At 43.0% G+C, this 288,358-nt stretch overlaps 1 protein-coding gene across 2 annotated transcripts; it reads left to right on the top strand.

Annotated features, from left to right (window-relative positions):
- Positions 1-105,949: 105,949 nt before the first annotated feature.
- On the top strand, positions 105,950-235,002 carry PLOD2 (procollagen-lysine,2-oxoglutarate 5-dioxygenase 2). Of its 2 annotated transcripts, XM_083178003.1 has the most exons (20): positions 105,950-106,188; positions 151,685-151,776; positions 156,925-157,061; positions 181,872-182,035; positions 185,430-185,542; positions 187,658-187,721; positions 190,575-190,672; positions 196,420-196,521; positions 207,481-207,606; positions 211,882-212,003; positions 214,900-215,004; positions 215,996-216,121; positions 217,584-217,725; positions 218,741-218,803; positions 221,805-221,918; positions 223,264-223,329; positions 226,344-226,448; positions 226,580-226,726; positions 227,741-227,866; positions 232,062-235,002. In XM_083178003.1, exons 1-20 carry the CDS (start codon positions 106,080-106,082, stop codon positions 232,215-232,217), a joined length of 2,277 nt encoding a protein of 758 aa, XP_083034129.1. In that variant the 5' UTR covers positions 105,950-106,079; the 3' UTR covers positions 232,218-235,002. The 2 variants fall into 2 exon arrangements, with proteins under 2 accessions (XP_083034129.1, XP_083034131.1); XM_083178005.1 differs by lacking the exon at positions 218,741-218,803.
- Positions 235,003-288,358: the final 53,356 nt, after the last annotated feature.

Raw genomic sequence — 288,358 nt, 5'->3', positions numbered from 1 at the left:
AGCGTACGCCAGCTTGCACGGACGGGTCCCTATTGTTTTCAATAGAAAAGTCAGCTTATGTCACCGCTCGTGAGAGTGAGCGTACGTCCGTGTACGCTGACATACCCTTCACATATATGGACCTGCAAATCTTGCCTTTCAACTATAATTATGAAAATTAATTATTTGATTGAATTAATTAATGTGCAAAATAGTGGCCATGGGCTTAAAACATTGCTGAAACATCCTTTGTAGGTGTTAGATGTGGTTTATGTTATTGTATCATAAATACAAAACCTATGTTTGTATTAGAGTGAACACGTTGACACATGTCGACTTGTGTCGATTGAGTGTGCTACTGTGTAAAGTCTATGAAAGCACGTAGTGAATGTGTCTAACTGTTTAGCAAATACCTACCTTAGCATATATAAGCAGGTCTTACAAAGATTCTTACCTTAAATTAAACAAACGTTTAAATGTCGAGAAGTATAGAAAGATAAGCTTCCAATGTGTTTGAGTGCTGTGTGTGGCTTGCAGGTAGTGAAATCATGGTTTGGACTTAATAGACTGCAGCATTGCTTATTACATTCAGGTGTATGTGTTTGGTAGTAATCAGCGTAAATTAGCAAACCCAGGCGCACGCTGGCATGCGGTATCTGTAGGGGTGGTCTGAGCTGGCGGTTGGCGGCCGCCTGTTTTGTGTCCGAAATGAACGGTGCTGTAGGCGATCGTGCGGTAGTAGCACCGCTCATTTTTGGTGCACACCCCCGTGTACGCCCATATTTACGCCCATTTTCCCTCATTATTTCGGCCGCTCCCCTCATCACGCCCCTATGCCGCCCCCAATGGCCGTACACTCGCGTATAGGTTTTTTCGCACGTAGAGACCCGTCCGTAAGCTTTGTGGAGTGTTCGCGCCTGCGCATTAGCGAATGTACGCATGCGCAGATCATAAAAAATCCCGGGACGTACGCGTACGGCCCGGCCGCACCAACCAGAATAAGACTTTACACAAAAAATGACATAAACTGGCGCTAATGAGAAGCAGCTATGTAGATCCTCTGGAGACTATCCACTTCTCCACAATTTTGAAACCATAGGCAGAGGGGTGTGAGGATAACCAGCGCTAATTGAAGAACTTGCTTTTTGAACTGGATTAATCTGGGACAGGTGAGGATTCTTTAGTGGGTCAGTGGAACCACACTTACTTTTTAATCCTGTCTCGAGTTCACAAAGCAGTTTCTTTAATTCCAAACCATATGGATGCTTCTTCAGCTTTCCAAAACAAACACTTACTTTCTAATTCTTTCTCGAGTGCACACAAAGGTATCTTTAAACTTCCTCTTTCATATATCACAGTGATAGTATGGACATAGGTAGACTTACATTGGTATTCAGTCTCGCGTACCCGTAACAGTTTCTTTAAAGGATTCTCCAGAAGTCTCAGTAGGTGCACAAGATTTATTCATAAACACAAAAGGATAAAATACAGGAAAATCGGGCTGACAGTTCTCCGTCCCCAAGCGCTGCAGACGCTAAAGTGGAAAGTCCTTCTAATGCGGTCCCGATCTCCGTCTAAGACGCTGGTGAATGATACACCAGACTGCACAGCACTCCCGTCAACGCGTTTCGGATTGCTCCTTTATCAAGACGTGCTGTTTTCTTCCTCTCACAGGTTTTTAAACCTGGAGGGCTAGGTCACGTGGTCTTATTTAGCCAATCGTCCGCTATGTCCTGAAATGGTATTTACCCGGCTCTCAATCACATCATATAGCAACACAGGCTATAGCTGGTCTAATAAATTACATATGTATTATATAAAAATACTAAACACATAATAAATAACAATTTTATACAAAACTGTAAAATATTTAATTAGCGGGCTTAAAACAATTAGCGAGCTAAAATGTAATTAGCGGGCTGAGATACAATTTAATGCACAGCATGTCTTTAAAATACATCATAAAAATCAATTCATCATAAAATTAATCCTCAAACAATAAATAATATACCAGTAATAGAGCCGGGTAATATAAAATGACGAACAAACATAAAAACAAGAATATTAGTAATGTATTAAAAGCATGAAGTAAAACCTAAAATACAAAATACCACGATTATTCAAATGAACCACTTATACTCGAAGCCTACATTGAGACCTCTAGGGACCAAAGTTCTCAACTCGTATATAGTTTTCATCTCGAGTTTCGCTAAATCCTGTTCAGTATTTTTATTCCTCCAATTTTTATTGCATATCTTAATTCCACAAAAGTTTTTTATGAATTTAGTATCGCAGGAATGTTTTTCTTTAAAGTGAAGAGATACATTATGCAACTCATTGCCTTTTTTAATGTTACGTACATGTTCTCCCCATCTTTCCTTCAACATTCTACCCGTCCTGCCCACATATTGGGTACCACATGAGCATTCGAGGAGATATATAGCATTTTTAGTCCCACAGGTGATAAAATCATTTATGGCATATGTTTTATTGGTAACATTTGATTTGTAATGAGTAAGTTTATTCTCTGTCTTGCATACTTTACAGAGACTGCATTGGCCGCATCTGTAAAAGCCTTTTGATATAATGCGAGAAGGCCTCTTGTCCAAAGGTATTGCACTTTTCACCAGCATATTGCGTAAGTTATCAGCCCTTCTATATATAAATCTTGGGCTCGGACCCAAGTGAGGCACCAACACCGGATCTTTAGTTAGTACATTCCAGTGCTTTTTGATTATCTTCTCTATCACGGTATGTTGTGATGTATAGCCAGTAATGAAAGCAACCTCTTTGAACTCATTTTCCTTTTTATGATGATTTTCAGTTAATAGTTCACTTCTTTGTCGAGCCTGGTTGTCTTTAAAGGCTCTATCTACCAGATCAGGGCAATAACCCTTCTCCAGGAAATTATTTCTCATGGTCCCCGCTTGTTTATTAAAGACTTCTACGTCTGTACAGTTTCGTCTCAGACGTTGGAATTGTCCTTTAGGGATCCCACGGGTCCAGTTTTTATGATGGTTACTGTCACATCCTATGTACGAATTGCAATCGGTAGCCTTTATATAATTTTTTGTTTTTATCTGGCCATTCTCCACATAAATTGTGAGATCTAGGAAGTTGATCTCAATATCACTCAATGTGTATGAAAGTTCAATGTTGTATACATTTTTATTAAGATGTTCACAGAAATCTGTAAGTGATTTATCATCCCCCCTCCACACAAAGAGGACATCATCTATATAGCGGGTCCATAGGACCAAACTGGCAAGCCAGGGGTGTCCTGCCCATACCTGCTCATCCTCCCACTTCGCCATGAACAGGTTGGCATACCCTGGTGCCAGTTTGGCCCCCATAGCTGAACCCGCTACTTGGAGGAAGAATTCTCCCTCATACCAAAAGAAATTATTGGTGAGTACCAACTCAATCCCTTCTGTAATAAAATGTATCAATTTCTGATTGGTTTCCCCTTTTTCTAAAAAATATTTGACAGCCTCTATTCCATCTTTATGTTGGATGATGGTGTATAAAGATTTTACGTCAGCTGTAACTAGACGAAAATCTGACTCCCATTTTATGGCGCTTATTTTATTAATTACAGAAATGGTGTCTTTTGCATACGAATCAGTAATTTTTACCATGGGTTGTATCTTATTATCTAAGTAACATGACAGATTAGACATGATGGACCCTATACTGGCGACTATAGGTCGACCCGGTGGGTTTATGGTAGACTTATGTATCTTGGGCAGAATATAGATCACCGGTATGGATGGATTATCCACCTTTAGGTATTCTGCCTCTTTTTCTGTGATAACATCCTGGGTCAAGTACAGGTGAATAAAAATATCCAACTTTTTCTGTATTTTAACGGAAGGATCAAAATTTAGCTTTTTGTAGGTACTCTGATCCATTAATTGTCTCATAATTTCCGTATGATAGTCATCCCTATTAAGAATGACTATTCCGCCGCCTTTATCCGCCGGCTTTATCACTATTTGATTGTTATTCTTTAGTGACTCTATGGCCTTTTTTTGTGATCTAGTTAAGTTGGGATCGTGAACCTTTTGAAGTGACACTTTCTCTAAATCCTCTTTAACTAGACTTTCAAAAACATCTATGTAACAGCCTTTTTTAAACCTTGGAAAAAATGTAGATTTCTTTTTAAACACTTTAACTTGTTCATCCACCATATTGGGCGGGTTATCAATTTCTTCTGTTTCCGCAAAAAATTTTTTTAAGGTAAGTTTTCTTATAAACTTTTGTAAATCTGTAAACACCTCATACTCATTAGCATGATTAGATGGAGAAAATTTTAAGCCTTTTTCAAGGACACTTTTCTCTTCCTTCGTGAGGACATAGTTACTTAAGTTGAAAATATTACTTTTTTTACCAGTATCAACTTCAATAGGGGCCCCTATTTGGTTGTCGCTTTCATTTAGCTGGGATAGAGGGAGTTCTCTTTTGTCCCTATTTTTGAGGGATTTCCGTTGTTTTTTAGAGAGATTTTGGTGGGCACCTCCCCTTTTTCCCCTTTTATTATTTCCAAAGGCTTTAGTTTTTAATTGAAGTTGGTTCTTCTCCAACTTCTCTCTAAAAAATGATGTTGGTGGTCATTTTCTTTATCTATCCCTGCTCTTTCTGGAGTTTTTTCTCTTTTTCTATTATTAGTGCGGTTTTTCCAAGTATAATCCCCATGGTTCTCTCTATGGGTATTGGGTGATGAGTCCCTATTTGGTCTATATCTCTGATTAGTGTGATGGTTGTAATCCCTTCGGTTATTATCTGGGTTACTGTTATATTGATTTCTCCGATATCTTATAGAATTTTTTGGAGTATATACTTGATCATTATTTTGTCCCCTAAATGTTTGTTGTTGAAATCTAGGGGGGTTGGGCTTGAATATCTTATTAGGTCTCCTATATGGCGTATTAGTAGTGGGGTTCAGTTCTTCACGGCTACATTTTGAGGGTGTTTCCACGCTAATAGGGTTTTTCTTTTTATTTTCCTTCCATTTATGATGATCTCCATTCTCATAATCCTGCTTATCTCTTTGATATTTCTTATATTTCTTAAGTTTTAATTCTTTCTCATTTTTTTCTATTTTAACCATGATGTTTTTTTCCAATTCTTTATATTCTGTAGATTTAATATATGGTTTAATCAAGGTGTGTAGTTCTTCTACCTCCTTTTCAGTGGTTCTCAACTGATTACCTTTCTCTTTAATGATTAACTCCATAAGTGAATTGGAGCAGTGATCTAAAATAGTGAGCCATTCATTTTTAAAGGATTCGGTTTCTGTTGTGAATGATGGTAATTTATCCACCCTCAAACCCCTTGGTATAATATGATCTTTTAAATACCGTTCCAAGGTTGCCGTCTCCCACCATAATTTACCTTCTTTGATAAGAAGTTTTTCAATTTTTAACATAACATTGTCTAAATTCTCATCACTAACTGAGGGCATTTCTTCTACCCCTTTAGAGAATAGATTATCTATGTTTTCAACACGGATTTTTCTGTGTTTGAACATAACTCAAGCAGCCTGTTTAAATCTGGATAGATGAACAATACTTTACACAAAAAATGACATAAACTGGCGCTAATGAGAAGCAGCTATGTAGATCCTCTGGAGACTATCCACTTCTCCACAATTTTGAAACCATAGGCAGAGGGGTGTGAGGATAACCAGCGCTAATTGAAGAACTTGCTTTTTGAACTGGATTAATCTGGGACAGGTGAGGATTCTTTAGTGGGTCAGTGGAACCACACTTACTTTTTAATCCTGTCTCGAGTTCACAAAGCAGTTTCTTTAATTCCAAACCATATGGATGCTTCTTCAGCTTTCCAAAACAAACACTTACTTTCTAATTCTTTCTCGAGTGCACACAAAGGTATCTTTAAACTTCCTCTTTCATATATCACAGTGATAGTATGGACATAGGTAGACTTACATTGGTATTCAGTCTCGCGTACCCGTAACAGTTTCTTTAAAGGATTCTCCAGAAGTCTCAGTAGGTGCACAAGATTTATTCATAAACACAAAAGGATAAAATACAGGAAAATCGGGCTGACAGTTCTCCGTCCCCAAGCGCTGCAGACGCTAAAGTGGAAAGTCCTTCTAATGCGGTCCCGATCTCCGTCTAAGACGCTGGTGAATGATACACCAGACTGCACAGCACTCCCGTCAACGCGTTTCGGATTGCTCCTTTATCAAGACGTGCTGTTTTCTTCCTCTCACAGGTTTTTAAACCTGGAGGGCTAGGTCACGTGGTCTTATTTAGCCAATCGTCCGCTATGTCCTGAAATGGTATTTACCCGGCTCTCAATCACATCATGATTTATGATGAATTGATTTTTATGATGTATTTTAAAGACATGCTGTGCATTAAATTGTATCTCAGCCCGCTAATTACATTTTAGCTCGCTAATTGTTTTAAGCCCGCTAATTAAATATTTTACAGTTTTGTATAAAATTGTTATTTATTATGTGTTTAGTATTTTTATATAATACATATGTAATTTATTAGACCAGCTATAGCCTGTGTTGCTATATGATGTGATTGAGAGCCGGGTAAATACCATTTCAGGACATAGCGGACGATTGGCTAAATAAGACCACGTGACCTAGCCCTCCAGGTTTAAAAACCTGTGAGAGGAAGAAAACAGCACGTCTTGATAAAGGAGCAATCCGAAACGCGTTGACGGGAGTGCTGTGCAGTCTGGTGTATCATACACCAGCGTCTTAGACGGAGATCGGGACCGCATTAGAAGGACTTTCCACTTTAGCGTCTGCAGCGCTTGGGGACGGAGAACTGTCAGCCCGATTTTCCTGTATTTTATCCTTTTGTGTTTATGAATAAATCTTGTGCACCTACTGAGACTTCTGGAGAATCCTTTAAAGAAACTGTTACGGGTACGCGAGACTGAATACCAATGTAAGTCTACCTATGTCCATACTATCACTGTGATATATGAAAGAGGAAGTTTAAAGATACCTTTGTGTGCACTCGAGAAAGAATTAGAAAGTAAGTGTTTGTTTTGGAAAGCTGAAGAAGCATCCATATGGTTTGGAATTAAAGAAACTGCTTTGTGAACTCGAGACAGGATTAAAAAGTAAGTGTGGTTCCACTGACCCACTAAAGAATCCTCACCTGTCCCAGATTAATCCAGTTCAAAAAGCAAGTTCTTCAATTAGCGCTGGTTATCCTCACACCCCTCTGCCTATGGTTTCAAAATTGTGGAGAAGTGGATAGTCTCCAGAGGATCTACATAGCTGCTTCTCATTAGCGCCAGTTTATGTCATTTTTTGTGTAAAGTATTGTTCATCTATCCAGATTTAAACAGGCTGCTTGAGTTATGTTCAAACACAGAAAAATCCGTGTTGAAAACATAGATAATCTATTCTCTAAAGGGGTAGAAGAAATGCCCTCAGTTAGTGATGAGAATTTAGACAATGTTATGTTAAAAATTGAAAAACTTCTTATCAAAGAAGGTAAATTATGGTGGGAGACGGCAACCTTGGAACGGTATTTAAAAGATCATATTATACCAAGGGGTTTGAGGGTGGATAAATTACCATCATTCACAACAGAAACCGAATCCTTTAAAAATGAATGGCTCACTATTTTAGATCACTGCTCCAATTCACTTATGGAGTTAATCATTAAAGAGAAAGGTAATCAGTTGAGAACCACTGAAAAGGAGGTAGAAGAACTACACACCTTGATTAAACCATATATTAAATCTACAGAATATAAAGAATTAGAAAAAAACATCATGGTTAAAATAGAAAAAAATGAGAAAGAATTAAAACTTAAGAAATATAAGAAATATCAAAGAGATAAGCAGGATTATGAGAATGGAGATCATCATAAATGGAAGGAAAATAAAAAGAAAAACCCTATTAGCGTGGAAACACCCTCAAAATGTAGCCGTGAAGAACTGAACCCCACTACTAATACGCCATATAGGAGACCTAATAAGATATTCAAGCCCAACCCCCCTAGATTTCAACAACAAACATTTAGGGGACAAAATAATGATCAAGTATATACTCCAAAAAATTCTATAAGATATCGGAGAAATCAATATAACAGTAACCCAGATAATAACCGAAGGGATTACAACCATCACACTAATCAGAGATATAGACCAAATAGGGACTCATCACCCAATACCCATAGAGAGAACCATGGGGATTATACTTGGAAAAACCGCACTAATAATAGAAAAAGAGAAAAAACTCCAGAAAGAGCAGGGGTAGATAAAGAAAATGACCACCAACATCATTTTTTAGAGAGAAGTTGGAGAAGAACCAACTTCAATTAAAAACTAAAGCCTTTGGAAATAATAAAAGGGGAAAAAGGGGAGGTGCCCACCAAAATCTCTCTAAAAAACAACGGAAATCCCTCAAAAATAGGGACAAAAGAGAACTCCCTCTATCCCAGCTAAATGAAAGCGACAACCAAATAGGGGCCCCTATTGAAGTTGATACTGGTAAAAAAAGTAATATTTTCAACTTAAGTAACTATGTCCTCACGAAGGAAGAGAAAAGTGTCCTTGAAAAAGGCTTAAAATTTTCTCCATCTAATCATGCTAATGAGTATGAGGTGTTTACAGATTTACAAAAGTTTATAAGAAAACTTACCTTAAAAAATTTTTTTGCGGAAACAGAAGAAATTGATAACCCGCCCAATATGGTGGATGAACAAGTTAAAGTGTTTAAAAAGAAATCTACATTTTTTCCAAGGTTTAAAAAAGGCTGTTACATAGATGTTTTTGAAAGTCTAGTTAAAGAGGATTTAGAGAAAGTGTCACTTCAAAAGGTTCACGATCCCAACTTAACTAGATCACAAAAAAAGGCCATAGAGTCACTAAAGAATAACAATCAAATAGTGATAAAGCCGGCGGATAAAGGCGGCGGAATAGTCATTCTTAATAGGGATGACTATCATACGGAAATTATGAGACAATTAATGGATCAGAGTACCTACAAAAAGCTAAATTTTGATCCTTCCGTTAAAATACAGAAAAAGTTGGATATTTTTATTCACCTGTACTTGACCCAGGATGTTATCACAGAAAAAGAGGCAGAATACCTAAAGGTGGATAATCCATCCATACCGGTGATCTATATTCTGCCCAAGATACATAAGTCTACCATAAACCCACCGGGTCGACCTATAGTCGCCAGTATAGGGTCCATCATGTCTAATCTGTCATGTTACTTAGATAATAAGATACAACCCATGGTAAAAATTACTGATTCGTATGCAAAAGACACCATTTCTGTAATTAATAAAATAAGCGCCATAAAATGGGAGTCAGATTTTCGTCTAGTTACAGCTGACGTAAAATCTTTATACACCATCATCCAACATAAAGATGGAATAGAGGCTGTCAAATATTTTTTTGAAAAAGGGGAAACCAATCAGAAATTGATAAATTTTATTACAGAAGGGATTGAGTTGGTACTCACCAATAATTTCTTTTGGTATGAGGGAGAATTCTTCCTCCAAGTAGCGGGTTCAGCTATGGGGGCCAAACTGGCACCAGGGTATGCCAACCTGTTCATGGCGAAGTGGGAGGATGAGCAGGTATGGGCAGGACACCCCTGGCTTGCCAGTTTGGTCCTATGGACCCGCTATATAGATGATGTCCTCTTTGTGTGGAGGGGGGATGATAAATCACTTACAGATTTCTGTGAACATCTTAATAAAAATGTATACAACATTGAACTTTCATACACATTGAGTGATATTGAGATCAACTTCCTAGATCTCACAATTTATGTGGAGAATGGCCAGATAAAAACAAAAAATTATATAAAGGCTACCGATTGCAATTCGTACATAGGATGTGACAGTAACCATCATAAAAACTGGACCCGTGGGATCCCTAAAGGACAATTCCAACGTCTGAGACGAAACTGTACAGACGTAGAAGTCTTTAATAAACAAGCGGGGACCATGAGAAATAATTTCCTGGAGAAGGGTTATTGCCCTGATCTGGTAGATAGAGCCTTTAAAGACAACCAGGCTCGACAAAGAAGTGAACTATTAACTGAAAATCATCATAAAAAAGAAAATGAGTTCAAAGAGGTTGCTTTCATTACTGGCTATACATCACAACATACCGTGATAGAGAAGATAATCAAAAAGCACTGGAATGTACTAACTAAAGATCCGGTGTTGGTGCCTCACTTGGGTCCGAGCCCAAGATTTATATATAGAAGGGCTGATAACTTACGCAATATGCTGGTGAAAAGTGCAATACCTTTGGACAAGAGGCCTTCTCGCATTATATCAAAAGGCTTTTACAGATGCGGCCAATGCAGTCTCTGTAAAGTATGCAAGACAGAGAATAAACTTACTCATTACAAATCAAATGTTACCAATAAAACATATGCCATAAATGATTTTATCACCTGTGGGACTAAAAATGCTATATATCTCCTCGAATGCTCATGTGGTACCCAATATGTGGGCAGGACGGGTAGAATGTTGAAGGAAAGATGGGGAGAACATGTACGTAACATTAAAAAAGGCAATGAGTTGCATAATGTATCTCTTCACTTTAAAGAAAAACATTCCTGCGATACTAAATTCATAAAAAACTTTTGTGGAATTAAGATATGCAATAAAAATTGGAGGAATAAAAATACTGAACAGGATTTAGCGAAACTCGAGATGAAAACTATATACGAGTTGAGAACTTTGGTCCCTAGAGGTCTCAATGTAGACTTCGAGTATAAGTGGTTCATTTGAATAATCGTGGTATTTTGTATTTTAGGTTTTACTTCATGCTTTTAATACATTACTAATATTCTTGTTTTTATGTTTGTTCGTCATTTTATATTACCCGGCTCTATTACTGGTATATTATTTATTGTTTGAGGATTAATTTTATGATGAATTGATTTTTATGATGTATTTTAAAGACATGCTGTGCATTAAATTGTATCTCAGCCCGCTAATTACATTTTAGCTCGCTAATTGTTTTAAGCCCGCTAATTAAATATTTTACAGTTTTGTATAAAATTGTTATTTATTATGTGTTTAGTATTTTTATATAATACATATGTAATTTATTAGACCAGCTATAGCCTGTGTTGCTATATGATGTGATTGAGAGCCGGGTAAATACCATTTCAGGACATAGCGGACGATTGGCTAAATAAGACCACGTGACCTAGCCCTCCAGGTTTAAAAACCTGTGAGAGGAAGAAAACAGCACGTCTTGATAAAGGAGCAATCCGAAACGCGTTGACGGGAGTGCTGTGCAGTCTGGTGTATCATTCACCAGCGTCTTAGACGGAGATCGGGACCGCATTAGAAGGACTTTCCACTTTAGCGTCTGCAGCGCTTGGGGACGGAGAACTGTCAGCCCGATTTTCCTGTATTTTATCCTTTTGTGTTTATGAATAAATCTTGTGCACCTACTGAGACTTCTGGAGAATCCTTTAAAGAAACTGTTACGGGTACGCGAGACTGAATACCAATGTAAGTCTACCTATGTCCATACTATCACTGTGATATATGAAAGAGGAAGTTTAAAGATACCTTTGTGTGCACTCGAGAAAGAATTAGAAAGTAAGTGTTTGTTTTGGAAAGCTGAAGAAGCATCCATATGGTTTGGAATTAAAGAAACTGCTTTGTGAACTCGAGACAGGATTAAAAAGTAAGTGTGGTTCCACTGACCCACTAAAGAATCCTCACCTGTCCCAGATTAATCCAGTTCAAAAAGCAAGTTCTTCAATTAGCGCTGGTTATCCTCACACCCCTCTGCCAACCAGAATAAGGCCCACTGTGTGGTAAGACACCCCTAACACTCCTAGGGCTGTGGCAGCAGCACAGAGTATTTCACCAGACAGCATAAATGGAATGACTGGAACAATTTACACCAAAATTGGTACACATATCATTTACAATTTGTGAACAAATACTGTGGGGGTAACACACCCCTAGCACCCCTAGGGGTGGGGCAGCAGCACAGATTATATCAGGACATGCATGATATGTCAGTGATGACAGGGCTACATGTGATGGGGACAGTGACATGATGTGAAGGGGGGAATGGAGATAGCACAAACCCACACACTGAGAGTCATATAGTGGCAGTAGCAGGGTCTCCCAGCAGCACAGAGTATATCAAGAGACGCATAATGTGCTGCACTCCAACGTAAATGAACAAACAACTATAATTCTAATTTACCATCCTCATCCCATAGCAAAGCACGTGTATTCAGCTAGTATACTATATTTTATTCTCAATATCTATTATTCATAACTTATATACTGAAATATTAGCTTCTGTGTCCCAAATTCAATTGAGTGCAGCATCCCCACAGGTTAGGCCCCAGAGGGTCCACTTAATGAAGATTTTGGCTTGCAGCCTTAGAAGTAATCTGTGTGAATGTACCCCCTGGGACTTAATGTGCAAGGTAACCTATAGAATATGGCATTTAACAGGCTAACGTACATTACACCATGCTGGGAAATTCAGAAAAAAATGTAATAGCCACATGTGTTAAACCCAGAGATTTACCCACACTGCAAAGACTGCAGGTAATTCAATTCAACCCCAAGGAAGTGAACATTTGGTTAAATCAACACAGAACGTAATACACTAGGAAATGGAGGTATCAGCACATGTAAAAATATACCATATAATATATATATATATATATATATATAGAAAGCACTTACCCCCCACACACTCCTGGTGAAGGATCCAGACCAGCACACAAACGTAGGTGAAGAAAGAAAAGTTTTTATTCCATGCTGTGCAGCAACAGTGACAGCTTACTTGGCCCGACGGCCGTTTCCACTGCACTCAGGCAGTCTTCGTCAGGGGTCATCTCACTGAGAGTACTGAGTCCTTTTAAAGGTACTCAGTTGCGCCAATATTTTTCAAAAATTCAACTGACAGCAGCCTCATTCTGGCTGCTTGACAGGGGGCGTGTGAGCGCGTCACGGGGGACTCCCGGAGGACGTCCTGCAGCGTCATCAGCACAGTGTGGTACTGTCTGATGCGGCTAGCACAGACATCAAAGTGAGAAGTAGAAGGAAGCGGTTACAGTGTAATGTAACAACACGGAAAAGGATTACGAGTGGGGGACAAAGTATCAAAAGGTGATTGAGTGCGTCTGATCACCTTGTGTCTATCGCGCCATTCTATTTTATCCGGGGGTAGAATCAAAAGGAAGTGAGAGTGCATAGGTGGTGGACTGATGAGGCTGCTGTCTGTAATAAAACATGTAAAGCATAAAGATATACAATCTGGATGAAGCACACGGCGGTGCACAATTTCTGCAAGGCAGTGGTATACATTAAGCAATATAGATAAAGCACACGGAGGTGCACATATTCTGCAAGGCAGAACTAAATACCAAAATTATCAATATGGCAATACATGAGGTACATATCGACACACACAGTGGTGTGACATAAGTCGACAATTCCTGTCGACCGAATATATAGTGAGGCATAAGCAGCAAACTCAAAAGGACCTAAAACATGTGCAATAGGCACAATAAACGCACCCGAAGTATAGTCCTGTGTCGACCAATCATGTCAACAGCACTATTATGAAACATGAGACATAGAAAATAAAAAACAAAAAAACAGTGGCACACGGCGGTGCCTCATACCCGGATATGATGAATGAGGGTGAAACAATAGAGAAAAAGAGTTTTAGTGTGAAGATAAGGGGAAAAAAGCACATGGAGGATAAGTATAGTTCGTCAATGCTCAAGTCAGAGGAAGCATCCCATTTTGAAGTCCTCATTAAGGCCCTTCGGGGAGAGGGTATCCAAACGATATATCCATTGAAGTTCCCTTTGGAGCAGAAGTTTATCTCTATCTCCTCCTCTCTTGAGGGGTGGAACATGGTCAAGTAGTGTACACCGTAATTGGTTGACACTGTGTGCTTTTTCCAAGAAGTGTTTGGCCACAGGTAAGTTCTTAAGTTCATTCTGTGAGCTCAGGCTGGTGTAGCTCTTCTTAATAGAGGATCTGTGCTGGCTCAGCCTTTCTTTCATCATTCTTGTAGTCTTGCCTATGTACAATAGTTTACATGGGCATTGAAGGGCGTAAATCACAAATTTACTATTGCAGTCCAAGTGGAATCTGCTGGTATGTTTGATCCCATCCCCTGGGTTGGTGAATTCAGTACCTGTAAGCATAAAAGGACAGTTTGAACACCCAGCACATTTATAAGTGCCCTTTTTGCGAAAAAGCCAGCTATTTTTAGTTGGTTTGATTGATGTGCAGTCCGTGACTACCAGTAAGTCTTTCAAGTTGGGCCCACGTCTATAGGCGAATCGAGGCTGTTGGGAGAGTTCTGTCCCAAGTATCGGATCCGAGGATAGTAAATGCCAGTGTTTCTTCACACTTTTGCGTATGTGGTTAGATGCCACCGTGTAGGTGCTGCAAAGGTTAAGTCTCTTATCAGCCTTAGTGTCCGTTCTGTCCCTTGATTCTAGAAGGTCACTTCGGTTTTGGGTCAGGACTCTAGCAATAGAGGCATCCACTTCTCTTTCATTGTAACCTCTTTCCGAGAATTTCGATTTCATGTTCTTGAAGGCTGCTGGAAGTAAAGCTGTGTCAGAGGTGGTCCGAGCTACCCTTAGTAGCTGGGAATAAGGAAGGCCCAACTTGAGGGGTTCTGGGTGATAGCTGGTTGCATGTAGGAGGGTATTCTTATCCGACTCCTTCGTGTAAATGCTGGTGTGTATCGTAGAATCAATCAATGATAGGGTTGTGTCAAGAAAGTTGATGGTCTGTTTGCTAAAGGTAGCAGTAAATCGGATGGTGCCAGGTATTGAGTTTAGATGATCCAAGAAGGAAAGTAGTTTCTCTTCACCGGCAGTCCACAAGAAGAAGAGATCGTCGATGTATCGTACGTATAGTCTGATGTCATCCTTATATGTATCATTGCCAATGATGTGCTTCTGTTCATAGTCTGCCATGAATATGTTGGCATATGATGGGGCCATATTGGACCCCATCGCCGTGCCCTGTTTTTGAAGGTAAAACCTATTCTCAAATAGGAAGTGGTTCTTAGTAAGTATTGTTTCAATCAACAGTAAAAGAAATTCAATAGGTGGCCCTCTATATTCAGAGCAACTGGACAATTTTTTGCGACAGGCCTCTATACCAAGTGCGTGTGGAATATTGGTATAGAGACTGGATACATCTAGCGTTACCAACAGAGTGTCTACTGGAATGTCGACAACATTTTTGATTTTCCTTAGAAAGTCAGGAGTGTCCGCAATAAAACTCTCCAAATTCTTGACCACCGGTTGTAGATGAAAGTCTACTAGCTGGGAGAGTGGTTGGCACAATGAGTCCCGAGCCGAGATGATCGGCCTCCCCGGGGGGGCTGTAAGGGACTTGTGTATCTTTGGGAGTGTGTAGAGTATTGGGATCTTGGGGTGCTGACCGAAACCGTAGGCCTCCAAAAAAACCCTTATACCCACCCGCCGAGGTGGGAGAAAAAGGAGGAAAAAGGAGAGGCCAGAAACCGCCTCAGGATCGGTAGTCTTTAACCTTTCCAAACACCAACTCACCCCTGCAGAGATTTCTCTTCTCAACAGAGGATTATCGTTTGTGCCGACTCTGAAACAAGATCCTTTCAAGTGGCAAGTCGATTTATACAAATTAGGACGCCAATTACGCCTAAGAGACCACTTTGCCAAAGCTCCACCACCTCCGACCATGTTGACTACCAGAGACACCAACCAATATGCCTTAAAACGTAAAAGCACTTTTGACCCCCCCACACTGAATCCTTCAATCAACACCTTTATGAGGGTTCTCAAAAGGGACACCAACCCCTTTATCAGCAACCAGAAAATATCACACCACAATATCAGTAAGGAAGAAAAGGATGCCATCAGAACTCTCTCGGGAGATAATGATCTTATCATTAGATCTGCAGACAAGGGAGGAGGGATTGTTCTCTTGGACCGCGATTACTATACAACAGAAGCATTATCGCAACTTTCTGACGGAACATGCTATGAAAAGCTTGAGTTTGATCCCACCTGGCAATATAAGAAACAAATTGATCAGATCATAATTCTGGGAAGAAACAATAACTTCATTTTGAAAGAAACTGCTGATTTTCTAACACAGCAGCACCCCAAGATCCCAATACTCTACACACTCCCAAAGATACACAAGTCCCTTACAGCCCCCCCGGGGAGGCCGATCATCTCGGCTCGGGACTCATTGTGCCAACCACTCTCCCAGCTAGTAGACTTTCATCTACAACCGGTGGTCAAGAATTTGGAGAGTTTTATTGCGGACACTCCTGACTTTCTAAGGAAAATCAAAAATGTTGTCGACATTCCAGTAGACACTCTGTTGGTAACGCTAGATGTATCCAGTCTCTATACCAATATTCCACACGCACTTGGTATAGAGGCCTGTCGCAAAAAATTGTCCAGTTGCTCTGAATATAGAGGGCCACCTATTGAATTTCTTTTACTGTTGATTGAAACAATACTTACTAAGAACTACTTCCTATTTGAGAATAGGTTTTACCTACAAAAACAGGGCACGGCGATGGGGTCCAATATGGCCCCATCATATGCCAACATATTCATGGCAGACTATGAACAGAAGCACATCATTGGCAATGATACATATAAGGATGACATCAGACTATACGTACGATACATCGACGATCTCTTCTTCTTGTGGACTGCCGGTGAAGAGAAACTACTTTCCTTCTTGGATCATCTAAACTCAATACCTGGCACCATCCGATTTACTGCTACCTTTAGCAAACAGACCATCAACTTTCTTGACACAACCCTATCATTGATTGATTCTACGATACACACCAGCATTTACACGAAGGAGTCGGATAAGAATACCCTCCTACATGCAACCAGCTATCACCCAGAACCCCTCAAGTTGGGCCTTCCTTATTCCCAGCTACTAAGGGTAGCTCGGACCACCTCTGACACAGCTTTACTTCCAGCAGCCTTCAAGAACATGAAATCGAAATTCTTGGAAAGAGGTTACAATGAAAGAGAAGTGGATGCCTCTATTGCTAGAGTCCTGACCCAAAACCGAAGTGACCTTCTAGAATCAAGGGACAGAACGGACACTAAGGCTGATAAGAGACTTAACCTTTGCAGCACCTACACGGTGGCATCTAACCACATACGCAAAAGTGTGAAGAAACACTGGCATTTACTATCCTCGGATCCGATACTTGGGACAGAACTCTCCCAACAGCCTCGATTCGCCTATAGACGTGGGCCCAACTTGAAAGACTTACTGGTAGTCACGGACTGCACATCAATCAAACCAACTAAAAATAGCTGGCTTTTTCGCAAAAAGGGCACTTATAAATGTGCTGGGTGTTCAAACTGTCCTTTTATGCTTACAGGTACTGAATTCACCAACCCAGGGGATGGGATCAAACATACCAGCAGATTCCACTTGGACTGCAATAGTAAATTTGTGATTTACGCCCTTCAATGCCCATGTAAACTATTGTACATAGGCAAGACTACAAGAATGATGAAAGAAAGGCTGAGCCAGCACAGATCCTCTATTAAGAAGAGCTACACCAGCCTGAGCTCACAGAATGAACTTAAGAACTTACCTGTGGCCAAACACTTCTTGGAAAAAGCACACAGTGTCAACCAATTACGGTGTACACTACTTGACCATGTTCCACCCCTCAAGAGAGGAGGAGATAGAGATAAACTTCTGCTCCAAAGGGAACTTCAATGGATATATCGTTTGGATACCCTCTCCCCGAAGGGCCTTAATGAGGACTTCAAAATGGGATGCTTCCTCTGACTTGAGCATTGACGAACTATACTTATCCTCCATGTGCTTTTTTCCCCTTATCTTCACACTAAAACTCTTTTTCTCTATTGTTTCACCCTCATTCATCATATCCGGGTATGAGGCACCGCCGTGTGCCACTGTTTTTTTGTTTTTTATTTTTTATTTTTTATTTTCTATGTCTCATGTTTCATAATAGTGCTGTTGACATGATTGGTCGACACAGGACTATACTTCGGGTGCGTTTATTGTGCCTATTGCACATGTTTTAGGTCCTTTTGAGTTTGCTGCTTATGCCTCACTATATATTCGGTCGACAGGAATTGTCGACTTATGTCACACCACTGTGTGTGTCGATATGTACCTCATGTATTGCCATATTGATAATTTTGGTATTTAGTTCTGCCTTGCAGAATATGTGCACCTCCGTGTGCTTTATCTATATTGCTTAATGTATACCACTGCCTTGCAGAAATTGTGCACCGCCGTGTGCTTCATCCAGATTGTATATCTTTATGCTTTACATGTTTTATTACAGACAGCAGCCTCATCAGTCCACCACCTATGCACTCTCACTTCCTTTTGATTCTACCCCCGGATAAAATAGAATGGCGCGATAGACACAAGGTGATCAGACGCACTCAATCACCTTTTGATACTTTGTCCCCCACTCGTAATCCTTTTCCGTGTTGTTACATTACACTGTAACCGCTTCCTTCTACTTCTCACTTTGATGTCCGTGCTAGCCGCATCAGACAGTACCACACTGTGCTGATGACGCTGCAGGACGTCCTCCGGGAGTCCCCCGTGACGCGCTCACACGCCCCCTGTCAAGCAGCCAGAATGAGGCTGCTGTCAGTTGAATTTTTGAAAAATATTGGCGCAACTGAGTACCTTTAAAAGGACTCAGTACTCTCAGTGAGATGACCCCTGACGAAGACTGCCTGAGTGCAGTGGAAACGGCCGTCGGGCCAAGTAAGCTGTCACTGTTGCTGCACAGCATGGAATAAAAACTTTTCTTTCTTCACCTACGTTTGTGTGCTGGTCTGGATCCTTCACCAGGAGTGTGTGGGGGGTAAGTGCTTTCTATGTTATATCCTATGGACCTTGCACCAACTATCAAGTACCTTTTGTGGAAGTGCCGCCCTGAACAACCTTGTTATATATATATATATATATATATATATATATATATATATTTTATTGTTTACTATTTTTATGTTACTGGTATGTGCTCAGGACAGTTTTTCTCTTTTCCTGTGAATAGGAAGTTATTCTGAAATAAGATGTTTCTTGGCTTTTACATGAGATAAATGCGTCTAGCAGCCCTGCTGGCTAATTACATGGTGGCTGGAGAAATGCATTGGGATGACTCATCAGACAATTTGAGGAGTGACTGTAAGTGTTCTCTAATGTAGTTTCCATATAAACTCTGCTGCTGGATTAATTTCATATTTTTTTTAAAAAAACTTTTAGATGATTTCCTAAGTCATCTTACTTGGTAAATGGAAAGTACGAGCTAAAATGCAATATGTTCCTTTAAAAAAAAGAATCTGGAAACAGTCATGGATAAATATCTAAGTTTCCATCCCACAATGGATGCTTGGATAGTTTGTTACTCTATACATGTGGTAAATCTTAGCCTCCTGTATTACAGAGGTGATGAGAGCTCATTTACATGTAATATGCCTAGTGCAGTTTGGAAGCGCTAAATCAGCACTGTGTCTGTAGAGATGTTTTAGATACTGTCTTTGACGTAGTAAAAAAATAGAAAATATGTATCTTTTGTCACGACCACCATCTCAGCTACCCTGGCTCCCTGTGCTATCCCAGTCCTACAGACCTCTGACATGCTACCCTCTGTCTTGGCGCTCACCTCCGCTGCTGATGCCCTTGCTGGCTGTCTGCTTTCCGACACTCTGTCACCGCCGGGTGGCAGCTGTGGTGTGCGGTCTCCTGCTGTGCAGGTTCTGAGTGGCATGGGGCATGGGCCGCCATGATGGTGTCCGTGTCATGTTGGGCCTCTGGCAGGGAAGCGCCGGCTGCAGCGCCTCCACGTGTATTCTCTGCCGGCTGGTTTCTGTCGCTGCATCTGGCGGCGGCCATCTTCTTGGTTGCTACAGCCTATGCTGCGTGGCTCCAAAGGGCGAGGTCACACGCGCAGCCAATCACCGCTCAGCTCTACCCTTAAAGTCTGACTAGCCGGGCCAGACCGCAAGTCAGTACAATGATGTCTACCCGCTAACTTCATTGATCACTCCTGGCTATCCCTGTAGTATCCACTACAGCTCTCTCTCGCACCCTGGTGAAAGTCTTCGCTGATCTCCCTGCTGATCGTCCACTGCTCCACCATATCATCACGGAACCCTCTGCCGCCTATTAGGATAGGACAAGGTTAACCCCCCAAAGGGTGTCATCTTCTTCCTTTATTCGTGACGATCATCCAATCCTTCATCCAATCATTGAACCATCCAATTCTTCATCCAATCATCCAATCTTACGTCCCAATCATCTTCAAGCTCTCCAATAAGTATTGTTTATTATTGCCTTCTTTCAGTTTATCAATATCTACAGTTATTCTTTATGCCATCATTCATATCTTGTACCGCAGTATCTTTATTAAAAAAGGTTTAATTTTATCCAGTTGCTTCACTCCAATCTGTCGTTCATGCAACAGCCCTACATTAAAGCACCCAGCCTCCGTTACACTCCAGCTGGTGCTTCACGAAATATGACATCTTTTAATCAGGTTGTAGTCTGCCTAATTTAAAATGTAGACAATTTGTATGTACTTTTGGTAGTACACACAGATCCATATATATTATTGTTTGTTTTACACCATCGGTGTCCTGACTCCAAAGTGGGTCCAGACCTTATCAGAATGGCGTCGCGATTCCATGTTGCTGACTATCAGGCTGAAGAGTTTTCTAATCTCAGTCAGTGATTCAAGGAGTCTGAGAAATCTGTTGAATTGTCTCTTATTTAAATTTATTTGCACCATCACCTATTATTTATTGTTTATATATATTAATTTTTCACATTTATTTGTCACTTGAAATTAATATCAGCCAGGCTACCATAATGCCTCATGGGAGAATATCCCCATATTGAGACCATTTTGACTGAGGCTGATACACTTATAACATTTTTTAATATATATTTTTTTAAATATTTCTTCAATATTTCTAATTAAATTACACTTGATATAATCATCACATGTTTTTTCACTATCAATATCCTTCACTCAAAACCCCTTAGATTAAGTTGATTTAGTTTCTTCTTCCCATATATGTGTTGAGTGACAGTTGACGCTAGGATATATTGGTGAGTTCCAATTTTAACGCATATCAATAAATATTACATTTTACTAAGTTGTGCCCCAACAAAGAGAGTCATCTTTTTCCTCTTTTTCGTGTTATTGTCTCTTATTGTAGATGTCTCATATCATTTTGTGCCTCCACAATGCTGCCATGTATGTGCTGTCTGCCGATTACACATCTGATGTGATGACCTTCTGCAGAAACTTGCTGGGGTCCTGTAATTATTTTTATTGTCTGATGGGGTCCCAGGGCAAAATAGTTTGAGGACCCCTGATTTACAGTATTACTAGAAAAAAATGAGCAAACACTGGAAAATAATGTACTTTAGACGTAGGCTAGACACTTTTCATGTTCACATAGGAAGAACATACTCTTGCTGCCCTCTCTGGCATGAGGCAGCCAGTTTGGCATGATGGGGGAGGGGGGAGTGGTGTGGTATACTGGGAGCTTGGCTGAGGGTCTGCCAGTATTAAAGGCAAGTGTTTCACCGCAAGCTGTGTGTGGCTATGGTGGGGTGCAGTCAGGTGGCAGCTGGCTGGGAAATTTGCCCATAGGATGTCAGTAGTACCACAGGATGTTCATCAACCTCCCAGCCATTCTGAGTCAACTATGAGGAAGTGTGTGTGTGTGTGTATATATATATATATATATATATATATATATATATATATATATATATATATTAAACATCTGCACTCACCTTTCCTAGTTTTGGGGTGCCCTATGGCTTGTGACCACATTGTTTAAACAGAAATTGTAGGGGCTCTGCACTCACTAAATTAACTGATATTAATAAATAGTGGAGATTTATTTCATGAATTGATCAATGCATTTAAGCCTGCAGCCCCCTTCACAGTACCCCACTTTTCTGTAGTTCCTAACACTAAACTAGGAAAGGGGTGAGTGCCAATGTTTAGTGTATATTGTTTATTAGATACATTTTTTAATTAGTCTTATTGTGGTCACATTTTAGTCTTATTGTGGTCAAATACATATGTATTTCTTAGGTAAAATGGTCCCTGTAATAAACAGGTGTATGTAAACAAGGGGTTAATGTATTTGTGTGAGAGTTGAGATAATAGTGTTTGAGTTAAGGAAGTCATTTGATGAGAACCATTTGGGTTAACTACAAGTGTATCATATATATTAACATAAGGAATTCACAGTAATAAATGAAAGCCCTCTATATTTATACAGAAGAGCTAGTCATTTGATATATTAATATACATTAGTCCATAAGGAAGATATAAAAATATGATACCAAAGAAACCAAATATCTTGACCTTGTGTCTTATGCATATGTGCAAATCAACATCAAACTCTGTATGTAAAATTATTCCACTCCTGAAGTATTTTAAAATATATATGGATGTTATTACCAGATTTTTTTTTTTTTTACAAAAAAGCAATAAAACAGTACAACATATTAAATACCAACACAAATCTTTCCATTAAGGGGGTATGGCTGGAAATGTAAACTTGCATAGAGTTGTCATGGTTTACGAACCGGGCTCAGGGCCAGATTCAGTAGCGCAAAAAAAGCAAGTAATTTTTGTGTCTGGAACAAACCATGTTGATTTTCAAGGGGAGTGAATACATTTATAGGTACTTGTGTAGTTTCATGGCACCAGCATGGTGCCGTGCATCTGAGTCCCCTTACGCTCACCACGCTATCTAAAATCAACTCCATGCCAACATGGATAGTGGGGGTATGAACTATCCATGTTGGCATGGAGTTAAGTTAGTTTATTTTAGATAGTTTGTGGCGAGCGTAGAACCCGGAAGTAGCACGGCGCCATGCTGGCGCCGTGAAACAACACGAGTACCCATTTATATTGTTTCTCTGCAGGGTAAATACTGGCTGCTTTTTCCATACGTAGCCCACAGATGTGAAGGAAGGCAACAAGAAAGGCAAGACAGAAGATTGATTGCATAGGGAAAGGAATTAGCAGCAGAAAAAAAGAAGTAATAATGCCACTGTAGGTCCTTGGTACGACCTCAACTAGGCAGAGAACGGAAAGGGGGGACATGACAGAAACTTTCAAATATATCAAGGGTTTTAGCAAGGTACAGGAGGGAAACATTCTTCAAATGAAGAGAAGCACTAGAACATGAGCACATGCACTGACACTGGAGGGAGGTTCAGGGGAAAAATTACTTCACAGAAAGGGTAGTGGTCAAGTGGAATAGCCTCCCATTAGAGGTGGTAGAGGCTAATACCAGAGCAATCATGATCGTGAAACGATTGTACGTTAGTTGCATGATCTGTTGGAGCACACGATCTGCATAGGATCCGATCACGATCTGTACCCAGTTGAAGGCATATTTTACAATTCCTGAGTGCAGCAGGTAGGATCTCCACAATGACCAAACGACCAGCGGGGACACACATCAGATCGGAATCATTCTAAAACATACCAAAACATGTCCAATTTGCATACAATCGGTCGCAATTACATTAAAATTGATTGAATTGAGGCCAAATCGTTCTGGTGTTTACCTAGCATTACAGTAGATCGATTTAAACAAGCATCGGATAGACATAAATATTATTTTCAAAGAAATAAGGATCAAAAGGGTTTGAGGTAACAATATGGTTTAAAATAAGGGACCGATTAATGGGCAAAATGGTTCTTTCTGTTTTTTGCACTATTCACCTTGACAAAGGGGTGACTTATACCCCGAAACGTTGGAATGCTATTTTTTTACTTTAATACACGCTTTTGAAAATTTCCCAGAGTGCCGCTGTCTGCTTCTTCGCCTATGGTACACTACTGTTCCGGAGGGCACCTGGGTCTGTGACTAGCTGGGGGAGTGCCAGGTCTACATACAATCATATATATATATATATATATATATATATTACTGTATTTTTTTTAAAGTTTACGGATCAAGAAAAACACAGTGAATATTGACTGACTTGAAATAAGATTTTATTGGGAGACTTATCAGCCAATAATCCACTATTATAGACATACACAGACAGTTACACATATATATGGTACACACACACACATATGATAATAAGGAACTGACCTACTTGACAAATGATTATTTTACATCGGCAAAACTACATTACATATGACACACTGGGAACAAGTTTGGAGTGAAATGGATTCCAGAGATGTAAATGTGGAATGGACTGAGTTGTAAGCCAGGAAATAGGAGTCTGAGAGGTAGTCAGACAGCATCCACTTAGTACTTGCCAGAGGAGGAGTCAGCCAAAGTCAGAAAGTAAGGGCCAACAGTATATACTGCCAAAAATGAAGAGCCAGAGAAATACTAACTCAAAAATATTGGTCACATAAAGAAGATGAACAGAACATTGTACCTGAAATCACTGCTACAGGAGGACTACATTTAACACACCTCTCCTTACTGGACTCTTTGAGGAGTTTGCGGTATGCTAATGCTTTCCATATACTTTGGCGCATCTTAGCCAGATGATAGTTAGACACTCTCCACCCAATGTCAAGAGATGGGTCTATTTAGAAAATACATAAGTGCTTACATTTCCTACCTTAAACCCTCTCTCAGGCCATATATGGCAACCCCAGTTCTAACATTAATACCCACTCCTCCTTGGACAGACACAATAGGTCCTTAAACTCTCACCTCATGCCTATCAGGAATCATCCCCTCTTACTCCCAGGTCTAAGTGCTTCCATGTCATTTCCCTGGAAAGCAGCAGGTGTGCACCTCAGATCTTTGCGCATATTCAAGATAAGCAGAAGGAACTAAGGGTGACAATCAACCATTGATGATTCACAATCATCAGTGGTTTATGCCCGATGTTCAATTCTTTTGCTATGAACCAAATGATTCCCTTCCATCGATGGCACAGAATAAACAAACTTTTTTGGGGGGCCGGTGCCGGGACACTGAACATAGCTCCAGCCCCCAACACCCATAAAGCCTGACCCCAGGCTGTTATTAACCCATGGGCTGTTCACTGAAAGAACAGGGATGACCATTGGGGGTAAAGCCTTCATTTGTCTCCCATAGCATAGTTGGTGACCATCGATGGCCACTCCCAGTTCCGGCATCAATGGCAACCATTGATGGTAAATGCACAATGGCCATCCTTGGAAGGAACAGAGCTCTTGAATAGGGAGTACTGAACAGAACCTGATCACCAGCAAAATAACTTAAACCCTTGCCATAAAACTGAATTACCATAATCTGAGCCTGGATCTATTGAATGGGACTGTAAACCAGTGGACTCACTATCTCCCTTCACTGCCTTCTGTGATATAAGTAAGAATCTAAACACATAGAAAGATCAGAGCAATACTTTCATTGTCTCTCTGTATATTGTATATATTTCGGAACATGCAGGACTTTCCATTTTCTAGCATTGGCCTGATTCCATGTTCTAGAGCAGTGGTTCCCAACCCTGGTCCTCAAGTACCCCCAACAGTGCACGTTTTCCAGGTCACCCAGCAGGTGCACTAATTATTCAGTCACATTTGAAAAGATCCACAGGTGGAGCTAATTATGTCACTTGTGATTCTGTGTGGAGACCTGGAAAACATGCACTGTTGGGGGTACTTGAGGACCAGGGTTGGGAACCACTGTTCTAGAGCGTTAATTCATGGATTACCTGTTTAGTAGTGAGAGACTGTCAGTTTAGATCTCATGCATCTGTTTCTGTTTGTACCTTGGAACCTTTCCCCCTTCATATTCTTCCTGCATAAGAGACTTTACAGCTGCTGTACCTACAAAGGACCGGAGAAAAAGGCCTCTATACTTGTTCCTATTTTCTTTTTCACAGTCTTTACTTTTATACTGTACGATTTCAACTTGCAAATCCTGCCTCTTAGTTCCTCAGATGCGTCATAATTTCTCTCATTGCATTGTGTTTTTAGACTCCTGGCCTCAGTCAATAGATCAAATATTGTTTCTATTTTTCATGCACGTCAAATACCTCACAAATGTTTTGCTTATGTACTTAACGTTATTATACAGAAATTCTTGTTCGCTTTCAGTACCAAAATCTTGCATGCATGCCTATTAGCAATGCCAAAGACAATATGGGCCACATTTAACAGATCATATATCGCAGGTAGCTTGCTGTGTCAAGTGCAAAGAATTGCATGCCTGGATCATAGGCAAATCATTAGCCAATCATGAGTGTGGATAAAATGACCGTATCCCAGTGCAGGAAGGAAGCTGATGACTCATTTGTAGATGTATGAAGTAATGATAAGGTTGTGATTAAATGCCTGGTACTTTTTCACTGGCCAATCAGCTCCTAATGGTCTCTTTTTAAACCCAGCCTGCAACTTAGCAGTCAGGAGCTGATTGGCCGGTGATAAAGTACCAGACACTTTATAACTTCTCCTCCAATATCACTGCTTCTTACATCTATCCCTCAGTTCCTTCCTCAGCTGTCTGAGAGAAAAGTGTGACACTGCTGAGCGGTAACACTGCGGAGCTGATGCTGGCGCGATCTCATTGCCACTTATACCGTAGAGTATCAGACTGCAGTCTGTCACCACTACAAGTGTGAGTCACTGTTACATACCCAATGCATTACGCTTAGAACAAGTTGCTGCATAGTCACTGTCTCTGCCTTGCTGTGTATGTGCGGATCCTCCTGCTGCTGCAGAACCTCTTCTACCTTTTACTACTGTTGTCTTATGAATATGCAATAACCAACATTTTGATTATATTCTGTTCTGTGGATTAACATCACCCAAACATCGAAACACTCTGCCAACACATAGGAATTCAGGATAGATGAGAATAGCTACATCACTATATACACGGTTAGCACGCACTCTCCAAATATTGCCTACGTTTAAGTCCATGACTACTTAGCTTAGCACCTTCAGCAGTGAGTGGAGATGGGACTGAAATGAGTACAACTCTGCATTAAGAAAATATTTTGGCAATTGGCACACAGACCACTTTACACATACCATTTTGTACAAAGAGTTCAGCTTGTCTGCCATGCAATTTTCCCTTTCGCCATAATTGTATCCTGTAGCCCAGGTGGTGACTGTGGAGTCCTAAACCAAGAGTTCTTAACTGGTTTCATTCCATCGACCCCTTTGGCACTCTAGTGAAGCCTATGGGACACTTACATAAAATAAAATATTAAACTTTATAATGGAAACTAATTTTACTGAAATAAAATTAGGAAAAATTAAATTAAATGTGTAATGTTGACATATGGTGGCTTTCAAAATCATTTCACCGTCTAAAAGTCAATATATTTGTCTGTATTAATAGTGACACAACATAGAGTGTTTTAATCAGAATTTTTATTGCAAACTGATAGTCTTTTTAAGTAAAATGTCAAATTCATAATTCATTATTTGTCTGCACAATTTTTGTTTCAAATAAAAACAAGATGTTACAAGATCAATGAGTTTATCTTTGACAAGGTCAATATTTTTAATGCAGTTTATTTCAGAAATAAAAGGATAGCAATATTTGATTCAAGAATATATATATAGATATTTTGAAAGCATTACAATCCTTTCTCATTTGAATGAAAATGACAGAGTTCATAAGATTATCGTGGTAAAGCATTCTTCCAGCATTTAGAAATTTGCAATGATATCATCCTCTAATCTCTTTTTCCAAGGAAAGCCTTTTATTTTTCATCATTAGTCATAATGGTGACTTTAGGACCTTAAATTGAAAAAAAAAATCCTTTTCATTTTCAGAATAAATGAAAGATCTGTTGTTAGGGCCTGATTCAGGTTTCTCAGCAATAAAGAAAACAACTGGACAAACCCATGTTGCCCTTCATGTAAGACAAATGTAATGTACAGATTTGGGTGGGTTATTTAGATTTCAGATTGAACACACCTCACCGAAATCTAAAGGCTCCCATCCACTAGTGCACTATGGAAACTTTTTATGTCATTCCGAAGCATTTCTGCGATGGATCACATAAAACGTGACACAGAGCATGTCACTTACCTGGTCCACCTGTCCAGCAATAACCAGCCCTGGTCTCATCGCCAGAAGTTGGGGCCCCCCGGAATTTCTGAAACCCGCACCGGGCTTTTGACCCGACCCTGGTTCCCAAAACACAGGGGACAAAATGACTAGGGGTCTCCCATATTTTAAACCAGCACTGGGCTCAAACAGGCAGCAGGCTAATGCCACACCCGGGGGACACTTTGGACATAAGGTCCCTCGGCTAAAGTATCACCTCTGGCTTTCCGCTCAGGCCAGGACTACAAAGTCAAATGGGGTCAACCACATACTTGACCCAGCTTGACTTTCCAATCAAGATCAATTAGCAGCTCCCTCTATAGGTGGCAAGTTTAAAAATGTAACACCACTAACATTTATTAGTGGTGAGAACCACTAATAGAAATCCATGTTATTCTCATAGCATGGATGTCAATTAGGCGTGGAGCTCCCCCAGAGCTCTGCTCCTGATTGGCTGAGGGGGTGGGAACCCCTAACTTTCAGGGAGGAGCAGCAAGTGTAAACATACTTGATGCTCCTCGGTCCACTTTGGTGCTGGGTACTTTGGGTTGTTGTTTTTCATTGCATGGACCCTACTTTGGCCCGAAGAGGATGCAATATTTGCCGGAGGACCTGGTGAGTGTTATTTACTTCAACAGATTCCCCCTGTTAATATTCTACATGGACAAGTGGACCGATCCTTCAGGTCAAGGCAGGGGAGTATTGGATGTATGGGCTTAGTATGTGTTAAATTGTGTTGGGCAATTGGTTCTGCTGTGGAACTAAGAGTCCTGCATGCTGGGACTTGTGGTTCTGCAAGTCCCAGCATGTAGGGGAGGCTTGCTGCATCTCATAGTTCCGCAGCAGAACCCAATAGTTGTTGACTCTATTTTTACAACAATGGAATCAGGACGGTGCCCACCGCCCAGGGGCACCTGTGACAGCCTCAGGCTTCAGCCCAGACAGGGGTGCCTTGGATGGCGGAGACCCCTTTATTGGGTGGTCTCTGCTCCCCGGGGATCCTAGGATCTGGTGCCCCAGATGCTTTGGCAGGGAACCTTATGTCCAAAGTGTCCCCCGGCTTTGGCATTAGCCTGCTGGCCTGGTGCTGGTTTTCAAAATATGGGGGACCCCTAGTCTTTTGTCCCCTGTATTTTGAAAACCAGGGCTGGGCCAAGAGCCCGGTGCTGGTTTCAGAAATTCAGGGGGACCCCACAGTGGCGTAACCACATATCCAGCACACCCCCCCCCCCCCCCCGCCGGGAATTTTGGGTGCCACCCCCATAAGTTAACACCCCCCCCAAAAAAAGTTAACACAGTCCTTACCCCATTGCCGCCGCCTCTAACCCCGGACACGCAGATCTGTAGGGTCCCCGGCTCTCCTGGCTACGGCTGCTAATAAAAAGTGACACTCAGAAAATGTCTGCCCCATAATGCAGACAGTTTTTAAGGATGCTAGAGAAGGCGGCGGCCTCCTCTAGCAACCTTAAAAATGGTCTGCTGTATGGGGGCAGCCATTTTCCAAGTGTCACTTTTTATTAGCAGCTGTAGCCAGGAGAGCCGGGGACCCGACAGATCTGCATGTCCAGGTTTGAGGCGGCGGCAACAGGGTAAAAAGGGGGAAGGGTGTTAACTTTTCTGGGGGGGGGGGCAGGAGCCGGGACCCGACAGAAGCGCCAGCGGGTAATTATAGCGCAGCAGACCCCCCCTGGCGCCCACACCTTTTCGGGGGCTGCAGGACTATAGTTACACCACTGGGACCCCAACTTCTTTTATCCCTTGAATTTCTGGCACCAGGACCGCCTCGATGATCTCGGCGCTAATTATTTCAAGGCAGCATGTCAGGTTTTTATTTATTTATCTTTTTTTTTTTTTTTTACATACAGAAGCCTGCAAGGATCTAACTGATCTGTGCAAGCTTCAGCCAAATACGCTAGGAAAATTTGTGTATTTTCCTGTTGTATTTTATGCTGAAGTGCTGAATTTGTAATCACTGTTTGACTGAATGGTGATTTCATGTGTATTCTTTTGATAGGTTATTCATTCGTATTGATATACTCTCATGAATACAAATTAAAACATAGGTCGTAAAATGGGAAAATACACCCGTATTTCAGCCTTTGTAAATGCAGAAATTACGAATTTACAAAAAAATAAGCTACACATGGCTACGAATACGCCAATTTGTAATGTAACATGTATCCTATGTGATCTTGCCTCCTGGCAGCTGCCGGATGAGATTGCTAGGTACCGCATGTAATACCTCGCCCTTGTCGATGAGGGCCTTAAGACTCTCTGTATGTTACATTTGCCGAACCTGCAGTGCAACATGGTTGTTTTTGTTTTTTTGCTTTGCTAACAAACCTGAATGAGGATTTTAGTTCAAACATGCTTCAAGAAAGTCAGAAAGCTTTTGTGTCATAGAGAAGCCACCCCATTTTAGATGATCCAATTATTCAGAGAACTGCTTCTGATAACGTTGATGACTTTTAAAGCTGCTGAAAAATTACTTTCAGAGTTGTTGGAAAGTCTTTATTTCCAGTACTTGTCTGTGCAAGACTTAATGAGTGACAACAATTTGAGATGCTTTTTTTTCATTAAATTTGCAAACCAGATGTATTCTCAAGCACCGCAGGAGTTCCATGTGTGAAATGGGAATGTAGCTTTCTTTCCAGTCAAAATTTTGTTTGGCAAATAAAATAAAAACTTTTTACCATTGCCAAAATGTCAACAACTTCTGCCGTTTCCAAGGTGCTCCCAAATGACAATTCCTCTGATTGCGTCAGCATGCACAAAGCAAACATAAGCAAGGAGTTATCTACATTGACAGATGTCTGTATCCAGGGCTTGATTCAGAGATTTAAATAAATTGAATAATTACATAAATCTCTGATATTTAATGATGAGCACAAGAGCTGCACTGTGCCTGTGCATATCATTAGATGCAGTGTCCCAAAAGTCAGTATGATGGTGCTATTAGTGGTGTTTGTGACCAGGGCTTAAAGTGGTCATGGAGAGGTGGTGGAACTCACTTTACCTGCCTCCCCCCCCCCCCCACACACACACACACACATATCCGAGCAGGTGTTCAGTGCCCCCTGAAATTTATAAATGTGAGCCCCAATACCCAAACACTCCACTAGCCAAAAGCAGTTATAGAGTAGTGCACCAAAAAAAGTGTTGTGATATCACAAAAAATGTGTAACAACTCAATAGTACCCCATTTCATATTATGCCACATAGTAGAACAATCCAATTAATGCTACACAACACATATAGTGACCCACATTCATTTACACCTCACGTAGTGACCCATTTTCACATTACACCTCACTTAGGGCCTTATTCTAGTTCACTCTTAGAGGCAAATTCCTTCTCAAATGGACAAAACCATGTGCACTGCAGGTGGGGCAGATATAACATGTGCAGAGAGAATTCGATTTGGGTGGGGTTTTTCTTTAAAGTGAGATCTATATTAAAGTGTAAAAATAAAGCAGTCAGTATTTTCCCTGCACAGAAACAATATAACTCACCCAAATCTAATTATATCTGCACATGTTACATCTGCCCCCCCTGCAGTGCACATGGTTTTGTCCATCTAAGAAGGAATTTGCCTCTAAGAGTGAACTAGAATAAGGCCTTTAGTGATCCATATTCACATTACACCTCACGTAGTGACCCATATTCACATTACAACTCATGTACTGACTCATATTTACATTACACCTCATGTAATGACCCATATTCACATTATACCTGACGTAGTGACCCATATTCACATTACAACTCATGTACTGACTCATATTTACATTACACCTCATGTAGTGACCCATATTCACATTATACCTCACGTAGTGACCCATATTCACATTACACCTCACGTAGTGACCCATATTCCCATTACACTTCACGCAGTGACCCATATTCAAATTCCATGTACTGACTCATATTCACATTACACCTCACATACTGTAGTGACCCATAGTCACAATATAAAACATGGTAGTGTCCCTTATACACATAATAATGTCCACTGTCAACAGTCCCATTATACACTAATTAACCCCTTTCTTCCCCTCCGCAACTCAAATACCCACGCTCCTGGGTATAAGGTCAGACCTCCCCAGCCCCCAAGTGGTGGTCAGCTCCGCCTCCTCTTCCTTCTCCTGTGGTCAGATGCAGTGTAATCACCAGGGAGGCGGGGGTGGTGGAGCTCCCTAAATAAATTCCCCTCATCTGCAGTAAGTGAGGGGTGGGGTGAGGAGGATGAGGGGAGGGGTGAGGAGGATGCAGCGCAGCTGCCGGGCGGCTTCTAACTGCATTCTCTGGCTGCATGGCATGCGGGTGTGGGTGAGGGGATGCAGTGCAGCTGCTGTGCGGCTTATAATTACTTCCCGACTGCAGGGAGTGAATGGTGTGGGGTGGATGCGGCGCAGCCACCGGGCAGATTGTAATCACATTTCCTGTGTCACGACCACCATGGCTGCTACCCAGTTCCCCTATGCTATGCCTAGCCCTTAGACTTATGTCAGCGTGTCTCCTGTCACAGCGCCCACCTCCGCTCCTGTTCCTTGTGCTGGTGGTGTGCATACTCTCGCACTGTTACCACCAGCCTTGGTTCCGTCGCCTCCGCTGGTAGCAGCCATGTTTTGGATCCGTCAGCCTATACTGTGCGGCTCCACCTAGTGCTGTCAAACAGCCATCCAATCACCGCACAGCTCACCCTTCAAGTACTGACTTGCCGGGCAAGACCGGCAGTCAGTACAATGATGTCCATACCTATGCATCATTGCTCACTCCTGGCTGTCTGTAGCATTTCCTACAGTTCCTGCTCCTCTGGTGAAGTCGTCCTCTACTCCTGCTGATCGTCTCACTGCTATACCTGTGTACCACGGAACCTGCTTCCGCCTTAACGGACTGGATAAGGTTATCCCCCAAAGAGGTATTATCTTTCTCCTCACTCCTGATGGTTATTCTCCATGGTTACTCCTGGTTCTGCAGCCACGATCCTATTCAGCAAGGTCATTCGGACTTCATCATTATTTCCTCGTCCAATCCTTCAATACTTTACCCAACCATCCAATTATTCTTCCAATCATCCAATCTTCATCCAATCATCCAATTATTCTTCCAATCATCCAATCTCCATCCAACCATCCAATTATTCTTCCAATCATCCAATCTTCATTCAACCATCCAATTATTATTACAATCATCCAATCTTCATCCAATCATTCAAGTCTTTGTCCAATCATCCAATTCTTCAACCATTCTTCAATACTTCTTTCAATTACCAAGAATCTTCAACTTCTTCAATCATTGACTTTTATCATACCAAAAACTACAGTATTATTATTGTGCCATTATTACAACCTGTACCGCAGTATCTTCATTAAATAAGATTTTACTTTATCTCATTGCTTTACTCCCTTCTGTCGTTAATGCAACAACCTTATATTAAAGCACCCAGCCTCCGTTACACTCCAGCTGGTGCTTCACGAAACGTGACATCCTGGCTGCAGTGAAGTGAGGGAGGGAGGAAGTGCAGCGCAACCACCAAGGACTATATTAATGACTTCCCCCAACTGCAGGCAGGGAGGGAGTTTGCGGCTGGCGAAAATCCGGACATAACTTTTAGTCCGGGGGAGAGGTGAGCAGAGTGGAGTACCACACGATTTACATGGAGGTTGGCGCATAGTGGAAAGAAGCTGGCCTTCCCCATCAGACTGCCTTCTCCTCATCCACTGCAGTCAGTGCTGCTGTTGGTGGGTGGGCGGACAGAGGCGGAACTGTTTTGCCTCAAATTTGATCTGACGGAATGCAGTTCTGCCCTCGTTCAGGCCCACTTTAACCCCTGTTTGTGATGTTACTGAAAACAGAGGTGATGGACTAGTTTTTGGGGTTGCAACTAATTTTGCACAGTTGCAGCATACAATTATGCAGCAGCGGTGTCATTTATGTCCACCAAAGAATTCACTCCCAAGGCTATCAATGACCCGAATGAAGATGTTAAAATAAATATAAACTGTTTTTGAAGATATCACATCATTTAATAAGGGAACTGATTCCTTTTCCACAAACCAGCTCGACCAATTCTAATGCACATGGCTTTCCAAAAGAGTGGAAATTAAAAGCACACAGTGGAATATGCAAACATTTCACTTAATCCTGCATCTAGCAATATAGTAATAATGAGAAACGCAACAGGTCAATTAAAGAGTAATACTTTTAATGTACACAAATACATAAAATTATAACAGTATTATTAATTAAGACCACAGTTCACCTTTAAAAGGTTAAATGAGCAGTTAAACTAGCATATGAACAGTCTCTGATTGGAGGGGGAAATTAAGAGTATAGAATTCCAAAGGACTAGTAAACAATTTAGTAGATATTCCACTATTCACACTAATCTTTTACTGAGAGCTTTTCTACAATTGTGCCCGCTATTGTGTGTAAAAAATCTAGCAATAGTTTAACGTGGCAAGGTACAAAAACATTTACAGAGATAACAAATTAATTTGTTGCAATTAAATACATAAAAACTCTTTGGGTAAGAAATTGGCACACCTGAATTCTGAAACCGGGTGGTGTTAAGAGAGGAAGAAGCCCGTATGCAGCATCCAACATCTGTGCTCCCTCCTCTATACCGGCAGTAGCGCGAAGGGCTCAGACTCTAATGCATATACGCAAATCTACTGGAAAATGACAGATCGGCCATTTTACTGGCAATTTCTGCAACAATGAGGACATTGGAGTAGGACTCGTGTTAGGTAAGTATAAAAAAAAAATGTGTGCAATCTGTTCGATGTGGGTCCCTGGACTATATATACACCATTGTCTGCAACCCTAAAAGCCCCCTTCTGTTGCATAACCTTGTTTAGTACCCCCCCACACACACACACACACACACACACTCAAAGTCTTCTCCTAGCCTCAACCTAGGGCCTAACCCTAGGTGGAAATGTGCGTTAAGATCAAGTTTATGTACATCTCTGAATCAGGCCCATAGTGATTGTTGATATACTTACTGAATGACTCTATAGGTGTCTGCCCATACTTACCCCTGCTCCACCTATCTAAGCACAGGGAGACTTCTGCATAAGATAGATAGAATTTTCTTGATTTGATTTTTCCTCTTGACTGAACGAAAATGGCAGTTCAGTCAAATTAGTTCAATCTGTTTTCCAGTGTTTGAAAGCAAATAGCGAATTCCATTTAATCCCATCCCTTAACAGACAAATTGGATGATTTGGTGAAATATGGTCTGATGTACGGCCAGCTTAATTATTATATGGGATTCAGTAATAAAGCCCGGCGGTCGAAATACCGATGCCGGAATCCCGACAAGTGGGGCTGTGGATCCCCCCCCCCCTTGATGCGTTCGCCATGCAGTGGGCCCGGTGCCTCGCTACGCTCGGCACACTTTTCTCCGTCTATGGGTGTTGTGGACACCCATAGAGGGAGAAATTGTTGGGATTTCGGCGGTAGGGATTCCGGTGTTGGTATTTCGACCACTGGGATTACGACCGCCGGGATTTTAACTCCATCCGAATATATAAATGGATCAGTGATGCAACTAAAAATTTTATACCCCCTGCCAAAAAAAAAAAGTTTCCCTATACATTAATTAGAGTTTTTTAACCTACATGTTTGTTGCAAGGGCTTTCTTGCTCATTGCCTGGTGTTTCAGGCTCATTGCCAGGTGTTTCAGGCCTGTTGCCAGGGATTACATGCTTGTTGCCAGGGGTTACATGCTCTTGCCCATTACCAGGGGTTACATGCTCGTTGCCAGGTGTTTCATGCTCGATGCAGGGTTGTTGCCAGGAGATTACATGTGCATTGCTAGGGGTTAGGTGCTCACAGCGCCCACACTTTTGGGTAGCACTGTACATGCTGCACTCCCCTGACAGATGCTAGAAGTCCAGTAGAAACTCTACCATTTGACTCTGCATTACTACTTCACAGCACTGAGGTCATGGGTTCAATTACCACCATGGTCCTAACTGCTTGCATGGGGCTCCTCCAGGTGGGATACGGTCATTAGGTCTACACCAACTAGGCTGACAAGCATTGGGTCCACACCACTAGGTCAAAAGGCAGGAAGGTCGACATGGGTTTAGGTCGACATGGACAAAGGTCAACATGTCATTAGGTCGACACAAGCATCATGTCCACATAGGCTAGGTCGACAGTCAAAGTGTCGACATGGGGTTTTTCACTGTTTTTTTGAGCCGACATGTGCCGACAGGCGGTATTTCATGCCCTACCATCCACTGCCGAGTGTAGCGTGGCACCGTGCCCGAAGCATCACGAGCGATGCGGTGCACTTCAAACTGTGTCCATGTTAACTGTGTCGACAATAGGCTAAAAAAACAGTGAAAACCCCATGTCAACCTTTTGACTGTCGACCTTGCCCATGTCGACCTAATGCTTGTGTCGACTTAATGTCCTGTCGACCTTGACCCATGTCGACCTAGACCCACGTTGACCTTGCTTCCTGTTGCTTGTTGCTTGTTGACCTAGTGGGTGTAGACCTAACAAACCACACCCCTGCAGGTACACTGGTTTCTTCCCACACTCCAAAAATACACTGGTAGGAAGGTAATTTGCGCCCAACAAAAATGAACTCTTGTGTGTAAGTGTGTGATAATGGGCCAACTAAATTGGCCAAGTGGTTCATAACAGCCAGGGCTTAAAGTGGTCAAGCAGAGGTGGGGGAACTCATTTATCTATACCACCTAATTACACACCCTCTCCTCCCCCCATTAGGCAGAGACAGGGCCATTGGTAGGGTTTTTGGCATCCCCCTGCAAACTAGAATGCTTTTCTGTGAGAATTACTGTGCAGGGCCAATGTGGAGGTTAAAATGTTCCACCTCACTATGGGGGTTATTTTGGTTCCCTCTTTCTGACAAATTCCTTCTTAGATGGACAAAACCATGTGCACTGCAGGTGGGGCAGATGAAACTTGTGCAGAGAGAATGAGATTTGGGTGGGATTTTACTTCAAAGCGAGATCTATATTGCAGTGTAAAAATAAAGCAGCCAGTATTTACCCTGCATAGAAACAAAATAACTCACCAAATCTAATTCTCTATGCACATTTTACATCTGCCCCCCTGCAGTGCACATGGTTTTGTCCATCTAAGAAGAAGTTTGTCAGAAAGAGAGAACTAGAATAAGGCCCTATTAGAGGTGGTGGAACTCAGTTCCACCCCGTTCCCCCTCACTTAAACAGCCATCAAATTTGTATGTCTTTATTTATATTGTCCTATATCTGTTACTCATTGTAGCACTTTTGTATTGTGAAATATACAGTACTACACAAACTGATATGGAATTTAATAGAATGGTGGTTTACAGTAGTGTGGTCTCATTGGTTAAATACAACTTCAGTAATAATAATCAAATAAGACTCCAATTAAAGACTGGGATGTTGCTTATTAAAGAAGAAAGCTAAGAACTGCATTATTTCTGCTCAACACACACATAAATAGTCATATCCAAAATTACACTGCAGTGAAGTATGACTAACTCACCATGTGCCAAATGAATCCAGAAATTGCACATTAAAAGCAGATGTAGCAATTTTACTTCGCACACTAGAACATAATAGGGCAATTTTTTGCAATAAAATAAACATGTGATGCAGCACATACAAATTATGTAGGCAGAATCTAGTTATTCACTTAGGGGTCTATGTACTGACCCTTGTAGAGAGATAAGGCAGAGAGAAATAAAGTACCAACCAATTAGTAACTGCCATATTACAGTGTGGGCCAGATGCACTTAGCTTCAAAGTGATAAAACGGAGAGTATCAACAGCCAGCCATTCAGCTCCTAACTGCCATGGCACAGGCTGTGTTTAAAAAATGTCAGATAGGAGCTGATTGGTTGGTCATTTATCACTCTCCATTTTATAACTTTTGAAAGCTTAGTGCATCTGACCCTGTGTTTGAAAGATTAGTTAGAAGCTGGTTGGTAGGTATTTTATCTTCATCCACTTTATCTCTCTCCACATAGACCCCTTAGTCTTGTATTTAAATATCAATCCATATTTAAAGCTAGATGCCAGTAGTCTGCAAGAAATGTACTAAATCATGTTCCTGTTTTTGACCCATTTAAACCCTAATACTATTTTTGTACAGATGCATAAAAGTTGTCTATTATAACAGAAAGTTACTGAGTAAGGGAATTATGCACACAGGAGTATGTTTTATGACAGGAGTGAAGAGTTTTACGTAGAGTATAACGCAAGCAGTATTTAGACCAGCAGAGGGCAGCACAGATTTAGCTAGTAGACTCCTCCTGCTTAGCAAAACAGTCCACACAGTTCGCAAAGCCTGCATAAAACCTCCAGCATAAAAAGGAGGGGGCTATGACACACGTCTGGAGAATTTAACCTCTACATTATTTGTGACAAAACTATTGTGCATCTACAGTACAGTATAGTGTGTGGTTGAGGTCAGTCCCCACATTGAATAGTTTCCAAGCTATATACACAGCCATTGAAGCAGTTCGTTAATTCCCTGTGTTCTGTCTGCATCAAGGGGTCACCTGCAATATAAAATATAATGTTACATTTACTGTAGCCTACTTGGCTAATCCAAAAACTCCCAACTGTCCCGGTTTTCACGGGGCCAGAAGTGTCCGATGGTGGTGTGTTTGTGTGGTGGTGGGGGGGCAGTTGGTATTCCCCCATGCCTGCTGCTGCTTGGCCCAGCAGAGCAGCGGTGAGTAGACAATGTGCGCATGCGCACAGCATCTATTCCCAGAGATAAAGGGGCTGGGGGCATGGCCAGCAGTTCACACAATGCTGGAGCCGCAAAAACAGGGGTGTGGTCTCATGGGAGCGACATGATTGGTAGGCCATGCCCCCTGGCCACTAGGCCATGCAATCAAATTTCAGGCACATGCAATCAGAAAGTTGGTAGGTATGGCTAACTAGATCCATAGATCCACTGGTGCCTCAGTAAATACTGTATTTGTGATCATTTGTGTGAGGGCGAGTTTTGTGTTTAGATTTGGGTTACAACCCCAAGATATCGCTTTATTGTATACACATATTACAAAATAGGATTGTCAGATTTTCAAACTTTTTCTGGTCCCAACATGTTGTAAATGTTCATTACCGTCACTTAGAAATGTCCTTTTTAAAAAAAAGAAAAGCACTGTTTTTTTTCAATGAAGATAACATTAAATAATTCTGAAATACACTCTATACATTGTTAACTCCTGTGTTCTAACATTGTGTTTGCTAATTGCATTAGAAGACTAATGGATGATTAAAAAACCCTTGAAAACCCTTGTGCAATTATGTTAGAACAGCTGAAAATGGGTTTGCTCATTCAAGCTCATTCTGCGCAGTGACGTGCAGTGAGGAGAGAGACTGGTGAGGCTCTGTGGCCCCATTTTTTAAATGGGAACGAGTCCCGCCTGCCAAAGCCCGATACATCGCCTCAAGTAGCAGTATCTCCTCTGCCGCCGCTGCTAATGCTCAATAGTGAGAACTTTGATGACTACCCCCTAAGTATGTAAAATACAGTGTGTATATTATATAGAAGCAGTGATGAAATGGACTGCTTCTACAGTTTATATATACTGTACACAGTATTTTCTATTCAGATGGTGTGATAGACCATAGTAAATGGTCCCCCTAATCTGTGAGTGATGGTTGCATGAAGGATTCAGGAAAAACTTTCCTGATACTGCAGCTCCCTCTGGAACCCATTCCCTCTGCCCCAACACACAGACCTCAGGTCACAGCACAGCCCCATCAATCATTATATACTATATGCAGTTGCGTAGCTATCGTGTGGCAGCCCCCGCAGCCGCTTGGGGGAGCGGGTCTGTGGTGGGCGCCCGGCACAGGATAGCTACCGCCACTATGTCAGAGTCATGTGTCAGCGGCACCCGTCACTGACATTAGGCTGCCGCAGCCCGCAGGACTCCCCCCTCACTTCTGTGCAGCAGCGAGGATGCGGACAGCTTGCAGCATTGTAGCGCTATGTGCCGTCGGGGCAGGAAGCGCTGCTGATATGAAAAGGCCGGCTGGACACTGACTAACTTAGAGAATTCAACCAGTCAGTGTCCGGCCGGTCTTTTCATATGAGCAGCACTTCCTGCCCCGACGGCACATAGCGCTACAATGCTACAAGCTGTCAGCCGCGGACGCTGTCTGCTGTAGTGGCGTGTTTATTTGTGTGAGTGCTGCCGCTGCTACCAAGTACCCAGCAGTTGGCTTTTCACAAGCCAACGGCCGTGGCTCCCCAGGACCAATTTTCCAGCTCCTCCCTCCGGTGTGTGAGGACTTGTTGCAGCTTAATTGCCTGCCAGCTGCTGGATATAAGGTAACTCCACGGCACTGGGAGCAACTGGGGGGGCGCCTAAAAATAGTTTGGCTTGGGGGAGCAAAATTTATAGTTACGTCACTGACTATATGGCTGAATGATCCTAGAAATGCTGCTGAGCTGAGGTTGTACAGATAAGGGATAGGGGCTGACCTTGTCCTGTTTAGTGCACTGGATGTAGGGATAAATCAGGGACAGAGACAGACTGTGCTACTTATCAGTCTGAGGTGATAAGATATAGGACAGGACACAGACTTTTACACCTGAAATGCTTTGCTTGCTGGAGCTGAGGCTGGCTTACGGATAGAAAGTGGAGAAAGTCAGTGAAGAGAGAGAGAGGAGGAGCAGGCAGGGCAAAGTGGATCTTATTGGCCGGGATTCGGGAGAGCTCTCCTATCTCTGCAAAGTGCTGCTGCTGGCTCACTCCTGTCTGTCTAGCTTACCAGAGGCGTAACTAGAACTTTGTGGGCCCCATAGCAAAAATTATAATGGGGCCCCCCCTAACTCAGGTCTCTACCAGTGCGCATCCCGCCGTGTGTGGTCACCATTAGTGTGAACAGAAAAAAATGTGCCCCTCCAATATATATTTTCTAAAATAAAGAATGGACAGATTCTATAAAAAAAAGTATGTGGCCTCGCTTCAAAGGGTAAGGCCCCACACAAATTATGCCACACCGCAAAGCCCATTGAACATTATGAGACACACCGCAAAGCTCGTTACACATTAGGAGACACACCGCAAAGACCCTTACACATTATGAGACACACCGCAAAGCCCATTGCACATTAGGAGACACACCGCAAAGCCCATTACACATTGTGACACACCGCAAAGCCCATTACACATTGTGACACACCGCAAAGCCCATTACACATTGTGACACACCGCAAAGCCCATTACACATTGTGACACACCGCAAAGCCCATTACACATTATGAGACAAACCGCAAAGCCCATTGCACATTAGGAGACACACCGCAATGCCCATTGCACATTATGAGACACACCGCAAAGCCCATTGCACATTAGGAGACACACCGCAATGCCCATTGCACATTAGGAGACACACCGCAAAGCCCATTGCACATTAGGAGACACACCGCAAAGCCCATTGCACATTAGGAGACACACCGCAAAGCCCATTGCACATTAGGAAACACACCGCAAAGCCCATTGCCCATTACGCGACACACCGCAAAGCCCATTACACATTATGGGACACACCGCAAAGCCCATTACACATTATGGGACACACCGCAAAGCCCATTGCACATTATGGGACACACCGCAAAGCCCATTGCACATTAGGAGACACACCGCAAAGCCCATTACACATTATGGGACACACCGCAAAGCCCCTTACACATTAGGAGACACACCGCAAAGCCCATTACACATTATGGGACACACCGCAAAGCCCATTACACATTATGGGACACACCGCAAAGCCCATTACACATTATGGGACACACCGCAAAGCCCATTGCACATTATGGGACACACCGCAAAGCCCATTACACATTATGGGACACACCGCAATGCCCATTACACATTATGTGACACAACGCAAATCCCATTACACATTATGTGACACACCGCAAAGCCCATTACACATTAGTAGAAACACAGCAAAGCCCATTGCACATTAAGTGACACACTGCAAAGCCCGTTACACATTATGGGACACACCGCAAAGCCCATTACACATTAGGAAAAACACACAAAGCCCATTACACATTAAGTGACACACCGCGAAGCCCATTACACATTGTGACACACCGCAAAGCCCATTACACATTAAGTGACACACCACAAAGCCCATTACACATTAAGTGACACACCACAAAGCCCATTACACATTAGGCAACAATTACAAACTTACCGCATTTCTGTCCCACGCTGCTCCTCAGTCACCGCGGCTCCTCTCTGCTTCACAGGTGTGGGAGTATGAGAGGCCTGTACACCAGCATGTGGGAGCATAGGGGTCCATTTAATTATGCAACAGTAGCAGGTGTGCGTGCTGCTGCAGGGCCACCATCAGGAAATGGAAAATGGGACTGGTGTCTCAGGCCCAAAGACCCCCGGGCGGCATAGAAGGAGATTGTGGAGCCAGATACAAAGCTCCTGAGCTTCAGAAGACCGGTGTTACTTCCGCCCCTAGGACTGTCTGTCTCTGCTCTGACTGGGGACTGACTGAGTATGGCTGGCAGCCAAACTTGTAGAGACAGCGCAGCAGCATTTTGAATGTGCTGCTCTCTTGAAGTAAATCACAGCTCACGTACAGGCAGCCAATCAGGATGACTGCCTATATGTGAGCACTCACTGAAAGCAGCAAAGTCAAAATGCCCCTGCGCTGTCTCCAGAAGTTTGGCTGTCAGTCCCCGATCTGCTTGTCAGAGCAGAGACAGACAGTACTACGGGCGAAAGTAGCAGCAGGCTCCTGAAGCTCAGTCCATGGTTTCCTAGTGGGGACTGGAGCACGAGGAGCCTGTAGAGGAGTGGGGGTTGTAGGCGGCGGGGAGGATAGGGTATAGGCGGCAGCCGGTGGGGAGCAGGAGGTGGCGACTACTGTGGTGAGTGGCTGTACCTCTCTGTGGACACAGCCACCACCGCACATTACTGGGACTCGGCTGCGCATCGCCGTCAGTAGCACTGAATGAGAAGTGTAGCACTCCACTGCCGTGCCTGCGCTAGTGCGCTAGGCAGACAGTCCCTCCTCCCTCGCAGTCTGTCTTCCGGAATAGCGCCCCCGCCCATCCCCCCGCCCGGCTCCTTACTCTGCTCGCTGCTCAGCCTCTCTCCCCTCCAGCGAACAACATAATACAGCCGGCCGCGGCTCCCTTAAAAAAAAAAAAAAAAACTAAGCACGGTGCAGGGGAGTGCTTGCTGTCTATCGGGCCCCCCAGCCGCCGGGCCCCATAGCAGCTGCATCCCCTGCACCCACGGTAGTTCCGCCACTGTAGCTTACCCATCGGGGACTTCACTGTTGTGGGAGGGATTGATGCAGATTCCTGGACTCCAACTCCAGCACACAGTGGCAGCACATGGTATGGAGCTGTATTATGGGAGGTGATCTCCTTAACCAGCCCCTGCCCTCAACCCTGACAGCGGGTACTTGCTGTCAGTGTGTGACAGGCTGATCCGCTGTCCTATCACATCTGTCACAGTGACAGGGGTGTGCCTTGTATATGGGCTGAAGGCACGTCCCTGTCACTGATGCAGATGTCTAGGTGCAGCTTCCCCATTGTTTTTCAATGGGATTTGCAGCCTCTTTCTCTGCCCGTGATTAGCCCCGCCCCCGCTGCTGATAGGTTGCAATTGTAAGCAGGAGGCACAGCTCCCGCAGCCTCCCAGCCTCACAACAGTGTCCCAACTTATTATTTATAAAAACAAATTACAAATAAGATATTTATTACACTGTATATGTGTTAGAAATATCTTTGTATTTTTGTTAATCAATTATGACAGGTGAAGCACTGCCTCCCCTGCCTCCCCTGACTGCACGTCCCTGACTCTGCAGTTCATTAATTCTCTCTGTTCTTGCATGGATTTCCAATCCAAAAATGTACTGGTAGGTTATCTGGCTACTAACAAAATTAACCCTAAAATGAATGTGTGTGCATGTACATGTGGTAGGTGAAAATAGATTGTAAGCTCCACTGGAGCAGGGATTGATGTAAATGTTCAAATATTCTCTCTGTAAAGCGCTGCAGAATACAGTATGTGTGCGCTATATAAGAAACTGTTAATAAATATGTAAAAATAAATAGAGAAGCTATAAAACTGTCCTACCTTATTTGCATATCTGGAGCATTACATTTGTGGGTTCAATTATACTATTCAAATGGCCAGAAAAAGAGAACTTTCATGTGAAACTCAACAGTTTATTCCAGTTCTTCGAAATTAAATCTATTCTATGTGTAAATTGCAAAGAAACTGAATATATCCTACAACAGTGTGTACTACAGGCTTTAATCAATGTAGAAAGAGAAGTGCACACCTGAGCAAGAAGACAAGTACTTTAGAGTTTCTAGTTTGAGAAATAGATAACTCACAGGTCCTCAACTGGCAGCTTCATTATAAGTGCCCGCAAAACACCAGTGTCAACGTATACAGTGAAGAGGCAATTCTGGGATGCTGGCTTTCTAGGCAGAGTTTGAAGAAAATTATTGTCCAACCATTAGCGCTACCCTTAGTTTTCATAAAGTGCACACCACAATTTTTACAAAAAAGATAAATGAGAATACATGACCTAATAAATAGGTTCCCAGAAATTCAGTGGTCCACAGATTAATTTACTTAAGACCTGAAACAATACAAAATCGTCTCCAAACACCCTCAACCAAGAGATAATGGTGATTGGAGACAATACAGACAATAATTGGTGCAATACGTCTGGTATGAAACACAAATATTTATTCCTAAAAATACACTCATAAACAATGGAGGTATAAAGAGCATAAAATAATCCCTCAGGGCAAATGCTGCTGGGCTTATCCAAACATCACTCCTTCTCACCCACGATGTTACCAAGGAGCGGGGGTTGGTCAGATCCAGATGCCGGCTCAGGACACACCAACCTTGGAGGGGATACAGCAGCAAGGTCCACAGCAGGGGATAACACACTTAACGTGTTTTGGACTACTCGGTCCTTCATCAGAAGTGTGTTTGTAATGTGTCCTGAGTCCATACTTATACCCTTAATCATTAGTAGCAATATCCGGTATCTTTGTACAGCTGAGCACCGAGGTTCACGCCGCGCTCCGAGTTGTTGGTGACCGACAAAAACACCAATATTGTCACCACCTAAGCAGCATAACCCTGTGTCTTGCGCTCAGATCTGGGATTCATTTATTTGTCTGCCCTTTCTAGGCAGAGTGGCAAATAAAAAGACATATCTGAGACTGGCCAATAAAAGGAAAAGATTCATAAGGGCAAAAGAACACCGACATTGGAGAGAGGAAGATTTGAAAAAGTGTTATGGACAGACACATCAAAGTTTGAGGTGTTTGGATCGCAAAGAAGAACATTTGTGAGACACAGAACAAGTGAAATGATGCTGGAAGAGTGCCTGATACCACCTGTCAAGCATGATGGAGGTAATGGGATGGTCTGGGTCTGCTTTGGTGCTGGTATAGTTGGAGATTTGTACAAGAGAAAAGGGATTTTGAATAAGGAAATCTATCACTCCATCTTGCAATGCCATGTCATACCGCGCAGACAGCACTTGGTTGGAGCCAATTTCCTTCTCCAACAGGACAATGACCCAAAGCACACCTTCAAATTATTCAATAACTATTTAGGAAAGAAGCAGGCAGCTGTTATTATGTCTGTAATGGAGTGGCCAACGCAGTCACCAGATCTCAACCCTATTGAGCTGTTGTGGGAGCAGCTTGACCGTATGGTACACAAGAAGTACCCATCAATCCAATCCAACTTGTGGGAGGAGCTTCAGGAAGCGTGGGGTGACATTTCTTCAGATTAGCTCAACAAAATAACAGCTAGAATGCCAAAGGTCTGCAATGCTGTAATTGCTGCACAAGGAGCATTCATTGACTGAAGCAAAGTTTGAAGGACAAAATAATGATTTCAAATAAAAAAAATCATTATTTCTGAACTTGCCAGTGTCTTCACTATATGTTCTATTCATTTTTCAACTTATTTGATAAATAAAAGTCAGTTATACTGTGCTGTATGTAACAAAAATGGAATCACTTTATATACACATTTTACATCTGCTGTACAAAAGGAAATAGAGTTTAATACACTGGTGGGTTGCAGTATTATGATCTCATCAATAAAACATGGCGATCCATGCTGGTCACATAATACTTTAACCATAAAGAATGCCTCTCTCTTTAGTGACAGACTGTGATGTCTGCTTATTGAAGAAGAATGACTAGGAATGTGTTTGCTAATTGTTATTAAAACCATAATACATTTCTGGACACCACATTTCTAGAGACAATGACACACTTTACGGAGATAGGAGAAGTCCAAGACATAACATATTCCTTATGTTTAAAAGATTTAAAGTCCAGCTGCATTTTATATCAGGCATCAGCAGGGAGTAAATAAATGCAGAATAATGATTTGCTGCTGGTTTCTTGAGAATTAATTATAGCGGAGATGAGCATTTTATATTTGGTTTATTCCAACACATTGTTGTTTTACATATTCAGCTGCAATCATTTCCATGAAATAAATTATTAAGAGCAGATATCAGCTCTGGCTCTGCCTGGATTTGGTCTCCCAGTTGTTTCATTTTGTCATCTCCTAGCACTACAAAATACTGAGACTTGCCCAACTGTATTGTTTCATAAACTTTCTGCAGCCTATCAAGGGGCTGCTTTTCCGCCTGCTTCATTCATTGTTGCCATGGTTCCTGCAGAAGTCCCTCCTTCAAGATCCACATGCAGTTTTTCCAGTACAGTCTATCGGGATACGAACAAATACAGAATAAAAAACATAGGGGTTTATTCTAGTTCATTCTTTCTGACAAAATCCTTCTTAGATGGACAAAACCATGTGTACTGCAGGGGGGGCAGATGTAACATGTGCAGATAGAATTAGATTTGGGTGAGTTATTTTGTTTCTGTGCAGGGAAAATACTGACTGCATGATTTTACACTGCAATATAGATCTCACTTTGAAGAAAAACCCCACCCAAATTCTCTCTGCACAAGTTACATCTGCCCCACCCACAGTGCACATGGTTTTGTCCATCTAAGAAGGATTTTGTCAGAAAGAATGAACTAGAATATCCCCCATAGTTGCTACTTTGTATTCCCAAGTTATACTTACATCCAGGGCATTCTTAATTACTTGCAGTCTCCTCCCTCCAGGAGATATCAGCCATGTTCCTCATGAGGGGGCATGGAAGAGGCGGTTTGGGGTCATTGAGATGCGTTTGTATCGTAGCCCTGCCCAGCGTTTTACAATGCCCACATTATTGGCATAGTATAGTCTTTTATACTTTCCTGGGAGTGTCACCTGATTTTCGGGAACCCTTGGACTATTACGGGAGAGTGGGCAAGTAGGATCCAATGCCATCTTCTAACAGCACAGCCTATTAAACATGCAAAGGACAAAAATCACCAGGTTCAAGTGTGTAACAGAGCAAACTCGCCTGTGTAATATTTGGTGACATACTCATTATAATTTTCAATTGTCTCAGCAAAGCAGCGTGTGACAGGGGCGACTCCCAAATTCACCCCCACTGCAGGACACTGTCAGCTGCGCAGAGGCGGAGCTACCATTGGTGCAGCAGGTGCCATGCACCAGGGCCCATGAGGACTAAAGGACCCACTGTTCCCCCTGTCACCCTCTAACTGTCAATAACTGTTTTTCCCTGTCATACTCTGCCTTATCCTGCCACTCACAGCCATGTTGCATATTGGGAACTTGGGTTGGGGTGAAGGATTGGGGACCCAAATTATGTCTTCGCTACTTGGCCCACAACCCACAAGTTCCTCCCCTGCAGCCGCGGGTGGAACATGGGACAGTCACAAAGGGGGGGGGGGGGGGGGTATGCTACGTCTTTTGCTGTGCATGTGTGACCTGAGTGCAAAAACCATGTTGCACTTCAGGTGGCGCAGATGTAACATGTGCAGGGAGAGTTTAGATGTGGATAGGATATGTTAAAAATCAAATCTAAATTGCAGGGTCAAAATATAGCTGTCTAACATATATGGTTTACATGAAAAAGCAGCCAGTATTTACCCTGCACAGAAAAAATAGATAAATGTATCTGCTTCCCTTAGCATCATGATTTGTTCCATACACAAAATTATTAGCTTTTTAGTTTTAATGTATTTGGCCCTGAGCTCACGATTGCACACATTGGGCGTGATGTACCAAGCAGTTGTGCTACATCCTGCCACACATCTCACACATCTCATATGTGATTAGTATCGCAGAGGGCTGCTCTTGCAATAAGAGCTGCCCTCTGTGAAGAGGATGAACGGGTCTACACTGGGGTCGGGGTTGGCACGAGAGGGCTCAAAAGGTAGCCCACAGGCTTCTATGGGGTTACAACTGCTAGAGCTGGTATTACCCGCCGCAGCGAAGCCCCGGCGGTGGGGCTTTACTGCATATGAAAATGCAGTAAGAACCCCCGATAACTGTGTTTTTACCACATTTTCAGTTTAGTACATCGCGCCCATTGAGACTAGAGGATGCCAGAGGCACCCAAATGGATCACTCTTCATCTTCACAACCATATCACTTTCCAAAAGAAAGGATTGCGGGTTGGAATGGTTAACACCATTTGACACAGACAAGCTCCAAACACGCTCGGTTTTCGGAGCTTGTTGAATAAGTACCAAATGTTACTATTTTTTTTTTTTAAATAAGGTTAATGAAAAACATATTTAAACTGTTCTGCATTTATGCAATTAGATTAAAATACATGCCATTTTGTCTATGTTAACTTAAAAACGTGTCATAAAAGGGAAAATAATCTTCTACAAGCCAAAAACATATGGAAATGAACATACAGTATAAACACTTTGTTTTACCACGTTTTACCTAATTTGTCTCCATACAATAATTGTTTTCCATTATAATGCATATGTATTTGCTCCCAGTGAATTAGAAGGAATATCCCATTTAATTTAAAAGAGATATTGAGCCTGATTCTAACCTGATTGCTGCTGTGTGAATATTCACAGCAGGTGATTATCAATACACTGCACATGCGCTTGGGCCGCAATGCATGTGCGCGATACCGGGTAGCGAAGAAACAGCGGCGTAACTATAGCACCGCAGCCCCCGCCACCGCGGGGGGCGCTGTGCATGTGGGGGCGCCGGAGGCTGTGATGCTATAGTTAAACCCCCCCTCAATCCCCCGCAGACTTACCTATCGCGCTGGTCCCGGCGGCTCCGTTCTTCTGCTGAGGACCACCAGAAAATGGCCACCCCCATATAGCACACAGTTCTCTGAAACTGTCTGCTGTATGGGGGCGGCCATTTTCTGGTGGTCCTCAGCAGAAGAACGGAGCCGCCGGGACCAGCGCGATAGGTAAGTCTGCGGGGGATTGAGGGGGGGTTTGCATGGGCGGCGGGGTCGGGGTGCTTGGCGGGGCGGCGACGGGGGGGGGTGCCCCCCCCCCTAATGGCGGAAGAAATCCTGCTAGTTTTCCTTCACAAGGTGATTGACATGAAGCCGGTGCCTGGGGGTGGTAATTGTCTAAGTGCTTACAAAAATGCAGGCGTACCAGAAAAAATGTCAGGTGTTCCTATGAAAATGTAGGTGCGTCCAAGCGTTTTAGGGGAGTGTATAAGCCTGTTTTCATCGCAGCCACTGAGTAAGTCCCTGGCTACTCTGAGCTTGCGATAAGTGGAGACCAGTGGAAAAATCATTCGATGGTGATAGTCTTATAATTGGATTTTGACTTATTCACTAGCCGTACACATATATTAGCACAGTGAGTACAGTAATTTGCAAGGCGGGATTTCAATATAGCAGGGTGGGATCTATTGGGTGTGGTATAGGGGTCCGACTGGCCGGACCCAGACAGCATGGTGAGTGCAACTAAGCTACGCTCGCCACCTATTCTATTCTCCCTCTGTGGGGGTCGTGGACCCCCACGAGGAAAAATAGCAGGTGGCCGTCGGGAACCTGGCTGTCGGTTTTTTGACAGTTTGGATCCCGATGTCAGGTGAATGCCTGTCGGATCCCGGCTGTCGGGACCCTGTCCAGCACCCCATCAATTTACAGCTCTCTGGTAACAGAGGATTGCAAAATACATCTTTAAAATACTAGCTTATCACTTTTACATGTATTAATTGGCACTTTATGGAAGGCCCTAAAACCATGTACTTCTACCTTTTAGTTTATTTTCTTATCCCCATCCACCTGCGATATGATAAAACCAATCTGCAATGCGATAAATGATTACATTGTATGGATATATCAATAATTGCATGCAGGGGCAGAGCTTGCCAATGCCCTACGCAGTCTCATTGTGGTATTCTCACCCTGAGTATGTGCTGAGTATGTGCAAGCTCCGCTGCCAGTCACGACTACCCGCCCACGACTAACCCTCCCTATACTGCTGCTCATTCTTACCTACACCCAGCAACTGGTGGTTGGTGCCTCAGAAAGGCTGCTGGCCACAGGATCCTCCTTCTTTCTGCTGCATGACTCCTGATGCTGTAAGTGAGCTGTTGCTTCTTAGCATCACTTTACTGTACATGGGCTCACAGCAGTAGTGCAGAGTCCCGATGACCAGCAGTCCTTAATGGATCACGATTCCTGGTTGTAGCTATCATTTCTACTTTTTTAACTGTGGTCAGCTTGTGTATCTATTGGACACACTGGCTGGGTCCCTGCACTGCATCGGACACACTGACTGGGTCCCTGCACTGCTTTCTCTGTACATGGCCAAATAAACAAGTGACAGGATTCGCAGTGAGCCTTGTGATAATGCTATCTGAATATAGCATTAGTATCACAGGGCTAACGGTGATGTTATTTTATTTCTTGTTTGGGGGGGAATTCAGTCAGATCACATTTTCCATTATAGGTATCAGAAATGTAATCTGGTTACTAAAAAATGAGATTGAAGATGATACTAAACTAATGTGAAATTGGTTTGAAAACACCCTTTATCACATTACTTTCATTTGTAAAAAAGCTTAATAAATCTGTCCCTTTGTGAGTAGAACTAGAAATATAAATGCCATGCTGCATTTAAATGATAACGTGGGAGTAGTGAAAGGCTCTGGCCTCCATAGCTAAGGAATGCTAACTGTAGACTGACCTTCTATATGTACTCAGGGCCGGCGCCACCACTAGGCAGCTCTAGGCATTTGCCTAGGGCGCCGGCACCTGGAGGGCGGCAGTTCGCCCTCACCCCTCACCCCCAGCATTAGCGAACGGTACCCCGGCGTCCCTGCTGAGTGCTGGTGCGTGCAGTCCGTGCCGCCGGGGGAACCAGCGGCGCTGTTATCGTGTGTAAGCTGGCCGCGGCCGGCGGGGTCCCTACAGTGAATAGAAAATAACTAGCGCGGGAAGCGCTAGTTATTTTCTATTCACTGTAGGGACCCCGCCGGCCGCGGCCAGCTTACAATAGCACACGATAACAGCGCCGCTGGTTCCCCCGGCGGCACGGACTGCACGTTTTATCACAGGTACTAAGGCACCGGGTACTAAGGGAGAACAGTGCCACCGGTTCCCCCGGCGGCACGGACTGCACGCACCAGCACTGCTTACACACGATAACAGCGTCGCTGGTTCCTCCGGGGCACGGACTGCACATTTTTTCACAGGTACTACCCCCCCCCCCACCCCCCCGGCACCGGGGCGCCCCCACCCCGACTTGCCTGGGGCGCTCCGGTGCCTTGCACCGGCCCTGTATGTACTTCTAAATACAGAGAGATAGACACTTTCCATTTTCACCACTGACTGAACATATGTAATTTGAAACCCCAATTTCCTCTAGAGATAATTCTTGAGAAATAAGATTAGTGGGAATAGGTTTCTGTAACAATGATACTGTTTTTGGCACCCAAAAGGAAACAGCTGGTTACTATAACGGACATATCCTAGTTCATGTACTGTTGTAGTGTGGGATTTCTACTTTTCTGTGTAAAATCTTATGGAACCCTAACTTAGGGCCTTATTCTGGTTCACTCCTTCTGGCAAATTCCTTCTTAGATGGACAAAACCATGTGCACTGCAGGTGGGGTAGATGTTACTTGTGCAGAGAGAGTTGGATTTGGGTGAGATCTATATTGCAGTGTAAAAATAAAGCAGCCAGTATTTCCCTGCACAGAAATAACTCACCCAAATCTAATTCTCTCTGTATATTTTACATCTTACATTTTACATCTGCCCCCCCCCTGCAGTGCACATGGTTTTGTCCATCTAAGAAGGAATTTGCCAGAAGGAGTGAACCAGAATAAGGCCCGTAGTGACAAACTATACTGTAACATGCATGGAAATTCCAACATAAATATAAACATAGAGACTTATGTACAGTTACATGTCTCACATATAATGTTACTTTTCATTCAAAGATTTTTTTCCTGTTTACATTTTGGGCACTAATGTATGTACCATTTTATGTGTATTAGGTAACACAATCCTTTTATCTGATTCTGAGTAGGTAGCAAATCCAAAAAAATATATGGAACAAAGGGTATAGTAAGGTGTGTAAACAATTGCGCTAGATAAGAGGGTAGTCAGCTCTCTATAAATTTAAAAACAAGGAAAAGTTACAGTACACCAGCTAGGCTGAGAAAAAGGTTTCTCAATTCAAACAATTTATTCCTTACAATAAAAATTTATATTAAAATATGATGTTTTAAAATCAAAGGCAGGTATTCAATGCCGCTCGCCGTGGCCGGCGAGGGGGTTAAACAGCGAGGATCACAGAAAACCAGCGATCCTCGCTGTTTAACCCCCTCGCTGGCCTCTCGCCCTATTCAACGTTCCGGGGGAATGCTCGCTGTCACAGGATGGCAAGGATTCCCCAAAACAGCGAGACCCGAGGCTAATGCTGTGCTTTAGGAAAAAGCTGAAGTCCCACAGTGGTGGTAGCACAAAGAAACTTTCTCAGGTGAAGCCAAGAAAACAAATCATCAGTTCTGACACCATAACAAACTGGTGGAGCTGCAATTGTGTTTACACTAGGGCCTCCTCCCCTGAACTGAGGGATTTACCATGATATCCTACACTAGGAGCCAAACAGCAGTGGGCTCCGAGGAGCTCTGTGGCTTATTGGCTGTTCGCGGCTCCCTAGAAGCCCATGTTAAAGATTAAAATTAAATTTGCCTCCTCTAGCATCCTTAAAAACGGTCTGCTGTTAGGGGGTGGCCATTTTGTGAGTGTAACGCAGGGCAGGGGGTGGGGGTGTCTTAACTTGGGGGGACACCGAGATTTTCTGGCGGGGGGCGGCTAAATTTGTTGTTACGCCACTGATAAGTTGTTAGCAAAAGTAGACAAACTCCAAATTTTTCACTGTATCTGTAAACTGATTTATGCTCCTTACAATATGCAGTTTATTAGGATTGACCTTCAATTTGCAGTAGTAAACTGAACTGGGTTTTTTCTTTTGGTAACACATCATATACAATGTAAGAGCTAAACTGATATTTCCAGTGAACAGGCTGTTAATAATAATAACAACCAATATCCGACTATTCAGTTAGAACATCTGGTGCATTTGTATTTACATCTGTGCAAATACTGTACTGAATACCATGTAAGACAATTACAAGATCAATTACTGATGTTTAGCTACTTAGCAGGACCTGTATGAGCTGTGAAACATCCTGAAGTTCAAAAGGTTATATTAGGGTTTCCGAGTTTCTACACAACTAGAAGAGGATATGGATGTACATCACCTTGTCACTTTTATTACATCCCTGCTTGAGGCTTGTATTCCAATTACACTTTTAGTTTTTAGCAACATGAGAACACCAGCCATGTTTTTTTTTTTCACATAATACGGAATAAGTATACAATTAACAGGTTTGAATATTTGAAGACTAGAACATTATAAATCACCCCTGTAAATATCCATAGCCTTCCCATTACACCGTCACAATGTAACATAGAATATTTGCCTAGTTTCCTTGTGTTCACTGTTGTTGTCTTTTGTGAACATTTGATTTGCAATTGTATACTTAGGTGTGATTGCCCCAATGTGTGATACTCCAATGGTGTCATGGTCCTATTGTGTTGTTTAAACAGCTGGATGCTGTAATAGGAGATCTCAACACGTCTTGTGTGTTGCTATCAGCTGCTGTGCTGGCACATTTGTATGTGACAGTGCTACGCTGCACAAGAATGAAAGGTGTGGAGGTGGTCTTCCAGCTGATCATGTAAACTGGTAATAGATAAAAGAGATTTGAAAGAGTATATGAGTCTGTATACACTCCAAACTGTCACATTGTTCACATAGTAATACCCCTTTCACACCGCACTTGTTAAACGGTATTGACATTTTTTTTCCATTTTAAAACGTTTAAGGCTGCAGTGGGAAAGCACCAGAGTTAATTTACCAGTTAAAGATAACCGGTATTTCAAATAGTCCTACACGTTTTTTATGCAGTGAGAATGGCTCTGAAACGGTATTTAGTAAAAACAACAGACTACATACCTGTGATAGGCTGGCTGCCTTGAAATGTGTTCAGGGGATTAAACGGGTTGACTGATGTGAATGGTACTTAAACAGTATTTAAAACGGTAATCTACTGCAATGTGAAGGCTCAGACCCGTTTTAAATACCGTTTAAAAATACAGGTTTTTGAAACGTTTTGGCAGTGTGAAAGCGGCATTAGAAACAGAAAATACACTTTGATTTGTTATACAATACAACAATAACAAAATGAAAATAGTAATACAGTAATTATCTTTTTTGTTCTACTAGAGCAGACATTCCCAACCCAATCAAAGCACACTAAAAAGACCCATACATTATCAGGGGCCATGCTCTGATCTGACGATCAGCACCCATCGATGATCGTGATTTGTCGGCGGATCAGGGAAATGTAATATGTTAAAAATGTCCTGTTTCCGTTGTCTCTGCCGGGACCAGAGGATCAAGATTTTTATTTATTATTTATTAACAGTTTGTTATAGAGCACACACATATTCTGCAGCGCTTTACAGATAATATTTGACCATTCACATCAGTCCCTGCCACAGCAGAGCATACAATCTATATTCCCTACCACATGTACACGCACACACTGACATTCTAGGGTTAATTTTATTGGAAGCCAATTAACCTACCAGTATATTTTTTGATTGTGGGAGGAAACCGGAGTACCCGGAGGAAACCCAAGTACGGGGAGAATATACAAACTCTGCACACTTAGGGCCATGGTGGGAATAGAACTCATGACCTCAGTGCTGTGTGGCAGTAATGCTAACCATTACACCATCGGTACTGCCCATTTTTACATGTTAAAAATCCTAATCCCCTGACACAGCCATCAGGAAATCTGGGGATTGCTTCAATACACAGCTGGTGTGTGGGCACCTTAACAGTGCAGGTTTTACTGATATCCTGGATTCAGTTTAGCTGGATAAATAAGTGAGGTACTGATTAAGTAACCTGTGCTCAAGCATGGATTTTACTAAAACATGAACTGTTAGTTGTGCCTTGAAAAGCATGGATGGCAATGCCTGTACTAGAGGCTTCCCACCTAGATACAGCTGCTAGATACTGTATGTTATGGGCCCTACTCACAGAGAGATTTGTGACAGAGATTCATAATGGGAGATATAACATGAGAGATTTCAAATCTCGCACAGAAATGGCGAGATGCTCCAAGCAAAAAATGCCGTAAAAACCCAGTTTTCGTTTTTATTTTCCTCATTATCATATGTAGCAAAGCCCCACTGCCAGTTCTAGATGGTATAACCCCATAGAATCCTTATGGGCTTCCCTTCACGCATCCCGCTTCGCGCCTGCTGCCGATCTGCGCCAAACACACCCATCCTTACCTGTGTCTGGGCAGCCTCCTGCTGTGCTGCCCAGACCAGTGACCTCCTCCTCCCTGCACCGCTTCCGGGTGCAGGGAGGAGGAATCTGAGCCCTGGAAGCTGGCAAAGGGTCCAGGGAGGGAGGAGGGACCCGAAGCACATCGCCGGCCACAACACAAAGGACTGCTCTTAACGCAAGAGCTGTCCTTTGCGTTAATAATCTCATATGTTAGTGCATATGGGATTATTAACAATGCGAATGCCGGCAACGTGCGGCCAGGGTTATTAGAGAATCCTGCCCAAAGTGTTTGAATGTTTTGCATTCTGGTGCTTGTTAAAGTCAGCAACAAAGCAGCCCCATAGATCTCGATAAGGGTTTCTTCTGTGGTTGGAAGCTTGCAGCAGAGATCTCCTATGAGGGATAACCTCACTCATATGATACGTTTAGAACTGTGAGCACCCTCAAACATTGTACAAGCTTGTAAAGAATTTACGACAAAAAGTTTCAGTACTTATTCCCATGGGGAACACTACTCACATCTCTGAACTCAGCAAGACCAATCTGCCTGCCTGGAGGAAGAGCTGTGCCAGGCACATCATCTCGTTGCAGAACAGGGAGCCCATTCTCTACACATATATCCGGCCTGGTGGTGCTACCAGTAGCATTAGCAGAGCTGTCACAGGGTCTGCCGGCCGGGTCACTTGCTGCTGCTCTGTACACAACGCTTCCCCTCTCCGGCTCCCCCCATACACTCACACACACAAACTGACAGCACAGTGTTTCCTGGACTTGCGAAGTTCCGGCTCCGCCGCCCACATGTAGCAGTAGCAGCGAATAGGATCCTGGGAGTGTAGACGGTGGGGGACGTTCTAATGCCGTGTGCCTGTGCAGTGTGTAGGATATGTATGGCCATCAATGCAGCGGCTGTCAGCTTAGCGGCTCTTCCAGCTCCTCCATGCTTAGACACCGCTGAGGTCTCTGGTATGTCAGCCTCAGCAGAGGGGAATTATAAAATGGGCAGTAGGAACACTAGGGAAGGCAGTGAGAGGATTGCTGGGTTGCTGGGGATACAAGTGAGGCATAGGACGGTGGAAGTACCTGTGTGACTGGCAGGGCTGGACCCTTCAGTAATCCCTCAGAAGACCACCACAAAGTAGAGATGTGCAGGACCTTCTGAGCAAACCCGTCTATTCCCCCGTGGGAATTTACCTCGATTGTCCTAGTGGGAGTGTGCATACCCCCCCTTGCCTGCGCAAAGGAAGCCTTGCACCGTCTAGCCACCAGCATATCTGACATGGAGCAAAAACACCCAGACTCTCTGTTCATAGTGCTGGGTGACTTCAACAGAACTAACCTAAGCCAGGAGCTACCCAAGTTCAAAGAACAAGTCACGTGCCCCTCCAGGGAAGGGCGTACCCTTGACCACTGCTACACCACCCTTAAGTCTGCCTTCTGGTCAATCCCCTGTGCTGCACTCGGACTATCTGACCACTGCCTCGTCCACCTACTCCCTACCTATATGCAGAAGTTGAGAGCAGCTAAGCCTGTCATCAAGACAGTTAAGAAATGGACTAACGAGGCTAAGCTGAAACTCCAGTCCAGCCTCAACTGCACAGACTGGGGGCTCTTTGAAGCCTTGGCAACTGACCTGAATGACTTGACTGACCCCGTCACATCCTACATAAGCTACTGTGAGGACATGTGTATACCCACCAAGACCTACCGCATCTTCAACAACAACAAGCCCTGGTTCAACGCCCAGCTCAGACAACTCCACCAAGCCAAAGAGGAGGCGGTACTTGTGTAGTTTCACGGCGCCAGTATGGCGTCTGAGTCCCCTTGCGGGGCGCGCTTCGCTCGCCCATGCTGCGGGCTCGGTGGCTCGCTACGCTTGCCACGCTATTTAAAATAGTGGTGGTATGAACTATCCATGTTGGCATGGAGTTAAGTTACTTTTTTTGACATATTTTGTGGCGAACGTAGAACCCAGAAGTAGCACGCCATGCTGGCGCCGTGAAACTACACAAGTGCCGAGGAGGCCTATAGCAATGGTGACAGAGCACAATACAACCGAGCCAGGAACTCCCTAACAAAAGAAATCAGGCTGACAAAAAAAGCAGTTCTCTGACAAGCTGACAAATGACCTGTCCACCAATGAACCTGTATCTGTGTGGAAAGGAATGCAATCTATAACCAGCTACAAGAAAACACCCAAAGCCACGGTACTATGCTGGCGCCGTGAAACTACACAAGTACCGAGGAGGCCTATAGCAACGGTGACAGAGCACAATACAACCGAGCCAGGAACTCCCTAACAAAAGAAATCAGGCTAGCAAAAAAAGCAGTTCTCTGACAAGCTGACAAATGACCTGTCCACCAATGAACCTGTATCTGTGTGGAAAGGAATGCAATCTATAACCAGCTACAAGAAAACACCCAAAGCCACCGCCATTTACCAAGACCTACAGTAGCTGATGAGCTGAACAACTTCTATTGCAGGTTTGAAAAAGTAGTCCACTGTGAACTAAACCATACCCTCTGTGCTGCCCCAAATGTCGACAGCCAACTCCAGTCACTCCAGGTTACCCAAATAGAGGTGGAGCAAAAATTCAAGAGGGCCAAACCAAGGAAAGCACCAGGTCCTAACGGGGTGTCACCATCTGCCCTGAGAGTATTCGCGGGTCAACTTGCCCCCATATTTACCAGGATCTTCAACAAATCACTGGAGCTACGAAACGTTCCCTCCTGCATCAAAAGCTTCACTATTGTTCCGGTCCCCAAGACATCAACTGTTACAAATCTGAATGACTACTGGCCAATAGTTTTGATGTCTGTGATCATGAAAACATTTGAGCACCTGGTACTGAACCACCTGAAAGCTGTGACTGGCCACCAGCTAGATCCCCTCCAGCTTGCCTACCGATCTAATCGATGCGTTGAGGACGCAGTCAACCTGAGCCTGCACTACATTCTGCAGCACCGGGATATGCCTGCAAGGGTACTGTTTGTTGACTTCAGCTCCCTCAGACCTTCCCTCTGTCCAGGACCTGTACCTGTTCAGAGCAAAAAAGCGGGCAACGAAGATAGTCAAGGACAAACTACATCCTGGCCATGGCTTGTTTAACCTGCTGCCATCATGCAGACACTACAGGGCTATTCCCACCAGGTCCACCAGAAAATATTCTTTCCTCAAGCGGTTCAGCTGTTGACACGTGAACTCATGAACACCTCACTGTCTAGTCGCGCCATAACCCTTTGCACATAATCTAACACGGTGTCCCCTTGGAATAACTTTCTATATGACTGTACATGTTCCCCCACCTGTTTATATTGTTTATTGTTTATACTGTATGCTATTTACTTGTTACCCACCTGGCTGCTGCACAGCAAACGGAAAACAAATTCCTAGTATATGCAAGTATACCTGTCCAATAAAGCTGATTCTGATTCTGAATTTACCAGCAGGGCTGTTATACATCGGGGACCCGTGGGGCCGCGCATTTGTATCACTTTGTGGGTTACACACACAGTGATATTCAGACACTTTCTGAGCGAGTTAGTAAAATTATGTAAAAATAGCTCAGAAAGTGTCTGAATATCGCTCTGTGCGTAGAGCCCATTAGCCTCCCGGGTGTGGTATGCAGTTCCGACAGTCGGGATCTCGACAGTTATTAGCCTGACGTCAGGATCCCGACTGGCCGGACTAAGACAGTGTGGCCAGCGCAACAAAGCACCTTGCGGGCTCGCTGTGCTCCCCAAGCTGCGGGCACGGTGGCTTGCTACACTCGCCACCTATTCTATTCTCCCTCTATGGGGGTCGTGGACCTCCACGAGGCAGAATAGACGATGCCCGTCGGGAATCCGGCCGTCGGTTTTTTAACAGTCGGGTTCCTGACATCGGGTTAATGACTGTCAGGATCCTGACTGTCAGGACCCCGTCTGGCACCCTAGCCTCCCAAAGAACTGAATTGCATTGATTTTCATTTTAACCCACGTAAGTTGTGATGATAGAAGCCTATGTGCTTCTTATCCCCGGCCGCTGCAGATGCCGACCCCCTCCCCCTGGCATACCTTCATAGGCTCCAGGAAGCCTGGCCCTGGACCTAGAAGGTAAAATCCTCCTCCCCTAGCAATGCAGCCTGAGGTCCTTCCGGCTGCAGGGAGAGGAGGAGACTCCGGGGACAGCCTGCTTAGGCTTCCGGCCTTGAGGGGAGGAGGAGGCGCCCAGCGATGTGACGGAGACCCCCCGCACACCACATCACAGGTATCACAGGAGGTCTCCGTCAACATATTGCGATGCTAGTCACATATGTTAGTAACTTAGTACATATGTGCTAGCATTGCTGTGGTGGGGCAGCGATGTATTTTAATACATCCCGCCGTCAGTGCGAGTAGTGCACTGGAATCATTGCTGCTCTCTCCTGTGCTGCTGTGAGCTTATAACTCTTCATCATCTGTACTGTAGGGAGTGGTACAAAAAGACCCATTATTCATCCCCATCTAAAGTACCCTTTATGTGAATGAAAAACATCAGACCTGCTATAGACTTTGAGAGTACTCGCAAAAATGTTATATCCCAGTGCAAAACAGTGTCTGCCATTCATACACATATCTTGTGTCTCTTCCATCGGGACCAGTATTTTTCACTACTTGTACACAAGCTAAAATATTGTGCGTGATATACATGTTGTCAGGTCATTTGAATGACAAACATCTGTCTTCCCATCCAGTGATGTGTTGTGTGGTGAGGTAAGGCAGGGGGGCTGTCTCCTGTCATACCCCAGATTCTGACTATAAAAATAATATGAAACATACAAAGAATATATTATAAATGTATTCTTTCTATTAATTTTTATAGTCAAAACTTTGGAGTGATCTGGTCTATGACAGGTACTGTAGGTGAGGCAGTACATCACCTGCCTACTTTTGGGCCTGATTCTGACTTGCCAGAGCATATGCGATTAGTAAGAATGCGGTAGCTGGCGGAGGTGGACGGCGGATGTTAGAACATCCCACCCTATGGAACAGTGGCGTAACTATGTATTTTGTTTCAATTTATCAACATTTCAATTTTATAAAATTCCTGATGATTTTTTTTTTATAAAATTGAAATGTTGATCACCTCCATGTTGTGAGAGTCCATTATTGAAGCCATGAGTGCCGAACCCTCGTTGGAATTACATATATACAGGGGCGGATTTAGGGATGAGTGCGCCCCTAGGCACAACAATAATGTTTACGAAGTAGGACAGTTTATAGGGGCAGTATCTGCATGTCCTATTCATTTACACTCTATTTAAGATGGAATATAGTACAGTACAGTGGATATTTTGCAGTTATTGGTACATTTTGGGCTGACAGTACTATCACAGGCATCCAAGTGCCGCCCCAAAACATGTGCCGCCCCTAGGCCAGTGCCTCACGTGCCTAATGGGAAATTCGGCTCTGCATATATATATATATATATATATATATATATATATATAATATTAGCAAACGTCCAGCACTCCACTACATAGACAACTATGGTGAAATAATGAGGACAAGATGGAGCACTTGGAGACTGGTGCAATAAAATTTGTAGTCAAAGTGGTGTCACAAAGGCCAACGTTTCGGGGTGAACATATCCCTTATCCCTTTTTTTTCTCACACATTGAAAAAGAGGTATGTTCACCCTGAAACGTTGGACAATGTGAAAGGCCAGTTTCCCTCATGCAACTGTGTGAAATAATATCAATGTATAACAATAAAAAATATGTATAGCATTAGGACATGCCCTCTTTCACTTCTTACAGTGCCCATACATGCTGCGATGTGAACCGTGCATTTTAAACTGGATTGCATCGCATCTAGTTCAAAAAGTGCGGGCAGCACATACTTTATGTGCTGTGCAATGGGCATTGCACCCTTACATCGCACAGTGTATGGCGGTATGGCATTATTTTTGAAGTGCATACTTCTCTGTGATCTGATCATTTGCTTCCAAAGAAAAAGTTAAATACTGTGGGGTTTAAAGACACCATCCCTCCCACCCCATTAAGTGATAGGCCGTCACTGGGTTCTCTGTCCTAGAATCTGGCAGCCTGGAGACCAGGGGGTCGATTCAGACCCACTTGCTGCTAGCCTTATTCATCCCCGATGGTCGGGGTTTGTGCATTTGTGAATATGCACTTGTGCAAATCTCGGTTTCAAACTCGCTGGGCTGTTTGCTGAATGGTAGGCAAGAAGGGGGCGGTCATGATGTGGAAGGAGGGGAACACGTGGCCATAAAAACACTGGGCATACCCCTGCAGATGCAGGCATGTAAACGCCTGCTTCGGGAGGGCAGCTGATGTCACATGATGTCAGCGCCCACCCCCTTTTCGGCCATTGCCGTCCAGGATAAAAGTAAGTATAGACTTACTTTTAGCCACAAAAGGAAAAAAATGGTACTTCTGTAGTTTCACGGCGCCACCGCGCGCACAGTCTGTAACAGAAACTTGGCAGCCTGCCAGAGGCTCTGTTTCACTGTGCGCGTGCCGCTCTAGCTCTGTCTGACTGAGCTTGTGCCGCTCTAGCTGGACGTAAACAGCTTAGCGGCCGGCCAGCAGCAGCAGCGCTGCCCAGGCGCTGACAGGTCAATGTCACTGTGGCACTTGTAGTTCCACAGTGAAATAGGCAGCGCCTGGGCACCGCTGACAACGGGGGTATGTTAAAGTGGACACCCCGGCACAGCGATGCCGGGGCTTCTAAACTGTACGTGAGATTCAGACGCAACTGCGTCTGAATCTCGAGTCACATAGATAGCCACTAAGAAGTTTAGGTGGCCCTAGGGGAACACTATTGAAACCCACCCTCAGTGCCACTAGTGGACGCCACAGCTGTGGACCGTGTAAATCCCACTATCCACGCCCACCCGAAGCATGGCGAGCGCAGCGGTACGCGTCCTACGACCTTTTCATACCCCCACTATCCACGTCGGCGTGGAGTTGAGAATAGATTAGTGGGCTTCGGGCTCGGTGCGTGGCGAGCGGACGCTGACACCTGTGAAGCCCGTGAGGGGACGCGGATAGCTGTGAAGGTATCCGCGTCCCCTCGCGAGGCTCGCTGCGCTTGCCACGCTTCGGGCTCGGTGGCTCGCTGTGCTCGCCACACTAATCTATTCTCAACTCCACGCCGACGTGGATAGTGGGGGTATGAAAAGGTCGTAGGACGCGTACTGCCGCCGCTCGCCACGCTTAGGGTGGGCGTGGATAGTGGGATTTACACGGTCCACAGCTGTGGCGTCCACTAGTGGCACTGAGGGTGGGTTTCAATAGTGTTCCCCTAGGGCCACCTAAACTTATAGCGGCTATCTATGTGACTCGAGATTCAGACGCAGTTGCGTCTGAATCTCGCATACAGTTTAGAAGCCCCGGCATCGCTGTGCCGGGGTGTCCACTTTAACATACCCCCATTGTCAGCGCTGCCAGGCGCTGCCTATTTTACTGTGGAACTACAAGTGCCACAGTGACATTGACCTGTCAGCGCCTGGGCAGCGCTGCTGCTGCTGCTGTTGCTGGCCGGCCGCTACGCTGTTTATGTCCAGCTAGAGCGGCACAAGCTCAGTCAGACAGAGCTAGAGCGGCACGCGCACAGTGAAACAGAGCCTCTGGCAGGCTGCCAAGTTTCTGTTACAGACTGTGCGCGCGGTGGCGCCGTGGAACTACAGAAGTACCAAAAAAATTGATGTGGCTGCATGCGAGTGAATGTGTAAATCTACACAGCCACTTGCATGCTAGCTAGTGGATTCAGGCAGCGGGGGTGGGGGGGGCAGGCATTCAGCGGTTACCTGTTTGCTAGGCTCCAAATAATCTTATGGGATGCTCGCTCCCCAGTTTATTTATCCTATGCTCATTAAAATTTTGGACAGAAAGATACCCTTGCTGCGGGCAGTGGACCGGGGTTCGGCGGGCCGTGGACTGGGGTTCGGCGGTCAGTGGACCGCAGATCAGGTAGCAGTTCTGGCAGCAGGTCCAGGAGAGAGCGGGTAGGTTCGTCAAGCGGAGTGGGCAGGTGGGTGGTTACATCCAGTGGGGCGGGAAGCTGCTCCGGCAATGTCATGTACCCCGGCACCCCCTTTGTCCGAGCCCGCCACCCGTCCAATAGGCTTACTTTGTACGCCAGTGCCAGCACAGTGTAATTAAGACAGTCATGCCCAGGACAATGGGGTGCAACTTCATGCGCGCACCGTTGCCGCGGCCAGGCATCTGTTCTCCTCCCAACCTGTATTTAATTGTCAGCTTAACCCGCCTGCAGAATGTGAGTTTGCCGGGAGCCACTGGCATCGCTCCCCCAAGCCGCTGCGGGGTCTGCCTCAATGTAGCTACGCCATCTCTATGTAAGCTAATTGGAAACTTCCAGGGCTTAATAAGTCTTTGGGAGGGGAGGACCGCAAGGGTACTAGAGCAAGTTCCACTGATATTTCAGGTCTCATTTTCTCTTTGTAAAACCTTTGCGACTGTAGGGAAAATCCAGCGGGGTGCCGGATGGCTGACACACAGTTGTGATTCCGACAGTCATTACACCGACGTTGGAATCCCGACTGTTAAAACCCTCACACTCGGGATCCTGACGTCCACCGGCTACTCTTCCTCGTCGGGGTCCACGACCCTCATAGAGGGATAATAGAATAGGTGGCGAGCATAGCGAGCCACTGTGCCAGCAGCGTGGTGAGCGCAGCAAATGTGTAAGGGGCTTTGTTGCGCTCCCCTGCTGTCTGAGTCTGGCCAGTCGGGATCCCCATGTCAGGCTAATGACTGTCAGGAACCCAACTGTCGGTGTGCTATACCAAACCCAACCCGGCCTTGCATTTTATTTTTTTTAAATGATCCCCATAGCCTTAACAGAGAGGCATCTCCAAAGTTTCCGGTAGTGTAGGCAAGTATGATCTTCTTAATACTACAGTATATATTGCCAGCTAGATCAACCCCAGTACTTACTCAATGTATTCTGGTCTATGTACCCCAACTGGGCTTCCAGAATCTGTTTTTAGGGAAATAAGAAAAAAAAAAGGTTTAACATTGCTGTTGAATTAATAGATTTGGGCCTAATTCAGCTTGGAACTCTAATTAGAGAATTTACAAACCAATCGATTATCGTACGTCTGTGCATGCGTACTGCACACATGTGTGGGGGTGAATAGCGAAAGAAAATATGTATGGATAAGAAAAGCAATGTGGCCAGACTTTGACTGACAGAAAGCCGGTGTTTGGGGGTGGAAAACTGCCATTTTCAGGTTGTGGTGGACAAAATATGCAGGCAAGGAGCAGTGCCAGATTAAGACTTTGGGGGGCCCGGGGCACTTTAGACAGGGGGGCCCCCTTGCACTTGTCATTACTGGCCGCAAACTGCATGGGGGAATATTACACTGTCAAAACACAGAGTAAAGGCAGTATAAACTTGGTCAATGGGTAACTTCAGGGGATATATATATATATATATATATATATATCTTTAGATATATATATCTATATATAGATATATAGATATACATACATACATACATACATACATACATACATACATACATACATACCACATGAAAAGCCTGTGTTTGTCCCTCTGCACCTTACTCTGTAGGAGACCTCACAGTCCCAGTGCTGCCTCTGATTAAAAACCCTCCCATGACTAGGCTGCTGCTGCTGTTATCCATGGGTCTGAGAAGCATGTAATGAGCTCCACCAATCAGAGCTCAGCACAAACGTCTCAGCCTCTGCCCTCTGGTGCAAAGTGTCATGGGACTTAGTCAACTCCCAGTAATGCACTGCACACTTGGCTCCCAATGCTCAGCACCATTAATCATTGGCAGATAGGTGAAGCTGCAGCACTACCCCACTGCCATGCACAAAACCTTTAGCTAAAAAAAAAAAATACATGCCAACCACAGGGTGCCCCTAGCTAGAGGGGGGCCCAGGGGCACTGACCCCTTGTGCCCCCATTATAATCCGGCCCTGGCAAGGAGGGTCGGAGATACTCACAATTGTACAGACTGCAACTATACGCAATTCCCGAACCTTTCAATGTTTCAGGAATTGCATATAGATTCGTGAATGGACGGTGATTGTAAGCCCAGGATTCTTAGGTTCTAACCTATCCTTTACCATTACACTTAAAATTGTATTTTTCTTTTATTTTTTATGGAGTTACAGACAGGGGAGGTCAGTACACTTATCGATGCCCCTCCCATGTAGCCGAACCCCATCCCGTGAAGTCACAATAATGTTTTAGTGCCATCACTCCAGGTATGGAATGAGTAAGAGATGCCACAGCACATCTGTAATAAAGTAATTCCTTCTCAAATGGACAAAACCATGTGCACTGCAGGTGGGGCAGATGTTACTTGTGCAGAGAGAATTAGATTTGGGTGGGGTTTTTCTTTAAAGTGAGATCTATATTGCAGTATAGTAATAAAGCAGTCAGTATTCACCCTGCACAGAAACAAAATAACTCACCCAAATCTAATACTATCTGCACGTTACATCTGCCCCACCTGCGGTGCACATGGTTTTGTCCGTTTGAGAAGGAATTTTCCTCTAAGAGTGAACTAGAATAAGGCCCAATGTTTCAAACATAATGATGTGCTGCATGGTTCTGTTTTATTTTCATACACTGCATAAAACCAATTCCTGAACTGGTATTTTGAAAATCTATAAAATAGGAAAACATGGATTGAAAAAAACCTAATTTTAATTTTTTAGATTCTAAAAATCTGGGGCTTAGCGATCCATTTGCAATTCTCAGGCAGTTTTTTCTTTCTGTCTGGGTGCGGCTTTTTCCTCGCAGTTCACTGCAACTTTGCACTCTTAGCGATCCAAGCTAAATTAGCTCCTTAAACTTATCTGCAATTGACTAACCAGACCTGGACACAATCCAGTGTGTAAATGTAACCCTTTTGGTGTATTTATTTCTGACCTAGCTGATTTGATGTCAGTTGTCACATAGCTCAAAGGGGATATATTCAAAATCCAGTGATAAAATAGGAAATCTTTCCACTAACGTAATTCACACTTATTAGTAAAATCATGGGAAAATAATTGAATACTTTGGTTTTTCCTTCTAAAGTTATGAACATCCTTTAAACCACGAGAATGACGTGTGTTACGTGTCCTGCTGGCTAAGTCTTCTGATATCTGGCAGATGTCCAGAATTCCTGAAGGTAAATGAAGCACAGACAAACACTGACATTCTATGCCCTCACCCACTGCTCTGTAAAAACAGCTAGTAGTCGTGTAGCGCCAGCGCATCTGGCTGGTTGCTAGGCTATAATCAAAACATACAAAAAGTTAAGTATTGAAGTATGTTTGGGGGAAAACTCGCACTTTATAAATAAAAGGCATGACAAGCTCAGCGAGGCCTGTTTGACTGTTAATAATTGAACAATTAGAAAAAAATTACAGCATTATGTAAGATTAACAAATATCAAGTACAGTTGTAAGCGCAGCATCCGAAGAAAGGAAAAATATAGTTAAACAGAAGCAGACAACCTAATCTACTGTACATACTGTCAGGGCCACCAATAGGGGGGTGCCGTGGGTACAGATGTCCCGGGCCCCGGCCTGTGGAAGGGCCTGGGCAGCTAATTTTGCCCACCTCAACCCCCTGACTGACTCCGCTGCGCTGAACAAAGTGGGTCCCGGAGTGCAGGTTTATTCAACCCAGGAAGCTGGCCGCCAATTAAAATGGTGCACCGGCTTTTGAGCCAATCAGAGCTCACATACCTGCAGCCAATCAGAGCGGTTGCCGGTATGCAAACTCTTATAGGCTCACCAGCCGGAGCTGCATTTTAATTGCACGCCGGCATCCTGAGTTGAAGAAGCCTGTGCTCTGGGACCTCCGGGCTGCAGCTCAGCGGAAGGGGAGATGGGGGAGTAGGAGCCAGGTTACGGTAAGTAAAGTGAGGAGGAGGGGGGGGGGGGACTGGAAATGAGTCCCAGGTCCTAAAGTTCCTGATGGCGGGCCTGCCTGCATACAGTAGAAGAGCTTATCATAGAAGGATTTATGGGAAAGGCCAGGACTAGAGCACTAAGGGTGAGACTGTAATAGGCTTTCTATTATTCTATTAAAAAAAAAAAAAAACCATCAAAAACAATGTAATTACATTAGGTGGTCAGTTTGCTAAAGCTTCTAAAAATGAAAAGAGATGATGTTGCCCATAGCAACCAATCAGATTCCGTCTATCTTTTTCTAGGATGCAATAGAATAGAGTAATCATAGAAAGAATCTAATTGGTTTCTATGGCCAAAATCACCTCTTTACATTTTAGAAGTTTTACCCTTAAATGTACTATAAATGTATTTACTTTATTCACAGATGGCAAATGATGGTGAAACGAGAGATACAGTACAATGGCAAATCTGCCTAGTCTGATAGCCGGCATCTACTGAACAGTGACCTTTCTGATGCTTTACTTGCCTGGCGCCAGTACAAGCACTCCTGTCTGGGTGCCAAGCAGTGGCAGCAGATGAATACAGCTATTGAAGAGCAGCAGTGTGAGGGGGGGAGTTACGCACCCCTATAAATTACAGCCTGAAGCTGCTCACTTAAGTTGGCACAATTCTGCATGTAAGATATTGAAGAATGAAAGCTATCGCCTGGTCTGCTCGTCCCTGGCTTCTCCACGACAGAGACTGGATGCAAACAGGAAGAAAACAGCTAAAGCCATAATTTACAAATCAAGGACCTTATTCAGATCCTTTCGGGACTGATGTTTTGCGTCTGCGCGCGCGTATGTGCAGACACAGGGTGCGTGCACCCACGGCGACACGAATGCACGCACCCTACATGCCGAGTAGGGGGCGGAGAAGAGCAGGGGGTGCCGGGCAGCCCCATTAGCATATGGGAATGCCCAGTGTTTCATGGGTGTTCACATGAGAACGCTGGGCGTTCTCAGGCTAAAGAGGCTTTGACGGACATGCGGGGGGTGGGCAGCTGACATCACTGGATATCAGAAAAAATTGCATGTTCCCTGCAAATTGCACATGCAATAGGGTGTGATTTCTGAAAAATTCCTACATTTTTACAGTTACCAAAATCTCACATATAAAATCACATCCAGATGTTTTTCACTGGAAAACATGCAAAATTGCACATGTAACAGGTTCGATTTGTGGCTGACGCACACAGTAATGATAGATCCCTATGACCCTTATTCTGATTGAGTCGGATGGCTCCGAATGCGGACGGATGGCCGATGGTTGGTGTTTGCGCATGTGCAGAGGCGTATCCGCGCATGAGCGAACGCCGCGCACATCCGAATACGGCGTGAATTCTGTAAAATCCGAACAGGGGGTGGAGAGGGGCGTGAAGGGCTGTTTGGGCTCATTACCATATGCGTACACCCCACGTTTCATGGGCGTTCCCATGAAAACGCTGGGCGTACGTATGGTAATCTGGCATTGTTGCACGTGTGGGGGGCATACATATGACATAGCCGGATTCCAGCTGCCCGCCCATATCCCTGCGTTTGCACGGAGAAATGCCCGAGAGGTCTGTAGCACTCAGTGCTGCCTGACCACTCGGTCCAGCATTCGATGGTCGGCGACCATCGAATGATGGGGGATGTTCCCACAGATGGAGGAGTTGTTCACCGGTAAGACGCCGACCGTTTGGTCGGCGTCTTACCGCATACATATGGACGGTGTGAGTGATCTGTACGGAAGGCGGGGCTAAGAACACTCGGTTCCTGTCCGAAAAACGCATCCGACCGAATCATCTAGAATAAGGGCCTATGTGCTGAGTGATCTTTCTGAGTAATCTAGCCTTGCTCAGAACACTTCAGCATCTCCCCGTGTGTAGGCCCCCTTGGAATGCAATTGCTGGTAATTCTTCATTACTCACTAAATTGGCAGCAAGTTTTCAGCTGTTCACTTTACTGTTTATAATAACTGGCAAAGCAGCTGATTTACAGTAAATTTTGGAAGTGCTTGGAGATTACAAGCCACAGCATTTATTTTTCACCCAGGACGCCCATCAGGAAAAAAAAAGTTATGATAAAAAAAGTTTCTTCATTTGTGAGAATTCCAGCATTCCACTCAGCCCAGTTGTTTATTATTCCTACATTACTTAGGAGCTACATTTCCTTTATATTGCTTAGGGATAAAACGCTGGTCGCTCAGCCATATTAGCTCAGAAGCATATCTGGTATTGTGTGCTGTACATGTGTACGTTTATAACCACTTCATGATTCTCCCATAGTGGGGCCTTAGAGGGGCCTACAGTAGATATCAAGTTTTTGGACTCGAAAATCAACCGGCAAAATTATATGCGACTAGTTCTGTAGGTATAAAAAAACTGGAGCTACAGTATGTGCTGGGCAAAAATCTAAATATCACTCCAACTGTTCTGTAATAAAATAAATATGTTTAATTGTTTATGAACATGACTGGAAATATGCAGAATGGAAACCGCAAAAAAGTTTCAGAAGTTCAGCTTAATAGCAAATTTGGCACAAATCCTGATTTTTTTTACTTTTCTATTTTTCTCCAAAGTACTACTCAGAGATATTTTTGTCCTGGTGAGGTGCACCTTAAAGATCTCATGTAGGATAAAACTCAACAGTGGCTCAATGCTAAACAGTGTGACCTTCCTACCTTTGGGGGTGTGGCCGTTACTTGTTTTCTAGCAGGGCGCCCAGATTTCCTACGTATGCTCAGTAGTTAATTTAGTTAATTTATTCACTGCACCCTGAGTGAAATCGCATTGCATGGCCCTTTTTTGTGGCATGAGATGTGAGATGAGATGAGATGTGAGATGAGATGAGATGTGAGATATGCGATCTCAGTAGTTCATATGGTAAAACACCACCACTCTCCACGTCACCCCGAAGCGTTGCGAGCGCAGCGGAACACGTCCTCCGACCTTTTTCATACCCCCACTATCCACGCCGCTGTGGAGTTGATTTTATATAGTGTGGCGAGCGCAGCAAGCCCCGCGAGGGGATGTGGAATACATGTAAAGTAATCCGCTTACCCTCGCGGAGCTTGCCACACTTCGGGCTCGGTGGCTCGCTGCGCTAGCCACACTATGTAAAATCAACTCCACGCCAACGTGGATAGTGGGGGTATGAAAAGGTCGGAGGACGCGTTACGACGCCCCTCGCAGGGCTCGCTGCCTTCCCCACGATTCAAGGTGACGTGGAGAGTGGTGCTGTTTTAGGTGTTTTACCATATGAACTACTGAGATCGCATCTCACATCTCATCTCACATCTCATCTCATATCTCATCTCACATCTCATCTCACATCTCACACGATGTGTGATGCGATTTCACTCAGGGTGCAGTGAATAAATTAACTTAATTAACTACTGAGATCGCATCGCCCTGCAAGGAAACAAGTACCATGTGGCCAATTATGCAGTTTGGCATAGGCATAACCCATCGTGAATATGTAGACCCGATGCTGTCACTGGAAGGGATGTGGCCACAAAAATGTGGGGATGCACTTCCCATCCAGAAGAAAGCTGCTGTAATATAACTCCCAAAATCTTGAAAGGCAGAGTCTGGACATCTTTCGCATCTTTGGCGAATGTTCCCAAAAAGGGGGTGTGGCCTCAGCTCATCGCGAACATGAGCCACACCATTTTTTGCTGTCTGTATGGGGCATAGTGTGCTATTGGAGCTGCTGGCACACCCCTGCCCCTTTCTCTTCTGTGAATAGACAATGTAGACATGTGCACAGCATCTACTCATCGCTGCACAGTGGGGGGGTGCTGTGCTGTAATGGGAGAGGGGTTGCTGTGAGGGGAACTGTGATGGGAGAGAAGCAGAGATGACCTGTCTATGCAAACTCTCCCTGATATTTCCATACCCCACTTCAAAAGTACCACTGTGTGTGTATATACACTGTACTCAGGGGTGGATCCAGGATAAAATGACAGGGGGGGCACCATGATAAAAGAGGGTTTAGGTGGGGGAGGGACAGTGTTAGTGGTGCCAGTGTACATGCTAAGAGAGTGGCAGAGAGAGGGTGGGAATGGGATTAAAAATAGGCCCTGGCATTTAAAGTACGCAGGCCCACCATGGTGACAAAAGTGACGGATGTAGATGTGCGCGCGCCGAAGGCGTGCTCCGGAAAATGGGGTGTGGCCACTCAACAGGGGGGCGTGTCCTTGAGTGTAGTGTACAACACCATATACAACTTCTACACATTATGCAACAAAATACTAGACCCCATTATACTTGCCCCTTACACATGATGCCAAATGGAATGAGCCAAAATTCACATAATGCCACACGGATTGAGCCAAAATTCACATAATGCTACACGGATTGTGACAAAATTCACATAATGCCACACGGATTGAGCCAGAATTCACATAATGCCACACAGATTAAGCCAAAATTCACAATACGCTTCCTAAACAGAGACATTGTCTGCCAAAGGTGGGCATTAAACATTTACACTCATTGTCCATTACACGTTAAGTTACACGCCATTATGTCCATTATGTATTATGTCAAACACCATAATGCCTATTAAAAATTATGCTACATAAGTGCTGCTTATCTACATGCTCATTGCCAAGGGTTCCATGCTCATTGCCAGAGGTTCCATGCTCATTGCCATGTGGGATTACATGCTCATTGCCAAGGGGAATACATGCTCGCGGTAAATGGGGGACAGCCGCCAGGCAGAAGTGATAGCCACTGACAGTGGCAGAGCCTGGCTGTATTCAGAGCACTGCAGGTCCCGGCTATTTGAAATAATACCCCTTTCACACCAGAAAATGCATTCCCAGGTTGGCCCCTTTTACACCAGCCTAGTCCCTGCATTTTCTGGTGTGAGGGGGAGAGAAAACCACCGCTCCTCCCTTTAACCAGTTATCTAATTTAACCGGCTATATCTTTGGAACCAACTGACCCATTTACATGAGACAAGTATCATATTGAAGAACTTTTGAGTGGGCTTTGAATGATTTTGGTCCAGTGAAACTGGAACGTTTGGTTCCAGAGTAATCTGCCCTCAAAGAACATGAACAGCCATGAAATTACATTAAAAAAAAAAAAAAAATCGGAAATCGGTTTACACGCAATATCTCTGGAACCGATTGACCGATATGGACCAGCCTGGTATCATATTGAGGGTCCAGCGATTTGGAATTGAATGAGATCAACCTCAAGCTTCTGTGATGCCAGGGAGGGAACTGGCAGCCGTCGGAACCGGGTGGGGGTCGGAATTGACGGGTCCCATATTATCCTATGGGAAAAAAACGTTACAGCTTTGTCAGGCGATATCTCTGGTTCCCGGGGGGCTAGAGACACAGGGCTGGGCTCATTGGAAAGCCCTGGTCCTCAGCTACAAAATGAAATGACAGGGGGGGCACGTGCCCGGGTGCCCCCCCCCCCCCTGAATCCGCCACTGACTGTACTATGTATTTATATAGCATCACAAAACCTGTAGCGCAGTGTTAGCAGTGGAGAAAGTTCATCCTGTCACATGGATAAATTGCATACAAAGCAGTGCACATTTTATAAAACAATATGGTGCATGAGATAAGCTTACAAGTCAATGTCGATGAGGAGAAATCTAATACTGGGAGTGATTCTGGTTGGTTTGCAACTCCTTCTTTAATTAACAAAACCATGTGCACTGCAGCTGGAGCTGATGTAACATGTCCAGAGAGAGTTAGATTTGGGTGGGGTGTGTTAAAACTGAAATCAAAATTGCAGTGTAAAAATAATGCAGCCAGTATTTACTCTGCACAGAAAAAAATAACTGACCAAATCTAACTCTCTCTGCACATGTTACATCTGCCCCACCTGCAGTGCACAAGGTTTTGTCCATTAAAGAAGGCGTTCGCTTTTGCAAACCAACCAGAATCCCACCCACTCTGAATGGACATACTGTAGGGCCTAATTCTGGTTCACTAGCAAAAGCAAATTCTCTCTCTACCGGACAAAACCATGTGCACGGCAGGGTGGGCAAATGTAACATGTGCAGAGAGAGTTAGATTTGGGTGAGTTATTTTATTTCTGTGCAGGGTAAATCCTGGCTGCTGTATTTTTACACTGCAATATAGATATCAGTTTGAAGTAAACCAAACCCCCCCCCCCCCCTTCCCCGCCGCCCCAAAGAGAATTTGCCTTTGGGTGTGAACCAGAATCAGGACCATAATTTGTTATATAAAAAAAAGCATCAGCTTGGTGTGTGGATAAGTTCTGCGGGATATGAGATATAGAAGATGCTTATTCTGTTCCACAGAGGATGGTTATGTTTCGTACCGGATCTGAAGCCTGTGTAATTTGTTACCTCTGACCACGCTCTCCATTTTTAACGCTAATCATAAGATATACAGTAAGTATAGGGCACTAGAGCACGCCAGCTGTAACCTCTTATTACAGACAAAGCAAACATCATTCATCTGCACCATTTGTGAACCAATTAATTGATAGGAGGAAGAGTCCTTAAAAAACCTCTGTATTCTGTAATGAACAGGCAAGCAATTCAGCACAAAACTATCCCAAGAAAGTATTGCATACAGTATATGTTATGTATAGACCCTATAATTGCAAACACTGGTCTGTTTCATCCATTCACCACATAAATACATCTGCCCCAAGTAAAAAAACTCAGCTCATGTACTGATATGCTGTAAATTATTTTCTTATGCTTTCATTTAATTTCATTAAAATATAATGTATTAACAAAATCCAAAAATTGGCAAGTGACCATATTTCCCCTACACAAATACCACAGTTTTATTAATTCATCAGCTTTTTGTGCGCACATTTAGGAGGTCATACTGATCTGTTCGATCCCCGTGCGTTCACATCAGGCACATTTGTGCGCAGACTCAGTCAGATACACAGAGATATACAAATCAATCATATACAAATGTATCACATTGATCAGTGTAATTTAGTGAAGTATTTTGACACTTCCATTTGTTTTTTATGAGATTTGCCTAATTCATATTTGAAAGTAATCCCGATGGTCTATGTACAAATAGGAGTCTGTGCAGGCATAAAGCTGTCCATACACGCCCGATGCAGACCTGCGTTGTGGGCTTATATAGCACGGATCACATCACATTGCATTGCCTGTGCATGCGTTGTGCATGCAATGCGATGTGATGAGATTTAAGTACAAAAAGTATGTGCAAGCACATACTTTTTGTACTGTGCGATGAGGTGCCGCGGGAGCGCGCACCTGAAAGCACAGAACGCACAGCCCGGCATTGCAGCGTGTATGGGCTGCTTAAGACCCATCCTGCACAACCAGGGGTGCCAACAGCTCCACCAGGCCCTAGGAAAAAGGGAGCATGGCCAACTTAGCAGGGGACTTGGCCATCCGATGGGTGGGAGAGAGAGCTGACAGCTGCCTCTCTCACCTGCTCAGCACACGGTACTGAGTAGCATGTGCTTTGCTGGGGAGAGAGGCTGTTCGCAGCCTAGTGAAAAGGTAAAGGCCACCCGCCAACCCCGAAAAGAGTGGCGGCATTGACATCATGTGACATAAGCCGCCTGCCCCGGGCAGGAAATTCAGCGCCTGCCTGTGCAGGGGAATGCCCAGCAATTTTATGGGGACGCCCCTAAAACGATGGGCGTTAACCTGCTCCTGCCCCCTGTCCGCCCCCTTCCCTCTCCTCACAGTGTGAATGCCTCAGCGTGTGATGCTCGCCACTGGTGTGTGCTCGGGGGGTTTGCATATCAGCAAAAAGTGATAAAATGGAGAGTGATAAACAACCAACCAATCAGCACCTACCTATCATTTTTTCAAACCCAGCCTGTAACATGACAGTTAGGAGCTGATTGGCTGGCTGTTTATCAATATCCATTTTATCACTTTTTGAAGCTTAATACATCTGACCCTGAGACACAGATTCATTCATATAGGAAGCCACACTATGCCAACTTCCGACTATGTCAGTCAGGGCCGGTGCTAGTGTGATCGGCGCCCCCCTGCAAACTAAAAATTTGCGCCCTCAATGCCTGCCGAAGGCGCATGATGAAAAAACACATAATGGGCTTAGTAGCAGCAATATCATATGTAGATATGTAGACATTTTGGTGCCCTGTGTTAGAAAATGAATTGGTAACCCCCCCCCCCCCCCACAAACACACACACAGACACCAAAACCAGTCATAGTACTCGCTATAGGCGCGTGGCAAAATTTGCACCGAACTTTACACTGTAAGTCCTACTACACATGATTGCCACACACCGTAGTGCCTATAACACATTGTCACACACCGTAATTCCTATTACATGTTATAACCCACTGTAATGATTATTATGCATTATGCCACAAACGTAATGCCTATTACATATTATAAAACATGCCATAATGCCTAATACATATTATACCACACACTGTAATGCCGGTTATATATTATGCCACATAAGTGGCGCTTACCTACATGCTCATTGCCAGGTGTTAAACCCCCCCCCCAGGGGTTTCTTGCTCAAATACTGGGGTTACATGCTCCTTACTAGGGGTTTCATGCTTGTTGCCACGGAGTTACCATTAAATGCTTATATGGTATATATATATATATATATATATATATATATATATATATATATATATATATATATATAATGATGTCTTACATTTAATTTGTGTGGTTTTAGATAAGCATATTTAATTGTTTTTAAAATAAGCAGTTTATCTATTATAACTCTGCTTTCAATGGTGGTGTAGGGTGAAAGCACTCAGCAAGTGTTTATTACCAGACAACCTACCCCTCCCCACTTTCCCAGCAGTTTTGGGGTTGGTGGCAGCCAGCCCAGTTCACATACCCCAGACAGTTAAGAGAAAGCAGGACTGGTCCATGCTGTAGCTGCTGCTCCAGGCGTGTCCCACATATGTCACACAGGCAGCGCAAAGCACAGCAACAATGTAGCTGCCCCAGCGGTGTCCAGGCTATTGCTGAAAATACTGGTAACTGGGACACTTGCGGTGGGGAAGACCCAATTAAGCGATAGCCGATGCGGTAGTCAGCTCTGCGTTGTTGCTGTGGTTGTCGCTGTCTGTATGACAGGCGCAGTACAGGAGGCACCGTGTCCCGGCCAGGGGCGAATTTAGGGGCCAGGCCGCCCCTAGGCACAACATTTTTTGCCCCCCCCCCCCCCCCCGCTATTTTAATGCAGGGTTGCCGACTTTTTCTGTCGGAGAGGAGACTTCCAGCTGCAGTTCGGGGGGCGGGGCTTGAGCTATACATCATTAAGCCCCGCCCCCAGGATGGTAAAAACCCCAATTCACAGATCTACGTGGAGGGGGCGGGGCTAAAATGACGCGATTTTAGCTCCGCCCCCTCCTCTGAGACCCGCGGATTGATGGATTTCAATCCAAAGGTATGGGGAAGACGCCGCAATCGGGGGGTGGCGTGGGGGTCCCCCAGAATCCGGGAGGGTTGCCCACCTTTCCGGGGGGCCGGGAGGAGGACCAGATTTTCGGGATCCTCCCGGTAATTCCGGGAGGGTCGGCAACCCTGTTTTAATGTAATCATAAATGTATATATATTTTGTTATTTATATATTTCATAAAAATTTAACTGTAGCCCACCTTCATATTTTTTTAAGCACTCTGGACTGCTCACTGTACGGAGGACCCGGAGGGAGGCACTTATTAGTACAGTGATTAGCACAGTGTCTCCATCAGTCTCTCTCCGGCTCACACACTGTGACTGACTGAGCGCAGGAAGGATCTGCGCGCCAATCAGCTCAGCTGCTGGATACACAGCAGCCAATAGACTGTGTGTGTGGAGTAGCCAATGGGTGGGAGCCGGCAGCAATGAGCCATTTTCGGACGCGCAGGGGGACCGTCGGATCCAGCCACTAAGCGGTGATGTAATGCATGGCAGAGTGGTGGGCAGTGGCGGGTGATGAGCGGCGCTGCCGCCGACATAGGATAATTTGCGGCGGCGGCGCTCGTCACTCGCCACTGCCCACCCGCTGTGCCATTTAACAGAATGTCAGCCTGCCTGCCGCCCTTAATTAGTGCCGCCCTGAGGCCGGTGCCTCACGGGCCTAGGCACAAATCCGGCCCTGGTCCCGGCAGAAGCAGAGTGGTAGTGCAGGGAGAGGCTTGAGCGCCTCTTCAGTCTGGCGCCTCCCTGCACCACAGGAGCCGCTGAGTGGGTAGCGCCGGCCCTGATGTCAGTACTTACACAGTACACATGGGTTGTACACCAGGGAAGGGTGTGTAGCGTATTTAAAGTCGCAGACGCAAGTCCAGCAGGGAGGCGCGTGACTGCATTTGACTGTCAGGCTGGCCCATAATAAGGTAAAAATAGCAAAAAGGGCAACATTTCAGTGTCATTCAACATTTCTCATCAGATAAATATGTTATATTTCTCGTGTGTTTATTTCGCCCACAGCCTACCAATCTGAAGTATTCACTGAGAGAAAATCTGGGCTACTTGTTTGTGCCTGCCTCTTGGCCTGAAAGTGTGTAATGAGGAGATCTGGATGAGGAAACAGATCTCCTCTGGCTCCACGGATCTCCCAAAGTGATTCAGCGTTCTCTTGCTCCGACTTATGGTGAACTGCACTGATTGGACAGCTAAATATGACTCTCAGCAACTGATCTGAAAAGCTCAATCCTCAGAGTTATTGTTGGGAGACAATGTTCTGCTGTCCATCATTTTCCTCTTTCACTCTCTGGCTGAAAAACAATGAGGGGTACTCTTTACCTAGAACGGCGCCCGCGATTGAAATCGCGGGCGTCGGGGGTAAAAATCGCGGTGATCGCGGTCATCGCGGGCATCGCGGGTAAATCGGGATGACCGCGATGCCCGCGATCACCGCGATCACCGCGATTTTCCCATAGGGAACAATGTTAAAACGGCAGATTGACCGCGATTTTACTATTAAATGCCTCAATGTACCCGATTTGGGCCCAAATAGGTCAAATTAACCCTTAAATGGCCCCCCAAATTTGTAACGCCACCCCACGATCCACGCCAACCCGAAGCGTGGCGAGCGCAGCGAGCCCGCGAGGGGCGGCGGTACGCGTCCTCCGACCTTTTCATGCCCTACTATCCACGTCGGCGTGGTGTGAGAATATAATAGTGTGGCGAGCGCAGCGAGCCACCGAGCCCGAAGCGTGGCGAGCGCAGCGAGCCCCGCGAGGGGACGCGGATACCTTCACAGGTAGACGCGTCCCCTCGCGGGCTTCACAGGTGTCCGCGTCGCCACGGACACCTGTGAAGGCCGCGAGGGGACGCGCATAACTGTGAAGGTATCCGCGTCCCCTCGCGGGGCTCGCTGCGCTCGCCACGCTTCGGGCTCGGTGGCTCGCTGCGCTCGCCACACTATTATATTCTCACACCACGCCGACGTGGATAGTAGGGCATGAAAAGGTCGGAGGACGCGTACCGCCGCCCCTCGCGGGCTCGCTGCGCTCGCCACGCTTCGGGTTGGCGTGGATCGTGGGGTGGCGTTACAAATTTGGGGGGCCATTTAAGGGTTAATGGGCTCTGTGGCCCATTTAACATTGATTCCTATGGCCAAATCGGGTGGATTGAGGCATTTAACAGCAAAATCGGGTCCATTGCGCCTTTTAACATTGATTCCTATGGGAAATCGGGAGCATCGCGTCGCGGGCATCGCGGGTACATTTATGTGCGGCCGCGACGCGACCGACACGATTTCCATGTTTAACATGGGTTTCAATGGGAAATCGCGGGCATCGCGTCGGTCGCGTCGCGGCCGCACATAAATGTACCCGCGATGCCCGCGACGGGCGCCGTACTAGGTAAAGAGTACCCAATGAGGTTTTCAGCAAAAAGTATTAGCCGTTTTTACAGGGTGAATTTTTTGTGAACTCATTGAACGACGTTACACGAGTTATAAATGAATCCTTTCATTTAATGCATTGGTGTGCAATGAGCTGAATAAATCACTTCTTGCCCAAACGTCAAAACAATTCTTAATACGCAGACTGAACTTAAAGTGACATCTTCACCCCAAACAATATTCTGCCTGCTGATTATCTTTGGTTCAAATGCACACAAATTGTATTTAGTCTTTAAGAACATGTAAAATCTATATGATCCGCATGCAGGAATGAAAGGTTTCCTAACATAGCTTAAGATGAGATATTGTACAGCAGTAAGCTACTGTAGGCATACTTGCATTGAGGCCCCATTCCCCTGTCTGGCTTACCTCATGTGAACCTGACTCACAGAACTCCAGGATATTTAAAAAGTCATCTGATATATATTTTAGCAGGAAATATAGTCAGATGGGCATTGTGGTTTATAGTCATTGTTTTCAAACAAAAAAATAAGCCAAGAAAAAGTTTGTATTGAAAACTGTGAACCAAGGCCCAGTGACAGGCACTGCCTAGTAGCAGACATCTCTTATATTACTCATTGATATCTTGATAAGCCAAAATTCAACATTCCTTTTCCCAGTATCCCTTTTTTTGGGACTGTCTCATACTTCCCAACATTGTCCAATCTGGAAAAGGGATCCCTTGGGCGCCAAAGGTGCGTGCCCAATTTTTTTGGGGGGTGTGGCCTCATGGGAAGAGGCCAGCCCCCATATTGCTAGGCCACATTTTTGGCCACATTTTTGCTGCTGTGAGGGCATGGCTAGTGGCTCTCTGAGCTGCTGGCTATGCCCCCAGTTCCTGGGAAGATAGTGAAAGGGGGGTGACAGGGGGGACTCCCGATTGCTCCCCCCTTCCCGCCTCGGGACACTACCGGCCCCGGGCAGGACGCGGGAACATCAGTATGCTTGCCATGCCCCCAAAGTGGCAAAACAGTAGCGTAGCTTTACGATCGCAGACATTTCCCTCAAACCATGCCCTCTTTAAGCAAAGCCATGCTCCTTTTCGGGAATGTGCGGGATTTGTGAAGGTTGGGAGGTATGCAACTGTATTAATTATTTAAAATGTTGACATTTTGTGGCTTCCTTGTGTGGGTTGAACCAAATTAACTTGTAATTACTGGAATATGAACCATGAGGCACTTCAATTAAACTGTAGTAAAATTAGTGACGTAGCAATTGCTCCAGCAGACCCAGTGGTGTCTTGGACGTGCTTTGTGGCTTCCAGGGGCTTAGGGGCTGTGTGGGCTACTTCTACACCCTTGTCTGTATCTGCAGATACTTGTCTTGTTGCACCTACCCCTATTGAAATTGTCCCTCCCAGAATGGTCACTGCCTTGCTCAGAGAAGACAGTTATTAGGGATAATAGTGGAGGCTGCATCCATTTTGGAGGAGATATTTGTATTGGGGCACGTGTGAAAGGCCAACATCAACAGGTAAAAACCTTGAAGGCACCACAGACATTGGGTGGCCCAGGGGTATCCCCTGACAATCCAAGGGGGGTGGGGTATGGTGGCAGCAGGCAGGTAGGGGCATCTGAAACTTTTTGGGTGAGGGTTGCTATTGTATAGTTCTGCCACTAAATAATGTATACATATATATATATATATATATATATATATATATATATATATATATATATATATATATATATATACTTATGGAAGATATAGTCATGGATAAAAGTAACACATTAAACTTAATGTTCTTCACAGTTACTAGAATAGTTGCAGCTAATGCTTGTCGACTTACTTGGTGGTGACCCAATGACCCATTGGGTCACCACCAAGTAGGTCGACAGGCATTAAAGTCGACACCACTAGGTCAACATGCAGATAGGTCCACATGAGTATAGGTCGACATAACTTTAGGTTGACATGCAGTAAGGTCGACAGGGTCATTAGGTCGACATGGGTTAGGTCGACAGGGTCATAGGTCGACATGGGTTAGGTCAACAGGGTCATAAGGTCGACAGGGTCATTAGGTCGATATGGGTTTTTTTTACTGATTTTTTGAGCCGACATGTGCCAGCAGGTGATATTTCATGCCCTTCCATCCAGTAGAGTGTGGTGGGACAATAAAATAATGTGCCGAGCGCAGCAAGGCACCATGCTCGAAGCACGAGGGGATGTGGTGGTACATTTCAGTGTCCATGTCGACACAACATGTGCCGACAGGTGGTATTTCCTGCCTCACCATCCACTAGGTCTAGGACATAAGGGTAAAAAAAAAGTTGACTTTTTCACTGTCGACATTACCCATGTCGACCTAATGACCCTGTCGACATTACCCTTGTCGACTTAATGACCCTGCCGACCTTACCCCTGTCGACCTAATGACCCTGTCGACCTAGCCCATGTCGACCTAGACTCATGTCGACCTCCCTGCATGTCAACCTAGACATATGTTGACTTAAATGCATGTCGACCTAATGACTGTCTAACAACTTGCTGGTGACCAACTGATCTACACCCGTTGCAGCATACTTACCAACTTTAATGATCCAGCTTCTTCCTTAGACAAATCATCTGATTATCTATGTCACCATCAGCTGGCTGCTTGCCCCATTCATACAAGCCGGATTCTGCAGTATTGCGAAACAGAGGCCATTGCCACCATCTCCACATTCTAAAATGGCAGCCGACTGTCATTTCCTGTTCGGCGTTGCAGACCTGTACTATGCGTAGCATGCACAAAGTACCAAACACTGGTGCTTTGTGGCATGTGCTGCACATGTATCAGGACCTGAATTGGGCTAGAAGTGTTGTTCAAAAGTGCACATATAATGGATGAAATCAATGTGCAGATAGGCGAATGTTCTGCGGGCATATGGGTAAATGGAATTTTGTTCTATTCACTGAATGTGGAAGAACGGAAATTGTATTCAACTCTGTATAAGCCTCCTTAACTCTATCACTAATATTATCTGTAGCTCTCCCTCAGTGGTTCTGATTGTGTTTGGACACGGATGCATTTCAGAACCCAAAAGTGTGAAACTTGAACTATAATTATTTTTTTAGCTGCTTCCAAATTTACATCTCGGTAAACATTCGTCTTTCACTGTGACTGCAATACTTGTAATACTGAGCTATGAGTGTATATATTTAGATATATAATTGCCTGTCCTGCAGGACTCCTAAAAGGAGTGCCTTTACCACAGTTTGGAATGCAAAGCATCCTAATGCCCTATAGGTATAACATTTTATATTTCATAACATAACATTTTTCATATTTCTTCATTCATGCTAATAAAAAAAGCAAAGTCAGTAAATGGTAATATGTTATTTAGGACACGGAGTGGCAAGGAAAGGCTAAGGCCTTGGCCTATGTTCATGACAAGTGGTTCAGCTTCTCATGAAGATGGAAGCCCCCCCCCCCCCTCAAAAAATAAAAAAAATAATACTGGTTAAAACACAGATCTTACTAATCCCCAAGGAGAGTCCAAGTGTGTCCACGATGTCTAGACCTGACCTTCCCAAGACTATAGGGGAAGAGGAGACTCCTTCCACCATTTACACGCCCTCTGAAAGTGCTGGGAGGAGCTGGGAGTCTTTGTAAAAGCATAATAAGTAGTGGTAAGGCTGATAACCACCTAGGAACATCCTCGCTTATATGTCACCATTCATCATAATCATTGTCAAGTTCAGAATCTTTGGCTAGAAGTGTAAGCAGTCTAGTTATACCTAAATGGCTTTTTCCTGTTGCATCCAAGAACCTACAACCTGCACCACAAACTCCCTCCTCTTCAAATTCCTCCTTGATCAGGACTGGAAATAGTCCTGCAGGCCATGTCACTGACATGACTGGCTCCACTCTTATCCGGGAATACTCTGGAAGATCCTTTAATGCTACTCCTACTGCTGCTGCTGTGAGTTGACCATTAGCGCAGATAGGAAGTCAGAAGACCACTTCTACTACTTCATCTAAGCAACTGACTGTCTAACAGTCCTTTGGGAGGAAGATGAAGTATGACAGTAGTCACCCTGTTGCAAAGTGGATTACTGAGGCCATAACAACTATGCTGCTGTTAAACGTGCACCCAGAATCTGCCATCAGCGCAGTGGGATTTACACAGTGGATGGATGGAGTCCCAGTACCAACTCCCATCTAGATTCCACTTCACGAGGCAAGTAATTCCCAGACTGTACATGGACACTAAGAAAAGTGTCCTTAGTGTCCTCAAAAATGCCTTTGTACCCACTGTCCACTTAGTTATGGACATGTGGACAAGTGGAACAGGGCAAACTAAGGACTACTTGACTGTGACAGCCTACTGGGTAGATGTATTGCCTTACACAGTAACAACAGCAGTGGTACCAGTAACTGCATCTCACAAACGGGTGTGGTATAATTACTCGACAGTCGGGATTCCGACAGTCATTAGTCAGACGTCAGAATCCCGACTGCACAGCGTGGGGAGCGCAATGAAGCCCCTTGCGGGCTCGCTGCGCTTGCCACGCTGTGGGCACGGTGGCAAACTGCGCTCCCCACCGATTTTATTCTCCCTCTATGGGGGTCGTGGACCCCCACGAGGGAGCAGTCGGGATTCCGACGTTGGAGTAATGACTGTCGGAATCCCAACTGTCGGGGAGCCGTCCGGCACCCCTCACAAACACCAACTTCAGGCACACCGCAGAGAACATCTTAGAGAAATTCAAAGACATCAGCGCACAAAGGCTTACCCCGCTTAGGCTCTCTTGGGGATTTGTGATATCTGACAATGCCACCAATTTTGTGCAAGCATTACATCTGTGAAAATTCCAGCACATCTCATGTGGTGGTGCTGAATTTTTTGAAAAATGACAGGAGCATGCAGGAGATACATTCGGTTTCCCGAAAAGCATCTCCTGGAGTGCCAGCCAACCCTCTTGAACCTGCCTTGCCATCTCCTGAACTAAGAGGTACAGGTGGAGTTGCAGGAGCAAAAAGCCATTGAAGCCTATACATTCACCTATAACACAGGCAAAGGAGGGGGAATGCATCTGACTCAAGTCCAGTGGAAAATGATTTACGTGTTCTACAAGGTTTTCCAATCCTTCAAACTTTCCACACATGAAGTCAGTTCAGACACTGCAAGATTGAGTCAGGTCATTCCACTCATCAGGATTTTGAAGAATCAGCTGGAGAAAGTGAAGGAGGAGCTAAAATGGAGAGATTCTGCTAAGTATGCGGGACTTGTGGAGGGAGCCCTTCAATCTCTCCGCAAGGAATCAAGGGTAGTCAATCTGTTGAAATCAGACCACTACATTTTGGCCACCGTGCTCGATCCTAGGTTTAAAGCCTACATTGTATTACTCTTTCCAGTGGACACATGTCTGCAGAGGTGCAAAGACCTGCTGGTGAGAAAATTGACATGTCAGCAGCTCCTCCTTCATTTTCTCCCACAACTGGGGCTGTGAGTACAAAATGCATTTTCATTGCAGAACCACTGGCGGTGATGCAGGGCAGTCAGGAGCAAGTTTGGACATCTGGTCCGGACTGAAGGAGCTGCCTACAATTACTGACATGTTTACTGAAACTGCATATAATGCTGTCACCATTGAAAGAATGGTGGAGGAATACAGTATATTGGTGACAGGATCCAAGTAGGAATGCCAGACAGTCTGTATCTATACTAGCAGGAAAAAGAGGCAATTTGGAGGCCCTTGCACAAACTGACTTTATACTACCTTAGTTGTCCCCCCTCCAGTTTGTACTACAAAATAGTTTTTAGTGCAGCCGGGAACCTTGTCAACGATTGGCATAGGAGGTTGCTTCCACAAAATGTGGAGAAGATAATGTTCATCAAAATGAATGATAAATCCCTCCAGGAAAAACAGCAATTGCCTCCAGAAAGTACAGAGGGACGTGTGATGGTGGACTCCTGTGAGGATGAATTACTACTCTGGGTGGATGAGGATGTATACACTGAAGGGGGTGAGAAATCGGAGGCTGAGGAGGATATATTGCCTCTGTAGAGCCAGTTTGTGCAATGAGAGATTGATTAATTCCTTTTTTGTGGGGCCCAAACAAAACATTATTTTCGGCCACAGTCACGTGGCAGACCCTGTCACTGACATGATTGGTCTGATAAAGTGTTCAAAGAATATAAGGGCGGGAGGGAGAGCCCAAGGCAGGGGTGCTGATTTATGTTTCTGCTGGAGGGTGCTTAAGGAGGTGTGGCCTCATGAAAAGGGGCATGTCATTTGGGGAGGGGGTGTGGCCCTGCAATATGCTGACTCCTCCTGGCATACCGTCTCGCTTATCCCAGGCAGTAGGTTTGTTGGTGCGGGTGCTGTGGACGCAAATCAGAAAGTAAATGCGTCTGGGCCTGTGGGTGCTCATAATTTTTTGTGGGTGCTCGGGCCCTTGAGCACCAACAGAATCGGCACCTATGGCCCAAGGACTTTTCCATCTTGCATCTCTTTTCTTTGCATTAAGTGCTCTTTTGGGCCTAGTTTTTAAAACTGTCATCCTGTCTGCCACTTCAGTGCCACTCCTAGATGTGCCATAGGTTTGTGCTGCCCACTTGTGTCACTTAGCTTACTAATCCAGCTAGTTTGGGAAACCTTTTTGCCTAAAAACAATACTGTGAGCTGTGAGGTGATCAGGATAGACTGGAAATGAGTGGAAACTAAGGATATTGGGGGGTTAATAATATAGTAGAAACCAAAAAAAAAAAATAATAATTGTATGATATTAGCAGTTTTTTTTTTTTTATTAAAAAAAAAAAAATACAGATCCAATACCAAAACCCAAAAGAATGGTTTTGGCACAACCAAACCAGGTCCAAAATGCGATGGGAGATCCAGATACAAAACCAAAACCAAAAAAAGTGTCCTGTGCAGAACACTGTTATTTTATTTATTTATTAACAGTTATTTATATAGTGCACACATATTCCACAGCGCTGTACAGAAAATAGTTGAACATTCACATCAGTCCCTGCCCCAGTGGAGCTTACAGTCTATATTCCCTATCACATGTACATGCACACTCACAGACATTCTATATTATTGGGAGCCAATTAAGATACCAGTACCCGGAGGAAACCCACACAAGCACAGGGAGAATATACAAACTCCGCACAGTTAAGCCATGGTGGAAATTGAAACTGAAATTGAAACCCATAACCTCAGGGCTGTGAGGCAGTGATGCTAACCATTACACTGTACGTGCTGACCATTACAGATCCTTTCACTTACATCCCATTTGGCTTATTGATGTCATTGAGCACGGAACTAGCTTTAATAACATAAGGTGCCTCTAAACTGTACTACAAGGATTTATCCCTATAAATCCAGGACAATAAATGTAGGAGGTGCAGTGCAGGAGATGGTGCTACCTTTTAAGAAGGGAATGAGGATTTTTTGAAAGGTACAGACAGTATTAAAACTCATTCTTATCCAAAACGGTTAACTTTCTCTGGACGTCTTTCTTGTATAACAAGATTTTGGTTTTATCATACACCTCCCAACTATCATGTAATGGGGGAAGGGTATTTTGGAGACCCCCCTGTCCGTTACTGCTCTGCTCAGCACAGCGTCTACTCAGGGAGACGGGTGCCGGATGGGGTCCCGACAGCCGGGATCCCGACAGGCATTCACCCGACGCCAGGATCCCAACTGTCAAAACACAGACAGCCGGGTTCCCGACGGCCGTCGGCTATTTTCCCTCATGGGGGTCCACGACCCCCATAGAGGGAGAATAGAATAGGTGTTCGTGTAGCGAGCCACCGTGCCCGCAGCGTGGTGAGCACAGCTCAGCTTTGTTGCGCTCGCCATGCTGTCTAGGTACGGCCAGTCGGGATCCCGACGTCGGGCTAATGACTGTCGGGATCCCGACTGTCTAACCCCTATACCACACCCAGGGAGACAGAGGGACCCCCAGCGTACTGAAAAATCCCATTCGGAATCATTACACGAAGCCTTGTCCCCTTATGTAAAGATCACACCCCTTTTTTTCAGGACCACGCGTAGCAGACTGCATGCAGAAATGGCCCTGTTATTTGGAAAGCTGGGAGGTATGGTTTTATTCATAAGTGCATGGAAATAAATAGAAAAAATTATTTGTAGCAAATTCAATGTTTAAAAGTGGTTTGTGTGGATTAAACTATGGTTCTATATATAACCAGACTTCTGAAGGAAACTGGATGTGTCTATGGGGTATACTCAATGCCACCTGGCAAGCTGTGAGGGCGAGCAGTGCTGATTGCTCACCGTCACAGCAATTAATCCCCCTGCACCCGCCATTTCCACCTCGCTTGGTTTTTACAGTGAGGTCAAAAAGGCGTGTGCAGCTATCACTACTGGTCAACAGTCCAATGGTTGACACATAAAAAAGGTGAACATGCATTAGGTCGACATAGTCAAAAGGATGACACAAGCAAGAGGATGACATGAAAAGGTTTGACATGAATTTAATTTTTTTTTTTTTTTAAGAATTGTTCATGCTTTACCATCTCAGTGGACGTGGAGGGAGAATATATAAGTGTGCCAAGTGCAACATGGTATGGTGCTCGAAGCATGACCTACACAGACACCAAAAACACCAAAAAACACAAAAACAAATCATGTCGACCTTTTCTTGTGTCCACATTTTGATCATGTGAACCTAATGCATGTCAACCTTTTCATGTGTCAGCATTTTGACTGTTGACGAACAGTGGTCAACCTTTTGACTATCGACCTTAGAGCCCTTACCTGCATGGGTTTCTTCCAACTCTGTATTGCTTTTATAACAGTGTGTGATGATAGTGGGGGCAGCGTACCTCTTTGGAGGTGAGAGGCATTATTCATAAAGGTTTCTTTTCAATCAAAGACATGGAGATGTGTACTGACACTAATAGTGTGTAAGTAGGTGTTATATATAAAAGAGGGGGGAAAAAAGGGGGGTAGAAGGAACTTAATCGCACAGGATAGAATATTAATGTCAATGTAGATTTGAATGAGGCCCCCTATATAGGTGATCTACTTGGATGTATATATCGTGGTAGGGGTGTGCTACCACTGGACACTGGTCAGAGACTAGAATATGTACAGGAAAAGGAGTGTCACTGTGTGGTGCACCAAGAGAATTTACAGTAAAATATAACCTTTATTGTTTAATTGGTAAAAAGCATTAGCGAGATAAAAAGACACAATACATACAAATACAAACATTGAACATGTGAAAATAAAAAGGATATTACTATCCTCACTACGTGGGACTCCACTATTCCACTTTAAAGGATTCTCAGTTATCACTGTAATAGTGTCAATTCAAATGTGTATAATTTGTTGCAGTTTATTAGTAAGTATGTGAGTGGTGGCACCTGATAAGGTTAATTGGTAACAGATCATCCGTGGAATAGCTCAGACTGCTATATGTCAGCTAAGTCTGAAAAAGACCAACAGTCCTCTATTTCAACAGAAGAATGTTTTATTGGGGAATGATATTACACACCAAGCAACCACTGCACCATGGCTAGTGGATTCTCATACTGCGTGGTGTGCTGCGTCTGATGTAGTCAGTACGCAATCACAGGCCGGGCGAAACGCCAGAGGCCAGCCGGTCTGTCAGCTTCGTGGCTGACCGAGATAGTCGGCAGTGAACGCTGCTCGGTCTGTCACCGTGTCTGTGCTGAGGATCGCGGTGCAGACGTCAGACACCGCGTACCCAGCACCCGCACGCGATGGTATGGCTGACCAAGTCCGGTCAGGTACCACTATGTATTACAGTATTTCACAACAGGACCTGAAGAAGCTCCATAGCGAAGCGTGCGCCGACCGCACACTTCGTGGTTTTGACTCCCCTTTCCCTTCCCCTAATTTATTAATGTGTATTTAAAATTGTTGTGAAAGACTGTAATACGTAGTGGTACCTGACCGGACTTCCCACCCACTACCTTTGCGCAGAGGCCTCCCCTACTCGCAGTTACTTCGAGTAAGGCGCATAACATCTGATGAAGCAGCAGTGCCTTGTGCACTGGATTCTATGGTGGACAAATTTGTCCAGAGGGGCTACACTCGTTCTTCACTATTGCCTATACGAGACAAAGTGGCTCGTATCAGTAGGGATCAGACCCTACTGACTAAACCTGAACCTGATCCCTTGGATATGGGTTCTAAAATACCATGGGTTTATCAATTTTCCATGGACAGTAAGACCACAACAGCCCAGGTTAAAAAATGGTGGCCCATAGTCTCCTCTGACAAAGACCTCCCTCTGCTTTATAATAAACACTTAATGCCCAGCTACTCAAGGCAGGCCAATTTAAAGGACCGCCTGGTAAAACTGGACATTTCAGGATGGGACAGAGTGGCACCCTCTCATTTCCTTATTAGGAAGAATGGGTGCTTCCGGTGCCTAGGGTGTGCTACCTGTAAAACAATGCAGATAGGCCAAAGTTTTAAACATCCACACTCGCAGAGGATTTTTTCCATCAAATATGCGTTGACGTGCAGCACTATGTACGTCATTTATTTGCTCACCTGTCCCTGTGGGCTGTCCTATGTGGGGAAAACCCAGCGCCAGTTTAAGGAGCGCATGGCCCTACATAGGACAGCCATTAATCAGGCCATTCAATCTGGCCACAGTGACCAGCCCTTTGCGAGACATTGTCTGATTAAACAACATACCGTTAATAACATCAGGTCTATCACAATTGATCACATCCCCAAATCTCTTAGGGGTGGTAATCGGAATAAGGCATTACTGCAAAGAGAGAGTAAGTGGATCTATACTCTGGGAACATTGGCCCCTGGTGGTCTGAATGAGACCCTGGGGCTGCAGTGTTTCCTCTAATGTGTTGATCCCTTATTAATATTCTCATGCCTTCATTATGTCTTCTTCTTTTTGAACATGATTCTACTATGTGCTATGTTGGTTTTGTATTATTGCATGTTAGTACATATACAATATTGCTCTATATATATACAGTTTTCCATTATTCCAACCTCTTTGCTGGTGGGTTTTGGGCCACACTTGTGGTCGACACACCAATTTGACTGTGTCGTCATAAGTCTGGCCATTATCATTATCATGTGCTGATTTTTGTTTTTTATGTATTGAGGCATTTTTCTTTATGGTTTTGTTTGATCTAAGTCTGGATAAATATTTGTACCATGTGCATATCCAACAGCGCTTTTTGCTTGCATATGGGATAAGTATGTCTTGAATCTTATGTATGTTTATTATTAACATTATTAATTATTCACTATTTATTTATCTGTGTATTTTCTCATTTATCATTCATTTGTTTGGTTTACAGGCGCAGAGTCCTGTCAGCGAGCAGGTGTCACCGCCACACTTCCGGGTCTGGCTGGCTAGCCGCGAGTGTACTGGTTGGCGGAAGTACCGGGGTTTTTACCACTGTGCTCCATCTTTCCAGGCACTTCCGGCCGGCGGCTCAATACCGATATGATGGCAGGGGGAACCTTTGTTATCCGGCTGCCTTAGCGGGGGAAGACTTGAAGATTCCTCCATTCGGCAGGTGTACGGGACTCTGTGAGTAATCACTGGGCGTGTGGTGTGTGGGGGGGTGGGGTTTATGTGGGTATATATACAGTACTTGTATCTCTGCATTGTAAATTTGTACTGTATGCTGTCTGTCCCTGACGAAGGGGTACCCGCCCCGAAACTGTTGGAGTAAAGGCAGCGGCGTAACTAGATTTTCTGCGCCCCCCTGCCGACAATGCAGGAGACGCCCCCCCCCGGTAAGAAAAAACGGAGCGGAGGGGAGGCGGGGTACGGCGGGGGGGGGTGGTGGTTGTGTTTGTGTGTGTTTGTATGTATGTGTGACGTGTTTGTGTGTATGTGTTTGTGTGTGTTACCTCTGGCCGGCGTGGCCGCATCCTTCTGTGCCGGGTTCCGGGCGGCTCTCCCGTTTACTGCTGCTAATGAAAAAGTGACACTTGGAAAATGACTGCCCCCATACTGCAGACGAAAAACTGTCTGCGGTATGGGGGCAGCCATTTTCCAAGTGTCACCTTTTTGTATTAGAAGCGCTGCGGCTGCCGGGACTCGGGAGAGCTGGGACCCGGTGCAAATAAAACCACCGGCGGCAGAAGGCAACCAGTAAGTAACTATCGTCCCGCAGCCCCCCTGGCGCCCACATACCCTCAGCGCCTCCCCACCACCGCGGGGGCTGCGGGACGATAGTTACGCCACTGAGTAAAGGACTTCATATTCACAGTCTGCTGAGTGACGCCTCGTTTCTTGTATTTGCATTTGGAGGTTCCTACCCAGGACCTACCTAGGAAGGCACCGCAGCACTTGTCCTCTCTGCACTATCAAGCTCTCATTGAGCAGTCCTGAGTGCCGGATTACCTGCATCCTATATATATATATATATATATATATATATATATAGAGTAGAGAGGAAGCGGCACTCGGAGTCATAAAGAAGGACACACGCAGGAAGATTCGTGATCAAACGTTTTCAATGTTATACAAACATCGTCATCAGGATAAGTGAACAAACATAAACACACACCTTATAAAGACATCCCCCATCACGTGAGGTTGCCCGCCAACAGCACCTAATTGACGCATCTGATCATGACGCAGTCAGCAGGAGACGGTGGTTATGGCAACAAACTATAAACAGTGCAAAAATACATGACACAAACGAATACATAAATGCAGTGAATTAAAAACATATAAACAAATCCACGAACAATATTATGTAAATAACATCTCACAATATCAAGAAAGTGCAACAGTTGCACTATATGTATACAATGTAGATAGTGAGTAATAAGACAGTAAATTACGTATCAGCAGAAATCAGAGACGCCACCCTGGAAGAAATGGTCCTATGAAAAAACAAGTGTCGACATTGAATGTGTCGACTATCTGAGTAGACAAGCTCTACTACATTTCACAGAAAACAGTGCAATCCTGCAGACTCATTAAGCCCGTGAGGTGCCTTTGTGCCAAGAGAATGTATCCAACGAGCTTCCCGACGGAGTAGGCGCAGCGATCTGTCACCTCCCCGCAAGGTCGCAGGTACATGGTCTATGATGATATATTTCAGCATAGCAATAGTGTGTTTCTTAGTCACCCAGTGTCGAGCCACAGGTTGATCACTAGAGCCACTGGCTAACGCCGCCCGCAGAACAGATTTATGACCAGCAATTCTTTCCCTTAATGTCCTGTCGGTTTTGCCGACATAACATAACCCACACGGACACGTAATTAAATAAATAATAAATTTGGTGGTACATGACACCCGATGTTTAATGGGGATACGTGCGCCCGTGTGGGGATGTGGGAAGTCACTGCCGGTATTCATGGACCTACACACTATGCAATTTAAGCACTTGAAACAACCAACTCGTAATTTCAAAAAGGTATTCTGTTCAGAGTCAGACTGTCTCAAACCTGAGATGTCAATCTTCATCACCCAGTCACGTATGCTTTTCCCGCGGGTGTAACACGGCATAATTCGTGTATCATGAAGTTTAAGCGCAGGATCAGTACTGACTATTGGCCAGGCATTCTTGGTTATCCTCTGAATGGTAGAACTTTTGGCATTAAAATGGTTAACCCAAGGCATACACTTCATGCGAGCTGTTTTGGAAGAAGGTCCAAGTAACTCATCACGTGAGCGTTCGAGAGCTCTGTTTTTAGCTAACTGAAGTTGAGTGCTATTGTAGCCCCTATCCAAAAAGTCGACAATCATCATGTCGATGTGTCTGACTGCTTGATCTTTCTCGGAGCATATCCTCACTGCCCGCAAAAACTGTGAATATGGGAGTGAGTATTTCAACTTCTTGGGATGGAAGCTAGCTGCATGCAGTGTGGTGTTTCTGTCTGTTATTTTACGATACAATTCAGTATGCAGCAAATTACCTGATATGCTGACATTAACATCAAGATAATTAACCGCTAGTTGGCTGATGTTATAAGTGAACTGGACAGGATGTCCAGTGGCATTATGCATGTTAACAAAGTTCTCAAAGCACTCCTGTTCACCAGACCAGACGATGAACAGGTCATCTATATATCTAGTATATAGGATGGCATTGTCAACAAATAAACGGCTGCTAAATAGAATGTCATCTTCAACCATGTACATGTAGGCGTTGGCGTACGATGGGGCCACATTCGACCCCATCGCACAGCCAGACACCTGTAGGTAGTACCTACCGTCAAATACAAAATAGTTACACGTAAGAATCATATCAAGCAAGTCAAGTACCAACTCAGTGTCGGGCCCGGTATAATACTGATTATCAGTGATTAATCTCCTGACAGCCTCTTTACCTTCATTGTTGGGTATAACTGTGTATAGGCTGGTAATGTCCATACTGCATACAAAAGTCCCATCTGGTATGTAACCAATGCCATTAATCTTATTCAGAAAATTAGTAGTGTCCAATAAATGCCTGGGGTGGTTGGTAACACAAGGTTGAAGTAAAGCATCCAAGTAAGTTGACACTTTGTGAAGTAGTCCATTACGGGCAGAAATAATTGGTCGACCTGGGGGATTTTGGAGGTTACTTATGTATCTTAGGTAACGTATAGATAATAGGGATGGTAGGTGCTTCAGTTATTAAAGCTTTCATAAGCCCCTCCTCAATCACCCCAGAATCAACCGCTTGCTTGAGTCTCAATTTAAGTCTATTACCAAAGACACTCGTGGGGTCAGAGTCCAGCAACCTATACACTTTAGTGTCACTAAGTTGGCGATTAATTTCACAGGCATAATCGCATAAATTCTGTACCACTATTCCCCCACCTTTGTCGGCGGGGCGAATAATGATATCATTATAGCTGGATAAATCACGTAATGCTTGCATTTCATTGACAGTCAAATTGTTAGGTTGGTTCTTACCCCAGGTTGTCGATGGTACAATCACCTCTTGCTGCACCTAATGCTCCAATAGACGATTAAAAGTTTGTATGGATGGATTCGATGAGGGCGGATCAAATCTTGATCTTGGTTGTAGTTTCTTTAGAGACGCCGGTAATTGTACATCCTCGGAACGATCAATGGTGCTTTTGGGGTTGCTGAAGTATTCATGTAATTTAAGCTGGCGTCCCAATTTGTAACGTTCAATTGCCCAATCCATAGTTTTGAATTTGACAGTTGGGACAAATGATAAACCAAGTCGCAAAACCTGCATCTCAGTGACAGTAAGCTGGTGGTCAGATAAATTAAAGATCAGGTCCTCGGCTGGCGTGGTGGTCTGCCGACCCGTCCTTGTCCTCTGCCTCTCCCTTTGCCTTTGCCCACCGCGTCGGGTTCTGCCACTACGCCGCCTCGGCCGCGGCGGGTGGTCGTCCCTAAAGGGATCTGATTAGGGGTTCCTCTACCAGCAGCACTACCTTCTGATTCACTGTTGGTACCAGTATCTTGGGAGGAATCGGTCTGCCAGAGTTGGCGGTAGTTTCTAGGTCGACGCTGCTGCCGAGAGAAATGTCGACTCGAATTTCCAGTCACCCACTGGTACACTTGATTCCGTTCATAGTCAGAATTCACCTTTAATAATTTCTCCTTTTTAAACTGGATAAGGTCTCTTTTGTACGCAGCAACTTGTGAGTTGAGTTTATCGACCCAGTCCTGCGCTGTATCCTGTCGGAAATCGTTGAGATATTTGTTTTCAAATGCTAAGATGTTCTCTTTAGCAATTGCTAGTTCTCTGGATGATTCCTCAATCACAAGGAGAATAAGGTCGTAACTGCACTTATTTAATACAGCTATCCAGCGCTGACAAAAGGCGGTATTAAAGCGCCCTATGGTAGGTGTGTTCTTTATGCGGAATCCGCGAGGTATCTTCTTATCTTTGTAATACCCACTCAGGGTTATTCCGTGATAGAGGTAATCGAGTTCTTTGTGTTTAAGACGTAACCAGTCTCTATACAGGTGATTAAGAGGTGGGGGTTCAGAGTCGTCACATAGATCTTGAGTAAATAGGATTTTATCGGCTTCAGCAGTGGAGAAGTTAAGGGTCTTGCCTTGTGTTAATAACGCCAAATTTTCAGCTCCCGCACAGCCAGGTGTAGCATCAGGGAATCCGCTGGTCATAATTCAGTGGAATATGGATAAGTAGTGATAGAGCGATGCGATAGTAGTACAAACAGGGTGCTGTAAGTCCCAGAGTCTCTGCGTCCTGCAGGTTTGCAGAGAAACACAATACAAAAAGTCTTTGAAGGACAGCACACCTTTCCGGTAATGTTACCGTGCCCCGGTGCCCTCAGGTACGGACTCGACGGTCCCAAATGTAGAGTAGAGAGGAAGCGGCACTCGGAGTCATAAAGAAGGACACACGCAGGAAGATTCGTGATCAAACGTTTTCAATGTTATACAAACATCGTCATCAGGATAAGTGAACAAACATAAACACACACCTTATAAAGACATCCCCCATCACGTGAGGTTGCCCGCCAACAGCTCCTAATTGACGCATCTGATCATGACGCAGTCAGCAGGAGACGGTGGTTATGGCAACAAACTATAAACAGTGCAAAAATACATGACACAAACGAATACATAAATGCAGTGAATTAAAAACATATAAACAATTCCACGAACAATATTATGTAAATAACATCTCACAATATCAAGAAAGTGCAACAGTTGCACTATATGTATACAATGTAGATACTGAGTAATAAGACAGTAAATTACGTATCAGCAGAAATCAGAGACGCCACCCTGGAAGAAATGGTCCTATGAAAAAACAAGTGTCGACATTGAATGTGTCGACTATCTGAGTAGACAAGCTCTACTACATTTCACAGAAAACAGTGCAGTCCTGCAGACTCATTAAGCCCGTGAGGTGCCTGTGTGCCAAGAGAATGTATCCAACGAGCTTCCCGACGGAGTAGGCGCAGCGATCTGTCACCTCCCCGCAAGGTCGCAGGTTCATGGTCTATGATGATATATTTCAGCATAGCAATAGTGTGTTTCTTAGTCACCCAGTGTCGAGTCACAAGAGGTGATTGTACCATCGACAACCTGGGGTAAGAACCAACCTAACAATTTGACTGTCAATGAAATGCAAGCATTACGTGATTTATCCAGCTATAATGATATCATTATTCGCCCCGCCGACAAAGGTGGGGGAATAGTGGTACAGAATTTATGCGATTATGCCTGTGAAATTAATCGCCAACTTAGTGACACTAAAGTGTATAGGTTGCTGGACTCTGACCCCACGAGTGTCTTTGGTAATAGACTTAAATTGAGACTCAAGCAAGCGGTTGATTCTGGGGTGATTGAGGAGGGGCTTATGAAAGCTTTAATAACTGAAGCACCTACCATCCCTATTATCTATACGTTACCTAAGATACATAAGTCCCTCCAAAATCCCCCAGGTCGACCAATTATTTCTGCCCGTAATGGACTACTTCACAAAGTGTCAACTTACTTGGATGCTTTACTTCAACCTTGTGTTACCAACCACCCCAGGCATTTATTGGACACTACTAATTTTCTGAATAAGATTAATGGCATTGGTTACATACCAGATGGGACTTTTGTATGCAGTATGGACATTACCAGCCTATACACAGTTATACCCAACAATGAAGGTAAAGAGGCTGTCAGGAGATTAATCACTGATAATCAGTATTATACCGGGCCCGACACTGAGTTGGTACTTGACTTGCTTGATATGATTCTTACGTGTAACTATTTTGTATTTGACGGTAGGTACTACCTACAGGTGTCTGGCTGTGCGATGGGGTCGAATGTGGCCCCATCGTACGCCAACGCCTACATGTACATGGTTGAAGATGACATTCTATTTAGCAGCCGTTTATTTGTTGACAATGCAATCCTATATACTAGATATATAGATGACCTGTTCATCGTCTGGTCTGGTGAACAGGAGTGCTTTGAGAACTTTGTTAACATGCATAATGCCACTGGACATCCTGTCCAGTTCACTTATAACATCAGCCAACTAGCGGTTAATTATCTTGATGTTAATGTCAGCATATCAGGTAATTTGCTGCATACTGAATTGTATCGTAAAATAACAGACAGAAACACCACACTGCATGCAGCTAGCTTCCATCCCAAGAAGTTGAAATACTCACTCCCATATTCACAGTTTTTGCGGGCAGTGAGGATATGCTCCGAGAAAGATCAAGCAGTCAGACACATCGACATGATGATTGTCGACTTTTTGGATAGGGGCTACAATAGCACTCAACTTCAGTTAGCTAAAAACAGAGCTCTCGAACGCTCACGTGATGAGTTACTTGGACCTTCTTCCAAAACAGCTCGCATGAAGTGTATGCCTTGGGTTAACCATTTTAATGCCAAAAGTTCTACCATTCAGAGGATAACCAAGAATGCCTGGCCAATAGTCAGTACTGATCCTGCGCTTAAACTTCATGATACACGAATTATGCCGTGTTACACCCGCGGGAAAAGCATACGTGACTGGGTGATGAAGATTGACATCTCAGGTTTGAGACAGTCTGACTCTGAACAGAATACCTTTTTGAAATTACGAGTTGGTTGTTTCAAGTGCTTAAATTGCATAGTGTGTAGGTCCATGAATACCGGCAGTGACTTCCCACATCCCCACACGGGCGCACGTATCCCCATTAAACATCGGGTGTCATGTACCACCAAATTTATTATTTATTTAATTACGTGTCCGTGTGGGTTATGTTATGTCGGCAAAACCGACAGGACATTAAGGGAAAGAATTGCTGGTCATAAATCTGTTCTGCGGGCGGCGTTAGCCAGTGGCTCTAGTGATCAACCTGTGGCTCGACACTGGGTGACTAAGAAACACACTATTGCTATGCTGAAATATATCATCATAGACCATGTACCTGCGACCTTGCGGGGAGGTGACAGATCGCTGCGCCTACTCCGTCGGGAAGCTCGTTGGATACATTCTCTTGGCACACAGGCACCTCACGGGCTTAATGAGTCTGCAGGATTGCACTGTTTTCTGTGAAATGTAGTAGAGCTTGTCTACTCAGATAGTCGACACATTCAATGTCGACACTTGTTTTTTCATAGGACCATTTCTTCCAGGGTGGCGTCTCTGATTTCTGCTGATACGTAATTTACTGTCTTATTACTCAGTATCTACATTGTATACATATAGTGCAACTGTTGCACTTTCTTGATATTGTGAGATGTTATTTACATAATATTGTTCGTGGAATTGTTTATATGTTTTTAATTCACTGCATTTATGTATTCGTTTGTGTCATGTATTTTTGCACTGTTTATAGTTTGTTGCCATAACCACCGTCTCCTGCTGACTGCGTCATGATCAGATGCGTCAATTAGGAGCTGTTGGCGGGCAACCTCACGTGATGGGGGATGTCTTTATAAGGTGTGTGTTTATGTTTGTTCACTTATCCTGATGACGATGTTTGTATAACATTGAAAACGTTTGATCACGAATCTTCCTGCGTGTGTCCTTCTTTATGACTCCGAGTGCCGCTTCCTCTCTACTCTACATTTGGGACCGTCGAGTCCGTACCTGAGGGCACCGGGGCACGGTAACATTACCGGAAAGGTGTGCTGTCCTTCAAAGACTTTTTATATATATATATATATATATATATATATATATATATATCAATGTATGTAGGGCGGCACTCCAGGGTTTGACACAAAGGGACCACGCAAGGTCAATCAATTTGGCAAATTGATTGACCTTGCGTGGTCCCTTTGTGTCAAACCCTGGAGTGCCGCCCTACATACATTTGTTCGTCGGGAGGCTTGCCACCTAGCAACAGCTGGTGGGTTGTAGTGCAAGCCTCCCGACGATCGCTGGAGAAGGAGAAGTGAAAAGAAATTTCACTCACCTTCTCCACAGCCGGGGGAGCGGGCTGATGCCGCCGGAGCCTGTAGGCGCGCGCGCGCGCATGACGCGCGCGCGCGCACGTAGTAAACGGCTCTGGGGCTACTGCGCATGCGCGCATATCAATAAGGCGCATGCAAATGAGCTCTGTGACGCGCTCACGCTGGCCACGTGAGCGCACAGAGTCTAGCAGCTACCAGCCCGCCCCCTGCTCAGATTTTACCTCAGCGCTGAAGATGGAGGACACTGTGTCTGTCTCTGCTACAGACACTCTCCCTGTGTCCCCTTCAGCCAGCGCTAGGAGCCTCAAACACAGAAAGAGGCTGCCTAGTGACACTTCCTCATCTGAGGACATTATTTTTAAGAGAAGAAAGCTGTTTAACCCTGTCAGGTCTGCAGACACCAGGGACAGCTCTGAGGCAGACAGTACACCTCAGGATAGCGATTCCCCCTCCAGCTCAGCATCGCTACAGGGGAGGAAAAGCACAAGTAAGAGGAGACATGTGAGCAAAAGCTCCAAGAGAGACGCCTGTTCAGGACTAATCGTCTCATTCCCAGGTATTGCCCGAAGTAGGAATACCTCAGCGGTACGCAATAAACCGCAGTCTCCTGCCCACGGGCATACTCCCCGAGCCTCAGAAAAGTATAAGAGGTCTCAGGGCTTACGTAAGGGGGCAAGTAAGCATCGCCCCTTAAGTCCAACTGACTTACAAGATGTACGCAGCCAGGCCTCAGTAGACTGGGAGTCTGAGGAGGTGACTAGAACCTCTGCGTCCTCTAAGAGAGGCGAATATAGTGACCTGCAGATGGCCAGGGTGGCACTAGCAGGAGTCTCACCCCCAAACAAAATGTATTCCTCCCACTGGGCCTTACAGGAAAAGTCCGAAGTCCATAACTTTGCACAGTTAGCCTTCAGGACATCCCTCGTTAAAGAGGATGAGATGGTTCTGCGTAACCATACAGGGATCCCAGATATCCCCGCCCTGTTCGCCCCTGATATTGACCCAGCACTGTCTTCGCTTATTGGTGATAAGACCCAGAGCGACTCAATTGATAAGCTGCTCAGGAAAATCCAATTAAAGGTTTCCGACGCTGCGGGCCCCCTGCTGTTCGTACTGAACAAGGCGGAGAAAGAGGGCACCGCGAGCAGCTCCTTAGATTCCCTAGTGGCATCAAAGGCAGCGCTCCTGAAGGCAATAAGCAGAGCCACCCTTATGGTTGGGCAGACCTTTGAGTTCATATCCAACACCCGCAGGTCCCGTTGGCTGTCCAGAGCAGGGCTAGCCGACTTAGCGCCCAAACCAGCGGAGGTCCCTAACCTTACTGACTCCGATTTATTCGGCCCTGACTTCATAGATGAAGTCAAGATCCGGTATAAGGCGCGCAAGTCGTTTGCGGATCTAAAAAGCCACCAGTCTTCCAAACGGCCCTTTCGTCAGGAGGGTCGTTCTGCCACGGCCAGCAGTGCGACCCGTGACTACCGAGACTATAGAGGCTCCACCCGAGGCCACAGAGGAGGCTACTCCAGGTCCCGGAATTCCAGAAGTGCGGCTTCTTCAACCTCCTTCCCCAGGAGAGACAGAGGGAACGGTGAGTGTACCAGAACCACAGCCGCACCTTGGCCTCTCACAGGCCATACACCAGTGGAGAGAAATTACAACAGACAAGTGGTTGTTAAAAATTATAAAACAAGGTTTATCCCTTCCGCTGCTGAGATTTCCTCGCCAGAGAATCCCATGCACAGCAAACGCCAGTCCTCTCTTAGACAAGGTTTTAGTCACAGCCTTGTCTCAGGGAAGGATAGAATTGGCGGACACGTCCAAAACAGGTTGGACAAGTCACCTTTTTCCCGTAAGGAAACAGGACGGCTCCTACAGACCGGTTCTGAACGTCAAATCTCTGAACCAGTACATAAGACATCGTACGTTCAGAATGGAGGGTCTAACAGAGGTACCCTTCATTTTGACACAGAACGACTATTGCATAAAAATAGACCTCAAGGAGGCCTTTCACACTGTACACGTACATCCCAATCACAGAAGGTTCCTGAGGTTCCTCTGGAACGGCTCCCTTTACCAATGGACCGTCATGGTTTTTGGTTTGTCCAATGCCCCTTACACTTTCACACGACTTATGAAGGCGGTGATAACACACCTTCGCCAGAAACAAGTCCGATGCATAATTTATTTGGACGACCTCCTAGTCGTACATTCAGAGCAGGAGACACTACTCTCCCAGAGAGACACAATAATATCACTCCTGCTCGGCCTAGGCTTCTCAATAAATTATCCCAAGTCAGTTTTAACACCTTGCCAATCAATCACATTCCTGGGATTCGTAATAGATTCCCGTTCTTTCTCTATCGCAGTACCGGCAGAGAAATGGACAGACATCCAAGCCTTTGTCTCCCACATTATAAAACGTCAGCTCAGCCTGAGAGACCTAGCAAAGATCATAGGCAAAATGAGAGCTCTAGACCCCGGGTTCCTTCATGCACCCCTTATTTGCAGACACGCTCAGAACCGTCTAGGATTCCTTATCAGGATAGGCCTCACCTGGTCACACAGGATCAGGCTCACACCGGTAGTTCGCGAAGAGATACAGAGGTGGACAGTGCTACCCATTCCTCCCCCCAGACCCCTGCAGGATCCTACACCGGTTATCATCATAACCTCAGACGCGTCACTCACGGGGTGGGGAGCCTTTACTCGTGACAAGGCCGTGAGGGGCAGGTGGTCCAGGCAGGACTCACAGGCCCATATCAACCTCCTGGAACTAAGAGCAGCCAGACTAGCCTTAGCGGCCCTAGTTCCCCCGCATGCTCATCATATTCCCATTCAAGTCCGTCTGGACAACAAGACCGCAGTATCTTATATAAACAAGATGGGCGGCACAAGGTCCTTGCCTCTCTGCCAGGAGGCAATAGACATCTGGGAGTGGGCGGTTCAGAGATCCATCCAGTTATCCGCAATATATGTTCCCGGAGAGCTAAACGAGTTGGCAGACTCTCTCTCCAGAACCCGTCTCACACTAGACAGAGCAACTCTAAGGCCAGAGATCTTTCGCAAGATCGTGACAGCCTTTGGGCAGCCAGGAATAGACCTCTTTGCGACACCATACAACAATCAGGTTCCGACTTTTGTGTCCAGGATATGGTCCCAGGCGGCATTCCAGACAGATGCCATGTCATTCCCCTGGACGGACCTAGTCCTCCCATATGCCTTCCCTCCGCCAGCCTTGCTGTTGAGGGTACTACACAAGATCAAGTCGGACAGGGTACCCCAGATTATACTGGTATACCCGATTTGGCCATCCAGAATTTGGTTCCCCCTAATCAGCCAACTACGGAAGGGCCCCAAGATCCCCTTAGAGATCTCGGGAGAATGTTTTCAGGGTACCCAGGACTTACTACAGAAACTGCCACAATGCATGTGGATGGCGACATTGCTAGGTTGTTAGCACACTCAGATCTCTCAGCATCATCAACCGCGCTAATCAATGCTTCACTGAGACCCAGAACCAAAGCTAGATATAGCGCCATAATAAAAGAGTTTATTTCCTGGCAAAACACCAGACCCAATGCTCGTCCCTCAGCACCAGTGAATTCAGCAATTGATTTCCTATCCCATAAATATGATACAGGCTCAGCCTCAGCCACCATACGTTCGTATGGTTCCGCGCTCACCCTTCTAATCCCAGGGTTTTCAGAGAATAGGTTATACTTACGCTTACTCAAAGGTATCTTCTTATCTAGACCGTCACGACCACGTTACTCAACCACCTGGGACATTGAACCCTTTCTCAATCACTTGGCCACTATCCCTTCTACATCCGAAGCCCTTAGCCTATCGAGGAAACTGGCTTCCCTGATGGCTTTAGCTTTCGCGGCAAGAGGTGCTGAATTGTCGTTAATAGACATTTCCGACCCATGGATGACCGCAACCCCAGCGGGTTTCCACATTATACTCAAAGGGCACACAAAGACAAGCTCTATCCTCAGGCCCTTAGTAGAGTTCGACCTAGTTAGAGATCAGTCTGACCCCGCCCTATGCCTGGTAGATTGTTTGTCGGCATATTTAGCCCTGACAGCACCGATAAGAGGTGAACTTTCCCAACTGTTCATTACGTGTCGTAAACCCTTTCGCCCAGCCAGACCGGGAACAATCCGGGGTTGGATTGTGTCGGTCATGCGGGACGCGGGTATAGACACTTCACAATTCAAAGGGCACTCCCTCCGCGGAGCAGCAGTTACCTCTGCGGCAGCCAAGGGTTTGCCATTACAGTGTATTATGCAGGCGGCTAGATGGTCCTCCACGCGTACCTTTGTAAGGCACTATTGGAGACCATCTGATCACCAAAAGGTGGAGTTCCTTAGAGCAACCACCAGGTATGTGGTAGTCTACCCACCAGCTGTTGCTAGGTGGCAAGCCTCCCGACGAACAAACAGTAGTTTGCAGGAATCTATGACCTGCAAACTTTCTTTGTTCTAGGGAATAGGATTGCCACCTAGCAACAGCGACCCACCCTACCCGCCCGATGCCTTGCTAGGTCTGGTGGTTTCTCCTGCTGCAATGCTAACTGTTTCCTTTCTCCTTTGGTTACAGGCGCTCCAAAGAATCAGAGCAAACAGCAGGCGCAGCCAGCTAAGCAACAGAAATGATCCCAAGAAATCCGTTTGGTACTTATGTAGTATCTGGGCTGCCGATTTCTAAATCGGGTCGGATCGGGCACATCGCATCGCATCGCATGCGACCATCGGATGCGATGCGATGCGATGCGATGACCCGATTTTTCCATAGGAATCAATGTTAAAATGGACTGAGTCCATTTTAACATGGAATTCAATGGGAAAAAGGGGTCCTTTTCATACCCCTACTATCCAAGTGGGCATGGAGTTGGATATAAACCTGTGGCGAGCGTAGCGAGCCACCGAGCCCGAAGCGTGGCGAGCGTAGCGAGCCCCGCGAGGGGACACAGAATACCGTCCCCTCGCGGGGCTCGCTTCGCTCGCCACGCTTCGGGCACGGTGGCTCGCTACGCTCGCCACAGGTTTATATCCAACTCCATGCCCACTTGGATAGTAGGGGTATGAAAAGGACCCCTTTTTCCCATTGAATTCCATGTTAAAATGGACTCAGTCCATTTTAACATTGATTCCTATGGGAAAATCGGGTCATCGCATCCGATGGTCGCATGCGATGCGATGCGATATCGCATCGCATCGCATCTGATTGTATGCCTTAACTTAAGGCATACAATCAAAAAATCGGCAGCCCAGATACTACATAAGTACCATCCGTTTTGCTTCATCGAAGCACCGCTTGAAGTTTCCATTACTGACCGTCGTACCTTATAGTATTCCCGTTGGTTGTCCAGTTGCCCTATGGGCTAGATAATTCATCGCGCTCTTGTTGTCGAGCAGCAGTTATTAAACACGTTTATTCAGCATCATTCAGTCTCTTGTCTCTGATTGGGTACAAGTACTAGGTGGTGTTATATTCTATTTCATGTTCTAAGGATTGCCATCCGTAAGCTTCTGTAAAATCTGAGCAGGGGGCGGGCTGGTAGCTGCTAGACTCTGTGCGCTCACGTGGCCAGCGTGAGCGCGTCACAGAGCTCATTTGCATGCGCCTTATTGATATGCGCGCATGCGCAGTAGCCCCAGAGCCGTTTACTACGTGCGCGCGCGCGCGCGTCATGCGCGCGCGCGTGCCTACAGGCTCCGGCGGCATCAGCCCGCTCCCCCGGCTGTGGAGAAGGTGAGTGAAATTTCTTTTCACTTCTCCTTCTCCAGCGATCGTCGGGAGGCTTGCACTACAACCCACCAGCTGTTGCTAGGTGGCAATCCTATTCCCTAGAACAAAGAAAGTTTGCAGGTCATAGATTCCTGCAAACTACTGTTGCTACAATACAGTGCCTATTGGAACTGAGGGAAGGCAACCAGGTGACTTCCATTGTATTCGGAGTGCCGGTCCCATCTGACATATATATATATATATAGATATAGATATATATATATATATAGATATATATATATATCTATATATATATATATATATATATATATATATATATATATATATATATATATATATAGATATATATATTTGTGTGTGTGTGTGTGTGTGTGTGTGTGTGTGTAGCAGTTTATTTACACTGTTGGAAGCTTGGTGCATGCCGATTCTGCAACATTACAATACAGTTATTTTCGATTACATCAGTGTTTGATACTTTTTGCTCACAGCACAATGTATCAGTCCGGTTTGTGTACCCTATACCTTGTTTTGTCTGGACACCTTAACCTCATTTGAAACACTGAAAACAAAAATATTTGCATCCGTATCAAGATAAACAAACAATGTATCAGGAGTACTGTAGACGAGAACTAACAGCAGTGCTACGTAATAGAAGATCTGTATAAGTTGGTGAGCCTGTCCTGACCATGTTTCCAGCTGGGTAACTGTTGTTTTCCCAGTGCACTGTATGCACACAATGGTGTTGGCTCCCAGACAGGGAAGGGGTTGCTGGTCTATGATTACTTAGCACCCCCTTCTCTCTTAGGTCAGGACCGATGGATGGAGAGATGGAGGGGAGGAGCCGACTCTGTGCTCAGCGCTGCTGCTTATTTATCTCATTAGAGGACACTTCAGTCACTCTCTCAGCTGCTGCTGCTACTCAGCTTAGAGGAAAATGCCTGGGGACTATTTGCAGTTACATCTCTGGTTATTGCCCGCTTATCTCCTTGTGCCATCTCTGCTTGCCACAGCCACTGATACAGAGCTTCCTCCAATCTCCCCAGGTAAGACATGCATCCTTATATACAGTACCTGATACCACTTCTGTATGTATCCACTGTCATGTATTGTACAACGCCAAGGTCACATGCAGGCAGCGGTGCTTTGATCTCAGGCAGCCGGAAGAATTGAGTCCTAATAGAGTTTGTGTAGCAGCATAAAAGTCTATCCCTGTAATGGATGGTTACACTGTTATGTTTGATGGAACTTCTAGTACTCGCTGTATATAGGGGCGATGGCTATGTATATTTTATCAGCACACAGTAAAAAGTCTGATCTCATATGTTCTGTTCTTCTAATCTCATAACTCAGATCTGAGTTGTCTTGAACTGGACATAAAACTTGTTGGATTGCTGTGTAAGGTGTTAGACAGTGTTTCATTGAGAATTCAGCCCTGATGGTCGCAGACACAGGCTAGTATTTGTTTTACACATTCCCCTGCACGTCCGCACATTCGGCTTCTGCTCTGATCCCGTCCTTGTGCTATGACTTTAAAAATGTAATATTAGTATTTTCTGCCAGACTCCATGTTCTTTCTGTCCTCTGGAGCCTGGAATGTGCACTGGATGATGAGATCTGTATTCTGTTAATTATTAGAAACACTTCATAAACTGTGTTCATTTAACAGGATAATGCTGTTCTTGTACATAGAGAAGTGCAGCTGGATTGTGGTTTTTTATTTTTCTAATAGAAAGTTGTACTGACATAGTCACACCCAGTCCTGGTTGCTGTATCATATATTGCTATTACAAAGATATTGTGCTGTATGAGCCAGCAAAGTACTGTATCTCCCACCACCAATATGGCTATGTACACTGACATTATGCCAAGTGTACACATCAAAGCCACTTCATTTTAGTTAATAATGATTTGTATGTAACTTTTAATTGAATTGTTGTTAAGGCTGATGTTCCTATTGTACTGGTGGAGAAAAAAATAAGTGGGTCCGAGTGATCTTCATACACCATCTAAAAAATACAATTTATCATGGACTGTGTAATGGTTAGCATTACTGTCTCACAGTGCTGAGGTCATGGGTTCAAGCCCCATCATGGCCCTAACTGTGCAGAGTTTGTATATTCTCCCTGTGCTTGCGTGGGTTTCCTCCAGGTACTCCGGTTTCCTCCCACAATCCAAAAATATACAGGTAGGCTAATTGGCTACCAAAAAAATTAACCCTAGACTGCCTGTGTGTGTGTACATGTGGTAGGGAATATAGATTGTAAGCTCCACTGGTGCAGGGACTGAAGTGGATGTTCAACTATACTCTGTAAAGCGCTGCAGAATATGTGTGCACTACAGTATATAAATAACTGGTAACAGATATATATATATATATATATAGTCTTCAGTTTTCCTACATATTATAACAGTCTGCTATGGCTATGGCTGTATGTTCATTTGTTCATTGATACAATGCACATTTTATTCCTTTGCCAAGTTTGTGGAATGTGAGATTCCATTGTGTAATGGCAGTGGTCAACAAAGGGTTAACCAATCTGTCCTGGCCCATTTTGCATATTGGTGTCAGTCATTTTCAAAAGGAAGCCCTAAAACTTCTAGCGTTTACATTACTAAGCAAACTTCAGCGCTACAGAGCTTTATCTCTCCACGGAGAACTTTCCATGGGGTCCGCTCTGTGGCTTGCTTTCACGGCAGGATTATTACTGGGCACAATTGGTTGCTGTGATCATAGGAAGCTGACAATCATCGACAGTGTTTATTAATGGCTGGCTAGAGTTTCCTGGGGGAGCGGTTTGTAATAGAGACATTCCAAAATACTGTACCCCCTATAGGAAAGAAAATCCTTTCATGTCTTTACCAGTTATTCTGTAACCTAGCATGGGTCCATGTTCAACTGACTAGGCTTGTAAACTATATGTATGGGTACAGGAATGGAACCGATTGCTAGGAACAGGGGAGTGGACATTCATAGGCCCCATAGCAAAAGTTTGTAAGGGCCCCCTATTTAGCAACTGATGGTAATAAATGTATATAGCACATATAACTTGACTGTAAAAATGGGCCCCCTTCAGCTCTAGGCCCCATAGCAGCTGCACCCCTTGCACCAATGATAGTTACACCCTTGGCTAGGATGATTACCCATTGATTTGGAGCATAGAGGTTCCAACTATTTTTTTGATAGTCACTCCACTATTAATAAAATGTGTGTGTGTGTGTGTGTGTGTGTATATGTGTGTGTGTGTGTGTGTGTGTATGTGTGTGTATATATATATATATATATATATATATATATATATAAAATTTTATATATGTATATATATATATATATATATATATATATACACACACACACACACACACACACACACACTGTTTTAAAATGATCAAGTCAATTGTACTTCTGTCGGGAAGTAGCTTTCTGGAGGAATAAAACAGCTGGCTTTCTGTAATTGTTTTTAAGCATTTAGATTGATTTCTGAATAAGATCCTTGTGGGCAACATGCACTGTAAATTGCAGGAAATGCATGGAAATCTGGCTTGGCCATTACATGCTGCCTCTTCATACAGTATATACTTTGTTAGTGTTCCAAACTGCTGCCACAATCTTTCTCATGCAAAGGTGCCGTGTGTAAAGGTGCAGTGTGTATGTCTGCTTTTACCCTGTATGTAATTAAACCAACATTTAAATAAGTGTTACAGGAGTTTTTGTAACGGAAATGACACAGTTTACAGGCTGAGAAGGTAAAAACGCCTCAATATAAACTACTATAGTGTTCGGACGTAACTACATATAAAATGCATTTCTGTGATATACAGTACAGTATGTTACAAGATATCTGTTTAATTGAGGGCACACACGATGAGATATGCACTAGTTTTATATTTGATTTTGCATATAGAAGCAAAATCAAATAGACTTCAAATCAAAATCGTATGCACATGGAATGCTTTTAGAAGGATTCTATGCAGATTCAATACCAATGCGCTTTCACCTATAGTGGAAATCAAAAAGACTGTATAGTAGAAATCGAACAGCATATTGAATCGAAATAGAGTCAAAGGCCAGATCTAACCTTGTGTACGCACCTTAAAGCTGTATATACTGTACATTATAAGATTATCTGTCCAATCTTTCTGGTTGGAACGTAATCTGGTAAAGTATGGAAGTAAAAAACAATTGACCATTTGATCATAAACACTGAAAAACAGCCAAAAATGGATATCCAGACAAATTGATTGAATCCATTAGATTAAACTAATTTATCGGAATGACCATTTTTGCCCATTTTCCAGCTCTTGCTCCCGTACATTACCAGATTTTCGCTCCAACCAGAAGGATAGGGCTGATAAATTTATAGTGTGTGTATGCAGGGTTACTAGTGGCTAAGTGGATAATGTGTGTACTAAAATGTACTGGTATCCAGATGGCTAATATACAATTTTGACAGTCAATATTGACACTATTATAGCCTACACATATATGTTCGAAATGGTTAAAAATCTTACATGACTATGTTCGATACATGAAGAGGTCGATCTGATTTTTTTAAATGTTACCATCCATGTGGACTTTAATTGGTAACAGTAAAGTGTGCCAAGCTTAGAGCAATACACCTGGGCAGGAGCGAGCCATGTGAAATGATGTGACACACCACACCACATGGACCCAAATGCTCAGGTGTCAACACACTTACACCGGAAAAAAAAACGTTGACCTTTTCATGTGTCAAGAATTTTCATATCTGCCTTTTGTGTGTGTCGACCTTTTTCCAGTGTCAACCTTGTGCATGTTGAACTTTTGGTACAGACCTAGACATTGTGAACCTTATATACCACACCTGTATGTACCATTGGTGGCAGAGGCCTCAGTATCTACATTTGGGGCAGATGTATTAAGCCTGGAGAAGAGATCAAGTGGAGATAAAATGGAAGGCGATAACGCACCAGCCAATCAACTCCCAACTGTCATTTTCAAACACAGTTCATTGGCTGCTGCTTTAGCTCCTTTCACTTTATCTCCAGTTTATCTCTTCTCCAGGAGGCTTAATACATCTGCCCCAGAATCTGCTCCAGCAATTTATTATGAGGAGCCCCAGCGAAAGCCCTGTTCCTCTGAGGGTACACGTTCACTAGGTCGATAGTACAAAGGTCAACCACTGAAGGTCGACAGAGTCAAAAGGTCGACATGGCTTTAGGTCGACAAGCTAAAAGGCAACATTGTTCTTTTACAATTTCTTGCCCAGTTTTGTTGAAAGACATTGATGACCAATTTTCCTTGAACCCAGTGTCCTGGACGAAAGATGTTGACGAAAGATGTTGATGAAAGACGAAAGATGAAAGATAAACAATCTAGCTACAGTTTATAGGCTTTTGATGAACAACCTTGATGAACAAGTGGCGGGTAATCGTCATCATCGTTCGCCGTTTGTTGCATAAACACTGAAAGATATTTTGACCAATATCGTTCAGAAGGGCCAAAATTATCGAAATTGGTCTAAAAAACTGTACAGTGTGTATGCACCTTAACTCCATTTTTCTCCTTTCTAAAATAATATGAATTCATCCTAAATATGTAAAAAAAATATAATAATTGTATGTAAGTAACTATGGCAGCACATACAGTAATTGTATTATAAAACAGTACATACAGTTAGGGAAGGCAGAACCTCACCTGTCATACTCAGGTTATTATAATAGTACAAATTATATCTAATTGAGAAATATCTCTGCATTATTCATATCATTTTTGTATTAATCTAACCATTTTTATAGCCGTCAATCACTGCCAAATCATGTGTAAATCTGGCTCTGAATCTAGCCAGTGCCTCCCCAGCCATTGACCTCACCGCACCTCAGTGTTTTGAAACATTCAGCATGAGTGTGTAATGGTAGACAATGGATTTACTAGCGATTTTTATTGTGATTGTCTGCAACTGCATGAGTGAAACTGTCTGATCTGTAATTAGCAGACTCCTTTGGGATCAGTTATATACGCATCTAGTGGATTGTGTAGCTAGTACCATAAAAGTTACATAGGCTACAGAAGATTGAGTTTGTCCTATAAAATTACAAAAACCTACAAATCAGCAGAGGAGCCCAGGGCAAAGTTCTTAACTCTATCCACTAGCATTTCTCCTGCCATTTCTATCAATGCTGCAACGCTTTAAAGCAAAACTTAAATAGATTCAGAATTCTAACTGGCCACATTCAAAATTTACTTAAACGCTAACAATAACTTCCATTGACATGTGCAGATGGTTGTGTGCACATGTTTTGTTTATTTTGTAGCATCACCTCAGGGCCTGTTCACACATATCACCTTGTCCTTAGGGAAAAGGCGGCTGCTGAAGGCCCAGGCATACACTAAGTGCCTGTTCATTAATAAGCGGCAGTAACTTTTTTTTTTTTTCCATTTCATGTTAATCGTAGTGGGAAAAAAAAACTATCACAACATTAATATGCAGTATATAAAATCTCATTTCAGCAGTGGAACGATACTCCGCAGCCTTGGTGATACTGGCCAGAGTTAACGTATTGCTTTTTTGGACATGAGCCCAGATTCCAATTTCAATTAAGTGGAAAAAAATGAATTGGATATTTTTTCAAACTTTTCTTTTAAGTAAAAACTTTACTAATTAAAACATGCAAAATTAGTAATTTTTTACAAATGATTTAAAACGGGACAGGCACTGAGATACTTGTGAAATAGACTGCCCGTAGGGTTTTTTTTTATTACTATTATTTATTATGATTTTGAAGTTCATTAATTTTTTTCATAGTCATGTATGTGACTATGGTATATAAAAAAGGAACCCACCAGTGTAACTAACTGCTGTATCGGGAGGGTGTAAGGCTCCCAAAAGGTGCAAGAATAAGATATATGGAAATATGTTACAGCGCTCGGGTATTACTGAATTTATTACAATGTTAAAATACAAATGATAAACAATACATAGCATATGAGAATTCTCAAAAATGAAAAAATATTAATGATAAAAATGTTTTTAAAATGGATATTCCCAGCTAGCAATCAATAATGGGGCCAAATGAGTATTTTTAGTCCAAATCAACACCGGGCTGTATAATTACCATAAGTTATGGATGACCTTAATTGAAGTAGGTTTTCAGAGTCCCGGAAATTTCCCAGTGGTGGATTCCTGAATCTCTCACAATTGATGGAATAATGAGGCAGTCCTTAAGGTACGGCTGGTACCAAGATGTAATGGCTGCAGATTCCAGGAAATCCAAAGCGATGGATACAGCAAAACTGGCCCGGGTATATTGTCCTCTGCGATTGCAAGGTTTGAAAATGGAGCTGGGTGTGAGCTGGATGGCTCTCCAATAGAGTGCTAGAGCAGGATGTGATGGCTCAACGCGTTTCGGCGTTTCATCAGGAGCTGGTGAAGGCGCGATGAAGGCGTGTGAACACGCCGAAACGCGTTGAGCCATCACATCCTGCTCTAGCACTCTATTGGAGAGCCATCCAGCTCACACCCAGCTCCATTTTCAAACCTTGCAATCGCAGAGGACACCATACCCGGACCAGTTTTGCTGTATCCATCGCTTTGGATTTCCTGGAATCTGCAGCCATTACATCTTGGTACCAGCCGTACCTTAAGGACTGCCTCATTATTCCATCAATTGTGAGAGATTCAGGAATCCACCACTGGGAAATTTCCGGGACTCTGAAAACCTACTTCAATTAAGGTCATCCATAACTTATGGTAATTATACACCCCGGTGTTGATTTGGACTAAAAATACTCATTTGGCCCCATTATTGATTGCTAGCTGGGAATATCCATTTTTAAAACATTTTTATCATTATTATTTTTTCATTTTTTCATTTTTGAGAATTCTCATATGCTATGTATGTGACTATGGACCTGATTCTGGTTCACATGCAAAAGCAAATTCTCTAATGGACAAAACCATGCGCATTGCAAGTGGGGCAGATGTAACATGTGCAGAGATAGAGTTAGATTTGGGTGTTATTTTGTTTCTGTGCAGAGTAAATACTGGCTGCTTTATTTTTTACGCTGCAATATAGATTTCAGTTTGAAGTACAAACACCAACCCAAATCTAACTCTCTTTGTCCATTAGAGAGAGAATTTTAGGTACTTATTTCCTAGCAAGCATTGCATGCATCTTATGTGTTTGTGCATGGATGAGATCGACGAGATATACAATCTATACAATTGAAAATATTTTTAATTGTATGTACAATATTGCATCTTATGGATCTCATTTTATGGATCTCATGGATCTTATGCATCCATAAGATGCATAAGATCCATAAGAAGCCATGAGATAAAAGATCCATCAACACCAACCCGAAGCGTGGCGAGCGCAGCGAGCCCGCGAGGGGCGGCGGTACGCGTCCTCTGACCTTTCCATTCCCCCACTATCCACGTCGGCGTGGAGTTGATTTTATATAGTGTGGCGAGTGCAGCGAGCCACCGAGCCCGAAGTGTGGCGAGCGGACGCGCATTACTTCACAGGTATTACACGTGCGCTCGCCACGCTTCGGGCTCACCACGCTTCGGGCTCGGTGGCTCGCTGCGCTCGCCACACTATATAAGATCAGCTCCTCGCCGACGTGGATAGTGGGGTATGAAAAGGTCGGAATACGCGTGCCGCCGCCCCTCGCGGGCTAGCAGCGCACCCCACGCTTCAGGTGGGTGTTGATGGATCTTTTATCTTATGGATGTTATGGATCTCATGGATCTTATGCATCTTATGGATGCATAAGATCCATGAGAGCCATAAGATGAGCTCCATAAGATGCGATATTGTACATACAATTAAAAATCTTTTCAATTGTATAGATTGTATGCCTTAATTAAGGCATACAATCTTATGCGATGGGCGCCATATTAGGAAATAAGTACCGAATTTTATTTTTCAAGGGAACCAGAATCAGGTCCTAAATGCAGCATGGTAACTAGGTGGCAATACTCCCAGTAATCATCTGACTATGGCCTCCAATGTGAGAGATTAGGCTTCTGAGTTGCAACCACTTTATTTATTTATTTATTTACAGTTTCTTATATAGCGCAGCAGATTCCGTTGCGCTTTACAATAGTAGACAGTGATAAAACAAACTGGGTAACAACAGACATATTTGGAGGTTAGAGGGCCCTGCTGCAAGTTTACAATCTTTTTTGATGCACCTGTGATACTCCTGTAACACTCCTGTAAGCCTGATGCGGCAGTCATTTGGTCGCCCCCCACAGGTGTAGGCAGCGTCCAGGGGTCCAGGGACTGGTGTAGCGGCAGCTTTCACTCACTCCGTCTCCCTGCCTGGCGGCGGGAATCGCTGATGACTTTGAAAAGACTTGCCGGCCAATCAGCGTCCGGCAAGTCTTTTCAAAATCAGCTTCCCACCCTAGGAGCCGGAGTTAACCCACCAGTCCCTGGACCCCCGCTGCCCGTCCCCGGGACCCGCTGCCAGGACCTCACACTAGCGACACCCCCCCCCCAGCACCCGGTGCGCGTGACCCCCCAGCCCCCCCCCCCCCTAGTTACGGCCCTGCTGTAAGACGGCCCATCTCTGTGCAACTGCTTAGCCACCTTACTGTCAGCTGGGATGCCAATTCCAGGATTGGGATCAGTAGGATCCTGGGATTTTGATCATTTTTGGATGGGATTTCAATCCCAGAATTGGAGTCTCTAATCCCAGGATTTTGTGCATTTCATCCCTTGGCCAATACATTTTCAAGTAATTCTGAGATGTGATTCTTCTATGTGCGCAAGCTCAAATTTCTAAATGTTTAAGACCCAGATGCGCTGTGTTATCACCAGTCTGATCTGTTTCCTTTATTGGCAGGTAGGCTAGGTTTACCACCTGAACTGATTTTGACACAGAACTGGTCCAGTTTCAATATGCTGAGGTTCTTTCTGGTCTCAGGTTGTCTGTCTGCTATCCTGTCTGCTATGCCTGTACTGTTCAGGGCAGCTGAGAGGTATGCCGGGCCCTGAAAAATTTGGGGGTGTGGCCTAATTGTGGGAGGTGTGGCCACCCCCACGATTAAGCCACTCCCCCAAAATGTTTAGAGGGGGTTGAAAAAAACACTCTAAAGTCGAGGGGGGGGGGGGGGGGGCAGCAGCAGCACCACACACCTACAGCATGTGCTGTGCTGACAGCAGGCTCAGCATGAGCTCTCACGCTGTCAGTGAGACGTTCATGCTGAGCCTGCTGTCAGCACACCACATGCTGTAGAAATGTGTGCTGCTGCTGCTTGGGAGGGACGGGGGTGTAGGGCCAGAGCCTCTGCCGGGCCCCTCCAGCAAGCCCGGGTAATTAGTACCCCCCCCCCCCCCCCCCCCCCTCGGCAGCCCTGGTACTGTCGCTTTATTCCAATGTGCAAACTTCTGATTCAGAAACAAATACTTCCTACTTTCTATCTGTAGACATTCTTGTGACTATTGCTTCAGCTACCATGATTACATATGAAAATGCTGCAAAGTACAGTATATGTGTTTGTATTTGTGTGTGTTTGTATTTGTGTGTGTCTGTATATATCATACAGGACAAATCTCCCAGAAAACCTTGGAAAGTCCTGAATTTGAACTCCTGGCAGGGACGTGCAGTCAGGGGAGTCAGTGCCTCACCTGTCATAAATGATAAATAAAAAATTACAAAAATGATATATAAAACATAATACTATAAATTTTATTTATTTATATTTTTTTATAATTTATGACAGGTGAGATACTGTTTGGGAGGTAGCGGGAGCTGTCAGTTGAAAATGTCAGCAGCAGGGGCGGGGCTAAGCCGCATGGAAAAAAGCGGTAAAAATGAATGTTGAAATACAATGGGGAAGCGGCACCTACTCCTCTGCCTCTGTGACAGGGATGTGCCTTAAGCCCACATACAAAGCACACCCCTGTCAGTGAGACAGCTGTGATAGGACAGTGGATCAGGACAGTTGTCACACACTGACAGCCAGTGTCTGCTGCCTGTCACTGCTGCTCAGTGCCAGTCTGACTCTGACAGCCTGCTCATCATTACAAGTTTGATGAGCAGGCTGGAAGAAGGCTGGGGCAGCAGTTGTGGACAAAAGTGTGTGTGGGGGAAATAGTGGGCTCAGTTGCGGGGGTTGTAGGCATCGGTGGCAGGGGTAGCGGGCAGCTGCGGCGGTGAATCAGCAGAAAAAAAATAAAAAAATGGCCCCAGCCAGCCAATCACGGCTCACCGCATCATTGCCCCGACCCTTCGAGCTGGCTATGATAGCCAGGCTTTCAGCCTAGGCCTGGGTGCCCTGGAGATGGACGACCCATTTATTTGGGAGGTCCCCATCTCCTCAACTCCTGACCTGGGCTGACTAGTTAGGGTTGGTAATGTTTTGGACATGGACCCCGTCAAGCATGTCCTATGGCTATGGCATTACCCCCTGCTAGTGGAGCCTGCTGCTGGTTCTGAAAATATGGGGGGCCCCTACTAAATTTTGACCCCATATTTTGGAAACCAGGGCCAGCTCAAGAACCTGGTGCTGGTTCCTAAAACATGGGGGAACCCTACTGATTTTATCCCCCATATTTTGGGAACCAGGGCCAGCTCCAAAAAGCCTGGTGTAGTTGAGTGATATGCAGGAGACTGGCAGGGTGCCTCACCAGCCACTGACCTCACCGCACGCCACTGTCTCCTGGTTGGCTATTTTCCCACTACCACCCTCCTCCCAGAGTTTGGATGATGCAATTCATATTGATTGTCCTCATCCTAACCCTGGTTGGTCCACCACTGTAAAAAGTCATGGCTGTGAACAGCAAGGGTGTAACTATGATGAACTGCAGCCTCCTACCCTACTTGCCTACTTTTGAAAACTAGTTTCAGGGAGATTATAGTTGGTAGCAGAATTTTCCACAGCGCCCCATTGAGGGGGCGTGTCATGCTCCACCCAAAGGAGCTAGTTCCATATATGGAGAGCTTGTGAGCGTGGCACCTAGAAGCCTGGGTGTGCACTGCTACATCTGAGAGTAATCTGTTAAAATGATTTGTATCCAAATGTAGATGAGCCCCAAAGCAGTTAGTAAGAGTTACTAAACTTGCTAAAGTGCTGGGAAATGGTGCTGATGATTCAATGTAAATGTATCTATCTCTCATTCCTTTTTTCCCCCAAAATTTAACAGTGTAATGTCGGCTAGGTGAAATGAGGGAGCTTGCTAGACTAATGAGAGAGAGAGGGAGATTGCTGCTATTTCAGGGAGTCTCCTGAGGGAGGGTAGGCAACTATGCCTCCTACTCATTGGAAGGGGTTTCCCCTCTAGGACTTTTTATAGAAGTCAGAAAGTATTTCTAAAGATTGTAAGCTTGCGAGCAGGGCCCTCCAACCTCTATATCAGTTTGTTACCCAGTTTATTTTATCACTGTTTTTAATTTTAAAGCGTAACAAAATATGCTGTGCTATATAATACCCCTTTCACACCACACTTGTTAAACGGTATATTGCCGTTTTTATCCCATTTCGAAAGTTTCAGGCTGCAGTGGGAAAACACCAGAGTTGATTTACCGGTTAAAGATAACCAGTATTTTAAAACGTTTAAAAAGCAGAGTCCTACACGTTTCAGAGACGTTTTTTTATGCAGTGAGAATGGCTCTGAAACGGTATTTAGTATAAAACAACAGATTACAGACCTGTGATAGGCTGTCCCCTGCATTCTGCCTTGAAACGTGTTCAGGGGATTAAACTGGTTGACTGATGTGAATGGTACTTAAACGGTATTTAAAACGGTAATCTACTGCAATGTGAAGGCTCAGACCCATTTTAAATACCGTTTAAAAATACCGGTTTTTGAAACGTTTTGGCAGTGTGAAAGCGGTATTAGAAACTGTAAATAAATAAATAAGAGTATGTAGCCTAAAGTTTTCACACAGAATCTTAACACCAACAACACCACAGAGCTGAATAAAGTCACAATGCCTCAGCTCTGTTACATAGAAATTTAAAAATCCCTATGAATTTGCAAATACTGCAGAAGGGTGAAGGAAAGCAGAACTTTAATGTTTCATCGGAACATCACACCTCTTTCATACACTATTTACTCCTGCTAAACTCCATTTCTAATAAACTTTGGCATGTAGGGAATTCCAGCACAAATCGCCCAGCCATGAAAGAATGATCATCGGACCATGTCATCCAAATCTCATTTTTCTTTTTATACCCTTCTAAACACATATCTCCCTTTATCAAGTCAGGGTGGATTATACTGTGCAATATAAACAGAAATCTGTCTCCATTATGTTCCTGTCTAAACAAGAGTGTGAAGACCTAACTACTGCGAGTAATGTCTGCAATTTAGAAAATTGCTCCTTCCTGCATGTTTTTAGTGATTAGGACTGCACACAAAAATATTGACAGAAGAGCATAAATACCATGTCCTGAGTCAGATTTATATAAAAAATACCGGATTTATAGGGAAAAACTAAATGAAGTAATTCTGGTGCACAAATACAGAAAATGTTCTAAAAGTGTATAACTTTGAATATATTGCTGCAGTAATTCCCCATGGCTGATGTCACTTCTGATGCCACATTTCTCCATGTCATATTGTTAATATTTTCCCTCGCTGATCACAATCCCAACCTGTTTCGTAATTTCAAATTATATTCTGTATTTCATACTGTTGGTATTTTAACCAAATAGAGTGGGTCGCTCTGAATGAATAAGCCTTCAATAACCTTCCACTACGCTGTGTCAGATTTTGATACTGTTACCATGGAGATAGGATTGTTATGCTGCTTTCAGACCGCATAACTGGCTTTGACCCTGTATTTGAAAACGTTTCCAAAAACGGGTCTGCCAGGTAAAACCCCTTTCACATCGCAACTCTTAAGCGGTATATTACCGTTTAAGTGCCGTTTTTTTGACACTGGCAGACCCGTTTTTCGAAACTTTCCAAATACAGGGTCAAAGCCAGTGCAGTGTTCAGCGCGACCCCCCCCCCCCCCAGGGGTTAACATCACCCCCGCCCCCCACCCCCAGGGCTAACATTGCCCCCCCCCCCTAAAGTTAACATCACCTCCCCTCCCCCCCAGCGTGTTAACACCCCCACCCCCCGTGTTAACATCCCCCCCCCTAGGGTTAACATCACCCCCCCCCCCATGTGTTTAAGAACCCCCACTCCGTGCAGCCGGTACCTTCCGTTGCAGATCCCGGCATTACTGTATGGACGGAGGCACTTATGAAAAAAAGTGTCTTTCTTAAAATTGCTGCCGTATAGGAAAACCAGTTTTAAAAAACTGTCTTTCGTATGGGGGCAGCCATTTTCCAAAAGTCACTTTTCTTATAAGTGCCTCCGTCGATACAGTAATGCCGGTATCTGCAACGGAAGGTACCGGCTGCACGGAGGGGGGTGGGGGGGAGTGTGTGTTTCTAAACACATTGCGGGGGGTCGGGGAAGTTAACCTGCGCGCGCGGGGGCGGCGGGGGTGTCCAGTGCTATGAATATTTAATGAGCGCTCATTAAATATTCACTGCGCTGAATTTAGGACCCAGCTCATTGGCTGGGTCCTAAATACCGTTTCAGACCCGAATTTGATCCCAAAATACCAGGTCTGAAACGGGTAGGACCCTGCATTTTAACCGGTTTGAAAAAACTGTTAATTGGATCTGCACCTTTCAGACCGCACAGATTACCATTTTAAAACGGTAAAAAAACGGCAATATACCGTTTCCAAAGTGCGGTCTGAAAGGGGCATTAGTTACTTGCAGCAAAGTCTCAAATGATGTATAAACTGTACACAGAAAAACAGATACTGTGTTACAGTAATGACATCAGTGCTTTTAATAAATATATAACATTATATATATTACAAAATATAAAAAAAAAAAAATTATTGTTGAGAAGCCTCTTGATAGCATTATGGTCCTGACTGTTATGGGTTAGGGGATCTCAAGAAGGGAATATTGGATTTAACTTGAAAATGTTCATTCTTGGTCAGTAATTTCGCTCCACTTGGAATGAGGGACTTCCGGACTGTTGCCAACAGTGAGGTTGCAAGGTGTGTACCTGTATGTTCTTTTTATTGTAGTTGTTGTGATATATCCAGGGCCACCGACAGGGGGGTGCTGTGGGTACAGCTGTCTCGGGCCCCGACCTCTGGAAGGGCCCCGGCAGCTCATTTTGCCCACAGCAACCCTCCGCTGTGTGCTGCCTGCACTGCGCTTGGTCCTCAGCAGATCTCAAAGCCTGGCTTCTTTAATGCAGGAAGCCGGCGGCCAATTTAAATGCTGCACCAGCTTTTGAGCCAATCAGAGCTCATGTACCGTTAGCCAATCAGAGTGGCTGCCGGTACAAAAGCTCTGATTGGCTCACCCGCCAGTGCTGCATTTTAATTGGCCGCCGGCGTACTGCTTTGAACATGCCAGGCTGTGCTTCAGGACTGCTGAGTCGGGCAGTAAGTGCAGGGAGGGGGTCAGACTGGAAATCAGCCCTGGGCCCCAACATTCCTGGTGGCAGCCCTGGATATAACACTAGATATCAATAGCACTTGTATTATACTCCTGGAGAATGGTCGGAGAGGTCACAGTTGCACAGTAGTCTCTCTGTTTCTCTGTAATGAACATTATATTGCTTAGCTCTGGGTGATTGTTAAACATTTATTGCTTTATCTAAGCAGTGACTTTTCAACCTTTAATCTGTTTAGGTCCTCATTACATTCTCTAACTACTTTCAGTACCTATAAGGTACATATACCTTTATTGGTATTTGGGGAAAAAAAACATTTATTTTTGAAAAAGAAAATAAATGGTCTGAAATTGGGAAATTATGGGAGAATGATGTTTGGAGACTGTAACATGACAAAAATAACACACAAGTGTGTTCACACTTGTCACGGGGAGAGTTGTTTTTTAATTAGTATATTGTAAATATCAATCGCATATATTTATATAATATACCGGCATTGCCGTTATTTTAATAAGTATCAAACTGTCATTTAAATTTGGTTGCTCTGGGAAACTTCTCAACTTTATCACTCTCCAATGTTTGTGTTTTCTCTTGTTTTGGTATAGAATGAAAAACCTGCATTGTTTTGCACAGGATAGCAAAATATGGTTGAACTTAGCTGCCATTGTAGCTTCGCTGGGGTTATGGGTTTTATACATTTTTAAATGCATGAGGATGATGTGATTGCATAGACAAGTCCATAGAGCGTTGGCTGAGGGCTCTAAGGAGTTGTCGGCAAAATGCCCAAACTAGAGGAAATGTGTTTATGTTTCCTCACTTCCTGTCTGAGCAGCGGAGGAGCAGAAAGTGCACAGGAGCGTTAGCAGAACGGCCTGCCAGATGGTAAGGGTGGCGAAGGGGGCAGTGAGAATAGCTGTGGGAGAGACGACGATGGCAGCGAGGGAGATGAGTGAGGTGTGTTAAGCTCTATAATCAGTAGTACTACAAAAATAGAAATGATATATATATATATATATATATATATATATATATATATATATATATATATATATGAAAACGAGATAAGAAGGAGCGCACAAATGAGCCATATAGTCAGATTTTACTGTAAGAAGTATATGCAAGCTCATACATAGCAATAAACAATAGCCGGCATGAGAAATAGTCACCACCAATAATGCACGCTACAGGTACGGGATCCGGGGACTCCAGCCACTCCGACCAAGTTGTAACAGCGGCAACAGCGTTCTCGACACAGCACGCTTAGGTATGGGATCTGGGGACTCCAGCCACTCCGACCAGGATGGAACAGCGGCGGCGACGTTCTCCACACAGCACCCTGGAGGTACGGGATCTGGGGACTCCAGCCACTCCGACCAAGATGAAACAGCGGCGGCGGCGTTCTCAGCACAGCAGCAGGAAACAAGCGGACGGTAACCAGCACAGGTGATCTGATACGTCAGAGGGAAACGCCCCAATGCGTTTCGTCGTGGGACTTTGTCATATATATAGACACACACACACACACACACACACACACATACATATATACACATTGGGCAGTACGGATGGTGTAATGGTTAACATTACTGCCTCACAGCCCTTAGGTCATGGGTTTGATTCCCACCATGATCCTAACTGTGTGGTGTTTGTATATTCTCCCCGTGTTTGCGTTGGTTTCCTCCGGGTACTCCAGTTTCCTCCCACAATCCAAAAATTAATCAGAGGTGAAAACTGCACCCAGCAGTTGAAACGGCTGTCAGGTCATCAGCTGTCACTTAGTGCAATGTTGCACTCTTAATAAACCTCTTTTTTTCACCTATACTACCGTGTGCCGGATCCATCCTTTCTCTGAGGGGGTAAGTGTCTCTTTTATATATATACATATATATATATATATATATATATATATATGCACATACCACACACACACTTATTTTATATAATCCAACATTCCAGTTCCATGCATTCACAACTCCATTGTATTGGTATCCTCTCCACTAGTTCTTGACTTGAAATGTTTCTATTGAGTACCACTGGTTTAATGATTCAGGAAATACTGCACTTTTACTGCTGAGGTGAAAAGGGCAGGTTTTTGTACATTGTGTCTCTCTCTTGTCTGATTTGAAGGGCCGGTTCTCTTTTCTTTCACAGCTGTAAAAGAACACAATACCAGAAGATATTTTTTTAAATACTGTGAAATCTGAACAAAAGTTATAGGAGCATCAATCAGTGTGGGAAGATGAGTGAGGTCTTTCACGGATTTCTGTATATACAGCCTGTACAATTAGCAGCGGCGTATTTAGAAATCTTGCGCCCCCGGCAAAAAAATTCTGAAGCCTGTCCATATATTTTTTTAATGTTTTTTTGGTACTTGTGTATTTTGGCGGCGCCCATCGCATCGCATACCATAAGGCATGCGATTGTATGCGATGCGATGCGATATCGCGCGATACTGTACAATGTCATACAATTTTAAAATTGTATGACATTGTACATGGCATACAATGCCATACAATGCGATGCGATTAAACATTGTATAAGCACCCTAATGGGTGCTTACAATGTGAAATGCACCCCCACGCCACCCCCCCACTATAAACGTGAACCCGAAGCGTGGCGAGCGTAGCGAGCCCGTGAGGGGCGGCGGTACGCATCCTCCGACCTTTTCATACCCCCACTATCCACGTCGGCGTGGAGTTGAGAATAGCATGGCGAGCGCAGCGAGCCCCGCAAGGGGACGCGGATACCTGTGAAGCCCGCGAGGGGACTCCGATACCTGTGAAGGTATCCGCGTCCCCTCGCGGGGCTCGCTGTGCTCGCCACGCTTCGGGCTCGGTGGCTCGCTGCGATCGACACATTTTCTATTCTCAAATCCACGCCGACGTGGATAGTGGGGGTATGAAAAGGTCGGAGGACGCGTACCGCCGCCCCTCGCGGGCTCGCTGCACTCACCACGCTTCGGGTTCACGTTTATAGTGGGGGGGGTGGCGTGGGGGTGCATTTCACATTCTAAGCACCCATTAGGTTGCTTAAAAGCACCCTTTATGGTGCTTATACGATCTTTCATCGCATAGGGTGCAAACACCGCGTCGCATCGCATGCCATGCGATGCATGGCATGCGATGCGATGAAAACATCGGCGATGCACATCGGGGGCGCCGCCATAATACACAAGTACCTTTTTTTTACCTAAATGCTAATTGACAGGAATGACATGCTGTTGCCAGTGGTATTATGCCCATTGCCAGGGGTTACATGCTCCTTGCTAGGGGTTACATGCTTGTGGCAAGGGGATTCATGCATATATCCAGGAGCTTTTTATTCATTGCCAGTGGTTTTTGCTTTGTTGCCAGGGAGATACATGCCCATTGACACAGGGTTACATGCTCATTATCAGGGGAAATATATATTTATTTAGTGTTCACTCTAGGTATTTTGTCGGGCAGGGCCACGGGGGGTGGACCGGGCCCGCCGACATCACATTTGCGGGCAGTCCCGGGCCGCCGCCGTCACTAAAGTGGGCGGGCCGGGCCGCCGAAGTCATTAAAGTGGGCGGGCCGGGCCGCCGATGTCACTAAAGTGGGCGGGCCGGTCCGCCGACATCAGTACAGGGGGCGGGCCCGGTCCCGCCGAAGATGTCACCACTACAGGGGGAAGGTGCCGTGATGCTGGGGAAGCGCCGGGCATCGCCGTCTAAGGCGGCGCTGGGCTTCCCCGTGCAAGCTGTCGGGCAGGCACCAGGCTGTTTTAGCGGGGCGCAGTAAGAGGGGCAGGGCGCATTTTGCCCTTAAAAAATCGGGCAGGGCGCAGCACCCCGCTAAAACAGCCTAGCGGGAACACTATTTATTAATAGTTTCTTATAGAGCGCAGCATATTCCGTTGCGCTTTACAATAGGAGACAGTGATGCAACAAACTGGGTATTTACAGACAGTTAAAGGTATGAGGGCCCTGCTCGCAAGCTTACAATCTATAGTAATATATATATATATTCTTTCCAGTGGCGTTATATTTGTATCGCTGCCCGGCATCTGTAACTTTGTTGTTCATGTGAGCACTTTAATTTGGGGTTCAGACTTACCTAAGCGAATGAGCTAGCTCTAGTTATCATATTGGGTCCTTCAGAAGGATTCAGTGGCGTATTTAAGATGGGTGAAATTTGCTCGTTGCACACAGCCCCTGACTGGGCTTACACCGAAAACACAGAACCGATTTTTAATACTTCCCCCTTCAGAGTCCCGTGATGAAAGCAGCATCGCTGACTGAATTGACAAAGAAAGTCAGAGACACCATTTTTTCATGCACGCGCAGTAGAGTCTGAAGGCTAGATGTATCAAGCTTCAAAAAGTGATAGAGTGGAAAGTGATAAACAGCCAGCCAATCAGATCCTACCTGTTATTTTTCAAACCCAGCCTGTGACATGACAGGTAGGAGCTAATTGGCTGGTTGTTTATCACTTTTGAAGCTTGATACATTTGGCCCTGAGCCCTCTAGAGCTCAGACTCTACTGTGCTGTGCATTAGAGCGGCGCTGCGGCGGTGGCAGGGAGAGAGGAGAGGCTCCAACGGAAGAGGCTGCACACAGGCCTCCTCCTCTCTTAAAGCGCCTCTGGAAGTATTACTTGCTTGTAGCCTATAGGTTACAATGACCAGTGTAAGCTAACAACACCAAGCTTTTCAGATATCGGTGAAGTCCGTAAAGTTCCGCCTTGTAAAATTGACATCAATACTAAAACTTGTGACAGCCTTATAAAAAAAACACATTTTTTAAATTATATAAAGATCCTATAATCTTACAGTATTTCGCTACTGGGTGGCATGCAGGGAATTATTGGATTACAGCTATGTCCTCTTACACTTTGGCTCCAGTTGAGCCAAACAAGCTTCCTCTCCGCACCAGGTCCTTGGTGACGTGTCATCTTTATACTTCAAAACATGCAACTTATTTGCTTAGAATGTAATCTCTCACGAGCAGGGCCCTCTCTCCTCATGTGCTTTTCTTAAGGTGCCCATACACGTTACAATTATTGTATACAATATTGTATACAATATCGCATCTCATCGCATATCGGTTTTGCGATGAGATCAGATGAGATGAGATCTAGTACAAAAAGTATGTGCTGCACATACTTTTTGTACTAGATCTTATCTCATCTGATCTCATCGCAAAACCGATATGCGATGAGATGCGATATTGTATACAATATTGTATACAATAATTGTAACGTGTATGGGCACCTTTAGAATATATCTCTGCCACCCTGATAATTGCATCAGGGTCCTGTCCCCTGCTGCAACTGTCTTATTTTGCCATGTACTTGCTCTAAATTGCATTGTACAGTAATTGCTTATTTTCTTGCGCTCATCTATGTATTGTCAGGCGCTGCGGAACCCTTGTGGCGCCAAATGAATAAACCATAACAATAGTGAAATAAACAAATAAACTGGAAGTGACAAAACTATTCTGCTAAATTACACTGATCAATGTATAAAATCTTCTAGAGAGTGGAGGAGTTTCCCGTAACAACCAGCTTCTAGCTAGTATTTACCAAGTGCATTCTATAAAATGATAAATAGAAGCTAAATTTGTTGCTATGGGAAACTTCTTCCCTAGTCCACATCTTCCACTCTTTAGAAGGTTTGTATCAAACCTTCTTAGCATCTGAGATGAACCCGCAGTGTGGTGTTGGTCATCCTGCAGGAAATTGGCTTTGCCGCCCTTGCTGTGTTCTGAAGAAAAATTTAGGGAAAAAAATAATATTTCACAGTTTGAAAAGTATCACTTGTCAGTCTGTGTTTTCTAGTTAAATATTATGATTTCCTTTAAAAAAAAATTGGATTTTTCTACAAAAGGCGCATTTTAGTGAGTTGGACATATACAGGTTGAGTATCTCGTATCCAAAATGCTCGGGACCAGGAGAATTTTGGATAACGGATTATTCCGTATTTCGGAATATTTTAATATTTCAATTATGTATTTTGAGGTATCTTGCATTTATGCTGTATAAACACATCAAACACATGAAATGCACACAAATATATTTTATTTTTTCAAAAAACAAGGTTTCAAAACATGAAACAAAATTTGTGTACTATCTCAGATATTGAATTGAATTGAATTTGAATGCCACGTCCTGGTCTTTGGAAACTGGTTGTAATGTGTAGACGATGTCTGATCGTGGCTAATGGCATGACCGATAGATCGAAATGTCGGTTGGTCGTACTTCCTAAGCTACATTTGTGGTATGACTGCCCTCATTCAGTGGACACATTCAGGAACATTGTGTCACTGATAATATCTTTAGATGTGTCTGCATTGCAGATGCAACAAAAGATGCGTGAGGGTGCACAATAACCCAGAGGTGTAACTCTGGGAGGCCATGGAGTCATCTGCCCCCAGGCTCCTGCTCCCAAGCAGCTAATCAGTTAATTGAAAGCCGTCAAAATCGCTTCTGTGGCTGCTGACTCCACCTCCAAGCAGGACCATAGTTGTCACAATCTCTTTATTTTAAACATAATGTACATAACATATATACATACAAACGTACACACATACAGTGGCGTAACTATAGTGGGTGCAGGGGATGCAACTGCTATGGGGCCCGGCCGCTTGGGGGGGCCCTAGGACCCCAGCAGATAATCCCCTGCATCCGCTATAATTGCCGCACTGCCTGCACTTTTAATGTATTTGACATGGTGGGAGGCAGGAGGCGGCGTAGTGCAGGCTGCTTGGTACGCTAAGGTGACGCTGCAGCTGCTTTCACTCTCCGAATGCCGGGCGCCGCTCACTGAGATTTCTACCAGCGTGCGCCCGGCGGCTCCTTCCTTCACAGGAGGAGCAGTGAAACTTTCATGCAGTCGTAGTACTGTTACTATGCTGCGGCTGCGCAGGGACACCGGAGGGAGGGAGGGTGGCATAGAGCTCCTCCCCACAACACAGTGAGAGGCAGAGAGTCTGGTGGCCGCTGGGAGTCTTCCGGGCACGGACTCAACTTGTGCAGAGCCCGCAGTATGGCCACTCAGGAGGATCAGGTAACTGGGTGGGGTGGAGGGACGGGCTACCATGTATCCAGAGTTGATAATTTTTACCCAGCCTACCTAGATTTTAGAGCCCTGCTTCCTTCCCCATGCATGTGTATGTGCCAACCCCCATGTTAGAGCCTGCCTCCCTACACTCCTGTGCCTGCCTGTGCCCTTCCCTGCAAGTGAAAGCCTGCCTGTCACCTGCATGTGTCTCCACCGCTGCCTGTGAAAACCTGCCCCCTCTCCAAACTGCATATGCCCCACCACAAGTGACAGCCAGCCTCCCCTCCCCTGCCCGTGAGTGTGTCTGTGTGTCTGTGACTGTGTGTGTGTAAGCCTGCCTCTCTCACCTGCATGTGTCTGCTGCCCCCCCCCCCCAAGCCTGCCCACCTTTCCCATTTGTCTGTACCCCCACAGTCAGCTTCCCCTGCCCTTGTGTGTGTGTGTGTGTGTGTGTACACGTATGTACGTGCAGGTCCCTCCTATATTTTATATGGTCCCACTTATATTTACAGATTTTTCTTCCAGGGCTAATTTATGGTCCCAATCTGGCTCTGGATATACTGTATATCACCCCTGTCTGTCCACACATCTATGCCCTGTCTGTCCATTTATCCATACAGTCTCTTTCTCCCTTATACTCTCTCTCTCTCTCCCTGACATTATCTCTCTTGCTTACCTCTCTTTATCTCTCACTCCTGCTTCTCCCCCCCCCCCCCTCTGTCCTGCTTCTCCCACTCTCAGCCTGACAGAAGGGGGGCCCCTATCAAGATTTTGCTATGGGGCCCATAGAGTTCTAGTTACGCCCCTGCACACATACATACATACATACATACATACATATATTTATATAAGGTTATAAGGTGGTGTGTGTTGGGGGGGGGGGGGGGGCACGAATATTTATTCTGCCTCCGGGCAACTGGGACAAACTTACGCCACTGCAATAACCCATACACACTGGCAAGAGTGCACAGACTACATTACACCTAATGTGTAGCCAAATAAAGAGAGATGCGCTTACAGCAGTATTGTACATACATCTATGCATGTAAATTGTGTGTGTGTGTGTGTTTGTGAACACACAATTTATCAAGCTATGCCTTCATTTTGCAAAGCAGATTCCAGGTGCATGTTCTCACCAGGCCATTGCCAGTTGTCTAGAAGAGAAAATGACCTGGAGCTCTTACTTATTTCTTTCCATAAATGCAAATGGAGACGAATTATTGAAGTTCTTGCTTGGCCAATGGGGATTACTGCAGGAAATCCTTGGCTCTCTTCTTTGGACCAGATAGCTATAAAATCTAGGAAACTTTATATGTAGTGTTTTAAATACTGCTGTGGGTATTTGGGACAATCGGATGCCAGCATCATGAAATGCTTGTCTGTCATCTATTGTAAGGATAACAAATACATATTTGTAGGATGAGTTTTCTGGTAATATGTCTGGTGTATTATTGGTTTCATACCGGCCATACTTTTCAGCCTCACTGTGTGTAATTTCTCTGTATTCCAGCTGCTGGGAGTTGGAACATATCACTAAGTATTCAGAATTTCTGGGAATGGTTTCATACTTCTTTCCATCATGGAGATCCTTTTATTCTTTCAATAGGGAATGGGATACATTTCTTCATTATATAGCTCTGTCTATCTGCTACTAGCTGATGTACTTCACAGGTTGGGCGGAAATCTTTTGGGGCTTGGAGGTCTTTGGCTATCACTGATATTCAGGCGGCTAAGACAGCAGGTGCATATTGCTGGGACAGCCGCTGGTTTTATCCAACTGGCAGCCACTTTTCCCTACACCATAAAAGTGTAGTCTCTTGCGCCAAAAGGTTTCCATTTCTCCTCCTTTTAATCTATTTAACAGTTTTGGAACTTTTTTCTTATAATGCACTGTTTTAAATTTGAACATGAACAACTATAAAAGGTGCAGGGGGTGTGCTCGCTTTGGGGCTCTGCGGTTTAGGGGGCCCACATGCCCATCAAGCAACCCAACTGCACAATGTTTTTGTCTTCTTTTTTCATTGCCAAGTGGTCCGGGGGAGGCAAGCGATAGCACTGAGCAGCTCCATGGTACAAGTGGCATCTAAAGGAGACAGGCTGACCACCCCTCCAGTAGCAGAAGCCCTGAGCTGGCCAGTGGAACTATTGAACCAGTGCCAACAGTAGCAACGCATGAGCCAAATATAATAGGGTGTGAGAATCAGAAACAGAGAGATTTTGGTAGAGTTTTGATCAGGGCCGGTGCTAGGGTGTTTGGCGCCCTCCTGCGAACTATAAATTTTGTGCCCTCCTACAACCACCGCACACTACATTGGTGCTACCCTCTACCTCCTCTCCGCACACACTACACTACTGCCGCTAACCTGCACCCCCATTCCACAAACTACAGGAGTGCTACCCTGCATCCCACTCCCTGTACACACTACGCAACCATCTCTACCCTGCACCCCATCCACGCGTACACTACCCAATCCTCCGCACACACTACACTACCGCCGCTATCCTGTAGCCCACTCCCCGCAAACACTACTCTACTGCTGCGACCCTGCTCCCCATCCCTGTGCACACTACTGCCACTACCCTGCATCCCTCTCCCCGCACACACTACTCTACTGCAGTGACCCTCTACCCCATCCCTGCTGTCTCTGCCGGTACTTGCTGCCGTGCCGTCACGGTCCTGCCTCTCCCGGCGCGCCGGCTCCTGCTGCTATAATGAAAACGGACACTTAGAAAATGGCTGCCCCCATACTGCAGACAGTTTTCAGTTGCAGTATGGGGGCAGCCATTTTTTAAGAGTCACTTTTCATTATAGCAGCAGGAGCCGGTGCGCTGGGAGAGACGTGACGTGACCGCAGATGCGGCCAGGCAGGTACAGGCATGGGGGGGAAGCCGAGGGGAGGGGAAGAGGGGGCACCCAAAATTTAGCGGTGGGGGGGGCGCAAAATAGGTAGTTACGCCACTGCCAGGATGCCAGAGTCTACTGCACCGTGAAGAGGAGGAAGCCCACTTGGAGTCTGCACACAGGCCCTCTCCACTGTTAAAATGCCCCTGCTGCTCACTACATCATATGACTGTATGGATGTAAGTATATATAAGGGACACAGTGTATGTATGAATGTATATATGTATGCACCGTGAGCTCCCTATCCGTCAATCTGTCTGTATATCTGCCCGTTTATGCCCGGCCCGTGGCGGCAGAGCATAATCAGTGCGCCACGCCAGACATCTGTTCGGTGCAATGAATAGCTGCAGCATGCCTGTGCCTCTATCCTCCACCCCTTATGCCCGCTCTGTGCTGTGGCGGGTGTGAGGTTGGGCGGCCGGGCAATCGTGAGGTTGGGCGGCCGGGCGGGCGGGTGATCATGAGGTTGGCCGGGCGGGCAGGCGGTCATGAGGTCGGGAGAATAGAAATTGAACCACTTGGGACCACCAGCTGAACAAAGAGCGCCCTCCAGTAGCCGGCGCCCTAGGCAGCTGCCTAAAGCTGCCTAATGGTAGCGCCAGCCCTGTATTTACAGTATCTTTGGTATTGTTTTCAGGACTGCTATTAATTATAATTCTGCACAGTACATGAACCACTGTTTCAAACGCAGTCACATAAAGTAGAGAGGTTTTAGAACATGCCCCTGTGCTCTGTGTACTGTAAAATACACTCTTTCCTTCTCTCCCATCCATGTTCACATTGAATGCTGAGGTATCTGGCGTATCTGGCAGCCATATTTTTTTTTACAACCCATAGAAATGTTTTGCAAAAGAAGATAATGATTCATAGAAGAGCAGCAAAAAGAAAAATGACTGAGATCATGCTGCTTCTACTTAGGGCATAAAGTAGTCATGCATTATTTCTTTATGCCACCTAATTACCCCCCTCCCCCCATTAGGCAGAGATAGGGCCAGTGGTAGGGTTTTTGGCATCCACCTGCAAACTAGAATGCTTTTCTATGAGAATTACTGTGCAGGGCCAATGTGGAGGTTAAAACCATGAGAGGCGGTGGAACTCAGTTACAATCAGTTGCAATTGCGCCATACGTATCTTGTCTCATGTTATTCCTCCTAATCTGTCACAAGCTGGGCCCTAACAACCTTTCTGTTCCAGTTTGGAAATGTAAGTCAGCATGTCTATGCATGCCACTGGCTATAATCCACCCATTTGTACGGTTCCATTGATGATTTATGAAGGGAAAGGATAAGGAAAAGAGAAATAAAATCCAGTGTTGTACATTGTTTTGGATAAAAGTGAAAACACAAGTTGTACGGTACCATAATTTAGAATAATTATTGTGCCAATGTAACAATATCCACTCCACACATCTACTTACATTTCTTTATTAAAATTCAGTGTAGACTCAAGTCTTTTTTCGTTTTTTAACAGACTTTGGCAACTCCACTTTTTCCAAGATGTGCATCTGGCAAATTATTTTCACAGGACTCTAAAAATATCAAAAGTAAAATAAATTCAGTAATATTGGCCATTTAAGCTGCTATTATTTCTTCTTTATTTTAGTGTTATTGGCAAACATTCAATTGCAATCGTACAGTAGTTACAATATTACCATATATTAAATAATACAAGCACTGGCTAGGTTACTTCACGGATTTGGAACTTAATATTTGTTTAATATAGTCAGCGACAGTATTTTATTTTATAAGTTGCATTATAGTTTATGTTATTTACTAGAATCTTTGGAAAAGTAAATAAACGCCACTTGTGGTGGTTACTTTTTGGAAATTCTCTGAGTATGGATCAGTGATTACTATAAACAGAATGTGTTCTGTAAGAAAACAGATATATAGTATGTCATTTGGGGCCATATGTACTGTACCAACTTTTAAAAAGTGATAAAATGGAGAGTGAAATACAACCAGCCAATCAGCTCCTACCATGATTGGCTGGCTGTATATCACTTGTTACTTGATTGTAACCATGTTACAGTCTGGTTTTGAAAATTTACATGTAGGAGCTGATTGGCTGGTTGTTTATCACTCTCCATTTTGTCACTTTTGGAAGCTTGACACATCTGGCCCGTAATGTTCAAGTGGGTTTTCCTTGGCTAACTCGATCTCCAGAGTTTGCATTTCCAGAACTTGTTCATTGTTACTTATTCCTTAGTAGTTCATGATAATGGTTGTGTTTGACAAATAATCATTGATAAACAGGCCCCCCTTTCACCAAGCAACATTGATGTTCTAAAAAAGACACTTAAAAAATCCATACTTACAGCCTCTTACATGATGTTTGGTAATTTGAAGAAATAATTTTGCAGGGACAGGTGCTCCTATAAGAGCACATTTGTGGTTTAAGACCTGGGCTTTACAATCTCTGTAAAAAAAAATCGACACAAAACAGTTACTTATGCCCCTTTCAGACCGCACTTTAAAAACGGTATATTGCCGTTTTTTTACCGTTTTAAAACGGTAATGTGTGCGGTCTGAAAGGTGCAGGACCACTTAACCGGTTAGAAAAAAACGTTTTTTCTAACCGGTTAAAATGCAGGGTCCTACCCGTTTCAGAACCGGTATTTTAGGCTCAAAATCGGTTCTGAAACGGTATTTAGGACCCAGCCAATGAGCTGGGTCCTAAATTCAGCACAGTGAATACTTAATGAGCGCTCATTAAGTATTCACAGCACTGGAGCACCCCCCCCCGCGCGCGTCGACACCCTCCGCGCGCGTCGACACCCCCCGCGCGCGTGTCGACGCCCCCCGCGTGTCGGCGCCCCCCCGTGTCGACTTACCCCGTGCCGGTATCTCCGTTGTGGTTCCCGGCACTGCAGCTCAGTATGCTCGGAAAGCACTTATGAAAAAAGTGTCTTTCAGAAAATGGCTGCCCCCATACGAAAGACAGTTTTTTTAAACAGGGTTTCCTATGGGGCAGCCATTTTCTGGAAGACACTTTTTTCATAAGTGCTTTCCGAGCATACTGAGCTGCAGTGCCGGGATCCACAACGGAGGTACCGGCACGGGGTAAGTCGACACGGGGGGGGGGGGGGGGGCGCCGACATGCGCGGGGGGCGTCGACATGCGCCGGGGGCGTCGACACGCTCTCGGTCGACACGCGCGAGGGGGGGGAGCTGCACGGAGGGGAGGGCTGAAGGCTGCACTGGCTTTGACCCTGTATTTGGAAAGTTTCCAAAAACGGGTCTGCCAGTGTCAAAAAATCGGCACTTAAACGGTAATATACCGTTTAAGTGCTGCGGTGTGAAAGGGGTTTTATCTGGCAGACCCGTTTTTGGAAACGTTTCCAAATACAGGGTCAAAGCCAGAGATGCGGTCTGAACGCAGCATAAGAGATAAATACTGTATGACTGATACAGTTTAATTGCACAAAATAATTATGTGGTGGAAGGGTGAGGACTTCTCTCCAGCTGATCATAACATGATCTGTAATTATTTTGAAGAATGGCAGATGCACACCCGACCTGACATACCGTCTTTTCCGTATTTCCTAAGATCTCCTCTTGTAATATAAGGTTTGCATCAAACAATATAATTAGCCTAAAATATAGCCTTCCTATCTTGTCATTATGGGATTTTGCAGTATACATTTTGGTGGAGATATCTATATATATATACAAAACACTTACCCCCCCGAAGAAGGATGAAGACCAGCACTCAGACGCAGGTAAAGTGAAGAAAACGTGTTTATTCCATAGGTACAGGTAATAGCAACACGGGCTGTCCCGACAGCCGTTTCAACTGGGCATCAGCCAGTTGTCATCAGGTATATATATATACATACATACTGTGGTGAAGCAGGGTTGGTTGCACCAGAGTGCAAGGTATTTTTCTGGTCACAACTGCCCTGTAAAGGGTTAAGGAGCCATCCAGCTTCAGAGAGAGTGGTTTGCAGCCAGGTAACAGAATCTGGTACACTAAATAGCCAGGAATGGTTCTCTGAAGTGTGTATGGGGGAGCAATGGATGGGCTCCCAAACACACGGTTCCGGTCCTGGTTTTCAACCCTGCACAGCCACAGATGGGAAGTGGGCTAATTGCAGTAGAAGGGATAAAAACCTTTCTATTGTTACTGCTCAATGCGCTGATGCCTGATAGGGGCCAGTAATTAGGAGTAGGCATTGTAGCACCAGGGACTTGGACTGCCAGTGCCAGGAGGTACTGAGGCACGGCGGCGTAGAGCACCGCGTGACAAATATCTTATTTGATTGTTTATATGAACCCCTGTTTGCTGTGAGTGGATTTGCGACTTGTATGTCATTAAATACATGCACAAATACTGAAATCCCCTGCTGTGTCCTATCTGAAGTGCGAACATGTTATATATATATATATATATATATATATATATATCTATTTCTATCTCTATCTATCTATCTATCTATCTATCTATCTATCTATCTATCTATCTATCTATCTATCTATCTATATATATATAATGTTAGCACTATAAAAGTAAGTATACGTAAACCTGATACTATAGATTCTATTTACTGTACTGCTTTTAGATAGCTGTCAACAAAAGATAAATATGTAAGAACTAATTATAATTACTGTCCAACAAACACTGGAATACTCCTCGGCCTTCCTGAAATATAACAGATTCATTCCTACTATTTCTTCCTCAGACAATTAAACCACAGTCTTCTTGTCACTGACTAGACTGAGTTAAATAAATAAGTACCCCATCCAAATATTTTCCTTTTAGACCAAGCTAAATGCCAGTTGCTTGTCGTTCCCTTTTCCATTGCCCCGCCCATTATGATCACATCTGTAGCTACAGGAAGCACAGCTAGTGTTGTTCAGGTAGAATGAAAAACTAGCTAATATACAAATGCTCAGCGATGTGGTGGAAAACATTTAATGATTCTACTGTATAATGACATCCCCCACTTGCATTTGGGTGTGGTATAGTAGCCCGACAGTCGGGATTCCGACAGTCATTAGTCAGACGTCGGAATCCCGACTGCACAGCGTGGGGAGCGCAATGAAGCCCCTTGCGGGCTCGCTGCGCTCGCCACGCTGCGGGAACGGTGGCGAGCTGCGCTCGCCACCTATTTTATTCTCCCTCTATGGGGGTCATGGACCCCCACGAGGGAGCAGTCGGGATTCCGACGTCGGAGGAATGACTGTCGGGGAGCCGTCCGGCACCCCTTGCATTTAATACATAGAGTACAGAAGTGTATATAAGCAGTGGCGTCTCCTGCTATAGGGCTGCAGGACTGCAGCCCCTCACGTTAAAATCACAACACCAGAGACACAGACAGCACCAGAACTCCGGTGCATCCCCCCGTGGGCACCCCCCTCAGGAGCTCTGGTTCTGGCTGTCTGTGTCTCTGACACGCTCGTAACCTCCACTCACCAGGCTCCATGAAGCAGCAGGACAGGGACAGACACAGCCCAACCCTGTGGGGAGGAGTTCAGCATGTAGTAGATTCCGATTGGAATCTGCTACTGCTCATCATACACACAGTTGGAAACTCCTCCCCCTCTTGGGCTGCCAGTACATGGAGCAATGACAGCAATAGCTTCCAACAGGAAGCCGTTCTGTGCAAATCACCAGAGCTACAGTGTTTCTATGGGCTGCTGTCTGTGCAGCCCAGAAACAATTCTCTACAGCGAGCATGCCCAGACTTCAGTGAGTCACTCAGTGTGATGCAGCTGAAGGAAGGTATGCATTGCACCAGAGAGGTTTTTTTGGTACTTGTGAGTTATCCGGGCTGCCGATTTTTTGATTGTATGCCTTAAGTTAAGGCATACAATCAGATGCGATGCGATATCGCATCGCATCGCATGCGATCATCGGATGCGATGACCCGATTTTTCCATAGGAATCAATGTTAAAATTGACTGAGTCCATTTTAACATGGAATTCAATGGGAAAAAGGGGTCCTTTTCATACCCCTACTATCCAAGTGGGCATGGAGTTGGATATAAACCTGTGGCGAGCGTAGCGAGCCACCGAGCCCGAAGCGTGGCGAGCGAAGCGAGCCCCGCGAGGGGACGGTATTCTGTGTCCCCTCGCGGGGCTCGCTACGCTCGCCACGCTTCGGGCTCGGTGGCTCGCTACGCTCGCCACAGGTTTATATCCAACTCCATGCCCACTTGGATAGTAGGGGTATGAAAAGGACCCCTTTTTCCCATTGAATTCCATGTTAAAATGGACTCAGTCCATTTTAACATTGATTCCTATGGAAAAATCGGGTCATCGCATCGCATCGCATCGCATCCGATGGTCGCATGCGATGCGATGCGATGTGCCCGATCCGACCCGATTTAGAAATCGGCAGCCCGGATAACTCACAAGTACCGTTTTTTTAATTTTAATAATATTTGTGTGTAGATCTTTATTAAAGCCGTATACACACGGCAGTGATGTTTGCTAATATCGCGGGCAATATAGTCGCTGGCGACCATATTGCCAGTGATGGGAGTGTGCCCTGGCGATAAATCGCTGGGTGCGCGCTCCCGTTTTCTGCCCCGTTCTAATCACTGGTCGCAGGAGCTTGCGGCACCGCCGGCAGAGGTTTCTTTTCATCAGCGACCATCTCTGGTCGCCGATGAAAAGGGGGCATTGAGCGATATATTGCTCGGTGATATATCGCCCGGCAATATATCGCCGGGCGATATATCGCCCCGTGTGTATGCACCTTTAGAGTATAATTTTGTGTACTTTAATTAATATTTTGCTCTGTACCTGTGTTTGTGTGCTTATGAGTACATAATTTATTTACAGTTAATGCACACAAACATTGATACAGAGCAAATCAAACTAATAACCTGCAAATAATTAATTACTGCTTGCAAGGAGTAGTACCCAGGAAATTGCAGCCCCCCTTAAGTCTAAAGGCAGGAGCCGCCACTGTATATAAGTATGTCATGCTCCTGTGGAAATGTTAAGCTCTGCAATTACTGCTGTGGCCAGTTGCTGTCTAAGAAAATAGCTCACAGAGTATCAGTCTGAAGTAGGACACTAATGCATACTTGCCTACTTTTGAAAACTAGTTTCAGGGAGATTATAATTGGTAGCAGAATTTTGCACAGTTAAAGGGCGTGCCTAGTTCCATATATGGAAAGCTTGTGAAAAGAGATTGTGAAAGTGGTACCTAGAAGCGTGGGTGTGTACTGCTACATCTGAGAGGAATCATGTAACATGACTTTTTTCCAAATGTAGATGAGCCCCAAAGCAGTTAGTAAGAGATACTATACTTGGTAAAGTGCTGGGAAATGGTGCTGATGTTTCAATGTAAATGTATCTGTCTCTCATTCCCTTTTTTCACCAAAAATGTAACAGTGTAATGTGGGCTAGGTGACATGAGGGAGATTGCTAGACTAATGAGGGAGAGAGGGAGATTGCTTCCATGTCAGGGAGTCTCTTGCAGAATGCATAACTCCCAACTTTATCAATAAGAGAATAGGGACACTGCGTACCTCTCTCTGTATGTTAGGTTGGCACTAAAGTGGAGAGAGATAAAGTTAATTGGAAAACCTTTCTTTATGAGCCTGTGTCTATACTATTTGTGCAATGCGGAGCGAAGTTTGGTATAATGTGTGGCACAGTAGTGGCTGTGCCTGTTCTCTTGGGTCTCTATGTGGTTAAAGACAAGGGGGAAGACAAGGGGGAAAGAGAAACAGCAGCAGTACAACAGATTGTGTCACAAATACCATTTATTTATCAATGTGCCCTGTGGCATGTCATATACATGTGTGCATCTGCACATTAGGGGCGCATGGATAATTGTTGGTATGCTGGGGGGATGCGGAGTGGGGTAGGGGTGGTGTCCACCCTGCGGGGGGCTGCAGGTGGGAGAGTGGGGTAGGGGTGTGGGGGTGGAGGTGAAACTCAGTCGCGTGGGTATTGGAGAGAAACACTGCTGCAGGGGAAGGGGCTGTTGGAGCACATGGGAGATGCAGTCAGCTGCTGCAGAGGAAGGGGGCTGGAGGGAGCACCTGGGTGATGCTGCACTTTTATACCGCTATGTGTGCATGAGCACTGAATAAAACTTTTTGAAAAATGTTTTACAAAATAAACAAACCAACATGTCTTTTAATTTTTATTTTCATTCATTGAGGGAAGGTTGGATGGCAGTTTATCAGTCCTAAAATGGACATTTTTAATGTCATCCATAGGGAAAAGCAGGGCTGACCCAGATTCAGTGTAAATGGCACAGACCTGGGTCCGACCTCAGTCACAGTGCTGTGTAAATGGGGTATGAAGCTGGGTCCAACCCTGGAAACTCCCGTGTTCAAAGACCAGGGTCCGACCAGGGATTTGGGTGTAAAAGGGGTATAAAAGCTAGATGCCACTGCCAGGAGCAGCTTAGACCCTTTGATCTGCTTGGGTAGTATACAAAGTTGCAGTATAAATTAGCAGGAGGAGAAGATAACAAGTTACAGTATCTTTCAAGCTGCAGCAAAAAGAAGTGGGGGGTGGGTCAGACCCACATATACAAGAAAACAAAGAAAAATGGGGTATTGTTGCGCTAAATGAATAGTGTGCAGTGCTAAATTAAAAATATATATTTATTACAAATAACAGAATAACATATAGTCACCCTCGATCCACAATTGATAAGTGGGGATGGTGTCCGTTCCAAAGAGCTCCTTAATGAGATGGAGAGATTTTTTTTCATTCTACATGGAATAGATAGTGTACCTGAAACAGTTCCGGTTTTAGACAGGTGGCATTCCTCCCAAGATGGTTGGTATCCGGATAAGCAAGGTGTTAAAGTCAGCAAAGGTTATTATTGCTACACAACTGAAGAAGGGTTGTTACAATGTATATTTATTATCTACAGAAGAGAAGATCTGCAGAATTGCCTGGATAGACAGAGTCAGCGGTGTTAAAAATTCTGGAAACTATTGTTCTTGTGTTGTATGGTTCTTCTACATTCGATGCAGATTCGATCCCAATGAGCGTTCCTGTGTAGTGTAAATCGAATTAAAAAAAAGTCTTGGCAGACAAGAATATAGGTGTGTACACGCGCATCGATTTTACTTTCGATTCAATTTGCTTTCGATTTCCCCAATTCCACCGCCTTTCGATTTGTCCTTTGCTTTCCAATCGATTTCACATTTGATCTGCACTTTAGCATTCAATGTCGATTTCGATATCAAATTCGATTTGCATTCAAGGTACATTGTTCACATTTATTACTGGATCGAATTCGATATTTCCTTGCCTGCACAGTCTATTTTTCTTTTCTTTTCGATATAGAGAAAACGGGAGCGTGCACCGAATCGAACGCAGATCTAAAGCATCTTAAAAACTATTCGATTTTGTTTAGATTTTGCTTCAATTACCAAAATCTAAATCTAATCTACCTGTCAAAATCGAAGCGTGTGTACACCCCTGAAATAGTACAGATCTGCACTATATAGTCAAATCAAATGCATTTTGTGTACAATTCAATTTGATCCCCATTTGATCCCAATTCCATCCCAATCGGGATCGAATCGCAAGCAAAATCGCACCATGTGTACCCACTATAACTGTACTTTCACAGTTTAATGCAATAAGATGTTAAGAGTTTATGGGCCAAATGTAATAGGGTGAGAGTTTCAGAAAGTGAGAGATTTTGGGCGAGTTTTCCCATGTTTTTTAAAGCAGCAATCATTTACATGGCAAAATCAACCAGAGTAATTGATTGCTGCTTTAAAAAAAAAGGGGAAAACTCTCCCAAAATCTCTCATTTTCTGAAACTCTCACCCTATTACATTTGGCCCTATATGTCTTCTTGTACTATATGATTCATTCTGATTTACTAATTTAAATTGTGTTTGTTATAAACTAGATTACATTGTATTGTGAGTTACAGTTAGTTAGCCTTATAGTGTGTACACACAGGGCGATATGGCTTCCGATGTTGCCATATCGCATGCAGATCGCATGCTTTTTTAGGGCTTGCAAGCCCGATGCGCTGCTGATGCCGCAGTCAGATAAAGAGGGCAGGCAAGACTATATAGTGCAGATCTGCACTATATAGTCTTATTTGTGCCACTGACTGCATGCCGTGCGATGCGAGTCCCCATGCGATCTGATCGCATGGGGACTCGCATCGCACGGCAAAGCTACCATGTGTACACACCATTAGCCTCACCCCTGGAGGTATCACAGGTGTATCAAAGGGGCTAAGGGGGAAATGTATGAAGCATTGAAAAGAGCACAAAAATGAGCCAGTGCAGAAGTTAGGTTAGTAGAGGCTGATTGGTTTGCCTCTGGCACACTTCTTTTCTTTTCAATTCTTTTCACTTCTTCATACATTCCTCCCTAAGAGGGTTATTCAATTAGGTGCCATTTTTTGACTAGAAAAAATCATCACTTTTCCCCGTTTTTAGGTTGAATTTAGATTCAATAAAAATGCCTTGACTTGCAGACATTTTCACCCATTTTGTGTAATTTTTCACTTTTTGTGTGTGTGTGTGTGTGTGTGTGTGTGTGTGTGTGTGTGTGGGGGGGGGGGGGGGGGGGGTGTCAAAAAGGCAACAGCAAAAGAATGACTAAAATGGGTAAAAAAACCTGCAGCTAAAAAGTAATTTATAAAATTGTTCCCTTTATTCTGCTTTTCAAAGACACAAGACCAATTTAAGAAAATGTGTGTGTGTTTTTCTGGCAAAATAGCTTGCTTTCACTTAGTCCTTGTTACCATCAGCGATCATCGCCATAAGGGATAAATGTGCTAAAGGCTCAGGATTGCCCTGATAGTTAACATGAGCCATAAATAAAAATAACGACACAGGGACATAAATGTTTCAGAAACTGTGAACTATTTATTTATTAAGAAATAATAGCTAAAATCATCATCAGATTATAAATAACTAACATCACTATCAATAACCAAAATCAAATAAACTAATATCCCAAAAGGTGTCCACTCAGACATTCTACCCAGACGCCTCAACCAGAAGGGTGATGACACCGGGGGAGGGGCGGTTGGTAAAGAGGGAGCAGCGTCTCCCTCCACGCGGGAGGGGGGGCCGAGAGTGAGCAGCGTCTTGCTCAACGGGAGGGGGTGTGTTTGAGCTGCGGCGATGGCCACAGCGGCTCTACATGGGGTGGGGAGGGAGGGGCGGGAGATGTGGCAATGGCTGCAGTGTCGCTTCATGGGGGGGAGGGGGGAGAGAGGGAGATGCACACCTTGACCTTGATCCTGGGGGCGGGGGCTTCTCCCAAGTGGCTGCCCTCCAGTGGCTGGTGCCCTAGGCAAATGCCTAAAGCTGCCTATTGATGGCGCCGGCCCTGGATACTGCCCCCGGTAAGGTTCTCCAGCAGATATAAAACAGTCAACAAAAGCAAGCTCGCAGGGTTGGATTTGTCCATGGGGAAATAGGGGAAAACCACGGAGGGCCCCACCTCTTCCTCTAGGGACCAGGTTCCAGGCTGTGCTTGAATTACTCATTATACATTATACATATATTACCATGAAAATTGTGTATTTTCTACAACACATTGCTGGTACATTATAGCAGTATTTACTATAATGTTTCTACTGTACTAGTTATACTTTAATCATTAGCCAAACCTCTGTGGCAGATGGCCACACCTCCTCTAAAGACTGGCCACACCTCTAAACATGGGCCCTTTCATAACATTCCCCGGTGGGCCCTTCATGTCGCAGTCGGACACTTTCCCCAGGGCAAAGTCCTGGCTGCACACCACTCCAGCACTCCTCTCCTCAACCACTCATAGGGCCCACCATAACTGACTGACGCGTTTCAACTCTTACAAGTCTTTTTCAAGGTCCAAAGTATTGTATACTTTATGTCCAAAGTATACGTTATGACCTTGAAAAAGACTGGTAAGTGTTGAAACGCGTCGGTCAGTTGTGGTGGGCCCTATGAGTGATTGAGGACAGGAGTGCCAGAATGGTGTGGAGCCAGAACGAGTGATTTGCCCCGGGACAAATACACACACGCAAATAGAACTGTTAAGACCAGTTCCACCCAATCCAGTAAAACTAAAACTTAATCTTAACCTCAAAAAGGAGCACCCCAATTATTTCTGATTATATGTGCAATTCTTGTCTTGCTTGTTTTTATTTATGAAGCTGGGGATCGGATTGTGATCTGCACCAGCAATTCTGTACATTTCATATTTTATACTATGTTTCCATTAAATTGTACAGTAATTCACTATATATGATTATTTCTTTCCCCCATATTGAAATTACGCCACCAGTGGGAGGAGTCATACATTTGAACTGATCAGCACCTGATGGTTATGTATTAACTTTCTTGTATACAGTTTATTTTGGTGAGGGGTGAAGGGAATACCTCCTAATACATAATAAAGAAGGCGACTGTGCGCACGGTTTTGTAACCACACAATACTGTTCACTGAAAACATACTGTAAAGCTTACTTCTCCACTGCACAGTGCCACACGGCCCTGGTCACTCACACACAGATGGAGAGGCCATCATGTCTCAGCCCACCCAGACATCCAGCACTTCTATTTCTTCCAGTGCCAGAGCTTGGAGTAATGACAGAAACTCACAAGATGATGACATCAGTAGCTCCGGTGTGGCAGCTATGTGGAGAAGGGAGGAAGGAACATGCTAATATCCAGATGTCCAGTTATTGGCATTCAGTATCCATCCTGTGACTGGAGTGGATAATTCCCTCCATCCCCCCCGCCACCTGCATATGTATATAGAGATATTATGAAAGATATAAAAATAATAATAATAATAATAGAAAAATAATAATAATAATAAAGATGGATATGCACTCCTTACCCATACCTCCCAACTTCTGTGATTATGAAATAGGGGAAAGGGGGGCGGGCGGATGCAAATTAGGGTGCGGCTTATGCTAATTAGCCGCTGCCTCATTTTCATACGAGAATAGACGCTGTGCGCGTGCGCACAGCATCTATTCTATTAGATTGGGGGTCTCCCAACTGCCACCCCCGCAGCGGGACAATGCCTGCCACGGGTGGGACAGCGGGACAGGACCCGAAAATCGGGACTGTCCCGCTGTAATCGTGACAGTTGGGAGGTATGCCTTACCCTTTTGTAGGTTTCATTAGTGTAAAACATAATAAGATTATTTACACTATGTTTTTATTTAAGATTCACTTTGTCCTTATGTACAAATATTGTAGCTTCAGCTGCACTTATTGTGGATTTTATGGTCTTGCAGTAGCTTGGTTGGTAAAGTGAGGAATAAACTGCCATTGTAATGTTTTTATTTTAAATTGTATATAAACTGCTTTATGTTTTCTCTATGTTTTTAGATAAGGCTATAAGGGGGATATATTTGCTTTTTTCTTGTTTTAAATTTTTATTTCGCTTTTTTTTTTTTTTTTAAGCGTTAATACAGGCAATAGAGTTACACATTTGCCTGTTAACATTTTTGGCGTTAATACAGGCAATAGAGTTACACATTTGCCTGTTAACATTTTTGGACAATACACATACAAATACAATACATAACTTACAAACATACATATCAAGACAAGTTACAATTCTCGAGAGTCAAGGTTTACTGGGTAAATAATTTCTTCAGTCTATAATACAGCGTGAGGGAAAGGGATAAGGTAATTAGGGCTCTTAAATCTGGGCTCCTCTTTAGGTTTCTCTTAATGTCTATCAATATTCTTCCCCAGTGATTATACTAGTATCTGGATCTTCTCCCACTCTCTCCATAGTTTACATATTTTAGAGTTTCCTGGATTCTTCAGCGTTTCCATCTTTTTTTTTTTTGATGGACTTTTTAAATTCTGTATTTTTATTAAGATTTTGAAACATACAAAATAACTCCCACTACAGATATAGGGTATTGTGGGCCCAGACATTGTAAACCACACATGATAGGATAACGACACAGGATACTAATACAGCAAAGAGCAGCCAGAGTAGCGTTAAAATTAGAGTGGTAAGTGTGAGCATCAATGTAGTAGGGGTAGTAAGTGTACATACATTAAGTGCAATCTCTGCATTTCAGGATTATCAAGTCCTATTGCCCAAAGGCGCCATCTGGGTTCTAGGTACTATCAGGAATAGGGCACATATACATACATAGTGACATACCACCCTAAAATATGGCAAAAGTATAACAGTACGAATATAGAAATGTGAAAGGAGAATATGTTCTCCAGCTAAGAGAAGTAATGAAAGTAGGGAAAGTAGGGAAGATTTTCATTGCAATGTCAAAAGTCTGGTCCAAAAGGGAAGTGAAAACTATAATTAAGTAACCCACTATCTGAATAATCTACCTATACTACCCAAAACAAATCCCCCCGAAAACCCAAAATAAACCTCCCCAAAAAAAAAACCCACCCTGTATGACCTAACCCCAACCTAGGTATACCTGGATCCCGAGCAACCTATCCCCCCAACTGTCTATACTACTTCCTCTAAGAGGGATAAATTAGTGGCCTTTAGCTTATATTAGCTAATCTAGCCTAACATCCTAATTCACCCCCCTCCCCCCCCCCCGAATATATAAAGGATAGACAGAACGAATGCCTAACAGGGGCAGTGTGAGACAGGATTAAATCACCTAAGGGCAGGTCTCCCAAACCCATCGGACAGAAAAACAATGTGATAAGCAGTACACAGGATATGAATGTAGATAAGACAAAGTTTAAATACGGGTAGAGATCAGGAAATGTATATAGCGGAATCAATTAGTCCGGCCAGGTGTCAACGTGATTCATATATGTAGGTACAATGATTCTAGCGGCAAGTCTAGGTTCTGGAGGATAGACAGAGGGTTCGCCAAGAGGGAAAGAGTATGGTCTCCACGATCTTACAGATGTATGTAGGAGAGCTGAATAATTTCCAAAGTACACCACAGTGTCTTCCAGCTGCATACTTTCAGGATACCAAGCATTTCCAGAAATAGGCAGGTCCTTCCAAGAGTTTTCAGCCGACAGACGAACAATCGCAGTTGCTGCAGGAGTAGGAGTCTCAGGTGTAGGGCACTGATGCAGAATCTTGTCATCTAAGGCAATAAGCTCCCCAGACGCAGACAATGTGGGAGAAGCATCTCCCTGCAGTGCATTCAATTTATTAATAAGCCTGTCAGCAGAGGCGTAGATGGCCGTCAGGATTTGTTGGACTGATGTGCCCATTGTTAAGGACGGGCCGGCGCGTGCCGCTCAGCAAAGCCTGCAAAGCAGGGAGGCGCTGGGCTGTATAGGCGCACTCTCCCTGCTCTGCGACTCTGCCACTGTGTGGTGCTGCTGCTGTCAGTGTATGACAGGCAGCAGTGCTGGCAGCAGAGCGAGCTCTTACATCAGATGCTGCAGCACGGAGCACAGAGGCACTGAGCACAGAGCAGCAGCAGCAGCGGGGGAAGTCCCTTAAGCTTCCTAACTGCGGTGCCGACTTCAGCCTTTCCTCACTCATCTCACAGGACAGCATGTGCCAGCGTTTCCATCTTTAAATTAAACTTTATTTTGTTTATTACCATCTGTAGGGTAGGAGGCTGGTCTTGTTTCCATAGCTGTGCTATGGTTGTTATGATGGCGCTGAGAATTTGGTTCAGCAAGTACTTTTTTGCCTGTGCAAAGCTAGAAACCCCGATATGTAAGAGAACCATTGGGGCGGTTAAACGCAGTCTCGTTCCCATAAGCTCAGATAAAAAAATTTCCATATCTGTCCAAAATCCCTCTAATTTCCTGCAGGACCAAAAGATGTGTATGAGGTCTCCGCATTCTATAGAGCATCTCCAACACACATTCGTTTGCTCCCTAAAGATTCTATGTATCTTAGCTGGTGTGTAATATGCGTGATAAAATATCTTAAGATATCTTTCCGTGTGAATAGATGTTTTGGACATTCGGTGTATCATTCCGAATAATTGATCCCATTGTTTCAGTTCAAGGGAAAAGTTTAGGTCTTGTTCCCACTTAGTTTGCCATCTAGTTTTCATTTCCTCTTTTCCTTGAGTTAGAGCCTTATACCAAAAGGAGATTCCCGCTTTCTTTCGTGCTCCAGTTATTTGAGCCACCATCTCCCTTGGTAGTGCCTCTTTCTCTTTATTCTGGAATATATTGGATTGCAACCAATTTGCTTTTTTTAAACAGATTTATGAGACAAACTGAAAATGTATTTTTCACAAGCCGTATGTAAAAGTTTGTATGCAATTACGGTGGGGAGAGTTGCCAAGTACAGTATGGTTCCATTTTGAATCTTCTACAGAAGGAGAGTGATGTTCAATTGTAGTTTTATACAGTACATTTCTATTAGTGATAGTGCCATGACAGCCTTGGCACTTCCTCCTATGTGAGTACTAATATAAAGAAAATGGCAATAACCCATAGTTATCCTGGTGCATGCTGTTAGCAGTAGAATATAAGCTGTGGTTGCTCTGCAAACACTGGTCAACTGATGTTAACTAATTATCACAAGTGTTTATTAAAAATGACATATTTTGTGCATTAAAGCTCATGGGAGTAAGCAACAAATAAAATGCAGTTACTAAAATAAATAGAATAATTCCCTCCCTTCACCAAAACATGAATATTATAGGCATGGAATGGACGGGAGGGTCCCGGAAATCGGGTCCCCCTCCCGGCCCCCTGGAAAGGGGGGCAACTCTCCCACATTGCTGTCCACCTCCCGGCAAACTGCCCCTCGGCGTGGGGGTCCACGGGTTAAATGACGCGATTGCTGCATTTTACCCCCCCACGTCCAATGCCTGAAATACCGGTTGGGGGGGGGGGGGGCAAAATGCAATGATTGCTCTAGACACACCCCCAATAGAGGGCAGCCTAAAAGTCAGCAACTATGATTATAGGCCTGATTCAGACCTGATCAGTCCTGTGCAAATTTGCCAGGCCCTATGATCAGATAGTTGTCGCACAGATAGAGTGTAATCCCACCCCGTCCAAGTCTGCGATTGACTTGCGAATGCATCACTATGAAATGATTTTCCCTGTATGTGCAAGTGTGTGTAACTCTGACCCTTCCACAACTCTGCGACAGAGACAGGATGATTGAGGCCGGAGCTGACATCACACACCCTTCCTTAAAACGCCTGGGCACTCCTGCATTTTTTCTGACACTTCCAGAATACAGCAGGTGTCCACCCTAAATGCCGGTTTTCCTTCAGTCAAGTTGCACGGTGACTGTGAACAACGTAATTGCTGATTTTTGTCATTGTTTGGCCTCGCTCATGCATGCTATGATCTGTGCGCTTGTGCAGTTGAGCGATTAGCTTGAGTAATCGCACTACAGAGATCAACTCTGAATAAGCCCCTATATACTATAGTCCTCACAGTATAGTGTTCACCATAAATGGTAATAATGTCCAGTATGTAAGATGGTTTGAAATAAAATTCCTAGTGCTTGGACAAAATTATTCTTTAGAGCTGAAGTTGTTTTGCTTCCAGCATGTCAGAAACAGTGGAGCAAACACACAAATGTACAGTGGTGGATGTTACATATATCTCCCAACTTTTAAAAGCAGGATATGAGGAATACATTCCCACACCGCATACTCGTGAAAAGGAAGAGTGGTCTATGGAAAATGGACGTGGCTTTGTGGCAATGCTGCATTCATGATTCATGCCCTTTCCCAATATTTGTCATTATCGAGGCACTGCCAGCTCTCTGTGAGCTGCTGGTCATGCATCTAGCCGGGGGGTTCCCAAACTTTTTTGAATCACGGCACCTTAGAGTATCAGAATTATTTTCATGGCACCCCAAGTAAATTGTGTTTATACTTAGGGTTAGTTATGTGGTAAGGAACAGGATTCACTTCAGCTTGTCCACATATTTTATTATGGGAAGCTACAAGCACTGGTTTTGCCTACTATTCTGACAAATATGAATTTTAAATACTCATGGACCACCAAGCTAAGGCACCCCTGCCAGTGTCCCAAGGGTGCCACGGCACACAGTTTGGGAACCACTGACCTAGCCCGTTTATCTCAGTGACATGCACACACTGTCTCATCACTGTAGAGCAGCCAGTGACAGAAGGGTGTCTCCCGGTGGGATGCGGGACATTCCCAAAAAAATGTGAGGTACTGTATGATGTTATACAGTATGTTCATATGTCGAGCTTCAACAGGAGCAGACAGAGAGGGGTAAATTTACTAAAGATTCTGTCTATCATTTCTCTTTTGCTTCCTAGAAAATGAAAGACATAATTTGATTTAGAAATATACCCCTGACAGTGCAGTGAGAATACTGTTCTTGCCATTGGGCAGTGAGCTGGGTATGCCGGACTCACTGTTAACTGTTCCACTTATATGTGTGAACTTAGAGGTCAAACATAGGAATGCCGACTTTTGAAGCAAGAGTTTGCACTTGTGAAGTATTCTGCTAAACCACCAATAAAATACAGTTACTTAACTACTAAGAATGCACCTGTATGTTATACATGTTGTACCATGCTGGTCCAGACTTTTAACTGTAGAAAGTAGCCTTCACCCTCTATTACAGTGCTGCAAGGTTCTCTCATCTCCTGATCTGTCCCATCAGCATTGCAGCATGGGGTGAAGGGATTTGCCTATATGTGTGTGTGTGCAGGGGCGGATGCAGGATAAAATGACAGGGGGGGCACCATGATAAAAGAGGGTATAGGTGGGGGAGGGGCGGTGTTAGTGGTGCCAGTGTACATGCTAAGAGAGCGGCAGAGAGAGGGTGGGAATGGGATTAAAAATAGGCCCTGGCATTTAAAATACACAGGCCCACCATGGCGACAAAAGTGAAGGACGCAGTTGTGCGCTTGCCGAAGGCGCGCTCCGGAAAAGGGGGTGTGGCCACTCAACAGGGGGCGTGTCCTTGAGTGTAGTGTACAACACCATATACAACTTCTACACATTATGCAACAAAATACTAGACCCCATTATATTTGCCCCTTACACATGATGCCAAATGGAATGAGCCAAAATTCACATAATGCCACACGGATTGTGTCAAAATTCACATCAAGCCACATGGATTGAGCCAGAATTCACATAATGCCACATGGATTGAGCCAAAATTCACAATACGCTACATAAACAGGGACATTGTCCACCAAAGGTGCGCATTAAACATTTACACCATAATGTCCAATACACGTTAAGTTACACGCCATTATGTCCATTATGTATTATGCCAAACACCATAATGCCTATTAAAAATTATGCTACATAAGTGCTGCTTATCTACATTCTCATTGCCAAGGGTTCCATGCTTATTGCCAGAGGTTCCATGCTCGTTGCCATATGGGATTACATGCTCATTGCCAAGGGGGAATACATGCTCGCGGTAAATGGGGGACAGCAGCCGCCAGGCAGAAGTGACAGCCACTGACAGTGGCAGAGCCTGGCTGTATTCAGAGCACTGCAGGTCCCTGCTATTTGAAATAATACCCCTTTCACACCAGAAAATGCATTTCCGGGTTGGCCCCTTTTACACCAGCCTAGTCCCTGCATTTTCTGGTGTGAGGGGGAGAGAAAACCACCCCTCCCCCCCCCCTTTAACCAGTTATCTCATTTAGCCGGCTATATCTTCGGAACCAACTGACCCATTTACATGAGACAAGTATCATATTGAAGAACTTTTGAGTGGGTTTGAATGATTTTGGTCCATTGAAACTGGAACCTTTGGTTCCAGAGTAATCTGCCCTCAAAGAACTTGATCACCTATGAAATTACATTTCAAAAATAAAAAAAATTGGTTTATATGCAATATCTCTGGAACTGATTGACGGATATGGACCAGCCTGGTATATATTGAAGGCCCAGCGATTTGGAATTGAATGAGATCAACCACAAGCTTCTGTGATGCCAGAAAGGGAACTGGCAGCCCTCGGAACCGGGTGGGGGTCAGAATTGACGGGTCCCATATTATCCTATGGGGAAAAAACCTTACAGCTTTGCCAGGCGATATCTCCGGTTCCCGGGGGGCTAGAGACACGGGGCTGGGCTCGTTCGAAAGCCCTGGTCCTCAGCTACAAAATGAAATGACAGGGGGGGCACTTGTCCGGGTGCCCCCCCCCTGAATCCACCACTGTGTGTGTGTATGTGTGCATGTGTGTGTGTGTGTGTATTTAATTTGACTCTAGCGCCAGTAATTACACTGAGCTGAATATAAAATATTTGTCTTGTGTATCAGTCCTTTTGGAGGCAATTGGAGCTTAAAGTCTTAAGGTGTCCATACACATGCAGATTTATCTTCAGATATGGCTTGTTGGAACAAAAACATGGTTATGGATGAGAGCAAATGACAGTTGATCATTTGCTTGGAATACTGGAAAACTGACAAACTGTCACTCATCCATAACCATTTTTTTGTTCCAACCAGCCAGATCTGAAGATAAATCTTACTAGTGTATGGGCACCTTTAGTCCGAGGAATACTTAATTAAACTGAACCGCATAGCACCTGATGACTTCTGATTGGCCTGCACCACAGCCAACCAGACAATATTGTGTGCGATCATCGGGAACATGCAATTGAGTACAGACTCTGCATGATATACACGATTTTTCATTCTGTTGTGTCTGATGTCTTAACGTCAAGTAGTGCAGATCTTGTACAAGTGTGTACCCGGCCTGAGCATGAGATCTATCAGACCTTCAAAAGAGTTTATTTAGAAAAAAGTCTCCATAGCAACCAATCAGCTTCTGGCTATCATCTACATCATTCTTTAAAACGTTACCTAAAAGTTAATTGGTTGTTATAGGCAACTTTCCCATCTGTACTATTTAAAAGGTGTATTCATTCCCTAAAACACAAGTACACTAACACCAATGGTGTGTACACACAATGCGATTTTGCTTGCGATTCGATCCCGATTTGTTTGGGATCAAATCAGGATCGAATTGAACAGCTTACAAAATGCATTTGATTTGACAATCAAAGTATAGATCTGTACTATATAGTCCTGCCTGCACAGTCTATTTCACTGTTCGATTTACACTAAACAGGAACGCATATCGGGATCGAATGGGCATCGAATGAGGCTGAAAACCATTCGATTTTGATTCGATTTTGACTATATAATCAAAATCAAACACAAATCTCACCATGTGTACACAGTATAAGGAACATTTATTCAGAAGCCATTTAACCTGTCACGATATGATTAGAATATATGTATAAAACCCATAAAAGATTTTCAGTTGTGGTAAATTAGCGCTAACATTAAATCCCCCCCCCCCAAATTTTTAATGTCAAGAATTTTTGTTTTCTTTTTTAGATAAATTGTTGGTTTTAACTGTTGCAACACAAGAAACAGATGGCTTTCACAGATTTCTGCAGTCTGCAAAGCACTTTAACTATACTGTAAAGGTAAGTATTTTCTTCAAATATTATTCTGTCTGACAATTTCAGTTTTTAATGTAGGATAATTATACAGCCATGAAAGGATTACTCAGTTATACATGAACTTCTCAAAAGTTGCATCCAAAAATGACTGGCTTAAGTATACTGCATGTATTCTGTGGAAGTTAACAATAGACAAAAAAAGGGTGTTGCACACACAGCGCTCAATGTATAGCCTTAAAACACAATAGTAGTGGACAGAGATATCACTATTTTTTTCCAAATAGATTTTTCATTGGAGATTTCTCAGTCGAGTGATAATATCTGAAAAGATAACCACCAATTCTCACATAACAGGTGAGTAGGTGGAATAGAGGAAAATCGTAGTGCAGATTATCTTTTGGTTAAAAAGAAGTTTTCATACAAGTCCGCACTTACAACAAGTAGACTTTTTCACAGCATATATGATATAACCCTCAGGTAAAGCTGGTAGATACACTCCTGAAGAAGACTATCGAAACGCGTTGAGTGTTTATGTGAAGACCCCCCAGGAAGAAGAGGCTGTCTGGCGATCCACGAGGCGTTACAGCAGAGATCATCCATCATCTGGTTCCGGACTGGTATATGGACCTATCGATGTTGTTTTGTTCCTGATCCATCTGATTGCTAACAGCTTTGCCTGAGGGTTATATCATATATGCTGTGAAAAAGTCTACTTGTTGTAAGTGCGGACTTGTATGAAAACTTCTTTTTAACCAAAAGATAATCTGCACTATGATTTTCCTCTATTCCACCTACTCACCTGTTATGTGAGAATTGGTGGTTATCTTTTCAGATATTATCACTCGACTGAGAAATCTCCAAAGAAAAATCTATTTGGAAAAAAATGGTGATATCTCTGTCCACTACTATTGTGTTTTAAGGCTATACATTGAGCGCTGTGTGTGCAACACCCTTTTTTTGTCTATTGTTATCCTCTTGGTGGTATTTTCCTGGATGTTATACCCGAGGTGTATTCACACTAGCTGCACTTTGTTTTAATTGCGCACATTTGGTTGGTACGCTTTTGTTGTTTCTCATCTTCTGTGGAAGTTAGTCAGAGTTGTTCATATCAGTGCTGAAGGCTGTATCAGTCACAAGCTGCCAATAGCTCTGTTTTATTTGCTGCTATACTAATTCGTTTGAGTGTGCTGATGTGGCAGATGTAATTATGTTATACACTCCTGTATTATCTTGTGGTTGTGGTAATAATATGCATGTTTACATTCTATAATTATGCCCATGTTTTGAATTGAACATATATACTTTCAAAACCCTGTGTTCTAGAAGGCAGGGTCAAATATGTTATCCAAGAATAGACAGCTGTTCCAAGTCTACTGGTTGGCTTCATTGTGAAATATGATTCAAGGGGAAGGGATACGGTCATTAGGTCTACAACAACTAGGCTGACAAGCATTGGGTCGACACCACTAGGTCGACATGGGTCAAGGTCGACAAGGATCTAGGTCGACATGACATTAGGTTGACACAAGCATTAGGTCGACATGGGCTAGGTCGACAGTCAAAAGATCGACATGGGGTTTTTCACTGTTTTTGAGCCGACATGTGCCGACAGGCGGTATTTCATGCCCTACCATCCACTAGGGCATGGTGGGAGAATAAAATTGTGTGCGGAGTGTAGCAAGGCACCGTTTCCGAAGCATTGCAAGCAAAACGAGCAATGCAAGGGGATGCGTTGCCCTTCAAACTGTGTCCATGTCGACTGTGTCAACATTCAGGTAAAAAAACAGTTAAAAAACCCATGTCGACCTTTTGACTGTCAGCCTAGCCCATGTCGACCTAATGCTTGTGTCGACCTAATGCCATGTCGACCGAGACCCATGTCGACCTTGACCAATGTCAACCTTAACCCATGTCGACCTTGCTGCATGTCGACCTAGTGGTGTCGACCCAATGCTTGTTGACCTAGTTGTTCCTCCCTAGGCTTTGTTGCATAATAATTTATTGTATTTTAATATACCACTTTGTACAATGTAGTTTTTTCCCATATTAATCCTTTCAGTGGTCCACAATAGGCAATATGCTAGTTTTCAATACATGTAGTCCAAGTGCTACTGACAAAGAAAGAGCAGAGACATATTCCTCAAATGTTCGGGATGCAGTTAAAATCCCGGCGGTCGGGATCCCGGCGTTCAGAATCCCGACGCCGGAATCCCGACCGCTGAAATCCCGACCGCCGAAATCCCGACACATTCTCCCTCTGTGGGTGTCCACGATATCCCCGGAGGGAGAATAAATTAGTGTGCCGAGCGTAGCGAGGCACGGGGCCCGCTGCATGGCGAGCGCAGTGAGCCCGCAAGGGGGGGCGATCCACGCCCCCCCCCTTGTCGGCATTTCGGCTGTCGGGATTCCGGCGTCGGGATTCTGAACGCCGGGATCCCTACCGCCAGGATTCAGTACTGAATCCAAATGTTCAACACATCATTAGAGTCTATAAAGCATGTTTTACTGTTAACCATTGGAACAAAATGATGCTCGTAATTGGACCGGCATGTACAGTACATGGAGTCTGAAAGTGTTTCATAAGCATTAACTCTCAGATAATGGAGACAATAGATAACAGATTATTAGGAGAATGCTAAGTAATTACAGTACTTGGTACACTAAGCTTTGGAAACTTTTTTTGATCACTTTTTGAAGCTAGGATGACTAACAATGTTTTTATACAATTGTGACGCTTTCTTTCAGTGCTTGCAGTGTGTGCAACACCTTAGGCCAGTGGTTCCCAAACTGTGTGCCGTGGCTCCCTGGGGTGCCTCGGGACACTTGCAGGGGTGCCACCGGTTGGTGGTCCAGGACAATTCAAATTATTTATGATCAATTATTTATGGACAAAGCCAGTGCTGGTGGCTGCCAATCATAAACTATGTGTACAAACAGAAGCAAATCCTGCCTTTTAACACATAACTGAACCTTAAAAGCACATATAAACACAATCTACAGTATGTGCCTATGCACATCCTTGCTGGCGGGTCGCCAGAACGTACGCGCTGGCGACCCGCCAGCAGCCTCGCCAGCGAGGAGACTGAGACGTGCGTGCGTCTCACGCGCACGCGCGTCTCAGTCTCCGTCGCTAGCGTGGCGGAAACCCTGTCCGTCTCCGCCTCAGGGAGACGGACGGGGTTAGGGGGGGTTAGGGGGGATGCGGGCAGGCGGCGGGGACCCCGGGTTACCGCCGGCAAGCCGGCGGGGACCCGGGGAAACGTTTGGAAGCGCCGTCGGAAGGGGGCGCGCGCGCCTCTCGTGCGCGCGCGTCCCCTTCTCACGATCGCCATGGCGCTGGCGGGGGATGGCGGCTGGCGACGCCAGCGCCATCCCCTGCAAAGATGGGAACAGACCCATCTGTACTTACTTTTATATATTTTTTGTTGGGCCTAGGGGTGCCATGGAAAAATTCTGATACTCTGGGGTGCCGTGATTCTAAAAAGATTGGGAACCCCTGCCTTAGGCTTAATAAAAAGCAAAACAACATTTTAAAAATATAGAAGTTAAAAGGGGTTGGGATCATTTGGTCTACAGCATGGTGGTCGATAGTCATTCGGTCAACATCATTAGGTCGACATGGGTCTAGATCGACGTGGTAAAAGGTCGACATGGCTATAGGTCGAAAGGTCATTAGTTCGACAGGTCATTAGTTCGACATGGGGTTTTTCACTTTTTTTGACCTGAATGTCAACACAGTCAACATGGACACAGTTTAAATTGCACTGCATCTCCCACCATGCCCTAGTGGATGGTAGGGCATGAAATACCGCCTGTCGGTACATGTCGGCTCAAAAAACAGTGAAAAACCCCATGCCGACCTTTTGACTGTCAAACTAATGACCTGTCGAACTAATGACCTTTCGACCTAGAACCATGTCGACATTTTCCCATGTCGACATAGACTCATCTCTACCTTTTCCCATGTCGACGTTATAGTGTCGGCCAAATGACTGTCGACCATCATGCTGTAGAACAAATGACTGCATCCCGTGAAAAGAACAAATATTTGCAACAGTTTTAGGTAAAGATATACCAGCATACTTTGTGGACTATCAAAAGTAGGAGGTACCAGGAGGTATATACTGCACATCCATTATATAGAGAAAAATCAGGCTTTATTAAAATGATGCTTTTTTGTCTATCTGCCATGACACCCTGAGAATCATCCATGACTAATTTTAAAACCTTAAATTTGTCTGCAGTCTGTCTAAATCATTTGTATTCTATTTACAATTCAGCATGGATCGCTAATTAGAGAATTAGCAACTCTAATTATTATTGAACAACTGCGCATGTGTACCGTTGTCATTGAGCATGCGCAAGGAAAATTAGCAACTGTGAATGGATTACCATTACAATGCAGCCACAGTTTGACTGACAGGAAGCCGACATTTGGGGGTGGAAACCCGACATTTTCTGGGTGTGTCTGAACGAACGTAGGCATTCCCATGTGTTTTTAAGGTGGATCTCTGACATCAGTGCTGACCACATACAGCCTGTCTCAGTCGCAGATAAGTGGCAGCCTCAGACCTACTGACATTTTCTCAGATGGCAAATCTGCTTTAATGTTCTGGGACTTACATATGTATCTGCAAGTAGCAGGCGATCTGCGATGCATTTGCAATTTTTTACAGGGCATTATTTTCTTTCTGTCTGGGCAGCGGCAACTGCAACTTCTCAGATGCTGCATTAGGCCCAGTAAACAGATCGACAGATTACGAAACTTGAACACCTAGCTAAGATCTGATTTTTTCCGTTTGAATTGAATCTGTGGACTATTTATTTATTTTTGTCATAATGATGTGTATATGCAACCTGTCTCAAAGTGCTTGCTAGTGAAGATGGTTCTGTTTCCTGTCCATTCTGTAACGCCAGCTGATCCCATTCCTCCACAATGAGATATCAGATTTTTTTTTTTTATTAAAAACATTTTGTTGGAAACACATTTACTGTTTTTTTTTTTTTGTATGAATTTTGTCCTTATCTAACTCTAAAGTTTGAGTAATGTAAATCCAAAATATGTTTTTAATTGTTCCTTTGGCTGAAATATGTAAAAAGCCCTTATAGTTCTATTTATCAAATGTCCTCGCTGAATTACACATATGTTTTTAATAATAATATTTATTTTAGGTTCTGGGCAAAGGACTAGACTGGAAAGGTGGAGATGTAGGCTATTCAATAGGAGGCGGTCAGAAAGTTCGACTATTAAAAGAGGCTTTGGAAGGATTTACAGAGAACGAAGATCTAGTTGTTCTTTTCACAGACAGGTAATTCATTTAACTGGAGTGAATACAATAGAATTCAGTTATAATTTTTTTATCTGTTTTTTACATATTGGAAGATTGCATTTTCTTAAACAATGTTCTATGAAATTCTAAAAAGTCTAGCGTTGAAAGATATTTCCAACAAGAGACCATTTGAGTCACCCAGCAGGCATAACTGTGGGTGGGGGATGGGGATGGTGGACTTGCCAGACATATGCTATGAAATGAAATTCCTTTTACTACTGGGAAATTGGAACATGTTTTCCAGAAAATATTAAGGGATTCTGAGTTACATGTAAGCCAGTTTGTATGGCTGGTCACTTGGGTTCGCTACAGCAGGGAGGGTGAAAAAAACATTTCCAGACTGAAAAAGTAAGGACAGTACGAGAAGGAGGAGGGATATAAGTGCAGTTTGGTATATTTGTTACAAGGTTCATGTAATTTGTAATCTGCATCCCTTGAACAAAAAGTTGAGATTTCCCCAGTCCCAATCTGTGTGGGGTCTGGGAATAGTGGCTGTGCTTAAATGTCCTCTAGACCTGACATCCATATAATGCACACTGTAAAGAAATAAGAAACAAGTTCATACTGGGACCAGTACCTTGGTCAGTCCATAATGTTTTTATTCCAAAAATAAGGTGAAACTGTTGCAATCCAAATAGTTCAAAGAGCATAGGTCCTGATTCACTATGAATATGCGTTCCGCAGCGCAGTTTTTCCGATCTATCAGTTTCTTAGCCCCACCTATACAATTATAAAGTGAAATAAGCACCAACTTATCATGCAGTATGCCATACTACAGTTAAAGAAATGGGGAGGGGGGGTGTTGGAGTAGATTGCGCTGCTGTTATTAAACAATTAATTTAAACAACAGACACATTAATGGGTGGCATAAGATGAATGAGTATTTGGACACACTGTTTATATTTAAATTATTTTATATGAAAAATAGAAAAAAGATATACATTTACAAACATACAATTAATAAAACAATTTCATAATTAGGTGTAATCATATGTATGAATGATTCACCATTAGTGGTATCCGATTAAAATAAAAATTAATAGAGATCGTTAGCAGCAGACACTTAATAAATCACTAAGTTGCGATAAATTTGTGGAATAATCGCTTAGTATAATGAAGAAATGTCCAGGACTGAAAGTCTTAATTAAGGACAGTAGAAATATTGATGATAGGAACACAGGTATTTGCACATATGCTCACCCTTGGATGTTTCGAGTTTTGGAATTGGAATTACTCCAGCACTTTAGTTGTCAGGATGTTACGTTAGAGCTCTTCACAAATGTAAGGCTTTAGGTGCTCCTCTCAGTATATGCCCGTAGATCCAGCCAGTGGTTAGGTATAGAATTTACCTTCGCTTTGCCACAGCGGAAAAGGGATAATATAAGGTATGGAAGTCCAGAATCTCTAGTGCAGAGTGGACACACTAGATGAGATAGCTGATGGCCGGCAGCGTGGGGGGGTCCGCTGCACTTCAGCTAATAGATGCAGATGAAAGGCGATGGTGCGGCTGCAGGTAATACCTGTGCTGGTGACGGAGCCGCTTGTCAGCGCCGCGTACCTGCGGCTGGAGGTGATGCCGGTGTATGGCTGCTAGACTGCCCGTGGTATATGCTGGCTGAGCGGGTGCTGTAATAGCAGCTAGCAGGGTCCGGTGGTGAGCGGGGACACCGCACTGGTGCCGGCTTAATGATGGGAGTGCACGGCAATATCGAGCTCCAAGGAGATGTTGAAAACAGCGTGTACCGGCAAAAGGTTAGCAGCGTGTGGAGAGCTGCACTTTGGTTTGTAGGTGAACAGGTGTCTGCTTGCGTGGATCAAGTGGGTATGACGTCAACGCGTTTCGTCCCCTTCAGTCAAGTGGGAACTTTTTCAAGACGGATGGTGTGTGTGTCTTTGGAAGCTTTATTTAAAGGAAGGTGATTGGCTTAATTGGCAAATTGCAATCACTTAAAACAGGTGGTATTTCACCTCATCGGATGTCTGTTTGTGCACAGTAGTTGTTACGATCGTGCTTTAATAATATAACCGCTTATAACATAAAAACAATAAACAGTGTGTCCCTTAACTTAAGTTCATTAATCATATATAATCAGGTACTCTACCTAACATCTATTGAATACAATACATTTATATGCATATGGAGAATCGAATCTTCTGTCATAATAAAAAGGAAGATATAGATGGAATATATAAGTTAAATTTATGCTGAATAAATTTATTTAGTCAAAAGAGCGTTGAAAAGACATCAATAAGTATTCATGATATTATAAATATATATTCTTATAAAGAGTTTTTACAGAAAAAATTATCATATCATTTATAGAGAGAGATTTAATACAGATAATCCATATGAGAGAGAGAACATTATATATAGTAGATATGTATTTCGAGAGAACAATTTTAATATATATATAAAGACTTTTTAATAGTTGGAGGGTACAACATTGTTCCTATAATAATCGATGAGTGCCTATTTGCACTAAGAAATATTATTGCAAAGAGAGAATATTCCTCAAATCTATTGAGAAAGAGAATAGTTATATACATAACAATTTATTTGGAATAATATTATGCTAAGTTGCAAAGATGGATGCTCTAATTTGATAGAATATGAATTGGGAAACAGTCAAGAGTAATTTAGGGGACAACCAAAGATATTTCACAGGAAGATAAATACATTTCTTTTATTTATATTTTCTTATTGTATAGTTTAAATTACACTTTTATATTGTGTTGATATATCAATTAAGATTTTAATTCAGAAATAACTAGTGGTCTCTCAGGGGGTGGGGCAAGTGGGGTCTAGCACACCCGGCATGTCACCCCAGAGGGAGCATGTCGGGTAGATCCCTATCACTCCGTCCCATGAGAGACAAATATTATAAGTATTTATAGAGGGTCCAATTGGGAAACAGTCAAAAGCAATTTGGGAGACAGCCAAAAATATTTCACAGGAAGATACAAATACTTCTTTTATTTGTATTTACTTATTATATAGTTTAAATTACACTTTTATATTAGATTGATATAGCGATTATGAATTTAGTTCAAACATAACTAATGGTCTATCAGGGGGTGGGGCAAGTGGGGTCAAGCACACCCGGCATGTCACCCCAGAGGGTGCATGTCGGGTAGGTCCCCATCACTCCATCCCATGAGAGACAGCCTTATAAGTGATTGTGGAGGGGGACTATTTTGATTAGTCTAGACAAGTAAAATCGAGGGCCTCGTTAAGTCCCTGTGGATTCAGGGTATCTAGTTTAAAGATCCAAGCTGATTCTGCAAGGCATAGTTTTCGGTACCTATCGCCTCCTCTTTTTGTCATGACAATTTGCTCAACTCCAGTAACAGACAGGCCACTTGGGTCACCTTCATGTTTTGCTAGAAAGTGACGCGGGACACTGTGATTTTGCATTTTCTTAAGAATGTTATTTCTGTGTTCCCTAAAACGGCTTTTTAAACTCCTGGTAGTGCGTCCTACGTACTGGAGTTTACAGGAGCACTCCAGCACGTAGACGCAATATGTGGTTTCACAGTTCAAAAATTGTTTAATAGGAAATACTTGTTTATTACAAGTTGATGTAATTTCTTTTTTCCTATTGGACATATATTTGCAAGTAATACAGATATTTCTATTACATTTAAAATTACCAGTGGGTTTGGGAGGAATCCAAGTAGATGACTGATTAGGTTTCAATGAAGGTAATAAACTTGGGGATATAAAATCCTTTATATTCTTGTTCCTTCTAAAGGTAATTTTGGGGGTAATTCGGGTCTCTTGTAGGATTTTGTCATATGTCAATAATTTGAAGTTATCCAATATTATTTTCTTAATTTGTTGGGACTTGTTATTAAATTTTGAGACAAACGTAATAGTGTTAGTTGTAATAAATTCGTTCTTATTTTGTTTAGTAGCTAAAAGACTTGCTCTCTTTATTGTGTTCACCTGTTTATGTGCTTCTTGAAGAATAGCATCAGGGTAGCCTCTTCTCCTAAAGTTATTGATCATTACTTCAGCTTGTGCATTATATTCTGAATCTAGTGCGCAATTGCGGCGGATTCGCAATAATTGGTTTTTGGGGATATTATTTATCCAGGGCTTATAATGTCCGCTTTGAAAATGAAGATAGTTATTAGTCCCTACTGGTTTTACATAATTAGTAGTGATCAGGGTATTATCCTGGATGGAGAATGCGATATCCAGGAAATTAACAGTAGTATAACTAAAAGTGTGAGTGAATTTGAGGTTAAATGTGTTTAAATTAAGAAAATTAACAAATTCAAGTGCCAAATCGTGTCCCCCGTGCCAAATGATAAACAAATCGTCAATGAAACGGCCATAGAGGACCAGATTCTCTCTATATGGACCGCCCCATATAAGTTGTTCTTCTAGGCGGCCCATATAGAGGTTCGCAAAGCTTGGTGCAAATCTGGTCCCCATGGCCGTTCCAAGGCGCTGTAAGAAATATAGATCTTCAAAAATAAAATAATTGTGAGTGAGAATGTGAGTGATTGAATCTAAAATAAATTGTTTGCGGGAAAGTGAAATATCTTTATCCGTATCCAAATAGTGACTAATTGCTGTGACACCCTTATCGTGTGGTATATTAGTGTACAATGCCTGTACATCAAGGGTTAAGAAACCCCAGCCCTCATTCCAAGATAGATCTAAAGTTTTGTTCAAAATGTGCGTAGTGTCTTTAATATGTGATGAAAGTGATAAAACAAATTTTTGAAGGTGAGAATCTACAAAATGTGACAGATTGGACGTGAGGGAACCAACACCTGAAATAATAGGTCTCCCGGGGGGTGAAGTGAGGTGCTTGTGTATTTTGGGTAAAAAATAAAATGTGGGGGTTATGGGGTGATATGGGAATAAAAACTGTGATTCTTCCCTGGATATCGCACCCTCCATCACTGCTTTATCTAATAGATTTTTAAGTTGTGTTTGGAAAGAGGGGGTAGGGTTGGATGGAAGTTTTAAATAGTAGTTGTTATCATTAAGTTGTTTGAATGCTTCATTTAGATATGCTTCTCTTTCCATCAAAACAACCCCCCCCCCTTTATCCGCCTGTTTGACCACGATTGCGAGGTCCTTTTTTAGAGCACGAAGTTCTGTGCGTTCTAGCTTAGTTAAGTTATCTTTGGTAATATTTTTCTTTGCTGTTTTTGTACATAATTTTTTGAAATCATCTAAGGTTTTGTTGTAAAAAATGGTGATGGCGGGACTCTTATGTTCAAGGGGAAAGAAATTTGATTTTTTCTTAAAGAGTGGTTGGCTGGTAGAAGCACTCAGCAGGTTAATATTAAATAATTCGATTTCTTCTGTATTATTTTCCTCCAATAAAGATTGAAGTGTCTCAAGGCCTTGTTTATCAGTGATATCTAACACTATAGGGTTTGTCTCTCCAGCTATGTTTGCTTTTCTTAGATCTTTAGAGGCAAAAAACCGTTTCCGACATAGGTCGCGTGTGAACCTATTCAGATCGGTAAATAACTCAAAGATATTAGGATCTTTTTGTGGAGCGAAATTTAGTCCTTTGCAGAGAAGAGTTTTCTGGGAGTCTGTAAGTTGGTGTGAAGTTAAATTGAATATGCCTGTAGTGTCTATTTTAGTCTCTGCTTTCTTTGCTCTCTTTCTCCCTCCTCTTCTCCCTCTCTGTCTCGATGTCTTTTTGGTGTGTGATTGGTCAGATTGGTATAGGGATTGTGATCCTGCCAGGTTCTTGACCGAAAAACCTGGCTATTTGGCGCTCCGGTATTACGGGTCTCGTCAGGGGTGGGCTGTTGATTGGGTGGATGTATTATACTTCTCTCTTTGGTATTATATCTACTTTGATTATAGTGATTATGTTTATAATCTGAATTATATGAGTTATTTCTATCTCTCCTGTTCTGGTAGGATCTGTCTCGATTATTTCTAAAAGAAAGCTTCCTCTGTCTAAATTGTGGGCGGGCTCTATTGAATGAGTTTGACTCAGCATTAAATTCATTTGAATTTGTTTTGTGATATGTCCTCACTATGTCTTTTTTATAATCATTTTGGTCCCTCTCCCACTTCCTCTTTTTGTTTGATAAAAGTTCTCTCTCAAATCTCTCTACTCTGTTATTAATTTGTTCGTCTTTATCCTTAAAAGTTGAATTCTCCTTATGAGTAAGCAGTTCGTCTTTAAGTTTATCTATCTTAAGTACAGTTTGATCAACCATTTCTTCACGGTATTGTATCAACAATCTCATACACATTTAACCTCAAATTCACTCACACTTTTAGTTATACTACTGTTAATTTCCTGGATATCGCATTCTCCATCCAGGATAATACCCTGATCACTACTAATTATGTAAAACCAGTAGGGACTAATAACTATCTTCATTTTCAAAGCGGACATTATAAGCCCTGGATAAATAATATCCCCAAAAACCAATTATTGCGAATCCGCCGCAATTGCGCACTAGATTCAGAATATAATGCACAAGCTGAAGTAATGATCAATAACTTTAGGAGAAGAGGCTACCCTGATGCTATTCTTCAAGAAGCACATAAACAGGTGAACACAATAAAGAGAGCAAGTCTTTTAGCTACTAAACAAAATAAGAACGAATTTATTACAACTAACACTATTACGTTTGTCTCAAAATTTAATAACAAGTCCCAACAAATTAAGAAAATAATATTGGATAACTTCAAATTATTGACATATGACAAAATCCTACAAGAGACCCGAATTACCCCCAAAATTACCTTTAGAAGGAACAAGAATATAAAGGATTTTATATCCCCAAGTTTATTACCTTCATTGAAACCTAATCAGTCATCTACTTGGATTCCTCCCAAACCCACTGGTAATTTTAAATGTAATAGAAATATCTGTATTACTTGCAAATATATGTCCAATAGGAAAAAAGAAATTACATCAACTTGTAATAAACAAGTATTTCCTATTAAACAATTTTTGAACTGTGAAACCACATATTGCGTCTACGTGCTGGAGTGCTCCTGTAAACTCCAGTACGTAGGACGCACTACCAGGAGTTTAAAAAGCCGTTTTAGGGAACACAGAAATAACATTCTTAAGAAAATGCAAAATCACAGTGTCCCGCGTCACTTTCTAGCAAAACATGAAGGTGACCCAAGTGGCCTGTCTGTTACTGGAGTTGAGCAAATTGTCATGACAAAAAGAGGAGGCGATAGGTACCGAAAACTATGCCTTGCAGAATCAGCTTGGATCTTTAAACTAGATACCCTGAATCCACAGGGACTTAACGAGGCCCTCGATTTTACTTGTCTAGACTAATCAAAATAGTCCCCCTCCACAATCACTTATAAGGCTGTCTCTCATGGGATGGAGTGATGGGGACCTACCCGACATGCACCCTCTGGGGTGACATGCCGGGTGTGCTTGACCCCACTTGCCCCACCCCCTGATAGACCATTAGTTATGTTTGAACTAAATTCATAATCGCTATATCAATCTAATATAAAAGTGTAATTTAAACTATATAATAAGTAAATACAAATAAAAGAAGTATTTGTATCTTCCTGTGAAATATTTTTGGCTGTCTCCCAAATTGCTTTTGACTGTTTCCCAATTGGACCCTCTATAAATACTTATAATATTTGTCTCTCATGGGACGGAGTGATAGGGATCTACCCGACATGCTCCCTCTGGGGTGACATGCCGGGTGTGCTAGACCCCACTTGCCCCACCCCCTGAGAGACCACTAGTTATTTCTGAATTAAAATCTTAATTGATATATCAACACAATATAAAAGTGTAATTTAAACTATACAATAAGAAAATATAAATAAAAGAAATGTATTTATCTTCCTGTGAAATATCTTTGGTTGTCCCCTAAATTACTCTTGACTGTTTCCCAATTCATATTCTATCAAATTAGAGCATCCATCTTTGCAACTTAGCATAATATTATTCCAAATAAATTGTTATGTATATAACTATTCTCTTTCTCAATAGATTTGAGGAATATTCTCTCTTTGCAATAATATTTCTTAGTGCAAATAGGCACTCATCGATTATTATAGGAACAATGTTGTACCCTCCAACTATTAAAAAGTCTTTATATATATATTAAAATTGTTCTCTCGAAATACATATCTACTATATATAATGTTCTCTCTCTCATATGGATTATCTGTATTAAATCTCTCTCTATAAATGATATGATAATTTTTTCTGTAAAAACTCTTTATAAGAATATATATTTATAATATCATGAATACTTATTGATGTCTTTTCAACGCTCTTTTGACTAAATAAATTTATTCAGCATAAATTTAACTTATATATTCCATCTATATCTTCCTTTTTATTATGACAGAAGATTCGATTCTCCATATGCATATAAATGTATTGTATTCAATAGATGTTAGGTAGAGTACCTGATTATATATGATTAATGAACTTAAGTTAAGGGACACACTGTTTATTGTTTTTATGTTATAAGCGGTTATATTATTAAAGCACGATCGTAACAACTACTGTGCACAAACAGACATCCGATGAGGTGAAATACCACCTGTTTTAAGTGATTGCAATTTGCCAATTAAGCCAATCACCTTCCTTTAAATAAAGCTTCCAAAGACACACACACCATCCGTCTTGAAAAAGTTCCCACTTGACTGAAGGGGACGAAACGCGTTGACGTCATACCCACTTGATCCACGCAAGCAGACACCTGTTCACCTACAAACCAAAGTGCAGCTCTCCACACGCTGCTAACCTTTTGCCGGTACACGCTGTTTTCAACATCTCCTTGGAGCTCGATATTGCCGTGCACTCCCATCATTAAGCCGGCACCAGTGCGGTGTCCCCGCTCACCACCGGACCCTGCTAGCTGCTATTACAGCACCCGCTCAGCCAGCATATACCACGGGCAGTCTAGCAGCCATACACCGGCATCACCTCCAGCCGCAGGTACGCGGCGCTGACAAGCGGCTCCGTCACCAGCACAGGTATTACCTGCAGCCGCACCATCGCCTTTCATCTGCATCTATTAGCTGAAGTGCAGCGGACCCCCCCACGCTGCCGGCCATCAGCTATCTCATCTAGTGTGTCCACTCTGCACTAGAGATTCTGGACTTCCATACCTTATATTATCCCTTTTCCGCTGTGGCAAAGCGAAGGTAAATTCTATACCTAACCACTGGCTGGATCTACGGGCATATACTGAGAGGAGCACCTAAAGCCTTACATTTGTGAAGAGCTCTAACGTAACATCCTGACAACTAAAGTGCTGGAGTAATTCCAATTCCAAAACTCGAAACATCCAAGGGTGAGCATATGTGCAAATACCTGTGTTCCTATCATCAATATTTCTACTGTCCTTAATTAAGACTTTCAGTCCTGGACATTTCTTCATTATACTAAGCGATTATTCCACAAATTTATCGCAACTTAGTGATTTATTAAGTGTCTGCTGCTAACGATCTCTATTAATTTTTATTTTAATCGGATACCACTAATGGTGAATCATTCATACATATGATTACACCTAATTATGAAATTGTTTTATTAATTGTATGTTTGTAAATGTATATCTTTTTTCTATTTTTCATATAAAATAATTTAAATATAAACAGTGTGTCCAAATACTCATTCATCTTATGCCACCCATTAATGTGTCTGTTGTTTAAATTAATTGTTTAATAACAGCAGCGCAATCTACTCCAACACCCCCCCTCCCCATTTCTTTATCTGTGTGAGTCAGGACAGACTCACAGGAGTGTATGCTGCAGCTGTACTAACCTGATTATATATTATATATTATAACTTTTTCAATATTGCCTAGCGCCGGGAAGTGTGTTTTAGGGTGTTCCCAGTTCTGGGTCTCCCTGCTACATACCCACCCCCCAAATGCCATACTACAGTCCCAAGTTTGTGAAAACTTTTGGTATAAAAATCAAATCAAAAACAAGATAGCTATTACCAAAACATTTAAAAATAATAATTTCTATTACAAAATGTAATTAATTCTAATTGATGTCCTTTGATGTCCCCCTCACACTATTATTATTACTCTTTGCTACCAGTAGGATGTACCAGGTAATAGAGTAGTCACTTGACCGTCTTGTATTGGTTACCGATTAACAGTTGGGAATATCCTATTTCTCCAAACTTCTTTTGGCTCCTCAATAAGCTGCTGAGGTAAAAGCTGCAGTGTGGAGATCCACAGAGAGTTCGCCAACAGCCGTGGACAAGCGATTCTCATGCTGGCTACTTGTAACTGGATGAGAGGACTCCTGGCCGGGTTCCATTGTATAGCTAGACAGCGCCTAGCTAGTCAATAGGTCATCCCCATATGGTCCACATGCAATAGGTCCACATGGTGAAAGGTTGGCACTGTCAAAAGTTCGACATGTAAATGGTTGACTTCTTTATGGTCGACAGGTCTAAAATGCTTCAATGACAATTGTCAACTAACAAGTGATCAACACAAGTATTTTTTTTCCAACTTTTGTTTCCTTTACCATCTATGTGAACTACTATTGGGAATAGTAACCCGTGGCAAGTACAACAGTAGCGAAGAGAGCTACCTTGCCCAAAGCAAGTGCAGCAAGCCCACAAGGGTCAACATTTCACTAGTTGTGGTCACAGACTAAAATTTTGGCCAAAAAACATAATTTCCCTGTCAACTTTTAACCCTGTCGACCTTTCGTACCTGTCAACCTTTTAATGTTGATCTTGTCGACCTTTTGCATGTCAACTATATGGGATCAACCTATTCACTTTTTTGTGTAGATCCTATCCCCACTGCGGGGACAATGCTAGCCCTGCTGCTAACTCCAGGCTGCGCAAGAGATCTCACGATAAAAAGTGAGATCTTGCACATGCGCAGTGAGCCGGCCGGGGGAGAGAAGGTTTTTTTTAAATGCGCATGCGCAGCACTGTGGGAGCACCGATAATGAGAGCCGTTAACGCTGGGCATAACAGCTCTCCTTATCGGTAGGGGCAGGTTGATACATCTGCCCCAGTGTCCACTGCACATACAGCGAACATATGCTTTTCATGTGTTTCCCAGGCACCTGCCCAACCTGCAGCTATTATAACTTGCCACTTTTCTGTTTATTTTTTCCTTATTTCCACCTTGCCACAAAAGATAATATTTCTAGAAAATATGTACCCAATGATTACAGATAAAATTAATCTACCAATAGTAGATGGAAATCCATTTCATATTAATGCTGCACTGTTCCGGATTCTATAGCCCCCAACATCAGTGACCCTGCTGATTATCCAAGCAACATTATTGCATCTATTTGATGGAAACAGGTGTAAAGGGGACTTGCAGCATCAATCAAATTATTATTATACTTCTTTTATCCAATGGTATATTAAATGCCTTTAGTCTATTTATCTAGACACATACAGAGAACCTTTTCATATTAGCAGCTGGACCATGTTTATTGTTGTGTCAGTGACATCACCACACACATAACCATTGGCGGCTCCTGCTATTGGGACTATTAGGACTGCAGCCCCTCCAGTGAAAACCAGGAGGTTTCCAGTGTAAAACAGCCAAGGTGCAGTGAGCAGGGTGCAGATAAAGCCAGTGTGCAGATAACAGGGTGCAAGCAAAATAAAGTTATTTATTGTATGAATGATTGTGGTGGGGGCCGTAAATTGGGTGGGGGCCAGAAATGTCAACAAAGAGATTTAGTAATAAGTCTATTACCCCTAAAGCTAAGCCTAACATTTACTATTTTTCACATTGTATACATTGTATATATTAACATTCTATCCATTTTAAAATCTCCCAGGTGTCTACAAGTACTATGTAGGCATTTAATTATGTCGGCATAATAACTTTCAACATCATGAATGTTGACTTAATGATTGCTAAGCCTACATTTAGCAGGGAATAAAATACATATCTGCACAATTAGCTAAAGGCCATTTACTGTAGTTGCAAATCGAGTTTTGTGGTGTTACATGTTTGGACTAACCAGTATAAATTAGATCCGTGGGAGGTGAAGGCACATTTGAGGAGGCATTTCCTGTTAGTAGTGTGAACAAAAGATTTGTTTTCACAACACGTCTGATTACAAGTTGTCTGATACGGTCAGTTGTATGCCTCTGGTGATTTCCATTGCCCTTCTACAGAAGCAGAGAAGCACATTTCTGTGTGATGTTCTGGGTGATTATGAGTACCTCAAAACACACATAAGTTACATAATATAATAAGATCAATTTTCATGACGCATCACTTCTGAATCCCACAGCAGTGTGTAAAAAGAAGAAGGCCATTGTCAGGGATGCGGTAAGCATCACCGCGGTCAGAATGCCTGTATCATTATACTGATGTCAGCATCCCGGCTGCCTTCAGAACACTGACACTGGAACTTCTAAAGATTCCAGATGCTGAAGCTGGAATACCTGGAAGTATGTGGGCTGGGTTAGGGTTAGGCCGAGAATGAAGAGGGTTAGGTTTAAGCAGTAGTTGGAGAATTTAGGATTAGGCTGCATGGAGGGGGAGGTTAGGGATCGGCTGTGGGGAGAGGGGGTTAGGTTTAGGTGCTTAGTGGGGGGCTGGTTAGTGGGGGGCTGGATTAGGGTCAGACTGCAGGGTGGGGTGATGAGTAGGAGATAGGCTGCTGCAAGGGAGGGTTGGGGCAAGGGGGTAGGAGGAGAGAGTTAGATCCCTTATGGAGCCCATGCTAGAATTCTCAGTTTCGAGATGCTGGGGTCGGACTTTTAACCACCTACATCCCCATAGTTACCCCTTTGCATAAGACCAAAAAAGCCTCCTCTTGTGTGTGGAATTATTTTACCCAAATTCTGAAAACATTTCTAAAGGCATTTGTACCATTTGGGTTGATAAACTTATACCCCTTTCACATTGCACTTTTAAAACGGTATATTGCCGTTTTTTTCCCATTTTAAAACGTTTAAGGCTGCAATGTGAAAGTGCCAAAGTTAATTTACCGGTTAAAGATAACCGGTATTTCAACACGGTTAAAAAGCAGAGTCCTACACGTTTTAAAGCCGTTTTTTAGGCAGTGTGAATGGCTCTATTTCAATGGCTTGAAACGTGTCCCTTGGGGGTTAAACGGGTTGAATTTTGAATGGTATTAAATGATTTTTAAAACGGTTTTCACCTGCAATGTGAAAGGTCTCAAGGCTCAGACCCGTTTTAAAGTCCCATTTAAGAATACCGTGTCATTACCCATTTCTGCAATGTGAAAGCAGTATTAGTAGAGGTAGGGACATTAACCATCTAGGCATTTCCTCCCTGTTACGTAATTTGCAGCAAATTATATCAAGCTATTTATCAAAATATGAAAAAAAAAAAAATCCTGTACAATAATAATTAGCAGTGCAGTATTAGCTAACAGCAGTTTCACCAGCCCATCAAAGGTAGTCGTTCCAAAAAATGGTTTGTGGGGACCAAACAATTTGGATAATGGATATTCGGATACGGAATACTCAACCTGTACCTTCCTGCGAAGTGTTTGGCTTGTAAAACTGACCATTTCTTTTTTAATATCCAACATAATGGTGGGTCAAATGGGCCAAGGACATTTTAGTCTTTATCACTTTTCTTTTCATTATGGACTGTATGGTACTTGTGTACTTTCACGGCTCCCATCGCATGCCATATGTAGTGGCATGCGATGGCATGCGATGCAATTTTTTCCGTATTTTTATGCATTCTGATGCGATGTCATTTTTCACAGAAATTATGGACATGAGTTGACATCATGTAAAATGCACCCCAAATGTCATTTTTCACACTGTACCACCCCCACTATCAACGCCAACCCGAATCGTGGCGAGCGCAGCGAGCCCGCGAGGGGCGACGGTATGCGTCCTACGACCTTTTCATACCCCCACTATCCACGTCGGTGTGGAGTTGAGAATAGAAAGTGTGGCGAGCGCAGCGAGCCACCGAGCCCGAAGCGTGGCGAACCCTGCGAGGGGACGCGGATACCTTCACAGGTATCCGTGTCCCCTCGCGTGCTTCACAGGTATCCGTGTCCCCTTGCGGGCTTCACAGGTATCCATGTCCCCTCGCGGGGCTCGCTGTGCTCGCCACGCTTCGGGCTCGGTGGCTCGCTGCGCTCGCCACACTTTCTATTCTCAACTCCACGCCGACGTGGATAGTGGGGGTATGATCTCGCTGCGCTCGCCACGCTTCGGGTTGGCGTTGATAGTGGGGGTGGTACAGTGTGAAAAATGACATTTGGGGTGCATTTTACATGATGTCAACTCATGTCCATAATTTCTGTGAAAAATGACATCGCATCGCATCAGATCGCATGCGATCTCATGCGATCGCATGCGATGCGATTTTTCTCTGTACGATGCACATCGTGGGAGCCGTGAAAGTACACAAGTACCGACTGTATTCTTCAGTAGCATTGGTGTCTTATTTGCATAAATAAACATTTTGTTATTGGCTGTTGCTTATTACTAATTTGCAACACAATTTTAAACAAAAATAACTGCAATGTGTTTGTGCCTCTGCTTTGTTGGTTTAGCCGGTTAGTTTACCCAGGCAGCATTTTTCCAAAATTGATGAACAATATTGTGAACTGTGAGGTGGTAAAAGGGGACTGGAAATAACTGGAAATGAATCTTACTTAAAGTGCGTACACACGTACAGATTTTCTGTCTGATCTATCTGGTGGGAACAAAAACCTGGAAATGTATGGGAGCATATGACATCAAAAAAATCAAAAATTTCCACCCAAATGCAGGAAAAAAGAAAAAAAATTATATGCTTTGATAAATTTGTTATATCAGAATGATTAAACAATTTGTCTGACTGATCACTGTGTTTGGGAACAATTTTTTGATTGTCAGTTGCTCCCATACATTTCCAGATTTTTGTTCCCACCAGATAGATCAGACAGAAAATCTGTAAGTGTGTACGCACCTTGAGGATAATAATAATCATGAAACATACCTGGCCCAAATCACATGATTTTAGCTGTATCCATATCCAGAGAGTGGTTTTGTACAATACTATTAATTATTCACATTTGATATGTATATTTACATGCCTTTAAATATTTGCATTTTTACAAGAAACAGATGTCACCTTCAGTTTAAATTGCCTAGGCCTATTATTCATACAATGACTTCTGTTGTACACGATAACTAGCTAACAAGTGCTTTTTGATTTGTGGCCCTAGCTCCCTTTTCCTTCTGTTCTGCACGGCTTACTGATGTAAAGATGCATTGGCCGTAAAGTAAGAATACTGTAAAGGTGTTTTTTTTTTTTTTTATTGGGAAAATACATTTAATTACATATATCTTATACCTCTCCTAATAATTGTCAACTGTTAAGTGTAGGAACAGCTGCTTGAAATGGAATAAAAAAAATAATATATATATATATATGTGTATGTAGATATTCGCCACGACCCCCGTTTTTTGTATTATCAAAGGAGTGTCCAGTTCTTCCCTAGCGACTGGGCAACTCCTGGTTCCCTCCGTGCCCTCCCTCCCTGCATTGAGATGCATCTTCAGCGATCATCGTTGCAGCGGTGATCTCTGGCTACCCCCAACTGTCCCCAAACCTGCGGGATATTGCCAGCTGCGGTAGGGACAGCAGGACAGTCCCACTGTAATCAGGACAGTTGGGAGGTATGGGTTTATAGAGGCAATATTGACTGGAAGTATTCTTGGTGACTGACAATCATTTTTAAAAGGGATAATAACAAAAAAGGGGGTGTATAACTGCGCTACATCTAAACATGCAACAGGTGTCTCGGAAAAAATAAAACTATTTTATTAAAACATATTAAGAAATTGTCATAGTAAAATCAGCGGTACCATATGTATAATTGATGGATATATGGATATAGTCACCGCAGTGTCCAGATGGAGTGGATGCCAATGTCCGTTCCTAGCATACCTTCCTATTAGTTCCCAGATATGGAGAAGCCAGTGGATGGATTGTTTCTGAGGAGAGACTGCGCTCTCCAGCCAAAAGGGATGTCTGATTATAGAGTTCCCATTTTTGTGAAGCCGGCTGGTCCAATCCTGGTACAATTATGGCTGTAAGGTGGAGGGAAGTATATGGTCCGGTTAGGGCAATCTGTGTAGCTAATTGTAATCCAAATGTTGGGTGTCCAGATAAAAGTTACCAATGCGTTTCGCTTAAGAGCTTAAAAAAAAGCTATTTGAGCTCTTAAGCGAAACGCGTTGGACTTTTATCTGTTCTGAAAATATAAGTCCCACACAGTAGATATAAAATGAATGAGTAGATATAAATTTGTAAAATATCAACACGCATATATATAGACGCACCCTTTTTTTTTTTTTTTTTTTTTTACTTATCTTGTATATTAAGTAGAGCATCAAAGACTGGAGTGCACTTATGTACGCTTGTATCCTGGGGAGATATGGGACAGTGGCGAGCGACACCGTTTAGAATGTTAAACCTACTGCACCGACTTGTATCTCCACCTGGGATCCCGTAATGGAGGTGGAGTTAGCCAGAGTGAATATATACAAAACTGGTAGCATGAATATAGGTAACGATCTAACACTGCAATGTATTGTATTCTAATATTATTTTTATGTAGTAACAGCATCGGATTTGTCTTTTTTTTATCTGTTTATTGTCTTTTTTCTGTATGTCTAATGTATAAGTGTAAGAGAAAGAAATGAAATAAAAAGTATTGAATTATAGAAAATACAAGTCCCAGCTTGCCGTGCCACAATTTTTCTATTAAAGAATGCTAACACTGTGGCAATGCATGTTGGGATGTGTAGTTTCACAACAGCTGGATAGTCACAGGTTGGCCTGGCCTGCACTAGTTGTTAGAATCTACATAAGTATAATTTAATGTTTGTGTATGGATGTTCCACGATAACTTTCAAACGAATGAAAGACATTTTCACTGTACAAAACTTTTGACAAACTGAAATTATTAAGCGACTCATCGGTCTGTGAATCAAACACTGTAGAAAATCCATGTCAGATCGATCCTCAGTCAGTTATTTTTTCTCCTAATTTTTGTTTATTCATTGAGGGTTTTCAGGATCTTCTGTACCTGCTGCAGCAGCTTCTGCCCTTCTGTGGTTGGTGGATTTTACCTGGGGGGGCTGCAGCCCTGCAGCCCATAGGTAAAAAACGCCACTGTTGGATAGTTAGATACTTGCTGTGCCTCCTGCAGCAGCTTCTGCCCTGCTGTGGTTGGGAAGGAAAGGTGGATAGTTGGTGACTTGCTCTGGCTGCAGCAGCAGCTTCTTCCCTGCTGTGGTTGGTAGGGTAGGTGGATAGTTGGAGACTTGCTGTGCCTGCTGCAGCAGCTTCTGCTCTTTTGTGATTGGGTAGGGTAGGTGGATAGTTGGAGACCTGCTCTGGCTGCTGCAGCAGCTTTTGCCCTGATGTAGTTGGGAAGGGAAGGTGGAACAAGAATTGCATAAGCATAATCTTTTGCCCATCCATCTGACTGGCCTTAAAACTAGTTAAATAAAGATCAGTAATATTTGTTATGTGGATAATTTGTAGATACTAGTGTCTGTTCTCTTGTGACACCACTGCTAATATAATATGGCCCAGAGAGCCAGATGTATCAAGCTTCAAAAGTGATAAAATGGAGAGTGATAAAGACCCAACCAATCAGCTCCTGTCATTTTTCAAACCCAGCCTGTGACATGGCAGGTAGGAGCTGATTGGTTGGTTGTTTATCACTCTCTATTTTATCACTTTTGAAGCTTGATATACATCTGGCCCTTAGTGTTAAAATACTGTTATTTTATGCTGCATGCTTGTAACTTCACATTCCTAAAATATTTCAGTCATTCTTAGATGCCATGAACTGGAAAGGGAAGTTTAAGTAAATAAAATATCAGTGGAAATAGTGCAGAAAGTAATAGAATTCACGTTCCTTACTTTTACAATGGCCATGTGATCAGTGTGAGTGAGCGGATAATTTAATGTAATCTCTGTACTTTCTGTCCTTATTGGTCTCCACTGTTCAACCTCTTCTCACCATAATGCACAGTGTCTCTCAGCTGCATTTTGGAGAACATGGTACAGTGGTCAGCCAATTTGGTAGGAATGGTCATGTAGAGTATTCAAATTTGCAGCCTAATGGTGTGTACACACGGTGAGATTCCCTTGCTATTCGACTTAAGATTCGAGTGCTATGCAATCTTTGCTATCTCTGTACTTTTAACATACAATTCATACAATCTGCACTATATAGTCATTGCTGCCCTGTCTATCTTGGTTTCGATTTGTGCTGTCAGGGGAGCGTGCATCGGGATCGAAAGGTAAAAAACCCGATCTGCATAAGATCTGCATGCGATTTTGACTATATAGTCAAAATCTAATGTCAAATCTCACAGTGTGTACACAGCATAAATGTTGAGGCCGTAGATGTGGATTAAGTTTGTGGTTTCTCTTTTATATATATATATATATATATATATAGAAATATAAGGGTCTATTTACTAAGCCTTGGATGTAGATAAAGTGAACAGAGATAAAGCAGCAGCCAACCATCTCCTAATAGTCATTCAAAAACAGAGTGTGACATGAAGATTAGGAACCGATTGGCTGCCCGGCATTAGATTGCGCATGTACAGTCTAATCCCGGTATTGGAAACTCCAATCCTGGCATTCAAATCCCGGCATTTTGGGGGCCAAATCTTGGGATGCTAGGTACACACTGACAGATATGATGCATGTGCAATATATTTGTAGTGCTTTCGCAGGTTTGCAGTACAGCTTTTACCTGATATATCTTTATACAGATACAGAGGTGTCCACATACATATAGCCTCCTTTCGCCTTAAACAAGCATGGCAACTTGGTAGTTCTGGGCATTTTTTTGCGACAATCAGGTCTAAATTAGACCCTAAGTCCCGTGACCACAACCCTGATCCTGACCAGGGACAAGGAGCTGTGAATTTCTCAGTTTACAGGATCTTACCCATGCATGATCTTAGAATCTTGAGGCATGAGTATGTATATATGTGTATATATATATATATATATATATATATATATGGGGGAGAGACGGAGCAGCACTCACACGGCTTTCCAACAAATAGTTGTTTTTTGGTCTTGAGGATGGAGTAAAATCTGAAACGTTACCAGTTTTCCCACTTGTGGGGTGAAATGTAATAGGATGAGAGATTCAGAAAGTGAGAGATTTGGTAAGAAATCTCCAGTTTTTTTAAAGCGGCAATCATTTACACTGCAAAATCCGTTTGATTTTGCAGTGTAAATGATTGCCGCTTAAAAAAAACCTGGAGATATCTTACCAAATCTCTCACTGTATGATTCTATCATCCTATTACATTTCACCCGTGGTGTCTATTTGTTGGAAAGCTGTGTGAGTGCTGCTCCCTCTCCCCCCTCTGCATTGGTTCTCCCCCACTGCTCCCCCACTGCTCTCTCTCTCTCTCTCTCTCTCTCTCTCTCTCTCTCTCTCTCTCTCTATATATATATATAAATATATACAGTATATATATATATACATATACAGGTTGAGTATCCCTTTTCCGAAATGGTCGGGACCATAAGGGATTATTGCGGATTTCAGAATATTTTTTTTTACATACTAACCTGGTCCCCTAGCGGTGCCCCGACATCGACGGTGTCCAATAGCATCCACGGCGCCAATCGGATTCCTCTTCAACAGCATCACCGGTCCCAAGGATGCATTGCGCAGGTGCGCTAGTGACGTACCCTGCGCACCAACGCAGTGCATCCTTGGAACCGGGGATGCCGCCGAAGAGGAATCTGATGCTTACCGTGGAAACCATGGGATGAGGTAAGTATAAAAAAAGGTGCAGGAGAGGTACAAACCCCCCCCCCCCCCAACATATTCTGGAAACCTACAGTTTTCGTAATATTTCGTTTTTGGGATATCCAGATAAGGGATACCCAACCTGTAGTAGTTTGTGGGCAGCTAAACTTTGTTTTAATCTTTTTTTTTTTTTTTTAATTCTTAATTTGTAGCAATATACATTGTGATATACTTGTTTCATGTCACCAATTTGATTTCCTTTGAAAATACCGTAGACAGATGTAGTATTCTCGCATACAAGTTTTCTGTAAACTAAATCCAGCTGATGCTTGTCAGGATTAGAACAATGTAAACATATATCTTGGACTTTGAGAAGATCTGGAAAATGGCATTTTTTTCCATGTGCTGATTAAAATTGTTTTTCCCTGTTTATCAAACAATGTTCCAGAATCCATTTTTCATTAGAAATCTAGCACATTATATCTTTTATCACACTCTGATCTTTGTTGAAAAAGATGTTGGTGTTTAACATTTCTTTCATTACCCTTGTAATAACTTGTGTCTTTACAGAAGCAGTAATTCCTGAGGTTTGACAAATAGTGTAATGTGTTACAGTTACCCAGAGCTGTGTTTTACAGGCATATTATCACAATCTGCTTGTCAGAAACGATAATTGAATACATTGCAGGGATTTGTCAATTATCTCATGCAAGGACAGAGCGCTGTCGCTGCAAATGCTCTCCGCACACTTCTTGGGCTATTTCTCACAAAGCCGGTCAAACGACCATGGAGGAGCTTACTGGGTCATTTCTTAAAATACTTTAAAAAAAATAATTTTTTTAGCGATGTTCAGCCTGTGGTCTTATTAAACATGGCTGATCACATGCATTAGGCCACTCCCCCAAACTGTTTAGGGGGGAACACTTTAAAGTCGAGGGGGGAGTGTTATTGCCCCCCCCCCACTCAGCAGCAGCACACCTACAGCATGTGCTGTGCTGACAGCAAGCTCAGCATGAGCTCTCATGCTGTCAGTGAGACGCTCATGATGAGCACATGTTGTAGGTGAGTGCTGCTGCTGCTGCTGCCTGGGAGGGACAGAGGAGGAAGGGGGGACGGGGGACTGAGGGGGGTCGGACTAGGGCCCCTCCAGCAAGACCGGGCCAGTTCCCATATATTTGCTCTGCCTGTCAGAGGGGAAAACGAGCCAAGGAGCAGGAGGGGACTGTGGATAACTCTATCTCTAGGAAGTATTATTATCATAGGTCTCTCTCTGGTAATTTTCTTTTCTTCATTTTTTTTTAGTAAGTCTGAGCCTATCATGTTACCATTACAAGTTCGGGAAATGCGGTCTGCTTTCTGAGAAAAAATAAAAGCTTGGAATCGTTTTTCAGGAAAACTGCTCAAATAGCCGTTTAATACATCAGTGAAACTAAATGAATATGAAAAGGGTGTGAAAACACCTGTTTTAACATTATTTTAGGAAAATAATATTGATATATAGGGCCGAGACTATTTTAGAAGAGGCAGCTGTAAAGCTTCATCCACAGTTCATGAGTTTACTTGTCCAAGGCTAGGGCTTACACTTGACAGATGAAAGTTGACATACCATTTGTCAATTGCCTTTTGCCATGACAGCTGTTTTAATAAGAGCTTGTCCTGGCAAAGAATAATCAGTCAAATGAAACCTAATAGAGGGTACGCATGGTGAGATATGCACTATTTTTCTATTCAATTTTGCTTATAGAAGCAAAATCAAATAGATTTTATAATAGTGGCTACACACAATGCAATTTTGCTTGAGATTCGATACCGATTCGATTGGGATTGAATCATGATTTGACTATATAGTACAGATCTGTTTTATGTAGTCTTGCCTGGCAAGACTTTTTTCTATTAAATTTACAGCACTACACGGGAGCGCGCATTGGGATCGAATCTGCATCAAATGTAGAAAAACCATTCGATGCCCATTCGATTTTCTATTCAAATTTGCTTCTATAAGCAAAATCGAATAGAAAAATAGCACATATCTCACCGTGTGTACCCGATATTAGGCTATCACTTTTTGCCAAGATTAAACCCGGATTGCTCAGTTGTATACTTGTAACGATATAATGTTGTCCCTTCAGGGTCATATTGTTTGTAATATCATCTAGTGTGTACACTCAATATTGTTAATGATGCGCTCTCCCATGGGTCTTGAGCAACACCCCCTAATGTCTCTACATGCAGCTCAATCTGGACTATATTGCACGTGGCTGATTGTAGTAGCAGGTGAAAGGTCACATATCTATTGTCTATATTGATCGCAAATGAGACTGCAAGGGGCTGATACGTTTAAACGCTGGCAATGGCAGCAGATTTTGCACCCTTCGCAAGTTAATTTTAGGCTGAATTCGCTCAAAATTGGGGCAGCGAGTAGTTTTTTTTACATAAAGTACGGCCGCTGCCGCAATGATTCACATAAGCAACATCATTGGGCATTGGGGCTAATCGGATCGACCCCTTTTAATAAATGTGCCCCATAGTTTGCTAGAGAGGAATCCTGCTGCTGGAAGACTATTCCCTCATATTTTTGGATCCCCTATCTCTTGGGAAGTGCCAGAGGCCATCCTTATCTAGCCCCTTCTGAGTGATGATATGAATAATATTATTGTGAAGTAGGGGTTGGCACAGTAACATAACTCACAGAGCAGAGGAAACAAAAGTAGGCACAAATTCAGTCATCTATTGTCCTCTTTATGTATCTACTGAGTAATGCAGACTGGTTGAGTTCCCCTTACTTGCCTGTTATTGGAGGAACAGTTTTACAGAGTGCTATAGATAGTCAGCACTGTAATGCAGAGGCGGAGTTATTGTAAATCTATCAGTGGTAAAAAGCTTACAGCCCACATGTCTGTGGAATGAAGAACAATGCTATGCGCTCATGTCTTATAATGACATGCAGAAGAAGGCTGTGGCAGCAGCATTTCTTGACAGTGAGATAACTAGTTATGTCTTCTTTAGTATTTGCTTTCTGAAAGGTGAGACTAGAATAGATCCTCTCTCTGTTTTCCATGGGGCTGACAGCTAGGAAAAGCCAGAGTCTATAAGTGGAAGCTGCGGCGGCTGTCTGATCACATACAGATGATGAATGCTAAAATAGGCTACAGTCTGCTACATCACTTATCCTATTTGGCCCGGTTTTACCTGATCCTGACTGATTGGGCTGAGAAATCATCCCAAATTGGATGGGTTTGACATCCCATCGAACACGATGTGCAGTACCGTGCACATTAGGTCGGACCCTACAGATTGAACCTGCTGCAATAGGTGTGTGCCAGCGGTGAAGCACCCGGCCAATTTTTTTAAATAAAATAAAAAAATTTGGAACTTTTTACCTAGCACGGCGCCCATCGCGGGCATCGCGGCCATCGCATGCACTAAAAAAACGGGTGCGACGCGATGCCCGCGATTTCCCATAGGGATCAATGTTAAAAGTGTCAATGGATGCGATTTTTGTGTTCAATGCCTCAATGCCCGCGATTTTTCCATAGGAAACAATGTTAAATGGGCCACAGAGCCCAAATAGTCCCCCTGAAGTCTGAAATGGCCCGCACATTTGTTAACGCCACCCCACGATCAACGTGAACCCGAAGCGTGGCGAGCGCAGCGAGCCCGCGAGGGGCGGCGGTACGCGTCCTCCGACCTTTTCATACCCCCACTATCCACGTCGGCGTAGAGAGCACCTTTACTCAGAGAGCACCCGTAATATTGACCAATAAATGGTACAAGATATAACTGTATTTACAGATGTTTATTAGTGCTTTTATTGTTTTTATTATGCCATCTGTAGACAGCTTAAAGGCTTGCTCACAGAAATAAGATTATAGTAGCACCTCGGACCCCTGTTTAAGCAGAATTTTGCAGACCTTGAGTTGGATGTAATAAAGTCCAAGTTCGGTCAAATCATTTATGATACCAATCCACTGTGTTCCCAGAGACTAATCTTTAATGCAGCTGTGCAGGTCTCCAAAATCATGGTGCCCACCATGTTCCAGGAGACAAATCTGTACTGCGCATGCTGTTCAAATTACAGGGGAAATGGTTACTGTGCCATTCTCCAAGTGATTTACCATGCAACAGTGGTGCTGACGTGGGACTTTAGAGGGGTAAGTGATTCAATTTAGATGTTGGATTAACAGTGTGCCCCCCCCCCCCCCCCAAAGACCCACACTGCACCCATCATAGATGTCTTTGGGCAGGAGGGTGGTAGTGGACTTGTGCAATAAATCAGCACATAGGTAAAAGGGTTTTATCAAGGTCTTCTTTTATAATCTGCAAACTGCAAACCAGAGTGAGCAAACTATGGGATTATGGCAAATTCGCAACGGGGACCGATGTTGTAGCATGCACCGATGGGAATATGCACATGCGCAGGTCTTCACTACGGGCACCCTCGGAGACTTGCATAGTCTCCGAGGGGCTCGCAGTGGGGGAGGGGGGGCATGCTGGGTGTGTTCACATGTGAACTCCCAGCGTTTCCTAGGCTAACCCACGTAAAACGCTTTGTGCACCCAGGAAAACGCTGCGTGTCCCCATAGGAATGGGGGTGGCTTCCTGCTTTCCATTGGTGGGTAGCTGATGTCACCAGAGAGTGACTTAGATTAGCTAGTGGTTATGAAAAAATTTGATGGTTGGCAACCATCAAATTATTTCTGGTCCCCACACAAGGCTGCAAATGAATGTTTATGCAAAACATCCATTCGCAGTCCTGCGGGGACATTTGGCGGGCAGCAAGGGGGCGGGCGTTTGTGTGGGCAGCGTTAGTTGGCTCGCAAAGCAGCGAAAAATCACTGCTTTGCGAGTCAACCAGAATGAGGGCCTATATGTAATATTTCTAAAAGTATTAAATTGTGTGTACTGTGCAATATTACGCTTTAGGTGGCTCTTTTGTTCAATTTAAGGCTTAAAACATCTGTGTGTAATTTGACATTATTGGTCATAAAATGTGCAATTGTTTAATTAATTTCATTAATCCTTTTGTACTGTGAACCTGGTTTCTGTTTCAGCTATGATGTCATATTTGCTGGGGGCCCCGAAGAAGTACTCAAAGAGTTTCAGCAAGCAAACCACAAGGTTCTATTTGCTGCTGATGGGTTAATATGGCCTGACAAAAGACTAGCTGAGAAGTATCCTGTTGTACGCAGTGGCAAGAGATATCTTAGCTCTGGAGGTAATTGATTTCTGTTATACAATATATACAGTTCAGGGACTACATCCTATTGTATTTTACTGAAGAATAATATCCCTACACAGCAAAAACTGTCTGGAATATGTTCAGTTCCGAGGTGAACAAAAAATGTATTATCCTATTGTGAATCTTGCAAATACATTTCTATTGTAGTTTACACAACTTCCCACAGGTACTCAGTGGTATTTGCCAGGTACTCTCACTAACGGATGTCCCTTCTGTGTTACTCCGCATTAAATTAGGCTGTTTAGGAAATTGGGCTGGGGCATTACAGCACTATGGAATAAAGTGTCACCAACTATAACCTTCCGAAAGAATGATATTCTCGGTATGCAGTCATATTGTAAAATATTAAACATTAATAATGTCTACATGGTTAGCTGAGGTGCCGGATGACGGTTCGACAGTCGGGATTCCGATGGTCCGTACTCCGACATCGGAATCCAAACCGTTTAAATGCACAACAGTCTGGATCCCGACTGACAGGGGCTATTCTCCCTTGTGGGGGTCCTTGACCCCCACAGAGGGAGAATAGAACCTGTGTCGAGCGAAGCGTGCCACCGTGCCTGCAGCGTCGTGAGCGCAGCAAGCCCACAAGGAGCTTCCGTGCTTGCCCCACTGTCAGAGCACCGGCGGTCCGGATTCCATGTCGGTATACTGACTGCCGGAATTCCACTATTGGCCCACTATACAGACACCTGGAAATGTTGAATGGACGAAACATGGACAGGGACAATGTCAACACAAGCATTAAGCACAGAGTTAGATTTCGATTTTTAGGGATAGATTTACTGCAAAAACACATTGTTATTTTAATGACCATGTCAACATGTTTTTTTTTTGTTGACGTGTTGAATGTTGGCTTGTTCATTGTCAACATTATGACGATACCAACATCCACAGCCCAGAGAGTGGTTTAATCTGGCAGATCAGTTGTATTATGCCTCTGGCAAAAAATGATTTGTTATGCAGCACATTATACCTTAAGTAGTTACTGTTAAAGCTACATTTTCCATAACTGAATGATGCCTATAGTCTAGAAGCCAATAGTTATAGTTTGGAGGCTGCAAAAGAAAAGTTTTGACACATTCAGTATATATTGTCATTGAGGCTTTAAAGTATATTCTAATTATCTACGTTTGCTTTTGCATGTATCGTTAACATTTTTTGTTAGCATTAGCACATGTGTAATACTTTTCCTTTTTATTTTTGTTTGCTCATAATGCTTTTTGTTATGGTCCATAAGGTGCCGTAACATCATGGAAGAACAGGATCTTGTAAAATTACAATTGTTTGTGTTGGTTAACCTAGCACTTACCCTTTCTGGCTATCCTTACATTTATTTAGAGACACACAACTATAGTTTAAAGTTCTCCTTAAATTACCACATCTACAAAATGCTGGGCAGGAAGAGCTTAAGCTGGGTTTGGAACACCGTCAAGTGTAGACCAAGAGCTGGTACTGTGAATGCACAGAAGGAATAACTGCACAGCCTGCAATCAGTCTGGCAGACCTTTCCTCTGGACAGAGACTGTAGTTTTCATAGCTGACTTGTTATTTATAATGCCATGTTCCACTCTACTGCGAAGCTTCCCAGAGATTAACCCTGTATTCCCATGAGCAACATCTTTTTTTGTTAGCATTTTAAGATTCAAATAAAAGCAGCTTAATAAGTCTACTACTGTAATAGTTTGGTGTTAAACCTTTGTAATACTTTAGTAGACAAAAGCAGCGGCGTAGCTACGTTTTGGGCGCCCCCCGCCATTAGTGGGGGGCGCCCCCCACCACCCATTCAAACCCCCCTCAATCGCCGGCAGCCTTACCTTTCGCGCTAGTCCCGGCAGCTCCATTCTTCTGCTGAGGACCACCACAAAATGGCCACCCCCATACAGCAGACAGTTTCAGAGAACTGTGTGCTATATGGGGGCGGCCATTTTGTGGTGGTCCTCAGCAGAAGAACGGAGCCGCCGGGACCAGCGAAATAGGTAAGCCTGCGGGGGATTGGGGGGGAGGTGTAACTATAGCACCGCAGCCCCCGGCGCCCCCATATGCACAGCGCCCCCCCGCGGTGGCAGGGGCTGCGGTGCTATAGTTACGCCAGTGGACAAAAGTTATTTTTTGACTAAATAGTATTGGAAATACCTCATATGATTTGTGAATCGTACTTTAATCATTTATACACAATGTAGCCCGACAAGCTGTAGAATCATTATGTCCTACACTAGCATTACTGTGCTCTTGTATGGACAAAAGGTCGACACAAATAAAAAGGCAACAAATGAAAAGATTTTTGAATTTTTTTTATGTCAATGATGGCACTTGAGCATGTAGAAAACAATTAGTGTATCGCATACCCTCGCTTCACTCGTCATTCTTCAGTCCATGCTTTTCCATTCCCAGTTGTTCACATAGATGGCCACAGAGTAAGAAAAAGTACAAAAATTAAGAAATAAAGTTATGGTAAACTCATGTCAATCTTTCATGTGTCGACCGTCAACCTATTGCTTCTCCTTTTGTCAATGTTGGCCCATTGACTGTTGATCTAGACATTGGGGTCGATCCTATTCGGTGCGGATGATTCGCACTCGCGAATCATCACGGGACCAGGCGCACTTTACGGTGGACTGAATTTGCTTAGAAGTGCTCGCACTTCCATAGGAATTTGGCCCTGCGAAGCGTGCGAGATAGGCTTAATTCAGGTGCCGTTTTCAGCCTTTAAACGGCACCCGAACAGCAGCTTGCACCCTTCGGCACGATAGGATCGACCCCTTAGTCTGTCTGTCAGCCATCAGCATTCAACAGTAACTGACAGTTACTGCTAGAAAGGATTCTGTTCTTTTAAAGATGGGATTCTACTTCTTATACCTTGTTGAAGAGCAAATCTGATTGGTTGTAATGTTACTTACATGGGAGTTCTATCGAAGATGGGATTTCAATAGAACTCCCATCTAAGTAAATTTACCCACTATACTGTCACACTCACACTCACTCTCACACTGTTTTTACAGCTTGTAGGGGAGAACTATATGCTCCAGAAAGGAAATAACCTTTCCTAAACTTTCTTCACTCTCTGTAAGTGGAATTCTTTATTTATCTCTGCATTACATTCTGAATGCCCAGTGGGAAAATAGTTTGTACAAAGACCACCATGCTAGTCCTATGCACAGATGCAATGCGTTATTTTTGTAAAGTTATGGTAAGCAGTTGTTAGTTTTATGGTGATCTGGATACTGAGAGCTGTATCAAATTGAGGGTTACAGATGATTGATTATACAGTTTATCACTCTACTTTATGTATTTATTCAGTAAGGTAAAGTCATTTATAGATACTGTGTTACTTTATACTAAAGTGACACGTTTTACATTTGAATTTCAGGATTTATTGGATATACATCAAATATAAAGCAAATTGTACAGCAATGGACGTTGCAAGATAACGATGATGACCAGCTTTTCTATACCAAGATTTATATTGATGAACTTCAAAGGGTAAGAAAGAAAACATAGGCGGTAATTGTGAATTGTTTTTCCCATACGTCGTTTGGCTTTCAGTGATTGCTACTTAGTAACAGTTCCCTGCTATTAGCAAAGTGACATCTTGTAATGTGAGAATAGAATCTGTAGATAGAATCTGCACTAGCTTTCAGGTACAGTCTAGGCCTGATACACACGAATGCCCAATTTTGCAAATAATGAGTATGTTTATAGTCATTATATTGCAAAAGATAAATACAATTGGTAAACCTGAAATTAGATATAATAAAATCCCCAAAACAACATAAACCTTATAGCCATAAATACAGTATGCTTTCTGTTACACTCAAATGGGTGCTATCCTTTGCAGTGTCCTAAATTGGCAGATTAGCTCATTGTGTGTATTAAAATGTACCTCTCACCTATACACTGCAGGTGTAGTCATTTAGTTGGCTTAATCACTGTACACATCATCATTTCATCTTCATATGGAACTATATGAAGGCACTAGGTACTTCATTCTAGAAGCCACTAGTTCCTTAAGTGTGTCCCAATTCCTTGTTTACTTATGAGATGTGTTCTTATCAAGGCAGATTTATGGTGTTGTAGATTCCAGCATTGTGCCAGAGTGTACTGTACATACGGAGGTCTCGGGGGAACATGGTTTAAGCCTTGTTGCAGCGATTAAACACTACTGCATTTACACGGCAGACATTTACCCAGTAAATGTTGTCGTGGCTGCATCACTGACATGGGTTTCTGGAAATGCAAATACTTAGGCATGGGTACACAAATGGGGGACCCCCTGGACCCAGGGACTCATTTGCTCCCATTATAGAAAAGACAATGGTTCTCATGAATATCAGTTAAGCTGACAAAATGGCTGCCTCTGCTGTGCATATGTGATGACAGCAAACTACACATGAAGAGTTGTGACTAATTTGGAAGTAGACGAAGGAGGTTATTCAATCCAACGCGCATTTTTTACTAAAACACGTGGATCATCAAGAAATCACTGATCCACGTGTTTTCAGACCACGATGATTTCTCCAACAGTCAAAAAATCAGTACTTGGATTGAATACCCCTCTATGTTCAATATTTTATTACGGTTTGTAAAATTTGATGTGCATTTTTGTAAGATTGTCACAATAATAACGCCCATACAAACAAATGCAGTTTTTGCCATTATGAATATTACATATTGTTTATTAAAGTAACCTCAGATTTTTTGTCTGCCATGTTAAAAACAAATCTGCCTGTATTCCTACATTAGGACAGATTACTTTCCTTCTATTACACTGTTATTTATTTTACAATACGACAAACATTATACAAAATATTTATTGCAAAATGACTGAAAGGCCTTTTCCCGGTGTACAAAATTGTACCTGTATAACTCCAGCAGATTCGCCAGTTTTCAGACATTACAGTACCGCCCCCTATAACATGCTTGCATTGTACCAGTATGAAGCACGTCTGCTAATTTAATTTCTAAATATTACACCATTTTCTTCTCATAGGGAAATGAAGCATTAATATGAGAGTGCTTTTGGTCTAGGTTCAGCAGGATGATTGGGAATTAAGTCTGCAATATAAATGAGCTGTCTGCTTTTGTGTTGTTGCCAAACCCTGACTATGTTATACCCTGAAACCTACCATATGCTGTTCTTCATTTGCCTCATTTCAGTTTCACATATGAACATTATGAAATTATGCTCACAGTGGCTTTTATTTTCCGTTTTCTTTTGGAAAAAGCAGGGATAATTCATGAATTATAAACTTTCCAGTTTTCTGTCCAGGGAATTGTTTATCTAGAAACTTTGGTTATATGATCATGAGCTTGAGCAAAACAGAATGGAGCATTGGCTTTTAAATCACATGGCCTCATTACAAATTCCCAGCATCCTCTGCCTGCCACATGATATGTACTGCAGTTAAGGCAAACATGCCAAGTTATTGGTTACCCCATTCTGTTTTGAGACTTTGCATATATCCATTCATCGCTGCCAGCTCCAAGATTACAGCCCTGTAAGAGCAATGGATGCAGTTCAGTACAATGAAAATGCAAGATAGCAATTACTTGTTTAAAGAGAATGTTTTCATCCCTTTTCTCTACTTCTTTGTACAGAAGCGTATAAACATCACGTTGGATCACAAATGTAGAATTTTCCAAAATCTGAATGGAGCTATAGGTGAGCCATACATTTTGTTACAAGCTACTTAATTGGTTCTTTAATGAACAAGTTCATTTTATGCATTTGTAATAATGTGTGAGTGTAGCTTGTTTGTTGGCTCCACTGTGAGTAGGGCCAGATTGGGATAGAAAACCAGCCCTCTGGATATCTCTGGAAGCAGCCCTCATGGCTCTATTGAGGTGGTGGGGTCTGTTGAAGGGCTGGGATCCTCCGCATAGTGCATGGTTCTGAGTTAGAAACAGTTGCAGCCATCCTTGTCTTTTCCTGTAGTTATTTGTGCGACTTTATGCAAATTCCACTACATTGGCCTTCCGTGGTGTCATGCGCAGATTGGGAATTTAAAGTGGCCCAGGAAAATTTTTGAAAAAGTTGCCCCCTTACATAGCCAACCTGCCCCCTTCTGCTTCCTAAAACACCAACACCACCAGTCTGTAAACCTCTACCCTTTCCCAGACACAGGCAGCCACACAGGCATACCAGAACAACCAGGTTTTTTTTTGTGGCGCTTATTGCCAATCAGCCCCTGACTGTGAGACTGACCCAAACTGGCTTACATCTATGACATTATTTTGGGCACTGAAATTTAAAGGTGCCTGTTGGTCAGAGAAAGCCAAATATGTGTCTGTAATATAATAAACGTATATCCGCTGCAGAACAATTATTGCTCAAGATATGATTGGTCTTCAAAAGTTTTCTGGGTATTAACAGGTTGACCCACTACTTATATTTTTTTTTAGGCTGAGGATGTGATATTATAAATTAGGGGTCTGAGGCTAAGGTGAATATGTGCCTGTATGTGAAGCATATCAACCTTTACAAAATGACCTGCACCTTGACTTATGGGCCCCATGTATCAGCAATCACAATGAATGGTTTTACAGATCCAGTGATTTTTTGGCCAGATAAATGGTTTCTACAATCTATTTGACTTGCCCACACATTACAGATTTATTTCAGTGAACGGCAGATTTTTCCCATCTAAAGATTGCATCTTCATATCTGGAAAGTGCCCATACATCACCTCAATCGATTGTCATTTCAGCTGTTACTTCTTTTCATAATTTAAATAGAAGAAGAAGACAAATCGGGAATGCCCACACATATAAAAAAACTACCGCAGATAATATCAGATTATTAAACATGTTTAAAAATCTGACTCAGTAATCGATTGGCCATCCTGATCAATTTTTGATCGGGATCGCCAAAAGGGGAGCCCACACATTAAAGATTAATTGTGACAATCATCTCCAGATCTGAGGATTGTCACAATTAATTGCTGATGTATGGGGCCCATTACCCTATGCTGGGTGAGAGCCATTGGTTGCAAGGGGTTGATTCCTCAGCTCCTACTACCATGTCCACCTCAGGACATGCTTTATCGGGATGTGGTCAGGATCCCTGCAATTGGAATATCAGTTGGGATCCTGACAGTGCACTACGGGGCAGGTTAGGGTTAGTCTGTTGGGGTGGGGGTTAGGGTTGTTCTGTGGGAGGGTATGGTTAGATTAGGCTGTGTAAGGGAGATATTTGTGGTTACACTGCCGGAGGGGTGGATTAGAGGTAGGATTAGGGGTGGGTAAATATATTTGATGCCATCCATCTGGATAATGACTGTCTGGATACTGCTTATGGTATTCTGAATCTTGGGATACCAGATGCCGTGATTTCCTACTCACTTTTACAGATTGTTATATACACTAGTCACAGGGGTTTCTTTATTCTGTGAATTTATTTTTAGCCAAAGTTTTCTTTTTGATATGAAAAGGTAGGTATAATAGAACGGTACTTATGTAGTATCTGGGCTGCCGATTTAGAAATCGGATCGGATCGCATCGCATCGTATCGCATCGCATGCGACCAAATCGTATGCGATGCGATGGTCAAGATTTTTCCATAGGATTCAATGTTAAAATGGTCTGAGTCCATTTGAACATAGAATTCAATGGGAAAAAGGGGTCCTTTTCCTTTCCCCACTATCCAAGTGGGCATGGAGTTGGATATAAACCTGTGGCGAGCGTAGCGAGCCACCGAGCCCGAAGCGTGGCGAGCGTAGCGAGCCCCGCGAGGGGACACAGAATACTTTTTAAGAAATATGCGTCCCCTCGCGGGGCTCGCTTCGCTCGCCACGCTTCGGGCTCGGTGGCTCGCTGCGCTCGCCACGCTATATAAAGTCAACTCTATGCCCACTTGGATAGTGGGGAAATGAACAGGACCTTCTTAACATTGAATCCTATGCAAAATCGCATCGAATCGCATCGCATCGCATCTGATTGTATGCCTTAAGGTAAGGCATACAATCACAAAATCGGCAGCCCACATACTACATAAGTACCAATAGAACTAAGTCAAAGGTCACATTATATATGGTAACAAATTTCTTCAAACGCAAGAAAAGGACTGAATATAAAATGACTTGTCTTAATTACAGCTAAATGTAATGTTTGGGTATTTGCTGCGACTGAGATGCTGCCGCTGTGAAACTAAACAAGTACCTTATTATTATTATTATTATTATTATTATTATTATTATTTATTGTTTTTTACTGTAGTGGAATTACAAAATGGTACATTTGGGAATAATGTGTAACCATGCAAATTAATTGAATTGCATTACAATAATTAGAAATTGTAACTTAGCAAAATTAAAGCAGAAAGAGTTTTTAAGGGTAATACCCACCTGGTTTTGCATTTTTTTTTAAAAATAAAACACTTCTGTAAATCCCGTTGCGAGCGCGCTGTAATTGTAGTAAATTGCTGTTCATTATATTTCCTCCTTAGTTTTTTCTTCCTTGTGACTATTTACATTTTTATGAACATTTAGAATAATTCTTTATTGTTGTGCATTTTCAGATGAAGTTGTGTTACATTTTGAAAATGGAAAAGCCAGAGCAAAGAATACTCAGTATGACACCTTGCCAATTTTAATACATGGAAATGGTCCAACCAAGGTACAAGCAATATATATCTTTATACAGAATTTAAAGAACACTTTGTGCATACTACAGCAGGGATACGGTCATTCGGTCACCACCAAGTAGGTCGACAAGCATTAGGTTGACACCACTAGGTCAACATGCAGGCAGGTCGACGTGACTTTAGGTCGACATGACTTTAGGTCAACAGGGTCATTAGGTCGACATGGGGAAGATCGACAGTCAAAAGGTCGACATGGGGTTTTTACTGTTTTTTGAGCCGACATGTCCCGGCAGGCAGTATTTCATGCCCTACCATCTACTAGGGCATTGTGGGAGAATAAAATAGTGCCCAAAGGAATGGCGAGCCATGCGAGGGGATGTGCTGCTACGTTTTAGCGTTTATGTTGACTGTGTCGAAATTCGGGTGAAAAAAAACAAACGTGACCCTGTTCACCTAATGACCCTGTCGACCTAACCCATCTCGAACTTTAGTCATGTCAATCTTAAGTCATGTTGACCTTAAGCCATGTCGACCTAGTGGTGTCGACCTACTTGCTGGTGACCTAATGATCCATACCCCTACATTTCTTTTGTACAACAAATTTTTAATTTTTGGAACTATTCGAAGACTGCAGCTAGCAATATGTTTTTGTAAGGTAATAATGATAGTATATATAATGTAAGACATGTTTACTAAAATGTGCATGATCTTCCCATAACAATCTGAATTTGCATGTTATACAATATATGTGTTTAAAAGATTAGTAAATGTGTTTTATATTCATGGAAACAACATTGATTTACAGTAGATCTATTTTAATTGATTTTAAATAGCCGAAAGGTGAACTGTTGTAAATATACTCCTGCTTTTTTAATTTGTGTTTTAAAAAAAAAAAAATACATTAACACTGTGCAACCCTATTGTACAAGAGATGATTTGAACACCATGGGAAATGAAAATGCTACATACAATTACAATTACAAAACATACAGTGCCTTAATGTCCAGTTGTTTTGTATCTTTGTATCTTTATATTTGCATGTAAATTAAAATTTAGTTACTGCCCCAAAGGAGTCAATTAATGAGTATTCGGCAAATGTTGTGTCTGACAGCGGAAAGACGTCCCTATTGCTTACCCAGCTAGTCTTTTGGTCTTCTGCACAAGCTGACCTGATACATGCATAGTGTAACTGGGGCCTTGGGCTTCAAGTTCCAAGTTTTTTTAGATGTTATATATGTATATTTATAGAAAGATGGCTTTTATTAAAGCATTTTTTTCTTTAGTATCTCCTGGCTAGGGATATCCTGGAAAAGCAGTAGCTATTGTAGAAAAGCTTTTTTGCAACACTGCTGTACATTTTAATTAGGCTTATCTTGCTTTGCATGGGAAATATATCATCAGAGTTTCTCAGCGATGGCTACTGCTGGCAATACTCGGTGATAGCCACGACCAAAGTTTGTTTTGACTCATAAATATGGCACCTGAAATTCTTACTGTGGTCGTTAGTTCATGCCATTGTCTAGATTTGGTCACTGGTCACTTAGAGGAATATTCAATCCGGTGTCACGACTGTCGGGCTGACCCGACAGCAGTAACCAGGTCCCATTCTCAGCCGGCTTGGCAGGCAGGATTCAATGTGCGATATGGCCGTCAATCATGGAGCTGCGGCTGGGAGCTCAACAACTGCTTGTAAAGTCGGGCACATTCTGCCAAGATCAATGTTCAATGATGTCGGGGAAGACAGCATTGAATAGGGCCCCACCGCTATTTCCCCTTTCCGGAATAGTGACAGGGGATTGAATACCCCAAAGTCGGGCCCGTTTTGCTGAAAACGGACGGGAATTGTCAAGCTCCCGCCTGCAGCCCAACAATTTACGGCCGTATCTCACAGCCACGCCCCCTTTTCAGGTGCTCGGCGTGCGGGATATTGATTCCCACCTGCCGAGCTGCAGTTGAGCCGGCCGAGAACAGGACAGGGTCACTGCTTCTCCACAAGATCTCTTTGAGTATAAATATTAATTGGTGCCGAATTTGCTAGAGGAGTAAAGAAAACATTAGTGGGTAAACCAATTGAGTTAAACTGGTGACTAACTGAAATATTTTATAGAGGAGAAGTTCAAACTAAACATTTTAATAAAATTATATTCCTTCCCGTCCTAGATACAGTACACTACCAAAACAATGAAATAAGCCGTTTAATAGCTAAATGGACCTTTTAAACTACCCATTGAACCCTCTTATGCCCTCTTTTTCATTGTGGGGAAGATGTTAATAAAATTAATGCTTTTCCTAATCCAAATGGCATGTACACAAAGTCTCTGCACAGTTTTATGGTACATTTTAATATTTCCGTCAAGCGTAGCCAGGATAGAAGTCCAGGACAACTAACGTGTTTGCTGTGTGCCAAACATAGGGACCAGATGTAGTGCCTGAGAAAATGTGTTATTGAAGGGGGGTGGCATTGAAAATGTCTGAAAATGATTACATCTAGAGGAGGCAACTGCATTAGTTTCCAAAATCTATTTTTCAAATATTGTAGGTGTCGTAGGAGAACACATCACTTTCCCCTATCTTTTTTATAGACTTTGTAACTGCTTTGAAGCTTTCCCAGGAAACAGAAATATTGGCATTTTACAATGTGTTCACTGTCCAAAAAACAGATTTATGCTGTTTGTATTTTTTTTTTTTGTCTTGTTCAGTAATGCCACTGTCTGAAATGTAATCCCCGAAAGAACAGTTTGAACCACAGTGTACCTTGTCCTTGTTAAAAATGAAAGACAAGACCTAGCTAGATGTGCTGTCTTTTTCATTTGGAAACTGTGTCATAAATACCTTATTTTTCTAAGTGACTCACCAGTTATTTTAACTTTCAGCTTCCGCTGAGGTTACGTGCACGAAGGGAGTCTGTGACTTCACCTAAGTAACTCACTGTTCGCCTCTGTGCAGTACAAGCCTTGCTGGTATTTGCCGGGTTAAGTGTCTGTTCATATGGTTTTGTATTCCACCATGAGTCAGTTTAGTCAAGTAACACTGAAAGACACTGTATAAAAGAGGGAAAGTTTCTTACAAGAGACGTGCCAGACTGCGATAGACTGATGTAATCTGGAAAGCATTTGCTGCTTTTCCTCCTAACATTACTTTGTGGTTTTGGTCTCCTCATCAGACTTAAGTCATTTCTTTTATAGTCCCTGGACCTAAGCTAATAAGGTATTCTAGTCATGGTCTGGGTAAATGTGATGCTTTGGAGAGGTTCTGCTAATAGAGTACACGTACCTGGCTGTATCACCTTAGGTTTAGCACATCTACAATAAATTCCTTCATGTAAAAATATTTCAATAAAGAAAAATGATGTCAAATTCATAAAATAAGGGCTGAGTAATCAGAGAAGAGCAATTACAGTCTGGAAGCGTCATGTAGCGATGCTTCTGTCCTCCATTCCTCCATTGTTATACAATAATCAGTGAACCTCTTTTGTAAAATTATTTTAATTGGTAAATAAAAAATCTCTAGGCACTATTAAAAGTCTAAATTAAAATTCTTTTAGTGTTTACTGAAGCAAAACTATTTTAAAAGCTAGTAAAAATGATGTCTAAAACATCCTTGTTAGAGCACTGGTCATATTGTGGTTAGTTTTGTACAATACAATGAACATGAGAAAATCTCAAAATGCCTAAACAAACTTCCCTAATATGGCTACAGCCCTTGTCAGCCCTTCGAGTTTCTAAATGCTGTATACCCGAAGGTCTGGTCCTCCTGGGCTGCACATGGTTTTAGCTGTATCTGCAGGCAATGAGTACAATAGTGGCTGTATAAAAGAATGCCCCACTCTTGGAATAGGATTAAGTCACGGTCTATATAACCAACACACTGGCGTATATACTGTATAATGTTTGCAGGGTGTACAATGCACCTGGCCCCAGAGCCAAGTGAATTTCCCATCACTCACCCTGCACACATTGAACATACTTAGTGGTCACATAAGATATCTCCATGGAAATGGAATTAGTGGTATTTTTTTTAAGTATATGCACTTGTTCAGTAGAAAAATCACTGGGAATAAGCACCCATATGTCCAATATTGCTGAAAAATAATGGGTCTTGCTTCTGCCTGGCTGTCCTCTACACAACCTTTTCCGGTACTTATGTATTATCTGGGCTCTCGTTTTTCTTATGAGACCGCGTCCCCTTGCGGGGCTCGCTGCACTCGCCACGCTTCGGGTACGGTGGCTCGCTGCGCTCACCACACTATATAAAATCAACTCCATGCGTAGTTATATAGTAGGGGTATGAAAAAATGGGGTGCATTTAACATGGAAGCCCAGATAATACATAAGTACCCCTTTTCCTATGATGTTTTGTAAATTTGGCAGCACCATTCCTACACCATAGATTATCTGATTGGACATATAGACACTAGGGCTGGTTGCTTTCAACACTAATTGTGGCCTTGCAAGCCACAACTCTTTATTGCTGTTACAAGCTCTAAAGCTGAAACGCAGTGCCGGAGAGATTAGAAAATGGTAAAAGATTAGTGCGACACACAATTCTTAATTTTTTTGTTTTTTAAACAAATAATGCTTTCCTAGGGTTACCGTGGTCCATGTGGCATTTATTATGGTGGTATCTGTACCCTGAATGAGTACAGATGGTGTGAAAAGGGGTTTTACAAGACTATTTATTTATACAAACATGAACACTGTAAATGGGTCTGTGTGCTAATCACCAAAGCGTTCTGAAGAGCTGCAGAAGTGTTTATTTACTAGCTGCATAAAAAGTTGATGGCAATGATGCAATACATCTTTCACTATCCACATAGAGTATACGTTTGCATACACTCTTGCTTATTCAGTTGCAATGGTCCGACCTCACCATGACCGTCTTTTGTCAGAAACTATGTGATGTGTGCCCATTGCTTTGTGCAGTGGAGTTTTTAGATGAGACATTATGTGGCTTTATTCTCCCTTGTAATCCTGACTGAATGAGCCATAGTTATCACCACATTAAGGTAGGAAATCTTGGACACCGACTTAGTGATTGCTTCCAGATGAGACACACACATAGAAAGTCTGTAGGATGTGTGCTTTCCTAAACATCAGTTGCTGTGGTCGGATGCCCACAAATTAGATCTTACCCCAACTAGATGCAGAGCAGAGGCTGCAATGGGCTTTCTTTAAAATTACACATGTTTTATAATGACATATCTGGTCCTCCAAATGGTCATATTAAGATAGGACCTTTTTTTTTTTTTTTGCTGTGTTCCTTTTTACTGACAGTGTCTAGTCAATCAAAGACCTTAATATCCTTCTGTTACTTGATCATTGCTGTAATTTGGTTAAATTACACCATAGAACAAGCGACCTGGCAAATTCTAGCCCCACGCTATTTTCACAGTATAAAAGAATATGTTAACAAGCTGTTTTTACAGAGGTCCCTCCTTCTGTATGTACTGTACAAGACATTTTACAAGCTGACTCTGACGGTGGTCGTTTCCTTGTAGCAGTTTCAGGAGACCACCTGTTTTACGATATTCAAACCACTGTCTCCTTATATTAGCTTGTAAATGTCTGTATAGTTCATATCACACTGTTCCTACCAGCTATGTTCAAACTCCAATATCCTATAGTGTCACATGCATCTGGCCTTCATGACCCACTTTAACCCTGGCTAGTTTATTTATACAGTATTTATGGATCTTGGTATCTTGGGTATGATAGCTTGAATAGATGTTTTAAAGTATAATGTATCAACCTTTTAATCTAGTATTCATTGTTTTCTTTAGCTGCAACTAAACTATTTTGGAAATTATATACCCAATATTTGGTCACCTGAAACTGGATGTGGAACTTGCGACTTAAACACTATAGATTTGTCCACGATTGTTGTAAGTATATTTTACTATTTATATTTATGATACATGTATGTGAAGTCCAACATTAATTGAACAGATTGACATAGGATATGATTTTGCTAATATTCAATTTATCTTGCTGTAAATGCCACTCATTTCTCTAACTGGTTATACCACACTGTCATGCGAGGACAAGTAGGATTTAAATATTTATCAAGGGGCCCATAACATGAACTCTAATTATTGGCCAAGCCTCTGTGATAGCTGGCCACACCCCCTCTGAAGAATGTCCACACCCCTACGCATGTGCCCTTACCATTGCATGCTCAAGTCAAACACTGGTCCTGGCGTGCTGTGAGTCATAGATGCATTGCTTTGTGGAAGAACCTACCACTGCATGCTGGGTGAGCAACTGAGTTGTTTGGCCAGGCTTTCGGGAGGATGGACTGGCTCATTGACCATCACCCATTTTTGCATGTGCGAGAAGTGCCAGATGGCCAGTTTTACTTTGCACCTTTTGGGCAGGTCAGACAATTAATGAAAACATTAATAATTAATTATTAATAATACATAATTAACAGAAAAATATCCCAGAACAAATAAAATGGCAAAATATGATTGATAGCATATGTACGATTCAATTATAGTATATATTTCATAAGTGATTGCCATAGACATCCTCTAAAAATATATATAAATATACTCCGATGGATTTCAACTCTCTCTCTGCACCCTGTAATATTACAGGTTATTATTAGTCTTTATACAATTAACACATTAGGAAATGGTCAGTTATGTCCCAAAATTTCCTTGTGAACAGGTGCCTGAAGCACAGGGCAATTCAAGGGTGTTTTTTTCTGCAAGGGTAGTTGTGGGGCAACCTAATGGTCCAGAATTGTTATATACCCCACAGTGAGCATGAGCATGCCAATCTGACACCGACATATTTTTCTTTTAAAAGAGGTGTGGCCTTGGTTTTAAATGTTGGTGGTTATCCTAAAGTCAAATGTGCTGTTGGTAACAGTGGGCCTCATTCTTTTGTTTTTAAAAAGCAAACAAATGGGCAAAACCATGCTGCACTGCAGGTGGGGTAGATGTACAGATGGAGCCAGTCTCATTCAGTATGTCCCCGGCACTCCAATTGCCGTGGTGCGCCATAGACTCTTGCTGGCAGTGGCCGTGCGCGTGCACCAGATTGTAGCGGCAGTGATGGGGCTGGCTCCATCTGTAACATGTGCAGAGAGTTAGATTTGGGTGGGGCATGTTCAAACTGAAATCTAAATTGCAGTGTATAAACAAAGCTGTCTAACATCTATCAGCTACATGCAGAAGCAGACAGTACAGTATTTACCTTGCAGAGAAACAATATAAATGTATTTGTTCTGCTTGCATAGCAACATGGTTTGTTCCAGACACAAAGAGCTTTTTTGCTTTACTGAATCTGGCCCTGAGTTTGTTCATTCTAATGCGTTACATAACCCTAGTGTTCTCACTGGGTTGAGCACCATTATTTTAGTTTCCGTATTAGGAGTCTTGTGGTGCAGCAGCAAATAAAATTCTACTTTCCAATTTATACAAATCCATCCTTAATAAAAACAACCGTCCTAGCTTTGACAGACAAAACGGTTGTAAATTTCTGATTAGTAATACGTGGAACGTCAAAAGGGGAAATTTATGTTTAGAACAATGATGACTTACAGATTATACATGTGGAAAGTATGATCCGTGGGAAATGCAACTTCACAGATGTTCTACTTTAATACCCAATAATACCGTTTTGGGGATTATAATATACTGTAAAAGTGAAGTTGCTTATTATACTTTTTAATGTCATTTTCGTAATACTTTCGTGTCTTTCATGTCACAAGTTACTAGAGACATAACACGTATATCTATCTATTGATCTAACTATCCATTTATTGCTGTGCCGCGTTCATTGCAAACCTTGTAAAATAACATAAAATTCATATAAAGTTATAAATTGATACATGAACAATTCTAACGTGATAGAATGGAAATCCCTTCTGGCAAAAACATGAATGTTTTTGGAGCACATATGCTCCAGGACTTTATGTTTAGAGATTGTTTATATGTGTGAAAGAGGGTTTACTTTACACTCGTTTACAATGACATTTTGGTAAACAAAGGGAAAAAATGGCTACCTTATGCGTAATTTTGGATGACGGACAAACAGTGGCCAGTAACTAAGACCACAGCCTTGGAACAAATGCAACAGGACACAAATGTAATCCTATATTTTGTAAACTAAAATCAGGGAGATATTAAAATAGAACCAAACATATATATATATATATATATATATATATATATATATATATATATATATATATATATGTCAATTCTTGTATGTGTTTTCTTCATAAAAAAAAATTCCTTACAGGACCCTGGCATGTATTAGTTATGACATGGAAAAGGTTGACATGAAAAAGGTCGACATTCAATTTTTTACTAAGTTTTCAGCCAACATGTGCCGACAGGCAGTATTTCATGCCCCACCATCCAATAGGGCGTGGAGGGAGAGTAAAATAGTGTGCCGAGTGTAGTGAGGCACCGAGCTCGAAGCATGGCGAGCGCAGCAGAAGACTTAGACAGTGTCCATGTCGACCTCTGTTGACATAGACACCCTAAAAACACGTCAACCTTTTTTATGTCGACCTTTGAACCCGGTCGACCTTTTTACCCTTTTGACCCTTGCGACCTTTTGACTGTCGACCTTTGGATCATGTCTAACTTTTCAATGTCGAACTTTAGACCCTGGCAACCTTGTGACTGTCAACCAATTTGCATTGCTTAAGGATTGCATATGATAAGCTGCTGTGAGCATCTTATCATTTGCGATCTAAGCTGAATCAGGCCCATGGTTAGATAAGGTAGAGGGTTAGCATACTTACCAACCAGTTATTGGGAATCTTAGCATCAGGATACCGGTTTTGGTCACATGACCACCAGCATTCTAAGCATCAGGATCAAGTACTCATCCATACCAGGTCACTGACTTGGACACGTAATAAGCAGATGCCACTCTATTAACTACTCAACTATTGTTGTGCTTGAATCCGAAGACAGAGGCATCTCGTGATTGTTGGCATACTGTGCATGATCTACAGCTGCTTTTTTTAAGCAGATTAATTTATGTATATTAAATGAAATGAACACTTTCAGACCATGGGCCAGATGCACTAATCTTATAAAATAGAGAGTGATAAAGTGCCAGCCAATCAGCTCCTAACTGCCATGTTACAGGCTGTGTTTAAAAAAGGTAGCAGCTGATATGGGGTTTATCACTCTCTATTTTATCAATTTTCAAGGCTTAGTGCATCTTGCCCTACAATATCTAAAAAACAAAAAACAAAATAAATCAATTCTAAAAATACATACCTTGAATAACACATGGGTAGTGAAGCTTAAGATGCAAGCAAATACATATCATAGCTAATCTGTATGATTTTAAGCTCTGCCAACTCAATATAACATCCAGCTGTAAACAGTGTCAGACGTTCCACAAACTCATAAGAGTTCTGCCTGATTTTTCGTTCTATATCCAATAAACCCTCCCTACTGGAGTAGCTATCTTTAACTCCTGTGTTCCTGTGCTCGGATACTTAGAATAGATTATAGAACATATGTAATCATACTTGCCTACTTCTGAAAAGTAGTTTTATTGAGATTATAGAGCGCACTTTAAGGCATCACGCGGATCGCTGTTGACGGGGCGTATCACATTCTACCCAAGGGGCGTGTCTATCTCCACCCATGGGTGTGTCTGTCACTCAGGGGTGTATCCTGCAGTGGCAGGTAAAAATGAATCCACCATACTATATTATACACAGCCCCCTCATATTACACCCCGTACACACCAACCGTTTTGGTCCAAATTTGTCCCCGTCCCTGATGTTCGGGGTTCACACTCGCACAGCCGTTCGCTCAGAGAAGGGAGGGCCAGGGGCGACGCTCAGCATTTTATGGGCGTCCCTTTAAAAATTCTGGTTGTTCCCCTGAGAATGCAGGCATGCCTGCTTGGGGCGGGTGGCTAACATCACATGACATCAGTGATCGCCCCCTTTTCCGCGATCTGCAAGCATAAGTCTAGACTGACTTTTATTAGTGAACAGCAGAAAAATCATTCGATGGTGAGCGACCAGCTAATGATTTTTCAGGTCTGAATGAGGCCCATTGTACACAACATCATAATGCATAACACACTGCTCCCCCAAATTACACCCAGTATGCGTAGCACAATTCACACAACACCATAGTAAATTATACACAGCCCCCCCCCCAAATTAGACCTAGTACACCCAGCAAATTTCACACATCATAATAAATTATACCCCCACCCCCAAATTACACCTAGTACATTGCAAGCAATGAGTGTGGTATGACTGTCCGACAATCGGGATCTCAACAGTCAGTATACCAAAATCAGAATCCCGACTGCCAGTGCTCCGACAGGGAGGCGAATGCAAAGAAGCCCCTGGCGGGCTTGGGGGCTCACTTCACTCGATACAGTTTCTATTCTACCTCTATGGGGTTCGCGGACCCCAACAAGGGAGAATAGCCCCTCTTAGTCGGGATCCCCCCTGTAGGAGCACCGACTGTTGGGATTCCGATGTCGGTATACTGACTGTTAGGATCCCGATTGCCATACAGTCATCTGTCACCCACATGCAACACCATAATGCATTATACACAGTCCCCCATATTACACCCAGTACACACACACTATATTACACACACACAGCACAGTGCCTCCCATACACATTCACACACACAATACACAGCCTCCATTCCCTCAGTACACTCAGCACTCACCTGACAGCGATTATGTTGCTCATTTCAGGAAGCCAGCTCATTTCAGCAGCAGCACACCGCAAGCAGAGGAGCAGAAAGAGAGCTGGCCTGATACACGGAGCCCAGAGTGGTGGGAGGGGCCAGCCTCAAGGAAGCCCAGACTGCTGGTTCTCCTGCTCCCAATTTGACTTCCAGTCTGTGGGCCAGATGCACTAAGCTTCAAAAGCGATACAATGGAGAGTCATAAACAACCAGCCAATCAGCTCCAACCTGCCATATCACAGGTCGGGTTTGAATATGTCAGACAGGAGCTGATTGGCTGGTTGTTTATCACTCTCCGTTTTATCACTTTTGAAGCTTAAGCTGGATTCACATTGCAAAAACCTGCTTTCAACCCGTTTTTCAAACGTGTCTTAAAACTGGTCAAAAGCCAGTTAAACCCCTTTCATATTGCATGTTGTAAAGGTATATTGAAGTTTCAATACTGTTTTTGTACCTTCAGATTCAACCCGTTTCACCCATAGAAAGCCATACAATCTCATTTTAAATGTTTTTTTTCCTGCTTGTGGGCGGGGATCAAGTGTGGTTATCATTTGTAGTAAATACCGTTTCTGAGCTGTTCAGACTGCAGGAAAAACGGCTCTGAAACATGTAGGATCCTGCTTTTAACGCGTTTCAAAATACCGGTATTTTGTAACCGGTACATTGATCGTGGAGTTTTCATATTGCAGCTGGTACCATTTTAAAGCAGTTAGAAATTGTCAATATGCCTTGTTAAAACTGCAATGTGAAAGGGGCTTGAGTGCATATGGCCCTGTGTGCACATAGCAGCTCGGCCACCACTACCCACAATGCCGCGGTGGCCGGCTGTGACTTCTCTACACAGGCCCCGCCCCCGCAAGTTCATGATGTGCAACCCTGTATATAATTAATGATTTGTATTTATTTAAATTGAACAAAAATAACAACACTGTAACAAAATATTTGGACATGACTGCTTAAAAAGTAAAATCATTTGTAAAACAAAAATGCACAAACATTATTTTGTAATGAGTTGGGAACATGGATGAATGTAAATAGATCGAAAAAGAAAGAAAAGTGGGTCTAGATATAAAGCAGTGTGAGCACAGCGGCCAGGCGCAATGCTAGCCAGAGTTTTTTATTAAAAAGGGTAGTTGTGTGCAAGGCATGTTTTTGCCTTGTAAATGATTGCACCTTTAACCCTTTGAGTGCCAAGTGAATTTGTCACAATAGGTGTGAACATTGCCAAGCAAACATTTTTATTCATCATAATAATGACCTGTAATGTTTACCTTGTATAGGAAATATATATATATATATATTTATATAACAAATGTGAGCAACGCTGGCATTTTAAGTGGATATTTTGCACATCTCTCACAGAGATGTTGGCACTCAATGGGTTAAAAAAAACCTTGGCGTTCGTAGTGATTTCTCCTGTTAGAGACCAGTGAACAACATAATATGATCGGAAGAAATGAGGGTTTAAACATCAGTGGTTGACATATATCAACATTTCTGAGCTGCAGTTTATCACAGAAAAAGCAATCAGGGGTTTCATATAGAATTTAATAAATATCAGGTTTTCCTGCAGTATAATTTTCTTTTAATAACATTTTAAGATAAGGGGCATTTTATAGTAATTGAATTACATGGGTTTAATCCAGGAAATTAATCACCCCAAAAATATTTTCCAGAATTCTTTCTATACTGATATTAGTAAATGAAACACAAAAAAAATTATCCCACTAATGAATTTTGTGTAAAAATTCCAAATATTGGAGGAATTCAATTGTATCTGATACATTTTTGGGAGAAAAAAACAGGCTTTGGCAAAAAAATTTTGCCCAATTTTATTGGTACAATTCAATTACAGACCTTTTTTTTAAGAGAAAAACACACACGATCCAAAATGAGTTTCTGAATATATATGTTTTCCCGATCACTGCTGTAAAATATGCAGTTATCGGGAATTTTGTCTCGTCTGCCTCTGGGCAGGTGAAAAAAAAATCCCTGATAGTGGTGGCTTTTGAGGATAATTAAACCTGTGGGGGTCACTTAGCCAAGGTAAATTACTAATTAACCTCCCCCCCCCCCCGTATGTATGTCATGTTAGGACAAATGGTGATTGTGGATGATTCTATACAGGAAAGGGATTTACCATAAAAAAAACAACTTTGTAAATAATATAGGAATTGTAAATTCCTTTAACATTAATGAAGTTTGTCATGATCCCAGTAGTCAAAAACACTAAATTTGTATAAAAAAAAAGGTAGCAAGGGCAAAAACAGGTAAAAAAAAAAATTACTCTTTTTAACTTCCATAAAAGTTTGTACAAATATAAATATTGTGTAAGATATGATGGAGATAGTGGATCTAGAAGTAAACATTTAATGTATTCTTTCTTCATTAATTCAGTGTATTACTGTCACTGATGGACTTGCTATACACATATATTGTGATGTCTTTACTCTTAATTTTGGCATATGAGTCTGACAATTGAATTTGCAAACTTGCCGCTGTGTACTTGCTCTAGCAGCACTGGACTGAACAGAAGCCTCAGTATGGTTTGATGATTTTGGCAGTTTCACAGCTATGGTGTTTTTGATCTATGGCAGTCTCCTCCTTAGTGATGTCTATTATTGCCTGTGTATGTTTTGTTGTGCCAATACGCAAGTGTGGGAGCTTGAATTAGAGCAACCTATGAACATTAAATTTCTTGGCGAGCGTGTAAGTAAAAACAGAGAACTTTTAGTGCAAGTGAAGAAAACAGTAGTTTACAAGTTGGTGAAACATTTCTGATGGAAGAGAAAGGGTCACCAACGTAGAGCGATCAGGGCGACCAGAATCGAGCGGAATTGAAGAAACCATTCCAGACATTCTTCATAGTGCTCGTGAAAACTGACAACTGACTGTCAGGAGCATAGCAGAGCAACATCGACAGAAACTGGAAAGTACTGAAAAGGCGGAAATAACCAGATCTTTATGCCAACAACTCATGTCTCTTGCATCACAACAATGCATCTGCTCGCACAGCACAGTTTTAGCTAGTTATTAAATAACTGTGTTGAAGGAACCTCCCTATTCATCAGACTTAGCCCCAATTACTTTTTTCTACTCTGGAAAATAAAGGAAATATAAAAAGTAAGGCATTTTGATGACATCAGGAGAAATACAATGGCAGCTCTGAAGGCCATTCTACAAAACCAGTTCCAAAATAGTTTTGAAAGGTAGACTAGGTGCTGGCATCGGTGCATACTGTAGCTTCCCAAGGAGAGTACCACAGTGATATTCAGTAATGAGGTATGTGGCACTTGGCTGCAACCAATTCAGCAACTTAATTGTCAATCGTACAGGGCCAGAGGCATCTTTAGAGAGCAGGAGGCCTGTGTGCAGCTTACTTCGGCCAGGCCCCCCTCTCTGCCGGGAGCAGCACCAGGAGCAGTAGGGTCTGACCACTATAGCCCTCAAACTCTACTGTGCATGTGCAAACCTCCGGAAAAATGGTGCGGTGCCCATTGCACTGGTGATATTAGCAGTGCTGCTGCTGTGGAGTCTGAGCAGATCACACTCCAATGCACATGCACAGATCACTGGAAAAATGGCCTTTGGCGATTTCGGCAGTGCTCTTCCTTCCACCGCTGAACTTCAGAGAGTAAATATTACAAAAATGGGTGCAGTGTGTGCGGTGAGGGCCCTCCTGGGACTCAGGGGCCGTGTGCTCCGCATACAGTGCACCCATTATAAATACGCCACTGTACTGGGGATCTTTCAGTGCAGACAGGCAGAGGAGATCAGAGTGGTCTATGCTGGATTAACTAAACATTTCAGTTCTAAGCCTTTGTATACAGAGGACATTCATGCAGTTGATGTATAAGTTTGCCTTGTATTTATGTAGAGGGAAACAAAACGTCTGTTGGTAGAACTATTCACTGTTGCTAACATAAACGCAGTCTCATAATTCTCCAGATGTTCTATCTTACGTTGTAACTGGCAGATCTAGAAAGTCATGTGTTTACATGGAAAATTAAGGAGGAACATAAATAATACATAATTTTCTGCCATTGGCTGTTTTAGTGTTACGGATGCATTTAGCAGTTGTTTTAAAATAAATTGTGCTTCTAATTGAAACTGATTTCCAAAAGAATAATTACTAAAGTACTTTTTAATACATACTTGCCCAATTTACCAGTACTTATGCTCCTAGAACTAATGCAGCTGTATACGGAATGTGTTCTTTTGCCAAGATCTGCTGATAATCTTCCTGCCAAGAAAGAAAGAGAGAGGGTGCAATTTATTTCTGTAAAGCCCAATAATGTATATTATATACTCAAAATATATAGTGCTTCTTCTTTGGAGTCCCAGGTTGTGAGTACACAATTCAAAATAGAAGAAAAAAGAGCAATAGAAGACTGTAGGATAACATTAATTGGATTATTATTATTTTGACTGTCCGTCAGTAACCTCAATAAACTTCGTAAGTGTCTGTATACTAAACCTTAAAGAAAGGTAAAGTGGATAAAGAAAGGGTCTATAAACTATAGGTGGCCATACATCTACAGATCGATTGTCAGATTGGGCTGTTTGGAACAAAAACCTGGTAATATCTGAATAACAGTTTTTGGCAGTTTTCCAGCAATTTAAAGCAAATGGTCAACTGTCATTTGCTCTCATCGATTACCAGGATTTTATTCCAAGTAGCCCAATCTGACAATCGATCTGTAGATGTATGGCCACCTTAAGCCTTGAAGAAAGATAAAGTTACAGACAATCAGCTCCTAACTGCCATATTACAAGCTGTGTTTGAAAAACCACAGAAGCTGATTGGCTGGTACCTCCATTACATTCAGCTAAAGTGGGTAGAGGTAGACAGGATGTGGTGGTAAGAAGGAGTGGTGGCCAAGGCATGTAATTATATCAACATCCCACTATATATTGCCCAGATTGTGAGAAATATCTCCACTCCAACCTGCATTTTAGTAAATATACCTCCAAATTTTTTTATTGAGAAATTCCTTGTTTTGACAATACAAACAGCTTTGTGATCATACACATAGGGCCGTATTAAATTGTCACATCACACCCGATCTCTTGTCTAATGCGATAAGAGGTTGAGGGAAGAAATTGATTGTTTTTTATGCTAATCGCACCATTTAAGGACAGGTTTAGCTGCACATAGTGGTTATACCTGACCAAGCTATTGGGTGCACCACAATAAGCTCAGTTTGAGCGCACAAACAAAAAAGTGCCTTTTTTGGGTTATTTCAGTTCACCATTTGGATGCGCCTTAAGTTAGCTACATTTGAATAGCTCAATTGGGTGCACTCTAGTGGCTGCCAGTGCTAAAACATTTGAATACGGCTCATAGAGTTCAATACAAAAGTCAAAGGGTTTTATTTACAAAGTGCCAGGTTGTAAAACCTGGCACTTCGGAGTGTGTTTATGTCTGACATTTGGAAGGGCGATGTTTTTACTCACCGTGTCTTCCTTGTAGAAGCACTGCATTTGTTTAAACACTAAGCTTAGTAAAGAAGAGCAAGGTATCTAACCTGAGCCATGTGAGGGTATGCGTTACAGTAATTACGGTTCCATGTGCTCTGGTGTTGCTATAGATACAAAAAAATGTCAAACACTCTTGTTGAGCCTTTTTATGTGTCAACTGTTCTAATGTTAACGTTTTGCTTGTATTGATCTTTTATCAGTGTCTAAATTTTCCAAGTGAACCTTCTATCAATGTCGACCTAGTGCATGTTGACTTTTGTCAATGTCACTGTCTATCCTATGATACACGCGCATGGATGGTTAGGGTTAGACTGCGGGAGGGGTGAGTTATAGTTAGAATACCTACTGGGATCCATCCATCAGATGCTGACCGCCAGGATATCATAACCAACCCTATAATATAAAATATAATATATAATATATGCTATTGTGTTATTAGCAATTAGGCATTTGTGTGTGTGTGTTTGCTTGACAAATAATTATGTTACACAAAGACTAATAGCAATAGGTCACCTTGTTTGGGATAATATTTAAGAGACAGATTCCACTAGTGACCAGCAACCTACAAACTAAAAAAAAAAATGAAATATTTTTAGACCGTGACTAACATAAATATTTATTCTGCTTTTATTTAAATGTATTCCTGCTTATTTTTAGGACCATCCGATGGTAACAGTCGGAGTCTTTATTGAACAGCCAACTCCTTTCTTGCCAGAGTTCTTCAATAGATTGTTGGAATTGGATTATCCCAAAGAAAAACTGTCTATCTTTATTCATAATAGTGTAAGTATTGCAAGACACATTCGCTTTTCCATATCGTCTTACAAGCATGTTGTCTGAATAGCCTGTATGCCTGTCTATTGGCTCTGTGTATATTTAGATTACAAGCTTTGAACCCTGGGAGATTTTCTTGAAGTTGCTTATACTTTAGTTTGTGGTAAGTTTTATAACTAATGCAATTATTATGTAATTGACATATGTATCTTGGCATCTCATTAAGCAGGTTTACTGACTTGTTCTTGGAACTCCCATTAGAACAATTATTTTCCGTGCCTGATTCTACAGCACAAAGTAATGTGTTGATAATATAATTGGGGGTTTTACCTTCAAGAATGAATATTTAATATTTTCTGTTCTCTTGTTCAGAACGTTCATTCTCGTCAATATATATTTTTTCATATACGAGAAAATAATTGTTCTCATATGTAATGTAATTATTTGGTAGAATTACTAAGCCCTGTTTCCTTTTCAACAATGTAAATATATTTGAAGATTAGTCTACCCCTAATAAATATTTCCGTACGCCAAGAATAAATTTTTTACGATCGCATGTTTAACTGCACATGGAACAACACAACATCATTCTGTTTTGCATTTGTTTTTAATGCTCCATTAGCTTTTACTATCCATATTGTATTATTGTAACTGTTCATATCAAAAGGATAAACAAACCAGAACATACCAATGACGCAGAACAATTGTTATTATCAAGGATTTATTTTCTGCCAGCTTAGAGCAGCATTATTATTGCAGCCCACATCCTATAAATGGCTCATTTATGTCTTGCAAATGCATTATGTATTTCTCTTTCAGCAAAATGTATTGTGTGTCAATTGTTATGTCTATTTCACTATTACCGCATATGGAAATTCCACCGTAGACCAGTGTTGGTGTTTTTGCTTCGCCAAAATTATGAAGGCCGATACCATTAAAAGCAAAGGTCGCTGTGTTATGTTGGAACTGAGGGGTAGATGAATGAAGCAGTGATAAGGGAGGAGAAGTGATAAAATTCCTGGTACTTTATCATCAGCCAATCAGCCCCTAACTGTCCCTTTTTAAACCCAGCCTATATCATAACAGTCAGGAGCTGATTGGCCGGTGATGAGGTACAGGCAGCTTATCACTTCTCCTCCCTTATCACTGCTGTGAGAATGCTGGTAATGGTCGCAGGTAACCAACATAACGTCACCCCTGTTACATCGTACCTCCCAGTATATAGAACAACGTTACTGTGACAGGGCCTAATTCTGGTCTGCTCAGTGCCCAGCGTATTCGCACCAGGGACCTATGTTTACGCCATGCGCATATTCACATATTCATATGTGCAGGGCTACTGTGTGGACTCATGCACAGTCGCAGAGGCATTCGTACGGGGGGATGGAGGTAGGTAGGCAGAGGGCTTTCACATCGGTTTCACATGGGTTTGCCCCGTGTTTCCTTGGCATACCCATGTAAATGCTGGGTATCCCCATAAGAACACAGGTGGGCAGATGCCTGCCAGGGGCGGGTTGTTGATGTCACAGGACGTCAGCCACATACCCTGTCATCGGACCCAGACTGCACAAATATGGGTCAGTCAAGACCAACTTATAGTTACGACAGGTGAAAAATTATTCAATGGTTGGCGACCATCAAATGATTTCACCTCCGTACGCTCCCCTGTGAATAGATGTTTGTCCAAACTTCCATTCATAATGCGGCAGGGATTTTTGGATTGCGGCATGGGGGGCATTCGCTCGTCCAGCAGGTGGCGTTAAGTTGCTCACTAAACAGTGATTTTACACTGCTTACCAAGTCAACCAGCATCAGACCCTTAGTTATCTGTTATGTGCCACACATTGTGAATAGTTGAATTAGTCCCATAGAGTCTTTAGGACATGCTACGGTGTGCTTCTGCTCCCCATTATGGTACCAACAACATTCCTAGTCTTCCTGTGCAGGGTGGATGGAAGGATTGGTGATGTTACTGGCTGTAATGTGCTGTTCAGAAACAGCACATTGCGACCATGGTGTTTGGGATTGAATCACCCGCTTAGAGTCTGCTTTTTTTGTAGCACTAGAAAATGACTGTGAAACATTCTGTATCATTTTGGGAATAGTCTGTCCCCAGAATAAGTTAAGTGACACCTAGCCAAGTTGGTAACCAGCATAATTGATCTAGCTTGGACTTTCTGCAGAATCATTTCACATTATATGGAGGTTTTTACAAGTCAAAAGATACAGTACAAGTATCAAGCTTATCCCAAACTACTACAAACTGCTTGTTGCTAATATTCATCCAGAACTTTTCAATAGAACTTTGATAAACCCACATGAGATTTGATTGTGGATTACAATTGTAATCACAGCTCCCAACTGCAGCTGCTTCATTACCTAACATTGAGTTACAGTAAATAAATATTTGACATCATGAGTTGTCGAAATCCATTTCCCCTAAATCAAGGAAATGCCAAATAGACTTGCTAGGCTCTTAACCAAAGGGACATTAGGTTACATATACTTTACTCCTTCATGCACACATGTAACTATTTAGTGACTACCGTATGTAAGGATCCTATAAATGGTGGGTGTGGTATGTTAGATGGACACTTCTCATGTTAACATGCATTAGGGCATATCTGACCTCGCTCTGGGGATGTTCCCAGCATTCCTAAAGATGCTGGACTAGCCCCAGGCAGAATTGCACATGGCATATGTTCACCTGCGGGCTGTGTGGACAGGAGGGGAAGGGGTGTTGGGGCATATTTGGGGCAAGGGAACCCCCAAACCAGCCTAACCAAAGATAGCGATGCCCTGAATGGCCCCTTGAGTTGTAATACTCCACTTCTGTATTTGATTTATGTGATGCCCTGGGTATTTTTGGATTTGCTTATTTTGAGGGTGCCCCATACGTGTACCCCAGTGTGTTAGGGACCTGCTTGAAAGATGTCACCTCATAATTTCATAATTGGTGGGCAGGTTCATATCTTTGGTCAAATATATGTTAACAACCTCTAATATTATAATTAAATCTAGCAACATATAACTATAGAGAGCTGCCTAGTTTTTAAACTGACTTACACTGATTGCAGATCTGGCATAAGTTGAACCAAAGAGCCCCTCTCTTCCAAGTCCTGGCAACTCGGCCTCTCTGAGCATTTTATTTTCACTCAAAATGTGTGTCTTATTCTCCTGAAAAAACATCTCGAAGTAACACAAATTATTTACCCGATTCCAATGATTATTTGTGTGCAGGTGAGTCTAAATCTTGCGGCTTCTGGATGGCTGCTCAGGGTCCTGATTGGTGGCGGAGCCTTTCAGGACCCTGATCAGCCATCCAGTAGCCGTAATTGGACTGCAGCAGAGATATGCAGGCGATGATCAAATGGTATATCTCCCCCATAGACTGTTTGAGAATAATGACATCATTAATTTCTTTCACGCCAAACATGTATCTTTATTAATTGTAAAATGACAAGTTGTCTCAAAATGGCTAATGCACATTTAATGATAAAGTGCCCAGTTTGGTTTATATGTTATTATTGATATTATGATTGTAGTTAGCACACTCCGCCATGGCTGCAGATCTTTTCCAATGGGTAGTACAAAAAATTATATCATGCCACTTATAAATCACAAATAAATATAGGCCTAAAGGTGGCCATACACAGCTCCCACTTTTTGGAGCAGTATATAACAGTATCTGATCCCCGTGAGCTGTCAGGGACCTTCCCGGGTGACATGATAGCATGCAATGTATTGCATGCAATCCTGTTTTCCGCCACCGGGAAGGTGCCGAATCTGGACATCATATGAGCAGCACATCTGGGGTGAAATGTAATAGGATGAGAGATACAGAAAGTGAGAGATTTGATTTTGCAGTGTAAATGATTGCCGCTTTAAAAAAAACTTCAGATTTCTTACCAAATCTCTCACTTTCTGTATCTCTCATCCTATTACATTTCACCGCTGATCTCTGGACCCAATCCGATGCGCATGGGGCCACGCATCAATCAGATGTTAAAACACATCCAATTTGGCCAGTTTTAATCCAATCTGTTGGCCCTATTGGATCAGTTGAAAACAGGCCACATTGCACCTGTTTATGGGGGCCTTTAGGATCCAGTGGAAAAGGCAATAATTTAGTATTTTGAGAATTTGGAGTAAATATTGGGTCTTCTAAATTGCAGGGATTGTATTTTCATTCTTGGTGTTTACTTTTTGTTCTCTAAAATGCTCCATGAGTTATTGATGTCACATGAAAATATCAGTGTTTTAGGACATTTATCTTCTTTGCAGGAGGTGTATCATGAAAAACATGTTCAGAAGTTTTGGGAAAAAGCCAAAGGAGTCATTGGAAATCTAAAAGTGGTTGGACCAGAAGAGATAATAACTCAAGCGGAAGCAAGGAACATGGGAATGTAATATTAGATTTAGTTTTAAAACATTGGGTCATATCCATGTTGGGGATAGGGTAGCACAGATTTTACACCTTTGCTCGAAAAGTGGTCACTTCCACAAATTTTTTTAGCCAATCACTCACCCTTTCCAATAACAAGTAGAATATATGTATTGGCTGATACAGAGTGGGGGAAGCATTGCAAGTATGGTTTAGCATCAAACACAGCTTAGTCGCATGTTCACTTGTGTCTGAGAGAAGTATAGCAAGGGCATGTCAATGAAAATGGGAGCTATGCAAATGTGCAGGTACTGTAGGCCTGGATCCAGACAAATGTTTTGCACCACATATAGGGCTGATGCCAAAAACATTTGATAATGAGGTCCGGTGAAAGGATTCTCAGCACCCTAGGCAAAACTTCAACCTACTGCCACTAATAACCACTTTCTAAACCCTTAAGGCATACTTGCCTAACATTCTGGAATGGCAGGGAGGCCCAAAAGTAGGGTGGTCCACCTTCCCCCTTGGACCAAGACTTGCAGTTAAGGAGAGATTTATCAAAGCTTGGAGAGAGGTAAAGTACCAGCCAAATTGCTTCTGTCACTTCACAGGCTTTGTTTGAAAACTTCCAGGACCTGATTGGTTGGTACATTATCTTTCTCCAAGCTAGATATCTATATATTTATATATATATATATATATATATATATATATATAGATAGATAGATAGATAGATAGATAGATAGATCTATATATATATATACATAGAAATCCGCACTCCATATAATAGTTCATCTCGGTAGTGCTCACTCCAAGGCACTAGACCATCATATAGAATTTTTGTAAGGAGGGCACTCACCAATTCGCAGTTAAAACTTCATGTTTATTCAAACCATTAAAATATTGAACATCAGGTAGTTGTCAACGTTTCGGTCCGCATTTCAGACCTTCTTCAAGACAGACAAATGCAGCAAGAGATCTTACTCCAATGGAGACCTGAAAAAAAAAAATCTATATATATATATAGATATATATATATATATATCTATATATATATATATATATATTACACTTACCCCCCCACGGCAAGGAGTCAGAAACGGCACTAAAGTATGAAGAAATCTTTTTATTCCATAAAGGTAGAAACAGGTAGCAGCAGCAGCTGTCCCAATAGCTGTTTCAACTGAGAAGTGTCCGTTTTCATCAGGGGGAACAGATCCTTCCATGCCATGGGGGGTAAGAACCCATAAATAAATATATATATATATATATATATATATATATGTGATGTCACCATTGGAAGTTATTTTTTTTGTTTTGGGGGGGGGGGACTGCAAATATTGTGACTTTGTTGCAACTTTAGTGCAGTCCTATACTTATACAATCCTTCATTCATGTATAAATATATACATCTTAATTATACATGTAAATTGCACATTAACTTTAATCCATGCATATTGTAGTTATGACGGTAAACAGTTTTACAATGCAATTAGTTTCATCTTATTTTGTAAAACCGCCATTACTTGTTGTCATTTGCTGGCAGCATTTGACTGCATTCAGCAGGATTCTCTGCTTTGCCAAACCAGTTAAAATAACTTCTTGAGAGCTGTACAGTCCTGGGCAATTGAAGCCTCATTTAAGGAAAATAGCTGCACATTCCCTAGATATGAGAGCATCAAAAACAGATTTGGGAATTAGTTGTCTGCAAGAGCAGAGGAGGTTATTTAAAAAAAATTGCATTATACTATACATGGAAAATGTCTGTGTAAGAAACGACCCACACACTCCTCACTAACGACAACCACTGAATGATCAAAGCCAGGATTAACCCTGACTCCCTTTCACCACCAGACAATTACTGGGGAAAATGCAATTTATTATAAAAACCACTTACTAATATGTATATATAAGTTCTGCTATATAATCTCTCTTTTACGATTTCCATATGTCCTATTTTCCCAGGAAATGTTCCCCTCCCCCAGATTAACCCATAATTGTAATTTATGATGCTTGTTCTCCCATAGCATCTCTGATGACCCGCACTCACAATAAGAGCAAACATTAGTTTATGTTTTATATTATTTGGAAAATAGACAAGAGTAGTAATTTCTGAAACCTGAAGCAAAAGGCCCCGAGTACTAACTTATAGTCTTAAAATGAAAGAACCACAGTACTGCAAACCAGTCACCTAAAAGTGCTGGGACCAACTGATAATTAACCTTATTATTTCACTAAATCCACTTAGAGCACTGTAGAGATTTATGCTGGAATTCGCCTTTGCAGACGTGCAATTTCAAATTTTTTTACCATTTGACATCTACATTACAGTGCAGTGTATCATACATAAATCGTTTCCGGGACTCAGATTTATGAAGGTATTCAATCTGTGCTGGTATTTCCACCAACAGAAATAGTGTCACGCGCCTATTCAATGCTGCCGTTACCGACAGCATTGAAGGCAGTCAGATCCGATAAATACCCCCCATAATAACTGGACTGTGGTTTTGGATTGCATGCAAACAAGTCCAAATTACACATTTATGCTCTATTAATCAATTTTTTATTTCAATGTTTAGCAATATTTATTGATTTTGAAGGAATCTAAAACTGAACTAAAACACTTGAGGGTGGTTTTACCTAAATTAAAAAATGATGATCAGAACCAAACCCAAAACAATTTGGTGTGCACACATCTCTATTTGAAAGGGTTAAAGATGTAAAAAACACTACTTGAACATTCTTCCCATTTCATTAAGTTAGAAAGTAGGAACACAAAAGGAAAATGATTATTTAAAAACAACTGGGACCTACTCACATTACCATTAAGTATCAAGGTGACTATAGCTGTACTGTAATTATGTGTGTTCTTTGGGTTTTGAGTGTTTCAATTGTTTGTCTCTACTTTTTCTGTCCAGGGACATCTGTCGTCAAGACGAACAGTGTGACTATTACTTTAGCATTGATGCTGATGTAGTTGTAATAAACCCAAAGATTTTAAAATTACTTATTGAACAAAACAGGTTAGTAATTGTGTATATTTCATACACTGCAGTGTACGTAGGCATAGTCATCTATTATTGCACGTTTTAACTTCTCAACAAACTATTGGCTCTTTACAGTACTGTACCTGTGTTTGCCAACAGCGGATTCTTTGTGGAAGGCTGCCAACTTTCAATGACCTCATGACATGTTTGTCATGTACAATAAATGCACTGGCATTCATGATTTGGTTTCTTGTAAAAAACACTAGAAGGTAAAATATTACCTTCCAGTTCCGTTACTGTCAGAAGAATCTCCTCTTACATTATGAGAACTTGGGGGTTATTCTGATTCACTTGGAAAGGCACAATAACTCTCTAATGGTCAAAACCATATGTACTGCAGGTGGGGCTGATGATACATGTGCAGAGAGAGGTAGATTTAGCTGGGGGGTGAACTTCAAACTGATATCTATATTGCAGTGTAACAATAAAGCAGCCAGTGTTTACCCTGCACAGAAACAATAAAACACCCAAATCTAACTCTCTCTGCACATGTTACATCAGCCCCACCTGCAGTGCATATGATTTTGTCCATTACAGAGTGATTGTGCCTTACTGAGTGAATCAGAATAACCCCCTATGTCCTGATTGATCTAAGAAATGAATGTAGCAATTGTCTTATACTGAGTATTTCTACTGCCATTGTGTAACGCAGGCATTCCCAACTTCAGTCCTCATGGCACACTAACAGACCAGGTATTAATGATATCCATGCTTGAGCACAGGTGACTTAATTAGTATCTCAGTTATTTTGATTTAACCATCTGCACTATAGCCTGGAAATCACTAAAACTTGTGGTGTTAGTGTGCCTTGGTCACTGAGGCTGGAAATGTCTGGCACTGTATAACCCATATAGTATAATTTCCTACACAATACATCAAACCATCCATTCATTTTGCTTTCATTATTATAGCTAGCAATAATATATTAAAAGTGTCTTTTTCACCAATATTTTGTTTTTTCGCTCAGAAAAATAATTTCTCCTCTGGTGACCCGTCATGGAAAATTGTGGTCAAACTTTTGGGGTTCTCTAAGTCCTGACGGATACTATGCAAGATCTGAAGATTATATTAATATTGTACAAGGCAACCGAGTGTAAGTACATTTATTTAAATCAACCACATTGTTTTCTTGTATTTTAGTATTTTCTAATAAGTACTGGTCTTCTTTCACAGTTTCACTCACCAGTTCCCATTCTATGTCTGTGACCATCATCTTCTGTCTTTTAATGTATCTTTCACTTCTTCCCCACCTCTGCCTGTCAAGGTGATTTAGGGTAACCTTCAGGCTATTAACAATGTCTCCTTATCCTCCCTGCCCAACGTACTGCACTCCCCTATTGCCCCACACTCCTGCCATCTCCAGGCTGTTTCACTATAAAGAGGTTCCCTTATGTGTGTTCTAAAACCCAGTTGCTTCAGCAGTCACTGCTTAGCTTTACGGAATCACACCTCACTCTTGTCATTAAAAACAAACCAGACACCTACAATAGAATTCATGAACTGCCTAGTGATAGTGGAGGAAATCACTCTTTAATGCACACTTGCACCATTTCACATTGTGCTCTTAACTACAGTGCTGCCATTTCCCTCTCTAAATGGTCCTATTTTAAGACCCTTATCTTCTCCCAGTCCTCCAACCTGCATCATCTATTTGTCACTTTCAACTACTTCTCCTGTCACTCTGCCTCCTCATTTCCCCTTCACACTCTATGCCCTTGATTTCACAACTAAAATTGACTCTATGCATCAGGACATCACATCTTCCCAGGCCCTCATTTCCCCCTTCTTTTTTAATGGCCTCTACTTGCTGCTCATTCTTTTTAACATCCTTGCTATTTTTTACTATCTGGCCCACCCTCTCCTCCTACAAACTCTTCACACCCTCAGTCTGATACTTCCTATCCTCCTTCCTCTCTGACTATTCTTTCTCTACTCTGTCTCTTCACATAGATCCACTTCCTCAATGAGCAGTTCCTCCCACTTCTGCCTCCCAAGATTTGGCCATGCTGCTCCATATCACTGCAACTGTCTCTCTCTCTTCTCTTTCCTTTTTTTAAGATTATCCATCTCACTACAATACTTCAAACAAGTTTTTAAGACCTACATATTTATTAATACATTCTATATTTCATCATAACCCACTGCTTTGTGCTCTTTGCTCACTCTCCCTTCACTTTTTGTTACCTTTGTCTATATGCTCCTCCTCTTTAGACTGTATACTCATATAATCAGGGCCCTTTTCCATCACATGCTTTTCTTTTCCTCGCTTATATCATCTTCTCCCCACTGCTTACATAGGCACCACACCCTTGGGTTCTGCCAACTTTCTGCTTATTTTCTGATGTAGCAATGTTTATAAACCATGTCCTACAGACAATTCTGTCCCCTTTTGTGTCCTAGAAATAAAGGCTTGTGATAATAATAATAATAATAATAATAATAATAATAATAAAACGAATAAGACTATTATTGTTATTATTATTATTATTATTATTATATATTATATGACTGATAGCACGGTCATCTAATACAGTTTTTGTTATGTTTTCACGTAGAGGTGTATGGAACATTCCATACATGGCCAATGTGTATCTGATTAAAGGACAAACTCTCAGGACAGAATTAAAGGAGAGAAACCATTTTGTCTTGGATAGAATGGATCCTGACATGGCACTATGCAGAAATGCTAGGGAAATGGTAAGGTTGTACCCAGGTTTGGTAAATAATATGAATGTTCCTAATGTGTTTAATAATTTTCTTGTTTCTCTGCTTCTTGGTTTTTCTGTTACTACGTGTTCTTCTCCTACGTACTAGCCAAGTTTTAGTATTTGTTTGCAGAAAATTAAAAAGAATTTCACAGCAAACATCTGTTTTTTACACCTGTTATGACACACTGCTGGGAAATTGTATCCACAGCCCACATATCATAAGTAAACTAGTTCCTTGTGTAAACTGCTAAGGGAGTAAATTACTCAAGAGACAAGATAATCGGTACATTCTACATAGCCCTGCTATACACTTCCTTACAATGACAGCTAATATACTGGTGTATACATACATTGCTATGCCTGTATACATACATTTAAATTGACATAAACAGTTATAAAACATCAAACATTTTTAGTTCTACTAATGTTTGGCAAGATCTTTTAGCAAGATATGTTGCAAGAGTTCTAAATGTAATTAATGTACATAAATATGTGGTGGCTACAAAAGAAAAGCAATTTGTTAGATTTCTGAAAATACTTTCTTGTAATGTACAGCAAAAGTTGGCAAGTATTCAACGTATTAATTATTCCTATGTTTACTGATTGGCATCACTAATAACGTTACCCCTTCTTTCTGTCAGCTCTTTGCATCCATTATATCTGCCATTGCTAACTGCTTGGATATACTATGCAGAGCCCATGGTTGAGCAAAAAGTTACATTTCATCATTCACTCTTTACATCATTCATTTTCCTTTTGGATTTTTATCTTCGCTGAGCAGCTGTTCAGTAGGCATGGCGGCCATTTTGTTCAATGTCAGACATTAGCTTTGCTTCAAGCTGCATGCTGTTCATGCACACTCAGTACAGCTCTCCGGCCTTCCCTTGTCAGCTGTTATTTTTGAACCTGTGTTTTCATGTCTCCACAGTCAATCTAGACAAAATATATAAAGAGAAAAAAAAAAGGATATACACATCAACTTACTTGATCCTTCTTCATTTTAGAGTTTACAAAGAGAAAAAGACTCCCCATCTTCGGAAAATTTCCATATGTTCAGACCCCCAAAGGTTTTTTTAATTTACATTTTATTACTTCTCCTACATTTCAATCTATCTATCTTCTGTTTTTGAGAAAGTAGAAAAATGATTTTCTTCAGAATTCTGCTTGCAGTAATTCTTAGCATATCAAACATAAATAGATTCCCCTTTGTGGATTTTTTTTTTGTCATTTGAATTCAGTAATGGAACAGTATGGTCATTTATTTACAAAATTATTACATAGAAATGTAAAGTTTTTTTTTACTATCTCCCATAGGGCCAGATGTACTATGCTTCAGAGAGTGATAATCTATCAGCCAAACAGCTCCTGTCATGTTACAGTCTTTGTTTGAAAAAATACAGTTAGGGGCTGGTTGGCTGGTGGTATATTACTCTCCACTTTTTTCACTTTTTGAAGCTTAGCAAATATGACCTAGTCTGGGATTGATTCAAAATTGCACACATTTCATCCACAGTTGTGGCCACATTGAATTCCAGGAAATAATTTTGGATATCCACCTGCATTCGGTGCTGGCCGCTGCTGTTATCCATCCACTTATAGAAGTAGTCATTTTCACTATCAGAGTGTATTTGCACCAGTGCTTTCTCTGGTGCAAGACATCAATCTGAATTCAGTTACAGTGGGAGCCACTGCCTTCTATCTCTATAATAGGATTAAGTGAGTAACTGGATTACTATGCTAATCCCCTACTCTATTGTTTTATGTATTGTATTGCATCTGAGAACAATAGGATAGCCATGGTGAGCCACAGTGAGCCATGGCCTAAGGAAGATAGATGAGATGGGCTCCTACTGTATATATATATATATATATATATATATATATATATATATATATATATATATATATACTGTATATGCTCATCTCTGAATAGCCCATATTTGCACATACACATGCACAGGCAACTTGCTGATGCCCACATAACCCACTCAGTCACAACTGGAGATGAGTGCACTCCCAAAGTTGCATATGTTCAGCTATGGAGCATGCCGAATATGAATGAGCACCAAATTCTTCCAAAGAATGGACTTGTATGCAACACTCTATATACCGCTATGCATCTAACAGTACACAAAATGCTATGTTTGGAGTGCATTCCATTTTCATGCATAAAGCATAGCTTGTAGTCCTGCATACATGTGTGATCCCACGGTCAAGTTATCTTTCAGACAAAAGCGGTATTGAAAACCCTACCCCCTTATAAAATCTGCCAACCCCGCTCAGTGTCAGTGAAGCCAGACGCAGTCAGTGACTGGCAGTGATTTCCTATTGGAAGTCCTACCTGTCAGTTACATACGCTGCAGGCAGCCCCATTGGGTGGTGTTTCCATCTTCTGCACCTGCCAGACCGGTCTGCTATAAGCAGAGATCTGGCTTAATTTAGGGAGCCATACCTTGCCCTTTGCACAGACCAGTCCAGTTTATATAGGCTGCAGTTGATGTTCCCTATTGAAGCCGTGGGGGCTGAGAATTTGCCATTCCAGAATCCTGCTGGATCCATTGCCCAGATGCCTGGATCCAGGGCTGATAGCTGCCTCCTCTTTCTGGGTACAGGGGTAGTGGCATCCCTTCTACTTAAAATAAGTTGCCGCTGCCGCTGCTGGCATCACAGGTTTTCCTGAATTGCTGTTCCTGAATGTCTGTCATTCACGCGGAATTGAATTCACCCATGTAGGTTTCTATTCTAGAGAGCAGAAATATATTCACAAAGGCTTACTACAGTAAAGTACATTTTAAAACACGTATACGTGCATATAGCTTAAATCGCTCAGTTTTCAGTGAGCATTGGGGTATGGTCAACAAATGTTTACTTTTCCGGTAGAAAATTAAATCATTGTCATGCTCTCGATCCCCCACTCTGACAAAATTGACCTCTAACAGCCTGAACATTAAAAAACCTAATGACGTTTTTATTTATAACTTTATCGGAAGTTACAGATAATTCTGTAATTATGAAAACTGTTTCTGATGGATTGGAATGTAATAAAATCTTATCCCACATTTTTGGATTTACCGCATTTAAGACAGTGACATGTTTGCTATCTTTTCAGACCTATCCTGTTTCCAGATTGTTCAATTTTAGGTTGCAATTTTTTTTAAGTTCGTATTTTTTTCTAAATGTTTTTTGGCTTAACATAATAGGGAAGAAAGTGATCATCCAGCTCCAATTTCCTTAGGTGGGAAACAGTAATGCCAGCTAAAGATGAAAAAAAATATAAATATATACTGTATATACCATGCCAGAATGCAACTTTGCAAACTGTGTAATTTTACTACTGCATTCTTCACATTATTTGGCTTTAAATGTAAGCACACTTATAATTCATGCTGGCCATAAAACACTTATCTGTTTAGTTTAAAGGAAATAAAGAAATTCTGTTTAAAAAAAAAAACAAAAAAAAAACATATTATCTCTATTCCACTGAGGACAGTGTGTGGGGCTTGCTGGTAAGATCCAGAAAGTTTTTGCTTCTTTTTCCAGTTAATGCTCAATTTTCCCATTTTTTTCCCAGACCTTTAAAATATAATTGTGTATTTATTTCATAAATACATGTAAATTTTAAAAATACCACTTCAAATCAATACCAAATGGTCTGAGAAAAAAAATGGCTCCAAAATTTTACTTCTTGCTAACTTTACTATAGATAACATAGTTAGCAATACATTATTGCCATTACATTTTATTTGGCTTTTAGTATTAGTATTTACTTAAGTTGCTAAACTTTATGTCAGTTTTATAACATCATTTCAATAGTTTATTACAACATCTTGAGGCAAAAGTACTTTTATAACAAATGTATTCTTTTTCTTATAGAGGCCATTAAACATTTGGATTATTTGTAAAATGGCCAGTAAGATTTTCTTCTTGTAGCTTCTTTAATGACCCTATTACTTCTGAGGAACTCGCCTCAATTTCTGTTACATCATAAAATGATTTCTACACAAATGCTCGTACTGTATGTTTATGGATTAAGGTCTTCGCTAATAGGTTTCTAATCATTTGCCTTAGGGTGTCTTCATGTACATCACAAACCGCCATGAATTTGGAAGAATTATTTCAACCGCAAATTACAATTTGAGTCACTATAACAGCGACCTCTGGCAAATATTTGAAAATCCTGTGGTATGTAATTAAGAGAGCTTTTCTTTTACCCACTTGTCATATTGTCATTTAAGTGATTTTGCTCATATTTTGTATGCCGCAACTTTACGCTGATAATTTCAGTTAGTTATTTGTGGTTTTTTTATTAAATTTATCACTGTCTTCATTGTTTTTTAGACAGACATCTGTCCTCATGGCTAGAAATTACAATGTTTACCATGCAGAGTGTGCACATAAGCATTTTTGTATTTCTATGATCGAGTCTTAGTTGGACCTCTGTCAGATCTTACTTTTCATGAAATAAGGTGAAATTGGGCTGCATATCTAAAGCTCTGTTCAATTCTGATTCCATATACAGTATAATATGGTACAGTGCAGCATATGTGGCAGAAGTGATCTTAAATCATTTGCCGTTTTCAGCTATTCATCCAAATGTTTTTGTGATTTTGTTCTGCAATTGATTGACAGTTACCTCCACTTAGGGGGTATTCAGTATGGGATTTAGACAGTCAGAATTCCTGGCCATTTTCACCCAGCTCTACAGAAACTCGACAGTCGGTGTTCAGTGTTCCGGCTATTGAGTGTCAGAGGTGCTCAATGTTTCGGCTATCGAGTGTCAGAGGTGTTCAATGTTCCGGCTATCGAGTATCCAGTGTTGGCAAACGGGTACGAATTGTTGAAAAACATCTTTGAATTCTACAACCTGCTGCCGTTTCCATTTTTTGAAGAAATTCCGCCATCAGAAATGGAAGCATTGAACAGGAATTGCCCGCTATTCCCCCCCCCCCCGGCAGAAATAGCTGCCAACATTGAATAATCCCCAATAGTCTGCAGAATGTTTCAAAATTAAGTTACACTTAATAATAATAATAATAATAATTTTGATAAATTAAGGGTTCTTTCTCTAGTAGGACTCAAATTAGTCATTATATACATTTACCAGTCATTGTACTGCAGCATCATTTATTTACAATGATGTGGTTCACCATGTTATTGGAAGTAAGACACGAGACAGATGAATAGGTTGAGTATCATTATTATTATGTATGGAAAGATTATCATGCATGAACTATGCAATGGCATCAGATTTAGAAGACTTTCTAAAATTTAATGTGATGTTTATTGGAGAGGACGATTAAAGTTTTATTATTTTTTTATGAGCATTCTAATGTAATTTGTACTAAAGAAAAGGCTAGTAAAACAAAATATTCTAGTATGATTTGGGTTTAATTTGTGAATTGTATATCGTAGCTTTTATAGTGCATGTGTCTTATTAAATGCCCCCTCTCCTCCTACTATTAGTAAGGAGAGGTTTATTTATACATTTCTTTCAAAGTAAAATATTAATTGTTATAATTTTTTTCAGGATTGGAAACTTAAGTATATACATGCCAACTACACCAAGATCTTTACTGATAACATGGTTGAAGAGGTAATAAAGATTTATTTCTAAAGCATTCAGTAACATAATCTTTATTGGCCATATAAGCAATGAATCACAAGCATTTGACACACATAAGACAGCTTTATATAGACAGTGTTTTGCAACAATGTGCACAAAATGACAATGACAATGTTTATTTGTAATTATGTATACGTAAGTTGGACAGTTTATAGGGGCAGTATAGACATATCCTGCCCATTAACACTTTATGCAAGATGGTATATGGTACAGTACAGTGGAAATATCTTGTTGGTACTGGTACATTTTCAGCTGAGAGTCACAATACAAGCATCACATGTGCCGCCCCAAACATGTGCGACATGTGCCTCTTGGGAAATTCACTACCACCATTAACACTAAGCAGTTACAGTCAACACATTGTGGTGCTCATTCAGAGTCATTAGAAAAATGTGCATAAATCACTCAGAACATTGCATTTTCTTACATATATTATCACTTATGCCTCTGCATTGGCTCTATATGCACTTAGGGGGTTATTCTGATTCACTCTGAAAGGTACAATCACTCTCTAATGGACAAAACCATGTGCACTGCAGGTGGGGCGGATGTAACATGTGCAGAGGGAGGTTGATTTGTGTGTTTTATTGTTTCTGTGCAGGGTAAATACGGTACTGACTGCTTTATTTTAACACTGCAATATAGATATCAGTTTGAAGTACACCCACCACCCAAATCAAATCTGCACAAGTTACATCTGCCCCACCTGCAGTGCACATGGTTTTGTCCATTAGAGAGTGGTTGTACCTTTCCCAGTGAATCAGAATACCCCCCATAGTGTGCATCAGGGACCCGCTCACTAGGCAGCATATATTCGCTGCCTAGCCAGCGTGTATGCACTTCCCCAATGAACCTTGAAGCATGAAAAAAAGTTGTTGACCCTTTTCCATGCCAACTATTTACACGTCAACATTTTGCATGTGTGAAACTTTTCCATGTGCTGTCCTATTTGCTTGTGTTGACCTTTTTCAGGTGCTGACCTATTGTGTGTCAACCTAGACACTTTTGACTGCATACCATGGTCAGAGGCATGGCCCTGGTGCCCTTTGAACAAGTTGTTGTGAATACTGATGGGTTTATGTACCTTTGGGGGCATGGATTCTCCTACAGTATGTACCCCAGCCTGGGGCCCCAGATAGTACCCGCCCATCTAGATGCCTCTTGCAACAGATAATAACTATATATATATATATATATATATATATATATATATATATGTATGTATTTATGTGTGTCATTGTGTAAATTTACGTGGACATGCACTTACAAAACTTTGCTTATGTATAATTGCACTTTCCCTCCTATATTCTGCTTTATCACTTGTAATCAGGGCATAAAGTGGTCATGCAGAGGTGGGGGACTCATTTCTCTATGCCACCTACAGTAATTAAACCCCCTCATCTCCCCCACATTAGGCAGAGTAGGGCCAGTTGTAGGGTTTTTGTCATCTCCCTGCAAACTAGAATGCTTTTCTGTAAGAATTACAGCGCAGGACCAATGTGGAGGTGAAATGTTCCACCTCACCATAAGAGGTGGTGGAACTCAGTTCCACCCCGTTCCCGCTCACTTTAACCCCTGCTTGTTATGTTTGATATGTATAATTTCGCTTAATCACAAAATATAGACTATTAAAGCTGTCACAGTAGTCACTCTGCACCAGTATGCTGTCTGTGAAAAATATATTTTGTGCAATGCAGGCAGTCAGGTGTGCTGAGGGAAGAGGTGGTGTGTGTGGGTGGTGTTCAGCTTACCTAGGCCCGCAGTAGCGCACGCAGGGGGGGTTTCTGAGTACACAGAAACCCCTCCAGGAGTCTAAGATGAAAGCTGAGGGTCCCCTCTTTCCATGGGTATAAGAATTGTAGAAATCGGCCCTTGGGAACCGGAGATATCTGACTTCAAAGCAGTGGTCCCCATCCAAGCCTGTTAATTGTTAGTCCCAGTCAGATATTTCAGGTTCTGTCTGACATAGAGTTTTTCTGAGGGTATATTCCAAAAGCTGAGACTAGTAGCTTGTCTCTACTGTTCCCAGAACCAGAGATATCAGCCTTCCAGCAGCTGGTTACTGCTCCAGCTCCACACACCTGGTATGTAGTATTATATTCTCGTGGGCAGATTGCTCTGCGTCCTAAACTCTGATCCCCTTGTCCCCAATACCATTTGGTAGGTGGGATTCTGTAGTTTTGAATTCCATTCAAATCTAAGAAATCTATTTCCGGGAACTGGAGATATCTGCAGTCAAGCAAGCTGTCCTCCCACCAGAAAATTATGAATAATGAGCCCACTCCACTATACACCCCTCCTCTGCATATTAAACATCCTCTACCACCCTGGAAGTTATGTATCAGGGCCCCTTCATTCAGCCCAATGCCCCCTTCTCCCACCCCATCTCCCACCATCTGTGCAGTAAAGGGGTAATTAGTGGAAATTACTGATCCAGGCCCTACATGCTGAGCGGTTGATATAATACCCCCTACCACCCGCAGGACATCAAAGCTTCCCTCACCACTACCGCTGGGGGGATCGGTAGGGGCCCCAATACATTGCTATGCGCAGGGGTCTACACTGCTGTATGTATGTATGTATGTATAGGTATGTATATATATATATTTTTTTTTTTAATTATTATTATTATTTATATACATTTGGTCTATCTATAATACTTTAACTGACCCGGCATATACTGGGTCACCTAAGTGTCCATCTCCGTGCTTTGCTCCACCCCTCTGGAAACCCCCTTCTGAAAATCCTGCGTTTGCCACTGTAGGCCCGGGATGGTTGGAGAATCCTGGGGGTGGACCAGGTCAGAGTTCTCAATGGCCCAGATGATAATACCGTATGAAGGGGAAGAAGTAATGTGAATCAAAACAGAGCCTGCAAGCCGCGTAGGATGTATAGCTAAAGTGTAATAAAATCAAATATTTAATCTTGGCACTGTCATTGTATATCGCACTCTTACATTTTGAGTTTTGCTTTTACCTTTACAGCCATGCCCAGATGTATTTTGGTTTCCAGTTCTTACTGAACAGGCCTGTGATGAACTTATAGAGGAAATGGAGCACTACGGACAATGGTCTGGCTCAAAGAGCAATGTAAGTAACAGCACTGCCTCATGCTAGTAAGGGCAAGAGAGAGGCACTTCCTCAATATTCTATGCACTTGGAACTATGTGATACTGTATTATCCTGATGGGAAATGTTCTATTTTCTTATGTTGTTGCTAGGATGTACGAATTGCTGGGGGATATGAGAATGTCCCAACAGACGATATTCACATGAACCAGATTGGGATGGACAATGAATGGCTTCACTTCATTAGAGAATTCATTGCTCCTGTGACACTGAAAGTATTTGCCGGCTATTACACCAAAGTAAGAATTTCTTAAACTTACCGTTCATTTATTTTATATTGTAAGTGTCACAATACAACGCAACAAATGTGTATTAGATCTTTGCCATTAAGCTTGATTAAAACCAGCCAGAGACCTTCTTAGTAGGAAACAAAGGGTTATTCCAGGCTGTATTGCAGCCACTTAGAGACTACGGCATCTGCTTTGTAACAGGGACACCAGGTAGCAGAGGGATATTAACTAATCTAATCTGGCACAAGTTTCTCCATCCGGGCATATAAAAGATAGAAGTAAATTAATTATTTAATAGATAACTGTAATGTGGAAGAACATTTAGTGTGGAACACACATTCGGCAAGTGATGTGCCACATTGTCTGATGTAGATAAGAGATATGAGCTCCACAGTGTACAAGATACAACATATTAAATAACTGTTGTAGTACAGACTGTCTGGGCTAAAATTCAAACCTGTTATTAAATTATAATTTACCTTTTGAATTATTTTGTTCAGGCCTTTTAGATTAGATACAAAAATGGCCATAGAGAGATATGTGGGGACTGGTAGTGTAGGGGGGTTGAAATGCAGAAAAGCACAGATCTGGGTGGGGGTGTGGGGGGGGGGGGGGGGCAGGCAGGCAGGTGCAAGCAGAGAAGTCTGCCCATGACCCAAACCTGGTAAGGTAAGGCAGGGGAGGAGGGGGTGTGTTCCAATTGCCATTTAAACAAATATTGCAAATACTGTACTTACAGCCTTATGATTCACACAGGCAAGTACACAGCTTCTTCCTTTCATGGCTCTTTGTTTCCAGGACACAAATACCACAAAGCACTGAGTAGGGTTGACGTATAGAGAAGTTAACCCAATATGATACCCCTATTGTATTCTGTCGTTTCTTCTGAGCACATTGGCTAGCATAACTATTCCCAGTCATCCATCCTTTATAATGGTCAGAGAATGCCATATAGTTTATTTATCATAACTACTCGCCACTTCAGGTAATGTCATAACTAATAACTTGATATTCTTTCCTAAGGGACGGGCATTTCTTAATTTTGTGGTGAAATATACCCCTGAGCGACAAGCATACCTGAGGCCACACCATGATGCTTCCACGTTTACCATAAATATAGCGCTCAACACCAAAGACACAGACTTTCAGGTAATTTCCTTGTCTGTATGGAAGCCATTTCCACAATTACAATATACTGCATAGTCAAAAACACATTTTAATGTGGCAGATAGAAGTCTATAAATACTACTTAAGGCAACGGGATGGAGATTGTACTGTTCCAGAATGTAGACAGCAAACTCTTGTACAGAACTTCACTTAAGACCAAAAAACAGTGATTAATGTGCCTGGGGCTACAGTCAAATGCTGTAGAACAGGCCTGGCCAACCTGCTTTCCAGCTGTTGTGAAGTCCCAGCATGTCCTGTCACAGTTATGCTATTAGCCAATGCTAAAGCTGTGGTATGGCATGCTGGGATGTGTAGTTTCTGAACAGCTGGAGAGCCACAGATTGGCGAGGTTTGCTGAACTTAAATGGCTCCAGAAATCTTTACTTGTTTTTGTTAGATTTTTTTTTGGTTAAGAAAAAAAAAAAAAAAACAGTACAATTGCTGCTCTCCAACACTGTTGTCTGATGTAAATGGAAAAGGATTCTGCAATAGTAAAGCCAGCATAACAAATTATGCATCACATTTTCTCACTATAAACATATGCAACATTTAGGTATTGTTCTGCCTAACTGTCTATGTATGTATGTATCTATATACTGTATACATACATTACTATTTTTACCGGTGATATGATCGACAACCACCAGCCCCCGCCAGCATACGCTGCCTCCACCCCGTCCTCCAGAATGGGGCCTGCGTGCAGGAGACACTTGCGTGCCCCATTCTCGGCAATGGGACGCAGAAGACATGAGATGCTCACGTGTCCCCCTCCGTCCCAGGCCACCATCCACACCCCCACCAGTGTCCGCCAGCACTAGAGATATGTCGCACTGGCTGACCCAATAAGACAGGCTCCATATGTATCTATCTATCTCATATAATTTGATGGCACATAAGAACCACTTGGACCAACTGTTCTGCCCTTTCTACTATCCGTTAGATAAGCTTAACCATTTTTGATCATTAGTTCTTTGTAAAGATCTTGTGAATGGCTCGGCGACTATGCAAGTCAACAAAGCCATTTGCAGAATGGAGCTGCACATTCGCATAATGAACCATGTGCTTGTGCAGTCCCCTAAACATCAAGACGGGCCAAACTCGCTTTAAAGCAATTGAACAAGAATGACCTCCTAAGCCTAATAAGTTAAGTAGACCTATATAAGATCATGAATGTTAAACTCAATAAAAAATCTAATTATATTTGTTGTGTGAAATGATACAATTTGTCGATTAAGTGAACAGATTACTATACTGGACAAAGACATGAAAATGTTGCATATATCAGTAAAAGTCTAACACATGGTTACCACAGTCAAATATGGTTTATATAAAGCAAGATGCCTACTACTATATTTTAGGTATCTGACATTAATGTCAACTTGAGAACAAAAACACTCATTTGTTTATGTAGTGAAGCTATGCACTGGTATGAATAGTACTGGAAATGAGAGAATGTAGCAATTAATTGTTAAATTTGGACACACAGGACCCTACAGAAAACAGTTCAGCATATATAGAAAGTTACAGCTTACAATAGCTACAGATTTATCTCTAATAGAGGTTCCTGGAATCATTCAGAAACATAAATACTGTTCTACAGCAGTAACAAATTGAACTACATCAGTTATAAATATTAGCATTTATGGAGCATATAGTTGCAAATTAACCATTACCTTTATACTGTACACAGAAATATCGTACAGGCAATGGCCTTATACATTTTAATACACTATCTTCATTTTTTCTTTCACAACACATGGATTGGTGAAGTATACTGTAGATTGTTGTGGTACTGACTCAAGTTATATTTTAACAGGGAGTGCCGGGCCTGTGCAGTTATATATATATATATATATATATATATATATATATATATATATATATATATATATATATATATATATATATATATTGATAGAAGACTTGCGGTGGGGCACTCGTGGCTATTTTACAATAAGCAAAGGATTGCCAGCTGATTTGAAGCAGCAACGTTTCAATTTATTAGTCAAATTGTCGACTAATAAATTGAAACGTTGCTGCTTCAAATCAGCTGGCAATCTTTTGCTTATTGTAAAATATCCACGAGTGCCCCACCGCAAGTCTTCTACATTCTTTTTGTGCTGGCACCGGCGCAGTTGCTTCTATCTGTCACAAGGAGTGACAAACCCCTGTTCTCTCTATATATATCAACATCAAGTATGCAGGAAGGGGGTCTTGAAAAAGGTCCTGCACTGGACCGAAACGTCGACCCACTATAATGCACTAATGTATTGAGGTGAGAATAAATAAGCTTCAAGCAAGCCTAGTGAGTGTCTCCATTTTCTCTGCATATATGGCTTCTTTATCAAGGCATACTGTTCTTCACAGTATGCCTTGCTAAAGAAGCCATACGGCTTTGAAACGTTGGCAAGTAACTTGCTGGTTATCCGTGTCTTATTATTGCTGAGTGCCGCCACCCCCATCGACCTGTATATGCTAGGACCGCGATTCCGCTCCTTCATTGGAAGGCACCAGCTACTTTATCACCTTTATTCTCCAAGCCTCTCAGAGTGCCTCCTCAGGAAGTTTTATATATATATGTATACAGCCGTAGGTTGGGGCTGAAGAAGGGGGTCACTCCCCGAAACGTTCCCCTGTACACCTGAATACATCGTTTTTTTTTTTTTGCATGTAACCAGTCTCCTGAGTGCCGTTATTGTTCCTCACGGAACATTGGAATTTATACATTATTTCGTTCTGGCACCGAGAGCAAGTTGTTCCTGTTACCCATTGAGTGCCGGCAGTTATTGGATCTGTATATATATATATATATATATATATATATATATATAAACTTGGTGTATTGTATCGGCACTACTCTTGGTGTGTAACCGCTGCGTTAAGGTGCCCACACACTAGAAAGATCTGTCCGTCCTGGACCAAAGATTTCTCTTAAGATCCCATGGGCGTTCCTATGGATCTTTTGCTAAATCTTCTGATCTTTTATGTAGCATGTAAGATCAGAAGATTCAGCAAATCGTATCAGCTAATTGGCAAAAAAATCATTCTAGTGTGTGGGTACCTTTAGGTGCCTTTAATGCGAATAATGTAGATAACCAATGTAAATAAATGTGGCACTCCAAGGGCTTGAAAAAGATTTGTTGGTACTCTTTACTTAGCACGGCGCCCATCGCGGCCACCGCGATTTCCCATAGGGAACAATGTTAAAAGTCTCAATGGACGCGATTTTACTGTTCAATGCCTCAATGGACCCGATTTTTGCATAGGAAACAATGTTAAATGGGCCACAGAGCCCAAATAGGCCCCCTGAAGTGTGAAATGGCCCCCACAATTGTTAACGCCACCCCACGATCAACGTGAACCCGAAGCGTGGCGAGCGCAGCGAGCCCGCGAGGGACGGCGGTACGCGTCCTCCGACCTTTTCATACCCCCACTATCCACGTCGGCCTGGAGTTGAGAATAGAATAGTGTGGCAAGCGCAGCGAGCCACCGAGCCCGAAGCGTGGCGAGCGCAGCGAGCCCCGCGAGGGGACGCGGATACCTTCACAGGTAAACGCGTCCCTTCGCGGGCTTCACAGGTATCCGCGTCCCCTCGCGGTGCTCGCTGCGCTCGCCACGCTTCAGGCTCGGTGGCTCGCTGCGCTCGCCACACTATTTTATTCTCAACTCCACGCCGACGTGGATAGTGGGGGTATGAAAAGGTCGGAGGACGCGTACCGCCGCCCCTCGCGGGCACGCTGCGCTCGCCACGCTTCGGGTTCACGTTGATCGTGGGGTGGCGTTAACAATTGTGGGCCCATTTCACACTTCAGGTGGCCTATTTGGGCTCTGTGGCCCATTTAAATTTTTTCCTATGGAAAAATCGGGTCCATTGAGGCATTGAGCAGTAAAATCACGTCCATTGAGACTTTTAACATTGTTCCCTATGGGAAATCGCGGGCATCGCGTCGGTCGCGTCGCACCCGATTTTTTAGTGCATGCGATGGCCGCGATGCCCGCGATTTTTTACCCCCGATGACAGCGAACAGAATTGTGGGCGCCGTGCTAAGTAAAGAGTACCGATTTGTTTTATGTGCAAAAGTGTACTAGATAGATAGAATAGATAGACATATAGATAGAAGAATACCTCATGCCTTAAAAAAATTGTTTTGATTTATTTATTTCTATCTTCCTGCAGGGTGGAGGATGCAGATTTTTTAGATACAACTGCTCCATAGACGCACCAAGGAAAGGGTGGAGCTTTATGCACCCGGGCCGCCTCACACACTTACATGAAGGACTTCCTGTTACCAATGGCACTAGATATATTGCAGTGTCCTTTATTGATCCTTAGACTTTGGCAGACTCCTGGACCCATTGGCAAATACCTGGCATTTTTAAAGGATATGTTTTTTATTTATAGAAGTTTTTTTCCAGATCAGAGTATTTACTACTGTTAATAAAATCTAACAAAAAAGAAAATGGTGTATTGGCAACTGTAAAAATATGCAGTGTTTCATGGTCTGTGGGATAAATCACTTCCACCACCTGCATTTTAGAACAACAAATACCAAAATTCTCAGACAGTTACATTCTGGCTGGGTAAATAGGAGGGGGTTGTTAGCAAAGTGTAGCAAAATGTATGTCTAATTTACTATGGTTTTAACATTTTTACTAGTCATGAACGATACATTTTCAGCTCGGTTCAGTAAGAACTAGTTACAGGGCCTCATACCTCATTGATGTCATTATTTTACAGTGATGTCACTAACTAATGAATATATAGGCTGAATATTGCATTTGCAGAAAACATTCCAAAAGGATAGAACTTCAAGGTGACAGTGTGTTGGCCCTTTCTCCGCCACCTCTCAACAACCAAATTTGCAGAAGTTTGCAGGAAAATTTGCAATTGTGGGGGATGGTAATAAGTGATGAGGTGCTTTATTAGTGACTGGTACATTTTAAATCATGACCATTCCTTTTTAGTTAACAGTTTACTACCCCTCTTATAAATGAACATTTTAAATGATTTATTTTTTTCAGATTTTCTTCAATTACTTTTGGAATTTGGGATGTCACAAAAATTGAGTCTGCAACGAAAAATAATTTGCTACAAAAGAACTGTCAATGTAGATATATTTATTGTGGCAAACTTTCTTTGGGATAAAAAAACTAAACAAAGATGATCTGCTATTTAGTATTTACAGATGGTGTTCATTTTTAATTCAATGGGGTCAAATCAATTACTCACAAAAACATTGCGGGTTGTGTGGTGCCGCTGACTCTTGATACAATGGAATTATAATTGGAACTAAAAAAAGGCTTTAAGGGGTCTGAGTTTGTGTACAGTTGCCTGCGAATCATGACCACTGGGTTTTTTGAATGACCCCAATTAATTGAATTACAAGTCATCATCCTCTACAGATTATTTTGCAGAACTTTATACCCAGAAGCATTGTTATAACTCCAGTGTTGTTTTTTCTTATTCTAATGGAGGACTGTTTACAGTGAGTTATATAATTATATAGTTCATTTTTTTAGTTCAAAAATAGCTGGTAAGACACACAGTTCATATCTATTTCATACAGGAGACTGTATTTAAAAGGCCTGATATAGAGTACTACAGTCTCAACTTTTTGTACTGTTTTTTTTTATGCAATTTTGCTACATTGTTTTTGGACATCATTGGTACTCTAGTTGAAGAAATCAAATGAAAAAATATCTTAACAATCAGACAAATTTTATAAATTTATGAAATGATCAAAAAAGTTATTTTTTTGTGTGTGTATGTTTGGGGTTTGGATGGGTGTCAAGCTTGTGCCTTAAATACACCAACTCTTTATTGTCAAATGGTGAGATATGTTTTAGGAGTTCCATTTTTTATTTTTTCATTTACAGCCTTAATAAGCAGTAAAATAGCATGGTCTTTAGAAATGTATTTGTTTTGTTTTGTTTAAATTATACATGTGATTTTTTTTCAGCTTTAAATATAAGTAGACATTATCCTGCTAGGCCTTTCTATAAGTGTTAAGGCACAGAACATAGTGAGTGCCAGCAAGATTATACATTATTAGATAATAAGGTCTTCCAGCAGGTGACCAACATAATAAATAATCTAACCCATTTACTATTAATTTGCAGTAAAGCCCCATACACACTAATTCCCCTTTCACACTGCACAAATACCTTTGGTCAATCCCGAACTGTTGCCGGGTTGACCCGGGTCAGCATGCGGTGTGAAAGGGGAATTCATATATCCTGTGGTCCAGCAAACCAGCAATCCGACCCGGAATAATAGAAGTGTTAATCTCGGTCGGACCCAGGTTGCTGGGTAGTGGGAATAGATAACATGGATCCAGCAACTTTGGTCCCATTACTTCTATGGAGTAGACAGCAGCGTCCGACTCCTTGTCAGCAATCCACCAATAAACTGGGATGCTGTGAGCAGCAAACAGTGCAAATGCCGGGTCGCTCCCGGGATAGACCCGTGTCCATATCCGGGTTGCGACCCAACATTTGTGATGTGAAAATGGTATAAGTGACATTATAAACAATTTCGTTAATTTTAGCCCTTCTGAGCAATATACTTTACAATATCGCTTAGTGCTGGGGTAGCCAACCCTAGTCCTTGAGAGCTACCAACAGTGCATGTTCTGCAGGTCTCCTCACAGAATCACAAGTGAGCTAATTAGCTCCATCTGTGGATCTTTTAAAATGTGTCAGTGATTAATGAGTGCAGCTGTGCAGCAGCTAGGTTGTCTGGAAAATGTGAACTGTTGGTAGCTCTCGCAGGCTATGGTTGGCTACCACTGGCTTAGTGTATATGCTCAGTGTTATTAACAATGCAATTCACGCTCCTGCGCATCGGTTAGGCCCCCCCCTATTGTCTGTGCTGCAGGCAGAGTGTTGCCTATATACGAGCCATGCTAGCAGTGGGAAGGGGGTTAAGTCACTAAACAATATTGTTAACAATATATCGCTTTTGGAGCAAATCGTCTAATGTGTATGGGCAGTGGCGTAGCTATGTTTTGGGCACACCCCCCCCCCGCCGTTAGGGGGGGGCGCCACACACACCCCCACCGCCGCCCCGCCAAGCACCCCTACCCCCCTGCCTATGCAACCCTCCCCCCCCCAATCTCCCACAGCCTTACCTATCGCACTGGTCCCGGCGGCTCCGCTCTTCTGCTGAGGACCACCACAAAATGGCCACCCCCATACAGCAGACAGTTTCAGAGAACTGTGTGCTATATGGGGGCGGCCATTTTGTGGTGGTCCTCAGCAGAAGAACGGAGCCGCCGGGACCAGCGAGATAGTTAAGTCTGCGGGGGATTGGGGGGGGGGGTTTAACTATAGCACCACAGCCCCCGGCGCCCCCACATGCACAGCGCCCCCCGCGGTGGCGGGGGCTGCGGTGCTATAGTTACGCCGCTGTGTATGGGGCTTAATAGACTAGAGGCTGATGCATAGTTGAAAGTAGGCATATTTATGGGGCAGATCTAACTTGTTTTCACACTCCTCTGGAACTGAGAATTCACAAGTACAGGACACCTCTTAATGCTTTCTGCACAAAGGGTTGTAATGGAGTATTGTCAAGTAGTGAAAGTTCTATCAGAAAGTGTTAATGAAACTGCATCCCATGACAGAAGGATGTACTCTATCTATTTTCAGCTGCTTGCAAGTAGCCACTGATTTTAATGTTTAAGCAAACTAAAACCAGGTACCCACTACGTGATGTGTGTACCTAATGATATTGGTGGCATCGGGGACATGCCCCGGCATCAGCAAACACACTTGCTGATGCTGGAAAGGGGGGATGGGGTGTTGAGGGGAGTGGGAGATACCCCACGGCCATCATTAACATGGTCCTCCCTGGTCTGTACTAAACAGCTGAAGGAGTGGGTCGTTAAAGATGCAAAGGAGCGTGCATCATTAACGATGTTGAGTGTACATACTAGTTGAGAAAGTAAAAGGCTCAGAAGGGCGCTACTGAATGATCTCTTTTACTTTCTTGTCTAGTATGGGGCTTTAGAACTCTGTGTACAGGTGAAAATACAAATTTTTCAGTGCATGCAGTTTGGCAGCAACATTTGCCCAATTTATTTCCAACTCTGCATCAAGGCCTCGAGGGAGATGTACAGTATCAACCCTTCTCAAGTGGACAGGAAGTGAAGATGCACCTAGCAAACCAGCTTTTACATATCATATATAATATAACTGAAAAAGGGTAGACTGACTTTTATTTCAAAAGGGGATAAAAATCATTCGATGGTCAGCTACCATCAAATGAATTCTGTCCCCTTCAGACTCATGCCAGGGGATGTGTTTTCATACACATCCCCTCACATGCTAGCAAAGGGATGCAGACTGCATGGGGAGGGATGGGGGGGGGGAGGGGCGAGTGGGTTTGGCTGGTGGTGCTGACCTGTTTGCTAGACTGTGAGTGTACGCAACTTAGCGAGAGTGAACCAGGCCCAATGTTTTGTATTCTCCAACCGCGAAGTGCCTGTTTCCCACCTTTTCGATCTGGCATGTTTTTACATATTCAAAAAATGTATTCATTGTAAGAAGGGCAATCAGATTTTAGAAACATTCGTACATTTTAAAAATGTGCGGTGTAACTGAATAAGTTTTATGAATTTTACAATTTACTTGAATTGTGTGTAGAGCCTGCTGTTAAGCTTTCATTTTTGTCATAAAAGGTGCTCTCTTTTTTTTAAAAAAAAAAAAAGTAAAACAAAACCAAATCACACATGGTGCAAATATAACATTGTATTTATGTGCAATACTTGAAGAGAACAACCTTAATGTCAGTGATGTCAATCATTTGTGATAAATAAATGTTAATTTAAAATGTCCCACTTCTTGTTATCTTTTTGTCTCTCATACAGCAAGGCTAGCATCATTTTTAAATGAAAAATTGTGTGTATTTTTTATCACCTGTCACCGCTTTCTAAATACCTATTAGTAAGGATTACATATGATGATTTGGATATCAGCATCATTCCGGAAAACCCCTGAAAACTAACACACCAACTGGCAAAGTAGAAAAAAGTTTTATAAATCACCAAGCAGCTTCACAGATTGTCGTCATTTACCACCATTAACACAAATGAATTTAGGAAAGAGGCTTAATGCTTAGCAAACACCAAAATCGGTGACATCTGTGGCATCTGGTTAACAGCCTTTAACAGTGGCGTAAGTTTGTCCCAGTTGCCCGGAGGCAAGATAAATATTGGTGCCCCCCCCCCCCACACACACACACACACACCATCTTATATAAATATATGTATGCGTGTATGTATGTTATGGATATTATGTTAAGAATAAAGAGTGTGACGTCTATGGTTCTGCTAGGAGAAGAAATCAGCTGCAGAAGCCAAATCAACGGCTTTCAATTAGCTAATTCAAACTCACAGGGGAGGAGAGGTGCCCCCTTGGGAGCAGGAGCCCGGCGGCAGATGACTCCATTGCCTCTCAGAGTTCTGCTTCTGGCCCGTAACCAATTTTGTGCTCCCAAGCACCTTGATCATGGGAACACAAAGTACAGTAAGCAGATGCTTCACAGGAATGACCTACTTTGGTGATAGGGTACACCTGACACAGGTACCCACCCCAACTGTGCACTGGTTATGGCATAGATGGTAGACAGTGTCTAAGTTGACCAGGTGAACCACTAATGGTCGACCGTGACTAGGTTGACACCTAAGAATGGTCGCCATACCCTAGGTTGACATTGACAGAAGGTCGACACAAGCTTTAGGTTGACATGGGCATGGTCAACATGAATAAGGTTGACATGAGTTTTCCATTCTTTTGTGTGTGTCTCTGTAGACAACATAGACACCATATAAGTGTGGAGCATCTCTCTGCCAGAAATTACATATGTTTCAGCAGTGTATCGTTCTACTAACAGGAGATAATCTAATGTAGGGTACACACAAGAACGACCATGATGGTGCGGTGATTGTGAAATGATTTCCTGAAATTGTACGATGGTCGCACAAATGGAGTACGCAATCTGCACAGGATTTGCACACAATCAGTACTCAAATAAAAACAAGTGGTGCACTATCAGTTTATCAGCTTACAGTCCTGTGTATAAAAAGCTGGCTCCTCTGACTACAGTCTGCATGTTTTATCTGTAGGTTTTCTACAGCTCAGAAGCCACAGAACCCAGGAGTGTCCTTGCTGCCAGCTGTGTGCCCCCTGTGACTATCTGCATGTAGATGAGGGAGTCAGGAGTACAGCCTGCTTGTGGCAGTGATGGTAGCAGCTGCTGCTGCTGGGCAGGTTAGGAGGGGCAGAGCACTGGGGTGGGGGTGATGCTGCCTGATGACTCCTCAAATCTCTAAGCCAGTGATCCAATATACAGCTATATACAATTCAAGTGTATCAGAGGAGTCATTAACCTGATGGTAAGCAGCATGGTCACAACCCCCTGCCGGGATGATTAGGACCCACTTTGGGGCATGATCCACAGTTTGAGAACTGCTGCTCTAGTCTACCTAGATCATCAATCATTTGTTTTACCTCTCCTGGTTTGTCTTTCCAGCTGCATTCATCTGTGTCATCTGCAAAACATCACCAATAAAGATATAAAAAAGCACTGATCCAATGACAGATACTTGGGGTACTACACTGGAAACATTTCAGAAACATTTCCCTCTTGTGGAAGTGTTTATTAAATTTACTACAACTCTGTTTTCTATCCTACAACCAAGATATTATCCATTTAACGATCTTAGGGGGGTATTCAAAAAGTCAAAATATCTGAGATTTTTATTTTAGAACTATTCAATTTAAGTGATGATTTTCCGACTGTCAAAAAATCTGACATGGTTGAAAACCACATGGATCGGTGAATGTTTTCAACCATTTTTGGTGAATTTGGCATTTGTCCACTTTTGGCTCTGTTTTCCCATGCTTGCAATTTCAACAACCTGTTATCTGGGACAGTATTATCTGGAATAGTGTCAAAAGTTTTACTAAAGTCTAGATAAGCTATATATATACATATATATGCCCCCTCCACTTATTTATTACTTTGGTGAACCAGACCAGAGTCAATTAGATTTGTTTGGCATGATCTTCCACCAGTAAATCCATGCTGTTTGGGATACTGTAAGTTGTTGATTTAAGATATTCCACAACTCTTCATTTTAATAGTGTGTCCACTACTGTCCCTACTACTGTAAGTACTGGCTTACTGGTCTCTAGGTACTGGCTTACTCCTTGCTTCCACTTTAACATTAACTATTTTTCAGGCCTTTGTAATTGTACCTGTAGCTATTGACTGGATAAATAATTCTGTTAATGGTGCTACCGGCACATCCGTAAGTTCTTTTAGAATCCTTGGATGTGTCAAATCCGGTCCCATTGATTCATTCAATTTCAATTTTGAGAGTTCTATAAGGACCTTCTCCTCTGTAAATGTACTTGTTTCTACCTCATTTTTCTGAAAATACCTGCAAATGAACAGTGGCCCCTTACCCTATCTTTTGGTAGTAAATAAATTGGTTGCCCATTTCAACCAATCAGATTCTGTCTATAATTTCTCTATTGCATCCTTGAAAATACATGAAATACAGAATCTGATTGGTTGCTATGGGCAACATTTTACCTCTCCTTTTAATGCCATTTTGGTGATGTCCTGCAATAGGTTCTTCTCCGTTCCTCTTCCTTACCTGGTGGTCTGTAGATCATTCCAATACTTCTTACCCAAATGACCTCAGTTTTTCTTCAATACTCTGTATTAAGGTAGTATTTATGCTTTTATTTCACATACATTCCAACCCCTTCTCCAATGCTTCCCATTCTGTCCTTTCTAAAAATATATATATCCTGGTATAGATATGACTCCATAATACCTACAATATCCAGATCATCCCTTGTCATTATTTCAATTTGTTCTGGGATTTTATTTCCTAAGCTTCTAGCACACATCGCTCTTTCAGTTTTGTTTGTGCTTCTCCTGTTCCTAGCTATGTTCATCTCTCTGGCTATGTTTATTTGGTTTAGATCTGAATTACTGTATCTTCTGTTGCTGTGGAATGTGGATGCTCTTCCTATTCCATTTGCCTGCAGAAACCATACCTTTAGGTTGGGGGAGAAGATTCCTTTATTCCTATTTGGTGCACTGCCCATCTGCTAGTTTAAATAGTTCTTGATGAAGCATCCAAACTGCTCACTTAGTATTCGTGTTCCCCTTGAAGATAGGTGCAGGCCATAAGTTCCTATCCTGTCAGATGGTTTGACTATAGCATATTTATCCAAATTTCTCTTCATTACACCACTTTTTTAGCCAAACATTGAAGTTTCTGATGTGATGAGATCTATCTTCTACTCTGTGTACTGGCAATACTGTACTTCTGAAACAGTTATAATGGTTGCCACTTGCTCTAGAGCAGTAGTTCCCAACCCTGGTCCTAAAGTACCCCCAGCAGTGCACGTTTTCCAGGTCTCCACACAGAATCACAAGAGAAATAATTAGCTCCACCTGTGGATCTTTTCAAATGTGCCTGAATAATGAGTGCACCTGCTGGGTGACCTACTTTTGGGGGTACTTGGGACCAGGGTTGGGAACCACTGCTCTAGAGCAATCCCTAAATTCCTATATTAATCTTTCACAGCCATGAATTCAGCATTAGCCATGTCATTTGTCCCTAGGTAGACAATGGCATCCACTTTTCTTGCTACCTTTTCCAATTATTGTCCCTTGGAACTGTGGCTCAGGGTAAGCACCTTACTGTTTCTGTACTTCATTAGCCTTTCCCATATGTACTCCTTTAATAATGGAGAAAACCCAGAGAAGTGCAGTCCTTTTTGGAGATGCAATTTTCCTGTTCCTATGACTTCCTGTTCCTATTGTTAGTTGAAGTTCTCATATCTTACTGTTTTGTATTGCCTACTGTATATTATTTATACCTTCCAGCCTTGCAGGAGCACCATATGAGTCATATGAGTTTTGCATTGTCTGTGTCCCTCTGAATATCTCTGGATCAGCCATGATTGGCCTTAAATTTCAGAGAATTTACTAAGCTGCCAAATTCGTATTTTCCAATGATGAAGTCATTTGTATTTAGCTGCAGAGTTTCCCAGCATCCAAATATGGATGAAGCTGAAGCATCTGACTGATCTGTGTGATGCTTCTCTGTGTAAAAATAATGTAAAATAAATAACGGCATGGAGTCCACCCATGAGTATAACCAGGCATGGGCTTTTCAGCTAGTGCTGGTTGCAGAAATACAAGGGAAAAAAGACATGGGGTCCTCCTGTATTTCTATAACTATCATCATACTTTTAACCTAGTCCTGGTTTACAAAATATGGGGTAAAAGAGCAGTAAGGGTCCCCTGTATTTTGAACACCAGCACTAGGCTCTACAAGCCAGCGGTGTCATGCCACAGCTGGGAGACACTTATTAAATAAGGTAATGACAACTATGATTGGTCAGCCCTGGCTGGGTCCTTGGGGTAGTGAGGACCCCAATAAAGGCTGTGGAACCTTATATAATAAGTGTCCCCCAGCTGTGGCATGACACCACTGGCTGTAGGAGCCCGATGCTGTTATTTCCCCCAAGTATTTCTACAACCAGCACCAGCTCAAAGAGTCCTCGGTTGGTTATACCCATGGGTGGAGGACCACACTCAGTTATTTTCTTTAATTATTATTTTAGTTTATTAATTTATTTAGTTTAGTTTATTACACATAGAAGCCTGACATGGATCCATGCAGGTTTCAGCAAAACACAGATAGAAAATTTGGTAAATTTTCATTTGTATTTTCGGTACTTATGTAATATCTGGGCTCCCGTTTTTCTTATGAGACCGCGTCCGCTCGCCATGCTTCGGGCACGGTGGCTCGCTGCGCTCGCCACACTATATAAAATCAACTCCATGCGTAGTTGGATAGGAGGGGTATGAAAAAATGGGGTGCATTTAACATGGGAGCCCAGATAATACATAAGTACCGTATTTTCTACTGAAATAACAGACAAATTCAGCAGTAGGAATGATGATGGTAAATTTGCAGTCAGATAGAACTTTATGGCCATATATGGCCGAGTTCTATCGATGGTGTACTCATTCGTGTACTCATTCATGCCCCCCAAATTCGTCTGAGCTTGCTGTACATAAATATGGCAAGTCAGCTGAATCAGTGGGTCCTGGATGTAATTAAAATCTAAAGGGTATGAATGGGTGCATTTGTACCCATTCCATTTTAGTAAATTTTCCCCTCTTTGTTCTAAACATGCCACTTAGTAAATCTTAGGTCTCTTCTTTTTCAGTGGTGGAAAAATTGGGTTGGTCCACAATTGTCAAGCATGATTTCTCTATGGGATTGAGGTAGTTTCAATTTTAGTAGAAATTCAAGCTCACTGCTTAGTAAAGCAGCAATTGGTGTAACACGTTTATTACTCAAAGTTATAAAAAGAAACGTGCCCCAGAAAGAATTTCAAACTACAGGTTGAGTATCCCGTATCCGAATATCCCTTATCCGAATTATTCCGAAAACCATACATTCCAGAAAGTGAAAAAAAAAAAAAATTTGTTAAAAACTCACTGGGGACATTTGTAACAGCATTACTGAGGACATGATATGTAACTGGCACTATATATTTACAAGAACATGATTGCTTGGCATTCAAATTCAATATCTGAGATAGTACACAAACTTTTTTCATGTTCTTGAAACCTTGTTTTTTGAACAAATAAAATATATTTGTGTGCATTTCATATGTTTGATGTGTTTATACAACATAAATGCAAGATACTTCAAAATACATCATTGAAATATTAAAATATTTTGAAATACGGAATAATCCATTATCCAAAATTCTCCTGGTCCCGAGCATTTGGGATACGGGATACTCAACCTGTACTAGCAGCAATCAGCTGAAATTTAACTAGGTTGAATCTAGATCGGTAAACAAAAGTTTTAATCCAACATAATTTAATGTTAATGTTGTAAATTTATGGTTTAACGCATCTGTGAATGTAAATTTGGAACAAAGTTTTATCCTTCCAAAGTTTTATCCTTCCAATTAGTATTTTTACATTTTATAATTATTTTTTTTAAATGGTGAACCAAAATGACAATATAACCATTTACCATATATTGAACGTGTTTTACACCAAATGCACCCATTTACTCCAATGACACCAATGCACTATACAATGGTCCGTATTCAATGCGGCCAGCAAGGGGGTTAAATGGCGCTGATCGCAGAAAACAAGCTGTTTAACCCCCGCGCTGACCGATCTCCATATTTAATGTTCCGGGGGTACTTGTTTCCTAGCACGGCCACAATCGGGATCGGTCGCGGCTCTTATTTAGTGCACTATAAGGGCCGCGATCAACCCCGACGGACGAGATGCTCTTGATTTCAGAGATCGCGGATATTGTGTGCCATGCTTCAATTACCGCGACCGACGCGATAATTGAAGAATTGACCGAAATCGGCGCCATTACAAGCTATCGGTCCCATCGGGAGCACTGAATGTCAGTATTCAATGCCCCCGACGCGATCGACACGATTTCTTCATTGCAAGCACCCATTTAATGTTTTGACATGGCTGCTTACAATTGTACCCCACATTTACAGGTTTACATTTTGCACCCTATTTTTAAACCACAAATTAAACAATAAATCACACGACACATGTCAATAGCTTTAACGGGTTTTATTTTAAAACATTTTTTAACCGAATTTTTTTTTTTTTTCATTTTCCAGCAATAACTAAAATAAATAAAAAAAAAATTAATACATCACACAGCATTGTTTTTTTTTCTTTTTTTCTTGTTTTTTAACTTTTTTGGGGTATCTTTAAGCAATTTTTTTTTTTTTTTTTTAAGAACTTTTTTTAGTTTTCTTTAAAAAAAAAAAAGATAAATACAGGTAGAACATACTGTAGGTTCATCAAATGCAGAAGAAGTTGATCGATCAGTACAAAGAGAATAGATGCCTGGCTATCACAACCAGGCAAATTGAAATGAGGCATGGGAAGATAACGGCACACTAGAAAACACAAACAATCACATGAATCCGGAAGAAAACACAAATATGCAGAACAGTGGTTAGTGAAGGAGCAAAACAAGTACGGTCATCGCAAACTTCAGGAAGACCGGACTGCAACGTTCACCAACCAAAATTGCAGTACATGACCTGAAACAGTTCATTATGGAGAAATCAGAAAGGAACAGAAACAAGAACATTGCTGCCAAATTATAAATTGAAACTCAAATTAGCCGAATTACAAATTAATAATTGAAGTAACGCTCTTCGTCTGGGGTGGGGGTCTGCACACTTCTCAAAGCAGACAAAAGACACCCAGACAAAGACGAGGGATCACTGGCACTGATGGGCATTGTACTGTTGTGGTTAGATTACATTGCGGCCGACGCGACGTAATGTCACCACTTGTCGTCATGTGGACTATGTCAACATGTCGACTATACATGTCAACATGGATTTCATAAAATGTAGTGTATTGATCACAGCAAAGCCCCCAAGCAGTTTGTGCTTTCTGGATTAGCTGTAATCAGCACAGTACATGTTACCAAATACGTGGTGACATGAACATCGCCCCTTACCACGCCTCTCAAGTGGCGTGGAAAGTGGCGGTGTGTGAGTGCAACCCATTCATACATACATCCACAATCATTCTGCAGACACAGTAAAGACATTTTTTTTTAAAGATTTTTTGCGATTTTACTTCAAAATCAAAGAAATCAAGAAAATATGCATTTCATTAAAAAAACAAGTAAATCACAGTAGTAAAAAATGGGATGATTATAAATAGGATGGGGAAATTGTTCGTAAATCAGTCTTTGGGTAACAAAGTTAAGGCATGTAATGCACGGGCAAAGGGGTCGTCACGTGCAAGGCTCTTCCGCCACATAAATTCCTCCAGGTACCCCTGAAGCATGTGTCTGGCAATTCCCCGTTGGCGTTTGTTGCGCCACTTACATGCCCCCCACATGCGCTCAATGTTTTGGGTATGCACCCCTGTGGTTGGATCCACGAAATTATAACAGTGATTTACCCGGGCATGTTCATATCCTGCTGCTTGGAGCTGGGTCGTACTGTAGGCCCTCCAGCAGTCTGTATACACAGTAGACCCAGGCTCAACAAACTGAATAATAGCAGCAAGAAGGGTGGTGGCGTCCCGAGTATCAACTTTCTTGGCGAAACATTGGCCAGTTTTGCGGCAAATGCCACCAAATACCCACTGCTGGGGTAACACCCGGCCCACGTTAGCCTGCCTCTTAACGAAGAGAGTCTCATCTACCTCGACAATCATGCCGGGACCTCCAATCCGGCGCTGCGGCTGCGCCATCAGGTCAAGCAGGCAGGCTTCCCGCATATACTTATTATAAAGCACAGAGTTTTTTTTCGACATGGCCAGGTGCCTCTCACAGTAGTCGATACTGGTCATCTCCTCGACCCAGAAGAAGATGAAGCGCACCACGGTAACAAAGGGCAACCGGCAGCCAGGGAAAAACATTCCCGCTTGGAGACTCCTCTTCAGGCGACAATCCCTGACGTTACAGCGCCACATGGTCTCCTTGAGGTTCAGCCGCATGGGATGGCCATTCCCACACGTAGCCTCCGCTGGCAGATGGTGACGCTGCAGAAATGCCACAGCCTCCGCCTCAGTTGTAGGCAAGGAGAAGAAACTCGCCTCAGCCATATCGGAGGACACCGCTTCCAGCAGACAGCAATCCACACCACCGCAATCCACAGCAATCCACAGCACAGGACTCGGGATAAGCAGGGTAACAGGATCAGCACAGCAATCGACAGCACAGCACAGCACTGGATTCAGGAACAGTAGCAATCCACAGCACAAGGCACAGGATCAGCACAAATAGTGTTTAAAGCACGGAATCAATGGGAGATTTCACCAGCAAAGGATCAGTCAGCCAAAATCAACCAGCAATAAACACACGTCTCACTCCAACCGAGACAATACCCACAAAGAGCTTAGAGACAAGCTGTCAGAAAAGGCTGGATTGGGAAGGGGCCGGCTTATGATAGTAAATATTGACAGTGATGAGATAATATCATGCTGTAACTGTGCAGATTACATAGGGCAGATTTCATGTTTACATAGAAACACACATTAAAACATATGTTTCTAGGAAGAATTTATAAGAGGCAGGACTACATGGGTTAAATGGGCCTATTAGAGATGGGCCTACATAGCGGGAAAAACCTAGGGGGAATGTGCCTAATGAAAATCGGGTTAATCGCAAGCGTCGGTAGCATTAGAAACAACATTCGACGTGACCGACACGATTGAGTAAATTTTGACATCAAAACGTTACCGTCGGGGACATCGGGACCATCGGGAGCAGCTATTTACAGGTACCCGACGCGATGAGCGAGATGCCGATTTAAAAACTGAAGGAAAAAAAAATATCGTCGGTATGAAACGTCTCGGGACCATCGGGACCATCGTTACCATACCATAATGTGCACGACACGACGCGATGCTAACAATGGATACAGATGTCGCAGATGTTAATCTTTGTGGCCATGCTAGGAAACAAGTACCGTTCCGGGGAATCCCCGCTGTCAGAGGATGGTGAGGATTCCCCCAAACAGCGAGGCTTGCAGCGAATGCAGGGTTCCCGCTGCATTTAGCTGTGAGTCTCGCTGTTTCAGTGGCCGCATATGCCAATTCCCCTTCGCTCCGTTTTTGGAGCGAAGGGGAATTGGCGTATGCAGGGGGGTCAGTTGAATACTGACAGGGCGGGCAGCACTGCTCGCTGTCACAGCTCATCCCTGGCATTGAATACAACCCATTGCCTCTTTGAACTCATTATCTAATAATATAAGTAGGGAACACCTGCAGAATTAAAGCAGCCACTCTTTCCAGAGCAAAGCAGGCCAAGAGAAAGTACAGTTCATTATATTATTGATCTGCATAGCATTTTTCTTTTGCAATATGGTGCAACAATATTGACTGCAATAAAAACTTAATTATATCCCTAAACCTTCTAATTTCTTTAAATTTCCTATGATAAAATACCAGTACTACATGTTGGAAGGGCAATATAGAGCCTGTCCGGGCCCAGATATTTATCCAGGGGTGTGGCCTAATTACGGGAAGTATGTCCATGTATCCTTAAAATAAAATAAAAAAAAAAATAATACTTTAAGTGCCTTCCTGTTTTGTTGAGAAGAGCTGATACAGCCCCTGCTTCCAGGTAATGGAGGAGGACCTGGGCCCCTCTATTAGACCTGTGCCCTGGTATATAGTACCCCTCCCTCCACCTTTTAGTACCCCTGCATGGTAGACACTTAACACTGCCTCTTTTTAGCACATATATTTATTTAGAGGGACATTAGTCATCACAATAGCAAATTTTCACCTGTCGCACACTGCGCTCACAACCTAAACTATTATTGGAAAATTAGTGTTCTTTATTCTTTATTTAAATATTTTCAATGCTTCTTGTCGTTCTGTATCTTCCTCTCTCCTCAATGTTCAGGTACATGAAAAGAGAAGAAGTACAATATAGTGTAGTACGTTTTGTACAGGGGGAAAACTACGGGTGGAGTTTTTTGTGTCACCAACAGAATATTCAGTATGGTGTACCGTACTCACACATGTGTGATGTACATTCCTCATATAAAGGTATCATTTATATACGGAAGTGATGCTGTACCCCAATTCATGTTATCCTGAAGTGCTCTCCTCGCATAGAGGTATTTTTATGGGTTTTATGTCTATATTCACCAGCGTCACCACTATGGACATAATACCCGTAAAGATACCTCTATGTGAGGAGAGCACTTCCGTATATAAAAGATACCTTTATATGAGGAATGTGTGAGTACAGTACTCCATATTGAATATTCTGTTGGTGACATTAAAAATCCCACCCGTGGTGTTCCCCTTCTATGAAATGCACTACACTATATAGTATTTCTTCTATTTTAATGTACCTAAACATTGAGGAGAGAGGAAGATACAGAACAACAAAAAGCATTGGATATATTTAAATAGAGAATAAAGGGGTGTGGTATGGGGCTCCGACAGGGGGAATCACGATGGTCAGTATCCCGGCATCGGAATCCTGACTGCCGGTGCTCTGACAGGGGGGAAAGCGCAAAGAAGCACCTTGCGGGCTCGCTGCGCTCGCGACGCTGTTGGCTCGGTGGTTCGCTACGTTCACCACAGGTTCTATTCTCCCTCTATGGGGGTCGTGAAGAATAGCCCATGTGAGTAGGGATCCCCCCTGTCGAAGCAACGGCAGTTGGGATTCCGACGTCGGGATACTGACTGTCGGGATCCCCCCTGTTGGAGCGTCATCCGGCACCCGAATAAAGGACACTCAGTTTTTAATAATAGTTTAGGTTGTGAGCGCAGTGTACGACAGGTGAAAATTTAATATTGTGTACAGTATGTTTTGATATTTAAGGTTGGGTGTCCCTTCTTTTACCTTGTCCACGTTGCTGCTTTTGAGTGTGCAATAAGGTATCCATCTCCTTGGTTTTTTCGTCATTTGAGGAATTGCTTTCTTTGGAATGTGTTTTTCCCTTACTATAGATTGCATGTCACTTTTATTTACTTTGCTTAAGGTAGGAATTTGCAATATTTTCGGTGTTGTACTGTATTTGCAGGTTTAGACTCCTATTTTATATATATATTGAATTCCAACTGTAGATGTGCAAAACTATTTGTGTACTCTAGAAACACGTTGGATTTTGTTGGTTACATAAGTGGTCCACAGTAGAAATTCCTTGTATTGTTGGCTAAGCTTCCTAGGCTGCATATCTCTACATTAAATAAATAAGAAAATATCATACAAAATTTTAGGTACAGGTTGAGTATCCCTTATCGAAAATGTTTGGCACCAGAGGCATTTTGGATAATGGATTAGTCCGTATTTTAGAATATACTTATATTTCAATGAGGTATCTTGAGGTATCTTACATTTACAGTAAGTGGTATAAACACATCAAACACATGAAATACAAACTTACATAAAATACATATTTTATGTGTGCATGAAACCAGGTTTTAAATCGTGAAAAAAGTTTGTGTACTATCTTAGGCACTGATTTTGAATGCCAAGCAATCATTTTCTTGCACATATTTAGTGCTAATTTCATATCATGTCCCCAGTAGTGGCAGTTACAGATGTTCCTAGTAGTGGCAGTTACAGATGTCCCCAGTAGTGCCAGTTACATATCATGACCACAGTAGTGCCAGTTACAGAAGTCACAGTAGTGTCAGTTTCCGATGTCCCCAGTAGTGCCAGTTACATATGCCCCAGTGGTGCCAGTTACATATAATGACCCCAGTAGTGCCAGTTACAGATGTCCCCAGTAGTGCCAATAACATATCATGTGCCCAGTAGTGCCAGTTATAGATGTCCCCAGTAGTGCCAAAAACATATCATGTGCCCAGTAGGGCCAGTTACAGATGTCCCCAGTAGTGCCAGTTACAGATGTCCCCAGTAGTGCCAGTTACAGATGTCCCCAGAAGTGCTTTTAGCAAAAAAAAGTAGTATTTTGGCTTTTTTTTTTTTAGTTTCCTGTGTGTCAGTTTGTATAGAAAAATTCCACATACAAATGTGTGAGATTGAAGTCTCAGTTGTCCTGTATCAAGGCTTTCTCTGCTTCTAGATAATCTCTAAAGCTGGGACATATTGTCTTTTCCTGTGTTACAATTAATTAATTTGGCATTTTGGAACACAAGGCCAGATCTTACATTTGTAATTGGATGTTTCTCAAGTTTTATTACACTCTTCATAACTCAGGAATCAATTCCACTTCTGAGGCATACACAATCCCACATAACAAATGATACCTTGTAAGCTCCTAGTCTGCCATGAGCACATATTGCTCCAGTTGCATTAATTTACTGACTGGCTGACTCCTATTTCCATTAATTAGAGTGAATGTTCTCATTCTGTGTCATGATACTAAAACTACTTTTAAACACTGTTTACTGTTCTTTCTGAGTTTGCTGTAGGGGAGGGTTAAGGTGGATGCTCCATTCCCGGGATTTCGGGAGTGGCTGGCGCATGCGCAGTCTTAATGCCTGCAGCGACAAGCACTTGTCTCAACCTCAGACGCTGCCCGACTGTGCACAGAATGACGGCAGAGGTGCACCAACTGACAGTGGAGGCCAGGCTGTGCAGCACATACCACCCTCCCGCCCATCTGCCGAGACAGACTGCCCTTCATCCAGGCAGCCAGCCAGCCCTTCCTTCCACCAGCCAGCCCTCCTTTCCAGCAGCCAGCCCTCCCTCCAGCCTGCTAGCCAGCCTTTCAGCCTGCTAGCCAGCCCGGTACCTTTAGCCAGTCAGGAAGCTAGGCAGCTCAGCCCATTCAGCCAGCCCTTCAGCTACTGAGAGTTCTTTTGGAAAGGTAAGTGAAAATAAAATCGCCAAAGTTACAGCCATGGTGGGAATTTAACCAATGACCTCAGTGCTGTAAGGCAGTAATGCCAACCATAATACTGTCCCTGTTGATATGATGAGCAATCTAATGGCCTACCTGATCTGGCCTGGAGGGAACATAGAATGAAAGAGAACATTACACACAAGAGATGAACTTGTAACCTATCATGTTGAAAAACTCTTATACAAAATGCAGATGGAGAACAAATCAATTTTCAAGCACAGTTAATACTTAGCCTTGAACATCACTAATCCCACCTCCAGCTCCCACTAATTTATCTTAATTCAATAACGTATCTCATCAAAACTAGACGTATCAATATTAATGCATACTTAACAAGAAACACTTGCTGCTTTGCCTAAGTTCTCCGTCTCTGCCAAAGTCTGGTCCTTCATAAGCCTGTGCACTTTGGCTGAAGTCTAAACACACCTGCACAAAGGCTCATAGTACCACCAAAGAAGTTGTTATACACTTTGCAAATGAGTCCCATGGGATATTAATCTACTCCCTACCTACATAAACAGGTAATTGTTAACTTAATTCTTAAAGCACTCACAGTCCCAATCCTTCATCTTGATACAGTTAATTATTACCAGCTGACAGTCCAGAGCATTTGAAGAGTACAGCATAGGTTATGCACTTTCTCCCTCACAATTCCTCAGAGCCTCACAATTGCATTAAGCGATGTGGGGTATATTTATTAAGCTCAGTGAAGTGATAAACTGTCTGGTTTTTATCACCGGTCAATCAGCTCCTACCTGTCATTTTTCAAACTAAGCCTGTAACTTCACAGTCAGGAGCTGATTGGCCGGTGATAATAACCAGACACTTTATCAATTCACCGAGCGTAATAAATCTGCACCATGATCTCTTACATGTAATAATTGTATGATTAATGTATGCGTACAAAGGAAAATATTTGTTTTTTATCCCTACTAACAATGATTTAATGGAGCATGCAATCATGGGTACACAAAAAATTGGAATTTAGATATGTAAAAATTTTCATTGAATGATGTAGTTAATATTTATATTAGTGTCTACTATACTGAAACAGTACATTAAATGTCCAGCCTGTTAAAAAAGCTGTAAGTTATCATTCTTATGCCAAGTTCCTCTCAGTTAATTATTACCAGTTATTTATATAGTGCACACGTATTCCACAGCGCTTTACAGAGAGTATTTGCAAATGCACATCAATCCCTGCTACGGTTAAGCCAAGTAACCTACTAGTATTTTTGGGTGGATTGTGGGAGAAAACCAGGGTAAACCCATGCAAAAATCTACAAACTCCAGACAGTTAGGGCCATGATGGAAATCAAACCAATGACCTCAGTGCTGAGGCAGTAATGCTAACCATTACACCATTTGTGTTGCACCCCTGATGCTTCCTGTTATTTTGATTCATTATGATCACTAATATATATGAATGAATACTCAACTTTAAAAAATAACAACTGGGCACTGTGCAAAGTGATACTATTTAAAAATAAATAAAGTATAAAAATACACGGCACGAACACCAGCTGCGACTTTACAGCAGTAAGCAGGTTAACGTTTTCAGACTTTTCTGGGATCACAAAGTGCTGTACACTTCCAAGTCAAGCAGATGTTCATTTTCAATGCCAATGAAGTATGTTAAATATCCATCTGACAGGCGTGTTTTCTATTAATTGTTGTTTCATTTTTCAAAACCCAAAAAGCATATGGAAAATTAAACTTTTGATAATAACATACTGTAAGTCTTAATACATGGGTTTCCTGCTAGGGGTGTATTAAGCCTAAGACATTTGGGGTGAAATGTAATAGGATGAGAGATTCAGAAAGTGAGAGATTTGGGAAGAAATCTCCAGGTTTTTTAAAGTGGCAATCATTTACATGGCAAAACAAGTTAGATTTTGCAGTGTAAATGATTGCTGCTTTAAAAAAACTGGAGATTTCTTATCAAATCTCTCACTTTCCGAATCTCATCCTATTACATTTCACCCTCGGTTCGATTCGTCTGAACTTTATGAAAAAATTCACAATTATTCTTTCTTTGTATTTGACGACCGCTGTCATTGTCTACAGACGCTGCCGTCATGCTTTGCGCTCCTTAGCCACCACCTACAGATGCATCATTGATTTTTGACATTGGAGGCCATAAATATCCAATAATGGCCTCCAATTTCAGCGATTTAACGACTCTGTACAAAGCCACTTTCAGTGAAACACATTATGCATGCATTCTAACAAATAGATCAGGTCAGAACACAGGTGCCAAGAGGGGGGTAGTTAGTGGGTATGGGTTATCCTGGTCCCCAGGGGTATGGATCATTAGGTCACCAGCATTATGGTCGACAAGCATAAGGTCGACATGCATTTAGGTCGACGTGAGTTAAGGTCGACATGACTTTAGGTCGACAGGGTCATTATTTCGACATAGGTAACGTCGACATTGAAAAATTCGGCATGTTGTTTTTTTTTAACCGGAATGTCAACACAGTCAACATAAACATTAAAACGTAGCAGCGGGTCCCCTCGCATATAATGTTTATATGCTAATGTTATGCTTTTATGCCCAATGTTGCTTTGGTTAATTAGCTGTACTACATCAGAATTAATTATTTTTATATCAGACAGCAGCACATTTCCTATGTAATGCATGCTTCATACAGAACTAGTCTAGAGCAGGCCTGTCCAACCTGTGGCTCTCCAGATGTTGAGAAACTACCATTCCTAGCATGCCTTGTCAAAGTTTTAGCATTCTCTTATAGCAAAACTGTGGCAAGGCATGCTGGGACTTGTAGGTTCTCAACATCTGGAGAGCCACGGGTTGGACAGGCCTGGTCTAGAGACATGACATTGGGCTCCCATTGGGTTCTGGTAAGCTGCTGAATTCAATCGCATAACGATACAGACCACAAACTGGCTGCTATAACTATGAGTAACTTTGGTGCCTTTAAGTTCACAGAACTGTAACCAAGTCCATCTCAGGCTTTTGCAATATGAGTGAGCTCTGTGGTAAGCGTCAGCATCTGCCTGGACACAAATGTCTAAATAAACTGTTAGAAAATTTTTTCCTCTTTATTCTTTGCTATAGTTGAGGAGCTTCTTCTTTGAAAATGTTGATTAAATGTCTAGGTATAACTGGAGAGTAAATGTGAAGGAGACTTGTTTGCTTTCCCTTTTATTATTTTAGGATTGAGCCAGACGCCGTGGAACAGAGATTTGTTGTACTTAGCAAACCACATTGCACAGTGCCTTTCCTTCAAGCAAGTGTGTTCAAGTTCATGTTTCAATAAATGGATCAACATTTTCTTGTGTACGGTAGTCTTGTGTACTGTGCGGTGTCTGACTCCATGGATTTATAAACAGAGCACATCTAGTGGCGCACAATCATCTCCGACATAGATAACATAACAAACATTATTTGTGATATTGTAAAGTATACTATCTACTATCTTCAATAAAATAATCATTATAGATAGATAGATAGATAGATAGATAGATAGATAATGAATGAGTGGCGCCACTTGCATGTGCTATTCCTTCAGGGTAAAAATAAGCCCTTATTCCTAGTGGGTATCAGCCATTCTCTAAATAAAAAAAGTAATGGTAAAGGTGCATACACACGGGGGTAATTTTGTATAATATCGCGGGAAATATGGTCGCTAAGCGACCATATTGCCCACGATGGGAGTGTGCACCGGCGATATATCGCCGGGTGCGCGCTCCCGTTTTTACCCCTGTAGTGATCGCTGGTCGCAGGAACAAGCTCATGCGAACAGCTGATTTCCACTGCCGGGCTCCCCCCGGCAGTTTCTTTTTCATCAGCGACCATCTCTGGTCGCTGATGAAAAGAAGAAACTGAGCAATATATTGCTCAGCCATATATTGCTCAGCCATACATGACTGAGCAATATATCTCCCCCATGTGTATGGGGCTTGAGTTACTTATATTCAATATATGTGCACAAAGTTTAGAGGGGCGGCGACTATCTTGCTATAATACCTTACTATGAGTATATTGAAATTACAGGGGTGCATAAAAAACAAAAATCTCTAAAAAATAACATTATATATATATATATATATATATATATATATATATATATATATATATATATATAAGTTTCCACACTCTACTTATCCTCCTACTCTACTACCTCTCCTCTTGATCCTATACCTGCACGTCATTAAAACTCTATCTCCCGTGCTTGGTCCCAACCTTAACTAAAATCTATGTATTATGGAATACTGGAGGTTTCCAAGGCGCAAGGGAAGACAGAAAAGCAGCTCAATATAACCTAAAACTTGTTCAACCGAAAACAAGTAAAACAATGATAAATAAAACAGGGATAAGGATATATTCAAGCGCTGTCTGTATGTGTTCTCTTCACTTCTCCCGTCCTCGTGAGTTGATATGCGGAAAAAAGGAAAAGAACACAATGTGTAGGACTATATTTGAACTCTAGAACATACAAGGGAAAATGGAAATAGAACGTACCACACTCACAAGGGGAGTGTGTGTTTCAAATATATAAAGGTATCTTTTTATTCAACGATAGTATAGCCTTCACCAAGTCCACCCTGGTGTCCAATGGAAATAGATTGGGCGTACGTTTTCACTCACAAGATAAAGATGTTAAAATATATATAAAGGTTTCTTTTCAAGGCAAGCGTACCAATAACTCACAATTGGCGGAAATTTTCAAAGCACATCTGGGTTTCTTTTGCTTGAAAAAAATTAATTTTATTGCCAAAAAATTATTAAAATACACTAAGACCAAAAATCCACTGTAAAAAAATCCAAAGGTGGGTGATAGATGTTGATTAAGACTCACACTACATAACACCAAAAAAACTCTCCGGATGAGCTTAGAGATGTCGGTGAGTTAACACCCGGTACCTTCGTTTAAATGAGCATGTGCGAAATATAAAAAAGGGACAAGTTACACATACCCTATCCGAGCATTTTAAAATAAGACATAACTGCTCAGTTAATGCAATAAAAAGGTTCATGGGCATTCAGAATATTAAGGCAAATTGGAAAGACAGAGATATTGAAAGTAATTTAGCCAAAGCTGAGATGAAATGGATTTTTGATTTGGATACTATGGTACCTAATGGATTGAATGCAGATTTTGAGTTAAAGTGGTTTTTAAATTAATTGGTTTTTAATTAACTAGTTTTTTAAATTGATTTTTAACCTATTTTATCTTTGACTCATATCATGAAATACTCCCATTCTGCATGTATCCCAGTATATATAACCCTGTACTGTATAATTTACCATTTCTATTATGCACTTTGTATAGCACCTGTCACTTTTTCCCACTTTACCTGTCCCTTCATGCATTAATTATTATGAAAGATCATTGTAACATCGTTGAATTTTAAGTTATGTATCCTGATAAGCACCTGTCACTTTATAAATGGCTGTGCGTTCCATATAGCAGTGACTTGCGTTCCATTACACGCTCCCTGAATGAGCGCAATACAGGTCTATTTTAAAGCACAGGTCATTTCCAAAATGGCCGTGCGTTCCATAGCATAGCGCTATGCGTTCCAGCTGTAATTTCCGGAACGAGCGCACCTAAATCTCCGGAGCAAGACTGACGGCATGAGGGGGAGTGTTGCCGTGATGACGCGCGACGGAAGGACCACTCCGGGCACGTCGTAGGCTCCAACCCCCCGCCCACCGTCACTCCTCCTGGCCGGCATCTAGGCTACAGCCTAGCGTTGTTTCTCCGCCCCATAGACGCCTCTACATCTAGCGTCATCACTGACACCTATAAATATGATATTAACCCCGGAAATTCGTGCGTTCCAAGTATGTGGAACGCACGCCCGTTTTTCTGTTTTCACTCGTTCTTTTTATATTTTTTAACTACTTGATGTTATCTAGTATGAATAAGCGTTATATTATTTACATGGATATATTGTTTTGATATGTTTTTATCTGACTGAGTTTATTGTGACCCCTCCCCTTCCTGGAGTATCCATTTCCTGTTTGATGGTATAAATACGAATGCAGTGCACTTCAGAGACAAGCCTTGAGAAAGATTCTAAATCGAAACGCGTTGGCTGGCTTTCTGGACTTGCACAATCCCCCTTTTAAACCTTGGACCATCCTATGCTGGACATTTAAACGAAGGTACCGGGTGTTAACTCACCGACATCTCTAAGCTCATCCGGAGAGTTTTTTGGTGTTATGTAGTGTGAGTCTTAATCAACATCTATCACCCACCTTTGGATTTTTTTACAGTGGATTTTTTTACAGTGTATTTTTGGTCTTAGTGTATTTTAATAATTTTTTGGCAATAAAATTAATTTTTTCAAGCAAAAGAAACCCAGATGTGCTTTGAAAATTTCCGCCAATTGTGAGTTATTAGTACGCTTGCCTTGAAAAGAAACCTTTATATATATTTTAACATCTTTATCTTGTGAGTGAAAACGTACGCCCAATCTATTTCCATTGGACACCAGGGTGGACTTGGTGAAGGCTATACTATCGTTGAATAAAAAGATACCTTTATATATTTGAAACACACACTCCCCTTGTGAGTGTGGTACGTTCTATTTCCATTTTCCCTTGTATGTTCTAGAGTTCAAATATAGTCCTACACATTGTGTTCTTTTCCTTTTTTCCGCATATCAACTCACGAGGACGGGAGAAGTGAAGAGAACACATACAGACAGCGCTTGAATATATCCTTATCCCTGTTTTACTTAACTAAAATCTGCTTTCTCTCTTGCTACTGGTACTTTTCCTTTTCTACTCAAACATGCAGTGATTACTCTCATTCTGAAAAAACACAATTCTGACCCAAACTCTCTAACTACCATCCTATCTCTCAGCTCCCATGCCTCTTGTCTACTCTCACCTTACGCACTTTCTTAACTCTCAGACCCCATTAGACCCGCTTCAGTCAGGCTTTTGTTCCCAACACTCCACTGAGACAGCATTGACTAAAGTGGTGAATGATCTGGTAACTGCCAAGTCTAAAGGCCATTACTCACTGCTTATTCTTCTAGATCTTTCTGCTGCGTTTGACACTGTTGATCATACTCTTCTCATACAAACACTGCACAAACACTGCACTCTCTAGGTCTTAATGATACAGCCCTTTCCTGTTTCACATCTTAACTATCTGATCGCTCTTTGTGTTCGCTTCTCTGACTCTACCTCCTCTTCACTACCTCTGTCAGTCAGACAGAGTCTTAGGTCCTCAGCTTTTCTCAATCTATACCTCATCTCTTGGCAAACTCATCAGCTTTTTTGGATTTCAGTATCATTTATTTGCGGATGATACTCAAATCCAGAGTGGTCACCAGTGGTCTCTGAATGCCTCTATGCCATCTCATCTTGGATGTCTTCTCGCCACCTCAAACTCAATATTTCCAAAACTGAGGGGCAGATTTGTTAAGCTTGGAGAAGAGATAAACTGGAGATAAAGCGGAGAAAAGGTAAAAGGAGATAAAGCACCAGCCAATCAACTCCCAACTGTCTTCTTCAAACACAGCTGATTGTCTGTGCTTTATCTCCTTTTACCTTTTCTCCGCTTTATCTCCAGTTTATCTCTTCTCCAAGCTTAAAAAATCTGCCCCAGAATTACTTATATTCCCACCAGCTAAGAACAGTTACCATCCTGAGATCTCCATCACTGTTGACAAGTCAACAATCTACCCTACCCCACAAGCTCGTTGCCTAGGAGTCATCCTCGACTCTGAACTGTCCTTTGTTCCCCACATTCAATCTGTCTCCAAATCATGTTCCATGCATCTAAAAAACATATCCAAAATATGACCCTATTTCACACAAGACACTACTAAATCTCTTAAACATGTACTCATTATGTCCCGCATTGATTATTGCAATAGTCTCCTAACTGGTCTTCCCGAGAACAGACTCTCGCAACTGCAATCCATTTTAAATGATGCTGCTAGGCTGATCTTCATAGCAAGATGCTCTTTGTCTGCTGATTCGCTCTGCCAGTCCCTCCATTGGTTACCTTTGTTTTACCGTGTTTAATATAAAATCTTTCTACTAGCATATAAAGCTATTAACCATACTGCACCAGCTCTCTTTACTTATACAAAATATTCCCATCTTGACCACTCTGCTCTGCACAAGATCTGCGTCTCTCTCTCTTCTGCACGGATCACTAGCTCCCTTTCACTATTACAGGACTTTCATCGGGCTGCTCCCACCCTATGGAATGCCCTTCCATGCACAATAAGACTCTCCACTAGCCTCCAAACTTTCAAGCGTTCCCTGAAAACTCACCTCTTCAGGCAAGCCTGTCATATTTAAGTAACACACTCATAACCCTATGATGTATTATATGGCTTCCCTACTGGACCTACAAGCTATGCTATTACTGGTGCCTGTCCTTGTGTTCCCTCCTATGTCCCTATAGATTGTAAGCTTGCAGCAGGGCCCTCTAACCCCCAAGTCTGTCTGTTGTTACCCAGTTTGAGTTATCTCTGTTTACAATTGAAAAGCTCAGTGGAATATATGGGCAATCTCCCTAGAAGAAGAAGGCAGAAGCCGAAACGCGTTGGAGGGTACACACTACTACCATATTTATACCTGCTAGCAACCAAGCTAGTAACATCTGGAAGGATCCCACGTCGAAGCGGCCGGTGGGTGCACACACCGCCACGCAGCGGAGACCTGAGCGAGACTGAAGGAAACCAAGTGTACCGGCAGTGGTGAGTATCTAGAGGAGGGCGAGCCAGGCTGGTCATACAGAGTCTTGTACAGGAGACCGAGCGGTCACCGTGAAGGATCTCCATCCAGAAACAGTGAGCCGCTCCATCTCCAGACAGGGAGTAGCGTCTGCCTCACTACAGCCCGGTCAGCCGTGTAACGCACGGACCTGCCGGTGCGACGTAGCAGACGGGCGCAGCACCCAAGTCCAGGACCCTGTGATCCCAAGCCACCTCCCAACGAGAAAAACCGCGACTGAACACGAACACCAACCTACAGGTACCAACACTAACCGGTAATTAACTGACAGGAGGAGTACAATTAGCGGGACGCCGCTCGACATTGTTCTAAAGCACAGACTAAGTTTGAACTCATTTTTTTCTCACCAAGGAACCCTAAATTTACTGCAATTATCGCACAATATTGCGACAACTGTGCACACACCGTCCAATCTATTGGACAGATAACTGACGACACGCTTGTGTTGATTTTTTCTGCATTTTTTTCATTTTTTTCAGTTTTTTTTCATTTTTTTCTTTGTTCAGTATCGTTATGTTTTGTTCTTTATTTACATTTTTTGTAATGTACCATATACTTGCCTTGTAAATTAGCGCACATGGTCCAGGTACATAGTGCATGTGTCGCATGTTTATTCACCACGAGCAATTGTAAAAACCTTGAAGGAATATAATATTCCTGTCCTTAGCGTCAGGCGTTTGTATTGAAAAGGTTTATTGCCGTATACCCAGTACTACTACTTACAAATAAAGAACAACAATTTATTTTAAAACAGCCTGTAGAATTTTCATTAACGGAGCGCAGCACCACAAAACTATTCTGAATATATGGGCAACAATTGTAAGTTGGCGCCCTTTAAGGTGACCTTACAGATTAGGTAAAACAAGCCTTCAAGTAATCCTTAAACTTTCTAAAAGTAAATAAAGTAAAGTCCATGAATTTTCAAGCGTTTATTAAAAGTCTCTTTTTTTCCACTCAGTGTGTGCACACAAATGCACAATGAAAAATGTAAAAAATTTATTTCATATAGTGGAATAAAACATACTAAATCATACACATGATCATAGCTTAATAAATTCCATGTGTGACACACAATTACCAACAGATTTTTCTGTTATGTACAGCAAAATTCTTTTTTCTTTATCAAAAAACCCTTTTTCTCCTTATATGTATATAGACCAAGAAAGAATGCAGCACTTCAGCCTTTCGATATGTAAACTTTTAAGTGAAACAGCACAAGATATAGCAACGTTTCAACACATCAGTGTCGTCATCAGGCTCATTTGTATCCATGGAAAGAGGGGACCCTCAGCATTCAGCCTATGTCCCTTAGACTCCGGGGGGGGGGGGGTTCTGGGTACTCAGAACCCCCCCTGCATGCGCTACTGAGCCTGGTGCCTTCAGTAAAGATACAGCTGCTGCTGTATCAATTGTGTATACCAAAAAGGTATTTTTCTATGAGAGACAAAGACAAGGGAGCCTATATAGGAGCTGATCCTCTAAATGAGGCTGCTGTTCAATTTAGGGGTAGTCAGACCCTAATAATATTGCACCAAGAAAAAGAAAAAGATAAAGATCAGCGCCTCTTCACTACAATGAAATACACACAACCACTGATTAAAAGAAAAACTTTTATTAAAATAAATAACACATAAATACAATTATACAGCAAATTTGATTTAAAAATGATTGATCTGCTCACTCCTGGAAGAATTAATGGTGTATATCACTGGCTCAGTAATTAAACAAGGGGTGCATGCACATTACCAACGGACTAGATGGTGGGTCACTGTCCATGAATGGGGAAGGTGGAAAGAGTATCACAGGTCTTCAGATATATATATATGTACATACGTGAATATACATCTGGGGACCACGGTACTCAGGACTTCAAGCAAAAAAGAACTCAACATGTAGCCATGCTAGATAGGTTGACGTTTCAGCCTTTTAATAGGCTTTTTTATGTAAGCTGTTTTGAAAAAAGCCTATTAAAAGGCTGAAACGTCAACCTATCTAGCATGGCTACGTGTTGAGGTTTTTTTAGCTTGAAGTCCTTAGTGCCGCGGTCCCCAGACGTATACACACACACACACACATATATATATATATATATATATAAACAGCAGGGTTCCACCTTCCCGGAGGTCACTGGAACAAACAAGTCACTGCAGCTTTGTAAATAATCAAGTGCTTTATTGACCTCGACGGGCCGTTTCGGGGTAACACCCCGTTTTCAAGAGGATACAACACAATATGGACACAACATTTAAATAGGGCTCCTTGGCGCCAGAATCCACTACTCACCGCCCCGACTCCTCACCGGACTGCCCCGTGCAATCAGGCGCATGGACACCGCGTCAGCATCTCACACCCGCTGACGCCGTTACCATGGTAACCTGACCACGCGTTGAGCTGCCGGGAGACAGTGCCCTCCGACTTCCTCTAACTCAGCCAATCCAGACCGGCACCCAGGGACAGCGTCAGCGGCTCTCACCCGCCTACACGCGTTCCCATAGCAACCGGGCTGTCAGACCAAAAGAGTCAGCCGTGGCGATCAGAGTGGTGTTCTTTGCCATGGTTACCTGTACAAAACTAAAAAACAATACACACAATACAAAAATGGGATACACAACAATAAAATGAACTTTGAGAACGGGCATATTTTTATAATAAGCCACATCATAATACAACAGCGTAGTTCACTGTGCTGCTGACTAGAACATTCTATTCTACTGGCAATTATCGAAACATACTAGAGGCATGTACACTGAACTACCAACCAGCCTAATATTGTATGATATACAACTACATAAAAGAACTCCACACGATCCTCTCATTCAAACCATGTGGAGATACTGTCGGAGATGTCACAATCTGATATTGGACTTGAGAGAATAGCTATGCCGGCCAATGTTTCCCTACCAATGGGAGAGTCTCTGAGCCTTTCGGCTGAAAATGCTGCTGGGATATTGTTTTCGGAGCCGATAGGGGATACATGCTTGAATGCTGATGATATATACCACAAATTGTTAAAACTACGCAAGAGGGAGGTCGACTTCCTTTTGCATGGACAATCGCTATCGGATTATTTCCGAGAAAAACTCATTCCACGGGGAATCCGTGTTCGGAATGTGCCGACCATCGGCCGTACCTGCCCGGACTTTTGCCGCCGTTGGGTCGCCGTACTGAATAAGTGCGGGTTAGACCTAATGTTGCTGGTAATAGAGCAGGCTGGCAAAGAACTGAAGGTGACCCGTGAGAAAATTGAGATCCTAAAAGCAGAGCATGTGTCCTTACTGAATGAACCTGATCATGCCGCATTATGGGACAAACTACAACAGCAATGTGAGTCCTATAAGAAAGAACTGATGAAGTTTAAAAAATCTAAACTGCACATTGTACAACAGGACTACCATGATAATGTGGTGTATCGCTGGATCTCTGGACAAAACTCCAACAAACGACAATTCCATAATCAGCGCAATCCTTCTTGGCGTGCCAGAAGGGAAAGACGTGAACAACAGAGATTACCCTCCCAGAGCGATAGTGATTTTGCTTGCCCAAAATCTGACGACCCATCAGCAGCTCGACCCCCTTTAGGGGCCAATTCAAGGAGAAGTGGCCCTTTAGCAACAAAAGGACCCGCCGAAGCGGCCAAAACGAGAGGCTCTATAAGAGCAACAAAAACAATGAAGAACTGATATTTAATCTCTCCTCGAGAGTAATTAACGAAACAGAGAGACGTGTCTTGAGTAAAGGACTCTCATTTATTCCAACTACATTGCACAATAACTTTGAATGGCAGTGCAGTCTCCAGAAAATGGGGAGAAATATGAGACTGAGGGAACACTTCCAGGACTCTGTTTCTGTACAGGAACCGGGTGTCATGGACTCATTTGTACGTCGACAGCACTTATCTAAATTTGACCCTGTGAGTGTGAATTCTTCCATTAAAACGTATTGCAGATTACTTGATGATTCTATGTCTAGATTTAATGCTGCCAGCAATACAATTCACCGTAATTTGTCTAGGTTAGAACAAGAAGCGTTGCATTGCTTAAGTTGTGATAAAAGTATAACTATCCGCCCTGCCGACAAGGGGGACGGGATAGTTATACAGGATTTAGATAAGTAATGTTCAGAAATTTACAGACAATTAGCAGATGAATCAGTATATTGTAAATTGAGAGTTGACCCTACTAATAGATATCAGCAGGAGTTGTTTAGAATTGTGGACCAGGCCCTTTTGGATGGGTTGATTAATCAGAAATGTGCAACAGCGTTAAAACCTATGGTACCGGTTATCCCGGTACTATATACATTACCAAAAGTGCATAAAGACAAGGATAACCCCCCTGGCAGACCTATCATCTCTGCCAGGGGGAGTTTATTACAACCTGTGTCCCAATTGTTGGATATGCTGATACAACCTCATATCTCTGTACAACCCACTTTCTTAAAAGACACCACTGTCTTCTTAAATTTTATTTCCCAATGTGATGATATCCAGGAGCACACAATCATGTGTACCATGGACGTATCGAGCCTTTATACCTCGATTCCTCATCAACAGGGCTTAATGGCGATGAGGAATTTTTTATGTAGCCTTGATGGGTTCGAATTCAACATTGACCTATATATGACTTTACTTGAGTTGGTTTTGTCCAGAAATTACTTTCTTTTCAATGGCACTATGTATCTGCAGACGTCCGGGTGTGCGATGGGGGCAGCGATCGCTCCAGCCTACGCTAATGTATTTATGTTTGAATTTGAGCAGAAATATTTTTTTCAACATTGTTTTGGCCAGCACATTCGGACGTTCTGCAGATACATAGATGACCTGTTCATGTTCTGGAACGGAGGGGTGGAATTGTTTGAAACAATGATGGCGGAAATTAATGTGGCAGATACACCTATTAAGTTTACCTACATCTCAAGTAAAGAATCAATTAATTTTCTAGATGTAGCTGTTTCTCTATCTAATGGCAAAATTAGCACTACGTTATTTAGTAAGCCCACTGATAGGAATACATTGTTATTGGCGAGTAACCACCACCCCCCACCACTCAAAAAAGGCTTGCCATTTTCCCAAATGGTGAGGGTAATGCGGATTTGCAGTGACAGATCTAAGGTTGATGAGGAACTTAACAGGGTGATTGCCAGATTCCACCAAAGGGGCTATACTTTGAGAGAACTGGAAGGTGCGAAATTGAGGGCCCTGAAACTCAAGAGAACTGATCTACTTAAACCAACAGCAAAAAAAACTAACGATGTGTTTCCATTTGTATCCCAATTCATCTAGTATGGTGGTACCCATAGCTACCAAGGCCTTGTGGCCAATTGTGGCATCGGACAAAGAGCTACCTGTATTTAAAAGTGTTAGACCCCTAGCGTGTTATACGAGGGGACGCAATCTCAGGGACATTCTGGTCCATACTGACGTAACTGGGTTTGAGGCTGCAGCATCCTCAAACATGCAAATGAAAAAAACAGGGTGTTACAGATGTCCCAGGTGTGTTACATGCAGCTTAATGCGGACGGGGGATACATTTCAAGATCCCCATTCCTCTAAGAGTTACAAAATTAGACATGTATTGTCATGTGACACGAGATTCGTGGTATATTTGATTACCTGTCCATGTAATTTGTGTTATGTCGGTATGACATCACGCAAATTTAAAGAACGCATGGCCATGCACAGGTATAAAAATGCCCGTTCTCAAAGTTCATTTTATTGTTGTGTATCCCATTTTTGTATTGTGTGTATTGTTTTTTAGTTTTGTACAGGTAACCATGGCAAAGAACACCACTCTGATTGCCACGGCTGACTCCTTTGGTCTGACAGCCCGGTTGCTATGGGAACGCGTGTAGGCGGGTGAGAGCCGCTGACGCTGTCCCTGGGTGCCGGTCTGGATTGGCTGAGGTAGAGGAAGTCGGAGGGCACTGTCTCCCGGCAGCTCAACGCGTGGTCGGGTTACCATGGTAACGGTGTCAGCGCGTGTGAGACGCTGACGCGGTGTCCATGCGCCTGATTGCACGGGGCAGTCCGGTGAGGAGTCGGGGCGGTGAGTAGTGGATTCTGGCGCCAAGGAGCCCTATTTAAATGTTGTGTCCGTATTGTGTTGTATCCTCTTGAAAACGGGGTGTTACCCCGAAACGGCCCGTCGAGGTCAATAAAGCACTTGGGCCCTTATTCTGATCGGTGCGGCCGGATCCGAATATGCGGCCAGGACCGTGCATGCGAAACCCCGCCTTCCATATGGATCGCCAACTCCGTCCGTACGCGGTAAGAAGCTGGCCGAACGGACCGCACGTGTATTTTTCACGGAATACGCCTCCTCCATCTCAGGGAACCTCCCCCATCATTCGATGGTCGCAGACCATCGAATGCAGGACCGAGTGGTCCACCAGCTCCCGCAACCTCAGACCACACGGGCATTTCTCCGTGCAAAAGCAGGGATCTGGGCGGGCAGCTGACATCCGGCGATGTCATATGTCCGCCCCCTACACGTGCGTCACGGCCGCATTACCATACGTACGCCCAGCGTTTGCATGGGAACGCCCATGAAACGCGGGGCGTATGCATATGGTAATGAGCCCAAATAGCCCTTCACGCCCCTCTCCACCCCCTGTTCGGAGTGTTCACATTTCATGCGGGATTTGGCCGTACGCCCCGCTCGCACATGCGCAGAGACGCCTCTGCACATGCGCAGACACAAAACATCGGCGGCACGAATGCACGCGGATATTTCCGCACCTTGATTATTTACAAAGCTGCAGTGACGTGTTTGTTCCAGTGACCTCCGGGAAGGTGGAACCCTGCTGTTTATTCTACTTCCCTTAGGGTCAGCCTGCTTGTAACTTATCATGCTGTGAAATCGCAATACAAACCTTTTTCTTCAAAGAAACCTGTGAGTGCTGGTCCTTTCCTTTCTTTCCTTCTTGGAGGCTGGGTGAGTGATATTATATATATATATATATATATATATATATATATATATATATATTTCTAGGAAAGGAAAGAGGAGCGCTCCAATAGTGCTTTATCTTTTATTTTTCAAACAGTTTAAAATATCCGACAGGTATACATATGGTTGGTATCACGTACCGCAAGAGATGGTTAGGCACAACAGCGGGTGTTTAACAGCATGAGTCTTGCTGCCCCAAGCAGCGTATATTTGGATCGGAGTGCTCTCACCACTTTCTCGTGCAACAAGACGTTTTGACGCCAGGCCACGCCCCTACCTATGTGAATTAGAAGTTTTTAATCTACTAGGTGCCAGAATAGAGTTTAGATTAGGTACCCTCCGAAAGACCATGTTAGGTCTACGGGGGAGATGTTGTCCAAGGATAGGGTCTCTCAGTAGTGTGCCCCAGTGCTTTTGTAAGATCTTTTAGATTTGTTTATTATCACAATTAAATTGGGTTATGAACGGCCTTCCTCTTGTTCCAATTTCTGGTTTTGATGTTTGTGATAGTAGGCTGTGTCTTTCTGTAACAGATGCATCCATCCTTGCTGATTTGATCAATTCCTTGTCATAACCATTGGGGAGGACAGAAAAAGGGTGTCTTTGGTTGGTGCACCAAAAGAGAATTTAATAATAAAACATGACTTTTATTGGTTTCATTAAAATAGTTGCGAAGATATAAAAAAACTAGAAGAACACATAGGACAACATTGAGTGACTTAAAAAGGATATAATATATCCTCACCTAGTGGGACCCCACTTCACACTGTCCCTGAATAATTTTATAATGTTTTAAAGCACGGTGGTTGAAATTTAAGAGTAGAAAGGTTATGTCTGGTATTGACAGTTTTACAGTGTGTATGCTTATCCAGGATGTAACAATTATCAGATACAATGTATATATTCCTGGGGCTCACTATGCAGTAGCGATAAGCGCCTGAACACGGGTGTAATCCCGTTTCAGCGCTACCACTGGCTGGCTGGAGCCACTAGTTCCACAGCCTACTAATAGTGCACAAAGAGGGTCCACTCGCATAATAAGTCTGTGATTTCTGTGCGACTGGCAAAGCTTTCCCCAATCTCCTTGTCGTAACCTCTTTCACCACATCTATCTGCTAGGAGTTGTGACTGTTGCCAAAAATCTTCAATGGAGCTGCAGTTTCATCTAAGTCTTAGAAACTGAGCATATGGGACACTGTTCTTCCAAGAGGGGCGATGACAGCTGGTGGCCGGTATGTAGCTGTTTGCGTTGACGGTTTTAAAGTGGGTCCTTGTAATTATTTCAGCTCCAGGGGAACCTTCAAGTTCGAGATCCAAGAACTCTATTTTGTTAAGACTATGTTTATGAGTAAACTTCAGATTCAAGTCATTTCCATGTATATGTGTTATAAAGTCAGAGAGGCTCTCTTCATCTCCCTGCCATATGAGAAGTAAATCGTCTATATATCTTTTGTAAATTATAATGTTGTTTTTGAAGATGGAATCATAGACAAATTGTTCCTCCCACCTTTGCATATGCAAATTTACATATGCCGGGGCAAATTTGGTCCCCATTGCGATACCCTGGATTTGGCAAAAAACTTCTCCATTAAATTCAAAGAAGTTGTGTTCAAGTATGTGTTTGATGCTACTGATCAGAAAATGTATTTATACTTCAGTTTTATTTGGATCCCTTCTCAGAATTTGTTCGATTGACTCAAGGCCTTTATTGTGGGGGATGGATTAATAGAGGCCTTGTACATCTATTGTTAGCCAACTATAATCAGAGGACCAGATTTTTCCTTAAAGCAGGTTGAGAACAGAAGAGCTGTCTTTTAAGTGGGAATCATTCTGTAATACATAAGACTGTAGTTTGACGTCCAGATAATGTGAAAGATTGGACGTCAGAGAGTTAACCACAGCAATTATCAGTCGTCCGGGTGGATTCGACTGGTCCTTGTAAAACTTTGGAATGTGGTAAAAAATGGGTAGCGTAGGAATCAGATATTCAAACTGCTCCTTGCAGATAACATTGTCTGGAAGACCTGCAGTGAGGAGGATCTCCAGGTCCATTTTAAATTCATTTGTTGGATTATTGGGTAATTTTATATAAGTTGTCTCATCATTCAAGATTTTATTGGCTTCCGATAGGTACTTCGTTTTGTCCTGTAGAACTACTGCTCCCCCTTTATCAGCTGTTTTAATAATTGTGTGTTCATCTTTCTTTAAGCTTTTCAGAACTTTGTTTTCCTGCATATTCAAGTTTTTGGTCGTGTGGGTTCTTGATTTGATCTTCCTGAAATCTTCTCGAACTTCCTCATAGAATATTTCAAGGTCACTTACTTTGGACTCTACAGGATAAAAGTGGATGGTAGTGCTACCAGTGCTTTCATCTCTTCCTTTTTCAATTGGTTAGTGGGATTTTTCAAAAAAATGCCACTGGATGGTCAGGTTTCTAACAAATTTGTTAAGGTCTATAAACAACTTGAAGGGATCTACATGATTATCAGGGGCAAATTGGAGGCCTTTATTTAAAATCTCAGTCTCGGTTGCAGATAGCTCCTTCTCAGAGACGTTGATGATTCCGGTCCCTGTCCCAGATGTAATTGGGATGTTTTTTTTGGGGAGCCGTTTGCCCCCTCTTGATCCTCTAGGTCTCAGTTTAGTCGTCTTTTCACTCATCGTCAGTGGTGTACTCTTACTTCATAAAATACCATGTAAACATGATGTTTTTTTTATATTTTTATATATTTATGATGGATTATGGTTTATTGTAATTTACAGTGTCTACTGTCCATATTGCCCCTGATGAAGTCACGTGTGTGACGAAACGCGTTGGGCCACATGTGTTTTCGACATCTTACAACTGTGAACAAAGCATTACTATATTGATCCAATGGATTATCTGAATTATTATTAAATTTGTGTTTAACAAAAATTGTTGTCTTATTGGGACCGCCCTCTGAATACTCTTCTGCATATATACGAACTCGCCGACCATCGGCCGATTCAATAATGAATTTTGCAGACGGTGGGTGGCCATACTAAACACCTGCTCTCTAGATTTGATGACATTAGTGATCGAGGAGTCGGCACGGGAGATGTCAGTTTTACAGACCAAGATTGCTGAATATGAGAGAATACATAAGGATCATCTGGCTGCTGATAAAAGTGAGGATTGGCTTAACAAGCTAACCACCCAAACCATGGCGTTCAAGAAAGAACTTGTTGCATTCAAGAAGACTAAATTTGATCGCGTGAACAGAGATTATTCTGAAAATAAAGTGTATCTTTGGGTCTCTGGATCAACCAGGGCATCCAGACGGAATGATCGACACAGAAGACGGCCCAACAGATGGCAAACAGACACGGAATCTAGCAATGAGTCAACAGCCTCTAATGTCGATAACAGAAATAATCGACAGGGGTCAAAAAACGTGCAGAAACCTCCTGCCGGAGTGAGGACCCGAGCAGGAAGGGGAAAAGATCAAGACCTCAAAGGAGAGGGGGACAGGGTAGAAGAAATCAAAACCCGAGGGCGCCCGAGAAAACCTTGATCTTCAATCTGTCTAACAGAGTTCTATCTGACCCTGAATGCAAAGTCCTCAATAGAGGCTTATCATTTGTGCCGACACAACGGTTCGATGATTTCAAATGGAAAGTTGACTTGCATAGATTCCATAGAAGTCTCAAGTTGAAAGATTTCTTCAAAAATTCAACAGATACCACCATGCCTGCAGTTGATAATAATCCCTTCAAATGTAAATCACGCTTTGATCCTCCATCCACCAACATATCGATCTCCAGTTTTGTCAAAGTATTGGATGTACAGGAGAAAGAAGCAGCCACCCAAAAACCTTTTTGGCCTAATTTATCGAAAGATGAATGGCAAGCTTTGAAAGCTTTGAAAACATATGATGACATCATGATCCTCCCCGCCGATAAAGGTGGGGGAGTGGTGATTTGGGACATTGAAGCCTACAAAAAAGAGGTGTACTCCCAATTGAATAATCAGTCGACATACACCAAGCTTAATACTGATCCTACCATGACTTACAAAGCTGAGCTAGACAAAGTACTTGAGGATGCCTTCAAGAGACAATGGATCTCTGAAGCCACGAAGCAATTCCTCACTACGGATTGTCCAAGAACTCCACTGTTATACTGTCTTCCCAAAGTGCACAAAAGCCTTGAGTCGCCACCGGGCAGACCCATTATCGCTGCCAGGGAATCTCTCTATTCTCCAGTTTCTAAATTTCTGGACTTTTATCTGCAACCCTGCATACAGAGACTGCCCACCTATTTGCAGGATACGACCTCTCTTCTCACCAAGCTCCGAGAGTTTGAACAAATTACTCCAGAGATGTGGCTATGTTCGCTTGACATAAGCAGCCTCTATACGAGTATACCCCATAGAGGGGGACTGCTAGCCACCAAACAAGTCTTGGAGGCAGATCCTGAGTATGTGGGTCCACCCGTTGAACTCTTTGTCCAGCTTCTTGAACTTACCTTAACCAGGAATTTCTTCTGGTTCAATAAGGAATTCTTCCTTCAGCGAACGGGGTGTGCCATGGGATCTCCCGTGGCACCCTCGTTCGCCAACGCCTATATGTCTGTGGTTGAGCAAATGTTGTTCTTTAATCAGCAGGTTGCCCCCAAGATTGCTCTATATACTAGGTATATAGATGACGTCCTTCTGTTTTGGCTGGGAACCGAAACAGAGTTCAGAGAATTGATGGGTGACATCAATAACCAAGATTGTCCCATTAAATTCACTTTTAGTATGAGCCAGACCTCCATCCAATATTTGGACGTCCAGATATCGATTGAAAACCAACAAATCATGACATCCATATTCTCCAAACCCACAGATAGAAACACACTGCTGTGTGCCCAGAGTCACCATCCTCCTGCCCTGATTAGGGGATTGCCACTATCCCAACTCATCCGTGTTAAACGCATCACTAATAATGCTGTGACTCTACCAACACAATTGTCTAATATGATGGACAGATTTAAACAACGTGGGTATGATGATACCACTCTGGTGAATGCACGAAGAAAAGTTGATCTGCTTTCCAGAGATGATCTCTTGAAGAGAAAAAACAAGGATCCTGACCATTTAAAAGATCGGATCGGATGGGTCAGAGATTACAATGAAGCAGACAACATGATAGCATCTGCATCAAAGAAATTGTGGCCTGTGATTCAACAAGATCGTGACCTGGTGAAACTGAAAAACACCACCATCATGCCATGCTACAAACGTGGGCGCAATGTACGGGACTGGGTGGTCCGTACAGATATCGCGAAGAGAATACCGGCTCATACTCGTGTCAAGGAAGGTGGTTGCTATACCTGTACTGGGTGTACCACCTGCAGTGGGATGATAAACACCAAGTTTTTCTTTCACCCCCTCTCTGGCACTAAATTTAAGATCAGGCATCCTGTTACCTGTACCAGCACCCATGTGGTGTATATGATTAAATGTCCTTGTGGCAAATGCTATATAGGCAAGACTGTAAGAACTTTCCGAGAAAGAATCGCACTCCATCGCTCGGCCATTAGAGCTGCGATTAATAATAAAAAAGATAATGACCAGCCTGTAGCCAGGCATTTTGTCCAAGAAAAACACAGCCTGGCGAGTCTACGATATGTCATTATCGACCATGTCCCCCTGGACCCGAGAGGCGGTGATCGGGCCAAGAAGTTGTTACAACTGGAAATGTATTGGATTTACAAATTGGACACTATGAGGCCGCAAGGTCTCAATGAACAATTTTCGTTTAACATTTTTCTTTAATCCAACGTTCATTACCGCTTGGTCCCTCTGATAATTGTAATTTATATAACTGTTGCTAATTCTTTTGGTTTTTTCACACTGTGTCTATTATGTTCTGGTGACCTTCTATATGCGTGTGTTTGTTTTCCATAGAGCGCCCTGGAGATGGTTCCCTAGCAACCCTGATACACACTGAAGACGCGGTGGTGCGTCATCACGCAGCACGCAGAAGCAGGAAGTACGGGGTAACCCGGAAGAGTGAGGGATGCGGACACCAATCTCCGGTGGAGCCTGGATTGGCGGATACACGCAGACATGGAGTACATAGGTATGTGTATTTTTGTTATTCATTTGTTCTTGTCTTGATAAAGGAGTGACTTCCGAAACGTCGACTATCCCACCTGCTTGTTGGTGTCGCCTTATTGCAAATCCGAGAGAATGCCGCCCGTCTACCCCCCTGTATATATATATATATATATATATATATATATATAGATAGCAGAAATGTAGCGGCACTCTCGGGAATAACAGACACGTACTCAGCAGATTGCTTGAGCAATCTGCTGAGTACGTGTCTGTTATTCCCGAGAGTGCCACTACATTTCTGCTATCTACATCATCTGCCTACCCAAGAGGGTACCCGGGGCCGTATATAAAGTTACTTGTGGGGAGAGTGCCGATACTTTGGACTGTATATATATATATATATATATATATATATATATATATATATATATATATATATATATATATATATATATATTTAATTATGAAGTATATATTTATCAGGACACTTCATATGATTAGAATCCTTGTTCTCCTCCCAAAATGTTCTTACAGATATCACATATATGGGGAAAGAACATATAGGAACAATCTGGTGTAATATTTCAAACCCAAATTATTAACCCCTTGAGTGGTATGCCCGGAAATTTTCGTCACTGCTGAATGTGACAGGCGGCGTAGGCAGGGGGGACAGCGGCAGCACTGCAGGGAAGCTTGGGTGGACTAATGCCGGAGTGGAGGTGGGGGGGGGGGGGGGCTTACAACTTTAAGTGGTGAGTTTTGCTGGGGCAGGACAAACCTGCCCTGATAGGTTTGTCCTGCCCCAGCAAAACCCACCACTCAAGGGGTTAATACAGCAAAATGACAACTAAGTTGCTCGTTTTATCTGTGCCCTGAGGATGTGCAGCCGGATACGGCATGGATGAAATGCGTTGAGAGGACTATAATTGGTGACTGATGACCAATTTCATTTATGCTGGTTAAGCATACACCAGATAAGCTGAACTTTAAAAAAAAAAACCATTCTACAGCAACTTAGTTGACTGAAGCGGGTCTACTGGGGTCATTTTGTTGTATTAATAAATTGGTTTTACAATATATCACCAAATTGTTCCTATACTGTATGTTCTTTCCCCATATACTGTATGTGATATCGGTGAGAACATTTGGGAGGAGAACAAGGATTCTAATCCTATGAAGTGTGCCTAAATATATACTTCACAAGCTCATATCCCAGTGGTTGGATACCACTGTTCACGGTACTCCTTTAAGTGTTGAGTTGCTGTGTGTGTCTCTGGTGAAGGGATTCACTATGAATTACACGTATACTACACTAGAAGGTGCCCTTCTCACTCTTTGTCACTAGAATTGTTTTGGGAGGTTTCCCTGGACAGGAGCCCATTGGAGAGAAGCTGCCACCCTGGAAGAAGAGGGATTGTGTTTTCTTTGTGAACATTGACTGTTAACATATTTGAACTTACCTGTGTATTTATACCTGTATTGACCATCAGAGGGTTTTAGAGCTGGTACCACCCACTATGTGTGTTTAACAGTATAAGACGGTATATCATACTGGTATTTCCTTCAAACACTGATTTATTTTTTCCAGCAGCCACAGCTGTCTTCGCATCAGTATCTCTTTGTCAGTGTCTGTGTGTCAATGTTAGCATCTGTCTGTGTGTCTGTGTGGTAGCTTTTGTGTTAGCATTTGTATCTGCATTTGTGTAATCTTCCTTGTGTCAGTGTGTATGTCAGCATCTTTGTGTCAGTGGCTGTCTGTATGTCAGTGTCAGCATCTGTCAGCAATACCACCCTCTGGTTTTCCATCAAAGGGGGCTACCAGGACTCCAGTTCTGGGCCCTGACAGAGAGGAGTACTGGTATTGTAGTCTATCTAATTTAATTTGTCATAAGCAAAGTTCTCATTTCCCTTGCAGCAATGAGTATTGCAGTCAGCACTGCCAACACGGGAAGTCTCATCAGGTATGCCGGGGATTTGAGAAGGAAGTGGGGCCCTGTCCATTTTGTCAGTCCTGGGCCCCACAATTTATGATGGCAGCCCTGACCACCTCAGTCTGCCTCATTGTCCCTGGGAGAGTGAGTGAGAGAGAGATATTAAATGTATTTTACAAAACAGGCACAGGAAGTAGGTGAGGGGCAGAGAAGGATGGTCATCATTGTGAGCATGTCACTATCATACTCTGGTCAGCTTATCCTTACTGCCTCTGATTTTCACTATCTTTCCTCATTCCAACCATACCACATCACCAGCTGTCACACAGAAAACTATCTGCTGTCAACTACTCTTGTTATTCCAGTACATTATCAGTTGTTTCCTACAGCTAGAGGTTAGATTGCAAGCTTATTTAGGCAGGGCCATATTTCCTTTTGTTTACCTGTCACTGTATACCTTGTTTACCTTGTTCAGTTTTGGTTGATGTAAACAGTGCTATGTAATATGTTATGTTGACTATGTATAATATGTAACTATACCATATATTGACTATCTATGAATGATTTTAATGGCAACCATATACAATCTTAGTTTAATTATCTGTCATTATTTGTCTATGCAACAAAGAAGACAAATGAGTACTCAATAAGGTTAGTGTAATAATTATGTATGGCAAACATCACTCTAGAGTTGGCAGTGGTGCAAGTGTGGTGGTACGGTGTACCGATAAAACATATTGTGCCGGAACCCTGTACAAGATACATCTCGTTGTCTTATTTTGTTTTTCCATCTGCTTATATTTCCTAAAATGTATCTTTTTTTCTTTCGTAAACCACACTGGCTTCCTTTTCCTTGTGCTTTTCCTAACCCTTTTGATACAAAGTTGTGTTGCCTTTATTATTGCACTTTTTTATTTTTTCCACCCTCTGGCTCTCCTTCCGATTTCTTCCACTCTGCCAAACAACCACTTTCACATTTTCCCATCCTTTCAAAATCAGCCTTCCTAAAATCTAACACTTTTGTTTTTGTATGGGATGAGTAGATATCTGTCTTGTGAACCACACTGCTTAATGATTACTGGATCCCAGCTTTTCACTCCCTTTTACAATATATATTCTGTCTCCATTTGTTAGTGTGAGGTCTAGTATAGAGTTTTGCACACTAAAAAAATAATTATAATAATATGCAAATGAATATAGAGTATATAGAAAGAAATAGGCTGTGCTAATCCTCAATTGTAGTCTGTATTTTCAAACAGTGTATGGTGCAGCTCCTCTCCAATAAGCCGATCCCACGGCTCAAATGTAATGCACAGAGAGAAAATGGAGACAGCGCACAATGAGTAAAAGCATAGATATAACTTTATATAATAAACAAGCTCATAATACAATTAAAGTAAGATATCAACAGTTTGCCAGCAGTATAAGCGGAGAGTAAGGGAGTCATCTCTAACATCAAACCAGCACCGCACAGCCACCAGCATGTAGATGAACCGACCTCCACGACTCACAGATGGAAATCACGTCTCTCTGCGGGAAGCCACGCCCAACGCGTTTGTCATCATTTGGACTTCGTCAGGGGGTGTGACTCTTACTGCCCAGATAGTGGGCCTTATTCTGGTCGGTGCGGTTATATCCGCGTGCGTTCGGCCCGCCGATGTTTTGTGTCTGCGCATGTGCAGAGGCGTCTCTGCGCATGTGCGAGCGGGGCGTACGGCCAAATCCCGCATGATATGTGAACACTCCGAACAAGGGGTGGAGAGGGGCGTGAAGGGCTATTTGGCCTCATTACCATATGCATACGCCCCGCGTTTCATGGGCGTTCCCATGCAAACGCTGGGCGTACGTATGGTAATGCGGCCGTGACGCACGTGTAGGGGGCGGTCATATGACATCGCCGGATGCCAGCTGCCCGCCCAGATCCCTGCTTTTGCACGGAAAAATGTCCGTGTGGTCTGAGGTTGCGGGAGCTGGTGGAGCACTCGGTCATGCATTCGATGGTCTGCGACCATCGAATGATGGGGGAGGTTCCCTGAGATGGAGGAGGCGTATTCCATGAAAAAATACACGTGCGGTCCGTTCGGCCAGCTTCTTACCGCGTACGGACGGAGTTGGCGATCCGTATGGAAGGCGGGGTTTCGCACGCACGGCCCTGGCCGCATATTCGGATCCGGCCGCACCGATCAGAATAAGGGCCAGTGTCTTATATCCCTAGTTATCAGCCAGCCATATTATCAGGTTTGTTCAATAATTCAAACTTCTGTTTAAACAGTATTATTATACCGCGGCTGCTATTACATATAATGATCAATACACACAATAATCAGAAAACCCAAAATATACATAACATATAAACAGAAAAAATATATACATAGAACATACAGTATAGTTGAGTTTTTTAGCATGTTTGGCCAAAAATGTAGGTCCATCCTCAACGCCAGGGTGAACCTCCCTACATCCCTAATATTAACACATTCAATCAATCAGAGGCGTAACTAATATTGCGGCGCCCCCCCGGCAAAAAATTACCTTACCCCTCTGCATGCCGCCGCTGGCTCCGCATTCAGTCCGGCACCGCAGATAGCCTCCGGGCTCCGTCTCCTGCAGTAATGAAAAATGACACGACAAAATGGCTGCCCCGTACAGCAGACAGTTTTTTTTAGGGATGTTAGAGGAGGCGGCGGCCTCCTCTAGCATCCTTAAAAACTGTCTGCTATTAGGGGGCAGCCATTTTGTTGTGTCATTTTTCATTACTGCAGGAGACGGAGCCCGGAGGCTATCTGCGGTGCCGGACTGAATGCGGTGGCGGCGGCATGCGGCGGGGTAAGGGGGGGTCTGACCAGAGTGCCCGGGCACCGGGGGCGTCCCGCTGGCGCTTGCTCCCCCAAGCAGCCGCGGTGGCTGCCTTATGGTAGCTACGCCTCTGCAATCAATGTATCAAGGACAATACACATTTCAAAATATAGACAGCAATAAAGGAACATTTCATTTATTACAAAACACCTACGCCTTCAAGTACAGTATGCCAGTAATAGATTTTGCTGAAAGAAGCAGCTATTGCAACAATCACATGACAATGGTTTATTTGTCTAGGAATGATGAAATTTCACTAGCATAGGATTAACTTTTCCTTCCTTATCTGTGGTTAGATTGTATTTACTGTCAGCAAACTTACAAAACTGTGTTCAATAAAAGGTATTTAAATGTAATTACAATTAAATCACAAGTCATTTTTCTAAAGAGATTTATCCAATTAAAAGATGTGCCAAAACATCTGTATTTGATTATCACAAAATGTGTCATTATTTCCCATATAGACAGCCATTGTGTGCCGAGACAGATCATTTATCATTTTATTTATTATTACATTCATTTAGCCATTTGCTTTTGAACTTTGAGCACATGTGAAATACTATTCAATTACCAATATAAGATTTCTACTGCCTCCAAGTGGTGAATCTGTTTAATAGAAGTAAAAAAGGGATATTTTTATTTCAAACTACTGTTACTGGATTTAACATTACGTAAATTTGTGTTGTTTGCAATCTTTCTACCCAAAGAATGCAATATAAATTTTATTTTATTTTAATGTTCCCAAATAACTAGATATTTAATCAAAAGTTTATTATAATAATTGCAAATTTGTATGATGTTCTCTATTTGCTCTTGTTGCTGACCAGATACATTTTTGGATATTTTTGCAGTAGAAATGCTAGAATTGCTCACAAACACTTTTTAAAAATGGTTTTATTAATGTCCAACCTGGGTGTATAGTAAATCTTGAACATAAATATTTATCTGTGGAATTTGAACTTACATTTTTTTCACTGTTTAATTAAAAGAAAAACAGTAAAATATTATTATAAATTTTGTTGAAATATTTAAAAACCTCTTTTTAATAAAAACCTACTTTTAGTACAGATGTAAACTGTAAATTGAACTACTAACAGTGAACACAAGCTGCAAATTTTAAACTGTATGTGGGTTCTATTGAATATAATTATGCAAACATATGTTGTGACCATTTTCAAACATCACTATTGTGCACCCATGTATTAGTGATACTGAGGAGGGTGACCTGAATAGAATAGAATAGAATCAACTTTATTGGCCATGTGTGCTTGCGCACACTAGGAATTTTTTGTGGATATACAGTGCAGCATCAGCAGGGATGAAAAAGGGGGGGTGGGGGCATTACATACATTACATTGAGACATTACATGTGGGGAACGCAGCCCGCCGATCAGCACAGCGCCTAGGCAGCCATCCGCTGCGCCACTGGTCGCTGAAGTAGCTGTGGAAGGTAGCAGTAACAGTATGAGCACAAACATTGCAATTAAAGCAGAGACAGTACAGTTATCACATAGGGGACACGGGGTTACATATGGCTGAGTGCACAGATCCTAGGCAGCCATTTGCGGCGCCAACTTGTATCTTCCTGTGGGTGGTGGTGGTGGTGATGGTGGCGGGGGCAGAAAGAGTCAGTGAGGCCGGGGGAGAGTCAGTCAGGGAGGGGGGTGGAGGGCTCGGGGGTCCTGCAAAGTTACCCGGGGCCGGTGCGGCCTGTCTGGGGGGGATCCTGACTGATGTGATGTGGAGACCTGCCCTGCCCCCAACTGCCTTGTTCAGCCATATTCCCCCAATGCAGTGTGCGGGGGATCTTCTGATCCTGAAGTTGTTTCTGGGGGGGGGTTCCCTGGACAAATGTTCAAATGGTGCTGCCGGTAGTGTGTTGCTGCCAGGGGAAGGAGAAGGTGGTACTGCGGGTGGGGGGGGGCGCTGCCCGATGGTGCTGCTGGGGGGGCCCGCAGTGCTGCTCGATGGTGCTGGTGCTCGATCGATGGTGCTGCAGGCGGGAGCACAGCTCTGTCTGCCTCTGGCCGGGTGCCGCCGCATCCTGCGCCGAGGGGACACGGGGGACACGGTGCTCACTTCTCACCCTCTCCCGCCGCAGGTCACCTCCGACCGCCTCCTCCGCTCTCCTCAGCTCTGATCCCAGCGACCGCCTCCTCCTCTCTGCCCACCGCTGCTCCGGAGGCTGGGGGTAATGGAGCCTCTCCTGCCGCAGGTCACCTCCGACCGCCTCCTCTGCTCTGCTCCCACCAGCCGCCTCCTCCTCTCTGCCCGCCGCTGCCGCCACGCTGCTCCGGAGGCCGGGGATGGTGGAGCTCCGTGGATGGGAGATCGGAGCTCCACATGATGCGACCATCCCCGGCCACCACCGGAAGTACACCTGAATTATGCTTCTCTCCAGAATGAAAATATTATCAACAGATAAGTATACATTGTTTAATGCATCAGGTCATGTGTACACCTGTACATACTGTATGTCTGTAAATAGCATAGTTCACAGACATATATCATATCCTGCAGATATATCGGTACAACTTACTATGTGTAAGATTGACTGATAAACCAACTCATTATGCTGGCCACAGGCCAACAATGACATTACAACATGGCGGGCAAGTTTAATCACTATGGTGGTATGCCCTGAAATTTTCCAGGCTGAGCTGCGCTGCAGGAGTGGGCTCTCCTGGAAAATTTCTGGGTATGCCACTGATAAGTAGGTGTGCGCCAGTGGTGCCTCCAGCTGGGCAACACTGGCACACTACCTCTGTGGGCACATGTCACTAGCCACCCCCAGCGCATACCGCCCCGGCAATTGTACGCCAGATCACCGAGGCTCTCCTGCTGCTGCCCGTCGATGTCAGGCCCTGCTTGGGGAAGTTTGGCACTGCTCACCCAAATGCCCAAACAACCGAGAGCACCCTCCTGAATCCTTCTCCCCTGTGCCTAATCCTAACCTCCCATTACACAGCCTAACCCTCTCCCCTGTGCCTAATTCTAACCTCCTCTCCCACAGCCTAACCCTCCAGTGCCTAATCCTAGCCTCCCCTCCTGCAGCCTACCCTCCCCTGTGCCTAATCATAGTCTCCCTTCCCACAACCTAACCCTCTCCCCTGTGTCTAATCCTAACCTCCCATTACACAGCCTAACCCTCTCCTCTGTGCCTAATTCGAACCTACTCTCCCACAGCCTAATCCTCCAGTGCCTAATCCTAGCCTCCCCTCCTGCAGCCTACCCTCCCCTGTGCCTAATCATAGTCTCCCTTCCCACAACCTAACCCTCTCCCCTGTGCCTAATCCTAACCTCCCATTACACAACCTAACCCTCTCCCCTGTGCCTAATTCGAACCTCCTCTCCCACAGCCTAATCCTCTCCCCTGTGCCTAATTCTAACCTCCCACAGCCTCACCCTCTGTCCAGTGCCTAATCCTAACCTCTCTTACAGCGAAGGGGCATGGAGGGCATGCAATGGGAGCAACACACAAGGGGCAATGTTAGAGAAATGCAGTTTAAGGATAACACTTTCTTTTTTGTGAATTATGAAACAAGGTTTACGCCGTCCCACAGCGAATGCATGCCTCCCTCCAGCCATATCCCCTTGCTACTCTCCGAGTGGATGCTCACAAGTGCCCACTCAGAGAAACGCCTTCATTCTCTACAGCCCTCCCAGCATTTCTATGGGCCCGTCCACCATTTTGGTGTGCACGCCCATGAAACTCCGGGTGTACACCCTGGAACACCCCCTGACGTTTCTTTGGTATTACCCGCCTGTTTTTCTGGTAGTGTCAGATAAAATGCAGGCTTTTTTTGGTGGTGAGTAGACACAAACTCACCAGAAACCTGCCCCAACCTAGCTTCATCCCAGCCTGCTTTGACCCTTTTTGCAGCAAAACATTTAGTCCACATCTAAATGGGGTTGGGCCTCGTGGCCTGAACCCCCATTTCATTATTGCAGGATTCTGGGAGATGCAGGTTGCCATGGCTGTAGTGCCAGCTCCCACACAAGGGCAGGAGCCGGATTCTACACTGTTACAGTGCAAAACCCAGCTACTGCTACTAAGCAGGAGTCAACGCTGTGTTGGCACCACCTGAACCCACCTAGTGACCTAATGACACCACTTTTCTTGCTGCAACAAAACATGCCCTCTAGATATTTCTAGTGTATTAGATTGCTACTCGCTGGATGTAATAGAAAACAAATTGCAAAGTAGCCAAAAACATTCACCAAACAATATGTTAGGAGAAGGGGACCCCTGCCGGACCCTAACTCCGTTGCCTCAGACAGGAGTCGGCAGCTGTGTGCAGAGCTAGGCTTCGCCTGGGCCCGTCTCGGCTGGGGAGCGAGTTAGGCCCGCTCCGCTCCGCTACAGGCAGGTCTTAAGGGTGGACAACACCTGCTGCCGAGGCCAGGAGAGCGCAAGGGGATAACCTAACTAACCCTGAGATGGCAAGGGACCCTAATCCCACTGAGAACAATGGCTCAACTACGGGCGTAACAATACGCAAAGGTGTACCATAAATCCAAAGCAAGTGTAACAATACACAGAGGTGTCTCAGTATAACCAAAAGCACAGTAAAGGAGGTTTGGGGGAATACCCCACTTATCTGTGCGCAGCAGGACAGGTCAGCTGGAACCAAGGAAGGACAGGAGACTGCACACCGACACCGGAATGGCTGGATACTGGATACAGACACTGGGAACAATCTGGAAGCTGCACATGGACACAAGGATGGGCTGGATACTGGATGCGGACTCAGGAACAAGCTGGAAGCTGCACACGGACACACAGATGGGCTAGATACTGGATGCGGACACTTGGAACAAACTGGAAGCTGCACATGGACACACAGATGGGCTAGATACTGGATGCGGACACTAGGAACAAACTGGAAGCTGCACATGGACACGAGGATAGGCTGGATACTGGACACGGACTCAGGAACAGGATGGGAGCACAGGAACACTTCTAGCAAAGACTGAAGCTATAACCGGCAGGAAGTAATAGATGAGGAAGGTTTATATAGTGAACACCAGGAAGTGATCAACACACATAGCCTGCAGGTGAGCATAGCAAGCTAGCAGTTGATGAGAACACCTGAGCCCTAATCACACACCCACACAGACAGAGTGAGCTGCAATGGCCCAGGCTGACCACCGGAGGTCACCAACGAGCAAATACCAACACAGACAGGAAAATACACAGGGAGCCAACACGCAGGGGAATACGTGAATCTGCGCATAACACAGATCCGCTGGAGGCGGATCCTAACAGTACCCCCCCCTTGAAGAGGGGTCAAGGGACCCCAATACCAGGTTCTCCACTACATGGAGAATACCAAACCCTGGCATGGGGGTAACAACAACCAAACAGGAACAAGCTGTGACTGCAGCTTGTAACAGTGCCCCCCTCTCAAAGGTGGCCTTCGGACACCTAAGTAGGATAAGACAAAGACAGAACAGAGCTAATGTCTCCGATGAGACTTCTTCTTCTTCTTTGGTAAATTGGTAAAGGAAGCCGTCCCTGGTTTACAATAAGCTTCTTCGAAGACCATAGGGCCTTTATATACCAGATAACCATCAATCTCCGAATCAGAATCAGATACAGACTCAAGCCTAGACCTCAGTGCTCTAGAAGCTAACATTTCAGGGATATATCTGTTAGACGGAGTCAAGAAAGCACACCCCGCGGTAATAGCTAAGGGCTGGGCTTTCCACGCTGAATGACATGAGTTGTTCACGGGGGTAACATCACCAACGATCTCACTTGAGGTTGTGGCTATAGGGACCCCCCTTGAGGATATGGCCTTATGAGCAGATCTTTTGGCTGAATCTCCCAAATCCGAAGAAGGTTCTGCCGGCCAGGAGGTCGGCCCAGAGACATCTGAATCAACCTTATTGGGGCCAAATCTTTCTAATACAGCATCCGTAAATGCTGAGAAGTTCTTTAACAAGGGATCCTCAGACTGAACCAATTTGGACGCCCATCTGAAAGGCACACCTCTGAAGGAATATATTAGATATAACACCACATTGTCAGAAGTGATGCCTAAAAACGGTCTGGACTCCATGATGATGACATAATGTTCTAATAATGCAACAAATTGGGCTAAGTCCCCATCAAAGACTATAGAGGTAGAAATATCATCCAAGACATCAGACGTTTCACTCTCTGTTACCTGACTGGACTGCATATCTGGGACTATGGCCTGTGGGGCTGAGACTTTAAAGTCTGATGGTCCTTCTCGTGTGGCAGCACTATGATGAGTCTCTGGCTGAACAATACAGTGATGCATTTCTGACTGGGCAGCACAATGGTGAATCTCCGGCTGAGCAGCACTAGGGTGAAACTCTGGCTGCGCAACACTGTGAAGTGCTTCTAAGTGAGTAGCACGATGATGAGTCTCTGGCTGATCCGCACCATGGAGAAACTCTGGCTGTGCAGTGCTACGAAATACTTCGGAATGAGCGGCACGATAGTGAGACTCTGGCTGAACAGCACAAGGTAGACCAACAGCTGTTCTCTCGAAGCCACCGGCAAGGCTGGAACTTAGCTGAGAAGCAGGACAATCAGGATTCTTCTGAGAGATGGGGCGGACAGAGTCCCCTTCTGGGGCAACAGGACAGACAGAGTCCCCTTCTGGGGCAACAGGACAGACAGAGTCCCCTTCTGGGGCAACAGGACAGACAGAGTCCCCTTCTGGAGCGACACAGGCTTGAACCCCCTCTGGGGCGACACAGACTTGAACCCCCTCTGGGGCGACACAGACTTGAACCCCCTCTGGGGCGACACAGACTTGAACCCCCTCTGGGGCGACACAGACTTGAACCCCCTCTGGGGCGACACAGACTTGAACCCCCTCTGGGGCGACACAGACTTGAACCCCCTCTGGGGCGACACAGACTTGAACCCCCTCTGGGGCGACACAGACTTGAACCCCACTCGGGGCTGCGCACTTCGGGACCCCACTCGGGGCTGCGCACTTCGGGACCCCACTCGGGGCTGCGCACTTCGGGACCCCACTCGGGGCTACAAACTGTGGCTGCGGGCCCCCACTTGGGGCTACAAACTGTGGCTGTGGGCCCCCACTTGGGGCTACAAACTGTGACTGCGGGCCCCCACTTGGGGCTACAAACTGAGGCTTTGGGCCCCCACTCGGGGCTGCGGCCTCCGGGCCCCCACTCGGGGCTGCGGCCTCCGGGCCCCCACTCGGGGCTGCGGCCTCCGGGCCCTCACTCGGGGCTGCGGCCTCCGGGCCCCCACTCGGGGCTACAAACTGAGGCTGTGGGCCCCCACTCGGGGCTGCGGCCTCCGGGCTCCCACTCGGGGCTGCGGCCTCCGGGCCCCCACTCGGGGCTGCGGCCTCGACACAGGCCTGACCCCCGTTTGGGGCTGCATCGGCCTGAACCCCTTCTGGGGCGACACCGGCTTGAACCCCTTCTGGGGCAACACCGGCATCAGGCCGGCTCTGCGGGCCCCCGGCATCAGACCGGCACGGCGGGCCCCCGGCATCAGGCTCGCTCGGCGGGCCCCCGGCATCAGGCTCGCTCGGCGGGCCCCCGGCATCAGACTCGCTCGGCGGGCCCCCGGCATCAGACTCGCTCGGCGGGCCCCCGGCATCTGGCTCGCCCGGCGGGCCCCCGGCATCTGGCTCGCTCGGCGGGCCCCCGGCATCGGACTGGCACGGCGGGCCTCCGGCAACAGACCGGCACTGCGGGCCCCCGGCATCAGACTCGCTCGGCGGGCCCCCGGCATCAGACCGGCACTGCGGGCCCCCGGCATCAGGCTCGCTCGGCGGGCCCCCGGCACCTGGCTCGCTCGGCGGGCCCCCGGCATCAGACTGGCACGGCGGGCCCCCGGCACATGACTCAACCACCTGGGCTTTCCCTTCAAGGGTTTGCAACTCTGACTCCCTGGTCATTAAAACATCAGCACTGGGACCAGTAGAAAAAGGCAGAGTGCTTTTACTGGGAGACTCGGCAGAGAGCTCCTCTGCCACAGTGGAGACAGGCTTAGATCTGACAACCTGCTCAGACCTGGCCAGAGGAGATACCCTGTCGGCACCACCGGAATTACGCAAGCCACACGTCTGCAAGAAGTGGCCAGAATCTCCACAGTATAAGCATAGATTAAGGTTTCTACGCCGCTGACGCTCCTCTAACGGAAGCTTCGGCCGTAGATAACTTCTATGCTTTACCTGACCCTCTGGGTCTGAGGACTTGCTGCCTAATACTTCCGTAGGCAGGGCCTCATTAGGGGTTAAACGAACCCCAGTGACCTCTGGGAGGACCAGAAAAATATCAGTGATGAGTCTTTGCAGCTGCAGAAGAGACTGCTGCAAAATCTCCCACTGTCCAGGTTTTACGGCATTGAATGCCAAATTTAGAGCTGCTAATGATTCTTGCATGGCCTGCATGATATGGCCATGCAAGTTTATACACCAGCAAGAAAAAACTGACACAAGAATAAACTGACACAAGAATAAACTGACACAAGAATAAACTGACACAAGAATAAACTGACACGGGCAAAAAACTGACACGGGCAAAAAACTGACACGGGCAAAAAACTGACACGGGCAAAAAACTGACACAGCTGGAAATCTCTGGACTGAGAGGGCAGAACCCAGCTCCAGAGTGCTGTATGGCCGGTTATAATGTTAGGAGAAGGGGACCCCTGCCGGACCCTAACTCCGTTGCCTCAGACAGGAGTCGGCAGCTGTGTGCAGAGCTAGGCTTCGCCTGGGCCCGTCTCGGCTGGGGAGCGAGTTAGGCCCGCTCCGCTCCGCTACAGGCAGGTCTTAAGGGTGGACAACACCTGCTGCTGAGGCCAGGAGAGCGCAAGGGGATAACCTAACTAACCCTGAGATGGCAAGGGACCCTAATCCCACTGAGAACAATGGCTCAACTACGGGCGTAACAATACGCAAAGGTGTACCATAAATCCAAAGCAAGTGTAACAATACACAGAGGTGTCTCAGTATAACCAAAAGCACAGTAAAGGAGGTTTGGGGGAATACCCCACTTATCTGTGCGCAGCAGGACAGGTCAGCTGGAACCAAGGAAGGACAGGAGACTGCACACCGACACCGGAATGGCTGGATACTGGATACAGACACTGGGAACAATCTGGAAGCTGCACATGGACACAAGGATGGGCTGGATACTGGATGCGGACTCAGGAACAAGCTGGAAGCTGCACACGGACACACAGATGGGCTAGATACTGGATGCGGACACTTGGAACAAACTGGAAGCTGCACATGGACACACAGATGGGCTAGATACTGGATGCGGACACTAGGAACAAACTGGAAGCTGCACATGGACACGAGGATAGGCTGGATACTGGACACGGACTCAGGAACAGGATGGGAGCACAGGAACACTTCTAGCAAAGACTGAAGCTATAACCGGCAGGAAGTAATAGATGAGGAAGGTTTATATAGTGAACACCAGGAAGTGATCAACACACATAGCCTGCAGGTGAGCATAGCAAGCTAGCAGTTGATGAGAACACCTGAGCCCTAATCACACACCCACACAGACAGAGTGAGCTGCAATGGCCCAGGCTGACCACCGGAGGTCACCAACGAGCAAATACCAACACAGACAGGAAAATACACAGGGAGCCAACACGCAGGGGAATACGTGAATCTGCGCATAACACAGATCCGCTGGAGGCGGATCCTAACACAATAGACCAGGGGTTCTCAAAGTCGGTCCTCAGGACCCCACACAGTTCACGTTTTACAGGTCACCCTACAGGTGCATTCATTACTCACCGTAGGATGATTTCCGATTGGGGTTCAGGTGGTCTTTTAGGGACCCCTTTAGAATCCCGTAGGTCTCTTCTCCTATGGTCTCCCTTAGTAATTGAATATCATCGAGGGAGACCATAGGCTCCAGGAGAAGAGACCTACGGGATTGTAAAGTGGTCCCTAAAAGACCACCTGGACCCCAATTGGGAATTCCCCTATGGTGACACTGGGATGGTGACACTGTAGTGAAAATCCCATCAATTGGGGACCCCCTGTAGGTGTACTAAACACCAATTAAGCCCACAATATCCACACACCCCCATCTCTAGATTTGTTTTGCAACCCACCCCAATCCAAACAATTATCAATTTGAATCAGAACTTATTTTTTAATCCTACTTCCATTTCTTGATTGTATTTCTATGTATACCTATATTTTTTTCATGATTTATTGAGTAAATTGTACACTTTAACGTGGCAAATCTTCATCTCAGTCTTATTCTTCAACTTCTTACACTCATAACATTCAAACAAATAAAAGCAGTGCTCATGCCCATCGACCAAACATTATCAATGCACTCTTTGATGCTTGCGATGGCTGGATCGGTGGATTGGCTTGGCGGGTGTAGGGAAGAATTTGGCCCATTGCACCCATTCCCAGTGGTGCATTGCGCTCTGGGTAGCGTGTGTCATATAATGACATCACGTGGCCGGGCCTGCGGACCTGCTCCAGCACTCAGGGGCAGCCCCACTGTTTGGTAAAGACGCCCGGTGCATGCACTTTACAGATCTCCAGACGTCAGAGACTGCTGCAGCAACTATGTGGGGTTCAGCATTGGCAGGGAGTGGTGATTTTTTTTATTAATTATGGGGCAATAAGTAACGCCCATCCCGGTCTCCACGCACTCAGTGCCTTTAATTAAATATCCTAGAAACTGTACCGTTGAAAGTAAAGAAATGGAGGTGTGGCCACGCCCCCTTTCCCATAACCCTTTCTGATTTTGTACCGATTTCTGACCCTCAGATGTTGGAGGGTATGTCATTGGTGGTAAATATCAGGAATGGATGTGGAATTCATCAACACACACAAGCTATCAAGGCATCACAGACGGTGTAATGGTTAGCATTACTGCCTCACAGCTCGAACATGGGTTCGATACCCACCATGGCCCTAACTGTGTGGAGTTTGTATATTATCCCCGTGTTTGCGTGGGTTTACTCCGGGTACTCCGGTTTCCTCCCACAATCCAAAAATATACTGGTAGGTCAATTGGTTTCCAACAAAAATTAACCCTAGAGTGCATGTACAGTATATGTGGTAGTGAATATAGATTGTAAGCTTCAGTGGTGCAGGGACTGATGTGAAAGTTCATCTATACTTTGTAAAGTGCTGCTGAATATGTATTTGCTATATAAGAAACTGTTAATAAATAAATAAGTCAGGAGCGGTGTGTTTCAAACAACAACCCACACCTGGTTTTATTGCTGTCATTGAGTATCAATGCGAACACATTCTAACATTATGGTGGAGGCTTTAACAAATTACAATCTTAGGTCCTTAGCACAGCATAAGTTGAAATTTTACAGCAATTTTGGCAATTAAAAAATCGCATGGTTTTCCCAGGCAATGTCGGGCGGGTCAGCTAGTTAGCATTATTGGACAAGGGGGTGGGGTTAGGAAAAAATAGGGTGCCCTATATTTTTCTAACCCCACCCCCTTGTCCAAAATTGCTCATGTGGCTTGTTGCAGTTTAATCTAATATTTGTAAAGGAGCCCATACACG

Source organism: Crinia signifera, chromosome 3, assembly GCF_055691185.1.
Source record: "Crinia signifera chromosome 3, ASM5569118v1, whole genome shotgun sequence".
In the NCBI taxonomy this organism is placed as follows: Eukaryota; Metazoa; Chordata; class Amphibia; order Anura; family Myobatrachidae; genus Crinia; species Crinia signifera.
The sequence above is the reverse complement of the archived record's forward strand: the minus strand, read 5'-3'. Positions and strand labels throughout refer to the sequence as shown.

Bases quoted from the DNA above. Each gene is read 5' to 3' on its own strand.
- PLOD2 (XM_083178003.1), top strand. From the start codon at position 106,080: ATGCCTGGGGACTATTTGCAGTTACATCTCTGGTTATTGCCCGCTTAT. The intron at 185,543-187,657 runs GTAAGAAAGAAA...TTCTTTGTACAG, and splicing joins ATATTGATGAACTTCAAAGG to AAGCGTATAAACATCACGTT. The intron at 216,122-217,583 runs GTAAGTACATTT...GTTTTCACGTAG, and splicing joins ATTGTACAAGGCAACCGAGT to AGGTGTATGGAACATTCCAT.